The sequence below is a fragment of the Danaus plexippus genome, chromosome 12, assembly GCF_018135715.1.
Source record: "Danaus plexippus chromosome 12, MEX_DaPlex, whole genome shotgun sequence".
NCBI lineage: Eukaryota > Metazoa > Arthropoda > Insecta > Lepidoptera > Nymphalidae > Danaus > Danaus plexippus.
In genome coordinates this window covers 130,706-380,745 of record NC_083545.1, presented here as the reverse complement: position 1 = coordinate 380,745, position 250,040 = coordinate 130,706, and the positions used below count along the sequence as shown (strand labels likewise).

Sequence of the window (250,040 nt, the reverse complement as noted above, 5' to 3'; positions counted from 1 at the left end):
GCTCCTTGACCCGAGCCACGAGCATCTTCGCACGTCGACTTACATTCAATGGATATGAAATGTTATGTAAGAATTAATAACGGTTTAAACGAGGCAACGGTTTTGAAAATGGAAGGACGCGAAGGGTTGATTAGGAATTAAGTCGCGGTAAACAAGTTGTTGTTGAGGAATTTTTATTTAACGTTACCTAAAAAAAAAATATAAGATGAATATTTCAACTTCTTACAGACTCAACGATGTCATGATATATTTCAAACAGAAAGCGAATTATCATAAGTTCAGTAACCACTGTTATATAATTCCAATAAGATCCTGCCACATCTAGAAGTGCTAATTCCGCACAAGCAAGTCTAACGCAAGTCGAGACCACTTGTGTAACAGTAGTATAGCATAGCTCACAATAACCGCCATGTTATAGGTCATTTTGTATAGTGAATACGTAATTAGGAGGGTCCGATGCTTTCAAAACTATTTACAATCAATTCTGTTAAAACCGTTAAAGCCAATAATTGCTTGGGAAATATGAATTGAGATGTATGTTGAGTGTTGAGTGTTGAGTTCTTGCTGATATCATTACGGCATGAAGTCATTTGGTACATATTTGTACAGCAATCTAATACATTTTCCTACTAGAGTGAATTTCAATAAAATGTTCCTTTGTATTAAGTCATTTAAAAGTTCTGCTGATATTTAGAAGTTACAATAAAAGATGATTATTGAATAGTTAAAATGAATTTCAATGTGTATAATAAAAAAACACAATAAAATGCATAATTTGTGTTCCCCGTACATGTGTAATATATTGAGTGTATAACCATAACTTCGTGCGTCCGACACAAAGAGCCGACGCATGTCATATCTCAAAATAATATTATGTCAAAGCTCGGCTTTCGCCGGAGGCTTTTAACTATAATGTGTTAATTTTCACACACTTTTATTACGGACACACACACGCACAATTTTATTGCTGACATGAAACGTGGTCATATGGAATTAATTTCACAATAGAACTCAGATCGGCGCGGTGTATTATCTGGGATCGATACGGAAAAGGTAAGTTTTTAAATGTTGATTAAATTACGTCATGAATATAATATTGTAGACAAAAACATACAGTCCAATACAAATCCAACCAGACACAGTAAATATAAGTCAGTGGGTGGTTGATCATTCGTGAGCCGCTCGAATGAAATTGGATCAATCTGTCCAAAATTCGGAAATGAAAAATTTTTTCTTTAATACAGAAGTCATTCCTGCAAAGAACGTACTACCAGAAAGTCACAGCCACTACAAAAATTAAGCCACGAAAGATTTCAATTGTAAAAGCTAGCTAGTAAACATCACGAATGACGAAAGCCGTCTGCTACTTTACAACACTAATATAAAAATACTTTTGTCATATAATATAAATGAATTCCAACAACTCGGTACTTAATATTCTAAAATTAACAGATATGATAAATGTACATATGAGAGACCCTGTAAAATTGCTATACATTATATATTTTTTTTATACCAATATATATCAACTTTTTGCAGTAATATTGCCGTATAAAGTGCGCTATGTTTTAAAAATAATGAGTGTGGTGTGCGCACGCGCAGCAGGGAATTGATATACGATGACACGGAGCATAGATCACTGACGACGCTGGCGCTTGTGATTTGTACTAATTTTAATACAAGTTCATATAATTATAACGACCTTGAGTGAATTTATTGGCCATACATCGTTTGTAGAAATAATGTTATAAAACATGTTTTATTCATCATATGCATATAGATTGTAACTGCAAAGATTTGTATGTAAAAAAATTTCAAGTCATACTCTAAAAGTTTCTATATTTTTTCCACAAATGAACAGTATTTACAGAAAAAAACTTTATCATATCCATATCACTGAAAAGGTTATCGTTGAAACAGAATATTGAGACCCTTGTACGTGTAGAGAAGGTGAGTAGTATGTTAGTGGTCTTTATTCACTCAAATGATTACTATCGGTGGCTACAGTCGCAGCTTTTCCTAATCCGACTCTACAGGTAAGTCTTCCTCGTGAGACAGGAACTGCCTCCGCCCTGAACGGATACCGTCTGTCCAGTCGTTATAAGTTATTAGGTTCTAATGAACAAACTGATGTATAGTATTTTAAATTCCAAATGAGTGATGATCTCATTTCTGAATATCATAATTCACATGTTTATACATTTTTGCTGTAGATATTTAAAAATATGCAAATTCGTGCTACGGTTTTCTCGTTTAATATGACTATGCAAATATAAAAATTAATATATTATAGCAATAGCATTCCAAGACCGCTGTTATGAATTAATGATAATAGTCGCGGGTCGATTTATTACTAGGATATTTTGGAAATAACCGTTTTCGACGCTTTCTATGACGTTACAGTAAGCGTTGTCACGATTACTTATACAAATATTAAAAATTAAAACCAAAAAATATTTGGGTCTACTTGATTAATTTTTGATTTTACAAGCAATAAAACCTTAACCTTCTATTAAGGACATATGTGTTTTTAATACAACAGTACGGTAAGTTGTATTTTATACGATTCAGTTGTTTTAATCTCGTTGAAAGGTCAACATAATTTTTCATAAATGTACAAACGGACATGTTTTTATGTAGATTATATTAATATTGCAATCTGAGTAATGACTACAAATGACATATCTATGTAAATCAGAACTGACGGCTTGCAATATTTTTATCTAAAAGGATTATTTTTAACAGAATGCTCATCAATCTTGCGAAATCGCGTTTTTTTTTTATATCGTTAATTAATATACTAATGAATATATAATTAAAAATCTCGATAACTGTCTTCGGACTATTAATATTTCTAAAGTACAAATCATTATTGTTTTATCTTTTCGTTCCGCACTAGCTTTCATTATTCCAATAGTTTTCTTTGTACTTCCTTTGCCTCGTCATGTAAACTACTATATATGTTTTGACGCGAAACAGAATCAAATTAAGACATAGGTCATCAGTTCATCAGCAAGATAACGTTTAATGACTTATTCATGATTTCCCTTTGACGAATCGTTTCGTGAGCGGATCCGCACGTTTCTTCAAATACCTTCTATGTGCATCCGATGTGAACGATTGATTGAATTTATGTCATTGCAGGGATTCGATCTATGACGTCACTCTCATAAAAAATACTGCTTTCGTAACATAGTGTGCGTTGCAAGGAAAGGTTTGGAAACAGACGATGTATAATACGTGAAGGATTTAAATATTGTTATGATTTGTTACATTGAGGAAACTTGTTTACACGGTGACGTCACCCGTGCGAACAAATCTCATAAATATGGAACAGAGCTTATGACAAATTAATGGCAATGATTTGAGTCGCGCTTTTAATGGACGTATTATTACGGTTGTTAAGTATATATGAATAATATATAAGAAATCAAACTTCGTATAACTCCCGGGTCATTTTCATTTTTCATTACATTTTTGTCGAATACATAGGAACTTGTTTGTCGTGGATATGTCATGTGGATATTAGTTTCGTGTGATAGTTATACTGTATCAGAATTTCTATTAAAATTAAAGAATTTATATTTAAAAGATCTTAAGGATATGGAATTTGGAATCGAGATAATAATCAAAAGAGGTTTTAACCAAAAGACATTAATATGTTTATAGATGTATAAATTATATTTATTAGATAAAAATATACAGACCCATTAACATAATCGGATTTTACCGATGTCGATATTTAGAATAACTATAACATATCGTAAACTTTTAATCGATAAATACGGTACTCGGTTATAGCAATCTCTAAATATATGATGAGCAATTTTTAATAATTATCTCTGATTGCTACGATTCTACGTAAGTATAAACCAAAGCGTACCCAGAATCAAATTCCGCATTTATTATAAACGGAGACCTTAAGACACGTATTGATTATAATTTCTTAAGATGTTCTTCTACTAAGTATATAACATGGGATCCAAGGCCTCAAGTCCTCAAATGGTAATGTCACAGTAAGTATCGAGTATTCTTAATATAATTAAGGTTGGATTAGCGCGCCCCGCGGCGATACCCGCGGCTTTTATATTTTAATCTCGTTGTAATATTTTTATTAGATAAAATTCTCAAATAACGATAACAATAATTTAATTAATTTATTTTTACTTCTTGTCCAGACAACGGATAATGCTTTTCAAATGATTTAAATTGTTTTAAGTCATGTTTATGGTGCCCTTTGGTAGTGGTGGTGGGACTTGCCCTATTATTGGATGTGAGAGTGCAAGTATTTTTAAATCCTAGATAACATGTACATCCAATTAGTAAATCTAATGTTGCCGCAGTCCTAGCTCCTATGTAACTGTTTCGTTACCTCCACTTAATAGAGTCAGTATACAAGATAACTCGTTCTTACCTCAACAACATAACTCATTTGTATTTTCTTTTCTCATTATCATTCAGATTAAGGAATACACATGAAATCCAATAGACAGGAGAATTCCTAAAACGCAGTCAAAATAGTCAGTTGATTTAATCATTGAACACATTATTCATTAAATTTCTATATATTTGTTAACAAACGTGTGTAATGTCAAAACATACTCTGATAATTCTATTATTAGAACGCATTTTCGTTTGCGGACGTCATTATGTTGGAGTGTAAATGTTAAATATGTTAGCAGTGCACTATTTATCATGGCATCATTATAATGTGTTTTTTATTGATGAGATCCATCTACGCGCCGATTGAGCTATCAAAATAACTTTTATTCGGACCGATAGATCATTAGTCGTCCGATGTAAAACGTTGTAAGTCTTATAATAATAATTTTACTAAATTAAAAACTGTATGCGATTCTCGTTAGTCTAATTGATTATTGATATATTTAGTCACGGCACAGATTTCTCGCAATCAATGTAACGAATCTCGATTTGCTTATCTTACGAATCGACGATTATTGTTAGTTTTTTGGAATCATCGACCGTTATAACAGTTAGCATATGCGTCCTCAGTATCGAAGCAATTATACGACTGTGGGAACGCGCGGTAACGTCTAAAATAATTCCTACATATTGACAAACGATTTCATTGTGAAACACAATTATATTTATTGCTATGATATCGACAATTTTTGGACTTACACAAGAAACACATGCTTTTATATGTCAAGGCTTTTATTATTCAAAAAAAAAAGTCAAAAAGATTCTTATTAATTAGTAACAATGTCGGTATAAGTCCGGGACACAGGTCGAAAGATTAAAATGTGTGTTACATAAATTATCCGAGCTCGGAGCCCGTCCCAGTATATTGATATTTCTTATGGTACATTGTAAGCGTCTTTTTCTACTTCTAATTGGTTCGAACGAACCGGGTATTTTGATTTTGAAGTATCGCTTTAATCGCCTCGTTAAAGATATTAATTATGCGATTAACTTAAAATATATAAGAGGTGTAAATTATCAGTAATCTATTTATTGCCGTGCCGGTATCTTTCGGGTGTAGTGATACCATTGCGGTGATTTATGTGGGCATTAATGGAACATGTGCTCCGCTACACGGCATTCGTTACGCATCGTCTTATTTGCTTTCTAATATTGCGAAATGTTTGATATTTATTAAAAATGTAATAACCTCTGACCGTGCTGTTGTTTGTTAGTCAAATGAACGGAGTTGTCGCCGCCGGCTCTGAGAAAGCCGTGTCCTTTATCTAACCGGTGACGGATCGCTCGCGTTATACGTCGCGATCATCGAGTAATGAGATACGATGTAGACTAACATGTCTACAGAGGGATAGAAATACTATTTTTATATTTACATCTAGTTAGAACATTCCTAAACGTAACGCTGCTTCTGCTATATTTCACTATAATTATATCTATGGTGTGGATAACAGCTCAAATATTATAAAACATGTTGTGAATTACAAAAAAAGTCCTTATCAAAGTTATAATCAGTGGTAAGTATAGTGACTTACAAAGTTTGAATTAATTGTTCCTTTTTTCTTTAGGGGTTTAGGTCACCTCTATGCGACACCTAGTCTATGCGGTTGTCGGTCAAAGTGGTTATCGGGAACTGTGTTGTCTGCCATCGTGCGCCAAATAATCTTTATTTATTAAAACCATACCGCTTTGTTCTTACGAGGGTAACTTATTGCTATACTTTCGCAATTTGGACTGTTTTGTATACAATTACTCATCAGATTTATAGCACTGTGAACGCTGTGCGGCTTATTTGTTATTTTATCTTCCTATAAGACTAAAGATTTATTACTTTACGTTTTCCGTAAAATGTATATAATTGTAGTTTTATCGAGACTAAACACAGATAACTAAAAATCTCTTTAATTCTCTTTAAGATTCATCAGATACAGCACGTTATATTATTTAATTTTCAAACTAAATATCTCGAATGCCGTTTCATTCATATTTACTATGGAATTAATATTGACAATGTCGTAATTCTGACTTCACATCAGAATCGTGTGTCTTGTTAATTTGACTTTTCAATGTGTTCAGGAGTCACGCTAAAATATTGTACATTTGTATGATTGGAATAACATCTGTACCAGTTTCGAGAAAGCTCAAGGACGCCGTAAAGTGCATCGGAGGCTCGAGGCTCGAGATAATGGCTCGAATCGTAACAAGTGCTCGTAATAGAGCAGTAGATCACGAAAGCGGTTCACACGCGGCGTCCTATGATACACTAACACTGAAAGCGTCAACAATATTATATAAATAAGTTGTGTCTGACGTGTTCGGAAGGTGTCAGGTGTGGACGATTATTTCATTATAAATGAATATAACTACAAAGATATAAGACACAAATACAATCAGTTCCCTATTTTTTTCTGTAACATTCTCTTATTTTCACTCCTTTCTGAATATTATCATTTCCCTTATCTTTAAAAAAAAATCAAGTTTCTTAACTCGACCTACAAGTATCTTCAGAGGCATTACCTTTATCATCTGCTATATTCTCCACTCGTTCATGAATACAAAGCTATAATAATCTTAATACAGTATAAAACCCAAATCTATGCTTACCAATTGAATTAAATCTTACCTAATAACTAATAAAGATGAATTATTTACAAATAAAGATTGTGGGTTTAGAAAACATTTGTTAAAGAAAGATCATTAGCTCACATATATTAAGCATTAATTTCATCACAGAGAGTAATAATACCATTGATAAACGACACTAATATCGGTACCAAAGATAACATTAAAAACTCTTACTAGGCCCACAACCTCCATACAGTTTTGTCTCATTGATGGTGTAAAGTTAGCTCGTGTCAATCCCACCGCTACAATAAAGATGAGAGATTGTTTCTTTGTCCTGAATCTCATATCTGAAAGACAATTAAACTGTGACATTTCATATAGCTATAAATAACAAATGGTCGCAGTAGCTATTAATTTGGTAATATATAATTATTTTTTGAGTGTTCCAGCGTCTGTATATCATTGTAAAGGTCATCAATTAAGGTAAGCACCATTTTTAGTGTCGGTCGCTGGTAACCGCGCTACAGTTAACCGAAATGATACTCGATCCTTGTGTTGAAACCGTAACAGTTACAAGCCACTCCGAAACAGTGTTATTCACGACTATTACTGATCATTAACTCGGTCCATACTGATTGATGACGTACGCTCGCCGAGCTCCTTACCACTTCATGCCTAACATTGATCCTTATGTAAATTATCTTTAATTTAACTGTATAAAGAATATCATTTTTCGCTCCTAATTTATTAAGTACTGTCTAAAAATCACCGTCTCGTTATTAACAATATCTTGATTAATACATTTATAATCAAACACTAAGTTTAATTTAATGTGTCGTAAATCCCCCGAGATGCACATTAGTTGGCCATCATATTTGGGTATAATCGTAAATAAAGTTGAATAACAAGGCAACAAAGACAATGCGCTCAACGACGCCAGTAAATCACATTACTCTAAGGGAGAGCACACGTTCACGGGAACAGAGAGATTTTAATGTTGCTCTTTTGATTATCATTTAAACATAAACATAACATTCTCTTTACTAAACTAATATTGAATGCTAACTTAACATGAGTATAGTATTTCGTGCAGTGAACGCTCACCTTTATGTACACCCGCGGAGATCTCTGTGGCACATTACGTTATTTTTAAATGTTACAAAACTATAGCTACTTAATTTAAAATTATGTAAAAATGTTACGTATTTTTCATGTGCATACCGAATATAATCTAAAAGGAATGAAATAAATTACCTTTTTTATTATATAAAATTTTTGCGTGTATATATAACGAGATGTACCTATAGTTTTAAATGAATTGGATGTTAAATCTAACGAATTATTTATCTGTGAACAGCGAAAGTCACGTGAGGAGTTTTTCGTGACGTTTAGTATGATGTGAAACATAAAAACAACGTAACATATGATGTTATTTTAAATAATGACATGACTCGGTGGCTGCGGCGATGTTAGTCGGTCGGTCGACGGGGCTCCGGCCGGAGATCTGATAACACTGACTTATGTTATGATCAGATTCGACCGAATTTTTGGATATACAGAGTTTTATTGCAGTGGATGATTTGATTTAGAATATGATCTTCTATTATTTATACGTTCTCTATGTTTCTAGACGACTTTTAGACATCGTTAAATTAATTAAAATATTAAATATTGGATTAGAATGAAATTATTTATCTGAAACGTCAAAAGTTATTGATATGCTGAAATTTACACATTTGTTTTTTATATTAGTAATTTTACTATATTTTATATATTTTTGATAACATTTGAGCGTTGATTGTTTCATTTAACTGATACTATTCTGTTTAATTTAACTTATGTAGTCGTATCTGGCGATGTGCTGGAATAACACTAATAGTATAAACCATTAACAGTTGTTTTTCTATAAACATATTTGAAGATGAACACTTTCAAAGTCTAAATATTCGTTGGCAACACGCAGGGTTCGGGTCCCAGGCGCCCCACGAGGCTGATATATGTTTTCGGTGACAACTGCCGGTCCACGGATTCTGAGCGCTATCATCATCGTGTTATACAAATTGAAATTTTATACTCGACTCTCTGTTTCCACTTAGAAAAATTACGGTTCACATAAACTTTAAAATTAATGTGAGTTAAGTGTAAACGACATTCTTGTTAGGTAACTTAAATACATATTATAATAAAATGTAAAGTCACATCGGGACAAACAGATCTATACACGGCACGCAGTTAATTTAACTGGAAAAATCTTGTTATTAATTTTTTATGCTTCTATTTCTCATTTTCTTTTATGGAATTTAATTCTATGTAATGAAAATAAAGTATTCCAATCAATTACCTTTTCTCGTCCAATTAAATCCAAATTCATGCGTCTCTCATATATATACATATATGACGTATGTACATTGTGTGTATATACGTATATATATATACACAATATAACGTCACCAGTTTCTCACGCGACATCTCGCGTGGGCTGGCGTACAAGTCACAACATTACGATTAATTTTATTATAAGATGAAGTTGTTTTATGAAAATTCATATTTCCCGAATAAGCTGGAACTTGAGAGGACCAAGAAGTAAAAAAATTATGACACAGACTAATAATTTGCTAGTGAAAAATTAAAAAAGTTTTGTCCTGTGCAAAAATTGTTGCCACATGAAATTTTAATAAAATCATTTCGTAATAATTTTATTTAGATCCTGGCTAGCATGTCATACATCATTTATTTATCATATATTCTTATTCTATAATAATTACAGAACATTTTATTTATAAATATTTTCTATATTCTTGAGTTTACGTAAAAATACTAACCTATAAACTTTAATATAAATGTAATATAATTTTTCTGTGAAGTTTTGATCAATTTGTATTTCAACATAGTGATTAAGTTGTGAACAATAAAATATTATAGTATTAGTACTGTAAATATCTAGTTAAGAAGAAAAAAACTGTTCATATGTGGTATAGAAACACCATGAATGATGTTGACGTGTGATGTAATCAGATCTGGACGAGCAGGCGTTCTAGGATTGCTTACAGGAATACAAGAACCCAGATCGAGACCTCGGGATAGCAACCTGACTCCAGTTAAGTTACCCTTTCCCTAATCTTAGCATGTGGATATCATCAGTGAAAAATACGCCAGTAATTTTATAGCAATATATTCGTTGTGCATAGTTATTAAATTAAGCTTAAGTCTTGTCAGATAGCAAGAATGTTTTGAGTAACGGTTCTAACAGAATACAAAATTATTCCTTTTACAATACAAGGTTAGGAAATAAAACAAAGAGTGGAATGAATCTTTGTACTATGATTGTATTGAGGTACCTACATAAAAAAAAACTAAATAGTACAATAAGATTTTGCCACCAACACAATACCAAAATAGAAACAATGTCATAACTCGTTACCAACAATCAACTCGGAGCGAAGTTGAAATAGTTTGTTATAAATATTTGACACGATTGTTAACGAGCACATCTCAATCGTAGCCGAGGCTTCTAAAGTATGAGGAGCCATCGAGCACAGAACAAGCACCTAATGTGTTCCGCGGAGACGTCTCATTACTTTATCCAGCTCCAACGAAACATCATTAAGAGATCACGCGATAAAATCGTCCCGTTAAAAGGAAACCCATACGGAATGGAGGCGTGAGCCAGTTAATCGATAAATGGATAATTATATTAATAAAGATGGGTAATTTTTGTTATGGATAGTAAAAAATGCATAATGAAGCTGTAAGGAAACGCTTCAACCCGCTGTGATGAGTTCATCGTCTCTATGGAATATATTAAAATAATTAAAAATTGACCTTTCCGCGTTTTAATGATATCATTATTTAAACGCAGGTTCCGAGAGTCGGTCCCGCTCGTAATTAGATATATTAAGATACTTTAATTTGTCCGGTGGAGATACATTTTAATGTTCAGGACTACACGTGTAAAGAATACTGTTATAAAGTACTAAAATTTGTTATTGCTTTATGAAAAAAATGTATAACTTTTGTTAAAATGATGACATCGATATCGATACAGGAAGCAATGTAAATAGCTATAGGTATGAGAAGTATCACGATGATATAGTAAGATACATCACTATTAGCGTACATTATCTTTAAAGTTATTGATCTAATAAACACATATAATGTCTTCACCTCTCTTGATTGATGGCCGTCGATATCGAGGCGGTGTCTTGATGTTTTAATTGGTGCTTACACATTAATAAAATATTTATATTTATATTTTATTAAACAGAGATATATGAGGTATGTTCGTTTTCTGGATGGTGTATGTTGTTTTACCATATAATTTATTATTTCATTCTTAAATCCGTGGTCAAAGACTTTCACTAAAAAAATATTTCTTACTCCACCTTAAATATTTACATATATAGACGTACAACCTAACATTAAGTCTGTCATGTGTATTATTACATTAAACGCTGCATTAGTCAAAAGAACTGAACGGTTATTAAACAAAACTACTATTATTCTCACGCTCATACATTTTATCACATAAATCAATATCGATATTACTTTCACTTTATCGATATATATTGATAATTATCGATATATGTCAGTGAACGGCATCACTATATAAAATCGTTGCCAACAATTATATGTAATTAAAAATATATCGGCTCCAATGAAACGCTACAATAAAAACAAACAACGTTCAAAGTTATTAAGATAATGGATGATCCACAAAACAAACACACATCGAAACAGTTTAGATCGACTTTAACGAAAAATACAACGGCTCTCATTTATCTTACAAATAACTTTCAAACACATCGTTTTTAATTATAACTAACAGAGAGACAATTTATATGAGTTACAGATTCATGCTAATTCTCCCAAACATTCCATTGTAAAACTTTACAATAATGCCAATGTTTTGTCATCTATCAGCTCTCAATGAAAACCCTTTTCTGGAAGCGTAACTTTAATACGTGGAAAAAAGTTCTGAGGATATAGACCACTTGATTAAAACTATACTTTGAATTATGTTGATGCATTGCCTATAATTTAACAAAACGCGATGTGTCAATAGTTCAAGACTAATTAAATATAAAAGTAAACTGGATCCTGAAATTGTATAATGTGATCAATTAAGGAGATTATAATATTATTCTCGAGAGTAGCGTAATATTATTGTTACTAGAAATATTGTCACCATTTCCAACATTTCACAATATTGAAATAGGAACGGTTTCAGTAACGGCTCTGAATGAGCCTTGGTTTACAAGCCGTCTCCACGTGCGGGGATCTGTTCCAACAGTCGCGTCTTAAATATTCCTGACGACGTGAATTCTATTTCCTATCTCAGAGAATGTTTTTCTTACTCTTATCTTTCTCATGTAATGACATTAATTATTATTGATAAGTATAGATTTAAAGCCTTAAATATCAGATAAAACATTACCACATTTAGTATGTAAGTATATAAAGGCATATCAAGTAATAATTAATAAGTTCAATAGCCTTTCAATGTTATAATCGGTGACTACCGATTCTGTTTTGAGCCTCTCTGTCGCCATATACGCTTACAACATGTTTTCAATTTATCATTTAAAACTATTAACTCTCCGTGTGTAGTGTGACGATACAAGTCAGGGTTACTCACACTGTATAAAGGATGTGCTAGTTTGTTCAAACATCCGTAACAGTAATTAAAGTGATGTTCGACTCTCGCTCGTTTAAATCTTAATATTGATATAAAGGAATCGATTCGTCGTTGAGCAATAACAGCCAACAACCGTGAAACACATTTGACAGAAGAGCGGGATTATAATTAACACTATTTATTTATTATAATCTATAATTGTTTTAGTTTGTGATGTTTCTCGCTCGGTATGAAATCGATTAGACAATCGAGTTCCGATCACGCGATCACTGAACCACTCGTGAACTTTCTAATCTATGGCTATTATGTATTGTAAAAAGTTTGTATCACAAGTGCACTTGTAGACGGCGAGATCTGCCATAAAATGATATACAAATAAAAGTCACAATATTAACAAATTATTATGGACTTTCTACTAACTTTTATCCAACAGCGGAGTGTTTCACACGAATATCTTTGACTTTTACTAAACGGATTTTCTGAGTTCTTCTTAACACATCTCTCCGGTCGTTTAGGCTTTAAATAATAATTATAAAACCGCCAGATCACTGACCAATCACTGCATACTATATATGAATAGATCTGACCTCGAAAGTGATATTATATTTTAATAACATTACCGTTTCCAGACCACCGACGTTATTATAATTGATACTGTCAGTTCACGATTTCTTAATTAAATGAAAGCCTTCAATCAGTTCTCTATAACTTAGTTATCATGTACACCACTTATACTTCAATAATCATGGAAGCGGTTTCAACTAAATAATATCTATTAAATACTTCACAAACTAACGCATTGAGGTGACAAATTAAACGTACAAAGAAAATCAGATTAAAACAGGCCGGGACACAACAATGTTACGAATTTTAACACTGATACAAAACCTCCGACTAAATATAATCGTTTAACTTAAGCCATCTTCTAAATTGAATCGTTTAGAATCATCTCAATAAGACGTAAGTTAATTGTGCAACATCTCCAGAGGTCTTCTTAATTAGTTCGTATCGCTTAGATAGAATCGAGACACCTCTATCCCTTATTTAAGAGGTCCACTTCCGTCTCGCTCCGACATCAGATAACCGAATACGTCGGAGAGGGCTGGATGTACACAGATTGTGATCAGGCGCCGGCACCCGACCATAGTAATGCGCGTTTTAAATGTTTACTAATGAACACGATTATTTTAAGTGACATTTTCAGATTTCTCGGACCATTACAAGCATCCCAGGAACTAAACGTTAATACACATCTTATATTAACTTACATTTATAGCATTCCGAACGTATTTTGACAAAAGCGATGGGGCCTTTGATAGGGGTATTGATTTAGTGTCGGGGTAACATTGTTTCCGATACGTTCTTACACCTTCGATCCGACCAGAGCTAAATAACTGTGCCTAGGTTTTTGTTTTTCCAAATTTTACTTCTACAAATGATGAATATAGAAGTGTATATGTATTTAAATTTTCCTTCATGATGCTGAAACTTCACGATTCTGGTATTTTCTTTTGCACAAACTAGATAATGACCTGGAAAAATATATAAGAAGACCAGCCAAGGGAAATTCGAGCAAAATAGATCAGTCTTTATTAGATTTTAATTTGTCAATGAGTTTAATTATATTTAACCGAATTATATTTCTTTATTTCCAAGGAATAAAAGGAGAAAATTTGAAAGTAATATTCTTGCTTCATGATTATTTATTACGTAGAGTTTCGTAGCACTCGCAACACAGACTGTGAACTCACGATAAATGTATCTAATCAAAGAAACAAATCTATTTTATTTAAATCCAAAAATATAACACAAAAATCATTTATATATTAATAGACGCATCAAAATACAAACGCTTCGTGTTATTATACACCTTTAATGATATTTTATATTCTAATATTCTCATTATGTATACACGAGTGTTCTGAACATCTATGAATGATTTAAAATGTCGTCACGTGATCATTAACTGAACGCCATAAAACACCAGTCAGTTCCATTTGGATTCCAATACATTAAACAAAACTAATGTATGCAAACGAATTAGTGCGTAGGCGACGTTTCTAATTGGCCAATAAAAGGAGGGTAGGCCGCGACCAAAGCTGTTGTACTGGCCGTCGCTGTAGGTCTTCAACAGTTGCGATTTGATTTATACGAAATATATTGTTTTATAACTGTTCCTTGGAACCGGTAACGGCGGCGAGCCTTCACTTGTGAGAGATTTCTCACTTCGAGAATTCTAAACTATACGGATTCTTTAAATTAAATTAGACACATACAAGACCAATATTTATCGTCATTCCCACGAATTGGAAGTCCAATGTATGGATGTATGAATCTTAATTCCCATTTTATGAAACTCTCTGATTAAAAAAAAAATAGCAATTGAAGTACAAGTTATAAGATTTTCATGTCTGAGAAGGAATTTCTCTAACATTACTATTACAATATTTGTGACAAAAACACGTCTCGGGTCTCTCTAAACCTCTTCCACATATTACGTTCGTAATTTATAACAATCAATTATCTCAGAATGATAATGTATCATAAATAATATGAAATAAAAACTATAATATATGTAAAATGGCTGGCCAACAATCACTGAATAATAGGTGATTAAGTAAACGGACTGTCGTTCGATATACACATTAAATATACGTGTGTGTATACGTTGCAGCTGTAAACCAATGGGAGGTCCACTAATTATTGATGATATTCGTCTATGATATTCAACAGTCACAGTTTATGGTTATCTCTAAACGTAGGTTCAACTCGTTCTAGATTACTTCTTACTGCGCTTAAATTTTCTTTAATTTTCAATATTAACACTTTGTTTCGTTACTAAACCATGTGTAAAGTCGTTACAAAATCAAACTTTTTAGAATAGGTTCGTCAATCTATTTTTTGATGTTATTATTTTTTTAAACGATTATACATTTCAGACAATTTAGTTCTCTTAATAAATAGGTATCTCGTTATATGGAAGGTGAAGAAGGGAATATCCCACTGAGCTGTACTAAGACACGAAACTGTCAAGATAGTTCTGATATGAAAAGGTTATATATCGACATATTTTATTTTCATATCCGTTGTCAAATTCTATATCTTTTCCACAAAGTATTAGAGTTTTAGATAAAAATTAAATAACACTAACGGCTACCTCGATGAATTCTCCTTATGAAAAAAAATGCAAACATACACTAACTAATCGATAGCCTGAACAAGTTCAGTAACCGAAAGCTTCACATTTACTGCACGACTTATAAAATAATATAAAAGTATTTTTGTTATCGAAATCGACTATTTAAACTGTAAGTAAAGATAACACGAACTGTTCAGAATCAATTACCTATACAAACAAATCCCTGAGTGTATGCAAATTTTAACAAGTGTGATATGAGATGATTTGAATCTAACAATGTTAAGGCAATTTGTAACCCGATAATCAATGATGGGTACTCATATGACACGCAACTATCGCCCTTATCGATGGTATGTAAGGTTCATTTGTAATCGACACCCCAAAGCTACTAGAAGTATTCGTACCAGCTATGTGAACGTAATTTACGATTATAGCCGTAAGGACGCCCGTTCTGAATGGTATCGAACAGATTATGAGAGATTTTACTTAGAATATACCGAGCTTGTGAATACATTAGACGTACGAAGATCGGCTGTGTTGAGAAAACTACTACCGGACGATTTGATTTTTATACACCTATAGATTTGTTTAATATGTTGAATTAATAAAAATAATCGGCGTCTCGCTCGTCTTATAATTGCTAAGTGAAGTCTGTATGGACGAAGGTCTTGTGATAAGTATTTATATACTTATGTACACACATCTTCATTAAATCACAAGTACTAATAAGCTGATAATTCAACACAACATGATGTATAAAAAGCCTTACTTTGAACCAACTTCAAGTATTATCTTACGGACGTTTTATTCTCATCTATTTATTTATTGCTATATAATTAAATTACTTGCCGATGCTCTTTGTCTTTCAGAGCCCTTCATATTCTTGTCCTATCCATGCTTCTGTTATATTCCTGCGTAATTGAAAACTGTATGCTTAAATAACTAATGGCCGTGTTATTAAATCTAATAATGAAGGCCCATCAGCGCCGGCAAGGTCTACGTGATTTTGATTGGTTTACGAGGGCTCGTATTACTTATATTATTTACAAGTCGCTCCCCCTAGCTTCGATCCCGTAATCCAACAACACACTATAAATATAAAAATAAACAACTTCTGTATCTAAAAGTAACACTAAATCATATTTACGAGCAGAACTATATTTTTCGCATTAATAAGATGCCACTATATTAAACTATTATTTGTTTAAGAGAACGTTCTCACTAATAAAATAATTGAATATTGAAATGAGATTGTTATCATTTAACTAATAGATTTAAACAAGTCCGCGTCCAACGAAACTTATTGAATATTACAGTTTTATTGCATAATAAATATTTTTAATATTAATTAGCAACACATATACATAAATTATAATTACGTCATCGTATATATTAATATATTCATACGTATTGATAAACAACTATTTAAATTTAAATTAGCCTCCACTGATCCAATGATTCGACTTTAAAAATAGTCTTACGTATCTGTTGGCATCACAAAATTAGGAGATAATCAAAACAAACAATTTACAATCTCTTACTCGTCCCCCCCCCCCACCACCACCACCTCCCTCTTTGAAGTAAAAATTATTTAATTGCAGATTCTTCCTGACTAAATTACTATAATATGTAGGCGAGGATCGAATTTTATTACCACTTGACTCTCATCAAAACATTTTCCATACTTTTGTGTGGATCTAAGTTAAAAAAACATCCACCGTGTATCAAAAGACCTACTTAACCATTAAAATTTAACTCAATACTTGAGCTCCAGCGAAATAGCATACAATTTATTCATGTAATATTTTTTTACATTCATCAGTTTGTATTTTTGTTTCTATGTTTGTTTGATTGCTGTTGGTGTAACTACTAACATTTTAAAATTGTAGTAGCAGGTTTAAAGATATCGATAAATTCACTTGCATAATATTATAATGTTATTAAAAATAATAATAGAGGTGATAAAAATAATGGTTGAAGCACACGTACACTAATCAAGTCTTTATACGTCTTGGGCAGATTTTTATAGAAATCCTTAATAATCCGATATTAATAAATTTTAAATCAGACCAAGTCGATAACAAATGCTATCGATAATTATTACAAAAGAAATTACAAAGAAAGAACAAATTACAAAGGAAACGAGAACCTCCTTAGTTAACGTCGCTTGAAATAACCCTCATATGTATTACTTCCATTATATTTTATCATATTTTCATTACCTCAGTATCTTAGGGTTTTTAGATAGGCTATTTATTAACTCTTAACTATATCCATCATATAGTTTTCTTTTAAACCTGGCTTACATAAAAGTATGTGATAACTGAAATTTAAAAATAGTGATCTTCTTTTCACAAACTAAAGTACAGAACGAACTATCACATAAGTTCATTGGCGACGTTCTTAATAATTTAATTTACAAATTGTTTAAGCGAGTACTTCAAGTAGCCGTAGTCCGTGATCACAGGGACAACGGAAGAGTTCCGTATATCGTCGTTGCTCAACATATAACATAATAGTGGATTAAAATTGATTTCAGTGTGAAGGCTGCGTGGGAGGCTGGCTATACGGCGAGGTCAGAATGCGGCTATAAATTAGTTGTTTACAATGTGTTCCCATCGCCTATTGGTTCTTAAACCAGTGACCTCTGGTCGATTCATCTCGTTTCGATTATATTTTGATTAATGAAAATTCTTTTGATATTTTATTTAAATCTTATGTTTATTAGATGTCGACGGTTCTTGTGGGAATTGTTTTGCGTCCGTGTATATATGTATTTATCCCGATTAGTATAGAATTTATTTTAAACTTTCCATGAATTAACATCAAATTACAAGATCGTTATTTTTTATTGTGGTTGAAAAATTATCAGATACATTTATGTGAATGATACGAGATAGTTTATGTTGGAAATGACTTTCGTTATAAATACTTCTGATATCAGTCATGTACACTGATCGTAGGAATACAATAAAGTTTATGGAAAACTATGGTTAATTTATTAATAAGTGCTTTTATTAGCGGCACAGCACTTACAGGGTGTTCGGAGCGGGCTTTTATTACGTGCTTTATCAGCTGCCCGTCAGAAGACATCTAAGCTGAGTCATTAGCGAGGATAGATTTACAATACCTGTACCTGAAACACTTCGACACTAACAGCGATGCCGTCTAAAAAGCTCCTCTCGATCAATTTTGAACCTTATCAAGTTTCAAATAAAAGTTTCCTTTAAATTATTAATGATAGATGCGTATTTGCGCACCAATCCCACCCAAAGCGTGTGAGCTCCATAAATGCTTACAATTTACCTTCTCGAGTTGAAATTGAAAAGTCGATGCTGGACTTTAATGGGACGGTGAAAAAATTGTTTTCATTTACTCACACAGGCCGTATACATCTTACAATCCTTTAAATAACTCGGAATTCTTAAATTTCTTTGTAACCTATCACCAGCATCGAGCGAATCCACACACAGGTCTATATTAACTTAACAAAAATACTTTGAATATTGTGTAATGTAAAAATGTATCACTATGTAAAGCTGAATGTCCCGAGGCACATACCTCGTAAATAACAATACATAAACGTCAATATTTATATATCAGAATTTTGATAACATATTTGATTTACCGCCGCTTAACCCCACCTAATGGATACTAAATTACACATGTCCTGATTCACATCCTTACAATGTATGATATCCACCGACAACAGATATAACTTTATGTTTTAGATAAATTTAACAACTTCTACATAGATCTCATTATCTTATAAATAAATTTCAAACCATAAAGATACGCTCCTTAATAGACCACTTTTGTTTTTTCAATGAAAACTTTACAAAAGAATTATTTGGGATATCGAAGTAGTCATCTGTCTTGGCAACCTTAATTGCCGGTGACATTTACAAAAAAATGTGACATATGTTAATTATAATCCGTAAGAAAGTTTGACATTTCGCAATAGTTACGATTTGTCAAATAACAGCTCAAATTTAATGAGACGATCTATTCAAATGATCTCTCAATATTCGTTAAGAAACCAATCCGTCCGGCAATATTATAAAATATTTAATATCAATACAGTTAAGTTAACTTCTTTAATTGTCCTTGCTGTGTTTCGTTTAGTTTTAAGTTCTTGGACATTATTATTATTTTTATAGAAATATATACAGTATCTTATTAAGAAACATTTTTTCCTCTTGTAGTATGTTTTTTCTTTATATTGTTCAATATCTAGTATGCAACGGGTGTGTTATCATTCCAAATTTATTTATTTCTTTAATTACGTGAATATCAAAACGTCCTTTGCCGTTACATTTAATATATTAAAAACAATATTTTTCATTACACACACAATAAACATGGGCTCTATCTATCTCTAAGAACCAGCATAGAAAAAGGAAGCATATAAAGTCTTGTTCCCACCATGGCTTCTGAGGGAAAAAAACCTTCAGCAGGTTTTCCAAAAGGACTGAACTAACAATTTATATCTATTTTTATCGCTTTCATAATTCATTGAACTACGCCTAAGTAACTATTAATTTAAAATGTTTAATGTTGTAAATAGAAAAATAGCAAAAACATGTTAGTTTTATTGAATTGAATTGTTGATACTTGAAGGTTTGAAACGTTGCAACACTATTAAAACAGAGGTGCTAATATTGAAGGCGTTTTAACATCGGTGGCCTCAAAACAGGCTTGTGTCAACAATACATAAACCCGATGGAGCTGGTCACAAGCCTGAATCCGTTTATTAAATCATTTTTAACACCTGATAGTGACTCGGCTTCCGCCGCGAGGTGTCCGTCGTAAAACTAATTTGATTCATAGTGTCACACGTTTACTGTTCATTAACAGAAATTACATTTGCATTTACTGTTAATGGAATTTGATGTAGACTTAGCTTGAATTACATCGCTTTTATTTTTACATATAAAATAAATTTAAATATCTACCAGTTTAAATAATATATAAGTATCATTTGTATTCTAAAGTGTCCATTATTTGTTATACGAGTTATTTTTGTGTAATGTCTTAACTGTATTCCTGTGTGTCGCCTAACATCTAAGCAGAATTTAATTGCACTTACAAATGTTCATCCAGGTTCATACGGATATTTTAAACTTATACTTCACCTTTGGAAAACAAAGTTTCGTTGATAAAAATAAAAAAAAATACAAACGGTTGGTACTAAATTAACCATTTTTTATCTCATAGAGTTCCTCTACAAAGTCTTTCGCAGAAATTGCAACTTTAGACCTGTCAGTTATTTTATAGACAACAGAAACCCGCACTAGACTCATGTCAATATATTAGAAAAGCCATTTATTTACTGTATTCGATACTAATCTTAAATTTCACAACGACATCAACATATAGTACGTCAACAAACGAGTCAAATCTGCTCTAACTTATAAATAGACTCAGTTGCCAATTTCACCATTGTTATAAAAAAAAAACACTCATAAATAAAGTGATTGACAAAAATATTTATCATTTCATTGGTTCAATTTTTAATTCGTGAGCGTAAAAATCATCTGGTACTCTATAAATAGATTTATTCGAGGTTCAATTAACTGTGGTCATGTAAAAACAAAACATTCAAATATTAGAGTTAATTTAACTAGAAATTAAACTGACTTATGTAATGATTGACTTCAAAACTCTCGCATCTTATGAATCTACGATGTTACAATAATTATAAATGACATCAATTTCAAAAACAATAAATCCGGAGTCGTTTGTAGCCGAGAGCCACAGATTATTAATTTGGTTATAATATTAACAGTAATAGAGCGCTCGACCTGTAATGTACAACACATTTGTTTTCAAGCACCCTGTAACAATACGCTCATGTAGTGTTGTGATGTATACCTACACATTAAATATTACTTAAATGAAAAAAAAAAACGATTTTGATGAGGTACATGACATTAGTCGTTTACTCAGGTCTACTCAATAAAACGTGAAAACATATGATATCGTTAAAAGGATGATAATTTTTTTAATGCGACAATGTTTGATCGCCAGACGTCGCATTACTCTAATGAATCACTTTGGATCTTTTGAAATAAATTGCCAGCTCATATTATATACTGAGGACACGCATAAAGGACCGGCCGAAGTAAATTGCACATCCCTACTGGCCGCGAAGACACTGAGCAATAACATCCTCCAGCGACTGCGTATATTTAACACCGTTTGGAAAAACATCGCGGCGGAGTACGAGCCAAATTATACTTTAAAATAACTGACAAAGATTCTTTTGCAGCGCGAACGTAACATTGTGCGCTGGCAAAACTTTCATTCGCGCAAATACGTCTGTTAATAACCATACTGCCGAGAAAATAGAGCCTAAAACTGATATATGAGAAGCAAGCTAATAATGTACGACCTACAGCCCGCTGTGAAAATCGCCCCGTTTGATTTATACGTACAAACGCGACTCGGTATTAATTCACTCGCAATTTGTCATTGGATGTGAGAAAGTGGTATATTGTTCGTCTTCGGGGGGAAATAATAATGATCGCAATATGAATTACATGGCTCTTGAACCACCCAGAACCCGGCGTGTGTGGGTGACATGGAATAAATCAGGAGTAAGGTGACCTACGTTAGATCTAAATACTAGTTAATGTAATATAACACGTGTTCATTCCCAGTAACCATAGGAGTGACGTGTTTATGATACGAATTTAATTTATAAATGATAGCCCCTTAATATAAAAGAACCATCAAAACATTAAAACAACTAATTGCGTCAGACGTTAATAAATGCGACCTTCCATCTTCATCCGTTATTACCTTAGACCTAAAAATTCCTTAAATGTCTCTTATGGTGTGAAAGTAGCAAAATTCGCCGCGAGCTATAATGAATACATATGAATGTTTGTAACCGTCCATATTTCATGTTAACATGACATTCTTTAATGGCTCCATTAATAACTGATCATGTATTTCGTAAGTACACCAAATTGTCCATGAATAAACGTTGATATTTGTCAAGGCCGTCGAAACCAATCTGTGGACAGCGTACGTAATGTAACCATAGAAATATTAATGACTTTCCAAAACCTTCGCCCTTTTATTATTTGAATGGTAAAAATACTCGTGTTGCGGTGTAATAATTCGCACACACATACACACGGAATGTTCAACACACACATGTATTCAGTTGTATAACACGGCCGCTATGATCAGTGAAGTGATCATTAAAAATGCACTCAATGTGAAGTATGGGAAAGTGTGTGAGTGCTGATTCAACACATTTGTACTGTTTCAAGACGCTCGAGATCAATAATTCCCAGACGGAATGACTGGACGCCGTGGACGGTGACCATTTTATTACATTTTTATTTACCATATACTTGACAAGATCCTAATCGAAGTTTGGGCTTTTACTTAATAGAAAAATAGTTGTCTCGTACTCCGCTTTTCGGATAAAGAAAAAATAAAATATACACTTACGTCTATACACATCAATACACATCATTACCCAAAGAAATGACAGTTAATATGCAAGACATATACATTCCTAAAATATTGTAGGTCATAAAACGTTTATTTTTTATCTCCTGATGATATTTCTATATAATTCTATTTTCTTAGTGAATAATTTCTAAACATTTCTATTTTTCGTTCCATTACGGATCGAAGACTTTAAATTTTTTATATCATAAAGCGTAGTCACACAGTCACTTTATGAACAATTGTTATTTTTGTGTAGACCACGTGGAATAATTCATGAACGGACAATCGCATACTAAATATAACGAGGTACTTAATACGCGCCCACGCGACGTCCCGAGACATATTGAATGATCAAATTAGGTGCCACAGTACATACACTCACTGTTTTCAATTGAAAATATACACAAGTGTTACCTTTTTAAAATACTTCTAAACAATCAATATTAACAGACACAAAACTTTGGAAACAAAAAATCTTGGAACAAAAATTTCCCTATTCCTTATTCTATAACTACACTTACAGCCCTATGTATAAAATAACATAAAACAAAGCACACACATAACTGACTTGTGAAATTAATGCACTAGACGGCATAAACAGCTTAAATTGATAAATATTATAAACCATTAAAAACTATAAAAACTTTATTACAAAAACTAAAATACTCAGCTTTTAAGTTAACGGCGTAGATTATAGAAGTGATATCTGTTCCATCCCTTATCAATGTAAATTGCCATTCTCATTTCCAATGGAGATAAAGAGTGTTTTTGTGACTATTTATTTAATGGTTTTCAATTAAGATGTGGCTACTGGCGCAGTTTTCATCTGTTAGCGTCATGATCCCGGCGTTAAGGGCACTTTAGATACGCAAAATTACTTTTTACCTCGATATTTGCGGAATATTAACAAGAGCTACCTTAATATTACTAATATGCAATTCTATACTATAGACTTTACACATATATATAGGTATATAAACATTCTCTACTAAATATGTGCCTTACATCTCAGATTTCGTCATTTAGTTTATTAATAAATGGCAATAAATGGAAGATACCGTAAGGTTTTAGCGGCTCGAAATGGGCGCGGCTTTCTGGTAAGTAGATATAGTTGAATCTATAAGGTTAAAAATTATGTCAACATATCGACATCATATTTAAAGATTTTATCGAAGAGTTAACTATACACATTTATAACTTGTCTATGAAGTGTCAAAATACATATAAAAATAATACAGATTAAATATTAAGGCGATGTACTAAAAGATAAAAAAAAATTGAAAATAAAAGTCACGATCAAGTCATGCCTTTCTATTTATATGTCAATATTAATAGAAAAAACAATATGTTATTTACGATGAGTCTTCAGAGCATTGACCTAGACTACACTAGAATAAAAATAGAAAATTAAAGTCAATATCACTTCTTATCTGAACCTTCTATTACGACGTGCAAATCATTATTTAAAAATGCTACTGCATGTGAATAATAAGTAATGTTAACCATTAAATATTTAATCACCCTTTTTGCTTTAGTTACATGTGAGAGTATTCTCGGCCGTGGCGTAGGTGGCATCCGCTAACCCTGCTCCCTGGCTAAGTACGTCGTCATTGTTAAATCTGACGATGTTCACTTTACTAATTGTACTTAATTGCTTGTTCAACATCACGCGGACAGTAGACACGCCAGTATTATGTAATTATATTGTCAATTTCTTTAAATATTATAATTCTTACTAATGTTATGAAGATATCTAACATTTGGGGTCCTAAAACAAGATTTTATATAAAATAGTTACCCACTAATGTATAACTTTCGACTTCGACTTCGAATTGTAAATAAAATGTGTTTTTATTTATAATTTTCATTTGTCTGTCTGCTTATTGTGTCAAATATCTGAAAGACCTAAACCAATTTTGATGGGAGTGTTACTGGAAGGTAGCTGTTGGAATAACGAATAGCTAAGACTACTTTTATATCATAACAATAGAATAAATATTCAGTGCGGATGAAGTCGCGGGTAAAGCTAGTTTTAAATATGATGTTATATATTGCATTAAAAGCAATTTAAAAAACACAGCTTTGCGTTTATGGTAAAAGAAGATGGAAACGTTGCTAGATGGATATTACGTTCTGGAGGTTCTAACCGTTCGTTCCTTTTTTAATCAGCTTTATAAAAACATTCTAAATGTATGTTTACAGTGTTAGATATTTTTTATTATTTTTAAAGGATACATTAAAATATCAGAATGAAAATCACAACACACGGGCAGACGAGATAAGGACGTACACGGTTGCTGCAAGTAACCGAAACGTTGGGAGTATGTTGTTAAAAATAATTATAAAGGCTTAGTAAATCTGAAATATATTAATTTTATTTCCATGACTACTGGCGAAAATCTTAGATCTCATTATTTTACATTTGCCTTAAAAACAATTACCTGCGCTATTAATACAGGATCCGAATGCTGAAAATTCGGTTTACTTCATTACTTTTGTACTCCTTTCGAAAGAAACATATAAAATAAACACCTTCCTAAGTATGCATAAAAACGCTATTAATTATTTCAGGAAGTAAAAAAAATATTCTTCTATCGATATGGTGTGTGTACCCATATCAATACATTAATACCATTAATTTTGTTCCATTTATAATTATAAAATAAAAAGAGATTAAACCGCGTTAGATATTTAAATGCCATCGTAGAAATCTTGCAGCGTACAGTTTATCAGTTACTTGTATAATTTTTTTTTTCTACTTCATTGTTGATGTATTGACTTTGACAGCGTCATCGGGACAACTGAGGATTCGTAGGTACTTTCAATTTTTAGTACTTTCACTTTAACAAATTATTTAGTGATATAACAAGTATGGAAAATGGGATTTTACATCGTATTCGTGTTAACGTATATATATACCGCCTATGACGGTGAATTTTATATATCTTAAAAACAAATCCGCCATTTCCCAAAAGAAAACTAACAAATTTTTTAGCATAATAAATATACATCTAATGATGGCCGTTACAACAGAAGAGCATATTTCTATATACTTAAACAAGAAAATTACTTGTTTGGCAAACACGGTACTAGAACTCAATTAAACTTAGAGTATTGCAAATACAGAACCATTACGCAAAACTTCAAAACGCAACAGTTCTGAGAAGGCTTTAGGTGGTCTCAAATATGTATTGTTTGTACGTTTTAGTTCAGCCGAGCTTATTTGTCCACAATCTTAAGCTGCAGCTCACTCTCATACTTTAAGCTCTATGTCTTTTAAAATAAGATCATAACCTTCAAAGTTAAACCCCGCTCTTAAATTTAATTGCGGAATGCACGGCCCCATCAGTGTGCATTGCGAAATGTGCTAATTTGAAAATGTTTAGTTTACGTTTTAATACTTTCCTATATGGCGTGCAAATTCTCTTTTATGTACGGAACATCTAAAGCCAGATATTTCATTTGTTCCAAGTCTTCGAGTCGAATCATTAGCATGTAGACATGAAAACTATTTAAAAGAAAAATTTCAAGAAATCTTTACAATCATCATGGTTAAGATATTAAAGGTAACGACTCGTACACCTTTTGGGATTTATATAATATTGAGAACGGAAGGGGCATTGGGTGATACTAAAGGATAAGCATACATTTTTTATTAAAAACTCGAGTAGTTATAGCTCAGTGACGGAAAAACAGAGGAATTAACAAAAATCAGCGTGTTAAAGAAACGGCAATACTTAACTCGGGAGACAGAATGTAATCAAATACTTTTACCGTAAAAATTAAAGCTATTTAAGAATGTTTTCTTAATACGTTTACTTAATGAAAATAACTAATACGACTAACATTCGCGGGCTTCACCTTGATGGATATTTTTCATTGTAAACAATTAATCACGTGATTGAACGAATGTTCAACAAGAATTGTGTGCATTGGGACAGGTTTAAAGCTACTATCCTTTAAGGGCTTCCCTTGAGTTATTCATAAGCCAAGCTCACTGGACAGATTCAATGATGTGTCAATTGGACTGGTAGCACTTCCGACCACATCGGTTTCCGTTAACAATTTCCTTTGCTCTTTGTCGTCGAAGCTATAAAATAATTTCACTCACACAATATAAATATCAATATAAAGCGTCCAGCCGATCAGCCGATCAGCCGTCGCGCCGTGACAGTGAAATAAATTTGAAAACTTATTGTATTATTTATTACTTAATCATCATTCACTTAAACCTAAGATCGCGGACTCGGCACCTGGCGCGTGACCCGATGCCGGCGTCCGACACGTTTTGGTCCAGATCTCAAGCGCTCGACCGTATGGATATATATTAATGGACTAACTCTCTTCATTAATAATAATTACGTCTGCGACTACACTTATAATTCAAAACAATTATCAATTTACAATAGCGGCACAGGCGATGACGTCATCAGCTCGCACCTTACACCGGTGACAGTTCGTCGAGTCGCACTTAGATTTGACATCGAAGCTAACAAAACGTGGAACAAAACAAAAAACTAGACACTATCGGCACAGAACGTCACTATCATTGTAGAGTCGCGGGACACGTCACTTGGGTTTGGTTTCCTGGTCGGTGACGTAGCGTATGTAGAGCACGTCCTCGGGAGTATCGTCAGAGTCGTCGAGCTGAGAACACGCTATGGCCAGCGCTGAACCGTCGTGAGAGAACGACAGAGATGACACGGCTGTGTTGTATCTGAAATTATTAGGAATATTGAAGTTACTGGGAAGAATGAGACTTAGGACGTGAAGACATGAGGAATATGTATTTGAATTGAAAATAAAGTAATTTATATCGTTTCTATTAAAATTTTATATGAAAATTGACTGATATGATTTTATGACACAATGTAAAATATACACACTACTTAGAATGATTATTGTATTCATGACGAAAAACATCACCAGACCTTATTATAGCTTAGCAATTTAAGGTAAAAAAATATATTGTGGCCATTTAACAACACATAGAAATTCAAGTAATCACTTATTTAATGGTACAATACTCCTCATATTTGAGTAAGACCTAGTAAGACTTAGTAAAAAACAAATGAGTTCCAAAGAACTATTGTTTAGTATACTCAGCTTAAACTGTCACATAGGTATGTTATGTAATGTTTGAACATGCAACAACAAATGTATGCGCCATATTTACCTATGGAACTGACACAGTCTTTTCTTGTTGAAACCGTCCCATATATTGACATAGCCATCGGAGCCTCCCGTGGCAAAAGTATTGTACACAGAGTGGAAGCTGATAGCATTCACAGGATATATCTTCTCTAGTCCTGTAAAATACAACATCATTTAGAAATAATCACTAAACAGAAAATGCTATTATATTTTATTTATTAGAAATTAAAGTGTAATGAGAATTGATTTAATTTTAAGAAGAAAAACTCACATTTAATTATAAATTTACATTTAAATTCTTTCATTCTACTAATCTTACAAATATTATGAATAGAAAAAACTGTCAAGACTTATGGATGTTTATTGCATGCTCACATAATAAATACTCAATGGATTTTGATAAAACTTTTCAATAACGCAGATAAGACATAATAGATTCTAAAGACTATAATGTATCCCTTCATTTCGTTTTGTTTCCACAGAGATCCGTAACAGTTGAATTTAATATGAACTCACAAGACGCATACTATAGGTGAGTGACTGTGAGGTGACATAGTAATATCTATTACATTAAGCACATCATTTAAATTTCTCTCTGAATGGAACATCTAAGACAAAACAGATAACGTCACAGACTATATCTAGTCAACAATCAAAAATAATCTATAAACAAAATAATAACAGAAGCATAAACTGACCACCATCTTTTATTCTATGACATTTGAAGGCATATTTCTTTTTCTGGACCTCTGGATTGCTGTCCAGATACTCGACGGCCACTCGACCCTCTATTGAACTCAATACATAGCCCTGTTTGTTCGGGAACACTCTGATGCATCTGGTCTGGTACTTGAGTGAGGATTCCCGTCTTTGATTTACATGTCCCATGTTACGAACATCCCACACAAATATCTTGCGACCTGATGTGCCCACTACAAACTTCTCACCAACAATGCTCATTGTGTAAACCTGAAAAGTTTTAATTAATTTCTTTATAAAGATGTCAATATTGGTAATAAATATGGTCTGAAATGTTCATTTCTGAATCCATAAATACAATGAAATTAATATAAAGAGGAAGAATATTCTCAAAACAAAGATAAAAATAAAACATAAATTTTTGCATTCTTATAAACCTCACTATGTTTAAGTGAAGAAGTGATCAATAATCTGCATTATATTATTATATATCAGTGGAGTATGCTCTAATTTGCAGACAACACAGCCAAATAATACTACCAAACTCCTTAAAAAATATCAATATTTTAACTAAATGAGCCATAACAGTATACTAAATAAAGAATCCCTTACTATGACTGATAACGGCAGTTGTAAGATCCAACAGACAATTTGTTTTAATATATTATTTGAATAGTGAGAAACACAAACAAAAATTGAGGTTTATTATATGAACGTAGAACATGTATTACTCTTTCATTCCCTTGATTGTAAGTGCCCACACAATTTGGCACTCTGCTATCCCACATCTTGACAGTACCATCCCAGCTCCCAGTCAGCACAGCATTCACTTCATTGGCAAACTCCACGCATCTTATGGCGCCCTTATGGTCTCCAAGAACAGTCTCACTACCAGCGTTCAGGTCATACATCTTGAGGGTCTGATCCAAACCACCGCTGTATGAATGGACTCCATCCTGTAATTTGACATATTTTCTTTGTATTTTACAAGCAAAGAAACATTTTCAACACGATGATTAATATTATAAAAATATGAAATAAACAATAATTGATATATTATCCTGTTAGGTTATAAAAGCGCGGTAATATACAAAAACGTACTCTAAAGCAAACATCCAGCACTGGCAGTTCGTGATTATATTTATGTCTCTCGATATTAGCTGACACGTCGTACAGTCTCACAGAACAATCCCATGAAGACACTAATATAAATTGATTAGATTTAGGTGCGAATTTCACACTGGATATAGCGTCCTCAGGTAGACTTTTTAATTTAAATTCTGTGCGGGACTCCGCTACCCGCGTGACTGTCATTGTGGAAGCAATTTTGTTGGCTATCAAATAAACACTTTGGAAATAAAATAGTTTATGTTTTGAAATATTCTTTACAAATGATGTCAATAGCACTGCAGGCCATCACAATAGAAAATTTATAAATTACCATAGAGTAAAGAGTACATTTAATATTTATGATAAACATATATAACCGTCAAAAATTACCAAGTTGGAACTTAATAATTTAACAAAAATTAATACAAATAAACAACAAACATTACAATTACAAGTCTTTGAAAATTTCTTTAGTACAAATTTTAAGTATAATATTTTAACAAATAAGATTTAAAGATTCATTTACCTATAGTATAACTTTGAAAAAAGGTAAGTTTATGGAATTATGTTGTTGTTAATTTAATTTCATGATTATTATAATCTATTGTTTAATATTATACGATTCTTAATTTTCTTATTTTTTAAAATTCTATTTTGTAAAACTTTATTTCATAAAATCATGAACGCATTCTTACGGGTTACGATTGACATGTTTGTGATGAGGTGTGAGTCGAAATATCCCCGTTTCGCTGAAATGAATTCACGCAAATCGCTAGTTGCATAGTTTTGTGATGTTACATTTACATTTTAATCGAAAGTGCAAATAAATCAATAATATTATCAGAATAGTGCCTCAATGTACATAGTATTTAATGTCTATGGAAAAACCTTATAATTAAGTCGATTCCGATCGGAACGAATGGAGTGATAAACATTATAACGATGCAAACCAATCCCAAAACTAAAGAAATGTTTATAGTCAGAGCTTTGGAAAAGATATTAGCAGATAAGGACATAAAAAGGTCCTATCACAGCCAGTTGAAAAAGTCATGCGAAGTAGCGCTGGGTAAGTCTCCATTTTGATACAATGAATAATATTATGGTAACATATTTATACTTTATAAGTAACATCTACGCTAATTGAATTAATACTTAGATAAATTTATAATACGAATTGCAAGAGAATGTGAAATAATTGATGACCTTGGTTGGGTGTAGAGTAGTGGGGATAGTGCTCTTTTATTATCATACTTTGAATAATAATAGCTTGCTAATCATTATAATAATAATTTTCAAGAGACTGTCACTCTAAATTCAAGTATCTTATATATCAGCAATGATGAGTATGTATTATTAAATTGAATATAAGACAACTATAGTATTGTATTTATGAAAAGAAAATAATTTTTATTTTAGAGGAAATAAAAACTGAGCTGAAAAATGGTGGTCAGCCAGAAACATCAGAGAGTCCAACATCAGGAACTTTACCACTACCCAAAAATGATGCATCAAATATCATCACTGCTGAAAAGTACTTTCTCCCATTTGAACTGGCCTGTCAAAGCAAAGCAGCCAGGATAGTTGTGACTGCACTGGACTGCCTTCAGAAATTAATTGCATATGGCCATCTCACAGGAAATATTCCAGATTCAACTACTCCGAGAAAATTGTTAATAGATAGAATAGTTGAAACGATTTGTAGTTGTTTTAATGGCCCACAAACTGATGAAGGAGTGCAACTTCAAATAATCAAAGCTCTTCTTACTGTGATCACCAGCCAGCATGTTGAAGTGCATGAGGGTGCAGTACTTCTAGCTGTCAGAACATGTTATAATATTTATTTGGCATCTAAAAATCTTATAAATCAAACAACCGCCAGAGCTACTCTAACACAAATGTTAAATGTGATATTTACTAAAATGGAAAATCAAGCTTTAGAGTCGGAAGCTAGCAATTCTAACCTAGCACCAGAGACACAACACAAAATTCCTAATGGGAATATTTCAAGTGATGGGACATCCTGTGCAAAAAATGAGGATAATAAAGTAGAATCTAGTGAGAAGGAAGTTGATGAAGTGCTAGAAGCTAAATTAATAGCTAGACAAATAGTGGATTCTGTCATAGATAATGCCATCTCAATAGCAGCAAAGAAAACCGTTCAAGATGTGAGCCAGAATGGACCTGAAAACAATGAAAACCCACCTGACAGTCAGGACAATGTCAGTATTTCCCAAGAGAGCAATGGGCACCTTCACCCTGATACAACAATAGCAAGGATTCCATCACAAGAAAGTGTAGACGTTGCTTCAGAGAATGACACATCAGTTACTGCTAAATTCACTCATGTACTACAAAAAGATGCTTTCCTTGTATTCAGAGCTCTTTGTAAGCTCTCTATGAAGCCTTTACCAGATGGTACACCAGATCCAAAATCCCATGAGCTGAGGTCAAAGATTCTTTCTCTTCATCTGTTGCTATCTATCCTTCAAAATGCTGGCCCTGTTTTTAGAAATAATGAAATGTTTATAACTGCTATTAAGCAATATTTATGTGTTGCCTTATCCAAAAATGGAGTCAGTTCTGTACCTGAGGTCTTTGAACTTTCACTGGCTATTTTCTTAGCCTTACTACAAAATTTTAAAGTTCATCTAAAGATGCAAATTGAAGTGTTCTTTAAAGAGATTTTCATGAATATTTTGGAAACTTCAAGCTCCTCCTTTGAACACAAATGGATGGTAATTCAAGCCCTCACTAGAATATGTGGTGATGCCCAAAGCGTTGTCGACATTTATGTTAACTATGACTGTGATCTATCAGCTGCCAACCTATTTCAAAGACTAGTTAATGATGTGTCCAAAATAGCACAGGGAAGACAAGCTTTGGAATTAGGTGCTACACCAAACCAAGAAAAGTCTATGAGAATTAGGGGCCTTGAATGCCTCGTGTCAATACTAAAATGTATGGTAGAATGGAGCAAAGAGTTATACATCAATCCCAATATGCAAACTACATTGGGTGAGAGACTGGTTAAAGAAGACACTGATCATCAAAGTATCAAATCTCATGGTGGATCGAGCCTTAGCTTGGTTTCAACTGGATCTAGTAACATTGGCAACCGAGAGACCTTGGATTCACCTGAACAGTTTGAAGTTTTGAAACAGCAAAAGGAAGTTTGGGAAACCGGTATTGATCTGTTTAACAGGAAACCAAAAAAAGGAGTTACATTTCTACAAGAACAAGCTTTACTAGGAACATCCACTAAGGAAATTGCTGAATGGTTACTAACGGACGAAAGACTTGATAAAACGTTCATTGGAGAATATTTAGGTGAAAATGATGATCATTCTAAAGAAGTTATGTATGCTTATGTTGATTCTATGAAGTTTTCTAACATGGACATCGTAGCGGCTCTGCGACATTTCCTGGAAGGTTTTAGACTACCTGGAGAAGCACAAAAAATTGACAGACTAATGGAAAAGTTTGCAGCTCGTTATTGTGAATGTAATCCAAATAATACACTTTTCATGAGTGCTGATACAGTTTATGTACTGGCATTTTCTATAATAATGTTAACAACAGATTTACACTCCCCACAAGTAAAGAATAAGATGACAAAAGAACAATACATAAAACTTAATAGTGGTATCAGCGACAACAACGACTTGCCGCGCGAATATCTGTCTCAGATATATGACGAAATAGCAGGACATGAAATAAAAATGAAAAACGTCTCGCGACCGGGCAAGCATATGATAGCGAATGAGAAGAAACGGAAATTTATATGGAATATGGAAATGGAACAAATATCAACGGCTGCTAAAAATTTAATGGAATCTGTATCCCATGTCCAAACCCCATTCACTACTGCGAAGCACGTTGAACACGTTCGACCAATGTTTAAGATGGCCTGGACTCCTTTCCTGGCTGCATTCTCTGTCGGTCTTCAAGATTGTGATGATCCCGAGATCGCGTCTTTGTGCCTGGATGGAATAAGATGTGCAATACGTATCGCGTGCATTTTCCATATGTCTTTAGAGAGAGATGCATACGTTCAGGCTTTAGCCAGGTTTACACTATTGACTGCAAATTCACCTATAACGGAAATGAAAGCAAAAAATATCGATACCATCAAAACCCTTATAACTGTCGCTCATACCGACGGAAATTACTTAGGATCAAGTTGGCTCGACGTCGTTAAATGTATTTCGCAACTGGAACTAGCTCAACTTATAGGCACAGGAGTTCGACCACAATTCTTGTCTGGGTCAGGCATTAAACCGCAACCAGATTCCCTGAAATTCAGCCTCATGTCCTTAGACCCTAGTGTTAAAGAACATATTGGTGAAACAAGTTCTCAGAGCGTGGTAGTCGCGGTGGACAGAATATTCACGGGATCTACGAGACTTGACGGTAACGCTATTGTTGATTTTGTCAAAGCTCTTTGCCAAGTGTCTCTTGACGAGCTAAGTCATCCTACGAATCCTCGAATGTTTTCCCTTCAAAAGATTGTGGAAATATCTTATTACAATATGGGTCGTATCCGTCTTCAATGGTCGCGAATTTGGCAAGTTTTAGGTGACCACTTTAATAAGGTTGGTTGTAGTTACAACGAAGATATAGCATTTTTCGCAGTAGATTCTTTACGGCAGCTATCCATGAAATTTATTGAGAAAGGTGAATTTGCAAATTTTAAGTTCCAAAAAGACTTCTTGCGACCGTTTGAACACATCATGAAGAAAAATAGTTCACCAACTATTAGAGATATGGTAGTAAGGTGTATTGCCCAGATGGTCAACTCACAAGCACCAAACATTAAATCTGGATGGAAAAACATTTTTTCAGTATTTCATTTAGCTGCCAGCGATCAGGACGAAGCAATCGTTGACTTGGCGTTCCAAACTACTGGCAAAATCATTACGGAATTATATGAAAAACAATTTCCGGCTATGATAGACTCATTCCAAGACGCTGTTAAATGTCTATCCGAATTTGCCTGCAATGCTAAGTTCCCTGATACGTCCATGGAAGCGATAAGACTTGTCCGATCTTGTGCGACGGCAGTGGGAACGTCTCCACAGCTGTTCGCGGAGCACGCCGGCCTGGAAGGCGAACCTGGTGCTCCTGAGGTAGACAGGGTGTGGCTACGAGGATGGTTTCCACTATTATTTTCACTGTCGTGCGTCGTTAGCCGTTGCAAACTTGACGTTCGTACACGGGGACTGACGGTCCTCTTCGAGATTATAAAAACTCACGGCGATTCATTCCGTCCGCATTGGTGGAGAGATTTATTTAATATATTGTTTAGAATTTTCGACAATATGAAGTTACCTGAGCATCAATTAGAAAAGAATGAGTGGATGACTACGACGTGCAACCACGCTTTGTACGCTATTGTAGACGTCTTCACGCAATTTTTTGACATTCTAGGATCCCTTTTATTAGAACAGCTATATTCACAACTGCACTGGTGCGTGCAACAGGATAACGAACAACTCGCGAGATCTGGAACAAATTGCTTAGAAAATCTAGTCATATCAAACGGAACTAAATTTAACGAAGAAACGTGGAGCAAGACCTGTCAAATTATGTTGGATATATTTAATAGCACGCTACCCACTACACTGCTCACATGGAAACCTGACGAGAACGAAGACAGCGAACACCAGAACGTGCGCCACGGTATATTGAAGAAACCACAAGGTGGAGACGAAGTGAAGTCTTCGAACCGTGTGTTCAACAGTCTGTTAATCAAATGCGTAGTTCAGTTAGAGTTGATTCAGACAATCGACAATATAGTTTTCTACCCTGCGACGTCTCGAAAAGAAGACGCTGAAACCTTAGCCTTGGCTGCTGCCGAATTGACCGGAGGAACTCCTGGCACCGAACAAGAATGTCAACGTGAAGAACAAGGGATGTACAGACTTCTCAGCTCACCACATTTATTACGACTAGTCGAATGCCTGATGTGCAGCCATCGATTCGCTAAGACTTTCAATACAAATAATGCGCAAAGGAATGTGCTTTGGAAAGCTAACTTTAAGGGTTCCGTGAAACCGAATATGTTGAAACAAGAAACGCAATCCCTCGCATGCGTCCTTCGAATATTATTCAAGATGTATAGCGACGAAGCGCGGAGAAGTCACTGGCCTGCGGTCCAGAAAAGCCTCATCACGATATCCTGTGAGGCTCTAGAATATTTCGGTTCGCTCACCAACGAGGCGCACCGGGATGCTTGGACTTCTATTCTTCTCCTCATTCTCACACGAATACTTAAAATGCCAGACGAACGAGTGAGTATAAAACCAATAATTATTTAACTTTATTATTTATCAACTGCTATACTATTTTATAAACTTTACGTTTTATTGAGCTTACATGATACAGAAACCTGATTGCGGTTATTTGATTTGGGGAGCAGAAAGTACGATACATACATTATACAGCTAGTACATGAATAAAATATTCTTAATCTACTGTAGTTTATAAAAAGTCAGTTGAATCTATTACCACTAAGGGAACCTTATCCTTTCATATATATTAAGAATGTTTAGGTACGTCAGAACGGTTTAAGCTCTACACTCTGCAGGATATACACACGGCTTAGCGTAATTCTATCATTAGTTATGCAATATGCACCGTGTGGAAGGATCCAAGACGTATTATATTCCACATCACGTAGACAGCGCGGTATATTCTAGTCACACATTAAATATAGCCCCAATTAATATATACGAATCCATATATTATACCTTGCTCACAATCCGGCGAATTATCGCATGTTGTAAATAAAACAGATAAGATGGCGGCCATGATGTTAGACGGATTGTTAGAATTACGACGTTGGTGTAGATCCATATCTTGTTTATATTAAGATAAAGGATTAGATTTCATTAAGATTCTTATAACTGGAACATTAGAAATCCATTTCGTTCACTTAATGAAGTTATGGCAGCTATAAAAATTTTTCATCAAATTACGAAGTAACCGTCCGATATTATTTTTAAACACTTTATTTTCCGATCGATTCCCGCATTAAAAGGAAATTTAGGAGCTTGCTTTGGATGTTTTTTAAAAAGCTAAAATTACTTTATTTAATTTATATTCAGCAACCTTTTTCATTTGACACCTGTTAACCATTCATTCATTTCATCCCAAAAGATTTCGATATTTATTAGCCAAGTTTGTGTTCAACAAACATCCACTGTGAAAAAATTAAGCGTCTCTTTTGGCTGTCTACATATTACTTTCCTATTAATTTTATCATACATAATCATATAATTAGAAACTAGGCATGTTTATATATAATAAATTGTACAAAATGTTTCAGTTCGCTGCCCACGTGTCCAGCTACTACCCCATGTTATGCGAGATCACGTGTTTCGACCTGAAGCCGGAGCTCCGCTCGGTGCTGAGGCGGGTTTTCATTCGTATAGGACCCGTCTTCAACATCGTCAACGTCAACACGCAATAAACCGCTTTATTCCTATGGCCTTATAGACTAGAATAACTTAAGATTAGATATAGTCTGCGGGGAAGCACAGAGGAATGAAAAATGTTTGGATTTATTAAATTTTATTGTAATGACAGCGTTCGGTACTTCAGTAGTATTAAAAGTGATCTATCATATAGGGTAGTGTTATTATCTAATTTATATAAATTATTATTGATTGTGGAAGTTTAAAAAATTATTTGTATAAATCATAGATGTTGTACGTAAAATTATAGTTTATTCTGTATATTTGAGGTTTTTACAATAATGGGAACTGAATTCACTCACTGCTGCTCGCTTGTATTTCTTTTCCGGCTAGACTGATCAAACTGTGATTGTGATGTTGCTCACAGCTTTCCATATTTATTCCTTTAGTTAATGAGTGATTTCAGGACTCACAAGCAAAACTGATTATATTATCACTTATAAATAAATATAATAATACATTTAGAAAAATGCCTTTGATTAGAAAATCTTCAGGGATTCAATGGACTTCTCGAGGGAGACCAAATCCCAAACGACCAGCTGACCGTCTAGACCAGAAGTACTGAACTTGACAGCATTAGCCTTGGTACCCTCGTACAAATTAATACTGGTTATAGCATTTTGATGTATGGAGTCCAAATAGGTATCATTGGTTTCAATACGAGCTTGTCTATCCAACGACTGGAACTTCTTCATAGCAGATAAACCACCAGACTCTTTCCTCTGAGTATTGTCCAACTTTGCAACAAACTTAATCTCCCCTCCGTCATGGCAGTACAGTAATGGAATGCAGCTATGGCCTGCCACTACCAAAGAATTATTTGAGATCCAAATGCATCCTAGGAATGGTAGATATTCAGTCCTATGCTTGATAACAGCCCTTCCATTAGAAGCGTCGGCTACATTTATAGAGCTGTCATGACCCACCCAAGCAACTTTGTTGCCATCAGCAGAAAAGGAAACACTATGCACCCATCCATTTCCAGCAGATGGAAACTCGGCCAATAATTGACCTAGAGGCAACTTAGACCCCCAGACATTAGGTCCAGGTTGATCCTCAATATCCTTAATATAGGCGGAAAAAACTCTTACTTTAAAATCAGTCGAGCCAGCAACCAATAGAATATTATTTGGATGCCAATCTAAAGTGGTAACAGTTGAGCGAATTGGTTTTTTAATATGTTTAGAGACCCACCAATTATTTTCCTTTTCAAAATAGCAAATGGATATCAGGCGAGCTCCAGAGCCAACTGCAAATTTGTTTTCCATCGGAGACCATTTAACACATGTTGCTGCTCTGTTTATACGCAACAACACCAGGGTAGTAGTCCACTTCCCATCTTCACTTTGGGTCCAGACATAAGCATTACGGTCCACAGAGCATGTTACAATCCTGTTAGTATTCGGAGCCCAGTCTATTCCCATGACCCTCATATCATGTTCCACCAGATTATTAGTTTGCTTCCATTCATTTCCCTCCTTCTGGTAAATATGCACTTCATTGTTATTGGGAGAAAAAGCGATTTCTGTAAACAAACGAAATATTAAAAATTAATAATTTTATAAAATAAAAATTAATATCTTTATAAATTTAATAAAATATTTCAATTACCTTACCAAAATTGTTATAAGATAAATATAATAGTAAGGAAAAAGCTATAATTTCAAACTAGTTCCAAAATATATTAATGATACTAGCCAAAGGATTTAAAACACACTACTCCTTCAGGACTGTGTTTTATTACCACTGAACATACAATAGATATAACAAATCTCTGACTACTCCTTTGCATTGCAGCTATTTCATAAAAATAAAGATATCCAAAGCTCTACAAAGCTCCTGTATTTGTTTATACAGTTCTTTTTAAACTAGGACCAACTATATATATTAATATTTTCTCAAACTCTTTAGAAACAAACATCAAAATATACCCTTTTAAATAAAACATAGCAATCGATAATACTCACGATTTCTTTCCTTATTCCACGCATGACAAGTTATCGGGGCGCATGAGTCACCTAGTGTAAGCGTTTGTGCCATCCTGATAGTCTGAAAGTAATAAACTTTCGTTTAAATTAATATACAATACCAGTAAACATTAAACATTGCAATTATCGAACTAATTGTTACCTCTATTATTTAACACGAAGTAATAACTTATTAGTAGCGTTGAATGTTTGATTCGCGGACTCTGGGCAGTCAACGCGAATATCTGCAAGACAAACATTTAATATATAATTTCATTAATGATAATTAGATGTGCATGTCTCTCACAAAATTGCCAATTAAGTGTATATTAAAATATAAATAGCTTAAAAATATCTACTAACTCGTTCTTCAACTTCGGTAGGCAATAGGTATACTTCAGACTTCTTAGCAATTGACACTTGACAGAAAAAAAGCCCTGAAAGTTACTAGCCTTTAAAATCTATTCTCTAGAAATCTATAACAACTATAACTAAAACGGAAAAAATATTTTTAATAAAACACTAACCATTTTAAACACAGCTTAACTTTGATGCAGTTAAAATTGATATAAATACAGTTTATTAAGTCAAGAATTGTTGAGTTATTAATTGACTTGGACATAATAGTCCGATAATATTCTAAACTTTATGGCTTGTTGACCTAGCTTTTTTTTATTTTATGGCGACCTAGTTTTTATTTCAGAAAAATATGTTTACTTAAAGTTAATTATAATATTTTGATGCTGTCAATCTCATCTCGATTCTCGTTTTACAAGTTGACATTAAGTATTAACTACTGTTACTACTAAACAAGCTTAAAATACACATTTACTACTTTACTAACTTTAAACATTATTTTCAACAGAACTTAATAAATTCTTCTTGCATAATGTCAGGAAGAGGTAAATAAATTATGAAGCTAATATCAGAATCTTGAAATTTGAATAGAATACGATTTTCATACAAAAATATTTATTGTTTTTGTTTTAGGAAGGCAACGCAGCTATCGGCAGCGAAATAATCATACTTTATCAAAAGTCGCCAAAGAAACTGCCAACTCATTACCAGCGGATAGTCCAGTTCTGGTGATGTTTAAAGACATAGCTGTAAAGTTAACTGATCGCCAGGACAGACACGAAAGACTTGTAAAACTTTCGAGGGATATTACTATTGAAAGTAAAAGAATAATCTTCTTGTTGCATTCTGCAATCACGTAAGTTTGTCCAAATAAAATCTAGAAGTAAATTGTATTATATCATATTCTGAATTTATATACCTATCCTAGTACAGAATCTTCAGAGAAGGCTGTTAAAGAAGCAAATGAACGCTTGGATAAATTAATAAAGGGACCAATCAAAAGTATTGGATTTGAGTTGGAACATAGTCCAGCATATTTGCATTCCCGAGCTGTCACAGCTGGTTTCCAGGAGTACATAGAAGCAAGGACTTTTTGCTCAATAATGGAGAGTAAAGTTATTATAGGCTGGTCAGAAGTGCAGAAAGAATTTACTTATGACATCAAAAATGATGATTCTGAGAGGTCTTTGGTCACAATGTTACCACAAATTGATTATATGTTAGGACTTGCTGATCTCACGGGAGAGTTGATGCGTAAGGCTATTAACAGTATCTCAAGTGGCGACAGTCATGAATGCTTTAGCGCCTGTCAGTTTGTAAGGGATCTTTATACTGGTTATTTAGGTATGTTTAAAACCTATAATTTTAAGTACAGACCAATTTTAAAATGTGCAATTGAATTAGTCTTATAATGAACTAATTGACATATTTTCATTTTAATTTTTAATTCTCTATGACAACACTAAAAAACATGCTATCATACTTTATAAGTGGAACAGAAATATTTACATTTACTTTTACTTTTTACATGTTTGTTTAAAAGGATTCCTTTTAATTTAACTGAATATTTTATTCTAGGCCTTTTTGGGATGGGTAAGGATCTAGCTCGTAAGATGACAACTACTCGTAATAATGTTAACAAGGTAGAGGCAGCTGTATATGCATTACGTGTGAGAGGCGGGGAGGCACCCCCGCTGCTCCTGATACAAAGCAAACCAGAGTGGGATGTTGATCACTCTGACGATGAAGGCTTCTATTAAACCTTGTCCGACTATTGTCTACACTTTTTTATTACTATCTTAGTCTGTAATGTATGGAGATACATTTACTTTTAAAAAACTGTTGATAACCAACTGAGTGACTTCCATTGATTTAAATAATAAACTATTAATTGGATTGGAGACTATTTCAGATAAAATGCGAAATAAAGTAATAAAAGTATAGACTTTACAAATAAATAAATATTTGGATTAATTATAGAATACTCTTATACTACATTAGTAATTATTAAAATTAATATCAAATTTCGAAAATAAAAGAAAAATACATTTTTAATGTAACAAAATTATATTTTTACTTAAAAAATAATGAATGTTATATATAATCATCTGAATAATTGGTATTACTATCGGGTTTCCACTCGTCAGATTCATCTGTTCCGTATGGATCTTCAGGCTCGGAGTCTGAACCGACCCAGTCAGGTCTAAGAACCGGTTTCCGAACCCTTTTGCTGGGCAGATCTTGTGGCACATCATCCTCGTCAGGTGCCTTCGGCCTTCGTTTCCCTGTCCAATGAGTGAAAAGAAAACAAAATGTGCATATTTATTTTTATTAATTCTTTGTTAGGTACATGATTTCACTTAAACACAGTCGACATTAGAATTCGTAATCGTGATCAACGCTGTCTCCGTCATCGTCCACGACCTCGAAGTGATCGTCATGGAAATTGACAATGTTCGCGTTCACGTATATTACATTCCCAAACCGTTCAACCACTCGTATACCTGAAAAAGGTTATAACCAGCTATACGATAAACATTAACGTGGACCTCACCACGTGTGGATAAGGCAATAGTGTAAAAAAATTTTTTGGGGATATTTTTTGTGCAATATTAGTGAAGAGGTTATTGTTTATATTGTGTGTTGTCATTAATGAGAGTAAGTAATAAAATCTTATAAACCACACCTGGTCGTGGCGGTGGCAGGACCCCTGGTGGATGGTCGTTGGTGCTCCAGTGCATGAGGTTCCGTCTCCTGCAGGCGGCCCCATAAGGACAGACTCCTCGCGCACCTACGCCCCAGTCGGCATCCTGCGGGTGACTGTACTGCTCCAAGTGGGTTGGGTTCCGCCTGGAATATCACAGTTGTTACACATTTTCGTTTTCTTGATAATATATTACATAAACAGTATACGTCATACAACAGATAAATACAAAATTTTAATCAAGCTGCACAAAATTTATTCCATTAATTTTACGTTAAAACTTTATGTCACGTTTTATAAGAAGCAAAACATAATCCCAGAGGAAACAAACGTCTCCAAAGACCATGCCATCTAAGTCAATAAGTATTACGAGATGACTAATAATAAGTCTGTCGTAAATTTGTACGCGGTAGAAGTGGGAGGTATAACAGCTTAATCTGTCTAAAGCCTACTAAAAGACTTCTGCCTGTCCAGAACTATAACATCAAATCATTCTGAGAACGTACTCCGAAGGCAGCCCTAGTAGGTTCGTTTCAAATTTGGTAAGGTAGAAAGAGGCTTGGACAATGGAGGTGAGCGTTTAACGCGCATTAGATAGTGGCCCCTGAAACCTAACCTACACCTGGGTCGCAAGTCCCAGGCACTGTTGAAGCTCCTCTCCCTGCAGCGCGATAGTGCAATGGAATTAATGAATGAATCAATGGAATGCTGAGAGGTTTCGTCTCTTTGTTATTATAATTCTTAGTATCACTATAAGAGTAATTTGTTATTGGTAAATATTTTTTTATAAATACTAGTACTAAAACATCTGTTCATAAAATTGGCATAAAATCATCTAGGATTAAACGTAAACAGTTCGCGACTATGACTTTGTTTTTTGGAAAAGAACCCAAGAACTAGCAGACAAAAGTAGCAAAAAATACTTGGAAATGAACATGAGTGATACAGAGATGATGACAAACTCAATTTAAATTCAGATTTCATTAGTTACAAACAAAAACGCGTCTTTATAATGTTTAGATAGTGCTTGATAAAGTCGTAGGGGATAAATGCACTAGCCGGATTTCAAATTATAATAAAAAAACAACCCCAGCCAAAAACAAACTGTATCTCTTATTGTGGGTAAATTTTCGTGGACATCTTGCCGAGCTGGTGTATGAAGGCACAAGGGTGTCAAATGTGGATGATCAGAAAACCCATAGCCTCGATCTTCTGCTGACAAAGCCAGACAGATACACCATCGAGGTCTCACCTCCGTTGGGAACCACTGATCACAAGCTCCATGGTCAAAGATAAATGTTTTGGTACAGATCAGCAGCTTGTAATGAGATACGTTACTTCTTTGCGTCTTATCCTTGGTTCCCTACTGAATCCATCGAGATTCGCGGACGTTATAATGTATGTATTATTCGAGCCAGTCAGACGGAAAAGCACAGGCATTTACGTATCTTTCCTGAGTAGTTGTTCGAAAATACAATGCACCGACGGTTAGTTTCACAATGAGACTCTTTGAACAAACTATGTATGTACCATGTTTGGCAGACGAGTCTTAAAGAAGTTTGTCTAATTCGTATTGTCCCAAAAATCTCTACTGACGGTAGAGATTTTTGGCCCCTAACCAAAGCGGACGAGACACTTCTGTAACTCCTGACCACCTCCTCTGGATAAACGTGATGAGATAACAGCTCATACGTCACAAAGCACCACCATTACTTATAAAATAGGTACTGAAAACTCTGCGTAGTCTTCATGTGGAAAAACCTAGGATTCCAGAAGAAATTCTAGCCATAGTGATGAAAACCTGTACACTTGTGTTTTTTCTTGTTATAACAAAATTATACTTTAATGATAAGAATAGCGGCTAAAACTTGTCAATGTGGTGGGGAATGTTAAATTCACACATCAGACAGTCTCTAAATTAATGGATTCCAGACAACTTTGTGAAATTTAACGGCATCAATACACAAATGTGGCTTTTCATCCAACTCCTCACTTGGGATACGCTGACTACCTTTAGTTATTAGATATATTAAAATATCTCCATATTTTTGATTTGAATTGAATTTTTATAAATAGCCTACTAAAAGTGAGTATAACAAAATAACAACATTTTTCTGAATTCTATGTAAATTATAAATCATACCTGTAACATTGTGCACCAAACATGCATCTTTCCCTTGGCTTTGCAGGTTTGACTGGCCCTTGTTTATCATCACACTGAGCTGGTTGCTTCAAAGCAATCAAAAAGTAGACTTAATAAGGTGAAAAACATTATGTATATAAATATATTTACATTTAAAGTATCGTTTCCAGATTTACTATATAATATTTTACCCATACTTTACAGCAACCATGATCATGGGGAGACGAGATAAAAGAGTCTCTCAGCTAATTAAAAACAACACATGGTTAAAAAGTATTAAGTTGAATCCCATATTATGTCCAAACCCACCGTTCCATTCACATGTGTTGATGCAAAAATCTTACATATAATAATAAAGAGATTTGGTTTACTGTCACTCTGAACTAAGGAGGCAGTTTTATCTTTTAACTGCAGTTAGGTAATCATAACAGTTCCATTTAGATTATTTCAATAGTAAAATACCGTATCATCTGTACTGCAGCCTGGTTTCACACCTGGTTCCGTATTATCCTCAGGGATTGCAGGTTCATCTTTTACTGTTTGTTCAGTTTTCATATTTGGTTCATCTTCAGTATTTTCTTCAGTTTTTATTTTCTTTGCTTCACTATTGTCCAGACTGTGTGGCCTTTTACTCGGTGATTGTTTGAAATCATCCACTTTCTGTGTCACCGACTGTGTATCATCTGACCCGTGCAACTGCTCTGCTAAGCCACTCCCCTCACTCGGGCATACACAGTTGTTTGGTGCACCTACTCCATTGTCTGTGTTTGCTGCAAAAGGGAACAAAATTTTTTTAGTTAAAAAAGTTTTTGTATTAATATTTATTGCAATTTAACTTATAATCAAGAAGTATAGGCGGTACCACCTTGCTGTGGTCAAATTACTGCAGCTCAAACATGAGCTGGCTCGACTGGGGAGTACAATCCTCTCACAGAAGATCAGTGTTAAGTAATCTTAAATGACTGCTTTTCGTTCGATGAGTGAAAGAGCTGGTTGCCCTTTCCCTTTCTCCACCCTTACATCTCCCTTTTCTCCAATCAAGGGTGGCAACACATCCGCAAAACTATATTGCAGATGCCCATGGGTGATAGTACTACCTCCCATCAGAAAGGCCTTCCGCTTGTTTTCCCCCTTGTCGTAAAAAAATATATCTTAGATTCACCTACCTAATACAGATGGTGATTCAGGTCTAACATTGGTATCTTCACTGTCAGTACCACTCAGATTTATATTAGGCTGTACATTTTTTACTTCACTCCTTGTTTCACATCCACCTTGTTCCAAGCACAACTCTTCAGTGTCATTTTCAGAGTTAGCTTCGGTACAATGTTTACTCTCATCATAACACACAAGTATTTCAAACCAATATGAGTCAGGTAATAAGCCAAATCTGTCACCATTGTTTAGAACTGTGGTGTTATTTAGTTTAAGAATCTCAGTTTGTGTGGATTGCTTCTTTTGAAAAAAGCAAGGATTTAGATGTAGCTGTGAGAAAAAGTAAGATATAGTGACTATATTGAAATTTATAAAGAGTGGGTAGAAAAATATGCATGAATGTTTAAGATAATGTATATTTGAATAAAATAAGCGATATTGGTTTACTTACAGATTTAATTGTCAATGAGTCATCAGAAACGATAATCTGACCGTGTTCTCGTGATATCCTTTTATCGTTACACTGGAATTAAATATTTTAGAGGCTGATATAATGTCATTGATATAAGAATATATTCTAATGTAAAATATATGTCCTTTAGTATACATATATTGTATTTACTGTTTAAACTCCACTTACATCAAGTAGTTTTCCTCTACCAAAAACATGTTCACCTTTGGGAAGATTTATTTTGCAAGGAGATATTGTATCCGTACGAACTAATTTTATAGTCATGACTTTATTTTTTCTTGTCTGTATACAGCACTGGTAGAGAAGAATCCGAGTTGGAAACAATATTAAATATTTTGTAAATAATGTTTTTCTTTTGAAATCGCAAGGTTCGTTTGACAGTTGACTGATTAAGTTACTATTGAATGTTTATTATTGTTTAAAAACTTTTTTCTTTATAAAACTGTATTTAAAAAAAAAACCGATATTGATGTAATGTTTTTAATGTTCATTGTTTAATTTAAAAAAAAAAATATTAACACACTAACTATATTTCTGCACGTTTTAAATGTGTCCCAGTTGTCATATTTAATGATTTATTTAGTGTCATATATTCTAAATCCATCAATATTTTTAATCCTCCTTAACAGTTGCCTGTTTTGTATTGTACATTATAATTTTAACAGACAATCATGTGTGAGTATTAAAATTTGGCACCTTTTAGAGCAGTAGGCAAGCAAGGCTATGAAAATGATTAAAACCTCAAGCCTAGGATCTAACCGGCCACTTTCTGGACAATTGTATAAATACACAAACGTAGTCAAAGGCTGGCAGCAAAGATGGTTTGCTGTAGACCCTGAGACTGGTGTGCTATCTTATTATTTGTTTGATGGCCCTGGAGACACGGTACAGCCGGGTCAACCGGCGCGAGGCGAGGTTTGTTATTACAAAACATAAAATATTAATACCTTTATAAATACAAAATGGAATTGAAATTTTAAAACTGTTTAGAACACCTTAATTTAATAAGAATAAATACAAAATGATAACGAAAATAAAATAATTTTCTACTGATCAGGCACATTTGGCAGCAGCTGTGATTTGCCCAAGCGATGAAGACTCCCGCACTTTCACAATCAACTGTGCCTCAGGAGACATGTTAAAGCTTAGGGCCACTGATGCTCGAGCTCGCCAGGAGTGGGTCAATGGACTTAGAGCTATTGCAGAAATACATACCAAGGTAGTTAAAAATTTAATATTTTATAATTTAATATAGAGAGTAATTATATTTAGAGTTTATTTGTAAGGAAGCTCTATCTGCTATGAAATGTTCAAAGTACCACTGTTTCATATTTTTCTATAGTTTATATTTGTTTTATATGTAAAAGAAACTCAAAAACCAATCTCTTTATGTTTGATTAGGCCATGGGTGCCAATCCTCCACTACAACCAAGGGAGCAGCTGGCCGTTCATGATGCTATGGCTTCAGCGAGGCAACAATTACAAGCTACTGAGCTGAGGTAGAAATCCTTAATCCTTATAGAAATGACATATTTCTACATAGGGTATTGATACTCTTTCTACATAGGTTACTACAGGCAGTTTTTATCTGAAGTATATTATTTGTATCTGTAATAAACTTTTGTTAAAATTTACTGGCATTGATATAAAAAAAATTATTTAATATCAAATGATTGTAAAATATTTCAGTGATGCAGCTTTAGCAAGAAGTATTGAATCGTCTGACTCACCATTCCCTCATACAGATCCAGATCTGTTGCTGTTAAAGGTATCAACTGATTACCAAAATCAATATTATTCAACTCCGTCCATTTTAATTGCATACAAAAAACAGTATATATTTTTTAATTATATATCTGTTAAATAGTCATCCACATGGATTTGTATATTACAACATGTGAATCGGTGAGGTATTATTTTCTCACTGAGATAATACCTTGTGTTATCTTCAATAATACTATTAGTAAAGATAACAGTAACCCTTAGGCGAGATAGTGCTGACAACCTTTACATGAAATTTTTAAGAGTTACCAGTAAAAAACTCACTATCAACTTACCTTCTTATAAGACTTTCACCTAAAAACTTTAAAACTAGTAATGTTTTGTAAGGTAGTTGCCAAATATTATTACAGGCAACCTCAGCGGCCAGTATGCAATGCTTGCTCCAGTGTCTTGGGATCTTACTGCGCCAGCAACAGTATGCAACACTCAGCATCTCAAAAACATCCAATAGTGATCACTAGTCTTCTTGCTATTTGTAAATAATGTAATTAAATACTTATTTAACAATAAATGTATTGTTTGCGATTAGATTTTTTTTAAGAAAAATAAACTTTTACCTAGAATGTATTTCCGAATTATAAAGTGACGTGGCGAAAAAAATGTAGGAACCTTAAAAAGTTGTTTCAGATTAAATATTTTATTATATGATTAAGGCTACTTTTATTTCTTTAATAGACACCTGACATTGTATTAATTACTACCTACTTAGATATAATTTAATTAACATTTTTATAAACAAATAAATATATACACAACAATATTTGATTACTAAGTTAAATAATAAATATTTAAATTGCCTGATATTTGCGTTTATAGCGTCGTTATTTTTGTTTTTTTTTTTATAATAAGCAAAATTTTACAATATTATATCAAACATATAAAAATAGGTTTTAATACATCCAGTTTAAAAAATAAATCCTTTGATTAATATCTGACAGACATAATTCTATTGGATTCGGAAATGCAAATGTTTTACTGCAGCCTTTAAATTTACTTCGGTGTTTTATTTGAGTTTTTGCTATAATTTTTCGTATCAGATATGTGTGACCAGGAGTTTAGAACATTACGTATCGACCCTCGATATCCATTTCAGAATCAGACGAAGTGAGTATTATATTTTCTTGCCAACTAAAAAAAATTAGTTTCATTTGACAATATGTACTAAGAAAGCCTCATTGCAAATCTACATCTTTATTTAGTTAAAACCCAGCAGACACTATCCTTTTCATATGGGTACACGATAATTGACATGTTGCTAATTATAATGTTTTTTTCTATCGCCGCACGCCAAGGACATTAGAAATCTTTATCCAGAACAAGGCATTGAGATAAAATATTGTTTAACAATATGGAAGTTATTTCCAGGGCGTGCTACGACAACTACTGCGACTATTATAAATGCACCCGTCTTTTGGGCGATGTAGACGATTGCAAGATATTCAAAAGATACTTCCAGACTATCTGCCCCAACTTTTGGATCGAACACTGGGATGAACTCCGGGAGAAAGGGGCTTTCCCTGGACCCATTTAACACTTTAATTTTCATTAAAAAGCTCTTTTAATTATCTATTTGTTTATTTACTTTTCTCAACGTTAGCTATCATAGCCGTAAACAATAATGGAAATAAAACATAATTAAATGTAACTCATTTAATCTATATCACGTCTATCTGAAATAAGAATTATAAATAAACATAGCTAAGCCAGCACCCTCTAGATCCTGCCGGGGAACGTGCCCTCGGAGCGCTGGGTGTCCCATTTATCAACCCATTCATTGGGGCAGAGTGATTTGTACACACGCATGAAGTAGTTGCAGGGTTCGTATTTTTCGCCGCGGACCTTCTGGCACCGGTGGAAGTCCAGGTAGCTCTGGTAGCAGTGCCTTGAAGTAACATTATTCTTATTAACACACCTGACACCACTCTTATTAAACTTAATATACATATTATTGTGAAGCTTTAAGCCAATTACAGTCATCAATATAACATGCTGTCAATGTTAGTAGTAAATAATATATACATACATACATATTTTATGACTGTTATAATACAGAGGTGTCAAAGAATATTGTGGTCATTAAATGAAAAATAAAATTAAATATAATCTAAAGTAAGGTTCCAATTAATTCATAGAGCAGGAGATACTATTTAAACTTACTTCCGTTTTGTACTATGCTTTGAAAGGTCTTTGTATGTAATGTTTACATTAGTAACAAATCATATTCAATAATTGGAGACCTCTTTGGCGAATACAGCGTTCTTCATCTTCAGCTTGATAAAAAAAAAAAAAAAATGGTTACCTTGTCTGATTCTGGTTTGGGAAGCGCGGATCAAAAGGTGCAGTTTTGATGTCGCTGGGTGATTTGATCATTTCAGGCATTTTACTGTAACCAAATACAAACCAAGTAAGTCATTTTAACAATTCTTTATTTTGTGTCATTATAAAATATTCTAATGGGTTTAGACAGGCATACACATAAACATAATACAGTAAATTAAATTACATTAAAAAACTACACAGGCATGGAAGCCGCAACAAAATGTTAACCTCTGTCATTTGACAAGAGGCCTAGTCTTTCTCTCCTCCTGACACGAAGTTTCCCTATATTTCTTAACTTCTTGCATATAAAGAGACCAAGCGTCTTTGGGCGTGTTGTCTACTGTTTGTTCATCTATAGCTTTCGCTTTTTTCACCAATCCTGTTTTAAGTACTCTCCCCCCTCTTCTTTTCCCTATAAATGGTAAAACAGGTTTCTTGATGGCAGGTTTTGTTTCAGTAGCTTCAATCTTCTTAGTTTCTTCTTGCATCTTCTTAAACATTTCCAGAAAACTTCCATCGTTCTTTATTGGTATCGGTACTGGTTTGGACTTCGAGGCTGACGGTAATTGCATTACTTGTTCTGGTGTTGGTAAAAGTTCAGCGAAATTCGGGCCTTCCACTTCCGGTGGGACTCCATACTCGATATCGTCCAGTGCCGTAGATTCGACCGCACCGGGCGGCGGTCTTACTTCCTTAGGTGGAGATTTCAGCCGCTCCATTTGCCTACTTCTGTGCATCTTCCAAAACCTTTTTCTGTCTGCCACTGTAAATTGACCCCTGCGTTCATCTTCACTTGCAGTGCCACTGCGACTACGACTACGATTGCGACTGCGCGACCGGGAGCTCCGAGATCTGGATCTAGACTTAGACGTCTTAGAACTTCTTGATCTTCTCGACCTATACCGAGAACTAGACCGACCGCGAGAGTCGGATCTTTTTTTACTTAGAGATCGTTCCCGTGACCCGCAGCGACTTCTTGAGCCGGGTTTGGATTTACGTCTCGTACGACGTTTTGAACGTGACCTAACAGAAGAATCAGACGAATGGCTTGAGGAAGATCTGCTGGGAGATGATTTCGGTGTGAGAGATCGCTTTCTTTTGCTACTTGGTGTTAGAGATTCGGAATGCGATCTCGAACTAGGAGTAGCTTCTCTTGCATAACTCCGAGGGGGAGTCACGGAGCTGTCTCTCGATTTTTTCTGTTGAACTTTTGTTTTGGAACTTGATTTTTTTTGTGGAGATCGTTCAGACTTTTTATTTACAGGTGGGCTTTTGGAATATCTATCAGATTTTTTTCTTATTTTTAAAGAGTCCGTGGATTTATTTCTAGGCGGCGTGAAAATTTCACGCTCTCTCCTGTCTTTAGTCTTGGTGTCTTTTCTGGGCGCAGAGTTCTTTTTACCTTTAGATTCCTTGTCATACTTATATTTTGGAGACCGACATTTACCGTTTTCATAAGACTTAGACCTGTTCCGGGACTGTGAAGTTTTATTGCGCATTGGAGGAGTCAATGAACGATCCTTTCTACTCGTTCCAGCTTTTTTAAAAGATCTATCGGATCTGGCCGATTCTGATGATCTCGACTTTCTTGATTTCATATCTTTTCCAGGTGACCTAGAGTATGATCTAGATCGGTAGCTTGACCGGTCACTCGACGAATACCTTGAACGTTTAGGTTTGGAGGTACTACGTGATCTTCGCCGTCTCATATTCTCATAACTGTCTCTTTTCTTCGAATACTCTCTTTCCCGTCTATCGTAGGGCGATACGCTTCGGGACTTTGATTTGTAGGACGGACGTCGGCGATCGTAGCCACGACTTTCAGGAGAAGGCCGAGACCTCGTCTTGCTGTATTCATAACCGCTCTGGCCTTGAGATGGATAAGCACTACTAGAGTTGTAATAACCCCCATCGGGCTGGTAATAAGCGGAATCGTAACCATAACCGTAAGAGGGAGCACTGTAAGAGTGGTAATCGTATTGAGCAGCGCCGTAATGAGAGTAGCTGGCCCCCGTCCAGGGGTCGGTGGTGGGCACGGGAGCAGCGAGCGGAGGGCCAGGCGGCGGTGCGTAGTCCGCCTCGGCGCCTGGCGGCCCGCCGTCCCAGGAATCCGCATCACCGCGGTACGAGGACATACTTATAAGAGCCTCTTCGCATAACCTGCGGCAGTTTGTAGGTATGCACACACCTACAAACAGAATAACTTTTCGGTGTAGAAAACAACTCTGCGTTCTCCGTTTTAGTTAATTCTCGCTTATTCGATTGATGTTTCGTTGAAAGTATATTTTGAAACAAATTACGTAATACGTAGCCGTAAATGAAAATAATGATTTGACAAAGCATGCGTTACATATAAAGCGTGCATTATTATACACATGAGAAGTACCTTAATACTTAGGCTTACCTTGTAATTATTTAAAAATACGTTTAACTCAGAAATATGGATCTACGATTAGAAAATGGCAGCGAACACATTCGCTTCATAAAATGTAGAGTATAGACAATTTGACAATAGACAGTGGTATTCCAGATAACACGTTAAATATACCTTTTGTTAAATAAATGAACATTATTATTTTGTCATATACATGGAATTTTTGAAATTATAAAACTTATTTTTAATAAATTCTGAATTTATTATATTATTCTAAAGATTTTAAAAATTATGTGATATATTGTGAAATATATTTTGTTTTAAGTCATTTCAGTTGAATTGATCTGTTAAAACTTAAACGTCAACTGTTTTCTATAGCGATTAGCGGGAACGTGCCTTGATCCGTCATATATACAGCGAAAGTATTGTTTATTTGCAGTGCCCTGTAAAACAACATAATAAAAGTAAGCGAAATAAAGCAAAGTATTTAGATTTACCCTATGAGCAAGTCTAAAGTTTCAGCAGAATGGAAAAAAAGAGTAAAATCAGAATATATGCGGCTTCGGCAAGCAAAGGTAGACCCAAACCAAGTCTTTGTTCATTTTGAAATAGAGACATTGTTTACAGTGATAAAATTAATAATTATGATAATAGAGATTCAAGCGGGCTGATGAGGTAAAGGTGGCATGGGCTCGGAACTTGAGGCTCATGTCGGAGTCTGTTGAAATGCGTGATAGTGAATGTTTGGAGCGTGGAAGAAGACCTTTTTGGCCTCCACCAGCACCAACACCCAGCCACGAGAGCCTCATGAAACGTGCTGAAGTTTCTTGTACAGATGGTAAATTCACAACAGTCTTTTTATTTTTAGTTTCTGAAACTGTTCTATATTGGAGTTACATTTTAACAATTATCTTATATTAAATGGTTAATTTCACAGCATCTGGAGTAGTAACAACTCAGCAAGTACCAATTCGAATCATTAACTCTGTGAATCCCATCCCTACTATGTACACCTGGGCTCCGACACAGAAAAACTTCATGGTGGAGGATGAAACGGTGCTGCACAACATTCCCTACATGGGAGACGAAGTTCTGGACCAGGATGGTACATTCATCGAGGAGCTCATAAAGAACTACGATGGGAAAGTGCATGGTACATCGGCTTTCATATCATATGTTGGTGGATTTTAACATACACTTCTTCTAGGTTGTCCACACAGGTTGGCCTCTCTAACACATGTCCACAAACTTCAATACACATTGGTGTGTGGCTCTCATCTGTGCTTCTGATTTTAAAGTCAACTTGACTCTCGTGAGCTTTCCAGATATCATGCTTATAAGCTTATGACCACTTCACCTGTATACATGCTGGAAGCTGGAAGCTATTTTAGTTTTCAATATAAATTTATATCATATTTTACAAGTTTCTTGTTTAATTAAATATCTTTTTTTAATTCTAAGGAAATATTCTATGTAATTATTATTAAACTGGTCTCTCCTTTTCTGTTGCTAAAAATATGTTACACATTATTAATGCTGCAAATGAAAGAAATGTGAACAGGGGAATAAATGTTCATATATTATTATTCAGGTGATAAAGAAGGTGGTTTTATTGATGACCAGCTGTTTGTGGACCTGGTGCATGCGTTGGTGTCATTCCAGACAGGAGATGAGGTCGCTGAGGAGAGGAAGGAGAGGGAGCTGAGGAGATCTAAAGAAGACAAGGAGGTACTTACTGATAGACCTTATTATTGTATTATTTAGCTAGTTCACTAGCAAGGACATTCTGTGCTGTTATTATTTATGAATAAAAAATATTATATTGAGATGGCAATCTAAGAAAAAAGAAAAACACTAAATTATAAATATTTTAGTCTATAAATGTTTTGCTATCATTAAATATTATTTGAATAGAGTTGTTAGCATTGAAAGTGACGTAATGAATTTCAGAAAGAAACATCAGCCGAAGTGAAAGACAAAGAAGAACCCAAGGAGGGAGACAAGTCTCTGGTGTACAATGAGAAACAGTTCCCAATCTTCACAATATTCCAGGCCATCAGCTCACAGTTCCCCGACAAGGGCACGGCGCAGGAACTCAGAGAAAAGTATTGAGTTTATTCAGTAGAATTATGTAATGTCATAATATTATGAGGTTTGAGCCAGACGTGGTAACAGATTTCACAGTACAAAAAGTTATAATAATGACGACAAACAGTCTTTCAGATAATTATAGGTTATTAATTTAAAATTATAGATCTCAGTTACCTCGGAGTCAGAAAGATATGCACTTTAGAAGCCGCCCATGAGCTTAATATATGTTGTAATATCCCTGATCTGTCATCTCTTGGCTTCACTTCCATCACATCCTGCCAGAAAATGATGCTTAGGACGGAGTCCTGGTGTACTCTCTGACAGGTCTTGCAGGACATATCCAGTATTGGAAGTCTTCCTGTTACACGGATGGACGGACGGAATTACACGGACCTGAACAGCAAGTTGATAGTAATGACTGTATCTGTATATACATATTTGTATATGTATATAAAGATACAGTCTATTAGTTGATTAATAAGTACTTTGATAGGTACTTATACATATATATACATGACCTCTGGCACATTCCAGCGTTTTGCTCCACCAACTAAACTATGATTCTGTGACTGGAGTGTGACTGGAGTGTGAGTGTCACTTAGGAACGGAAATGTTGAGTATGAGCTTGTGTTATTATTAATATCGCGCAGGTACGTGGAGCTGACGTCTCGCGCGGACCCGCTGGCGCTGCCGCCGTCCTGCACGCCCAACATAGACGGACCTCATGCGGAGTGCGTGTCCCGGGACCAGACCATGCACTCCTTCCACACATTGTTCTGTCGACGGTGCTTCAAGTACGACTGCTTCCTGCACCGTGAGTACTCATACAGTGCAGTATACACCCACACACACACACACACACACACACATATACAGAGACTAAAACACACACACACAGAGACTAAACCACTCACACACACACAGAGACACGCACAAGCAATCCATGCCACATTACTCTTAATGGAGATGCAGTATCCTTATGATGAGTTTGTGTAACCTAACAGGAGTAAGGAGAAACCAACAGCTTCAACGTTTTTCATTCATAGTACTCCTGCGCTCTATGCTTTGAAAGAATGAATGAATGAAAAACATACAAACTCATTCTAAGGACACTGGCAGCAAGTGACTACTTAATTATCATTCATTCTTTAATTAGATAATTAAATTTTTTGAGAATATTTTTGACATAAATCAATATTTTTACAATTTTTAAAGACTGTCTTAGTAATTCTATATAAAGCTTAATAATATTCTGTGACAGTACCTGGTCAGCATCTTGAATGCAGAGACTTAAATGATTACTCCCTAATGAATAACTTGAAAGCATTTGTTGGAAGCCCTTGGCAGTGTAATGCCTCATGTATAGTGCTGTTTGTATGTTGTGACTGTATAATAATATTGTCCTGTTTGAGTAAGCCTTACCGTTTGTCTGTTTGGCTGACAGGAAGTCAGGCCACAGGTAAGGCGTTACTATATCAGAAGCTCACCTCTTCACATATTGTTTTCGCTATTTTCGAACCCCGAGATACAAAAGATATCGACTCATACAATTGGCGACAAAAAATATGTACAAATTGCAACCCGCGGGGTCCCCGTGGGAGCCGTTACCAGTTTTGTTTGCTCATTAGTTATGGTTTCCTTGTTTGGGTCATGGTTTGGTTCGTTGTTTTCGTTTCGGTTTTGTTTTGTTCCACCCATCTAGAGCGGGTCATGGCCATCACTAATGATTGTGTATCTGATACGTTATGTTGATTATATATTACACGCGTGTGTATGCCAGTCGTCTCCGAGGTATGTGAGCGGTGAGAGGGGAGGGAGACGTTTAGGACGTATTAGTCTGCCCTAACTTAATGCCGTGATTAATGGGTAAATTATGTACGGAATTTTTTAAATATGTGAGTCAAACAAATATAAGTTAAATACACATTAAAAGCACAGAAAAAATATTACACAATTAGTGACTCTACCAGACCCGTGAGGAGGAGCTTCATTGAAACTATTTATTATATACCAAAAGCAGTACATTTAAAGGTCATCCAGGTGTTTCTGCATCAATACATTAATTCTTTTCTTAATGATTCAAATTATTTCGACCAGTTCACCTGTCATGATCCGTACACACAGCCACAGCCATAAAGCCATTAATAGAAACAGCAGGTCACCAGGCGCAGAAGCGTTTCACGATGAATGCTCAATATATTAAAAAAATGATTCGATGTACAATGGAAATAGGTTTCTTACATTTGGTATTCGTATTTCAAAATATATGTTGGCTGCTTTAAAAGAACCTCCAACTCTCCTAGGGTAGTAGCGTCTCGTGTGTTAGGAATTAAAATATTGTATAAGGTCAGGTTGTGCTGCCGGGTCGGCTGGAGCTCGCCCCTCGCATATCTCAGAGGTGATTGACGTGTTCACAAGGACCGAGCGTGACCCGTGACATTATATTGTTGTATACATGTTGAGATCTCCGACTCCGCGAGTGTTCATTGGAATGAAACTAATACTCATCGGATTTACAATTACTATTAACCACATGCTCCCGACGTCTCGCTTACTTTGAAGCAACCGTGAACACTGGCAGGCGAGGTGATGATTCTCACATGGAAATCTCGTCTGTCCGTGATCACGTTTTCTGCAAAGTAATCGAAGCGTTTGGACTTCTGAAGCATGTTGTCGAGAATAATTGTGAACGCGCAGTAAATCCCATGAATATTTGTTTTATTACCGTACATCTGCATCGCGGAAGGTCGTAGAGGTATAATGTGCGTGTGGGATGTGTAGGCCTGCAGGCGTGTCACCCGCGACCCAACCTGTCCAAGCGGAAGGGTCCGGATCTCAAACCCTTCTCGGAGCCGTGCGGCTCCAGCTGCTATATGTTACTGGTGAGAGGCACACGTCCTATTACAATGTATATTATCGCTGGTGTAACGGAAAGTTATATGCAAAGAATTCCTGAGATTAAGTTATAGTAATAGCCGAAACAGAGATGGCCCTGCATAGTGTCAGGACGTCGTCTGTTTCCGGTTAGGAGTACTAGAACAAAACTTTATCACGTTAATTTATTTAACTTCATGATATTTTGAGCACATAAATATTCAGTCCTGACTGTGTAATGTCGTGACTGAAGCTTGAATAACTGCTTTGGAACCAAATGAACTCATGAGTATTTTTGGCACTATTTTGATGTATCCGATATATATATAAAAAGATTGTACTCCGATTGAATTTTTTTTTTATTTAATGAGTTTTATAACTGTTTTAGGAGGGAATGAAGGAGAAATTAGCTCGCGAGCAAGCGGCGGCCGGCGGGGAGGGGAGGGACGGACGCGAAGGGAGGGAGGGGAGGGACAGGGCGCTGGACTCACCCAACGACGCCTCCTCGGAGGACAGCAATGACAGCAACAGGTATCAGAAAGGTTAGTACTCCCCCCCCCCGATGTGACCTGGATGGACAGTCAGGTGTTTATTCAAAAATATCTATAGAAGTGTTGTCCTCAGGTATAAACCACGCGTGTCTCCAACTTAGGATTTTCCAGAAAATTCATACTCGACAAAGTTCCTATTTTTTTTTCAATTATATTTGTCTCCTAATAATAATACGTCAGGTTGTTTTCGTGAAACTTAAAATTCGAACACATCTGTTCCTTCTTCCTCGCTTAATAAATCTCATTCCAAGAGCAGTTCCCACTAGGGACCATCTGTGCTCGTGGTCTATGAATTCTCTCTGGACTTTCCACATTCGAGTACAGCACATAAGTAAGCGTGCAGATTTCCCCTTCATCTGGCTGAGACTTAAAGTATCGTGGGAGAGAACGCACTTCTTGCACTACTTGAGGTAAATTTAGTTTTCCTAGATAGCATTAGGACGAAAACTCACTGGAAACTCTGCAGTCGCTAGGGTCTAAGAAGTTTGGAACTTTCATCAGGTGACGTGTGGTGCCCGCTGGTGTACGACCTGTTATCACTTTATATTCTACATATTATGCAAGCTGATGAAACAACTCATAGAAACTTAAATATAACCTTTTCATGAATATTACAAATGACCGGGTATAGTGAGCGTGTTAAGGTCACTCATAACAGACACCGTACCGCGTGTTCCAGGCAGCAACAGCAACTCCAGCAACAGCAACTGGAGCGCTCTCTGCAGCAAGCAGCCTCAGGAGCACACGGACGCCCCCTACAACGTACTGGGTGAGACATACACACACTCCCACGACACTCAGTTTTGCCACTCACAGTTAAGGTTTATTATATAGTCCGTCTTTGTTGCAAAATGTGAAGGAAAATTAATGCAAAGAATTAAATTAAGTATTCGATGGAATTACTGTCGACAGACTTAGTATAGTGATTAGACCTCAATAACTAGTCCACGCTACACCGCTTACTTAGTAAAGTCATGTTTGTTTAAAATCTTAGCAGATATAAATTATTTAATACGGTTCCTTGTAAAACCATATATTTTTGTCTCTACCAGGTTTGACAGTAGGCGACATAGAGTCGGAGTGGACGGGGTCGGATCAGTCCCTGTTCCGCGCCCTCCACAAGGTGTTCCCCTCCAACTACTGCGCCATCGCCCAGCTCATGCTCTCCAAGACTTGTCAGCAGGTACGCCTGACTGTTGTAATGTATTACACGTGTATACACGAGCTCAACACTTATATCTCTGCAACACATCGCAGATCGAGCCGCCGGTGTAGATGATAACATATATGTAAATAAATTATTAAAAAGTATTTTCATTTTTTGTGTTTTTTTTTTTTTTAATTTCTATTGTAAAGAAGGCAGCCAGAGACGTGCGCGACTTGTCTATTTAGTATTTCCTTTCCGATATCAACAAAGTATACAGTACTGTCCGTTAACTCGGTCGTATATAGTATCGTAACTATAATCTGACGTAACATTATACAACTTTGAAGGTCTACACGTACTGGATCCGCACCGGACAAGAGCAGTGCCGCGTGGAGGCCGAGCTGACGCCGCCCAGGAAGAAGAAGAAGAAGCATCGCCTGTGGTCCGTGCACTGCCGCAAGATACAGCTCAAGAAGGACTCCGCCTCGCATCACGTGTATGTACACAGCACACACGCATTAAGGCCCCACCAAACGACGACTGCGGTCGTTTGGAACGTAAAGCCCTAAAACGTACGATGAATTCTTATAACAAAGGTCATATGTAAACATCATTTAAATCGATCAAAACAAAGGAACCACTACGTGGAACTAAGAGACAGTGCAGGAAGGCGTGTTAAATTATTAGTTACAAATTATTGTGCCAGTAAATAACCGTCAAATAATACTGTACCCCGTTAGTATGTAGAGTAAATCATGTTTCTACTGTACAGCTACAACTACACTCCGTGCGATCATCCCAACCAGCCGTGCGACAGTCTGTGTCCGTGTCTCCAGTCGCAGAACTTCTGCGAGAAATTCTGTCAATGTAGCAGCGACTGTGAGTGACACATCAATAAACCATAACCCGACAATTATTATATTTTGTGAAAAATATTCATTACGGTTTTAATATATGACACTACATGTAAGGCCGACTACCGTACCCCGTACGGACACGTTGTTTTTAAAACTAACATCAGTGACGTGTCTCAATCCCCTAGACTCTAGGGCCTAGAGTCTACTCTAGAGGAACGTCCGATACGGTGACTGCGATTTGTGTGTTAGCAATATATCTATATTAGGATTTAACAAAATACCTTCTGGACTCTACATTATTCAGGTAAAGTGCGTGTCGTGTGTACAGTCTACTGTAGCAGTGACCGAATGATTAATATGATGCAACCGCTCGTGTAGGTCAGAACCGCTTCCCCGGTTGCCGCTGCAAGGCCCAGTGTAACACCAAGCAGTGTCCGTGCTACCTCGGCGTGCGGGAGTGCGACCCCGACCTGTGCACCGCCTGCGGCGCCGACGCCCCCTCGCCCGCCGCCCCCCGAGCGCCCCTCTACTGCAGGAACGTGTCCGTCCAGCGGTGCGACACACACACTAACATTAACAACATTCATAACGCACACACACATTATAAGCTAGTATCTTGTATAGAGGTCTCCACAAGCACCTGCTGCTGGCTCCGTCCGACGTGGCGGGCTGGGGCATCTTCTTGAAGGAAGCCGCCCACAAGAACGAGTTCATCTCCGAGTACTGCGGCGAGGTGATCTCGCAGGACGAGGCGGACCGCCGCGGGAAGGTCTACGACAAATACATGTGCTCCTTCCTCTTCAACCTCAACAACGGTGCGCTCGTAAACTGTGACGTTCAAACCGACCACGTATTTTTAGATTGCACTTAATTTCATACCAAAAATATATTGACAGACAACTTATACTCCGTGTTCTCCTTTTAAGCTATATATATTATTATTAAATAATTTATTTCTTTCTTAAGAAGAATTCCAAAAAGGAACATCCTTATGAATTTGAAACGTGTTATTGGATGTCATGAGGTTTCCTGTGTAATTACAGACTTCGTAGTTGACGCGACTCGTAAGGGCAATAAGATCCGGTTCGCGAACCACTCGATAAACCCGAACTGCTACGCTAAGGTCATGATGGTGAACGGAGACCATCGCATCGGCATCTTCGCCAAGCGAGCCATCCAGCCCGGAGAGGAACTGTTCTTTGACTACAGGTACACACACACACCCTGCTGGATGTCCACACTTGACGATAAATAAACCATCTCATATCTAATCTAATATTGAAAACTCATAGTACCCGGATATTTTGCACCAAATTATAAATGATTTAAAATATAACTAGCAACCAAGCCACATTACACACACATATGTATTGTATATCTTTCAGATACGGGCCGACTGAACAACTGAAGTTTGTGGGAATCGAAAGGGAAATGGAGTTCTTATGAGAACAAACAAAACATAGCTCCGACCAGTCCTAGTGTTGTAACGACGACAAACAAGGGACTCTCGTTGGAGACTTGTCATTGGTCTCGGACTATTGAAACATTGTTTAATAATGAGCTTGCTGTATGTTATGTATCCATAACGTACAGCTGTTTGTGGACTCATCGATTCAAATCTTGTGATTTGACTTGTTTGTGATGTATGTACAAAATCCATCTTTGACTGTGTCATCTCCGCCATACTCCTGTACATCCTTGACAAATAAGTTATCAGTTGTCTCTTTTGTTAGGAAAGTAACCAAATATGGAATACCATCTTGTTTTAGGACATAAAAAAAAACAGGAATTAAATCAGTTTAATGTTATTACTAATAAGTCATACATTTACATGTAGCACTTATCTCCTTCGGTCACACTTTTACAATAGCAACATAATTATCAATTTCTGTCTGTTCAAGCAACGTTTACAACCAAAATATCACAGAAAATAGAAGAAAATATTATAGGTTTTAAGGCTTTCAAGGGATGAGGTGGTCACTACCGCTAACCACCATGACTACTGCTATAGATAAAACTAGGATGATTGTGAAAGTCATTTATTACACGAATCATCGTTACAGAAGTACAAAAGTAATAAAAAAAATATTTTTTTTTATGAAAAGCTGCAAAACATGTTTTACCGTCTCGTAAGCAAAGAGGCTCTTCACATGTACTACACTGCTATACCATCTAAAAATTGAGACAATAACCGGATGCAGCCCACATCATCCAAACCTTGTGTCCACGTTTCGCGGGCTTTTATTGGCATGTATTGTTTTAGGGAATTTCTGCCTTTGAATTTGTTCATGCTTTCATCCATTGCAACTCTCTCAGATGGCTGGTAATTTTTTTGAAGATTGTTTTTTTTTATATCCAAATGCTCTTGCAAAATATGTACCAGTTTGTCTTTATGACGATTTAAAAATAACTTTAACCACTTTTTTCCGAAGGAATCCTGCAAATTGTAAGGCTTTGCTAGCATGGATTATACGCCATACGGCGAAAATCGCTTCTTGTTAAACCGTGAAACTTGCTCTTCATCGTTAATATTTATTCTACTAGCTGACGTTCAAGTTCTGAGCCCAATATAGTTTTTGTGCTAATGTAGTAGCTGCTGCCGCTCCTGGAGACCGGTGATCGTTTTGGCGTAGACGAAATAAAGTTGTTCTAGGCACTTGAAAATGCTGTGCCGCTTTCAATTAACCCATTTTCTTTCCGCATACGAATGTTATAGCTTTTGCCATTTTTTCTACATCTTAGGTTTTTCATTTTTTCGTTGATTGTGAATCCGACATTCTAAAAACAAATATAACATATTTAAAAAAAAAAGCAGCAAGTACCTAGCATGTGAAATATCTCATTATGGAATATTTCATAAACAGACACCGACTATTGTCCATACTTGGATTTTTATACTTGTTCAAATAAATAAGTCTAAATATTTTTACAAGTCACGATATTTTAATGACAGAAGATCACAAAATGCCGAATAGCATAACATTTATGTGTACATACCTAATAACTGGTAATTCTTATTTGCTACTTACCTTTAAAATTTCCTGTGCGACAACTAAACAAAACACGCCAACCACTCGTGTAGAGTTCGCGCAACAGACACGATGGTGCGAGTGCGACAGTAAATAGACCGAATGAAACAAAAAATGGTCACACTTATATTCTTAGAGTAACCAAGGAATTCCATATTTGGTTAGTTTCCTTTATAAATGTACTATTGTTTTCCAAATCAAATGTCTTGTTGTAGTTATTAGAATGATGTTTAGAATGTGAAAAAATTACATATGTATGTATATGTATATCTGTATGAAAAATGAATTTAAAAACATGTTTTGTATGGGATTAATGAATCTTAGCTATTGCTCTCAATTATTAAGTCTTTATCAATAAAATGTAAATTCATAATGTGTTAGTTTTAATAACATACTAAGTAACCTGTCCAACCGATACAGTCTGTAACTTTAGAGGAGAAAAAAATAAAATAATTTATAAACAATAAATATAACAAATCTTTAATAGTATTTACTCCACAGTGCAAGTCTCACTCACAACACAAATACACTACAATTATAATGAACAAAATAACTTATTTGAGTTATTTTTGTATACAGAGTAGAAATATAACCAATAGATCAAACGCGACATTAGTTCAAATATATTTGCTTGATATTTTAATACTTGGATCAAATCTTCATGTTTCTTCGTAAACTGTGTATGGCAACTATACTCGTGGCGTTGTCATTGTGAGTCTATTAATCGCAGGAACCATCTAACCAACCATCCTTCCACCTCTCGTTAACTTTGCTGCAGTCAAACACAGGCTTCCCAAGTTTAATGTTTACAGTGTTGTGTCGGTCACACAGCCACTTTACAAGCTCATTTCTAGATTTCGTTTTTGGCGGATGTTTTGCTATACTGGAAAGATGCATTTTATTATAAATTGATGGCACATATGTACTTTTAAGATTTAAACCGCTCTGTAAAGTGAAAAAGTCAATTTCGGCTAAAGGATCACAATGAATATTTAAAGTCAATCAACAATTATTAAGGTATCTTATATTTTATGGTCATGGATTTTCTTACAACTGTAAACTTTACTTGCTTGATAGTAAATTTTAAAAAATGCTGATTTTCAAGCTTATGTTTGCTGAATATTTTAAACGAAGGTAAAGGATAAAAAATTAGATATTTTGATTAAATCTGAACACACAATTCCAAAAACATTTAAAGTGAAAAGACAAAACGAAAGTGTTAAACCTAGTTACATAATACTTATGCTTTGGTAATATTTTTGTACTTTAATATAAAATCACTATTATTTAACATTTTCACTCTAAGTACTCCACTATATGAAACAATTGCATAACAATATAAAAATGACTCACTCTTCCTTAAAGTCCAGTGCACAAGGTTCACACGGGTAGAATTGAGCAAATATATTAAAAAACTTGTTCATATCATTAGATTGTGCATGAGTTGGTTTTTCTGGAAAATATGCCGCCATAGAGTGCAGGAAGCCCCAAGTCTGTCGACCCAACTCATCCTTGTCCAAGGGACATTCCTTTTTTTCTGTTACAGGCTGCAATTATAACTTCATTACATCATTCATTGGATTTGTTTCAAATATATTAAAACTGCGTTAATATATTCCTACACCTTAATCATTTTGCAAAGAACATAATCATATATTACATAGAATTTTCTAGAAGTAAGTGGTTATGAAAACCTAACCTCACCGGTGGTTTCACGTCTGGTGGTTTGGATTTGTTTTGTTTTTTCGCCCAAGTCTTGAAGTCCGAACAAGCTCTGCAGGGCTTGTCCTCTTCCTCATTTAGATGCGAAGGCATTTTTACTTATTTATTCCGAAGTGATATTGTATTGTAAAACATATCAATAATTTCTCGAAATCCACTGTTATTCTTTATGAACATTGTACAATATTCATTATAAAATAAATGGTAATTATTTAGTCCTTTTACAGAATGTAAATATTTCGATAGAGCTTAGAGTTTTTAGTTTTACATTAAAAATCCGTAATAAATATCAGTAAAATTGATAATAACAACTGTCAGTGGTTTGACATACGTAGCTGATAAATATTTTATCTCATCTGAAATATTATGTAGCTCAGTGCTATAATTTTGTTTTCTCCTTATACACAATTCATTGCATTAATCTTAAATTTTAATAATATCAAACAGACGAAAAATTTGGTGTATTATTTTTTATTCCGGTTATCTAGCCAGAGTCAACTGCTAAAGAACCGTCTTTCTCCTAATTATAGCATAAAAATCCTTTTATATATACATATATATTTTTTTGTATAATATGTGCATTCGATGTATAGATAATACAATCTTTTAATTTGAAATTGTTAAAATATTTTATTCAGCATTTGACGACGTAAGAGTAGCAAGTCCATTAGAAATTTAAAATATAAATTAGGTTATGGCCTAAAAATCTTTTTTTTTCTATTAAAAATATTGTATATTTCTATTCCAGAATCATAACATACTTCGTCTAAGTTGACTCTTTCCAAGGAAATTAACATTTTAGTATTCAGATTTCTGTAATTGAGATATTATGTAGTACTTAGACTTGTATAAAGAGTTTATGCAATTATATTTTGAAGGTAATTAAAACAAGTTTTAAGTACGTGAATATATATTTATTTTATATAATATATTTGATTTTTATCTTTACATTTAACACAGACTAGGTGTCGGCTCGATACACTTAAAACTATAATATGTAAATAACAAAAACACTTGTGTCATTTAATATTTAAGATTCACAGGACGCCGTGATTTCTGAAACGGAAAAAATTTCAATTTATCAACTGTAAAAAATAACAGTAATAAGTTCTATTATCTGTGGTTATCAATCTCGGCTCACTCTTGACTATATCCGTGAGTGCCGTGACAGCGGGCGAGGTGGGTCGGGCTGCTATGAAGTCCTCGCCGCGGTCGGCGGCGCGCGCCAGAAGCGGCTCCAAGGGCAGAGCGCCCAGCAGCGGCACGCCCAGCTCCGAGCACATCTGACTCGAGCCACCCGTCGACGCGGGGAAGATCTCACTCTGCGCCTAAACAATACATATACTAAAATAATATAACACCTTTCGATATTAAATCTCCACGACCCTACAATCTGAAGGTTTTTTATAAGTCACCGTATATATAATAAAAGTCATCAAAACTGCATGGAAGTCAAGTTGTTCATTATCGTGTGTGTACCTGACAGTTGGGGCAGACGAACAGAGCCATATTCTCGACTACCCCCAGCACCGGCAGTCCCACTTTCCGACAGAAGGCCAGCTCCTTTCGTACGTCCAGCAAGGCCAGCTCCTGCGGCGTGCTCACCACCACACAGCGAGCTCCCTCGGCCAGGTACTGCACCAGGGACAGGTGCTCGTCAGACGTACCTGAGACGACCAGACGCGGGGACGTGAAGGGTTATATCATATACAACACATGTGGGGTCCAAGATAATATTACACTTAGTCCTGAGAGTCATCAGTTTAATGTATTCACGCAATGCTGCAATCTCACTCACACGACTTAGGCGAGCCTTAAAGATATCAGTATTTTTTTTATACATTCAGCTGCCAATTAAGGGTTTATTTCATTTAATAAATAGTTAACATATTTCGTTACCCGGCGGAGTGTCGATGAGCAGGTAATCAAGGTCTCCCCAGTCCACTTCACTCAGGAACTGTTTGATCATACCTGAAATGACGAGTAGCCGTTAGTTAGACCCAGAAAGAATTTTACATATGTACATATCATCATTACTAGTCTGTGGACGTGTAATGTTTTTTACCGTTCTTCTTGGGTCCCCTCCATATCACCGCGTCATCCGGGCTGCCCAGCAGGAAGCCGATGGACATCAGGGAGAGGTTGTCCGTTACATACTGTCAGGAAGTTTAAATGTATCAGGAGCTAATTGTTTAATAAACGAAATTAATCAGACGATGAGGGTTTAAACAAAGTAAGGCGATGTGAGCGACATCAAACAGCTTCTTGAGCTCATAAGATAATGACTGTGAGCAATACATTTATTTTCTTTAAGTAGTTTTAAAAGACATATTGTTACTCACGACGGGCGACCAGCCGGAGCCCGAGTTGTGTACGAGCTCTCCGCGGACGCCCAGCACACGGGGCTGGCTGGGACCACAAATGTCCGCGTCTAAGATCCCCACCTCATACACAAATTAATATATTCATTATTAAGGAACATAAAATTCAGATCGTCCTTATTCAATAAGAACCAAAATAACAAGAGAAATATTGTTCAAAACCGCCCCCATCCGCCCGCCTTATGTCGAACGATTAATGTTGGCGGTTCAGACATTCTAAATGGTGAGCTATTTACGCATTCAAAGTATATAAATATTTTACACTTTTCAATTCTATATGTATGTATCGTTTTTTTAAGGTTCCTCCGGATACTGTGCTATAACGATATAATATTTTTCATAAATCTAATATTCCGTTCAGTTGAAAAAAATGTTCTCTTTCATATGCAGAACTATAAAATAATAGTAGGTCCCATATAAAATCTCAAACTAGTTTATTCGCTATTAACCATTAAATCTTATAATAATTTAATTGATTATAATTTATTCAAAATATACGTGTTGACTTAAGCTGGCTTTGGCTAGATGATCTATTATATAAGGATTACTTTTATACAAAGAATAAGAAAGCTAAGTAAATGCACTGTAATGTATTAATTAATGTTGCCAACTTTAGAATTAAGACGGACTGAATTGACGAATGAGGCACGTGGGAAATAACTTGGGAGTGTTAAATTATTAAAAGAATTTAGATAATGATTTACAGAAAACGAGCACCGAGGGTTTCTGTGTTCTGTAAGCAAAAGATTTTATGTTCTATACTAACTAATATATATAATGTTTCTTCATACTTCTAGGTCAACGATAGAAACATGTTTATTAACAATTTAAATTTAAAAGTACCTCACGACGACCTTGCCAGTTGGTACACTTCAATTTCGATACGGAACTCCGTCAACCAATTTCCGCATTATTATAAACTACGCAAATATCGTATCAATACATTTCTATTTATTTTTATATAAAATAATCACAAAACACGCCTGAATATTCGAGAACATTTATTGACAAATACAAAAGCATTTACTATTATTTTTTTGCAAGTTAAACCCTTGCATATCGTGGACTGCTAGTGTATCCTTAACGGGAGTGACCTATATGTATGTACAAGGTCACCTGTACCAGGCGGAACCGTCTCCGAGTTCAGACGCCGCATTGAAGACCGCCAGTCGCTTTCCATGGTCGATAAGAGTTAGTTACGTAAAAATGGAATTCGGAAGTTCTCAGGAAAGACGCTCGCGGTACAACAGGGTAAATTACCAATAGCCAATAGAGAATCCCTATTTATATTATACCATACATCACATTACATTACATGACCTACCCACGAATCGGGATCGTTTAAATCGTGCAATAATTTCTTATTTTCTTAGAAAAAATTGACCATAATGATCCAGAAGTATTCTATCAAACGAGATTAATGGTCTATTGTTTCCTTGGATGTCATCTCTTAAAAAATTACTTATAAAGAATCTTCGTCACTACATTTACGACACTTATGCATACTTGTGAATGCACATTTTTAAATACAAATCAAAAATATTCAGACATCTCAGAAGAATACAAATGTCACTTGCATGGTTAACGTATAAATATAACTAGACTTTATATTTTTATAATTTTGTAAGCGAAATTAAAATGAACACATACGTCTAAACGAGTAAAATCAAAAACATAGTGATATTTAAAAGACCTTAACTTGCTGTATCCGAAATAAGACCTCGAATTTTAAGGCGGGGCTGTGGAAACGAAACTACCGTTAGTTGAAAACCGTCTTACAAACAAAAAAATAACTGTCGATATATAAGAATATACATTTTTTGGTGCAAGTAATGGCTAATTGATTGTAATTGTCACCTGATTTAGACCAAAACATTCCAAGAAGAAATAGTATGTGCAAGTGAGAGAAATATATACACGTATTGTATAATATCAAATGAATCAATTTCCTAAACAGGCTAAGGTATTAAGGTGTAATTTGATGAGTATTGTTTAAAGGAAACAAAAGGCTCATTCCTTAGTTTCAGTCCTATGAGATCAGTGTAATATGACTCCATGACGGTATATTATGAATAACTATTGGAAGAGATAATTCTCCTGAAAAAATGTTTCATATTAAAACAGAAAAATTGCCATTAATATGTATTAATATAAGGTCAAAGCTCAATTTATGGTCAGGGTGTTATATAATTTACATACTTCTTATCAACTAAGACCTGACAGAGTGATTTTTGCCCGGATTCATAAAATAATCATTAAAGTCAAAGCTCTAAATTAAAGTAGTTTGCGACTTACTGTCTGTCCTTAAAAGGTAAAATTAGTAATGATGTATAAAAAATATATATTAAAAAAAAATTGAATTTTTTTATACCATTGAAGTGAATATTTAAATTATTGTTTTTAAAAATAGAACATAAATTCATATTTATCTCTTGCACTTTACATAACATTCTTGATTTTGGAGTGACACTTTTATCTCAAGTGAGTGAGATTGCAGAGTAAATGAAGTATAAGTTTAAAATTTAAAAATATTATCCTCTTATAAAATTCTTAAATGAATGCTGTAATCTATATATAATATCAAAAGTCTGTTATTCTGACATCAGAAATTATGTCACAGTAATGTTATCAATTGAGGTCAATTCCAATTCACTAACAGAAGCAAAATAACTGAATGGGGTTATTGAAGATGAACTATTAACGGGGCAATAACCTTATAATGTTACAACAGACAGAACAACATTACTATTGGAACAAGTGTCTAGTACGATAAGGTATATGCACATTACTGTACTTAACCAGTACTTAGTTTTTTTACACACAATTTGTTTTTCAATATACTTTAAAATTTTAAATAATTTCAATAAATAAGATAACATTATTACCTCATACATGACACTTAATTTACAGTTTAAATAATTATGATTCTGTATATCTGAGGAAAGTAGAACCAATGATGGGTGTCATTTTTTAAACTATACGATTAATATATTTTAGGCATTACTTTATATTAAATATTTAATTTTTTTCTACGAGCTTTTAAATAATGGTTTAAAATATAACATGACTTACATTCATATTAGGGTTTTGTTTTGCCAACATGTGTCCTAGCAATGATGTGACAGTACTTTTTCCGACACCCCCTTTGCCGGAGAGAACCAAAATTTTATGTTTGACATTCGATAGGCGACTTTTTATCAATTCAATTGCTGGATCAGGACCAGTTGCCACACCTGGAAGAAAGAGCAATCATTAGTCTCAATGGTTACAGTAATTATTGTTAAAAAATACTTTCTTTTATTTACCAGAAGCACATATATTCTGGTTAGGGCAGCCGGCACAAGCTGAGGCTTTCCCTGCATCTTCACTCCCAGTACCAGGGCAATCTGTATCCAATATTTTGTTAAAATTCATTCTTAACTTAAAACATTAAACAAGTAGTATTACATACGATTTGGTGCGTTTTCTGGAACTGTACTCATTGTATTCAATAACTCATAACAGTTCTACTTTAAAAGAGATTAATATATAATGTTAATAATTCTGAGGACATATGTACAATAACAAATCTCAAAACACAGTACGAGATATCAGTTTCATAAATACGTTCCGTCCATAACATTGACAAATGGCAACTGGCAAGTGACAAGTTGACAGTCGTCGCCGTCTAGCAAATGGCATTGAGGGTTTTTTTCAAATAAAACCACAAAAAAAATAATTAGGTTATTTTTTGAATTAATTTTAAATAATGTTGTATAGTAATACTATTTAAATTTTTTATAAAAATAATAATAATTTATTTTCATTTTTATATAATATAAAAAGATGTTTTTTTTTTTGTAATAATAATGACTGACATCGATTTTCAAATATTTTTTAACCATTATATGTAGGCTTAAATATAGTATACTTAGATATTTTTGGGATTAAATTGTCTAAATTTATTATAATAATGGCCAAAGAAGTATCCATGTGTACGGTAATATATATATTTTAAAGTAAATAGTTAAAAAGTTGTATTTAAAAAATGCTTTGAACATTTTTTTGTAATTTTTTAGCAACTGCAACAATGGAGCCCCGTGAAAGAAACCGCGGGTGCTCCAAGCATTCCGCCTCAAGTTGGCTATTGCTTCCACTCGCCAAAGAAGCATCCTTGGAGACCAATCATGGGTTACGAAGAAATTGAAGTAACACCAATGTAAATACTACCATTAGACCGTCTTCAATTAATTTCTAGTACATATACAGCCTTACGCACTAACATTTGTAAATAATAATAGTAATACTCATAATCATTGACTACATACTAATAAGAATACAAGTTATAAATAGGGAGTATCATTTTGATATGTATTTTAATAAAATAGGGTATAATAATAATAAATATTATATCCGTTAACCAGGCCGTCTCAGCCCATCACGAACACGATGGTGGATCCTTGCTACACGCCGGCGGGTATGGCCACGGAGCCCTTGCGATTCCCCAACTTGGTGACTGGTTTCGAGCGCAGTCCCGAGCACGCCGCTCGCGCCGCGCTCTACACGCGATACACACACTACGAGTGGAACCAGAACAGCATCAAGAATTACAACGAGTCCGACGCCAAAAGGAACTACTCTGAGCGCGTCAGGAACGACATCATGCGCATGCTCAGGTTTGTTGGATTCATGCGACTCAAACATATTAGGCGATGATCACTAATTGATGCATATGCATTCATAACACACCCAGGGAGACCGATGAAATCGGTACACAGGGACAGCGGGACTCCGGCAGACGGATCGGGGAACGAATAACGGACACGACGTTCTGGAGAAACGAGGTGAGATATACAGCGGAGTCCACGATTCAGAGAGTTATACTAACGTGTATGTTTGAAGGTGTCCATAGAGATGGAGCGGCTGGTGGCCACCTGTGAGAAGTTGAACGATACGCGGAGACAACTAGAACGAGCCGTGGCCGGCATTGAGGGGCCGCTCCACATCGTCCAGGAGTGTCTCTATCATCGAGAGAAGCGACAAGGTTATATATCGATGACAACGTTTGTCAGACGCGAGTATCCGTTTATTTACCTCTTACATTACCAGGTTTGGAACAGGTCCACGACACCGTGGAACAATCCCTGCTAAAAGAAGTCGCTATTCTACGTGAATGCCAAGACAAGTTCCGTAACATGCTCGAAAAGGTTAATCTAATACTCTGGTATCTCCTTTGAGAGGGTCGAGTTGAAACAAACTTGAGTAATGTTCTGTTGCTCCAGGTCCGTCAACAGTCAAAGAATTGTCGCGCCACCCAGCACGAGCTGGAGACGGACATGCGGAACAAAGAGTACGCGCTGGGAATAGACTCGATGTGTCACCAGCTCAACAACTTCTCTAAGGGGCTGCAGTTCTACGCGGGTATCGAGCGTTACGATCCCACCGTGTGTGACGCGGCGCGCTGGTCGGCCGCGAGCGCTGCCACGCTGCAACGCTCACAGTCCGAGCGCGCCAAGGCCGTGCAGATGTTGTCCGGTGAGTGTGAACTAACACCCGCACAGACACACAGGAGCTGTATCAAAGACTTCACGGTTCAAATCTGTTGAACAGATGCAGAGAACTTGATAAACGTGTCCGCAACCGAGATTTGGGATCAATGGAGCAACACCAACAGCGCCTTCACTCGCCGCATCGCAGAGACGATCGAGATTAAAAATAAATTACAGTTACATCTGCATAAGGTAACGATAGACTGTTATACGAGGCCCGCTGCCAGGACCGATACGACCCAGCATGTTGAATGTTTCCAGATACAGCAAGAGATGTTCGACGTCGAGAAAACGCTAGAGCTATTGAACAAAGCCATCGAAGACAAGTTGCAGCCCATGAAGGTCGCTCACACGAGGCTGCAGGCGCGGACCAACAGGCCTCATCTGGAGAAGTGTCGCGACGAGGCACAGCACAGGTCACACATTAACAATATACCTAATTATCAGTATTGTTTATTTATTGAATATAGGTTCCCTTGGACCACGAGTCAGCGTGAAGTTAACGCTGTACCACGAATATAACTACCAATCGGTTCCAGGCTGGTAAAGGAGGTGTGCGACCTGCAGGAGACGATGGAGACGTTGCGGTCCAAAATCGCTACGGCGGAGGGCACGCACCAGACCCTGCTGGGAGTCCGCGCAGGGCTCGAGGCTGACCTCAGGAATAAAAGCACGGCGCTGTTCATAGACCGCGATCAATGTATGGGACTCCGGCGAGGGTACCCCGTTACCGCTGCCATCAAGGCCTGATTAATTTGAACGAGCTTCGCGACGATCTTTTAATAACCTCTTATAAAAGTAGGAATATAAACGAGCTCTAACATACAATCTTTCATTTCTGTTTTGTCCCTTCAAGAGGTAACCAGAAACATCACAGTATATGATCAGATACTACTCATGAAGAAAATACCATTTTTGAACAAAATATTTTATTTAAAACAAATTAACATTACACTACTTTCTGTACAGCACATAATTCTAGATATTGACTATTATTTCAAAAATGTGTCATCATCCTTCCCACACTTGTAAAGTCTTTAGTAGATAAAGAAGGCGTCGTAATGAGTTAAAAAATCATTTTTTGCTGAAGTACACCCCATGCACTACTTGGCATATGCAGGCATTGGTAATTTCAAGCCTTCTTTAGCTTCAAAGAATGTGTAAGACAACACAATTTCATCGACAAATTCCATCTTGGGATCTTCCATAAACTCTGGATCAATGTAGAAGAACACCGGCATGTCCACCTGTCACAGTACACATACATTATGTTTATACAATAATTTGTTGAAAGACATCCAATTAATTACTTATTTTTCAATGTCTCCTATACTTATTGCAATACTACCATACACAGTTCACTAATAGTAATAGGACAACATGACTCTCTGTATACCTGATGCAGCACTAAATAGCCTTGAACTTTTAGTTTTGAAAGAAAAGTTTAGCCAACATTATTCTTTTATGCTCATTGAGATGTTAAGCAACTTAACATTAAATTTAAGACCATCCAAACTGAAATGGCTGTAACATAGAAGTGAATGTCCTAACTGTCACTTTATCTTTATATGAAGGCTATTGAAAACAATACAAGTTTATAATAAAGTCTTTATTCCAAATGAAAAGCATAATTTCAGTGACGTTTTTTCACTGTCAGTCGTAACTACTCATCATCATGACAACCTTTTTTAAGTGTTGAGTGTGGAAGTTACTATTGAGTACTTGATAACATTTAATAAACTGAATTAAAAAGTGAGACCTGTTCATGAGGATTCAACTGTTGTTCCTCAAAGCAGAAGCACTGTATTTTATTGAAATACTGTCCGGCATCGAAAGGGATCACATTATATGTGCTAATACCAATCACCGGTTTGTCTGTGGGATTGCGAGCTGTGTAAAATGCTAAAGCCGTCTCACCTGGAACTACCTGGGGATTCCAATAATAATATTCACTATATAAGTTGGATCATGGTTTTGTGCAAATGTATGAGGATAAATAAGCAATTTTTTTTACCGTTATGTCAACTTGTTGAGGCTTAAAGTTCCACTGCATGGAAGAAGCCACATCAGCATTAAACCTTATCTTAATGGGCCTTTCCTTGACAGCATTCATTTTACTTATTGTCTCATTGGCCTCTGCTTGAGCTGTTGTGCCACCATAACTGTAGGCCTGTGAAAAAATTAATATTCCACATAAATGGGCAAACTATTGATGATACTTTTATTACTGGCATATAGAAAGTTGATAATTATAAATTTGGGTGTTATGCTATAATTACAGATGTCCAGAACTTGTTTGTCTTGAAAATATTAACTAATAAATCAAAACTGTAAATTAAACCATCCAAATTTTTAACCGAAACCCTATTTACAGATTTTTAAACATTTATCTTCAAATAGATCATTATTTGAGTTAAAAATTTTACGCTTCATTTAAAATAGTTGCGAAGATAACACTGTTACTATCAGGATTATGAACACATACCTGACAAAATATCCTATATAATGGTACTGCGGCGTAACTTAAACCTACAGTCATAACACCAAGCGCTATCATATAATTCAGAGTAGACCTAATTTTCTTCTGTTCATGGGCACCTCGAATAGTAAATACATTCGGTAAAGTGTTTTTTGGAACTAGTATATGGCATGGCGTTCTATAAACACTACTTCTATATGTGGTGAGATAACACCTAGTCATAGACGCTAATCTATTCATAATTATTTAAATCTTTATTCTATAACATTCTCAAATAGTTATCCTTTTGAAATTTGATGTTGAAAATATCGTTTCTGACAAGAGAAAGCGAAGAATGACGTGCGCTGTCAAAAATCGAAATATTACCAGAAATAAGAATGTTGTAATATACGCATTTGTAGATATCAAAATTAGTTTCATTTTAGATATTAACTTTAAATCTAACCAAAGAAATATATAACTATAGATATTACAATTTAAAAGAAATTTAAGAACCATCATGACTGCAATACTAATCGAAAAGTTAATAATCGATTATTCTGTGGTAGTTTATAGGAGCGCTAGTTTTGTTAGATTTTCGCGCCATTTTTCAATATCGTATAGTTGATTATTTTTGTAGTTTTGATTATTCTTTGAATTTGCTTTCATTTTAGTTTAATTAGTGAGTATTAATTATAATGAAAACTAAACTACGAATTGAAAATAAAATTACCATCTTTACCTTAACTTTAATTATATTTTAAATTAGTATCACATTTGAAAGTTTTTAACTTCGAACTATTTATCATCCTTTGTAGTCTATAGTCATTATTTTGTGTTTCGTCTTGATATGAGCGTCCGTGTGCGTCTTTTGATAGGCTTTGTAAGAACAATCTAAGAATGGACAACGAAACATGGGCTCCTTTCCACATTCGTAAGTAACATGCCTCCTATATGTACTTTTATGTCTGTACTTCCTTTTGCATTTTTCACACTCGTAGCTGGAATCAAACTGTGACCAGTAATTTTTCGTTTTCATCGCCGCGTTAGGTAAAATATTTTGCATCATGCGCTTAAAGAAATCCACATCACCTGTAACAACAGAAAAGAACACTAACAAGTTTATAAGACTATAATTATTATTGCTATCTTTTACTATTATTATTATTGCTATCTTATAAACATGATGATAAAAAATGGAATAAAGGTAGGGATGTGGACATTATAAGACAAACGAGTTTGTACCAAATTAAGAACATTTATTCCATGCTTAAATCAATGAAAACAAACCAAACACTCTTTACATTTTGAAATAAAACAAACGCGACTGATATATGTATGACCCAATAAATGATGTATAGATAAAAAAAAATTCTTGGTTTTCAGAATTTGACACATATTTATATTTAAGTGTTAAAAATAATATTTAATTACACAATAAAATATTCTTATAGCGATGTTTTTTCAAGTTTTTCACAATATAAAAAGTACATAAATCAATGTGTTAAATCAAGACGTTTTAGAAACTATTTTAATAACTTACAGAAGAAAACAAATTAACCATAAAAAGTTAGCAAATAACACTTGTAAACCTAATACTGTACGACTCAAGAGACATTTCAGATTGAAATGTTGTCCATACAATTGTTCTTACATTTTAATTTGGCGACGTTTCTATATCTTATATTTGTGCGATGATACTCAGTTCGTCAAAAGAACAAACACCTTCACTACTTGAAATAAAAATGTTTTAATTAATTTGCTTGTATAGAGCTTCGTCGCAGGAAGTATATTACCTTGAAACTATTTCGACTATAGGAGCTGCCTGGTACATCTTAAAACTGTTTGATATACGGTAGCACGTGTAGTGCAAAACAACCTCCTGAAGAAAAAACATTTTATACCTCATCGGTTAATGAGATAAATAACACTAGAGTATGTCACTCTAAAGAGTCAAGACGACAAAATAACAAGACAAAGATATTCGTGAAACATCTTACCTACATAAAATAACTTAGACCCCTATCATAATATTACATACATTTTTCGTCAAGGCACTTATTTAGGCTAGAACCGACTGGAAGATTCTTTGGTTATAAATATTGCGCGATTCATTTGAACTCTCGAGATAACTTATAAATAGTAACAAATGCAAAATATCATATACATTTTAACATAAATACTGAAACTATAATACAATCGTTTGTTTTGATTTATCTAAACTTCTTTGGCAACAAGGAACACACGAAATAAATATTAATAACAAGAACAAGAAAAAATAATAACAATCTATAAGTATATTATTGAAAACATGTCTTACTTATGAATATAATCTACATATGAGTCGAACAATCAACATAGCTACCGTTCGAGTCGTCGTTTCCGTAGCTTTCCTCGGTGGTAACTATAATTCACTATAATATTATGCGTATATTATTGCTGCCCTCTCTCTGGTAACTTCTCGCTTACTTTTCCTAGTTTGTTTAAATAGACATCTAAATTGCCGTTACGTACCTCATCATAGAGTTATATTTTTATTATTAGGTAACAAAAATTCATAAACTGTTAGAAGTTGCGTCATCGCATCGAAAACTGAAAAAAATAGACATTACTGCTCGACGTCGAGTGACTTGCGGGTTGTTATTCTGTCCAAAGTATCGATGACACATCTGTCTGCAATGCATAGTTTAGTCTTCAGCTGTAACGGAATTACACGCAATTAATATCACGGGGACAAAACAATAGCATGGAACATTGGAAACCTCTAACTTTACTATTGCTCGAACTAAATAAATTTAACCAAGCAGTGCATATATATATACATATTACCACATAAATTTGTTAGTATGATCGATATCCCCAAGAAGCCCCGGTAAAGTCCCAGGCGTAGCCTGTTAGTATTTGTATCAAATTGTTACTGACATTTGGCACCTCGAGCTGGGGTCATTCGGACACGAAGTCCACTTTTTCTGGCAAGTCTTTATGGAGATGACGCTCGTGGAGGAGTAAGTTGTGTTTCTGGTACGCGCGGTACACACAGTACGGACACTTGAAACTCGGTTGCTTCCTACACTCGTACTTAATGTGTCGCTGTAGCGAGCCTTTGTGCTTGTATTTGTTGCCGCAGTCGACACACTCGTACAGAGTCCAACCGGCCTTACCCCCGCTGAGGCCCGGCGTCCCGTAACCCAAAATATAAGGCGTGTACAACTGTGCAACTGAAATTGAAACGCAAATAAAAATAAATACGTGCAAATCATAACAAGCTACCACCACTGTATACGTAAGCAAAGCCACCTCGAGAAAGTGTCGCCCTCGACTCAAGCATAGGATAATGCACCATGTCTCCCATTTACTTGTTCCTCTACAACGCTACTATGAATCTTCACCCTTATGTCTAGTGTCATGCAAACCGTTTCTAGATACAACCGTCGCCGTCCACCCGAAGAGGAAATAACAAGGCATCCGCTTCGAGTGGACGCCGGAGAAGACTTAGATTAAACATGCAGTGTTGTTAATAATTATACATTGTTATTGACAGAAGTGAAGCGTCTCGGTGTTCGCCTCGAAGCGAGGGCAGGCGACGAGTCCAAAATAAAAACGAGTAAATATCAAGAATAGCAACTTTATTTAAAATACAAAAAGTTTATAAAATACAATCAAATGCGTATAATCACTGTAACTCGCTATCGTCACGTTACATGCTACAGTAGAGTTAGTTCACAGCGACTGGATCCGACACTCGGACCACTCGGATGGAGTCATGTCATGCTGGTGTGTACTGTGACATATCCCCGTCTCGTTTGTGTCGTTGAGTAGTTTTATATTTTGAGAAATGCTTATCACAGGTTCGTTGTACTTAGTATTAAACTATTGATTTCATCTGTATGACTTTTCCGTTTCAGTATTGTCAGATCACAACCTCGACGTTCCAAACGACGACTCGCCGTCATATATTGGAAAAAGATTTTGTAAAATATTTAAAATTCTAATGACTAAATTTGTGAAGGCACTTAGTGTTATAGTGAAATGACTTGTATCGTACTTGTACTAAACGCTCGCTACGTATTGATCGTATGATGGTAACTGCTGCAGCTAATCTAACCGGGTATGACGAAAGCAAAATCACTCGTGCGTCGATCACGAGCCCTAACCGGGGTATGGAAACGAGGTACGACAGAGACGCGAATCATTTTGCTAACCGTGATATCGTCGCTAACTTATAATTTCTAAATGGTAATGTATAGAAAATACTTACAATCTACGTGGAAGATACACATCCCGTCCAAAAGTGACATGATTCTAAAGGATAGTACGTGCCTAGGCTTGTAACCCCTCGACGGCAGTACATTACATGGGAGTAGTGAACATTTCAACAATCGTTTCGTACTTAATAAGGCACTCGATTCCACTGGTCAGTCCTAATAATCTAAAAAACTATTGGTCCCATCGTCTCCAGGAACGCACATGTCACTACCACTTAAACATAATCTGATCTCTTCCTACGACAGACCACTAAGATCGGAATTAATATAAAAATAAATGCATTACACGTAAAGAGATCTAAAAATAATTGAAAATAGAAAAAATTAACTTATATGAGTATTACAAAATAATGGAACATGCATTATGGCAAATACCTACAACTCGAAAACTAAGCGACAAATAGCTTCCTCTCAATTAACGACTACCGAACTATAATAATAATAGAACAATGAACGCGATCACTTCTCACTACTGTATGTATGACATACGTTAACGTCAATCTCGTCAAAACTATTAGTTAACCGAACTCAATAAACTCGAATGACAAGCCGTCTAACATTTATTAATCAACGTTAAAATTTAGTCAATAGTAACTGTAACTGGTAACAAGAGTTAAACTTTCTTAAAGAACAATCTAGCGAAGCTAAACGACCGACCTCGTCCGAAACCGGGAATGATGATTCGATTCAAAACGTCCTACGTAAGAAGTATAAGAAGCGTAACTACACCAAGATCACTCTCATATACTGAATAAATGCAAGAGTCGCCGCACACTCGCCACCGCGGGCGGCGGGCAATACCATGACAAAGTGGCGATATTAAATTCATAGGGCATCTAAAGCGAGGCGGAGCAGGCGACGGCCGGGGCCGCGACACGGCGACCCCCCGGCGTCACTATCACAAGGCTGAGAGATCGTACGAGACCGGCGGGGGTGGCGGACACTACGTGCAGGCGTCCACGTTGTCCTGCTTGATGTACTGCTCCGGCTTGAGGTGCACCTCGCGGTGCATGCGCTCCATGTGGCGAGCGATATGCATCTTCTGCTTGGCGCGGTATACGCAGTACGGGCATTGGAACTGGGGCTCCTTGCCGCACTCCCACTTCTGGTGGTTGCGCAGCGAGGACTTGAGCTTGTAGACGCGGCCGCAATCCGGGCAGGTGAAGCTGGGCTCGCCGAGGGCGGGCGGCGGCGCTGCACGCGCGCCGGTCCCGCCTCCGGCCAACGGCAGCGCCAGGCGCGCCGACCACTGCTCCCACGACAAGCCGCCCAGCCGCACCAGCGCCTCCTCGCCCGCCGCACCTGCAACACCCGGACCGTCACTGTCGCCGCTGAGCACGCTCCTCACGGATACAAGCACAGTTACGGATACGTGTTACGATACCTACATATATAATACATACATACATAAATATATAGAATGTTATATAACATACATAGATAACGTGATATACGTGAACGAACACTGAAGGTATGCTACTGTGAGTGTCCACCGAGTGCTGTGATCAAAGCTTTGCGAAGGAAAGTAAAAAAAAGAACAAAAAACAAATATAACGTTTATTTCGGTCATCGCAATAGTTTCCTGCAATACACTCCCTGTTAGGTTCCCCTCGGGGAGGGACTCGTGTACCGAGGAGGCATATGGCCTAAAGTTTTAGTCACTTTTCGCGCTACTTTAAAAACTTTGTTAATGATAATGTAGTCTCCCGCCCGGGGGCTTTCTTGTCTACCTGAAATTATTAATTATATTAGTATGAACGAAAGAGGAAAGAAAACAATTGTAGCTGCGCAAGTCCAAGTGAGCGGTGAAACGTGCAGGCATGCTTGGTTACATGTACGACGGAAAATAAAACGAAAGGACTTACCTAACACCTAAGGGAGGAAGAAATAAAAAAACAATGTGAGGGATAATATACAGACGAAAAGAAAAAAAATTAACAAAGTATACGATATTTATATTTTATTAAACTTTTCTACCAAGTAAACCCCAATATATTCATATAAAAATCACGCTAATTAATTAACTAATTCCAATAACATTAACAAACAATGAACTTAGAAACATCCAAAAACGTTTATCTAATTCATACATTAGTACCTAATACCTCTCCTCTAACATGATATGATGGAACATTGCATTCGGAACAGTTATTCAATGCTTAGCGATGACTCGACTCAATAACAATAACATCATTTTAAGTTAAACCAACTTTAAACTAATACTGACTTTGGTCAAATAGCTTTGTTATCCTAAATTAACAACAAAAAATATCAACAGTCAATATGCTAAACGAAATTTGAATATGTATTGCGAATAAAAATATCATTTAACATCAAAAACAATTTTTTTTTTTATAATTTTGAACACATTTTTTCCCAGTGACCCGAAGGTAAACCATACATTATAATAAATATAAATATTTCGTATTATCTACAGGTAACATCGTAGGCACATAATCGATGAGCTTTTTGCTTACCTAAAACTAGATCGCCTCGAGTACAAATGCGTTTATAACTCTTCGCTATCCGAGGCGACCGCGGGCCGAGAACTTCACCGTTCCGACTATAAATTTATATCTAACAAATAATAATAATACAACTATCAAATAAAACTTTGGATCGTCTATTAACGGGAAGACAGGAGAGTGGTCCCTGGAGAGGCGACGACACTGCCGGGACGACGAGGGAGAAGGAAACAGAGCCCGAGAGGACGAGAAGAGCTCACCCGTCAATAGAAAATAACACTACTGAGACTTGAAGCGATTCAAAACAAATATCAACAGTTATAATATCATTGCACAAGTTCTATTGGAATTATTCCGTGTGAGGAATGTTAGGGTACTACAAACTAGACGAAATTCGAGTTAACTTCCTTTACATCATTATACTATATAATATAATATTTTCTCATAAAAATAAAATCCCCCCTTCCGGAGGGACGATAACCTCTCGTGTGTAAATTTATTTGGAAGAGGACTCCACGGCGTTCGGCGTCGAATACCGCGGAGAGTGTTCTATCGAACGGAATACTTAGGGTCAGTCTCAACTACGACGATAAACTCTAAACAAAGTAACGAAAACAACAAAGCGACGCTAATGCCGTCGGGGAATGTGCACATTACGTCTATAGTCTCCTGTGTATATCAAAAACTCGCATAACAAAATAAATATTAATATAATCGCGGCGCCGACTCGTCGGGCCTCGGCTGTCTACTTTGGTCTAGTGGGGAGGGTCGGAGTGCGGGCCGTGCCGTCAGACGGAGGTCTTCTTGTTGCGGCGCACCTTGCTGGTGGCGTAGATGTACCACTCGGTGTTGTGGTGCTTGCGGATGTGCACGCCCAGGTTGCCGCGCTGCTTGGCGCGGTAGGCGCAGTAGGGACACTGGTGGGCGGGCGCCTTGCCGCCGCACTCCACGTTTTCGTGCCTCCGCAGCGTGGACTTCCAACGGTATCTCTTGCCGCAGTGCCGACACTCGAACTGGCGACTGGCGTCGTCGTCGTCGCGGCGCGGCTTCTGGTCGTGCTCGGGCCCGGGCCCCGCGAACGCCGCGTCCGCCTCGTCGGGCAGCACGATGTCGTCGGTGTCGTCCGCCTCGCCCTCCGACTCCGGCTCCTCCTTGTTGAACAGTCCGTGCGCGTGCGCGTGATGCAACAGGGCGGGGAGGGCGGGCAGCGCGGGCAGAGCCAGCGAGCCCTGCGCGCGCTGGGCGGACAGCAGGGACAGCAGGGACGGGAGGCTATCCTTGTGGACCTCTGGAATGCGACACATTACCGTATTGCAAATAATAAGTGAAGCGGATCTACGCACGCTCTTGTTAATGCTACCGGAGCTGAATAAAATTAAGGAACCAAAGAAATGCGTTATGGTAATAATGACGATATAAAAAATAATCTCTGTTAGGAATCATAAGAGGCGAAGCTTCTAATTCATGCGGACATGCACGGACCGAGCTCGTCGGTCTCCGAGTCGTCTTCCCACAAGGACGGAAACGGGGCGCGGTGAGGGAACAAATCAAAGGCCGGTGACGCGATTACATCGTTTAATATCTAAAAATATATCCAACGTCAAGTCCGATCGCTCGGACAAGTATAAGGCACTGGCAGACGGATGCGGAGGCGGAGGGCGCGCGGGGCGGGCGTCAGGCGCGCAGGGCGGCGGGCGTCGCGGCCGGCGCCAGCTCGGGGTGCTTCTTCTCTATGTGCTTCTTGAGCTCGTTGCGTCGATGCTTGCTGTAGGAGCAGTGCGGACACTTGTACTGCGGCTCCCGCCCGCACTCCAGCGTCACGTGCCGCACGAGGTTCTTGCGGGCGTTGTAGCAGCGCTGGCAGTTGGGACAGCGGTAGCCCTTGTCGGTCTTGTACTGAGCGCACGGCAGCTGCTGCGGTCCGCGAGGGAACACGTGGTAGCGCGCCTCCGGCTCAGTCTTGGGCTCGGGCTCGGGCTCTGGCTCCGCTTTGGGCGCGGGGTCTGTGGCAGGCAAGGTTTGGGCGCCAAGCGGTCGGCGGTCGTTCTCCTTGACGTCGTCGCCCGCCACGTCCGCGGCGCTCACGTTCTTGAGGATGGCGAGCGTCGTGGCGAACGACGTCTCCTCGCTCACTTTTTTACTCCGCGTCATAATACTATGCCTGGGGGTCGTCCTTCGACCTGAAATGAGGAAAAGCGTACAGTCCGATTTTCGGTCGGTCTTCTGGTTTTGTTATAGCGAATGAATGAAATTAATGTCAAGCTTAAAAAAACACAAAACGTATAAGAAAACGATATATTTAAGAAACTACAAATTCAACAAAAAAAAAAACGCTCTTAAACGCAAATAATTGAAAACGAAAAAAAAAATGTATACTTCTAAACGATTCAAAACAATCAACAAAATAACTATAGGTCCTACAAAATAATCAACTTGAAAAATAAATGGCACTTTCGAAGATCGATAACAAAAATATATATAACATGATAATTTACGTTAGAAAGTCTTTTCGTAACAATTCATGTTTTAACAAAAAATATATATATATATAAACAGCGAAAAAAATATATAAAAACAGAAAATCATCTATAAATGCTCGGCGGTGTCATGTTTAAGTGGCGAGTCTGTAAGCGCGTCATGTTTCTGAGCTATATGCATGGTCAATGTTTTTTTCTGTGAATATCTTTTCCCGCATACTTGGCAGGCGAACTGCGGTCCCGTGACGCACTCGTATTTCTCGTGGCGCAGCTTGTTCCTCCTGTACTTGTACTGTTTCTTCTTGCATATGGAACAGAGGTACCGTCTCTCGTTACCCGCGTGCTCCTTCCTCCCTCCGGCCGGGCCGTCTTCCCTAGACTTCTTATACTTCCTATTGCCGGGCAATCTCCTTCTATAAGCTCTCTTAACCCTCGCCTCCCCCCTCTCGGCCGGTAGTCTCTCGTGATCTTCTACGCTACCATGTTTTAGATATCCACGGGTTAATGGAAAAGGGGTTTTATTGTAACTCGAGTTACTTGTTAGAATGGTGGATGGTTCTGGAAGGCGAAAACAATGAAAAGCGAGAATGAGGTATACAAAGCATAGATATTAGTTGCAGAGTTACATCACAGAGAGAGGTCAAATATATACACATAATACGTCACACAGCCTATGCAGTACAGATCGGTAAGCGTTAGTGACTCGCCGTGATTGAGGAATTAGTCGGATGCGGGGAAAACGGAATGAGAGGAAATGACTAATGGATCACCCTGACTTCGGCGCCGCGGGTACACGCCTTATACATTAACATAGTCCGAGTGTCGTCAATAACATTATGAGAGAAATGAAATGCGCATCCACTCGCCACGGAGTCGTCGCGAGCCGTCCGTCGACAGAACACGGTCGGTACAGTGAACATGCACGTCAATATACAATGTACTTAAAACATGAATCGCTCGAAAAAGACATCTGCAGTGAAATCACATGTGAATGCAAAATAAAGAGAAATAAATAATAAATAAATAAGCCACACAACCAAAAACCACTAGGATCATGATATAAGAACGTTCGTTTACCTGAGGGCACGCGAGAGGGCGCTCCACACGGCGGCGCGGCGCGGGCTCCGGCGCTCCGTCTCCACACTCCACACACACTGAACGGCAAGGAACGGCACGGAACGGTCGAACGCGACCGAGGAAACACGCGCGGCTCGCAACGGACAATAAACAATGACAAGGGTCAGGTTATAGGCACTGGCGTTCGATAGCATTGTATTAGATGGCGACGTGCGACACTCAAGTACGGTCAGTCAACTACACTACGGATTACATACAAATAATATGAACATACTCACCTCCCGCCGCGACGGAGACGCGCCCACACACACACGCACACGCACACACACACAGCACTCGACCGACTACGGGGTGTAATACAGTGAACCGCACTTACCTCGACAACTAAGGTTACCTCGCCTCGAGGGCTACATCATAAAAACCATACCTTTCTACCGATACCTTTACCTGTGGCTCTGAAATGTCCTAAAATGTATTCATTATATATAGGAGGATATAAGATTGCAATAATATTAGTAGTTTATAATATTAATATTAGATAGAATCTATTAAGGGTTGAAAGTTTCACATGTGAAAACACTAGCACTCTCGTATCCGCTGTTGTGGTATATCATTTCTAAATATATAACTAGATATATATTATTTTAAGCAATGACTGTCTGTCTGTTTACAAATTATGGGAAGACATTGCGCATTTCATCCGTTCCTTGTACGTCTGGAGCAATCAACTTTCTCGGCAAGGACCCGTCGGCAGTCGGACGGACCGGCGACAAAAGTTCATTGTTCCAGAGATGACCATCTCAAATCCCACACATCTTGTATTGTAATAGACTAATATTATATAGTGACAATAAACGATACATACACTGCAATACAAGATGTTCATTATCATAACACAGCTGTCACGGCCACCGCCGGGCAGCTCTGCCCGTGACAGCTGCTGCACTATGTTTCAGCTTACCTTGATTCTCTCGAACGCTGTCATTTGAATTCATAATTTCATCTTGAGATCTTTCCATATGCCATTGAAAATCTGTAACAGAGGAGGTCATAATAATATCACTCGCTTTCATTCACTATAATACATAACAATATAAATTTTACAGCATCTCCTAAAAAGTTTACTATATAGTCTAGTGTGCTCAGGATCCGTGCAATTCCATATATTTCTGTATTAAACACTGCAACTCAAAGTTCCAAAGGGACGATTGTTTGTGAGAGTTTATTCATTTGCAATTTGAAATGTATTATAACATTACGGTAAAGCGAGTTAGTGAATCGATCTAGACGAGTACGATGTGCATGTATTAAGTGTTACTGACTGCGCACGACATCGTTGTGGTCCGCGGGCGGGGTGTGAGCGTCGTCCAGCGTGAGGTCTTCCACGTCGCGGGCCAGCTCCTCCTTGCAGGGCGGCTCGGGGCTGGCGGCGGGCGCGGGCGCCGCGGGTGGCACGGGGCTGGACGTGCGCCGCGCTTTCTTACGCCGTCTCGATGGACTCAGAGACCCCGAGCGACTGTCCGAGCTGCCATCTCTCGTCTGAATTATGGAAACATGGTCATTTGACTATGATTGTACATCTAGTAAATGTTTTTGGTCATTCTAACATAGTCTAAGTTTATAAATTAAAAAAAATTGTAGCATTGAGAGTCAATGTTCAAACTGAACTTTTCTGTCATACGAGTCACTCAACTGGTATTTCATACTTAATATCATATACTCTTGAATACAAAACAATTCAAGAAGAAAATTAAGATTAATTAAAATTAATATATTAATATCTCATAATAAGGAGGAACCATACTTATAATGTATCTAAAACTTGTTACAAGTTGGTTTAAATTAAAAATTTGGTTTATTTCAGGTTGCATTCCGTTCCTCACTATACATACTATTCTGAAGTGACATCTTTAGATTAAAACGATTTTTTTTCTAACAACATTAACCTTATTTTACCTAAATAATGATAAGACACTGTTCTTTCTAGAATATATATAATATCAACATAGCAAATTATTAAGTTGAAGAAAAAATTAAAAATAGGAGATTTATGGCAAAGTTATTTATCTACAATAAATCTAAACTTTTTCTTATATCTATATCTAATAAAAAAATGTCATTTATTTTTGATTAATAGTCCCACTTTGATTCTAGTCCTGTGTTAAAATGTAATGTAATTTTACACAATTTTAAATAGTTTTAGCAGTGCGCTGTTTTAAGAATGCAGTTCCATAATTGAATTATGTATAATATTGTTCTGGAAACTTTTCCTTTAACTTGGAAGATGTTGGCAGTAGACAAAGATTCATAATTTATGTAAAATAAATGAAGCTCTCGATACCTTTGATGAGTGATATATTCATTATATATAAATAAACTTACTTGTGGAGGTGGAGACGGAGCGCGAGGCGGGTGTGCGGGTGCTGGGGGAGGGCGCGACGGTGGCCTGGATGGCTTGTTATCTGAGAGACCCTTGATTTGAAGTGACTCTGCTGCCTTCAGCAGGGCAGCCAGTTGGTCTTGAGAGATGTTCACCTCTCCGCGGTACATATAATCCATCATTGCTCTCAGTTCAGCAAATTTGACATCTTTTAAAATGATTATTGGATGTTTGTCAAACTGTTCGGATAATACACTCTGAAAATAAACATATTGTTGTAGCAATAATTATTTTTTTAGGTAACATCAAATGACAAGTCATAATGGTATTTCTGAGTATCTCAATAATTATCACATTACAAAATACCAATTAATTAATGTATTATTTTCTAATTAAACAAATGATTTTGACAGTTTGTCCAAAATTTAATGGTCCTAGTTAAAAACTAGTATCTATAAAAGTAGTTGTAACAACTTTCAATTGCCAACTCATCTATACATTAATATAAACTAATTGCTAGCATTTGAAAGCTAGAATGAAACAACTGAATGTTTATTAGAGCAAGACTATGCTGCTTTGTAACTAAGTTATATACGAAACCAATTGACCTAGATAAAGAATTAACATGATACCAACCTCGAAATATGGACTGCACGCAGACAAAACCACTTTGTGTGCCTTTAGTGTTCTCCCTTCGGCAGCTAATGTGCAGTCCACGTGAATTTCTTTCACTAACAAAGTATCAAACACTGAAACCAGCGTCGATTGGTGGTTATTCCACCGCAGACAGAACTGCTGGTCATCATCCATGGTGATTTCGTGCCACGCGCCGCGCCCCTAGTCCTACGATAGCGAACACTTAATTAACACTATTTATGTATCTACGTCTAAACACCTCGCAATAATCAGGTCGTCATGAAAATTTTTGTGGCCTCTTAAATGTTTAAAATTATTAATTTATCAATACACAGCCCGAATTGTCTCACCGTTTTATTTCATAGAATGAGATCACGCCTCAACTTAACTAAATTAACTTTCTGGACCACATACGGGCAGTCGTAAGCGACGCGGCACAAAGAAAATGGCCGCTTTTCCAGCGCGACAAAAAATAAAATGGCGACGAAAATTCTAAGTTTTACTATTTCCTGAACAAAGTTTCTATTCCACGTAATACAAACTCAAAATAATGATAACAAAGCCTCAATAAAACAACAACTAACTTTGTTACTTGTTAAAAACTTTTTCAAACTTTAGTTCGAAAGTTCACAAGTGGAAATTTTTAAGATGAAAAGTCGTAACAGGAAGGTAAGCACTTGTCGGATTCAGTATGTTTAACCAAACATCACAAAAAACACTTACCTCAACTATAACATTCACTATCTTATAATAAACTAATACTTCGTTTTTTAATTACTATAACACTTAATATAGACGTATTTGTTTTGCACACCCGCCAGCTTTCTTAGAAAGAAAATACTAAACTATGCTATGTTGCAAGTTTAGCAAAGCGAAAGGCACCTCTACTAAAACCAAACGAAGTACAAGTTGGAAACGGGCAACCGAGTGACCCAAAATAAGCTCTAGTAATGTTGCCACTATGAATAAAAAAGAAAGCTTGTTAATATACTAAATCTATTCAAAATAAGTAATTTATCCTTTATTTATATATGATTTTAACTACACTGTGAAAAAATGTAAATAAATATATATGTATTATTGTCAAAACTGATGTAGTACTTACTTAAACCTTATAGTAATTATATTTAACCTTGACCTAATTTATAAAAAACTTTGTCTCGTGATTTATGTCATCAATTTAGTTTTGATGTGGTGTAAAATATTTTTTTAGAAACCTTTTTAAACTGTTAAATTATTTTTTTTTGGTTAAGTAACCACATTTTATATTTAAAACAGTGTTGTATCTAAATTAACAGAAGCATCTTTTAACTGTAGCGCCATCTGTCAAGTGACATGTGAATTATTTGATGTCTTAAATTGCTCAAGATACAAGTTTGCTGTTTATTGTTTAGTTGTCTAGTTTTTTGGTCGACACTTTTGAGATGTTAAATTTGTACTGAGTCTGCATAATTAATCATGGTTGGTTATGGTATTACAAGTGAGTAAAATAATTTATGGTCATAAACGACTATTTTTTATTTTACCTTTACTGATATCTATTATTTCGTTTTAAGTTTTTTCTGGAATTTTAGTTAGATAATTTACGTTATTTTCAAAATGTGTGCCTTAGGTTAAATGTTTTTTTTTGTGTCTATACTCATTCTTTGAATTGTATTATATTGATGTGGTTATACGTGCGACATGAATTTAATTTATTTAGGAATTCAGTATTTCATTTCTATTAAGTCGCTTATTTGCATGTAAATTGTTTTATTTGTTGTGAGTCTATACAATGTAATTCAACGTTAATTAACTAATACTTTATAGTCACATATTTCAAAAATAAACTAAATTCCATTTATTATTGTTTTTTAAATGAGTGGTGTATGGTTTTGTAAATGACAGTATTATATACGTGGGAAAATATTACGTTTTTAGAGGCAGCTAAAGAATGAAGTTATTCCCAACTTTTTTCTACGGCTACACATACAGAATAAACAACTTTTTAATTACTTTCTTTGTGTTTCAATTTAAAACCGAAATTGTGTTATTTATAAAGTATTATAATAAATCGATATGAGTTTTCGAAACAGTCATTTTATTAAAAAAATAATTCACTGTAAAAATTAAATATGTACCTAATAATTGTTGTGCTATGGAAAATTTTAAATTTAATGGATTGAACGATTGTTAATAATTGCGTGTGTGCGTTATTTTGAAAACTTTTATATAACATCGCCTATACACGTTCTCGGTTGTAGTGTAATTGGTTTGTTTTTCATTTATCTATTTTTATCGGATAACATACAAATTCTTTTTAAATGTAGTCTGTGTATCATATGACAAGTCCGTTACAACTACTTTTAAGACTTCTTTATTATTATATAAAGTTACTTTGAAGTATGTATATTAAATCTTTGGTGCACCTTGCATTTCTCGGTTTTATTGATAATTGTCTCAGTTCTTCTAAGTTTAAGTATTTTTCGTTCTAAAAATTGGCAAAAGAAAATATCTTCGCAATATAATAATCGTTTAAAATATTCTAATATTAATGAGTAAAACTTTCTCTTTCGGCATCTTTACTCATAAAGAACTATTTGGCAAATGTTTCAAAGGCTGCGACTTCGTTATAAAAATCAATAGCATTAGGAAGCCCGTACAAATGAATTATACAGTTCTTGGCTGTGTGCGCTCCGAGCATCGCTGTGTGAGAAACAAAAAAATACAAGTGAAATTCTTGTAATAAAAATCAATCGGAGCGGAGAGAAGGCGCCGTGCGGGGCCCCGGCTCCGGCCCCAGCCCCGGCCTCGGGTCGCAGGGTACACCCCGCCCGCCTCCTTCTGCATACCTACATAGGATATAGTGCATCTACCCTCCATTCTCACGATGATACTATACTTTACCTTTTTATTTTGAATTAACTTTTTTATTGTGAAATAAATCGTCTCCATTCTAGAATTTCGCTCTAAGAACTAAATTATTTTCGATTCAATTATACTCCAGACACAATAAGTATGCGAGCGAGGAGTGCGCCGGCCCGCTCAGCCGGTTCGCGGCAAAAAGGCGTTTGTTTTTATTTCTTTGGCGCGGAAAAAAATCAGCACGCGCCGCCCTGCACCTCCTAAACATGCGCCACGCAGCGACGCAGACTCGGCCGGGTGTGTGCCCAATTCACTTTCATTTGCGAGATCCCATCGTCTCCCGAAGGTCACGGTGCAGCGCGGTCATCGTTTCTGTGGAGGTGCATGTGATCGCAGCGGTCGCTGACGGCGGCCCGCGCTGACCGACTGCTCCCAGGTGAGTACAGCGAGCTCCCTCGCCACCTCTGTATCGCACCTTCCTTCGCGGAGAAGCTGGAAGTGAATGTTTTCATATCTGGCGGTAATTGTACGCGCAGACGTGTCGTGTGTCCGTGTGCTGGAGCGGTGCGTCGAATAGAGCGATGTGAGGTGAACTGCGAGAGGGTTATTCGCGCAACTTTGCTTTCACTACTCCTTTCCTACTCCGACGGCTGAACGTACTCGAAAGTCTACGTTAATACTCCCATCCTAGAGTCCTTTCGTAGTTATAAGGTTGTCGATTCCCAACGAATATAAAGTTTTGAATTCTCGCCAACTCGAATTTCGTGATTTCATAGGTATAACTGTAAGTTAAAATTCTGAGAGTCGGGTCATTTGGACTGTGCTATTCTAAATAAGGAAAATAAAAAAAATCCTACTAGAGGGTTCGCGTTACCGAGGAGGGAGCGAGAGAGGACAACGGATTCTCTCTGTTCGTTTGTGCACCAATCGAGAAAAAATTCAATAAAGCTCGCTTCCTTTTGTCTAATTGCCTATGTAAACCTACTTATAATATGCCGACTGTTCGATGTCCGCGACATTTACACACAAAAATGGAACATTGCTTTGTTACACCGACCGGCCAGCGCATTCTCACAACTTATCGGAAACTAAGTGTGTATAAAGTTTGTAAACTTTGGAAGATACGTTTGAGGATCCTTAATATATCATTTGGAAATACAGAATTACAGTTGAAGTTAATTTTAGGAAATGCCGGGAACAGACAGATTCAATGTTAAATGCGAGCCGCCTTCAGACGATGAGGATATTAATTCACAATACGTTTCAACATGCTTACTCAGTGAGGTACGCTCGTTAATGTTTATTTATAATATGAATATGTTTTAATATAAGTATAATACTTAGTTCTTGTTTGTACTTTGTGTAATTGTTTTTACGTTTTCAAACTTTCCTCACATTTATGTAAAAAACACTTTTAGGTATATCGAATCAAATATTCTGAGGATATTTTATATTTTTTCGAATGTCTGGTTAATGAAGTGTGTACTGTAGTTTCTCCTTTACTCGATGTTGTCTAGTCATAGTTTATCAACAATGTGTTATACATATTCAATATATATTAACTTATTACAGAGATCGGAATATTATCCAATTAAATTGGAGAACGTCTACTGTGAAGATCGGTCGTCGGATCTGTTACATCAATTGCAGGTTTGTTTGTATGCTTGGAAATGTTTTTTTTTATTTTAAATAGATCGAAGAATAAGTTAGTTATTTTATCAAATCCTGAACGAACGTCACGTATATAAATGTCAATTTAAATAAATATTTTGAAATAAAATAAGAAATTCCACATTGAATGTTAAGTGATATTTGGTATGTCTCATACTGGCCTGCCACGGGCGTGTTATGAACTTAACAGGACGGATTTTGCCAGACAAACATGTGTGGAAAGAATTTCGTCGACACATTGAATACGCACGTGTGTTCCGCGCATATTATTTTTTTCATTTTTATGTGTGTTTTGAAAAGAACAACTATTAATTATTCCGCTGTCCCTACTAGCACGACATCATTCCTCACGTCTTTACTTTCTACGTTTTACTATCAAAAAGTGCTATGATCTAGATTTGACTTCTAATATATTGTAAAAGTCGTTTTGTATCACGTTAGTTTGTTTTGGTGGTCTCCTAAAAATTAAGGTTAACATATATTTATCATGGTATAAACACTGTTGTTTGTTTCGCTACAATTTTTATTTATTTGTTTGATTTTAATTTAAGTTCGTTTCCGTATTTATTTGCAACTTCATTGAAATAAGTTAATGCGATGCTTTGAAGATGTTATTCAATTACTTAATTCGAAGCAAAATGCAAAAGTAGGTAAATAACGTCATTATAAATGTAATATGAAGAGCAGAACATAACGACGGACGGCCCAAGATAGCTGACAAGTTATTCTTACCACTTCCTTGATAACAGAACTTAAAAATTTAAAGGTTCACTTAGACAAAAAACTTCGACATGAAAACAGACAACATGACAAACATGACAAACCAGGATAGATTAGAATTTAAATAATGACTTTTTTATCGCAAATATCAAATTGAAAGGATCGCTTAGACTGACGGACGGCTGTGACGAATCCTTGTATTGAAAGTTAATAAAAAACATACAATGATCTGTGGAAGATAGAAATAAAATTAAATAACAATTACATTATATTAAATAACGGAATATGTAAGATTTATAACTTACTAAAATTATTCGTTTATCGAGACAAATAAAATCTCGCTAAAGACTTGTATATTCAATAATTTATTTAAATTACATCGTTTATTAAATTTATTCGTTTTATATTTGATTTCTTGTAAAATTAGTTTCCGTAATGTGGTCGTTATTAAGGGAAAAATATTTTTCCTTCTATTACTCTTTAACATCAGCAGATCCTTGTCTCTCTCTATGTAAATAACTGTGACCAAGAGCTACATGTGAATTGTATGACAACAAGGGTTCGTTGGAGGAGCTGGCGCCGGCGCCGGCGGGGCCTGCCGCCACACCGGTCCGCGCGGCCTCACCAGCACCCTCACGGACCTCGCTGGCCACGCTCGAACCCGCACAGCACCATGAGGTACTGCCGCTTACTGATCATCTGTATCGATCTGATCATCTTACGGTGTCAACTTTCAAATAAATATTTGAGGAAGGTTTAAGTCCGATGATTGAACTGCTGAATTTGTCGTTAATATAGCGGAGCAGCTGATACCGATGCCATTTATTAGCTCGCTTCCTTGTTTACGGCAAAAGAAACCCGAGATAGTGACTGCTACCAAACTTCCGTACTGCCCTTCCCCCCTTTTCGGAGTTAGTTCAACAACAAATGGTTCAGGTGTTATAACCAAACTAGCAGCAGAGTCGCTCTAAATGTGTTGCTTGCAATCTTTGGGTAGATATTGTCCTAGTTGGGAACAATGCCATTCGTTTTTGAGATGAGATTGATCGTGTGGCTCGTCTACGATTAAGAAATTGGGATTCTTATAAAGGATTCAGTGACGGCTTTCTGTGGGTTTTAGCACAAGCAGTTGCTTTTGTGTAGTGTGATTTCACCTGAAACGAGTTTGTTTCTAGCTTTTTGAACGGCTTTTAAAATCTGGAGATAGCAGTCGTTAGAATTAAGGGGAAACCGTGAATACTTTAATGCGAACCTCATCGAGTGGGTCTTGGAGTGGCGTGATACATGAGTACACTTTAATATGTAAACGAGTGTTTACCCTTAAGTGTTTACTGTGACGTAAATATACATTTTGATTTTTGTGAACGAGGAAATAATCTACTGGGATTCATCTAACCAGACTATCCTGTATCTGGAAATCTAGTGATGTATGAAAATGGTGACGAAAATCGCGAATCTTTCGCATTCCAGTTGTCATGAGTGTTATCTGAGCGACTGCGCTGGGTGTTCCCATTTGTCCATATTTTCTAGTCTCCAAATGTTTGTGGCTCTTGTTAAATCATATAAATTACAACTCATTTATTCTTAATACCTAATATTTTCAGGGGTCGTCACTTATAGACAGGCACATACAAATGATGACAGCTAATGAAATTGCCGACTCAGCAGAATTCGTACCTCTCATGGCTATCAAAGATGAGCCCACTTCGGAAGGAGGTAAGTTAATAACAGTTAGTAATCGTAAACCTACTTAACATTTGAGTATCAATAGAGGTATTTTTGTAGAACAGCATCATCTCAGTGGTGACGACACCAGCGACTCCAATGGTCCGGCGCCGGAGCCCGTTCGCGGTAGCCCAAAGACTTGGACCCAGCAAGACATGGACAAAGCGTTAGAGGCCCTCCGTAAACATAACATGAGCCTGACTAAGGTTTGGAACCAACTTTACACACGATTTTTTGTAAATTTTGCTGTATTTATAAGTTTATTTTTATTGTTCTACATTTTGTACTTTTGCTCAGGCGTCTGCGACTTACGGGATACCGTCCACAACCTTATGGCAACGAGCTCATCGTCTCGGCATCGACACTCCCAAGAAAGAAGGCAGTTCGAAGTCTTGGAGCGAAGCGGACCTACGGGGAGCCTTACACGCGTTACGCGCCGGCGCTATCTCCGCCAACAAGGCTAGCAAAGCATACGGTGACTTCATATTTTTACGCTTCTTATAACATCACCACACAAGTGAGATGTCACATCACCCGTGTTCGTATCGCCAGGCATCCCCAGCAGCACGTTGTATAAGATCGCTCGTCGTGAGGGTATCCGGCTGGCCGCTCCGTTCAACGCGGCGCCCACAGCCTGGCGGAGGGACGACCTGGCGCGAGCCCTGGCCGCCATCAGGGCCGGCGCCGCCTCCGTGCAGAGAGCCGCCGCCACCTACGGCATACCCACCGGTAGGGCGACGCCCCGGACATAGACTGTGGAGAAGGAACACCTTCGATATATTCCAAGTTCATCAAAGATTCTTGACCGTTTCCAGGTACTCTATACGGAAGGTGTAAGAGAGAAGGTATCGAGCTGTCCCGGTCTAACCCGACGCCGTGGTCCGAGGACGCCATGGGCGAGGCGTTAGAAGCTGTCCGGTTAGTGTTACTATAATGAACATACACATAGTTATATAATAATAATTAAACATTAAAAATGTATTAAAACTATTCCAGAGTGGGTCAGATGTCCATCAACCAGGCAGCCATACATTACAACCTACCGTACTCGTCCCTGTACGGTCGCTTCAAACGATGCAAATATCAGACGCTACAGGTATACATGTAAAATGTTCTTAAAAAACACATTAATGGTTCCGACTATGAAGCGTGCCCGTGAATAATACTAGCACTAATACATTATATATTACTGCCAGAGTCAGCCGCCACAGGAGCTACCGAAATATGAAGGTGAGTTCCATCAACAGGGACTGTACTGTCAACACGCGGACACACACCCGCACGTACACAATACACACACACACATACACAACCTGAACGATATAGACACCTACACACACATGTACTACTCGCACTGTAATGTTACCAGCTGAGAAAACTCCGGCCACAGAATATAACAAATGGTGTGCGTCACTATACACATAGATAATATAAAATTACGTCAATATTGTCTTGGCTGTTTAATAAAAACTTGTAGCATACTGAATATGTTTATAATCTAGGTTCGTTTTTATTATCTGATTTATTACTGTTGTTATTTTATTTAACAAAGCGTCGTTAATGTCAATGTATTTAAATACTTGTATATTGTAAGGTAAGTTTGAATCATGATTATTTATGTCCACGTTACGTTTTATGAAAGTGTGAACGAATATGACCCGTTTCATATCTCGTGTTGCAAAAACCCGTGAATACTGATTGTCATTTTCGTGCTTACATATTTTTTTATATGAATTGATAAGCGACGCCCTTCTAAAGCTAGACTATATTGACTGCTATATTTGTAGTGGTCTCGTCGAGTCCTTTAGTCTGTGACGTATTTAAGACAGACATAAATCATAAAGGAAATGCCTAATAGTTCTAATAATTACTTAATAGTGATACAACACGATAATTACTTTAAAACGTGCTTATGGCCGTTACTCGACAATCATTTGTTCTGTTTGTATGTAAATTAAAAAAAAACATCAACGGCTGTAGTTTAAAGTTAGTAATTACGCATTAGTTTAAATATACAATAAAGTGCAGGCATCGTTTGAATAAACTGTACACAGATGAATAATACATTAAGAAGCGGTTAGTTTAATGAATATTTTGACTGTAATGTAAGTCTATGTATAAACTATCTGTCCATTATTGGTAAGCAATATACGTAATTTATTGTGATATGAGTCAGTCGGTTGTTAAATAATGTAGTTTGCTTACTGCTCTGGATACTGGAAAGACAGCGGAAGCGCGAGGGGCTTCAATAATATGTATTTAAAATGAGTATTTTTGCGACACGTTACGCCATCTAGCTTTTAAACTGCAGAGTTTATTTTATAATTTTTAAAGATTCTCATTAACGGTAATGATATGAATGTAATGATTTTCTTGTCATCGTTTCCTTTTTATATCAAATAAATATTTTGTAAATAGCCTATACACCTTTTAATAAAATTTTACAGACTGAGTTTTCTTTAATTTTATTTAATGTTTATTGCCAAAAATACATTATCATTGCAGTACACTAAATATTGTGCACTATATGAAACAATTTTTTTTTAATTAAAAAGAATAAACCCTTAATATCAATTGTGTTTTAACTAGCAATGCCTACATTTCAATCTCATAAAATATTCGGTCCAAGGAACACCGCACCGTCCAAAGCATTCGATTGATTAGGGCGTCATATTGTATGTTTTGTACATGTCTGCCACTTCTGGAACACAAACCATCAGTGTTGTTAATCTTCAAAATCTAAAAGGCCATCAGAGCCAAATTTCGAAAGAGGTATGATCTTATTACAAGCTTTTAAAAAATTGTTATCCCAAACGGATAACCACTAATATTAATGAAATACGAGAAACATTACGAAAATAAGTGAGACCAAATTTGCAAAATATTCAGGAGGGGTCCAAAATGTACATTGGCCACAAAGTTGCTATTGATTTTGGATTAATGTCTGTATATAGGAAAAATAATCAAAGTAACATTTTTTAGGTATATATTAGAACTCATGCCCTGGAGACCTTCACCACTTGGCGACCAGTGACTCTTATTTAGTTTTCCATAGTTGTTATGGAGAGACGGTTCTCTCTAAGATGATAGTAATGTCTTAAGATTATCCTACGAATAAAAGCAAAGCAATTAGCTTTAGACTTGGTTTCCTGCGTGGCAGTTTTAGATTTAGATTTCAAATATATATTTAAGTGCTTAAAAAAATATTATCTAAGTATAATAAAAAAATCAAATGCTCTGAACCTGCGGTGCTCTGAATAAAGTCTGTCATTACAAAGTTATATTACTTTTGTATCCAGTAAACTGAGCGAATATTCTGAAAATATGAATATAGAAATATAAGAAACATTGTGCACCTTGCTCCTTTTAACGATCACAGTGGCACGAGTGAAGCACTTCATCGAATTTTCAAACTTCAAAAATGCCATACATTATTTTAAAAAGAGCTGATGCTGTTATGCTTTTGGTGCGACATTAAACAAACATAGCTAAGAAGCAAGGGAAGGAAACTAGCTTTCACGTGATATGAACTGTATTGAAATCGCTCCATCCCTTTGAGGGTTACCAACTACCATGGGGCAAACTAACATCGACGTTAAACTTATGACACCCCTCCTTTTACGTCAGGGGTTGAAAATGTATGTGAACATAACCTAATGGAAATCTTAATATTAGTAGACCAGGGACATTAATTTTAAGGTGGTGAGTAAAGTAATAACAGTCTTATAACTTGTAGTAATCGCAAAAGTATTTTAATATTAACGGTCTGTCGTTACCAGAAATATCTTCTGACATCGTTTGTATGAACTGGAGTTCTCCTGGTTGATTAAAAACGTTGTCTGAGACGTTAGGAACTTGAACTTTGCAGTGTTCGTTACATCTTAACGGAGACAGGACGTAAGGAACGAGAGTACAACAGACTACGACGAGCTCAACTTAATCAGTTACAACGTTTGATTCTATTGAAGATAAAAAATATGCCGAGAGACATGAGAGGATGAAAATAGTCAAGTAATTTATATGATTTTATATTAATTTTTCTATAAAAATGATATAAGATTCCAATTCAGACTGCCCGGGTCGGCCTCGTGGGTATAGACGATGAGCTTCTGGAACACTTCCTTCTCCTTTTAAGACTAGACTGCGAGGTATTGGGCACTGCTGACTTAATCGCCCAGGGAATCGTGTGCGACCACAGCATTGAAAATATCGAATCACATTCGTAGTAGGAGCATTGGCAGGACCTATTGGTCGGAAATGATTCACTGGAGTTATAACGAACAGAAATAAATACAACTGTCAATTTATATTACCTAATAAAAAATTAACGAAATTTTAATTTAATTGTTATTCGTTTCCAGTGACGCACACATAATGACGTCACACTAAGCAAGGTTATTTTGTGCATCGCTCTACAGAGTGCTTCATTTACCGAAATTTTAAGTAAGCATTGAAATAAATAAAAACCGTATGCTCAGTCCATGTTTTTATCAGCACACCACAGACGGGACTTTAACAGTTTTTCATACCCAAATCCTCGTACATTACAGTATTAGAATGCGTTATTGTTTGAGAAGAGGGGAACGCTTTGTGTGTTGTGTGATGGTTGTTTCTCAAAAACCTCTGCTCACTTCTCTGGCAGTGGAGCTTTCTGGTTTGGATAAATAAATTGGTCCTTCCGATAGAGTTTGATCCTAAATGTAACTGTTTGATTAGAATGTGATAAAGTATATTTATTTCATGTCTTGACCGATTGTGTTTGGTTCGGTTACATTTTCTTTAGGTTTATAGCATAATTGAGAATGCGCGGATTTCTTATAGTGAACAATTGTGGTTTTCCTCCTAGTCTTCAATGGTTTCTTAATTAAGCTATGATCAATTTCTCACCCAGGGCCATGGCCTGGCTTTATGAAGCGACTGCCTAGTAATCTTTCTTTTAGTTGCAAATGAAATTTCAATTTTCGTTGGTAATTTCGATAGATAGGAGTTTACTTTAAAGGAACAATAACTAATACTACCATTTCCGACCTGAGATCACACTGGTAGCCCTGACAAAACATAATAACGTTTCGAATCTCCATATTTTTACTCTACAAATGTGAGAAAAACCTTATTTTACATTCTTTCATAGTACAAGCTGTTTCATCTTGGTCTCGCCTTTTTGCAACACAATTTAATAATGTTAAAATATGTATTCCAAAAATTTCGATCAGTTTTACGCATGCTTTAAACGTTGCTATTGGATGGAAATAAAATCTACCAAGTGTTCGTTTATTACTTTTCTTTTGTATATTTAAGGAACGAATGTAATAGTTTTATTTTATCAAATTACAATTCCTCCGTCCTTGTTAATGGCGCACGGAACTATAAGAGGTTTGGTAGTGTTCAGTGGCTGCTGTTTGTTGTGGTGTGGTGGTTTATATTAATATCACCAAAACTTCGCCTCCTGAGTACTAAGGTGGAGTCGGGGTCGGGGTTGTAACTGATGATGGCGATTGGATTTGACAACTCCTATTATAATTTGTGTTTAGGACTAATACTTTGTCCTCTCCGATGATGATTATTGTTCCCTTATGTTTATATAAATTTAAATGCCTTTGTATTGCTTATGTAATAAAGAAGAAGCGTTCTATGAGTTAACATTTTTCGATTTAAGCATTATTGGTAAAACTAGCATCTTTATATTCTTATTATGAAATCAACCAAAGAAATTACACTCCATCGATTTTTTAGAAGAACATCATTTTTAAAACAGGATGGCAAGCAAACAAATAAAAAGATACATTAAAAAAGTCACTTTATTTATCTACAGTTAGGAATAAAATAAATTACATGATGATTTATCGGCTGCGGTGTCCGTGTATACATGAACATCCCACTTCTCGTTTACTTTACATTAATATAGAAAGATACAAAATTATTGCACTTCACACGCAACGTCAAATATTCCTACCCACCATCACATGGAAATTAGTACTACTACTAAATAAGAGATGGCAGTGTTAGTTATTACTATTAGCTCATAGATGGCGTCACTAGCTCGAACTACTCCATCTGTCGGCCATTTAAGGTACTGACATAGAGAAATGGCGATTCTTACAAGATCTAAACGATACGATATTAATTATTGACGTGGTCTTAATTTACAAACATGAGTCATAACCATTATCTCTCACTAATGTTATTTACAGGGGTGACTTAGTGTTTTAAAACTAACCTTACTATATCGACATCTTATTTTGAGGTTTAATAATAAAATTAACATTTTACGATGGAATTTATATAAATCAACGAGTTCGGTCCTTTCAAAACTGCCGCCAAAAAAGTATTTAAGACAAAGAATCATAAACATAATTTGGTATGATAACTTTCAAGAAGGCAGTTTTAATAGAAGTGTCAATCGGCTCTGTGTATGAAGGCCGTTTCTTTGAATGTTTGATTCCGTTCTCACCGGCAGCTCGGACATTGTGCTAATCAGATAAATGCCACCTAATGTCTCCTTCCGCGCGGAGGACAGTTCTTTGGAAATTGACCCTTTTGGTTCACGTTAGTCCCAGGAGCAGACATTAGATGGCACTCTTCCGTGTAAAAGCGATCTAGACATGGAAATATTGATTTTAACTCTAAAATAGTTTCGCTTATAAGCTTATAGGGTAGACTATCTACCGGTTTATAATTTTCGAGAAGCGATGCGGGTTCGGACGCCACCGCCGTACTTAAGAACTATTACGTATATAAGAAAGAGCGGTTCGCGGCGGCCGTCTCCACGGTCCGCGGTCCACTCCGCCGCGGCGCTCCTTACTATCTATCACATGTTACATTCATACAATATAAAGGTATCCACAGTCCACACTCACGTCGACCGGCACGGGGCCGCTCGCCACCGTGCGGGAGTCTGCGATTCACACCGGGTTCAACTGTCTTCACATGGTATACACTTAAATAGGCAAGGAATTCTCACTCGAACAGTTACATGAGCCGCAAAGTGATTCCACTGTTTACATCGACGCGCCGCGAGAGTTAGCATCTCGGGGAGGACATCTCAAGGGGTCGAGTCGTGTCTAGACCGGTCCGTAGTCCGAGAGCGGCTGCTGCGAGCGAGCCGAGGGAGCGGTGGCGGGCAGAGACGGCAGGCTGGCCGGCGGCGGCAGGCTCGGGGGCGGCGCGGGCAGGGTCGGCGGCGCGGGCGGCAGGGGGGGTGCTGGCGGGGCGGCCGGCCCCGCGGGGGCTCGTCACACGGCCCCCTTCACGAGCGCGCGGTGTGCGGGGGGAGGAGCCCTCCCGCCGCGCCACACTCGTCGCCACGACTCCAGCGTCTTGCCGGACCAGATCCAGACTCCGGACGTGATGCCCACCGCCAGCGCCATGAAGTATTTGAGCATGAGCGCTGAGTAGAGAGGACGCGGTCCACACGAGGCTCCGCACGCCACGCGCCGCAGCCATGCCTCGCGACCCTCCGCCTCGTAGGCGAGGCAGCCTATCACGACGCCGGCCGGCACCGCGTACAGCACGCTGAAGACGCCGATGCGGATCATCAATTTCTCGAGTTTGTCAGCTTTCGAGCCGGCGCCGATGCCGCCCTGCCGCTTGATCACGGAGCGGATGCGGAACAGCGACACGAAACCGGCCAACAGGAACGTGGCGCCTAATGCGAAGTACACCACGAGCGGCGCCAGCACGTACTTCTTGAGGTTCTCGGAGGAGGTGTTGCCGACGTAGCACACGCCGGCCACGGGGTCTCCGTCCACGGCTCCCGCGAGCAGCACCACCACGGTCTTAGCGGCCGGCACGAGCCACGCTGCCAAGTGGTAGTACTGAGCGTGACCGGCGATCGCCTCGTTGCCCCACTTGAGACCCGCCGCTAGAAACCACGCAAACGACAACACCACCCACCAGATAGAGGACGCCATGCCGAAAAAGTAAACCAGAATGAACACCAGCGTGCAGGCGCTGGGGCCGTTGGAGGAGGTCTTAAGGAGAGCGCCGTCGCAGGCCACCTCGTCGTGGCCGATGACGAGCCGTGCCAGGTACCCGAGGGCCACCATAAAGTAACAGGCGGAGAGGTACACGATCGGCCGCTCGGGGTACTTGAACCGCTGCGAGTCAATGAGGAAGGTGGTGAGCGTCATGAGTGTGGAGGCGGCGCACAGACCGCCCCACAGCGCGACCCACACGGCCGCGAACTCCTTCTCCTCCCTTGTGAAGAAGGCCCCGCGGCACGGCAGCGCGCAGCCGGGCACGCCGGCCGCCGTGGCGCTGGCGTTGTGCAGCGCGCGCACGCTGACGAGGGGCGGCCGGCATGCGCACGCGCACTCGTCGCCGCCCGCCTCGCCCGGGCTCGCAGCCGGGCCGCTTTCGCAGTTTTTTGGATCCTTGCAGTTTTTGTATGGACGGCGCGGCGGGGGGCGCGGCGGTTCGGGTTCCTGTGCGCGGTCCGGTTCCTCCATACACAGGTGCTCGGAGTCCCCGAGACGCGGTAGCTTCTCGCACGCCATACGCTCGGGCCACTGGAAGCCGTATTTCTGCATGAGAGGTGCGCAGCCCGCCCGCGCACGCTCGCAGACACTGCGACATGCCGGCAGAGGCTTGGCGTAGTCTTCTATACATATCGGAGTATACACGGAACACAGGAAGAACTTCAGGTCGGCTGAACATTTTATCTCCACCAGCGGCCAATATTGATGGACCTAGAAAAATTAAATTATTATTGTAATGCGAAAAACCGGCTTTTAGGACATGTTCTCGTATAATTGTGAATTATCACGGTACCTCTAGGCCGGCTTCGTCTTGTGTGTCGTGGTCGAGAGCATTAGGGAAAGACGTAAGATTGTATCCGATGCCCCTACACATGGGTATAGTAATCTCCTCGCAGCGCGGCTGGAGAGCCTCCGCCCCCGCCAGCACCAGCACCAGCGACACCACACGCCACATCATATTCACTAGTTTAACCGCATCTGAAACAATCATCACGTAAATATATAACTTTAATTTTAATAGATTTATAAATGAATTGCGCAACTGAATCGAGCTTTACATGAGCGTATGTCTAAATTACATTTCGTTTTATAATGGTCGTTGTTACATTCATCTTACAGTCCTTAGCTTTCGACAATTTCTTAAACATATTTAAATGGTGGAAGCGAACAAAGAAAGCTGGCACGCACTTCTGTTGCAGGTTCATTGAACCCAATCAAATCAGTTTAGTTTAACTTAAATTATTTATTTTAGCTGTCCGTGTGCCAGTAAATATAGCCGGACGATTAGCGCGCACGGCGGACTCGGTTAAAAAATACTTTTCGTCGAATAATAAACTCTATGCGGTGTGGTTACGACGCAACTGACATCATTACATAATTCGCGATGTTGAGGAACTGAGCACACGCCGTATGCATGATGCTTATAAGGAGTCGGTTCGTGGAGACATGAGACAGGTTCGTCTGTCCGTGTCTCTGGTCGGTAGCTCGATCGCATTTTTATTGATATTTAATATTTTCTTCTTTGAACGTATAAGTTATGTGTAATTTTATATATGTAGCAGTCATTGCACATTCTAATAGTCGATACCTGAGCCGTTTTTCAGACAGTCGTAATCGCATAACATTGTAAAGCAATAGTTTTTCCGTACCGAGTGCTGTAGCAGCAATAAGTACGGCTGTAGTACCGCGCCGCTGAACGCGCTGTGAATCCTCCTTCAAAGGAAATGCACATTTTAAACATTTATAGTTCTGTCCCAACCTTCGCCGTTCGCTGTAGACACCCAAGTTAATGCTCTTTTAACGACGTTGTATCGACACGTGGTTCAAATAGCTCGTTTCATTTTTCAGATCTAAGTTTACCGAAAAAACTTTACCGTTTTCAACTTATTAGTTTAAAATTGACATTTTTTTTATATCTCGTGAGTTTTAAGTGTCCCATAATTTACTATTTCGATGTGAATGAACAGTTTATAAGTTTCTGAACATGATGCGGACTGTCACATCTTCCAGTCAGTAAATGTTGGCTGTAGTTGCTCTGCTCGTGTTCTGAATGGCACGGCGGGGACCATATCGACGCTCGCATAATAAACAATGCTTTTAATTGTAAAACTCGCTGCGCCTGTACTACCTAAGTCGTAAACATCCGTGTGGCCTGTCTCTCAGCGGTGATAAAATATATTTTCTGTATGATGAAACATATTATCTCCTAACATTATTATATTGCTTACGGATCGTTACGTCTACAAAAGCTCGATATTTAAATCACATAACGAATATACTTACTAATACTGAAACATTTAAGTGAGCGAGTTTTACATTGTCATTTGAAACTCGTTAACTTTCTTAAAATGCGTTATTTTTTGATAGTCGATTATAAAACAAATTCCTCAGTACAATATATACATAACATATTACTCATATTAATGAAATATTTTCTTCTTCAAGCAATATTTAAAGATCCAACGATAATAGTTCATAAACTTGAAATTCATGAATATAGTGATGTGTTTATAGTACAATAACATACACATGTTAAGCGCCTAAATTATCGAATAAGACGCCGTCCGAGTTATCGAGGCGATGCTTCCCTCACTATATACGGTCATGAAATGTGTCTCGCGTCATTTATATATATCAGCAGAACATATTTGCAGGAATAGCAAGTTGCAAGATATGCAAGATAAGCGTTCTATTGTATTTATCAACCGCGAACATTCCCTCGGTTAAATAAAGTCAACATATTTGTACAGTTCGTGTTATTGTTTTCAAGATTAAGGCAAAGTTGGGCTTATAGTTAAATAACAATCTGTATTAGAAAATAAAGAATGAAAAAATTAATTGGCAGGGGCAGGACTCCAAGTTGCAATCTCAGTTATATAACCTTTGGTTGTTTTTTAATTTATATTAGTAACTATCCCATCCTGGCTCGAGACGGTGAATTATTTAAGTTAATATTAAGAAAACAATTATTTGTACAGAGATTGTTACGTCGTGTCTATTTTAAAACAATGGAAATTGTATGTTTTTGGCAGACCGTGTCTCTTAAAAAGGATAATTTAAATGTCAGCGCTTTACGACTATGTTATGAGTGAACGGTAAAAAAATGTTAATCTCCACATAACATTACTTACATAACAAGATAATTGAAAGAGATAAGTGATGAATGTCACTTAGTTTTGGTAAGTTTTATATAAGAATCAGATTGACTTGCGAGCTGTCCAGAGATAAGCACGGTGACGTCATGTTGCTGAACACTATCGAGATAAGGTGCATTATAAACACAGTTCAGTACAGTTCAGAAGGTGACCTGGGACTGTTTGAGGTTTTTATAATTCTGTTTTTATTTTAATATCAATCAAATGTAAAGGTAAGTATCTAAACGCGCTCTCCCGCTGCTACTCGGACCGCATCTATCTACTCGGACCGTAGTTTATTCTCGTTTAGTGGAAATAGTAATAGGCGTTGGTTTTGCGAGATTTTATTGCTGGTACGTGTCGCACGCTCGCTTCGGAGTTGGCTGTTCAGCTCACATGGAAGCTCCATTGTTCCGATATCGATGAAAAGGCGAGCGAGTCCGACACTATTTTTAAATAATAATATTGGAAATATACACTAATGGTTTTATAACGTTGCGATGGTTATAAAGCATTTAATATGTTATGTACTCTCTCATAGTATATGAGTACTATTAATTAATGTGACGACTTTGATCATTTTTCATTCGTCAGTGGTTTTTATATACCTAGTGCGAAGGTATATTTTGAAGTTCCAATGGATTCAACGTACAAGCTTAATCTGCGTTTAAAAATAAATTTTATAATACATTTTGATACAATTTACTTGCTTAGTGTTTACTTAGAATAATTTTGATAGGCAAAATAGTTGAAAACCTATGTTTGCAGATTTCAAATGACAAATTTCTACTGGACACAAAAATAAGTGTAAGCAAGCGATCCGCGCTCCGACGACCAGACTCCTTAACATAACCGATAAAATAGGTGTTCAACAACTACTTCCGAAACATGATAAGACGCTTGTTATAGATACTTCTGGAAACATGTAACGGGTGAATGTTTGTTCAACACGATTACTACTATACGATCACTATCAGATCAGACTTATCGACTAATTCCGTGTTGTATTGAAATATATTGTTGCGTGATACAGATTTATATAGTGTTATAACGTTTAAAGTCGATCGACTACCATCTTGATACGTAATAAAATCTCGTTTGTAAACCAGTCCGCTTACTCACCAGAATTTCCCTGTCATTGGGGTGGAATAGGTTCAACATGCGTGATACAAGTAACTCTAGGTTTGATTGTTGCGTGCCGGTCCACAGTTTACGCAACTTCCTGTTTTTGCGGTAAGTTCTGTATATCTTCACATAAACGAGTTGAACTAAACATCTTGCATATTTCGTTTTATGGTCTCGTTTCAGAGCTTCACGACTTCTTCGATAGGCGGAGTGCTTTGAGGGCTCCTGTATACTTACAATGTCGGTTCACAATATTAAAATGTGTGTAACGCTTGAAAGACCCAATAGTGTACATTATTTGTTGTTCAATAATTTTTATAACGTTCGCAGACGATCTTTCTCTACAGGAATGCTCGCCGGTCGTAGCTCGTAACGTCAGGAGTCGCTTTATGGTCGGTGCTCCCTTTCCTCTATCAGACATTCCAGTATCTGCGTCGCAAACAACCACTGGAACTGGATCGCTCTTCACTTTCTGAATACCTCACTATATATTACTTCAATATGAATTATGTTTTCAAAACTTACATTCGAATCATATTATTAATACAGTTTTTGTCACCTGTCTTTCCACACACCTTCACCGTATTAATATAAGCGATTTCATGATCGGATTGTTACGCCTATGTCTACACGCATACACACAGTCGTCCTCAATATATGCAGAAGGTTTAAAGTTAAAAACCGGAACATGTTTCATTGAATAGGACATAAGTATTGTCATTTAAAGCAGCAAGATTTTGGCGACAAAAAAATCTTAGTTTGCGGTCAATAGCGCAGATCTCTCCGGTGGTATTTGTGTCACGTTTTTCAAGAATTCTTTCTTTCTAACGACAGGCTTACGAATCTGAAATATTGTTATTTAATAGCGCATTATGTTTATTCAATATATAGAAACAATCCCGTGTACGGCATGCGGCCTGTGACTCACGCGGCTATTCTTGATTAATTACGTATTATTCGGTACGTGATTAACATCGCGTACGGAGCGGCCGCGGTGGAAATGTGCCTCGTGAATATAACAAGGGGCTTCATGTCTTCATATCAATACAGGATTTGTAGTATCCAGTGTTTGTGAGACGAGTCGATTGTACACACACAAGTCACTGTACGCGAGTCGCTCGTCAGCTTCATCATCAATGGAACTATGTATATGATTAGAAGTCATTAAGGTCGCGGTGGAAGGTCGATCTGATGTAACATATTCTTTAGTTCTCATACCGGCTCGTCATCAGGAATCATAGTCATATTGTCTCGTATCGTCTGGATCGATGGACGGCTCTTGAGCAAACAATTTTCCGCGTGTCGCACACACACGGGCTCGGCCCGAGCAGTCTAATGACCTAACATTTATGTTCATGTTCATATATTCGCTCACGTCGAACACATTACTAAGCTATTTTTAGCGGATATTTATTTTATGATTTATCGTCTCTGCCGGAGCAATCCCAGTTATATTTATTATTACGTCCGCGGCTATCATTTTAATGGGAATATTGAAAACGACTCGCAAGTTGTAAAACATTGCGCTCCACGGATCGCCGTGAACGACTACCGCCGAGACTCGACAGTTAGCCGCCGACTGATATTCAAAAACGACAATCATTTATTACAAAACAAACGACCCTCTGAGATTTCTGTTCTTTGTTAAAATCATAAAAATTACAAAACTAATAGCAGACCTTTAGAATCACCAGCTCTTTGTTTTAAGAATGTACATTTGTTAGTAGAATTCTGTAAAACAATTTATAAATGTCATTGTTATTATTGGTAGACGAAAAAAAAGGTCTCCAATAAAAAATGTCAGCCACGTCGATACGTCTCCGAGTTATCTCTGGTTGGATCTCGAGTCTATTTAAAATATAGTCAGGTGTCCGCCGCCTCCTACACGCGACACCCGAAACGATGGATTAAAAACACTGACATGTCATAAAAGACTGTCCCCGTCATTATGGCATCTTATATAAAATGTTTTGTTAATTTTAAAGACTATAATATTCGTTATCTGGAAGTGTGAGTCGTTTTGATCACGGATACTTTTTGTTCATTATTTCCGCGGCATCTCAGGTGTCAGTGACACTTTATTTTTGGCGCTCAGACAACTCGGGCACATTCGTTTTTTTTATTAACAACCATTCCCAAGAAATCGATTCCTTTAATAATAACGTATCGCCATTTTAAATTTTTCGTGCCGTTTAAGGTCTGTCGGAGTATAAAATTAATTAATGATATGTGACCCGTAATGCTGCGAACGGTCAAGTGGTGTTTACACGAAGTTAGGGCAAACGGCGTCGCTAGAAATGTCACTCCCTTTTGTTTCAAAACGGGGGCCCTTTTTTAGTATCGATCGTCCGCAGGCCGCAGGTAACCGGGAGCGGATGATTTATTACCGGCTTGTTTGTTCAAATAATCGATCTGGCATATCGCACCGCAAACGATTATAGTCCCTCCGCCGGGACACCTTGGGGTGCTTTCGGTATCCACCGCAGGTCGCATCTCAGCTAATGGCGGTCTAAAATACCACGTGTGCAACGATATTTATAAAAGAGGAACTCGCTAAATTTCAATGGGAATTTATCGCCGGAGTAAATGGAACCGTCGGCCGGTCGGTGTGATGTACCTACGTGCTTCATTTCGCTCGTTACCGGGCGCATTGTTGAAATGAATATTGGAACGTCATTACACAATCGGAGCTCTATTGACGGACGAGGAGAGAATAATTCGACTAAAAATACGGCACGCACTCGAAGCCACACCGCCTCTGAGCTGTGAAATGTGAATGTATCAGAGTTGACGGACATGGCCCCGGCAAATAGAACCAATTAATATAGCAATATAATGAAATGAAAAACGCTCTCGAAATGACTGACAGAGCTCCCGCTATTATAAATAGTGAGGGTCAAAAGGACTAAGAATGATATTAATGGTGTAAGGGAAGGCGACGGCGTTGGGGTGCCGCGGTGCCGTTACAGAGGACTGCGAGGACCCCAACCAAAGGAACGGATCGAAGCGGGGAATCGTACGGTTCGATGTAAACTACAAACAGTGAAGCTATTAAAACATTTAGCTACGGATTTGAACGAGGCGATTGTTCGGGCGATCATCAAACAGAAGCACAGATATCTCTATATAATGTTCAAGCAAACAGGCGGCACAATACGCATCGTAAGAAACGGTAGCGGGAGATACGGAATGGAATAGATTACAATGTTTGTCCACTACATGCTACAAGACGAGCTTCATCGAAGTGTTTATAACGCAAACAGAGCGCACAGCGGCGAGTGTCGGGAGTCGTGGCGGGTGTTCGTGATAACGTCTGATAGTGTTATCACATACCACAATCATATAAATCGCCTTCACTTCACGCGCCTCACACTGGACAGCTATTGTACGTCGTCAATGAAATGTGTCTTATATTTATGCTGAATGCGAAGGCGCGTCGTCCGCGTGTCGCTGTTCAGTCGCTGGAGTGTCTGCGACACATGTAAGGCATCTCTGGAGATATCGTATCGGTGATCGATGGCCCGCGGGTTAATCACGACGCTATCGCATTAACTTCATCATTTATTGATATCGTCTCGCAGATAACCCATATTATAACATTTCTATGTTACTGTTGCTCGAAAACTCGCAAAAATTATAACAAATGTCGCTCACTGCATACATACATGTGTCGGAAGGTATTAAACGATACTCCTAGTGCTCATATAGTTATAAATTAATCATTTGTTCCAGTTTACGTTCATTTATAGTACACATTGTAATATCCACAGAGCGGTGATAGTAGATGCCCAGCTATCGACGAGTGTCTATAGTCTAAAACAAAGTAAGCTTCTTACATATCATATTATGATTGATAATAAATATATTACGTGAGACCGTTTATTTCGAACCCTTTTGAGATTATCTTCGTTAAATACTTTTCATGTAAAAGTTTGCAGGCTGTTCGTTTTGATATCGAGTGTATCAAAACATCGATTGAATCGGTCGTAACATATTCCCGTCGTCGTAATGTTATGAATTCAACGTCTGTATTAAACTGGTGGATAGTTTATTGAGAGGAGAGCAGCGTGTGATATAAACAGTAACACGTGTTGCGACTCGCACACTCCTGTATATAAAACAAACCGTTTGTATGCCGGCGCCTCGATTGTGTTCATCATTATATATATTTCATATTTAAATGTCCGCCCTATGACATTAGGTAAACATCGTGAGTGTAAATACCACGGAGTTATAAATAATTCATGTTTAAAATTGACACAGCTACTTAACATAATAGTACCAATATCATAAATCACTCGTGAAGTGTCAAAAATGTTAATTCAAATGTCGTGGGCGCGGCGAGTGGGTCTCCCGTGCGCACTCGACGCTGGGTGGCCGAGTGGCCGTGCGAGCGACACTGATGGACAAGGTTACTGTTCATTCAGTACATGAGGAACCGTATGTACTACATGTTATATCTTTATATATACTAGCGCTGTTATATAAACGGTCGTAAATATCCAAAGCTTTCTTCGTGGGTCGTCGCGTCAGGAGCCGGTGTAATGGCTATTAATAATCTAATAATGTCCGTGAGCCGCTTCGCCGGTGTCCAGTGCTCTCCATAAACAAACATCCATACATCACGGACCGTTACGTGCTGTTTTTCTGATTTTTTCATATTTATGTCATTAGCATCACAACGAACCTACGTTTTTGTACGCGGACACGCGAGTTAACGGAAGGTTACATTATGTACATTTTAATATTAAACTTCACGTTACGAAACTAGTTTCGTATTTTGTATTAATCACTTCCCAACTTCTGCATGAATAATGTCTGTCTGTGTTTTTGTTTTCTCTAGACGAGTCATTGTTTTAAAATGTTTAATTTCACCTCCGTCGTACATTCGCATTGTTTATGCAATCTTTATACAATTTTAAGGTTTTTTCTTGCTTAGAATTAACCTTGAAAGTAACCAAGTAGCTGCAGTCCTATTCAAACTTATACTTAAACAATATACGAAGCTTTCAGTAAGTCGGTGTTTAGACGGGCTTGGTGTTAATGTGATGTACAACATGGTGTATGATTACTGTTCTAACTAGTATCGTTTATAGATCGGATGTTGTTTATTCGCTGTTTAAAATGTCACAATATTGTTTATGAAGAGGAGAGTGGCTCCGAGCTCTCACCGTACAGTTGACACAATGAATGCAAATGAAAAACGCCGTGTAATCCGACAGTGAAGTTATGCGACTACAAATTTGTAAATGGCCCCATACATGATACAGGAGAGAAGAGAACGCACCAGGCCGAAAGCGAGTCCCATACTGCTGGTCCGTCGGTCATTCAACTGGCTTTATATCCGTTCAAATAAGCACTAAATATGTTTAATGCGTTCCTCCTGTAATTAGTAGGTGTTAGGAAATGAGAAACAGTGTTAGCTCAGCCCTGTGGGTTTGTTTACGGTGTGTGTGTGTGTGTGTGTGTGTGTGTGTGTCTGTGTGTGTGCAGTGATGGGACGGTAGAAGGTACGGGAGGAGCGATCTACCGCGGATAATTTACATTGTACCTCGATATTTGATTTTAATTACTCTGATGTTACAGACACGGAACTGTTACGTTTTTATTTCTTTACTCCTTGGTTTAATATACCAACTCATCTAATAGCTACTATGTCCTTATGATATAACATGCATCTTAACTTATAATCCACTTTATTACGATTCAGATTTATTTTATTCTGGTTTATCGTCTGATAAAATTACAACATTCATTTTTAAATGTAACGCGACGTCACTGGAGTGGCTTTTTATGACGTGAAAAGGCGGGCGAAGATTTTAACAGATTTAAAGCTTTAATTTAAATGAATGCGATTATTTGGTGTAACCGTATATGATCGATTGAGTGTTAGGTGGTAGGCGGTAGGTGGTGGCGTGGTGAGGAAAGTGTCCGTAATAAATAAAGGCGTGAGTCAACGGACGGTGGCTGGTTATTTTCGACTTGCAAATGAGAAAGTGCATGGCTAGTAGCTTCAGGTGGCGAGTACGTTGCACTGCTCCTGTACATACTACACTCAACGCATACACTCTTGTTTATTTATTTGTTGAACGCGTCCGGTTCCACATAAACACTTTATATGGCTCGTCCTCATATATTATATATTAGCATATGTAATCTGAGGTTCTTTACCGTTTGAGATGTGAGAAAAGCGGGTAGTTTTATAAACAACAACCGTCGACACATTGCCTCACATCACTTTACGAATATCTAACACTAAGAGCAGAAACATTAAATTAATTAACGACATACAGATCCAAACAAGCCATTATATGAACTTCACAAATAGCACTATAACGTATATTTTATGTATAACAATTCAGGAAAACTATGATGAGCACATACACATAAAGCAAGTGTTCAGGAAACATAGCTAAGATTCTCGGAAAGCTTTTCTAACATTTGTAGTAGCGTTCTTTTAATATACATTATATGAATAAAGTTTTATGGCTTCTACTTATTGGGAACACGTAAATTGTGTTTAATTAAAACATTGTATTATATGCTCCGATGATATGATTACCTTCGTGAATATTTTGCGAACTATCAGGTGGCATTATGTTTTATCGTTTCTATTATCTCGCAAAGTAAACAAGCGATGTTTTGTGATAATAAGCATCTATTTATAGTTGGAGATATGAAGATACTATCTCTCGGAGGCCGAATGCCGGATCGACGGTAAACATTTCTTAATGTTCCTGGCTGCAATACAGGGAGTTCTCACTCAAATCGCAAACGACAGTTATCGGTTCTGATCAAATCCCGCCAACCTTATCGAAAATACTGTAATCAATATTAGATAAGTAATACTCACCGCTAACCGCTTCGCACGGAACACCGTACCTTCGAACAGGCGGACGGCCGCTCACACTACACTCAACACTTCACACCAACTTCACCGTCTTCTCAAATATCTCAATGAATACATGTTATCATTTAAAAGTATCGATCAGACAGTCACACGCGTTGGAGCCGTTCTACACGACGCCTATATTTTTACATTCGACTCTAAAGATTTCTTGCAGGATGTGGAAACAGTTCATCCGTTCACTGAAGAACTTGAGAAAACTATCAGGGACACTATTCGTGTTAATAATTGGCAAGTCACAGTCAACGATGCGAATCTCCCAAACAAATGATATCGACAGTTACAATGACGTATACGATATTACGTCCGTACACCGCGGCGTGCGGAGAGGAACTGATTCGTTAGACTGAGACGACTGAGGCATGTGAATGAACGAGGGAGCACGGACCATGGAGGGGCGAGGAGTAAAGGAGGTGGCGGGGGAAAGTGTGGGGTTAGGGGAGGGGAGTACACGGCTGACATATAGACACTCTATACCCTCGCCGATAGATGGCGGTGTGCGGGTGAAGTATAAAACTGAGAGCCTTTGAGATAGATGTTCTAAATAATTATAGAAGCAGGGTTCGGCTCTGTCCGCGAATTAGGGAAACGTTTTTGAATTAACGCATTCGAACGTTTGCCGTGTACTTCACGGTTTATTGAATGCGATACTTGAATATCTGGAATAAATTTGGTCGAACGGAATAAGTAAATCAACTCCGAGATAAATTAGTGTTTACTTTACATTGCTTTACACAGAGACTGAATTAAGAAAGTGCGAGATGCTATCGGGTTTTAGATTAAATCTTCCATCGAAGAAATCTATAAAGATAGAGGTCTTAATGGAGAACTGGAGATCAATGAACAAACTGATTACTTTTAGTGTTATTAGAGGAGAGTTTATTCTTTTCATCTTACATTTACCAGCGCCGCCATCACTACGCTCTTTAAATATTCTTTCACTGCTGCACTTTGACGACCTAGTCAAAATATTTAACATTCTATGTTTGAAACATTACACTGCATAGGAAGTGTTTCCCGTTTTCTCATTTGAAAACTGTAATGTAACAAGACTTATGAACTACAATCTGTTAACTCTCCGTATGTAGTGTGCCGACGCGAGCTTGGACTAAGGGTACGGTTTGTAAAGTTAACTGTTGTATAAATAATAACCATTAAATGCATATGTTTCTTAAGAAATCGCCGTGGTCTTAGTGGTGATTTATATTATGAAGTATCCGATATAAAATATACTTTAAGAATTATAATTCCAGTAAATAATAGGTATTTTGATTTCCCTACAAATTGTTAGAGAATTGTTTTAAAATGTTGAAGTTGGTGCCAAGTTATACAATAACTAAGTACAGTGACTGTCATATTATGAATCTCAGTACCAACTGAACCCGAGGCACCTTATTGTAATTGATTATTAATGAATATCTCGTCACTGCTCTTAAATTCTCTTTTATAAAGCTTTCTTTTGTTGATTTTATGGTGTTTTATATTGTTGTGTTAGTTTGCTTTTAATGTATTGTATCTTTTTAAATTACTACAAGTGTCTATCTTTATTATGTATAATCTTATTATGGGGAGATAGATATAAAGTAATATAAGTAACTTAATGTCATTAAAACCATATGTTGAATATTTCACCTCTGTATAAGTATATTTTGTCAACATGTCACGTCTAGTGTTGTAGTAACAGTTACTATACGTCAGTGTTGTAGTAACAGTTACTATACGTCAAGTTGTGTCCTAAGTTGTCTTTATGATTTCGTCTGGTCGACTAACTGTTTGTGTGACATCAAGGTACGTAGTACGTACCTTATATCTAGAAAGTTTTTTTGTAACTAAGAATTAAAATTTTTTTAAATATATTTCTCTTACAATAAATCTGTAATTGTTTTAATAAATCTAAAATTAGTTTGTGACGCATCACTAGCAATCTTTTGTTTATTTAACACTTCTCTTTATCACGTAGATTTTGGGAAATTGAGATATATAGTATATAAAAGAAACTTGAAATATAATGAAAGGAAACATTAAATTAAATAATGAGATATATTGGTATTGCTTGCGTTTTATAAATAAAGTAAGTGCCCTGTTCCAGGCGACTATTTTCATCTGTGCTCCGTGTATCGGGCGTCATCATAATTGATTTAGTCTGTGCCTACAATAAATCAGCGCGCTATCTCTCCTATCGCCGCTCTATTGTTTATGGACCAGTATCATCCGTCATATTTCATAGACAAGCTGGTTTGTACGCGGGAACTATTTTTATAATGTGTATATTAACCGAAGATTTATTACTAAAATTGTTTAATTGATACCTCTAAAGTTTAAACATATCTCAATTTAAAGTTATCTTTGTATGTGGCAATTAGTAATTATTATTATAAATAAGAAAGAAGAATGGCAGAAAATTTTTATGTTATACATCAACTGTGACGTACAAATAAAGACATAATCTATTAAATATAGGAATTATAAATATAGGAATTATTAATATTATATACAAAGGAGAGTCTCATATAAATACAAAATATTATTGATAAAAAGTTCAAACCTGAGTTCTCAGTAACTTAAAGTCATCTGTCGGTGAATGCTCTTGTAATGAGCCTCTATCTCTGAGGTCAATCTGCGGACTGATTTATCGAGGTGTCCTAGAATTTAATCACTTTATTATTATAATTATTAAAGTATCAACAATAACACTTACAGTGCACATGTTCGTGCAAACTGGAATGTTAATATTCACCTCTTCGATTACGATGTTGTACTGAAAGATGCTTTAATACCAAACCAGCAGATCCGTCACCATTTTCATATAGAAGCTTCTTATTTAACTACAGCTTCGTACTAAACTTTTTATTATTTTGAAATATATTTTTTTATTGGTTCTGACGCAATATTTCTTCTTTTATCTGTATATATCGAAAGTCGAATGATTTACCACCCAGTTGTTGTTATAAAACACGGCTATAAGTAACCACAGACGTGTGTATGCTAGTCGGTGTGTTGACCTTTCACGGCGACCCTAGAGCTTCACAGGAGAATTTCTTACGCACTTTTAATTACGCTGTCTCCACAAGCTGAGGACGCCGGGCCGAGCTACGATCGAGTCCACCCTTCCTTGTTCACCTCCCGCATTGTGTTTACAAATTAGACTAAACAAATAATGTATCATTTAAATACACGCCGGAGGATGATAACTAGAATGTACATATTATGTTTGTGTACAGTCCGTGTGTTGTAGGACACAGTCACAGTAACATACCTGGAGAAACACAATGACAGTGGGCGGTCGTGGGCGCTGTAACAGCTCCTATACATTACAGACGCCTGTAGGTACTGTCGTGATCAAAAACACTTACTCACTGTTAACTTTCTGTTTCGCGTTTGTTCGTGTGTTTATGTAACTAATTGTTTGTTTCTCAATATGAAAGAAAATATTACTTTGATGAAAGATTAAGAAATTCCTCAGCATGTTTCATTTTATCAATTCTACGAATAATATTTATTAAGAAGGATTGACATTTCCAAGTGCTTTTTCCCTTCGCCAGACGGATAGCCGACGTCTTAATCCCTAAATCCTCGTCTTGTTCATTGTCAGATTCAACTCTAATGTATCAAGCATAACATAATTTTAAGCTTACATTTTTTAAGTAGTACGTAGATGGAAAACATTAAGTGTATAATAAATATTCTGACGCTGATTATTATTCCACATCACATAGTTAATATTTTAAGAGATATTAGCTATTGACGTTCAATCCTTTTTTTCTTTGTCTATTGCATGTCACATTACAACCGGTTCAATGATGGAGAAAGAGAAGGAGTAAAAGTGAAAAAATTCATATCAAATTTGCAATTAAATATCTTAATCGCTGTTTAAATATAAATGAGGTTTTAGTATCCAAGAATAAGAACTTTAAATATTTATAATTTGAAACTTGGTTTTAAAAAACCATACCATACTTTTTTTTAGTTTGAAATCTACCGTTTAAAATCAAATGTTATAGAACGAGTACATAGTAAAGCAAAATGAAGTTGACTATACCAATTAAAAAAATTGATCACGATCGTTATTGGCTTTAGAATGACAAGTAAATTGAAATAAAGTTAGATCGGTTTAGGGAAAATGAATCAATAGTAAACAATGAGAACTATCATTGGAATTATGACATCAAAAGGAATATCAGGTCTTCAGAACATCATGGAAAAAAGGGACGTAGAGCACTCAGAGACGGGTGGTCACACACGACAATGGAAGCAATTTACCAAACATTTTACTATCAGACCGCACTTTGAATTAGATCGTGATTCATTGCACGATACCCACATTGTTTCTCGCAAATATTTCAAATTCTATTTCGTTCATTATTATGTTTCGTTTAATTTCAACGATAATAGCGTACGCCACGTTACATAGATTTCATTTCTAATAATGCCCTCGGACCACAAAACAATATAAAGGGACAAAATACACACACATATTAAATGTATCACCCTGACTGCTGACTCCTGACTGTACTCAAAGTTTACTGTTTGTAACCAACGCCTGGTATAATTTGTTTTGAAAATACACACAATTATCTACAGTTTGCTCCGAGTCATATATTAAATACTGTTTGATTGTAACGATGCCTTCATCTATAATATTAGGCTCTTCCGTGTATAAATATGTACGACTGGTATACACCGGCCATCTGACCGCCGGAGACACTTAAATGTTGGTTTTCAATTAACACAAAGCCTTCCTCCTATTAATAAAACACATCTAAATCTCTCGCAGAACAATAAAGACAACCGAGGCGAAGAGTCTGCGCCGTCCGGCCAACACTTGGCGATCATTAGCTATTATTATATAAAGCACAAATCAATTTTAATCGCCTCTAAAACAATATTTCAAAGCAATAAATCTTAGTTAATAGCGTTATTGGAAACACGTTGTTTTAGGGCACTTTTATAATGTTCAATACTTATAGGAATATTTGTTGAATATTCACTAGTAGCTACCGCAGAACTTATTTTTTCATATGCAAGAGGTAGTTTTCTAAAATTATGTTCTAGATATTAAATGGCACCATGTAATCGGTTTAAAGAAAAATTTCAAGAAACATTAAAGAATAATATATCTAGTATGGATATTGGAGGCTGTTGAAGTCACAATTTAAAGAAATTGCGTAGTACTAAGTACTATTGAGATTCAATTAGTATCCATTTATCCAATGTTGTTTCTATTTAAATTTTTGTTTAACGGATTAAACGGATTGCCTCTAACGAGAACTGTTACTATAAGATACCGTGAAAAGAGCCTAATCCTGAGAGCTGATCTGCGGCTTAACATCTGGATATTAATATATGAATAATACAACAGGTCTTGTGTGGTGGGCGAGAGGAGAGGATTTTTGAGTGGGGAATGTTTTATGTTAGCACTGTTCCGTGTTCTGTTACATGCATATGATTAAGAAATGATTGTTATATGAGGAGAGCGGGTTACAGTTACTTGTTATAATTTTACTAGTTTGTTTTTGTTACGGAACTTTCCTTATGATTTACAAGTGAAATCTTACATTTTGGCGTTGTTGTAGGTATCATAATTAACTATAGAAATAGTTCCGAGTCGTATAATTTGTAACTGTGCATTATGTTTTTCATTAAGAGCATGATCTTCGTATTGCTTGAACTTTATATTGCTTTACTTAAACTGCAAAATAAATACACATGTATCAAGTACGTCGCATTCTTTAATACATCTTCATTGTTAAAGCCGAGTGACTGAAAAACATGTAAAAAAACGTAATAGCTCAATTACGTGTGTACGCTGTAAGCCCGTCACACTGGTAGCGGTATACGAGCTACCTTCCCCTACCACCGAGCGGAAATAAAAGGAAGGCATTCTTTTCCAATGTAGCTTGAAATTTTAAAGACAATGTGGACAAAAAAGGACACGGAACGAAAAGCCGGCAAAGATTTATGGTCGGGATGAGGGCTTTAAATCTCTTTGAAATGAGTTCTGGATGGTGTTGCTGATAATTATTATATTTAAGTCCTAATTCTTTTATAATAAATCGCCATCTCTCAGCGAGCTTTCCGTTTTATTTCCTTATTTCCTTATCGTTAAGCTTCTTATTATAGTGAGAGGGTTATAGAGATCGGCCAGTTACAACAATAGGATTTAAGATTATTATCAGTAGTGTCGTTTCGTGGGCAGCTGGCACATATACAATACATCTATTACCTAAAGTATCACATTGCAACGTTTTTATCGACACTCCTACACTCCGCGACGGAGGAATATATTTTATTTATAAAAAACTGTTATTTTTATATTTACAATAAATATGTCTCCCATAAAACATTGTAATGTAACTGTATACGCGTGGGTCGGCCCAATCTTCGAACCACGGCCTGACACCTCGTCACGATCGAGAATACGACAAAAAATATACATGAAGGTTAATACAAGAACATCGCTATAGTTACATTAAGTTCAATAATAACTGATGTAATGAACATTAACAATGCCTGTAACGACAGTAATGATCTTTATAAATATATCACTTATTTCATTATTAGCAGCTGTACTACTTAGAAAAACAATTACTGATGCATGACCGCTATTCCGCATTTTAAGAAGCTGTCATGTTATCGTGGAACACCTCGCACACGACCCGAGCGAGCTCCGCTACATCGGACAGATCGTTACAGGTAATTGAGAAATTTGTAATGCTCTTTTTTATTGCTAGGAAGTAAACACAATCCGCGTTTTAAATGGTCAAACGTACATCTTGACAAATAATTGTCGTCGACAATTATGGCGACGTTCGCAAAAACGTTATTAATATTGTGATCTGTTGTGTACATTTGTATGTTAACATAATTAAAAGTACACCTATAACCATTAAGAATGCGCACGTTATATTTTGTACCTTATACGTTTACAGTAGAGTCAAATTTTGTTTGTAGTCGTCACCAGCTGGTGTCACTGTGCCATATACGGTGCAACATTCATGAGCTGACGCTAGACGCAGCTGTCATAGTAGAGCACATTTTTAAGGTGACCTTGGAGTGTGTGGTGTAGTGTGTAGTACACTTTAATAATCTACTTCTATTGCTCTGTTCTATTAATATATAAACTTGGGTTACAATATGTAATACAATCCAACAATGAAAATAGACGTAGGCATTTATTAAAAATAGTTAAAACTTAAATAATCCCTCCATTTATTTCAGTCGAATTAAAATCCTTTACGGTGCTCGTATAGTCGCAACGAAGCTGGAGCCGTAAGGCGATTGAACTGTGAAGTTCATTATAGAAGTGTGCTATCACAGAATGAACAGTAATCACATCTAAACTTTATTAGAGGCACAGTTTGGCCAATTCGCTAGTATGTAGCTGTCCTTCCTCCGCCATTACGAACTCTCCTTGAATGTTTGCTAATTTTCATATTCTGAGTGTTCGTTTTTGAAGGCTCATCATAATAACACATAAGCTTTCATAAGAGAAAATATGTTTACCACCCAAAGGTTAGAATATTGTTATTTTATTAAAGAGTTATTTAAAAGAGAGAGACAGTGAATGTGTTACATTATGGGCTTGCTGTTGAGGTGACGTGAGTATACCGTCAACTGTATCTGAAGATGCTATCAGTTGACGAGTGTTTGCGCAGCGAATTTGATATGCTAACTATGTTTAGCTGGCAATGTTTAATCGCCCAATTACCAAAGTTTCTCATTCCTGGACGGTTGTTTACGGAGTGGAAAATTGGGGAATCGGGTCCTCAAAAGTTGGCCATTCCAGCCAGGATCGCTGCTTCAAGGACTGGCCTAACGAAGTTTTGTATTTATTTTGTAATGAGCGTTAAATTTTTGGAGACTGCCGGCAGGAAGGTTGACGTTCATTAATTTAATTTTTTCTTCTTGTCAAAATAACCCTTTCGACGACGGGACTTGAGAGCGTCACTTGACATTATATTTATACACCATTTCAATTAAATTCTTAATTACTTTTTTTTTTAAATGACACCTAATGTACTTACAGAGAGGTTTTAATAGAGTGTAAAGCAAGCGAAACATCACCAAATGGCATGTTGAAAACACCCACGAAGTTGTTTGTACGGCGTCGCTTGCGCATTCCGCTACACACAGCATTACAGGTCTAGTGACGAACACACGCCGAGACGAAGCTATCAAAACATACATCTAGCTTCTGAGAATTAAAGTTCTACAACTAACATACCTATCGTCAGAAAACATTACTGCATTTATGGCTTTTAAAAGTTTTTGTTTCTAGTGAAATGATTATTTATTTTTATGTTATATTTTCAAAAGTAGTATTAAATTATACATCTTTATTTTATGACCATATAATACAATACATTAAACAGTGACGGTAGCTTTATCTGCAAAAGATTTCTGTTGTTTTATTCAGTGCATTAGTCATCATCATCAGCCTATCGGAGCCCACTGCTGAGCAAAGGTCTCTTTCTCGTATGGAGAAGGTTACAGCATTAATCACCACTTCCTTGCTCAAGATGGGTTGGCGATTTTAGTCTTATAATTTGAAACTATAAGACCAGGTTTCCTCACGTCAGGAATTCACGTGTGAGAGGCAGGCCTTTAACCTCCAGTCCACCACGACTTCATTAGTAATGTATAACAATTTGATGAAAACCTACGACGTGTTATCAAAATGTAAATATATTAATACCGTGAACAGTTAGTTAGTTAGTTACAGGAACAATATATACTACATTTCTCCCAGCTGTAGCCTGCACATCGTGTGTATATCTCTAATATTTTATTCTTGTTAAATGACGTACATCCAACTTTAAAGGCCTCTCATATCAATAAAACTTTTATAGTTTTTACACGAGACATAATTCCAAATTGAATTATTTAAGATTCACACGGCGCTCGGCCACTGCGGGTTAAATATACATAATTTATTTAAGTAATTTGACTTATAAAAAAAGATTAGTTGCAACATACGATTTATTTTGAACAACTTTTAAATGAACAGAATAGAAACGACGTTAACTAATTGACAGATACGTGACGACGTCACACGAAACGTACCTCTTCTGTTTCGTATCGTATAATGTATGTAGAGAGGAGTCGTGATCGTCTCGTATGTTGTAAAGGTCGTCTCGTCCCCAGCGGGAGCGCGTCTCGTTCGATAGTAATCGATATCTGGCTTTGATTCCGATTTACGGCTCGTCGTCGTCTCCTACGATTCAATGATCTTTTTATTTTTGGGACGCCATTTGGGTTTTTTGACTCTTTTGTTATTGGTATTGTTTTAAAAACTTTGTTCCCGCAATTGAATAAAAAGATAACGTCTATAAATAAACACATTCACAAGGAAAGTATTATAAGGTTATGATTGCTTTATATAATTCTTCGGATAGACGACAGTAAAAAGTGACTTTCAAAAACAAATTGTTGCCTCGTTATATTGGTTTAAAGCCACACACAAAATAAACAAAGTATAAATATGATAATTTGATTTCGATCATGAACATAATAAATAGAAGCCAATACGCCGTAAACATATAAATAGATTTGATTTCGCAAACATAACTAATAAGGCCTTAACGAGGACATTTTAAATGTAATTTATTACCCAATTCGATGCCACCGCTGATTCCTCTCCGATACCAAATAATTCCACGATTACATTGTATGGGACCGGTGCGATGTCTCACACGTTAACATCATCAGAGCACAAGCTCACAACATTATATTCAGAAGCTGTCTTAAAAAACACTTTAATATTCCGTGGTATTCTCCATCGATTGTACTTCGTGGCAAAATATTGATCAATGATTTAATGACGGACAGCGAACAGAATACATAACACTGTACCTTGTTAGTTGTTACTGACATTTTGACGTCTATAGATATATTGACAGGTTCACAATTAGCCCGGACATAATGACATATATAGATAAATATTTGCAAACTTAATTCGGTCTAAAAAATATATTTTACCATATACCGTTAAATTTACTTAAAATGCAAATAAATTGTTTATGACAACTGGAAAATGCGAAAGGTATGAATTAAATTAATATAATTAGTGATAATTTACAGAAAAACTTTTTTATTATTCATGAAACAAAACATCTGTAACGAGGAATGTACCGAGCGATTTTATAGAAGTGCCACTTGGACGTGTTTGTGTTAATTTTCTTTAATAAATAATCTTTAATACGTTCGTTGCAATGAAACAGGTTTAACAGTCGGGAGTTCCGAGTGATCTGCGTTTAGATTGCTCTTATGTACGTACAGTTGTATATAACTTTGTCTGTATTTTTAGCTACAATTGTATTTGACTTTCCTGGCCGTCTAACGATACATCTGTAATTACTAATCCGTATCTTACTCTTTTAGGTAGAGAAGTGACGTTGAAGAGCACTTAATGTCTTTAAGTAGGTATTTATCATCACGATGAGAAGTCACATAAAACATGTCATGAAGGGTTTTTTCTGAATATATTATCAGTAACAGCTTTTGCTAAGACGTATGTGTGTGTATTCCTGTTGAAAATGGTTATTTACAAACAGACTCTGTGTTTGCAAGTCGTTATCATTGAACACAATATATTTAAATGTATTTCTAAAAGACTACTCGCAGCATTTTATCTACTACGCTTTGTTTCCGAGTTGAGTTATTTTAATTTTCCCTTATTTTATGTGTGAGAGGTCTTCCCTATCGTATCTATGTTTATTAAACGCTCGATCTCTGAACTATAAAACTCTGTCGCTACTTTCATCGCAAATTTTTCTGCCTGAACAAAAATCCCGTAATAAATTGTTCGACATTTTCCAACGTTAGCGTTCAGAGGCACAGACTAGCTACTCATCAGAGAGTTATGTGTTTATTCTATTTCTATTTAAAATTTTATAAATATATATAAAACAGCCCTCGAGAATATTCCCAGTGAATCCTACGGGGATATATACTGTTCATGTTACGCCTCTGCTCTCGGTCCACTCCGTTTTGTACAAGTTTTCATCGCCACACTCCATGCGAAGCTTTTCCCGTTTCTTATTGTATAACCAACTTTAATAACATAATATAAGAAAAACAGTTAATTTTGTTTAGGGACGGCTCTTGTTGTATATATAAAGATCACGTCTACCGGGAGCTGCTCTATACACAACAAACTGTATCGAAGTGACGCCCGTACTGATAATTTATGCAGTAATTAAACCGGTTATAACATTGCAGCTATATTTTACGAATATTAAGATATTAGCCGGATTGTTTAATATTGAGTAATATTAATTTTGTAATTTATAATCGAGTTTGAATCGAATTAATATCCAACTATTACGTTATTTATGATCATTTGACGATTTAAATAAACTTGTTGTCGACATTACGATACTAATATTAACATTATGCGACGTATACTGTTCTATTGATATTTATTTTTGTTAACCGTTTCATAGAATTTTATTTGCAAAAATTGTTTTACATGCGTGTTCTTATGAAATGTTGTTTCTAGTTTGTTATTATATAAAAGTAGATAAAGCTGAAGATATAATACAATTAAAATGCTATGTCCCCTGTTTAAACAATCGTATAACCTGACCGAGTTTCTGACGACATTCCTCTAACGTGGACAGTGGACACCGTGACTGAGACTAGATAGAATCTGGATAATAATGTACTAATAAATATTAGAATTAATTTCATCAATATTGATATTTTGTTAAATTTCTACAAAAATTCATTATCAACTTTACAAATGTAAATGAATCACAATCGTCCATAACGTCACGAGAGAATTTACGACATTGGATTGTATTATTTATTACATATTCTAATATTCTACTTAACATTTATTATATTATATATTTACCTGTTAAATTAATTTATGTGTTATGTTCAAGAAACATAATTCATATTCATTGTTGGTTTAAATTAATTAAATGTGGAAAACTTATATCGTAATGTTAAGTTAGGAATATTTATAATGCGATGGTGAGTACAGCCCGGTGTGGAGTTTAAAGTTACTTTAAACTTTCGATGAATCTGTTTAATCGATACGACAAATGCAACGTGTCTTGTATATGAACGAGCTATGACCTGAACATTCCATTCACCTTACATCTAGGACAAACTCTGGCCAGTCCACGTGGACCCCGCGTCTCGAGGAGTCGTTTGTGATCTCGAACGAATCGGTACTCTCACTCTCGGCCTGGAGGTCAGGTTACGTCGGCCGCGTTGAATTATTCAGCTGATAACTATGTATTAGTATTCAAAGAGAAGTCGATGGGAAGACTGATTTGTATTTACAAAGTAATTCATCCGGCTTTAGTAAACATCCATCACAATTTAATTTGTCTAGACATGTTGGACGCTCCGAGTGGAGAAGTGACATTTTAACAGACGTACCTATATATAATCTGTACTATCGTTATCTCAAATATATTGAATGAATAAGATGATATGTGTGCGGTTACATGTACATTTTACTGCGACACAGGAATCACCAGCTCGGTAATAAATCATTTATCAATGCATTTTAATGTAACGACCTGACCATATCATTTATATTTCAAATGACGTCTAGTTTTAAATGTAATCATATTATTTTATAAAACTTTACGACCCATAAAGCACAGCGATAAATATGAGCCGGGTATGGTCTGCGTGGGTCGGCCATTTTAAATAATAAAATACGCCGTATAAATTCAAATTTGGCGCGAATCTAAAATTCAAGCTGAATCTTTTTTTTCCTGTGGATGGTGTAATATAATCTGGTCGGCGTTAGTTTTTTTAACAGTTTAATGTCATGTGAATTCTTAGCGTGTGCCGTATTAGATTTTTAATGTGAAAAATAGAATTGTACGACATTTTTGACTATTTTCCTTAATTGAAATAACTGTGGGACGGTTTCTCGGGAGTTTTATTGATACATAGTTTTGTCAGAGGTCTATTCTTGTACAATGGTGTTGTGACAACAAAGGCACAGTGAGATATGTTGACTCAGGGAGTCAGGGAGTGTGGCTTTGTGTCGACCACCTACACTGGCGAGCGTGCTGCTGAGCTGGCACAAACAAAAAAATATGACACAGATGAAGCGTCGACCGGAGAAACTACAACATCGAGAGCCCTGCGACACTTACACAACCTTCATTAGAACATTAATAATGTTTTGCTTGTATCGAGCTGCCTAGACTCGTTGCTTAAAATGTTGAACATAGTTTGTCACAAACCAGAAACACCAATAAAAAATAAACGTTAAAAGTTTCAAAAGAGTGAATCGTTGATGAAGTCGCGGGACATGGTGTGCCGTGTAGTAGCCTGTAGCAGTCGGATCGTGACAGATGCAAACGATTGCCGGCCGCTCGTGCTCTTTCGATTCTTTAATTGGAAGGTTCCTATCTCGTAGTTTTTTTCCTATAAGGCTCGTTAGCGACCGGTCGCGGCTGTCGTTTGCCAATTTTTACAATCAAATAAACACATCTCCTCATTACGGACCTCGGTCTAGAATGACGGTTCGGCCTACCTTAAATACATCAGGCCACAATAAATAACATGAATACATTTTATATTCACTCTCACAGTAATTGTTCAACATTCGATGTCTCGACGTATACGTCTTTACCAATGTCATTACACATTATTTGTCACACACGTCTTCAGCAGGGACAGGTGTACTTCATAAGATGGAAGGATGAAAAATGTTCAAAACGGCGACACCAAAACTCACTTTCCTGGAATCGACAGAAGATCCGTGGAATATTTGTCGTGATAATATTAGTTCTGTTGGGTTTCCTTGAACAGATCTTTTCAGAAACATCTCGTTGGTGACATATTAATAACTAATCAAGATATAGTCCCCGTCTCGTAATGTTGATACGTGGATATCATATTTGTATGAGGGAGCTGCTGAACTATTGATAATTATCGTGATACGAATAGCAAACGCAGGAAATTGTTTGTAGACGACTCTATACAAATATAAATAGATCCTTGTCTTTTTATATATCTCTAATATATTGTATACAATTTTAAAACAGATATTATTACTGATTTTCGTAGTATTAAGATTACTGATTTTCGTAAAGCGAGAACTTTGTATAATTTTCAAATATATTTCACGAACGTACGAACGTAGAATTTAACGAGGTCATAATTTATGTAGAGGAGAGTTGTGAACATGCCTCAATGTGTGTATTGTCATTAAATGTCAAAATTAAAACTTGATATAATCAATTGATTATGATGTCTTAGTTATTAAATACACTTATAAGGAGGGCTATATAAAAATTAAATTTGAAAGCGCTGATTATTATTTATGTTCTGTCATATGAATAGTGATTTACCAATTCTTTCGATTTAGGAAGATTAAGATAATATAAAAGATAAAATTTGAAAAAATTATTCCAAATTCTTTTGCAAAAAAAAATTAAGCCTTGTCTATGGCAGATATCTCCCATATCGCCGCTTAGAACGAGAACTTACTGAGAAATTGAATTGTTACATTTGACAAGAGAGTCTCATGAATAGCGGAAGCGATTTATCACAATTGGCAGGTAAATTGTTTACTTAAGGACAATTTGAGATAAAAGCCATGCCAAATTCCATCACAAAGGCCCTCTAAGAGGCGTCGGGCGTGCGGCGTGCCGTATCACAACGTCATCGTGCCATAAAATTGACTTTGTCACTGCTCATAAATCTTCCCGAACGACAAAAAAATTACAATATGGCCGTCTATGCGTTCGAATTCACTCGCTCCTCGGATGTTTACACAACAGGCGACCCTAACGCGGTGATTTTTTTTACTTCTTTTGAAATTCTTTCTTTGGTTTCCCCAAATGGCTAATCTTTTACGCCGTATTCAATAACGTTATTGTTGCCGTCTAAGTTTAGTTGTCAAAATATTTTAGTAGAAAGTACTTTCTGTAATAGTATTAAAATAATTTTAGCTTTAATTCCTACAATGGATCCGGGACGGCGCATTAAATGAAATATAATGTTTTTTAGCTGAGCCGAATGAATTGATATCGGATGCGTAGGATCGTCGTTTCCTTAACGGCTCTGGAGTGGTGCCAATAAAACAAGTTTTAAGGCGAACTTTCTGCGAGTCTGCCATAACTCCTGCCTCCGGATGGCAATAAATGTCATCAGGGACGCACTACGTGGCACTATCGGGACGGTTTTGCATCCACTATCGAGTGTCTCCATCTAGCGGCCGTGCTGCGTTGGCGTCGCGCACCGAGAAGGGAACTGTCGCTAACATTCCTGAGATAAAAAGACATAAATATTGTAGTGAAGTCGAACATACTTCGTCTGGGATTATATTAACAAAAAATTGCGATAGAAGCTCCGCCAGTTAGATAACACGAGCCTCCTATATCTAGATAATGGAGATGTAGCACTTTTTATTTTTCTGAGTTGTATTTTTTACTCACTTTTAACTCGTAAAGCACGAAGTTAACCACAAATTCGTAGTTCCAAGTGAACGGTTGTTTTGTTTTGGTTCGTTTTACGACGTAGTAGGCGTCTGTTATTTATGTCTTTCGTACGGAAGTAATTATACGAGTTATTAGTATGATTTGCGGCTATTTTAGACGAGCTCACGGCTCACACGACGCCCGGCTCCGTTTATATTATATTTGAAATGCTACATAAACCATTACGGCTGAAATATTGTAAGTATCGTTATTGATGAAATGTTGAACGGATTTAAGTTGCGTTTTACTAACATTATTTTAAGGAGATCGCTTTTAAGCTCTGTGCCAAACGTTCTCTCACGAAAAATTTAATTAATTTGATGGCTTAGTTATTTTACACATTACTTTCAAGCGCTGTAAGGTGAGTAAAACAGTATGTTTATTGAGGTTTTAGTGGAATTTTAACTTGTAGTGTATATTGTGTAGTAATTTTTAACCGAAGTGTAAAACGTGTGTGCACAAAAACGAGAATAAGGACAATGATACTCAATTCCGTTCAGTCATCTGGTTAAGAACATATAAATCGCGAGGTTCATCGAGTCACGTGCCATCGCTGAGTTTTTCGATAAACTTAAAACGATTCAAAGTTTCCTTCTGGATCTAATCGGGTCTATATATTACACAACTCAATTGAAACTTTACCAGCCGAAGTTGGACCGCTTCTTTTTATCTGAAGCCACCATTGAACATCGTTTAATTTACTATTGTTAAAGTGTTTGTAACAGAACTTAAACATTTTACAATCTATGTTTTTTCCCACGACCTGAGCTGTCTAATGTTGTCTCATTAAATAATTACATATGTATATTGTTTGTACATTTGTTTGTCACCTCTCAAATACCGCATCGCGTGTCTCGTCATTAACATTTAACATTATAAAACATTCAGAAACCATCTTTTTTGAATCACAAAAAGTTTTCATATGATTTATTTAACGAGATATTTATGTTCTGTACTCCAAGGCGCATGTTTATTTTATAAAATCAAAATACGAACCTCCTATGCGTTATCACCGTGTCGTAAGGTTGAAGCTGCATTGCATTGAAAGTAAATAATACTTTGTTACAGTCCGACACGTCCAAGCGAATGAATCCTCTGAAGTCAACTTTACCTTTAGAGTAATATGATTTAAATTTGTCTGTTCGGTTTAGTTTATCACACAGTGCAGTTTGGCGTGGGCACGCGGGTGCACGCAGCCTCGTCTCCGACTGTATGAAAAATGTTTCATTTCATTTAAAATTCCATTGAAGAATCAGATAATTTAGGAGCACTCTGTACAAAGTGCCTGCAGAATGGATGTACGAATATGTTAATAATTTGCATTTATATGAACCGTTCTAAGTTCTGTTGATTAAATCTCCTGATATTATTTTAAGATGCTCGATAGTGTCCTCTTTAAAATACTCTTTTCGTTTATCCTGTATGGTATGACAGACGATTTATTGTTAAAAGCTGTGTCATTTTAATATGACTGTGTATTTTTGGCTCAATGTATTCCTCCCACGACCCTTAGAATGTCAAAAAATGTTTTAAAAAGACACGTGATGGGTGGTGGAGGTGGTAGGGGTACCACTCAAGAGTGTTCAGTGTTCAAAGAAATTGATTGTCATCGGAGGTTCATCTTTTTATGATTTTATTTGTTTCTTATTTATTGTTCAGGATTGAGTCAAAGATGTTTAGTATTTTTTTCAAATAGGTTATTCTTTTTTAACTTTACATATTATCTAGCTTTTACCCCCAGTTTTGCTCATGTGTATGGAATATTATTTCAGAAGCTACTTATTTGTTTGCTAAACTATTATGGAATTGAGACTAGTGCGTCTAAAACGTGAGTGTGATAGGTAACTTTTTAGATGTCTTCTTTGTTGAAGTCATAAATATGAAACCAGACAAACTACTCGATGTAATGGGAATTAGCTAACTTTTGCTCGGCAGTTAGAAAGATTACTCCGATCATAAAGAAAAATAGCGCCACAGCCCACAGATAATTAAAATTAAAAATGCAATGTCTCCTGAGCGTATTATATTTCCTTCTTCTGTATTGACGTTTCCTCCATAAGACAATAGATCGGAACACGTTTTCGTGTCTCTTAAGTAACTTATTTTATTTCTAGCATCGTGATGTCAAGCCAATGTTTGTATGACGCTGAATGTTGGTGTCCCATCCTCTGTTAATACATCCGTGTGTTTGTTTTCATCACGAAAGCTTTTTTCACGAACCGTCAGGACGCCGTGTGATTGACGTGTTTACATACTAACATATACAAACTAATTACCTCAACATATATAATCCCAATTAACGGTTCACAATACAACATTATGCATGGAAATGCGACTGGTTCTACGAATTAATATATATACATAAATATCAAAAAGCGAAATCTATACAATGAACTGAGTAACTTTTTAACACATGAAGCGTGCCTGATGGTGGTGCAGTGTGTGCGAGTTCCTCTTAACGTTAAAACGGAAGCTGGTGTTGTTCACAGTTCAATAAAAGAACTTCTTACACAGAGCATGAACTCGTCACCTACAATGAATACATCTAAGAGTGAACTGGGAAGCTACTCCTCGTCCTCGCTCTGTGATTTCCCCCGGCGCTGCTCGCTGTTCGCCGCACTCCGCCGCGCCGGAACGACAGAAGCAGACGCGCTTTTAAAAACCCACCAACATTGTATTAAGTGCATCGCTACAGTGAACGTCATAATATTAAAAAGCCCGCGACTCCGCTCACCTTTTCCATATTAATATAACTTAATTAACGATTTGTAAAGAGTTCGCTAACGATTCGCTTACATAAACAATCGAGTGTCGCTCGATGAAAATATTAATATCGGCGCGTTTGAAGCGCTGCTTTATAGATCATTAACAGCGCTCTGACGACGCCTGACGCCTGACGCCTTCCATAGACTACGGACACCGCGAGACACGCACCACGCACCAGACATTACTACTGACGAGGAGATTGACTTATTTATACACGTGTTTTATATTAGTCTAGAAATTGTGTTTGCATCAATTCAATAACGTTGTAATGTCATGAAAATGTTAGTGAATCAACAAATATCATCCAAATTTATTGAAGTATAGAAGGTTTATTGTTGTCAATATAATTTTTAATATCAATTGTAATTCACTTCATTTTCGAAAACGATCTGAGTAGTCGTGTGTTCGTAAACCCGTGGTAGTGGATCCTATTAGTTTTCCTAGAATTAATCTGTATGCAAATTAAAGTATCTGTCGCAGTAACGAGCTGTCGTTATTAATTTATACCAATAATTTCCTTCGTCTCGAGACCGCCGCTCACATACAATATATACGGGCATGTTCGTTATTTACGTTTTTAATGGTAATATTGATAACACCAAATATAAAACATATGTTCAATATTGATAGTGTGTGTGTGTGTGTGTCTGTGCGTGTGTGTGTGTGTGCATGTTATATTAATAAAGTTACTTACAACTTACTCAGCAGTTTAGTTCCGTCTGTGAGTTGTGTTTAATCTGTGAACAAGAGATACATATATTGTATTTTAATATATTAATTCAAATATCTCGAATAAATTACCGAATGTTTTTTAAATTTCAGGTTATTCTACTATATCTCGAACTTGTTTTGGATTGATCTAAAAAAATATTAAGAGAAACAACAGCCGATATGGTTCGGGTATAAGTTTTTCTCACCGCGTACCTCCGACTCAGCTGTCTCGGAGCCCCCGGGACCCGGGACCCAAGCCCGGCGGGAAACCATTTTTTGGATCATAAATATCAATTCTCACTAACACAACAAATATATTTATTCAAGATAGTGATCTCTTCCATCTGTATGTCTACAGAGTTTACTTATATATAGTTATAATGTTTTACCTTTCACTTAGCATTGTTGAATTTGAACTCAGTGCAGGTTGTGACGACAGTCGTGATTATTATCTATTACAATTAAATAAAAATACAATTTGGAATAGAGACTCAATGAATGATTCATTTGTCCGTAGTTTTGAAAATTAATACTCAGTTCACCTTATTATGATAGAAGCAAAAATACGTTTTATTAAAGTACTACAAGACGTATTCTTCTTCATGGCACCCATCGTCAAAAGGCAATGATGAAGTTGAATTAAAAGAAATTGTCGTATAAATAAAAAAATGAGTAGTTTCAGGTTTCTTAACTTTTGTAATTCAATAGTTGTATTGTAAAATATTTTCACAAAAGTATATCTAAAGCTATGATGGGATCTCTCAGCTAAGTCATTTGACGAAAAAACCCAGACGTAGTAACACGGAATTTCAAAGAAACTCGTGACGGCCGCAAAATGCCTTAACTTAATTCTGTTTATATAGCTTTCCACCGATTCAAAGCTCGGCAAATTATTTGTAAACACGCTCCAGGAAATTCTCGATTTAATGCAGCACGTGCGGCGACCTTTGTTTTGGCGCGGGGCGGCCATCTTGTTACAGAGAAATGGACTAAAATGGCGGCCGGTGACCGTTAGGGAATTGTAAATTAATGACTTAATACATAAGTTTAATGGTTATTAAAGTTTAAATGGTGTTCCTCTAAGTGGAAACGAATGGGTCGAATAATGGTTTCGTATTTGAACGAGCGGCCACTTTGTGAAACTAGTGATTGCTAATAATTTGATCGGCCATTGAACGAAGTAATCACCATGGAAAGCTGCGGAATTATTGTTTGCACCTCGGATATTACAACACATTTCCAATTCATGTTTGTATTTCCATACATGATTTTTCGTTGTCTGTGTGTTCCGTAATGCTCTCATATTATTGAAATTTTACGTGCGTTTCAATGCCCAAGGTGATTTTATTGTGAGTGACTGATCCTGCAAATAAACCTACTTTAAGAATAGGACAAGGGTTTATCGTTTCAAAAATAAGGTTTGATATTAAATATGTATTTTTGGTTTTACATTTTTTTTAGAACATTTTAACTCTTTTCCTGATCTATAATGTATTGGATCGATGAACATGAACGAGGCGATAAAAATTACAATCTCGTTATCAAGAACACTAATTGAGATTTATTGTCACCTCCATATTTAAAGCTTATCGCGTCGTTATCATGTAAGAGGTAAACAGAAGTAGTCAATTCGAAATGCTTCTGTGTTACGTAAGTTGATATTTTAAAGTGGAATTAATCGTACCCGATTTTTTTGTCGTGGTATATTCAGAAGGATGTTTTTTACTGTTTGGTTGTCGCTGCCGCTTGTGTCTTGTTGTCAAGATATCCGAGCAAGTGGCGCCTGTTAGTACGAGCTATAGTGGGACTTGAGACGTACAACAGTATTGAAACACGTAACAAATCTTTCAAAATATAATAGTTCAAACGAAGTAATAATTGCTAGAAAACTTAATATTTTAACAATACTTGACAGTTTAATGAGGTGATCACAACTCCAAGAACTTATTTAAAACGTGTGATACAAAACTTTACAAGGTGTGTATTTGAGAGACATTTATTGTAACGACACGTTGTGTATACAGTCCCTCGCAGATTTCACACCTCCTATAACAGTGATGGTGTCGTAACACTCTTTATAGTTCTTGATAGTACGAGCTCAACAGCGACCGGTTTAATATTTCGCCACGATTAAATCAACTGATTAGGAACTAATTCCTTCACCGGGGAATTAACATGCTCAATAGGAATATACACGTGCGTTCAATTTATAATCTTGATGTCACCACTTTAAGGTCTATTTCAAATGATTTGGGCGATAGCATTATGTTAACTTGAGATGATCTCGACGTAAACAAGCTGGCGAGAATAATTTCTATCAGAGGCTGGCAAGGTTCTATATCGCATGAATGTGGTGAGGGTTAGTTCGGTCTAATTATGTACATGGGCTGTTGAAACTTGGAATATGTTAAATTACAAGCGTTTAAAATCTGCGAGACGAAAACATAACAGAACTGGGACTTGCTTGGATTGAGTGATTTGATCTGATTAAAACAAAAAATAATGTATACGTGACACTGACATTGATATTTTAAATGTCATTTTTATATAAATTCTAGGCAAGTAATGTTCTAGTAATAGTTTTATTACATTTAAAAGAAAAGGCTTTTAAAAGGATTTATTTTATATGGAGTAAAATATTTATCATGTGAGATTTTAAACAATGTACCGTGCAATAGATTGCCAGATAATTCTTTGAACTAATTTTTGAAGGGAACTGGTAACAACTGTTAAAAAAAGACATTGAAGTTATGTAAATGTTTACTCAAATGTATGACCGCACTACTCACTATTATATTCAGTAGCGAGCGTAGATTCCGTTGCAGTGTTTCGTGTTTGTTAATGTGGTCCGCAGCTACACAAATAGTAATGGGGTGATGAGTTTAATAGTTGTATCGATTACGAAACAGTTTAATGTAATAACGGTAAAACAAAAATATTTAACACACTAATGTTTGTTTTAATAAAATTCAATCCAAATATATTAAATTAAACTTGGACCTGCATTCATAGCCGGTTTACATCAGATACGAGTCTTCGTTGTAATTAGGCTTGGATGAAAAACTAGTATAAATAACGTTAATAACAGACTTTTTGACTCCAAGATACTTCGGTATATAATTTTCCTGTAACTTCGATTTCCTTAGTTTCCTATCAAGTCTTGGTTGGTGATATATGTTTTATTTAAATTGCTAATTTGCCAAAGCTGTGGATGGAATGTTGATCTTTGTAAAGCATCCTTGTTATAAATATAAATCGCCCGAAGGAAACTAATTATTCAATTTGTTTTTATGCTTCCTTTACTTAATTGGAATCTTAATTTTTCAATCCCATGTTTAAAGTACAACCCCAAAGGCTGTACCTTTCAGTGTTTGCTTGGCTTGGCGGTGTCGAGTTCTCTTTTTAATTATTAAACAATAATACCAATTAAAGCAGTAGCGCGATCGTCTTGCAGACAGCCTCTAACTTTCAATTGCATTTCAAGTAAATCCGAGAATTTTATACTTGGAGTGTGGCTCGTAATTAACGGTCTGACGTCGAGGGCCACTGCTCATTAATATGATTTAAATGAGCGTCTTACAAACTAGCGCCCTCTGACCCTCCCCTCGGCCCTCACTTCCCTCCCCAACCCCTTCCCTCCAGCACTACCACCGCCGTCCTAACAAGGGCTCGCCTCTGGATCCTGGAGCTGTTTATTGAGGCTTTTAACTTTTGCCATTATAATATTTAAAGTATCGGCTGTTTTGTATTTTATTATAATCCCGTGATATACAACATCTTAATGATTACAGGTTGATAATAAACAAGTAATACCTTATAATATTTTGTTTTACTTAAGTGTCCGTACAGCAACAAGGCATTGTTCATACGCGGTTGTTCCTGCCATTATAACAACATTTGTATCAACGACACCACAGGTCAATTTGTTTATTGAACTCCTTGGAAATATTATTATAACTTAAACCGACGATAAACTATTATTATGACAGACCGAGCTGTGAACCGAAGAGAAAGGGTACTGTTAACATATTACTCGAGTGACGGCTCCTGTTAGGTACTCGCTACTTTATAGCGATGTTTTTTAATAATAATTTTACGTCTCTTTATTTCAATCTGAGTTATTCGCGTCTAATTCTAACACTGGTATGTTTTATGTCATTTTTATTAATAAATGAACAATTACTGTAATTGAACGTCAAGGCATCAGATTTCTTTCCGTCATTCGTGATAAATACTAAACTTTGTGAGATTGAAAATGTATAAGTGCAGAAAGGATTAAGAAGATGACGTTTTTTGATTTCGGTAATATCATTGGCGAAATATGAACAATAGAAATTGTATATGCACACACACACACACACATGTATATATGTATATATAAAGTAAATGAAATGAATATGATAATTAATTTATATTATCTTTGCAGATAACGTATCAGTGTGTGTGTCTGTTAGAAAAGCGGTGTAATCATTCTGGCACTCTAACAGTAAATAGCCCTCGGTGGCAATAAAAAGACAAACTCACACCGACCTGTAGGCGCTTCATGAAATACGTAATGAAGTATTGAAAAACAATGTTCAGGTAGCGAGGCTCGTCACAGTAGGAAGGCGACCACGAGGCGATATCTCGACCCGTTCGTGAAAAGAAAGTGGGCAGATTATATTGCGAGATATTTTTTTTATTACTAATAAGTCGTAAAACTTATAATAACATGTGCATTGAATAGTTCAGCTTTAATATTGGAAGGTTTCTGTTAATAGCAGTGTCGTGGGCACACGCTATGGTGATACTTGTATGTAAATAGCAGATTGATAATAGGTTATGCTAATTTATATGTTCATTAACAAAATATATATGTATTAAGTTTAATTTTGTTTGATTTGAGGTTGTCATCATAATTTTATACTCTCTGTAAAAAAAATAAAGTAGTCTAGAAATAATATTTTTTTTATCAGTCAGTCGGAAAGATCAAAAGATTTTTATTATTCGGCTTGTGTTGTTGTGATATTACACTAATTAGAAGTTTTAATGAGTTGTGATGAAGAGAGAGAACCCTCGTTTTGGATATCTTCGGTTTTCTTTTAGGCGATTCTAAAGACTCGATCTGAGTTATCCCTGACGTGACTATGCCTACACGCTAACATTCTTTATAAAATACGTAATCCGTCCTGTGTGTGTGCGCGCGCGTGTGCGCGTGTACTCAGCGAGTATATTAGTCATGTCGTGTAATATAATGAGCTATGTTTTCTTATTCAATCTTCAGCGCACATCACCCTCCATGTTCATATCAATGATGCGAGCGACTGAAAGCTAAACTCCATCCGAGCTAAAAGCATTTCTATGAATGCTAAATTTCCCGTATATTGTTAAAGGTAGGCTGTTTCACCGGCGGATGTTGTACAAACGCAAATAAAGAAAATCGAGCCGAAAATCGTACAGGCTTTTAACGACCGTCAGGTTTAGATTGATGTTAAGGTCTAGTCGGAAGTTGTTGCGTTCTATAATATTGTTAACGGCGGACGTCATTTCCACGGGTAACCGTCCCACCGATGGTAAACGTGTGAGACGACTTTGGACGGAATGTGTTCGTTACAGCTCCGGTATACATATTTAATGTGATAATAAATGTCAGCGAAATACAAATGGATCGATAAAATTTTATTGCATTTATTTCCCGCGAATCAATTTGAAATGAGAGAGACCGGTTCAGTGTTCAAATATATATTTAAACATATAAATATCTGTATTAATATTTGAATAACAAACTTCGGGTCTCTCACGTCGGACCATATTAATATAAAAGAACCGAAATTTAATGAATTATTTATTGATTATAACATCAAAGGCATGTCGCCTCTGCCGCAACGCTTAGCATCCATCTTATGTATCTGTCTCTCGATATCTTAGATTAAAAATATTTTCTAAAAGTCCAAATAATCTATTTCGAAACTAAATTTCTAACCGGAATAATGGGAAGTAAAAATAAGAAAGGTTTTATAACAAATTTATGAACAATGAAAATTACAAACCGCGTCCTCGGCCTCAACGACCACTTCAGCTGTAGTGGAGAAACATTAAAATGTCAACAATCACCGAAAAAGAAAAATTCTATCCCGACTCCGCCGAGTGGGAACGTGTACAATAACAATACATACAGGCCTACTCCCTGCTATAGACTATATGTTGTTATCGTAGTGTGAATCTATTTTAGGTGCTAATATAGTTCGGTGATCCGATAAATGGCTCGTTACTCTCTTGGCCTTAACAGCTCATTAGTGGAAGAGCCGAAATATAATACGTGCCGGCGTTAGCGGTATTTAAATATAGCCATTGAGTAAGTCGGCCCGTCTGTTGATGATGAACGGTTTTTATAAATGAATCGCGAATTAATTTTAGTGTTAAATGGAACAATCTTTGTCGTCGTTTTATGAGCCCGACTGTTCAGGAACAGTTCAGTGTTGTGTCAGTTTCGAGAGACACTTGTAAGTTAATTACCTAAAAATTTGTCCCATGCTTTAATCTATGAGTTTTTATTTTATTGAGACGTTTTAATCCATGTATCTCATTTCAGCGCGCTTCTTGATTCACTGTAACTATAAATCACAGCAAATACTTTTGTTTTTTCATTACATTGTGAGGTCGGTGTATAATGTACTGAGTGCTATTTATCGCACCGCTTACTAACTTGTTCAATAGTTATTTATATTAATTTATGAAAGTAGTGAGTTCTCACTGATAAGCGGGAGCGAGGACCAATATTATCAATAAACAATTTTGTTATTTGCGTTACGAATAATACTCTTATTATGTTATACAATATGAAACGTCATTCTCACTGCATCTGTTTATATGTTTTGTTAATTATTTCAAGTTATGACTATTATATTTGTCGTGTAAACATTATTGTGTCATGTTATAAATCGCTATCTCCTCTCCTATAGTAGTGTCTCGCATAGCCCACTCGAAGTTCAATAAATATGTAATTAATAACAATAACACGCACGGACAGACGGAATTACTCAATCTGAGCCCTCTGCCGGGAGACGGGCGTACTCACCACGGGTGTTCACGGAACATTTAATATTAAATACATTATCATAACAGAAATTATGTCGGAATAATTACGTCATAATAGGCTCGGATTATGATAATTACTGAATGACTATGATTTCTAAACGATGAAACTTAACACTACAAAAACGCGGTATTCTGTTATAAACTGATACGATGTAACTCGTTAATGTCTGTTTCACCGACTGTTTCTGTCACTGCATTAACAGATGGCAATTAACTCGTATTTACTGCGCCACGTTTACTGTGGACACCGTCTTACAACCAATCAGTATCCGGTTACAGCTCTAAATATATTAAATATACCTGATCAAACAATTTTATTCCTCAATGTTTACTTTTTTTGATATTTTAAATAAAGATTTAGTATTTCACATCAATTTATTTTTCAGGGTAATTTAATTTCTTAATTTCAACTGTGAAGGCTCTCAAAGGATTTTGTGTGAATTTCTTAACAAAGGTCGTTTTATATCTTCAGCGGAGATGCTTAAAGAGCGATAAAGTACATGAAGTGTAGACAAATATAAAACATGAAACCTCCGCCGCTCAATAAAGCCTCCATAAACATTGCCATTTGGCGCTAAGCTTCCGTCCTGTTTCTCGTAACAATAGCAACACAAGATGGCGGAGTATTGTCCACGAAATGGCGGACTTCTTCGTTTTCGTCTTGGCCCGTTTCCAAATATGAAGGTCTAGATCTTTTATAATTAGCCTGCTTATTTTGGCTAAGCCGCTTTGCTTAGTGCCAATTATGTCTTTAAGAAGCCGTATTTAAGTAAACTCCGGGATTCCGTAGACTATTTTATTTTTGCAAATCGCAGTAGGTTTTAAAAAGTATGAATTTTTAATTTTAGCTTATATTATACTGACATTAAATAAAATAAAAGTACATTATGACTTGCACACTGACGGCTTTGAATATAACTAACAAAACAGAAACTCTTTCTATAATAGAATATTTCTAATTCAATTTAGAGGAAGCGGACGCCATGTATAATAAAATAAATGCAAACGAACAGAGAATGATCCTCACTAATGAAAACAAATCAACATTTTTTTATCACAATTACAAAGGAACGTATTACGTAACAAGTGCCTTTAAAACTATGCAATTATTTAATCATACAGACATCATAAAATAATTAATATTGAAAAACACAATACGACATTGTTCGAGCGTAAGTAATGAATTTTGTAAAAACATACATATATGAATATTAATTCGTAGTAATGCCATTAAATATTATGTTTTAATTATCTATAAAAAAAGTAACGTATAGTGGGAGTTAAAATTTCTTTATTTTTCATTTTAGTGACAAATTTTAGTTCTTCGGTCGATAAAAGTATAATTTATGTTCCACATTTCATCGTAACATACGCCATAAAATAAAATAAAAAATATTTTAAAATGTAAACTAAAACAGCCTATAAACATTATGGTGTTATGAACGTGTGCATTTCATTTTTCCAATTACAGATGAACGTACATATATTTCATTTTATGTGCATTTCTATGTAAAAAGGTTTCGACGGACGGATCGATGACACACTGATAACATCTTTAGAGCTCCTTGCTTCCTTTTAAGACGCGTCTTCATAAAACAACAACTTCTTTTGATGTTCCATGCCAATAACATTTCAGGCTTAAAATTCAGTTGACGTCATCAGTGACTCGACGTTATCAAATATATTATCTATTAAACTCAACTGAACGTTTGGAGGTGTTACGATCGTCATGTTCTCCTCCACGGATGCGATTACCGATGTCAGTCTAAACAATATTGTTTATTTACAATCACTAACGTAATTAGTTATTTTTCTGTTGTCCGCCATTTTATCCCGTCAAATCACGTGACTTATTATGTAGTATTAGTTTAAGATAAGTTCACAACAAACACCAATAGACCTGTAAGATAATGTGTTAAGTTGGTTTGTTGACAGAATAGAGATTAGGTTTGTTTTAACCTTGGTATATTACATCTAAGGTTTGGTTATAGATAATCCACGAATGCAAGAAAATATAAATACCGTTATCAAGTCCACAAACTCTGAGAGATCGACCGAAGGGACCTTCAATTATCTTAATGAGTTGAAATACTCTAACCTTGATAACTAAACGGCTGCGGCTGAAGAATAGCGTTCATCCACATACGTCTTTGTAAATTAAATTGTTTTTTCTTATAAAATAGAAACGTTAAAGTAATATTTGAACGAGATAAGTTTCTATGTAACAAAAATAACGGACGTCGTAAGTAGTAGATATATTGTCACCGTTCTCCCTTTCTAATGATATAACAATGTAAACAATTAAAAAACAATATTGTAACTGTTACATGTCATTGTAACCGGAAATACCTAATGAAGTAGTTTGTGACTGAGACCGACCACAGATAATATATTTTATTTATCTATACCCGCTTCGTTCAAGATATACATATGGTATACATATGTAAGTATTTTAAAAAGGACTTAATTTTGTCGTTTTAATGAATTGTACGTTTTAGAATTTATTTGTAGGAGCATAGATAAACAATCAACTGATGCTTAATTCATATGTATTTGTATTGTTAAATGTAAGAATTTATTTGTGCACACGTTTCTAAGACTGACTTGGAACACGGGCGTTCAAGACAGAAAGCAGGTTTGTCGTTGGACGATTAATTGAAGTAGTTCTATCAATAAATTATTAGGTAACAAGAGAAAATACAGAAGAATAGTAGCTAACAAGAATAACTAACTTCACATTGGCATTGGACAACAATTGTTTACATCAAATATGAAACTATGAATGTCCTAACTTCAAATAGGTTTGTTATTACAACTTTGTATGCTGTTCACTATTTCTGACACGTGACCTTAAATCCTGAAAAACTTTATGTCAATAGGTGGAGGGAAATTCCTTTACCGATTGTAATGATTTTGTGACTATCGAAATATGTGAAATGAATTAAAAGTGAGATAATTATCAACAAAGAGCGTTAACTTAGCAGTTTGTATTCAGCTACGTCATATCATTGTGAGACTATTACCAGTTCACATACTAGATATTGTTCACAGAAACACGACATAAAAAAAACTTACCGACTATATACAGTTGCTTTAAGTAAGAATTGATTTAAGGAGCACTAAAAATGAAGTGGCGGAGTCAATAGTGGCCCTCAGATGATATCTTACCGCGTCTCCAGCCTCTGACCCCCGGGACGAGAGACGACTCACTGCCAAAGGGCCCTAACAAGAATAATATAATGTAACATATATTGATATTTCATCGTTATATATATAACTGATGAATACCAATATAAATATACTAATATTTTTTCTCCATTTCCTATTCATCTATGTTCAAGTGTATTTTTACTAAGTTATTTTTCGTGCCCGTGTGTATCAATGAGACATTACAAATTAAACTTAGACATATTAACAATGATAACAACAGCATCTTTGTTCAGCATGTAATATTTGTGTGACATCAATCTGTCTGTGCGTCCCTGTATGACACAATGATCTTTCCTCCGAGTCCGGAGTCCTTATCGCTCGGTACCATCTCGACCTCTCGCTTATCATTCGCTAACTCCCGACATATTTACATTTAAACTACATTCAGAATCCGATAGTATTATAGTAATGCTAAATGAAGTATTGTTGCTTTGAAACGTTTACAGCACGCGTCACAGATAATATATTTTAAGCAATTCTGATTCGAATCTTGGATTATATTATTTATTGAAATGCTGATTTATTTAATCTGCTTTTATGTTTTTTATTTTAGTTTCGGCAACCATAGTGTTCGCGGCCTAGCCCGAGGCCTGTGACTGAATAAGTTTTACTAAAATTGAAATGTACTCATAATTATGTGATTATTGAAATAAATCCGTCCGTCAAATAATAATACCACGTAGAGAAGGGGTGCGCGGGAGGTAGGGGGTGACCGAGAAATAATAATCTCTATAACTGGTATTGAAGTGTATATCATAATAAAAAATGTAAGGTGATTTCTTTCTTTTGATCGTTGTCAACCTAAAGCGGATTAAAATGTAAAAAAAAGTATTCTAAAGATATAATACAACAGAGTTTTGTGTGAACAGCTTCTTGTTTAATACATTGAAGGCGTCACAACATACAGAGGAAGCTCATTGTTGAGAATATAAAAAAAATGGTAACGAATAACACATGTGACAGACTTAATAGACTTAATAGAAATGTCAAGGCTAATTGAAATGTATCAATTATAACAACATATTAATTTATAAGAAATATGTAAACGATAAACGCGTTCCAGTGTCCTCTTCACATTCGTATAAGATATTTCTTAAAAGATTCAGGAACACTCTTGAAGATTGTTTTGACAAACAGCGTCGTGTGTGATGCTGTGTCTTTGTATTTCTTGTTATATCCTTTTTAAGTATTTGGTGTTGTTTTTGTCCCCGTGAAGGAGCAAGAGACCTCAAATGTATTCTTAAGATTCATGTTATTTATTGATGGTGTATCTTGATTTGTTAAGATCTATCGCTAATTAGCCACTCGTAAGTGCATAATTTACAAGATATATAAATACGTCATATTTTTTTTATAGAAAACGATTAATAATTAGGTGTTATAATATAAATCTACCGACAAACGAGTCCATCACTGGCACTCGATGTTTAAGTAAGGATATAAGATGAATATTAATATTCAATAGGCCTGTCTTATCACCGGCGTCACGAGTGCTTGTAGGACTACTCAGAGATGTGGTATCAGAATGAATAATTAAGATGAAGATTTTTATCAAAGGAAATACATGATTAACTCTCCCTGTACCTTTAAGGAAGCACTAGCACTTATGCGCCGTGTATCAGGAATTGTATTTTGATTGACGAAAAAATTACTCTAAAAAAAAAACTACTTATTTTTTGTGAAAACTCTAATAAATATTCGTTATCAATCAATCCACGGCGGAGTTTAAAGATGACCGTTTTTGTGTTCATGCCTTCATCATTATCATATTAACCAGACTAAATCTCCTCAGTATTTTTTATCTGCATGTCCGTGACGTGTTTTGGCATCGATCGTCGTCTGTTTAATAACTCGTTAGACGAGATTCATATACACTCAGATAAGATCTGTATCTACTTATCATAATCATTGAATGATTACTATAAGCGGATCTATGATGAAAAGCTTCTAGAGAGATAATATTTTTATATGATCAGGTAGCTGTACCTCCGTTAAGATGTCTTCCATGTTGTTGTCGAGTTGAATGACTGAGTTGGGAGGTAAAATATAAGGAAAGAGAAACATTAACTAAATTATCAATTATAATGTCGACAATGATTAAACTCTTTGCGGAAGACGACTCCACTGTATCCATTCAACGAAATGTGTTTACTTAGAGTAAACATGGCGTACTGTAAACAAAGTACACATCATGTCTTTTCACTGCGGAATATTATTGTATGCAGTGTCCATTCATGACTGGGTCGCTTAATGGACTCTCATGAATAACACACAACTGTGCCTTTTAACCCTTTTAATTGTAAAAACATTTTATCTTTGTATTTATTTTTATAATATTCTATTTAATCTCTTTTATGTCTTATACGTGCAAGTTCTCCTCGTTCTTCCTGAGCTTTTTGTTTTGACAATTTGCAATATTTCTTGACAAATTCGCCCCTAATGGATTCGTTTTAGTTTTTATTTCTATAGCTCTTCGTATTTGTATGATCAGTTTGAAGTAAAGCAATATATACGACTTCGTCCTAGCTAGATGTTATAAATCTCAAACATATATCGTTCGATTCAAACCGTCTGACGTTATTCTCATCTCATCTCTCACTCCGGCTCCGATACAAATCTTCCCGACACAATCGTCGCGGGTTGTGCGTACCCGTATAACGTACTGCAATCGCAGGGTTGACAACAACAATTTATAGTCCATTTGGCAAACAAATTCACAATTTTATCGACTTCTATTCTAAGCGACAGGACGCGCGAATGTGTACTCTATTACCTCAGATCTAAGCTCGGCTTGTTTGAATGAAATGCAAAAGTTATTTTTGTCTTATTGTGAATCAGCGTACCATATTGAATTTTAACAGCTCCAGACGTATAAAACCGTCATGCTGTCAAAATATTTAACGACGCGGCCATGCGCCTGCGCCTCGGAATTATTAGTGGCCGCCATACTTGTGGCGGGGTTAATAGCATCATCGCAGCCTGGAAATGTTTTATTGAGGAACTTCATTTAATTGCGAAATCACTCGCTCCCAAACAAAACGCACCACCTACAGCTATGTGTTCTATATTAATGATACTAATAATGTAGTTGCTACTCATCAGGCGCCGTGTCATATTATCCTGCTACTAATATTGCATAAAAAATAACCGATCCTCTGACTTTGTAAATAAAATTGTTACAATTAATTTCGGTAGTATCAAATGATACTTATAAAATTTTGTTTACTGTTTTTTTTATTTTGATTATCAAAATTAAAAAGTTATTACAAAGATATTTCATATAAAAACTTATTATTTGTCTATAAAAACTATTTCTCTTTGGAGGTTCTCTTGTAAGGTCATACAAAATAATACGGTAAGTAAAATGATATTTTTTGTAGTAAAACATTCATATTTAATTTAAAATAATGTTTTATTTCGTGACTCGTATCAATATATTCAATCATTTCTCAAAGCCGCTAACATAAAAAGCCCACGATTTTAATCATATAACAAATATTTTTAGCAAACTCGATTAAGCAAACAAACGACTCGCGTGTGTGTGTGGGTGTGTGTGTGTATGTGTGTGCATGTGTGTTGTCAGTCTATAAATTTTGTTATTCAAGTCTCCAACTCCATGTAACGCAGCTCTCGAGCTGACAAGCTGTAATGTACCGTCATAAAACCGATTGCGAGGATTTATAGTGAGATCTTATTATTATCGAGTTCTGAACCAGGCGTCACGGACTCGACATAAACATATCTTTATTCGTCAAAGTAAATGTTCAGAATGTAACGGAGACATTCATTGTATCGTGGAGCACTCGAAACGTGGCTGTTATATATTTATGTGTTATTCAGTGACGTTAAGGTGTCGCCACATGTGACACAGAAACATTGAACCTCCCACGCTATATCTGTCACTGGCTGCAATTACGGCGAGCGCTGTGGGCTGGTGGCTGGTACAACAAATACAAATTGTAATGCTACTATTATACTTGTCATCGAAGATCTCACAGAGAGTTATCAGAACTCGTTCATTTATTACACATGTTATTATAAACGTAGCTTAGATAGTTACTGTTATTGTCGAATGGGAATAAATCTAATAGGAATGACATAAAATATGTAGCTATTTACTCGTTGATACTGACATTGGCTGTATATGAGAAATCAATGAGTTTTGTTTTTTTAATTATTTTAAAAAAATATTATAAATGATAATATTTTTTACGTCTTCATTATTTATAAAAAAATATAATTTTTTGTATTGCTGAATTTACATATCTAGAACTATGTCTCTATCAGTTTAAACAAATACGAAGGGTTCGGTTTGTCAGGTGCTAGGGAAAGACTGTTGAGGTGCGATAAGATTCTCTCACTTCAAGGTGTTCAAACATAAAGGTGAGAATCCGTATACAACGTTATATTGATGATTTAGTAATAATAAATAAAAAAAGATCTTAAATCGTATTACCTCACAGTATTGTGAATTAATAGTGTAGCGAACTCTTTAACTTATTTGATCTATTAATAATAATTTTATACTCAATTATGTCTAATTTAAATTTCACCGTCTTAATATTTTTACTTTTTCTGTCTGTTGATTTCCTGAAACCGTTCTCTAACGTCTGAAATCACACTGAAAATGTGAATATTTACTTTGTATTTTTTGTAGCTGATACTACTTAATTATCGAAGTTGGAAAAATTGGTGTTAGATTTTTTTTATTGTAAGTCGTCTGTAGTACAAATGTATTATTATAGTATCCATCAATTGTTTTATATTCGGGATTTTTTAATGCCAACGATAGGTGACAAAATCTTTATTCTCGTTACATGTAGGACTAGAGAGAGCGTTGTAAAGTAATTCGGTCATAACAAACTCGTATCACATAGCGTCGCGATAAGAAGGTTAAGGACGACCCGGGGTTCCGTGAAATATTCGCTATCGTCTTCTCATTAACCGCGTTACGTCTGAACGATAAGAACTAATATATTGTGAAAAATAATCTAACATCGAATAAAATATTAAAGAATATACAATTATTCCAGATATTTGTCGTTATGATTGTATTACCTGTAACAAACTTTTGATTTTGTTCTGATATTGTTTCAGTGAGTCTCAGGATACTCTTCCGAGTCTCTGGATGTTTCCAATTACAAGGAACACTCTCAACTGGAACAGTTACTTGCTTTTATCGTCTCCATTGTATATAATGTGTTTGTACAAGTTTCAGCTTTATATACAAACTAAAATAAAAATATGATAAACATTTATATATACATTAAAAACTTAGATGTAATTAATGTATAGTATAATTTAATTTTGATTAACTAGCATCCGGTCAATAGACGCTCCACGCAGCATCTCCCTGTCACCGTTACCTCAGACAATACGTGTACGATCTCTAATATCTGTTCTCTGATTTTTTTTAGAAACATTATTAGTACTAGAAAGATTTTTTTTATATTTATGACTAATATTTTCAACAAATTTCTTGATAGGGTTTCGGAACTCAGTAAGCACAGTAACGTCGGTGATACATTAGTTACGTATATATATGTATGTATAATATATTAATCACTCGCAATGAACAAAGTTTACATGTAGTAATGACATCACAGTTTATTTTAATTTCAATTATAACCAATGAAAAATAACACAACGCTTTCTGGATGTTTTACGATATGAAAATATATGTTGCTTGAGCAGAGTCTACAGTCCATGAAACATTGTTACTCGGAGTGAGTCACTGTGGTGTATTGAGGACTAAGCCGGGTCTTGCCAAAGTTAGGAAGTAGGGAATTAATTAAAATATACAATACACATTATCGGGAAATGAATGCTCTATTCTAGTATCGTATTAAGACTCGCAAGTTGTAATAAGTAATAAAATCTTATATATTAAGTAAACACCAAAAATGTATATATAAAAAACTAGGGTAGTAACAAAAAATTGCAGTAATCATAGATCGGGAAAGCCTTCAGAGCATTCCGAAAACTGTAGGACACACAAGGAACAGCGCAAGGAACTGGGTCAATACTTCTTTAAAAGATAATTTTACACATTACGTATAAAATAATAAGAAATCGAGTTCATCTTGTCTATTTGTCTTATATAATATGCAAGTAATTTTATTGTTTTTCCGTCACGATTCACGCGTCATATGTAATGAAACACATAAGGTATAGTTTCTGATAAAACAAACGGACTAGAAACTAAGAACTTAGGAAAATACAATAATAGAATAATGATTAAAAGCATTCTCATGTGAATGTTCCTTACAGTATAATGAACAACTTAGAAGAAATATGGAGACTAAGATTGAGTTATATTTCTCGATCTTAAGATTTGTTTGTGTGCTAATTAATAGTCTTTTTTATTCTTTTTATATGCCAGATATTTTTGGATAAGTTATATGGTTCAAGATAAAAAAAATTGCCCTAAGAAATAGAAAATTTTACATATTTTCTTTTAGTGGAAACATTTTAATTAATATAACTGTAGTCATAATATACAATGCACAGTGTTTTCGGCATCGAGCCGTCACTTTCTTGAGTTACAATAACCTTGTCGTTCGTCGAAGTGAAACAGTTAAGGAACGAGTAAAATATTCACATTGGTTATTTTAGTTATTTTCATTAGTTTATGTTAAAGTGTTGCCTATTACGGGCGAGTGACGCTGCTCTTAAAACATGATGTCCTTAATCATAAAAACAGTTTCAACGGACTATTTGTAATGGATGTGGTCGATCACATATAATTATCTACTTATTGGAATTGGTATGTTAATGTTCGCTTGACATTACATTTATTTGAATGCATAATTGATTCCATTTCAGTTGCCATTTAAAATTCTAATTATAAAATTAAAAATTCCTCATTGAAAAAAAAAAAATATGCATATTATTCAAGAGTATTGTTAGATCTGAATGTTTGGAATTAAATTTATTGTATGTTATAAGAATTAAAAAAAACTTCTTATAACTTTCGAGTCTGTAAATCTAAGAGTTTAAATTCTGAGTCAATTTATAGTTACAAGTTGTTTCTGTGATCGACGGAATGTATAAGAGATATAGGTTGTGTGTCATTTAAAATGTAATAAAAAGTAGAGGCGTACGCCCCTTCAGGTAAACTTCGTAATTACTGATCTTAGCACACATAAAATACACTGTAGCTCCTTAACTATTATTTATTTTACGACCTCATAAAGACGTGGACTCACGAATGTTAACCGCTACCTGTTAATAACATGCAATCTTCGAACAGATTCCACGGTATTAAGTTAGTATTTTATTAGTTTCGTATAATGTACCATAATAAAGTTTTCTAAGTGATGCACATACATAATGCACTTTACGATGAACAACTCTCATATTAAACGAACGTTTCTGACAGACCACAGTTATTTTATGAAGTAGTAAATCATATTGGAAACATGTCAACAATTTAAGTGCGTGTATATTTCTTCTTATTGTATTGTAATGACAAACGCCGGACTTTACAAACGACTCGTTAAATGTTGATAATATAACGGAGTTGCTGCGTCTGCTTAGTGTAAGTTATCATCGTGATCGTCAGATTACACGTGGACAGTTTTTCATTCAGGGATCTTCGAGTGTTAAATCGTAAAGACTGTCGGTTATTGTTTGGGAAACGGGAAACGCTCCGTATTTAGTAACTTAGATCATCGACAAGCGTACTGTTATGGTGAATCACGGTAATGTCCGCCGAGGAAACCGTTATGCGCGGGAGTGTTTGCGTTACTATGAAACAATACCTGAGCAAATAAGCCGTGAGCGCGCATCACTCACTGTAAGGGCGAGGACTTACTGTAACGGAGAGCGCAGGACAGGAACACTGTCCTTACATATAGGAATATAGATTGAATCGGGAACATTCGAACACATTAATTATGGGGTATTATAATGTTATTGGCAATCAATTAGGCTTTAATAGACTATATGCCCTATGGTAATTGTGAGATATTGTTTTAATGATTTATCGCTGGTTCAGGCTTCGGGGCGTGTTATTAATATTCCCCTTGTAACAAACGTATTATATGAATCACACTCGAGCTTCGTCCTTGTGTGTCATCTATTGTTAAATTCGTGAGCTGTCGCGTTTGGTTGTAGCGTCGTTATTGGCTCGTCTGCTGTCACTCCATGATCTGATGGCTTGTTAGCTGGTTGTTGTCGTTCTCCAGGTGTTAATGAGCGCCACGGAAGCCTCGTTATGTTATCTCTTAAAAAGCCTCTACAAAAATAATTCAGCGTCATTTGACTTTTCAGTCGTGTGAACTGAGTACACTGATCGTGTTGTAGGGCCTCGGTACAAAGGGGGCCCTAATGAGAATTTTATTGTTTTTTGTTTTTTGTAAATTAATTGCGGGGAAATGTCGTTTTAATTGTTTTGTACGCTTTGTGTGTCTTTGGAATCATTCCTGAGTATTTATTATGAACATATTCTGACTTTTCTAACTGCAACATTATTTGTATATAATTTTCATCAAGTACACGGAATACGAGGGTTGACAACACATCTGATTATAGATAAACTCCATGGAATGTTTTAAGATGCTGGCTTCTCAATATTAAGATTCTTGGCCGAGATTTAAAAAAAAGAATGTTTCACTTGTGTTACTAACATTAGTTTTTCCAGTATATACACTCGTTCGTCTGACTGTCAGAGTTATATTAATATTCATATTATAAGAATAACCCAATGTTTTGTTTTACAGGTTATTTTCGGTTTAATTTATTGAAAAACGTTACATATTAAGTAAAAAACAAATCAAGAGTCACTAATATCAATAGGTTAAGGTAAATTACGTAATGGTTCGTCTTGTATCAGTGAGTTCTAGTCTTAAGCAGGACAAACAAGCACACTTTCAACATGGCTGCCGCTTGCCGGTCGTCAAATGTTGTGGAAACAATGACTTGAGGTGGGTCGTGACTCGTGTTTTCTTACTTTATATTTGCTCGGTACTAACACTCCAACAGGTGAGAATTACATTGATGTGCGATTATGAACCTTAAATCAAACATTTAATGAACTCCCAAAACGTTGAATAAATGATTTTGTTGTTTTTAACGTGGCTCAGCTTCCATTGACTGTGGTTCTGTTTGTTGTGTGTTTATCTTTGTATTATATGTATTATGTGTGTTGTCATTTTCGACGGATACTTTAAACGAAACATTGCAAACGTATCTTTTTACTTCAACGTGTTGTAATAGGATAAGCCTCCACTATAACCGTATTTGAGCGTGTTTAGAAATTTTTACTTAATTTTAGAAGCTAAATATGTACATGAGATATTATTTTACAAACACACTTAGGTGCAAATAAATTAATACATATAGGGTACATTTATAGGTTCTGCTTAGGGTACATTATTAATTCTTCAATGATATAATTCGTATGAGTGTTACGTGCATATGTCAAATTATTTTTCGTCACGTATGCAGGTATAGTGTGAGGCATGTAGTTCAGTCACCTACGACGTAACTATCAAGTCTAGATTTGACAATTCGGTTGTATCAATCATGGTCGTTTTCCGCCCCCAGATCTCATCTATCAATAAAATAGTACTAAAATCAATATATGAAGCTGACTGAGGTCGTGTGTTTTAAAGATTATTATGTAAGAAAAATTAGAAAATAAGATGATATTATATTATATGACAATAATCAGTAATTGTCGTGAGTGCGAGGCGATTGAATGAATTGTTTTAGTACAACACATTTGTTATGGGAGCAGCGGCGGGGCCTGGCAATGATATATATTATGGGAATTAAGAAACGCCTTTTGGAATTATGAAACATATACGAATATATTATGACCTTTGAAGTGCTGCTAAGAAACTGGAGATTCTAAAACAAACAATCTAAAATGAAAATCGTTGAAATAACTAATGCTTTTTGACGCTTCCTCTATAAAATGTATATTATATTGAGACACTTGATATTTTAAGTCACAGACACAGCCCTAGTCCAAAGTTTTCAAGTAGCCGGTAAACAACTGTCACTGTGTAAGTGTAAGTAGTAACAGTATAGTGCATTATAGTAACTCAGATCGTGCGCTTGCACAGCTGCTGTTTGAACTATAAATTCGCGTAATACGATCTCGGAGTAACTTTTACAAACTAGAATAGTGTTTCAGAACGTCACAATGACTTTTACTTCTCGGAGAAAATTTGTAGATTGAAGAGAACTTTGTTTACAAAATGGTTCTTTTGTACTTAAACTGAAAGCTCTCTATTGGAACTCTATCAATAACTTATTGTTTGAAGCAACGTTCCTCGTTCGTACATTTATGAGTTTTTATTAATTGTGACGTGCGGAGGCGACTTTAATTGCGTGATATTCTGTTATTAACATTTGACTAATGTTCGGCTGTCTCTGGTTTGTGTCGGGTGATAAATAACAAGTGGCGGCCGACGGACTTATATGTTCTTATTTGCATATTTAAATGTCCTGCGAATGTTTATTTAAAAGGATGATACTGAAAGACGACTTGAATATGGATTTTATGGTGTTTCTTAATACTTATAAAAAGATATCAATACGTTGTAAGAGATGGAAAGAAAAACTAGAAATATATCCTTTTATTAATAGACTGTTCTATTGTGAACAGATGAGAAATTGTTTATCTAATGACGTAAATTAAAGCAGTTTTTAAAAAACTATTGTTAAATTTCCTCATGTCAGATTTTTTTCATATATATCCATCGACGTCGACTAAAAGACAACACACTCACTGTATTGACGCTTTTTTATTTGAATTAAAAAATTTAAGTCAGTTATCTTATTTGCAACAAATTTTTAATAATAGTATTGAGAAACACAAGACGGCATACTATATAAAAGAAATAATTAAAGGTAATGTTCGTAGAAGTCCGTAAACATCGGTTCGCGTAATCAATCGATAAGGCATAATAAGTGGTGAGCGGAGTCGCATTCCTCATGCCTCGTCTCGGATTCCTTCATTCGCATGCAAGTCGTCCCCGTATGCACCGCACGCGACACTCTTATAACTCCCACGATCGATTCCCTTTTAAACGTCCACTGGCTCCTGATTTGAATCAATGTATCGGAATCGAGATGCCATCCGTACCTGTGCCACAGTTCGTATGTGTGTCACGTCAAATAATTTATTTCACTGCGGGTTTATTTTTTAGCAATTGTCACACGCTCCGGCGAAGCCTCACAATCAGATACATCTAGAATCGATAATAATAAATATGCTTCTCAATAAGACAATGAGAGAATCAATCTTAATTAGCGCTGTAATATACTTCGCATCTTTTTATGTATTTTTCTATATATAGGTATTCATATGTTTTAAAATGAAGTCCATCCAATTACGAATCTAGTGCGTACGATATATTAATCCTACCCTTATACTCACTTATACGGTAAATTCTTAAACGGATGACACTGTATTAAATTTGCAATGAATAGACGGACGGATACTATGTAATTGTCAGTATTATTATATAATTTGTATACATATTGTTCTTTATTACAGTAATTTCCTGTTATCGACAACGACTGGATCAGACATTAGTATTCTGTTCAAATATACGACTCCGACTTGTTCTGTCACGCAAGGTCTATAAGAACTTTATTGCTAAATAAGTAAATCGTTGAATAGATTTGTTTAACCCGACGCCGTGTTGTTGTCTGTGTTAAGGCAACTCCCAGCTTTAAACATGTAACATTGGTATATCATTAACATAGAATGAAATGTTAAGACATTCATTACCAAACAATAATCTTACTAAACAGCTGCACAGAATAATTCGCAAAGCAACATGTCTGTATTGTGTGCGCCCACATCGGCGCCCGCGCAGCTCTCGGGTTAAGTATAAATAACAAATGTATGTGAATTAGCATAACATTAAAACGTTAACAAAGTTCTTAAACCAATCTCCTGAACGTGTACTTCAAATCTTTTTTAACATTACAACGTATCAATAATGGGACATATTTTTTGAATAAATAAACATTTCAATATGTAATGTATTTGAGTGTAAGCAGACGTATACAGTCATAATTTGACCGCGTATTACCTAAACCGCGTCGCTAGTTCATTTGACCGCAGATAATTTGGGATCGATTGATGTATTTCTGTTGCAGTTGGAATTTGTGATGAAATACTAACATGTGTTTGAACAGTCGATTTGCAGGCATCAAATACCGCGGCGAATGTTGAGCTCATTCCACGAAACGTTGTCATTGCTGTGTCTGAGATGTACAAGATCATGATTCTATAAAAATATTAATTTATCGGTGTGACTGAATAGAGATTTGTTGTACTGAGTAGGGAGATGATGCTTTTATTATGAGATTAAAGGCTGCTGCTCAGTGTGCCCGGAATGTTCTAATGCTTAGAAACAAGACATATGTCGTCCCTGTACCTTCGTATTGCTGGTTAGTTATCTTTGTTCAATCTGTACGCCCATTAAGTTAATCTTAAATAGATGTTACACAAGCGAGGTCCGTGTTATTATAAGGCGCCGTCGCGTAGGCTTCGCATTTAGTAAATGGCCTTCAAGTGTAACGAATTGTATTATTTGTAACGGAGCGTTTAATTTATTCACATAAATAATAAGTGTTTAAGCCGTTGACAAGTATCGATAGCACTTAACATTAAATAGATAAGCCCTAATAATTCCTCCATAACTTATAATTTATTTAGTCGATTTGTGTGACAAGTTTTATTCCGCATAGGGCTTTGTTAACTATGATTTTAAACACTAACAAAAAATGTGAAAAGTAAAACGATTTGCCTGATGGTCTAATAGTTGATATAATGAAAAGGCAATCTAGCATATATATATGTATTATAATTGACAATTTAATCATTGAGACGAGATTACAGTGCTAAGTTCCGATGGCGACTGTCGACAGAAATATAATAATTTATTAATTTATTATGTAACATATCGGACATAGTACATGAATGTGATTTTCGCTTACTTTAATAACATCAAAATATATAAAACATAGGCAAAACGGATATAACACCTGGATATATGTGCATTTAATTATTTTGAATATATTTGTAAAAAAAAACAACATTGGGTCTCCGTGTCCATAACAATTGTTCGCATACAAAGTGATAACAGCTTTATTTATCGGTCACGTCGTAAATTATGACACTACATCATTTGAATGATTCATTTATTTCAGAATTACATTAACTCCCTCGCGTTAATAAAAGACAATTTAATTTAGTGGACATTGTAAATAATTTTCTTTTTTAACAAATAAGATTTTTGATATATACATATAAATATTATGAAGAATTCAATAGGATCGTGTGACTTATTTCAATACTTCAAGAAGAATTAAATGCAAAGCGGTCCTTGTACTGTTCTAGATATCTTCACTAGTTATAGTATCGTTTACTCTTGCGTTGCTTGTTTTTATTCAATATGTATTTTGATAATGATCGAAAGCTCAACACGTTTGGAATCAGCAGATGTATTTATTTCATAGATCTGCAAGATATACTTCAGAGGTGGTCTCATAAAAAGTCCTGCACGAAGGCGGAGCTCTTCACTGCAAGCCAAGTTCAAGTCTTCACTGCAAGTGACTTAGAATTATGAAGCCTGAGGAATATACGTCTTTTGTAAATTAGCAGAAATTCTATTCGGACCTCTGGACTTGGACATTGACAATAAAAACTTCCTTCACTTTTTGTAAAGAGTTGAAGGTCCTTATTTTTAGTTGCGTTATTTTCTTAATTCGAAAAAAATAATACAAAAGTTTTGCTTTCTTTTTCATGTCCGTACAAGGATGATAAAGAAGGCTCACAGAGGCTTTCTAATAGTGTTATGACAAAAACTAAAAAAGAACCGACTAAATGTTTTTCCAGTAACCTCTAGCCAAGCCTGAGGATGTGCTGAGAGTATCAGCTCTAGTGTCAATGGTTGCACGTTTCCCACAGCATCTCCGGGATATAAATCACGGTGGTCCCTCAGAGCTTCATAAATCTTTTACGACGTCCTGTCAGTCTATTACGTCTCTGTTTACGCGTTTTTATATTACTTGTTGTAATTATACATTTGAGTGTAAGTTTCACGCCTGCTCTGTGACACGCACATACTGTCGCATAATGTTTCCCATTACACACATGTACGCTACGTCTTCTGTCAATACACTGAAAGTTGTTACTTTACTTTAATAATAATTCAAATTAAAAAATATATATATGTTTAACACGTGAAAAGGTTTATTTGAAAATATATGTAAAATTTTGTTGATGTTTATAATGTTAGGGTATTTTTTTCGTCACCTGACTCAGTCATATAAATAATGAACTGTACATGTAGAGTCGCATTATAAGATTTGTGAATATGTATATTGTATCGTCCTGTGTGTAGTCGGCTGGTATCGGTCGTTAAAGTCGCTCGTTAACCGGCTCAATACAAAGATTCATAGATGGCAACTCGTCGCTGCGGGCTTAATAAAATACATTTGTTACTATATTTATATTAATTTCATAAAATAAACATTTTAAAATTGCTGGATTACTCTTTAATCAACAATTTCATTAAAAGTGCTCCGTGACGTTTCTATTTGTGTGACATCAAAAGCGCATTAATTCAAAAACCGAATCATTAAACATTTAAATTGGCCCAAGTCGAGTGCGAGTCTCTCGTCGCTGGATATGTTCGCTGGCGGCCGCTCTCACGACTTACACAGTACTAATTACAGCCGCTACATTCAAATATTCTTTACAACGTATCGTTTCTAAAATCAGTAACGTTTTATAAATAATTCTGTTAATTTGTTGAACTGAACATATAATATACATACATTATTTCTAACATCTCGTGTGTTGGGAACTTTTATTGGTGAAACACAGAGGTCAGTCCATATTTTCTATAGTTGTCCATGGATTGTTCTTCTGTCTCTGTGTATCGACTACAGCCTAGTGTCTAATGTACAGTGTCTAGTGTCTAGTCTGGTCCATGCTCTAAACCTGTATCTACATGTTTTAATTATATTAAAACCGCTCTCCGTAATTACTTTACGTATAATTTTCGCAGTCATTTCCTATTAGACGGTCTCGGGAGATGAATTGTTGAAGCGAGCGCAGATCACGAATAGTGCACCATTAAAAAAATAACATTATATTTAGCCTTTTTAAGTAATTAATTTAAATGAAATAAATAGAAACACATCACATTTTTTATCAAGTAATGTAATTCATGTAATAATTTAATTACGCCCTTACTCAGTGAATTTTCAACGGCTAATCGGTTTATGGAAGCATTTATATTTTGATATATATTATCACGTATGTCGAGCGACAATTCGGATGAAGTGATTAGTTGGGGACAGGGGATGGAGGCGGGAGAGGGGCGGGGGTGAGGGGCGGGGGTGAGGGGTGGCGGGTGACGGGACTGTGAGCGGGAGGACAGGGGAGACGGAAGGGTTGAAATGACCGTAATTTATTTAAGCGTTTAACATGCATTAGCATGTGGGATTTCTAGCTCGATTGAGTCGAACGTAAGGATGCGAGAATTTAGTCGGAGCTAATTAATTACAGAGGCTCCACTCGGCAGGTACCTGAAACATGAGTCGCGAGTGACTTATGTCATGGTTAAACTTTTGATTGTAACAAAAAAAGGAACGTTGCTACATTTGAAACTTTCCAAAATAAAGATACGAGCATCATGAAATTGTTGGATGATTTAATAAAATGTATATAAAAATTGCTCCTATCTCAATGTAAGCCCTTATATTATTTAATGTTTTCCTTCTCTCAGCCTCTCACATAATAAGTAACTCTTGTCATTAAATTAAAAAAAATTTATTTATTTTATTTTAAAGTTAAATTATAATACTGTCACGAGGATAGGATTTTTTATATTTGTTTCTTAAAAGCACGCACGGTAGTGACGTGTGCGGTAGATTGCGTTACGGTGTGTTGCGGTACGGTTCGGTTTGAAATAGTCCGGTTCAGTAGAGTGTGGTTCGATCTGATTTGATGTGATTCACACGATTCCTCGTCCTCTGTTCATGTCTCTGAATAAAATCAGTCCATTATGTTCCATGTTCATTGTTATAATTTTACGGTTCATTGCTTTAATATAAGACAGATTAATTATGAAGACAATCCATAAACCGTTCGTAAAAAAATATGTGTCTTGATTAACTGGTCATCATGACCATAATATGGGGATTTATGTTGCAGTAAAATAAATTCGTTTACCTAGGCGCCTTTCTCATGACCAATTCTTTTAAAATGTTTTAAAAAGCAATAATTTCTCAGAACATTCTTATTTTTGTACTGAAGCTTAACGTTTCATTTACATCATTGAATGGAAGTCAAAGGTGTGACGTCATGTAACAGTAACAACCGCTCATATTATAATAATACGGTTACTAACATAATGATCGTTTTGATATTGTGAGAAATCTCTGAAAGGAATTAAATGAAAGGTGCGAGGGGAGCTCGCATAATACACGCTTCCTATATTTTGACATATTTCTTTTATAATTTTGGGATGCAATATGAATACACTATTACATTTACATATTAATTTGTATTGTGAATGATTATATTATTTTAATAAGTGAACTAGTATATACCCAAAAAATATACAATGTTCGAAATGTAAACATTAATTCTTGCTACAATGGGCACATAATACTAACGGAGGCATTTAAGACGATAACAGTATGAACACATTGCGGTAATGCATCGATTGTTCCTCGAACATTATGTCCACTTTAATCACAATATTGTGACCATTGTACACCCTCCTACAGTCCTATTACTCAGAAAACTTCAGGCAATTATGAACTTTGTACGATGAGAAGGAGTAAGTTTATTAATCTTTTTGCAATAAACTTTCATTTTGTGCGTTGTTTCTCATTGTTGTTCTCGACCTATAGAGATTCAATAAAGATTATGAATTTTATAAAAGGCGTCTTGTGGATTATTGTTTGCGAGATTTTCTTAAAGTAATACTTATTTCTCTACTTACGTATGTATATTTTAATTTAATAGTATACTCAAAGCTGTATAACTAACACAGTAGCTCTCTAAATACGAAACGCACTCACATTAAACTCTGATTGACGATAGAATGGGACGCATTTGATGCGTCGCAATAAAATGTTGCAAAAATTTAGGGCACCGCTTTAAGATAATATGAATCTATTGTAAATCTCTTTTATGTATATGTGTGAGGGTGAACACACGCGGACTCTCTTGTAAAACATTTCCTCCGTCATTGAGAGGTAATTGTGCGTAAATAATTCCTGATCCGCTCATCAGCGACTCCTCTCTCGTCAAAGACATCGGATATACTGATTACAGAACGTGTCGCCTGTAGACTACATCTTGTCGGTGCGTGTCATGTATGTTTAGGCTACTCTTTATAGCACCAAACGCTGTTTATAGCACCATCTTAATATTGGTGTTTAGTTTCACACAAAACTATTCAATACAGTCATTTGTGTCAAGTATGTCAAAGTTCCTAATCTAGGCCTACTAATTAACGAGTCTCACCTAAAATAGATGCAAATATAGTGTATATCATGGCCTTTTTGGGACATTTCCGTTGTTAGAAAACAAACTCGTATGTTATGTATATGTACGTGCATGTTGTCCGCAATGATAACTGTTTGGGTGAGATTTGTTCTAACAAAAAAAAGGCAATACGCATTAACTAGTTGCAATATTACACCTCGGGAACACATCCGTCCAATACATTCTATTCTAAATATAAAAGCCACAGCATCCGCCCCGTATGCAATATGAGATTCACTTTAACAAAACACATGACCGGACAAATTAAACCGTACCTTAATGTAAACATCTTTAAGTTCAATTTCATGATTACGCTTCATTATTTATAAAGTGACTCCAGAAGCAGAACGACATTATTACGGAATGAAAAAAACAAATAAACCATTTCAAATTTAAATATCATTCGAAAATAATGTTTCTATAATTTCGGCCATTGCTTTTAGAAAATGGATTCTATCTGTGATGATACAGAGTCGTTAATTGCTAAGGAGATTCGGTCGTTGTTTATTTGAACACGGCACCAACGACGTCGATAGACAAATTTATTTGTTTGTATGTAAAGGCATGCGCGCGCGCAGTCGCCTGTCACTCACGACTATATTTCTAACTGATTTCAATTCACTTTACACGTCTTGAGAAGCTGGGCGACCTAAAATGATTCAGATTTAACACAGGAGTTCAGATGTGCTGTGTTCGTAGTCATTATAAGGTTGTCGAAGTTTAAAGTAATTATTTTCAATGTTGCCATTTAAATAGAATTCCAAATAATAAGCGTCAGTCGTTGGTGTTCGATTCAATCCTTTAGGAGTGTAAAACTCCATGTCGCTAACAAGACAGATTAAATTAAGATCAATCATCGGCAGTATCTCAGACGTGTCATCTCGTCGCGGGCATGATGTATGGTTGTCCACTTATTTAAGTCTCGTTACTGTATTATAGTAATCTGCTCCGACACAACCACTTCCTAATTTATATGTTTGTTTTGTCATTCATCATTTCGTTTTAAATTGCTTTCATTATTTCTTTAACGGTCGCAGCTAAATATAAATCGAGCAACTTTATAATATCGGTGTTCTGTTCCCGTCTTCTTCGACAATTTATTACAGACATACCAAACTGTATGTAACACTAGTCTCCGGCAATCTGATATCTATTAAACGTCCGAGGACGCCCCTGCGGACCTTCAGGAGTTGATAAAACTGTCAAATATAACCGACCGATCGCTGGCTTCAGCAAACAACGAAGACAGTATCGAAAAATGAACTCTATACGCATCGTGTTAAGGCTCTTTATGGAGATGTTGCGGTCGTCTGATAGGATGTTAGGATGCGGTTCATAAAAGTTTGAGGTGTGGAAATAACGAGGCTAGTGTTGGATGTAAACTGTGGACTCAATCAGGACGTTCGCTGAGAGGAAGTGGCGGTGGCGTGTCAATGTCTCTGTTCATGTACGTTGTTCGATATTGTCATAGAGTCCGGTGTAGAGCTTTACTTTACAATTAACGAGATACGAAACTGGACGACAGAGGAACGTTAGTTCTAAAAACATTAAATCTATTGCCTAGCCTAAAAATAGTTCCTTATATGTATATTAAAAGTGTTCATACGTTCTTTGTGGTGGGAAAAATTAACATATAACAATTGATTTGTACAAGTATATATCAGTGTATGCAGTCGTCGTGTGAGAGTACCTGTTCTAATATCATTCAGCTCATCCATCATCTGATTGGAGCGACAGCTGTGTGACTGTGAATGAACTCACTTCCATGTATTATGTATGAACGCGGGATATTCTATTTATAATAATAATATAAATCGAATAAAATAACGGCCGCGTTTTAGGTCACACTTAAAATACTAACGTCTGTCTGTTAAGAAACATAAGATTATGTTGTATGTTTACGAAGATTATTTTAGGACTTATAAATCAATATTAGCCGACGTGTGTATTTATTTGTTCAGATGACACACTCTTTTAAAGGACCGCGACAAAAATAGTAGTCGAGCACCTCTCGCTGGAGCTCACCTCCAGACACCTTCCTTCTAAACGTCAGTGAGTGTTGTTGTAATGTTAAAACATATATTGTTACAAGTCATCCCAAGCTCCCTCAATGTAATGATTGACAAAAATGTCTAAAAGGAATTGGTGTTTTATTTCCTTCCTTTAAGACAGCGTGCGTTTTATTTATTTTTAACTTTTTGTCGTGTTTTGATACGAACACAAAAGTGATGCTTTATATCTGAAATATGGATTTAACTTATCTGTACATGTTATAAAATAAAGTACCCAGTCCCGTCTGTCTGTCTGTTCGCAATAATCAAAAAAACTACTGCACCAATTGTCAAGCGGTTTTCACCACTCGATAGCGTGATTCTCGAGAAAGGTTTTAATATATAATTTGTTAAGGTTTTGTATTAATTTGTGTGTACATTAACGATATTTGTTGAAGATGTCGGGAAAAAATGAGCCGTCTGTCAGCTTTTAACGAAAACGCTGCCAAAACCCTTTGAGATATAACAAAAAAAGTATAGTGGAATTGTGTATTTTATATAGGTCTACAGAAAAGTCCGCAATGGCATATGTATATCTCTTAAGGATAACATACTATATCCATTTTACAACTTTTAAAAACTGGCATTCCTAAAGCGTTTATTGGAAAGCTATTTACATAAATACGGTACTAAGTCTTATCAAAATAAATTACTTTGTTTTCAAGCCTACATCAGTATCTGTAAATTACTTTTTGAATCATTTAAATCGGGCCTACCATTTGAAAGTTATCATAATATAAGTTTAATAATTCTCAAAATTAAATATGTTATTTTATATATTTTTTAAGAGACCGTGCGAAGCTGGGGCTGTACCTAGTTTTAAATATAACAACTTCTAAGACGATGCTGTATCAGTTGATTTTAAATGAACTACTACATCCTTGGCTCCCTGGAAAACATACTTACTTTATAATTGTTGTAATTCAGCGGATTAAAAATTTCTGTAACTTTGTCCGAGACTTTGGTTTGCCACTTTTATCGAACACAATTTTATGTATATTTTAAATTAATTATTTTTTTGATTATTACACCAATATTTTATCTATATAAATTAATTCAAATTTAATTCCACTGGCGAATACTATTATTCTTTTTTTATTAGGAATGAATATAAATGTTGAAATATACTATTTTGCACAAATGTATTCCGAAAATCGTTTTCAAAGCAGTGTTTAACTTGTCAGCCCCCTCTCGTCACTGCTCCTCTCTCACTACAGACATCTCATATTTCTACATTACTGTTATATAATTTATTCCGCACGGTCTACGTCCTCGGGTCGTGTTCAGTCATCTTGATGTCAAATCATCTAATTATTAAAAACCACTTTCTTTTAACTTCACAGCCGGTTCAGTGTCGTCACTCTTTGCGTTTATGCGCGTTACATCAATCTCATCACAGTTGAGCGGTAAACTTGTCACAATAATGAATGAATCGAACATGTATGAGTTTTAATAGTTGTTAATATGTAAATAAAAGTTGAGTTTTATTAATGTAAACCTGACACAGGTAACATGTAATTATATTAGTGTAGTCTGGAGCCGACGTGTGTAACGCTGATTGCTGATTGCATTATGTGTTGCTCTCGTTCGTTAGCATCACCACATCGTCTACTAAACGATCTGCACACCGACCCTGGACACACAGCCTTCTGGATCAACAGAACATAACCTGGGACACCTAATACGTGGCAGTTTGGATTTCCTTCAATCAAGCTTGACTCGAGGTTTTTGCAGGGTGCCTTTTCCTCACTCACATGATGTTTTTTCAGTTAGAGTAAACTAAATGTTCCTATAAAAAAGTATTCTCAATAACGAGATGTACAGACTTCGTATGTTCTATACGTATTTTTATTATTTTATTCCATACAATAAGGCTCCTCCCTCCCCAGTAACATAAAACCAATAAATTCACAATTGAAGCAATAAAGCAAAATCACTTAGATAGGAAAATATTCGGCTGGGAAATATGAAACCCGTATAAATTGACAGGATACCGCCTGACGACAATACTTACATTTTTACAAAGATGTTCGTTCAATCGGGCCACCATTTTGGGTGTGACGTGAAATGTGACGTCACATCATGAGGTCGGACGGACGAACGGACGGACGAGTTAATTGGATTAGTTCGATTTAACGTCATTAACGTTGCGCGGGAGGTTGACGGTGTGGGAGCGAAATATATCACCGGTAAATATGTAGCGCCCTTTTCACATCAATTTTGTATATAAACTGAATATTCAAACAATTCGTGCACCACTTCTGCTGTTGGCTTAATTTTAAGATTGGTTTTGGGCCGACGATCACATAACATATGACCAAGCCAGTCAACCGCTCGTTAACCATATTTAAATGCAACTTATTTATTTATGGAACATTTTACATTCAGACATACGTACATTTTCAGTTGGCCGAGTGTTCCAGGTTTCTGTAAGTGTATTTGTTATAGTTTGATGTAATAATATTTTAACATCAACTTATAAAAATGTCTCGCTATAAATAAGAACGTGAGCGATATTTCAGTGTGAAAAGAAAGTTCAAATGTACGTAAGTTTGAACAGTGATGAATGCATCGTCGACAAATATCCTAACTTGGTTCACAACAAACTTCAGCGAGGATGGAGAAGTCTGCGGGGATTAAGAGAAAATAATCCTTTATGTGGCGTCTGGAGGGAGGCAAGAAAAATGTGGCGGCACACGCGCCATGGACAGTTGGATGGAATTACTATAAGAGCTCATTGTTTTACTTTATATTATTTGACTTTTTAAGGATATACTTAGCGTTACAAAGAGTTATTTGAGAGTAATCATAGATATATAACTTTCTTATAGTTATAGAAAACTATCACACGCAGTGATTTACAAATATGAGGCCAATAAAGACCGTCATCTTCCCGTGATTACGGTAACCGCAAAAAGTGGAAACATTGAATAACAATAATACGTATATATGTAATTTAAAAAGTGAAATATAATGTTATAAAACGAATGAAGAGTATGGCTTTGTAACTTGAGATATTATGATAATGTAAATGTTATGTGTATACCTACTAAGAATTCAATTCTTAGTATATTTTAAATGGATACTCAAGTACGGACGAGGAAGAGGAAAATAAATATTCTTGAACGTAAACAGATTCCAGACGGTGGAATATTAATTAAGATGTCAATATTGTGTTTGTAATTTAAGGTTTCGACTTTCGCAAGGGTTCATTCGGATCATACTATGGACGTATCTGAGGCCGTATCTGTATTACAGTCTTCAGATAACCTCACGCCAGTTTTAAAGATATTACCTATTCAATAGCCACATATACAAATTAATTTACAAAGAGCTGGATACTTCTTTCCCGAGTCACGTCCTGTTTCTAAGATTTTCTCCAACATCTTATAAAATTATTCTCACTAACTTTTATTTATTAACACAATACTGCTTTGTCGCTTTCTCTTTTAAGGTTTCTTGAAGGAACTTTTTTAAACAGAATTGTTCCACTCGTTCAATTGCCTGAAATCATTTCTAACCATTGTAGTCTTCATTATAATACGTGTTATGTGACTAAAGACCAAAAACGATAATCGAGCAACGGGAATGTCAATACAATAGTAATGTATGTGTCATTTGGTGCAGAGTTCCCCTTGAACAAGCCTCATTGATTTGGTAAACCTGGCACGACGCCATCAACACAGACGCCATTAAACTGCACTGTGTGCTGTATTATAGAATAAGTGAAGCTGGGAGATGAGTTCACTGTCCAACGAATTAATCGCTATTGTTTGAGATTTACACTGAGAGCGTTGAAAATAAAGGTCGTTACATTTTAAATGTTCACTTCATTCGATGTCTTAGACTAATGCTTGGACTGATCTTGTATTACGGCTTGTATGAAATACGGCAACACCGCGGTTCAAACGTACACATTTCTGTTCGCGAAACATAAATAATTCGTGACTAAAGCCACCAGTGTAACTGCAACCATATCCCGAAGGTCTGGTGAAGGGTTTTTGTGAGTTTATCCGGTTACAGCCGGTTCTCACAGGTGGCCGGTAAATTGTCGCGGCCCCGGATAACAATGTACCGACTCACACAAGCGCCCTGGTTCTTGAGCGCCCCTCCGCTGTTCTCGACTCGAGTGTTCAATATTATATGCTATGAAATTTTAATAGTTTTGTTTTCTCCTGGCCTTTGTGCATTTCTCAGTCATCATTTTATAAATGTTATTGAGGGATATTATACAAATAATACGACGGTTACGATCTCGTTTGATCATTACTTAATAACGTACTAACAAATGTCTAAAAGCTTCGGTACGTTTTGAGAGTATTATACGTTATTATAGGATGCAAGTTAACTTGGGACGTAGTTTGGTGAATATTTATATATGTGTATTATAAGAAATGATCAGTGAACGGTGATGACGAGTATATATGTCGGTTAAATTAAGTTATTAAGGAGTTAAGACGCTGCCAGGTCTTGATTCATGTCGCAGTTAACAACACACAAACAATCATTAAAATTATCTACAAAATGGATCATCATTTAGATACAGCAATTAACACAGGACTTTCAAATTACAGTGTTATTTAAACCGTTGCAATTCATAAACATGACCACAACGCAAAAAAACATTACACATAACAGATGCAATGAACCTAATTATATAATAAATATATACATGGAGTTACAAAGGACGGGATCGGCAAATAATATTCTGTTTAAACAGTCTCTGTCTAGTATCGGTTTATTGAAAAAGTTGATTGGAAAAGTTTTATTTGTGAGATTGGAACAGAAGCTGTTCTAGGAGTAGTTTTTTGAGTAATTCAGGATGGTATTGTTGTGAGTCAACCTCAAGAGAGATAGTTAGATGATTGTATGTGTAGGGTATCGTGACCGGGCGGATACTCCACCATGAATAATATTCTAATAATTATTCATTCATATATAACTCTTAATATTATTACCGTACTATCTCATTAAAGACATTAGCTCCGCAGGCGCCATACATGAATTTGTTCTTATTCGGGCCTAAACTTTAGTTTTCACAGTGTAACAAATATTTTGTAATAGCTTCCCTCACTCCATAGTTCACTGACGTATACAGAATGCCGTAATCCTTCATATTTAATAGAGCACGATAAATAAGAAACATCAATCAAGCGCTTAATTTTATTTGGGATTCCAAAATGAAACAACACGTATCCAAACTGTTGAAACAGACTGTTGTTGTCCAGACTGTTGTTGTTTCCTATATTTGGCACGAGTTCTCTCATAATTCTATTTGTCTGATGTTGTTTTCGCACTCTGTGATATTTCTAACATTTGAATTTGAATGTCAAAATGTTGATAAAAAATAAATCCGGTCTAATTGATGAGGGATACGAGTTGCAAAATAAATATTTGATTTAACGAGTTCATACAATCGTTTTTGTTGGAGTATTCGACAATTTTTAACGATAATGTCGTTTTTTATAATAAAATGCCTAATGAATTTTCTTGTTTTATAACATTAACATATTTTTAATCTATTTAATTCTCCAACTTAAAGGCAAATATTGATTTTGATATGAATGTTCTTTAAAAGGATTGTTCAATTTTACATTCTTTACTTTACTGAAGAAAAATTTCCGAAGCATGATTTTGTATATTCCCGTGAAAGTGGTAATATTTCAGATAAATTCTTCCAGGCGGATTGGAACCTGACGGCGTGAATGCAGGAAATGAGGTGTACTTCCTGCAGACCGTCGCATCCGGTAGGCTATTTCCGTTCAGTATTTACTTTTTTGTAGTTTTCGCAAACATTCAGTGGAAGCTGTTCAATTTAGGAGTTTATTGACATGTGCCATTCTATCGTCAGTCACAATTTATACATAAAGAATTAATAAGTATATTTTAATAATACATGTATTTTATAAATTAAGCTTTTGCGTCAACAACACCTAGCGTTGCTTCTCAGGCCACCGCGACCACTTCTGAAGGACAGGGTCTTTAAATGTCGGCTTTCGACAGTCACCACTGACAACTCTGGCCATATGTCCGTAGAACTGAAAACGGTTCAATGAGACTAGAAAAATAGAAAGTCATAAAACAGACAACTGAATATTAATATTCGATGTATAAACATTATATTATGATCATAAATATATGTAGATATCAGATTACACGATAGTGTTGGTTAGTAGAGACAACGACCGAACCCGCTCCGCCCCCCGGCTCCACCTGGCGGTGTCACTTCGTAAAGATAAAAAACAAACATATTCACACCATCCAATAACATGTTCAATAGACGTTCGCTAAAATAAACCTGCATATTAACGACTTTTTTGTGACCAATTACCTTAAGCTCGATAACCATCCCTAGCTGTAAGTACATAGAGGCGATTCTTCTGTGCCTTTGGTACAATCCAATTGATAACGCCTGTGGTATCTCGTACTGTATTTCAAAAGGCTATACATTGCCGTAAAACGAAGAAAAAGTCGGAACAATATTTCATTATTTGGTACGAGACATAAGCGTCCGCTGATAAACTTACAAACAACTTGATATTGATGTTTGTATTCGCGATAATCTCAATAAATAATTAAACATAAGAACACTGTATTGAGTTGTGTTTATTCGTTTCCAAACAGACTGTCACATGAATGGTGTTAAGATTATACACAATCTATTTCTATAGTATTATCTTGTGTAAGAACATTCGATTATTATTCAACTTAAATAGAATACTGTTGCCGGCTGGATAATTAAAGGTTTGTAATTTTATTAGTAATGACGGAGGTTGTAAAATTATTGATATAAATAATATTATTTTACGTACCTAGACCACTCATGTGTCCCGCAGCGAGAACGATCATAAAATTCTATATAAAAGTGCGAACGTGAGCAAAACCCAGTTGTTGCAATAAAATGGGTTATAAGTTTAGTCACTTTATTAAACTTATGTACAGCTAAAAGACACCTTTAACAACATTCACTTATATTTATAAATTAATTTTATACCGAGGCTAATTATGATACGACCGGGATTGGTGTCGCCCGTGATTAACATATCTATAGATAAATACTTTTATAAACATTAGAGAGTTATAAGCGAGCGTGATTATTTCTTTTAATAAATACATTAAAGAGATAAGAATTGTGCAAACTTCGATTTACTGTAGAGCTTCACACGGCTTGTTACTTAAACAACACATTGTACACTACGGACATTTATATTTGTACAATAATTAAATATCTTAAAAATGCTTTAACATCATGACCGATACGAAAATATAAATAAGAAGGAATTTCATCTACACATTGAATAGTCTCCGCTCCGTGCGACAGCTGTAATACAATTTTAAACGGAGATCACGAGTGGTCCAGTATTGTATGAAATCAAATTAAGTTACTCCGAAAGGTTTTATGACTTATGATTTCGGCAAATTCGAGGCCGAATCGGTTTCAGCCCTGCGTCATTTGTCTAGTGTGTCTTGTTTCCATTGTAACACGGTACGTCTAATACATTAATTCTCACTCGTTAGTTGTAACGTGGTTTTTATTACTTTTTTTAATACGTACCTAAGTAGTTAAACCTTAACCTTACTTAGAATATTTTAAATCAAATTTTTCAACACGATCATAATGAAACAAACATGAAGCTTGGAATATGTCATGAATAATAATATAGTATAATTTGTTCATATTTCGTGTGATAGTGATTTTTTTTATGTACAAGTAAAATCTCCATTTATATTAAGGATTATAAACAGACTAAATCAATAATTTTGTACAGTAGTGTATTTATGAGACAAACAACATGACGACATGTCTATTAACGTTCGTCGCAGTCCGTGAACAGTCAAGAGTCGGGAGGTGATCACTTGAAGAGGTTCTTGACTTGATTGATTGTTAATTGTGCCAGCAGAGCTCCCCGGCCGAGCTGGCTCGGGGGCGTCTCCTCAGACAACAGAACAGATTGTTCGGATGCTCCATTTCTGACCAGCGATCATCCAACGTATGGATCCTGCCCCCTGGCTCATGATTCATTCAAAGCTCACACGATTTATTATATTATACATCAAAGAATATATTTCTCTGCTTTCTGGACACATTCTTTTTCACTCAATTGTGAATGCATTATATATATCGTAATTGTTATCAAATTTCATAATAAAAATGAAATATTTATAAAACTGTATGTTATGCTTTACAACTGTATTTGTTATTATGTACGGTGGACTGGTAAGCCGGTGATCTACGAAGCACACAATCGGAACTAACTACAAGTGAGTGTATGTTTTGTAGGTCGTAACTGTCGCCTGGGGAGGTCCGAAGACTGTTTATATTAAAGGACGATTCCTTCATCTAATTTATTGCCGTATCAAGTGTTCTTTAGAGAGACTCTGCTGATTTGTTGACCTGTTTACTCCGAAAATGCTTCATTTTGGGGTCAAACGAGTAAGAGCCTCCATTGTACGAAGTCATTCCTTTTCATTTAAAAGGCAGGCGTTTATTAAATTTCAGCGGCGGCATTTACATAACGTTCTATTAAAACTGCTCGCGTTTTTAAATGTTTAAAAATTGCTCTAAAAGTTTATACACATGTAAACATAGTTTACATATTTTCTAATTTGAATGCAGTAGTGGTTGATGTATCTGTATCTAGGGTCAAGTGTCATGATGTTTGGGTTAATGTCAACTAATAACCGTGGCGTCATTATGTTCGGTAGCCACGATGTCAGGTTTAATACTCGCAAGGTTTTCGCCGTACATCTTCGGTTTAGCTCGTTAAGTGTCATCCAAGCTTTGAGACATGGCATTCTTGAGCAGAGATAAGAATGATTCTCAGAAAACAGGACGCCATCTCCGGCTTGTTTAGTTTCGATAACTTAAAAATAGAAAGGAGATAAACATCAGTTCTGCTCCCACTACCTTCTACGGGACAGTTTGGGAATTATTTGTATTTGATTTCCATGTAAATTTCAATTTCTATTAAATACCTAATATTGTAATTGTATTGTCTCATATTTATTTTACAACATTATATAATTTTTTTTATAAATTTGACTTGAACCATACATTTTAAAGATAAAAAAAATTAGGAGTGCTTTTTTTATAGAGAGCGTTATTTAAAAGTCTGTCTAGCCATGTTTTTTTACATTATTATAAATATGGAACACGTGTAAGTCAAGTATGCACAAATCTATCAGCGGTGAGCATTAGGACGAGTGGTGACTGTCGGGACACACGCTGCAGACGGGATGAGGCAGGAATTAGCAGGTAGAAGTTATAGGGATGGGAACTATCGATAAATCTTAAATCATATTATATAGTACAATAAATAACGATGCGTGATATAATCGGTTTTAGCATTACAAGTTTTTACCGTTGTCCACAGTCGGAATGTGGCGGCATGAATGACTAATATTGAAATTACCAGAAAAACCTCACCTCATCTTGACCTTAGAATTTCTAAGTATTAGACGAATAATGATTAAAATAAGATAAGTTAAGAAAGTCAAGGATTAATAAATGAATAAAGTATTATAGTCTTTTTTTTAAGACAATGATTTTTACAAAGCAACATACAAACATAAACATAAAAAGTTAAAATGAATATTTATAATAAGCTGTTGAAGCAATGAAGATCAATTATTTAAGATCTAGAGAGTCCTAAGACGTTTTAATTTAGATAAAACATTGGAAACCAATGTTACTTCACCGTGTCCTCAACTGTTATCGTCGTCTCCCCTCACTAATCGTTATCTCCGTTTTATCAATACTTTAATGAAAAAAGGAGGAGCATCTTATTTGTTTAAGTGTCCCGAGTCGTGTCCCTCAGTGACAAACAAGCGATCCTAACAGACCTTTACAAATTAATAAACATAAAACGTTAAGGCACTCGAGAACGTTGTGAATCATTTGCATGTTGAGTTTGATTTGTTGTTGGAAACGATTATAAGTAATATATGAGAACCAGGTGTGTTTATTTCTTTATAAAAATTATTTCACAAATATATTGAAAACGTTAATGAAACATTTTAAATATTGGATTTTCTGTCTGTCTGTTGCTTAACAAATATTTATCTCTCCTATGATATGAATCTCTAATGGTGTTGTAACAAGTATATTTTTACGATAGTAACATCCAGGTATTGGAGGCTTCTTGGAACATGAACTCAGCGTGAGACGGCTCAAGTTACATGAGCCTCTAAGGCTGTTACGAGATGTCTCCCATTCCATATCAGTTGAAATATAACCATAAAAATATCAAATTTAAAAATAAGATGTGTGTAAAAATTGGTCGGAAGAAAGTTTTGAGTCGTTATATAATATATTTTTAATAAAGGTACCAGTTAGGATGAGTGGAAATATGTAACAAACATTAAGTAAATGTTTGGTTACAATGTGAAATAATATTCAAATTATACTACTCCCGAAAGTAATGTAAATGAGAGAATATAGATTATCATTGTAAAAGAAATCGCAGCGTGAACTCTTGCCGGCGGTTATTCTCTACTATACTATGTTTGTGCTGCAATTATTAGTTAATAAGAAATGGAGTTTTGCAACTCATAAAGTAAGTTTAACTCCTCGTCCGACCACGTATCGGTTCTGGTGAGTATTTTCATTTGTTTCGTATTCAGCCGGACCGCCCACGTTGTCCTGTGTGATGTGAGCGCACTACGATCACGGTCATTATAGTAGACAGTAGTGTGCATATCATACTACACATACACACATTCATTATTACTGAAATAATATTTTACCAACAGCTGGTGAGAACATTTTTATTTTAATGTGTATTGATGTTTTTAGTTACTTTGAAGATTTTTTCCGTCCTTTAAATGAGAAGTTTCACGTCAACATTTAGATGAGTGTCTGTCGATTTCGTCTTCTTTCTTGTAACTGTAACGTCCCAAAAAATAATTTACGCCAAAATTACAATGAAAGAGCATTCGTGTATATGAATGAATCTATATTTTAAATACGAGTAAGTCAGTATATTATTATGTTGTATAGAGCTGTAGTGGATTCCACCAGCCGGGATACCAGGATTGATATCATGTTCTCCGTCTTCCAAAACTGTTGCTCTCCAGAGTAACAGTTACCCTTCTTTTTGTCAGCCTTAAACTTATGACCTCAGCGCCACATTCTTTATTAATGTGCCAAGTTCAGGGTCAAAGTAAGTCAACAGTCAACGTAGTAAGTACATCTCTAAAACTAATTTATTCGACCGGATTTCCTTTTATTTATTGGTTCCCACTAAACAATAAATTATGGTGGCAATACCGCCGCGCGTGGTGCGCGTGCGCTCCCGCTGACAGCGAAATGTGCGCGTCGAGCGATTTACTACACTGCTGAGTGTACGTATCAATGCACAATATAATAAACCTTAACCCATATAACATAAAGGTGATAATTCGTTTATTTCTCGGTAGCCAGACACTCAGCTTCCGTCGCCCGTCTCCCTTTATCCGACGGCGAGTAAGTAAAGTAACTCTGTTATACTTAAAGAGTCTAAGATAAACTCACCGATACGGTAATGCGGTATAAATAGAGCGATCGGTTTAAATTAAACTATATATTATACAGGAGTTAGTGTTGGTTCAGTTAAAATAAACTGATATCATAACAATCATCATTAACTGAAATAACGTATAGAGTGCGGAGAATGTGGGAGTTCTACTGGAATAAGAATTGCAAATTAATATTAAGTTATGAAAAATTAAAATTAATATATCTAAGAGATGAGTAACCCACTACATGTTACAGGAAAATTGTAATTTGGAGAATTTTTAAGACGTCTTAGATGTTCCTATGACAACCTGGATAATAGAAAAATTAAAAAACACAGACTGGCGAAAATATATACTGATTTGGAAGAAGTTGAAATATGTTGAGCCTTAACAAAAGCAGCGCGACGACGACTCTTTAACTTATTAACATAATAATGTGGCGGAGAACAAAAACTACCCCCATATAAAAACGCGGCTGAGTTTTCTTTAGCGAGGAAAATAATATCTTACGGAGGGCGACGCAGTGAGGAACCCTCCAGCGTGACGACTTGTAATTACCCGGCTGTCCGAAAATATCGCTTTGAAACAGATTCCTCCACATCTCTTTTAAAGCAATTCTTTACATAAAAAGGCATTGGATGTTTAGTGATATTATAACTTAACTGATGTGTGACATGCGGGGTGTACTTGCCTTTGATTCAGGGTAATATGGCGAAAAATATACTTCGGAGAAATTATATACTAAACAGATTTAACAATAATATATGTTATAATTTTATGTGTTCGAAGTAAACATTTTTTATAGGACTGACTTCAAGCCATAAAGTAGCTGTGGCATTAGATCCCAAGCCAATACCACTGACAGTAACAACTTTTCTCCAGTCTCGTTTTGTATATAATATTTTTAGTTTGAGAGATAAAACACTTCCGAAACTTGTTGATTTAAAAGCGACTTGGAAAACATCCTTGATATCGTTTATACTATCTCACTAGCTGTTATAGAAAAGTAACGATATGTTTAATAACTGACTAAGAAGAACGTTATATTATATGTAATTTAATCATAATCTTAAATTACTACATGTCAGAAAAACGTAATCAAACTGGGTTTCAGTATTCGTTCTTTTACTTTGTATGAAATCAATTCCTGTACTCGTATTCCTTTTTTCCTGTACTCGTATATTCTTGTGAACGCTGCAGTAGGTGTTATTCTACTTCAGAATGAATCAATCAACCGTGTCTAATATAATTCGATTGAAATTTTGTTTATGCCATATACATATATTGTCGAAGCCGGCGCCAGTAAGTCACATATGTAATACAATATACGCGTGTCTCATAGAAAATGTACAATTGATGCCTCGATGTCGTGACTGGAGTCATTACTTCTACTCCTGTCTTTGGACGAGTTGTAATTATATGACCGGCCAGGAGAGGGTGCATGCATTATATAACGATGGTACCGACTATCGATACAAAATCAATATTATAATAAGGGTTATAAAATAACTCACTATTGAGCTACGTGTGAAATGTAATACTTTAAATAATGTTGTACTAAAGGAACACTCTTTACATCTGACGATGGATGTAAGTCTTCATTCTGAACTTTTGAACTTTCAAATGAATCAAGCAATTTGAGTTTTGTTACCAAAATAAATATAGACCTTTTTCATTCAAAAATGTGAAAAATAAAATGAAATCTGCTTCAGCTGTTACCGATACAAAGAAAGACAATCGTGAACGCATTCAGTAATGAGGCCCATCGGTATCATTCAATAGAACCTTCGCTGAAGTTTCAACCAGAGACAATTAAAACTCACAACACCTATCTGCGCCGTCGGTTGAAAGGATGCCATAATAAAAGAAGAGCGGGCGGCATCACTAATGCCTAATACAATTGTAGCGAGTGCTGTTCATACAACGAGGGAGTAAAAATACTAGGGATTGAGCTGCCATCGATTGCTGTGAGTTACAAAATATATAAAACACATGATTCATAGGTTTAAACTTTACCAGGATGAAAGAGGAGCTTGTTAACTAACAAATGTTGCCTTAAACTAACAAATGCGAAATAATTATTACGTGAATTCTAACAGTTCATGTTTACTGTTTAGTTCATAGTTACTGTCATTGGCTACAATTCAAGTAATGATAAATAAAAAAGCGGTAGAATAAAACTACAGCCGTCATAAAACAAAACTATAAAAACGACGATCGATAAATAAAACGCAATTTAAAGAAGTAACATCAATTACGGCTCCAGCGATCGTATCGACCACCGTATGTCAATTACCTACCAATTAATGCGTATCGATATATTGTATTGTACAGCCCTATCGCCCCTTCAGTGCTTGTCATTAAGGGTGATCCATCAAAACGTCCGCTAGGATTTAGGGCGTTCGACGCCTGCGCAGTAGCCTCGGGGATGCAGGGGAGAGAAGGGTGTGGGTCGGGTCGGAGGGGGAGGGTGTAACAAACAAAATTAGATATTCGTGCGGTGTCCATAAAGCGGGAGTGCACACTGATTGATTGCTTTTGCAAGGATTACTATTTTTGCTCCGCTTTAAGTATTTGAGATGGGTTCGTCGACCTCTCTGCAGACCGACTACCTCTATAAAACTACAGCTTAATAGAATATACTAATCTCATGAAGCCTTACGTAATCCTCACTAATGTTATTAAGATAATATTTTTATTATAACGATTATGTAGTTGATGAGATAAAATGATCAGTATGAATGTGAAGATCCGTCGAAAATTATAAAAAGCGTCCTCGAAAATATCTATCGAACATCTTGAACGTTTCAGAAGTTGCCCCACGGCCACAGAGGCGCCGCAGAGGAGCGCGCCTCGAACAAAGGCTCGCCGCAAACTACTTAAATATCGGAGTATCTGTTGTATTTTCAATTTTAAATAACAATGGCCGTGTGCCGCGCGCCTTAACGCCCGCACCTCAAAGCCTTTCATTAGCGACTTATTAACGAGATACGTGGAATGATGAGCAGATTATTGTGAATGCATCCTGCGACGTAACACGGAAAAGTATCTGCATCCTGTAACCAAATATCTGGATGAGGGTGACGAGGAACAGAATGCAATTAAGACATGTGATGATGTAAAGAACTTGTATCACCTGTTGTGAAATTTATTTCAGTACCCGCGTTATCTGAATGATAACCTATTTATATATTACAATCCCATTCCATGGTTGGTCTGTGTAATGAACACATCATATAGCACCAGTGTATCTTGCATCCCTTCACAATTAATAGGTAAATCGCTTCACGTGCCAGATAAATCCAAACGTAAACTTGGTCTCCTCACCCACTGAATAACAAATGACCTACGAACGCGTACTGCCACCGATATACATACATGCATACTAAACAAACACACATATATATACATACATACATGTGAACAAAGCTATACATTTATTTCTACACCTAAAAATCATCTAGAATCTCGTGACGACTGCTATATCATCAATATTATAAAACAAATTAAACTGGAAGTATTAGAAGACTATTTCAAAGGAAACCTTTAAAATTCTTTTCACATCGATCGTCTAGAAGCTCTGGCGTAACTCCAATGTAGCCTTTCACGTATTGTGGCTACGGCATTGTGCTACGACAGCGCTACCGAGTGACGCTCAGGTAATCCCAAATATAGCAGGCATTGTCGCGGCCAATTACTAGTATTACTGTCATTGTATACACTTTTATAGTTAACATATCGGAGTTTATACACGGGTCAACCAATATAACGCCTGCCACATACACGAGCCACATATTCGACTTTTTACATTCATTTACTGTTAGGGAAATATAAAATAAGTACAATGACCATATATAGTGTGTATTGAAAGTCTCAGGTTTCTGCGAGTATCCGTTTAACTGCTGTTGCAGATTGTACCAGCAGTCAAAAATAATGAACTGAAGATTAGCATTTTATTGTAATATATTGATAAACATAAATTGATAGAGCTTTATGTGATATCATATCAAAGACTTGGAGCTTACTAATACCGTAAAATTGACAATTAGTATTGTAATAGTTAGCACTGCGAGTAGGATATCAAATAATCTTGAAAATAAATACACATAAATATTTTTTACTTCACTAATATAAATACATGCAGGATACATTAGAAACGAGAAAATGCTTCATTCATCTTCTTGATGAGGTGTAATTTTCGACAATACTGTATGTTCATTCGTCCGACACCAGGAACGAAGCGTTTACTTCACACATATAGTATTTATAAATGTTGTGTGTCATTAGCAGGTGTTCGCGTACGATCAACATATTTCACGCTAAAAGTCTCATTAATCTGAAATCCCAAACTATTTGTGCAAATCGACCCGGGGTCCAAACGTCGGTGACCCTCGACATAACATCAAATATTCAAATGTAGTACGGAGCATAACTTTTCTTAGGGTCTTAACGATTAAAATAATTATAGTACTATTTAGGTATAACTGCAACATTACAAAAGAATTAAAATTCTGTAAAGCCATTACCAGAAGCATTCTCGAATGAAGAGTTAGACAATGCTTATCATTTAAAAAGGGTATCTCAGTCGGTAGTCTGTGGGGTGTATTGTTATGTTGTTGTGGGACGGTTCATATATATCGTCGTTTTGATGGCATGTTTGAAAAGCTTCCAAAATATGCGACCGTCATAGCCTCATTCATTGTCCCAACCAATGTTTTAAGTGTAGCTCTTAAAATTATACTTCAATACTATATCCAGTGCAACCGTTTCGTTTTTTTAAGATTGTTCATATAAAGGTGACATGAGACCAAAGAGGAAATGAATTATATGAAAATATATATTTTTATTTATAATTGAAAAGAAACCTCAAGTTTATATAACCCGTAATTTCATAGGCGGGAAGGAAAAATGACTAAAAGGTGAGTAGAATGCGGCGAGAGAACACAGATAGGTGTACGGACATGAAACGCCTCGCTCGTCTCGACTACTGAGATTTGTTTGAGATGCTGAGACTTCAATGGGAAGAGCTTCAATGACGTCACATGTATGACGTCACATACACCACCTCCCTGAAACACTTAAGAGGATAACTGGGTGTAGACAAATTTAATAAGATACCGACATTCGTACTAACTGATACCTAGCAAATGACATTCTTTCATTTTAGGCTCTAAAACCGAGTTGTAGAACATATTTTCGATTGCAGATGGGTGCAGGTAAAAGTATGTGGTGCTAAATCAAATGGAGGATATAATTCTAGGGAGAGTTGTAAATCAAGGAGACGCGGCCGACTAGCGACTGTAGGACGTGTAATTAAGGCGTGTGAATTTATAAGGGAAGCCATTATATTCACGAATAATGAGTAAATACATTATATATAATGAGGCGGACGGGGTCTTTACATTGTGAACTGCACCTATCAGGACCTAAGGTTGATATTAAAAAAACAGAAAGGAATGGAAAATAGACGGATCATTTAGAAATATAATGAGGAAGACATTCAGACAAATTAGGATAACTAATAACTTGCAATTATAACGCCACCGAGTTTAGATCATTATCAGATAAATTGAAAGATTTTAACCAACTTCAAGTGATGGAGGTATTGATTATATACGTGTATAATGAGTACCTAAATCTTTCGGAAAAATATACATTTAAGAGTCAACCTCTCTATATTCACTGCCTACCCAGCATTTCTTTTATAAAGTCCATTCTTGTCAGATGTGTTCTTCGATAGTTGCTTGTACACAACCTTTGGGAGTCGTAAAGATGGAGGAAAATCCCAAAAGAGGTTATCAACGTATTGACAAAACAATAAATTCAAAGTGATTTCAACATTCTCTTTGAAGATTCCGTCAGAGCATCAACTCTCACTTGGATAACGATGAACACTTTGCTGGTCATTTTCATATGAATACACACATACATTTTAATATAACTGTGAGTATGGAAGTATTTTGTCTCTGTCTCGTATATATTGAGTGAGGGAGTCCGGAGACGAACAAGAAATAATACTGAGATATTAAAATATTATATCGAATTAAACTCCGGCTTTAGATAACTTATTTGTCGTTATCTCATTACCGGGCGGCGACGGGAATGGCGTCGCGATAAAAGTTGTGAAAACTTGTGAAAACAAATAACTGTAATAAAAATACGTGAAATATATTTTGATTTTGATTAGAATTCAACAAAAAATAGTTTTATCCGTCGACTTTTAACAATTCGTTAATTTTTCAATGGACATGTTTGTTGATTAGTTCTGTGAGCGGTCACATACCGCTAACTACATATAAACTCCGTGGTACTGTTCAGGTACACGTGAGACAAATATATTCTCACTTTAACAACGTTCACCTTCATTTATTTTCCATTTATTATGCAGCAGCTCGTACCTCACGTCGCTGGCACATGTCACGTGGCCTTATAGCAATACGACTTTAAAATCATTATTTTGATCAACAATTACATTCTTCTAAAATCTCATTAAAATCAATCGTTACTTCTTGACATGAACAGTGTCAGTCATGTACAAATTCTTAAAATTTCCCTTCTCAGTATCACGAGGGTGCTAGCCGGAGTACGACCAAGTGTGTGTTCTGGATCGTGTTTCTGTAAACATCAATATTGTTTATGGTTCTATAAAACCGTTTCATTAAACTATTTTTTGTCCAAACACTCGATATAGTTAATTCATAGTTTGTTATTCTTACTGAACGCATGCAATACGTGGCGAAGTAAAGATCAAGGTGAATCCCATAATATTATTATTATCCTAAAATAGTCGCGGCGGTCATTACGAGTACTCCCGGGTGAGTGTCGGCCGCTAGTAACTTCACTTTATATTATAACATACTAAAAGAGTATCTGATAACTTCCGTTGTGTGAAATAAATGCGTGAAAAGCGAACATAACCTATACTGTATGTAGGTTGTACTCGAGTTATCTATGAATAGTAAGAGTATGTTCAAATCTAATACAGAGCAGAGTTTCATCCCCACTCTGTAAGAGTAAGAGTTCCCAGACATCTTTAAAGCCCTCAATATTTCATTTAATTCGCTACATTTATAACCGTTTTCAGTTTCTTCTTTCAGACGGTTCCAATTTACTCCCGCCGCGGATTAGCGGCTGACTTTGCTTAGGTCTTTCTACGCTAAGCTTAGATTGTAATTTGTCTATATTTCATATTGCTGTAAGTTGTTATGTATATTTATATGTCTTAATTGCATTTCATCGTTCAACGTGTTCGTAAAACGAACATAAAAAAACATCGTTTAAATTTTTTATGACTCGTTATTTCTATAAGAAGGTTGTTATAAAAGAATACTATTTTTAAGCGGCCCCTTAATCAGACCATAGAAATAAGTGCGTTCAAATAAACTGTTAAAGTATTGGAATCCACTTCACATTACTTAATTCATTATTATATGAACTAATCATAACTGGGAACAGTAACATAATGTTAAATGTATTGCAGTAATTGAAATACACCGTTCTTATAAAAAATACTTCAATTCTTGTTGAATAAAAATAAACATTTTCAAACAATCAAACGTGAAAAATATATTTTATATTTTCCATCGGACCGTCATACAAATGCTATTGTTATTTTACAGCAAAAGAGAATTTCAAATTCGCCATTTTGTGTTATTTCTCTATCACCTCACGATATAAATAATACGAGTAGAAAAACAGGTCAAGCATTCCGCTTATGAAATATGCACATGTCACCATATTCATCATATGAAACAATAATACGTTACTTAATAAAAAAAATATTAAATATAAATTAACAGTTCAAATGCTGTATGAGTATTATGAAGATATATAACATCTTGCTCGTGGGAAGGCAAACTTTATATCTTTGTATGCATCTTGTTTTATAATTGTACGCGCAGGTGACATTAGACAGAGGTCTATACTTTTTGGTGCAGAGATTATAAGCAACGAAGTCTGATGTTAAGTTTATTGAATTGTGTATAGTAATAGGATTTCACGACGAACATTATAAGTGTGATTGGTTTCTGATTGCGGGGAAGTCGTAGACTAACACAATTCAAACACCGAGCAGTAAATAAACGATGTTCTGGGATTGTGATGTCTAATTTGTTTTCATCTCCGCGCCCTCGCTCGAGACAGGAAATGAAAAGAATGGCTCACCTTGTATTTGGGGAGTCCTGATACGTATGCACAACTTGCTGCTGCGTATTACGTATGTTTGAACCACTTTAGAATTATTCAACATTCTTAAAACTTTGAAACGATTTGTTATTAAATTGTTTGTATTCTCTTTGTAGGAATTTGCAATGGCCTATAACAGAACGCAGCGAAGGTAAATTATTTACGAACTGTTGTGTGGATCAAATCAATCATACTCGAACAGTATTTTAATTAAACGTCAGACAAAAAGAACATCCGCCTGCTTATCATGTATATAACAAACAGTATTCACTCGTATTTCGTACTTGTATCATAAACTCGGACTGTTTCATCCAACTGTAAGTACAAATAGGTTTTTGTTTAACAATACCCGTTGGCCGGACCGAAAATTGCCGAACAAAAACCGGATTAATCCGGTTATCGGCGGCCGCTAATAATAATAGTGTCCCCCGGAATCCCCCGTGATGGATGACGACACCCCGTTTTAATTGACAGGACGCGCGTCACTCGCGCACAATTTCGATTTATATTATAATAAGTTGGAATCATTTCGGGGATGCACATGCGGAAAAATATTCAAGCCGTTCTGTATCGTATTACGTGCGCGCAGAAGCCAATGTCCTCTGACATTATTTTTATATTTAGTTTACAGCCGTTTCTTGACATTTGAATACAGGTTCAGGGGTTTATATGAGTTTTGGGCGAGAGAATTTTTGGGGTGCATTCCGATTATTAATTGGTGAATTTGCATTGTATTGGTGAAAGTGATAGTTAAAAGACGGTAATAAATAGAAATATGTCAGATTTAAGCGTAAAACTCATCTGTTTTTCCTTCTATATATAGTATTTTTAGGGGCGAAGAGTACAATACTTAATATTTGCAAATCATCGCTGCAACATAAACCTATGACTGACGGCGGCATCTGCATCGACAGATGCTGATTTCTACCACAATATATGGAAAGTAAATACAAGTCTATGTTTAATAATTATAAGAACTATTTTTCATTACCAGGACCGCACACTAGAATTGTAGCGTTTGCAATTCTTCCGCAGATGTGCTTGGATCGTTTGTGTAATGTTATATTTCAATAATATTAAATGGATGTCATATTTGGTATTGTTCGCTGGAAACAGCTTCTTGATATTAATATTTGCCACATAAATAAGTAATGAAATAATTCAATTACTCCCTTATATTACTTAAATACTAATTAATTTTGCATAAAAGACTTCACTGAAAACTGTGACCAGCATCTTTTATGAGAGGTTTCAATATTTAAATATCATATATATTTTATAATTAAAATATATTGATATTATTGTTTATTGGTTTATTTGTCCAGGTTAGATATGATAAGATGGACAGACTGATACTATATACGTATGTATATGCAATAAAGTTATATGACGAGGGTCTAAATGACTTCTATTGAAGTGTTCTCACAGGAGGTCCAACAGTTAGAGGTCCATACGCGCCCCGCATCCGACACATAACTTAATTATCTAACCACAATACCGCGTGATTGGAACTCGTCCTGAATACTAATTATCACTCCCTAAGAACTACAGTTTTTCCCGAACAAGCCACGGACGAGAGGTGTTTGACAAAGAGACACGGCTTCTACCTACAGATAACGAGATGAAAATTAACATTACATAGAAAATTAGTATATGTATAGCAAAGGTGAGGTCTTCAGACTTATTCCCTAATTTTTAGTAACAACTGTCCCCCGCAGACATTCATCACACATAAGTCAATGACTTTGGTATTACTTTTTAATCAATTCTTTATAAGAAATAATTGAACATTTAAGTAGTAATAAGAGCCGTGTACGAAATTAATACAAGAATATAAGATCCTCTTACCTGTGTGTGTCTGTCTGTGTCTGTGTGTCTTCCGCTCCGTTCAATAGCTTCTCTAAATATTTACTTTCCGAACACCTCCTCAAATCGTTCGATAAACTATTCCACTGTACCCGACTGTCAGTCTTGTTTGTATCGGGATACAGTCTGTAATCGTGTAGTACGAGCCGCGGTGTCTTCGGCGTGCAGGTCTCACTATGCAGGTTATTTGTAACGCGTCGTTAATGTGTCCGTGTTTAAGTCACCGTTCGAGCTGGTGAGGGCGGGCGGCCCGCTCGGTGCTCGTGGAGCGAGTGCCGCCCTGCATCACCTCTACCGTCCTCCGTCGAGACGACCGCCGTCCGTCTGTTTGTACGTATGGAACTATTGTGCGTCAACTGCTTCACGTTATCTATAAAGTGAAGCCTGTCTCTCCACTTACGACCTGGTTATTAGATGTACGCTACATGAAACAGTTCAATGTATACACTACGTAATAAAGTATTCCTTGAAATAATTAAAAAATGGAAGGTTTTACTGCTGCAACTATTCTAGGATCATACACTCAGTATAAATAATCAGTAGAAGAACGGTCTGTAGTCAGATTGTAAGGAGCGCTGGCGAGGGTGGGCAAGGGCTGAGGAGGGCTGAGGGTTTATCAAATGGCAATAAACGACATCGTAACACGCTTCTACAAATCGTAACAGGTTTTTAATTCAATCGACGCCCTTTGCAATAGTTTTATTGATCAATTACAACATTCACTTCATAAAAACACCCTCTGCATTGTACAGACGACTCTCACCTAACACATTGTTATTTGTTATCTACATGTAATCTAACAAACATTTACTATGACGTCTCCAAAACGCACAAACTTATAAAATTAATTAATTTGTCATATATTTGTTAAAATATCTTTTGAAGTATGAAAGGACATCAACAAACATTGATATGTAATCCGGCTATGTGAGACAAAAGATATGAGACGATACCAGACTTTGTTCTTGAACTTCTGTTGGTAAGTATATAAGTATGTATGTATATGTAACTAAATTAGTATGGTATGGTTGTCAGTCTATGGATACCTAATCCGTACAAGATGTACCAGGAGTAATGCCACAGAGCTTCAGAGCCGCCGAGGGCTCCCCGACCGCTTCCCTCCACTAACCCTCACCGTTCCTGACATATTTTTAATTAAATGCCACTTGTAGCGACGCCTTGCGGTTTCCGATCTAACGCTCGCTTAACAGAAGTGCAATACTTGCAGGGAATATAACATATTATGTACTCTATATATATTACTTTATATTTATATAAAACAGATTTGACTATCAACAATTTTTGTAACATTATTACGTTTCTTACTTGAGTAAATCCGATAGCAATCCCTTCAACGATTTTTATTAATTAATAAAAGTCATTTTACGGTTCTTTTTATTTATTAAAGTCTAAAAAGTCAAATGAGTAAAACCTACAAAAAGTGCATCGCCCGGGATTTAAACTCGGCCCTACCGCTAGGCAACCGAGCATTCTGCCACTGAACCATCGCTGCTTATATGAGTATATTAGGGAACACATACTCGTATAGATCGGCGAATAAACATCTTTAAATATTATGTCTACGACCCTTTGTTGTTAAGGTGGACCAGCAACGTTTCTCTATAGAAACGTCCGATAAAGGAACTGCGATTGGTCTGTTAGCGATATATCTTAGAATTTAACAAAGTACCTACTGGATTATAGAAATATTTATTGTTTGTGTTATTATCCAGGTAAAGTGCAGACCGCTTCGGTCGTACGCCTGATGATATTATTAATATATATTTAAATTGGTTTTCTTCTATCAACGTTAAGCGTCTGAACATCCTTTATAAAGAATTATTAAAGTATATTTAACTTTGTTTCGTTGAAATATGATTTATAAAGCAACATTCCTCCATGTTGTATGAGAACACGCTGGTCTGGTGAACTGTGACATGCCTTTGATGAAATAAACAAAATAATATCAAAATTATATTCTGTCATTGAAGAAAAAGGGCGTATGATAGTAAAAAATGGAGAGATGAGGCAGTCTGCATACCAGGTGTAACTACCATAAGATAAAGGCGATCGATTTGTGTTGTGATACAGAGGTATATGACGAGTTTGTATTAAATCCTTAGGGAGCTTATAGCGGAGACCACGCACGCATTCCCCGCTTAAGCTTCACTTAGGAGGCATGTAATAACGTCAGTATATTAAAAAATATAAGCCAATTATGAGGCACCACGAGTGGCACACTGTATGCATAATTGAGCTCGTAATGCTGAACACGTCTCTAATCCCGTGCGAGCGATCGCATCTGCTGGGATCTAGCATCCGATTTTGTTGACAGTACATATCGCGCGGTGGGAAACGCTGCAGCCCTTGTTTATCTCCCTGATTGTCTTTGGATCGGATTCCAGCCTGGATTTGTGCACTTCAAACTACATTAATATAGAAAACAGAGACATTATATTGTACAATGTTTATAAAAGTGATTTCTTGTTACGAAAACACGCCGTAACACGTATTTGCTATGAACTAATGCGTTGCCGAGAACAAACTCAATATAGACAGACGTACACATGTACGCGATCTTACTCGCTAGAGTCAAGGCGTTACCATTATTTATTTGTTTGTTCTCAACTCGTCCTGTAAAACTATAAAATGCTCTTGATAATATAAAAATAATCCCTTTACGACGTGTCGTGTTCCTTGTCGCGATGTTGTAAATTAAACACATTATTCGCTAGTTAATGTCGAGATGTCACACGCTTTATTATGCTATAATGTTTTTAAAATATCGATATTTCTTCTATATTCAGGATATCTTCAAAGAGTTTTATATTATTATTGCTCTTTGCTCTTGTTTTAGGACATATGTAGGTATATGAATCTAGAACAAAATATTTGTTGCTCAAACATTTTTAGTCAACAAAATCAAACACATTAACTATTTTTTATTTGTGAAACAGCCATCTCTAAAATAAGGTGTTGAAATGCCAACACATAATAATAAGCATGTCACAGTATGATAGACAGTTAGTGAGTCAAATTGCAGGTAACACAATAAGGACACGGGCGCCCCCTTGCGGAGAAACTGAAACATTACAGAATGAGTTTCATTGTGTTGCAGGTTTTTATTTCGCGTGTTTGAATCGGACCCTCCTGTTCGCACCGCGCTTCGAGGAGAAAAAATATTTACAATATAATTTAGTCACAAAACAGCTGGAGATTGCATTAACTGTAACACAAGACTAGTTTGTGTTTAATATAACAAACAAATTTAATAATAATATGATATATTATCGTTAAAGACATAAAAGCTTTCTGTCGCGCGATCGATTACTAACTAAAAGGCGAAGTGTAAAGGTGAAACTAAAGAAAAAATGAGAATTTTCTTCTACCCTGGCGCTGAATATAGAAGGAAGTAACAAATCGGTTGATTAGGGAAGACCTGGGGCGGAATAATACGCTCAAAGACGGATCTCGGCTGATTGATCGGAGCCCGCAGGTGTCGCCGTTATGGACTTATGTTGATTGTAGGTATATGCTAAAGAAAATAGAGTTATATTCGTCATTATGCAGATCACAAATATTTATTAATATTATTTTCACAACAATCCTTAAAACTTTACTTCCATGACAGTGTAGAAGAAACGGAAACACGTGTATTGAATTGAAAAAAAACTTCGGTTAATTTGATTGGCATATTGAAGGATGTCGGGATGGAAAGCTAACCGGTGAGGATTTAATCTGTCCGCATTGAATGTGGCGTCCGCAGAGCGATATTCAGTATACCATTAAAAGAGACTTTCAATACCCTTTTTGATTCTAAACCCGCTTACACGCCAGTTCAATTCTATCTGGAATCGCGGTAGTGTAAACAGTAAAGCAATCACCGGCTATCCCGGCGCAGATCCCGGGCGTGGGTGAATCCCGCGGGATCGCCGCCGGCCGCACGCCAACTCTAATTCCATTTGGAGACCGTTTCGATTGAACGAGGGTGTCTCCTGCCATGCACCTCTCTCCTCCATCACTATTTACATCGATATGTATTTGGACATCAAAATTGGATTTACGCACACGGAAAGTTATCATCGGTCTCGTAGTTACTGCTCTGGAATGGAAATGTGTTTCTAATTTTCATTTTCGAAGTGCAGCTCGTGTAAAACTTTTATGAAATTAAATATTAAGAAATAACTTAGTCGTTCTCTCGTTAAATTCCTTCGAGGGAACACATCGAGTGTGAAATGTTAAAATTAAATCAAATATTGGAAAAAGTCTCGGAAGTAATATTCAATTAACTTTACAGAACAAACTGCGCCACCGGCTTCTTCCGATGCATTGAGTTCTTCATGTTTTAAACAAACATTTGCTTAGACTTCTCTGCAATTTAATGAAACAAATTTCTGAAGCAAATGAAATGTGAAAACTTGGTTATGAACGAAGCGAATCGGAGTGTTGGATCGACGACTCTTCTATACAATGCAATATACATACATTATACATCACTTTATATTTCGGATCGACTTAAATTTTATTCATTACACACTCAATACTGTTCACTTAAATCACGATGACGATGATGGCAGCTCGTCGAGATGATCGTGTCCCTGATAATTATTTATGAATGTTTGTACGACCGATTTAATAAAAAACAAATTCTTGTAAAATATTGACTATAAATTTAATGTAAACAGCGCAGTCTTGTACCACCATTTACAGCTTTATGATTTCATAAACACGAATGATAAATAAATAAAAAGGTACGTTCTATGAACAATGTTTTCTTTTATGTCTCTGTCTATTTGCAAGAAACATTTCCAAATGTTACAAAAGGTGATTCGCCTGCTATATTAAATACTTCATCAGCTTGTTTTATGTTGCTCTTCATCAACTTGTTTAAGCTGACTTATGAAGTCTCATTCATTACTTCTAACTGGGTTCTTAATAACCGCCTTAATTTCTTTTCATGTGAAGACAGATTAGAACTAGTTCAGGACCAGGGTTTTAAATACACCTCACGTCAAATACTCTAGGCTTCGTACACAACACTATGGACAAAATTATGTATAATTGATATCGTTCATCCCGGATGTATTTCAAATCATTTTTTATATAAATGCAAATGAGATCTCAGGAGCTGTAAAATATTATGCATTTTTCTGAACGAATTCTCCAGGAACAGGAAATAATATTATTCAGACTTTAAATTCCATTTGCAAAACGCAGGTATTCAAAGAGTTGTCAGCTCAGTGGGAGTCGAGAGGCGAAGTTAGCGAACAAACTTCACCTAAATTCTCAATTGAGCTTGAGTCGGGAAATCTTTGCATCTTTTGCTGAATACTTGAAGAGCGTCTGCAAGTCGCGGGCCTCTGGCAATCATATTTGTTTCAAAGCACTTATTATGCGATTGATATCGTAGTGCTCGCAGCCTGCTCAATGTTAATACATACTCGTTCAACCTAACATTATTCTTTTAAAACTAACACATGATCTCTTCAAGTTAACGATAATTTATATAATTTTAATGCTCAGTCTTCCATAGTAAGTCTCTAACCACGTATACTTATTATATAGTTGTTGTATGGTTATAATTTGATATTTCCATTTATACTCATTAAGAACCACATCAAGTTATTTATTCAGTCAGAGGAACATGATACATCATCATTAGACAAGGAAGACTATAAACTCTGTAGTCACGTAACATGTCATTAAATATAATACGTAAAATTGTTTGTGACAGCGACTATTAGTAGGTCTGTTTATTGAGTGTCAGAGAAGGCTGACATTAAAAGGGAGGGACCCTATCCCACACTACCCAAAAATGACGCTAGTTTTAGGGAACGTCACCTATGGTGAATATCGGATGTTTTGTAAAGACTTAATTGGAAAAAAATACTCTATAGACCTTACTTAAAGTAATTACGATACGTAATTTCAATCGAGTTCCTATCTTAAGAGTCTGAAACTCAGGGCGAATACAATCTGAATGCTTTCACAGAGACTACATTTTCCGCCCGCGCAAATATCGATAGTAGCAAGAACAGTCCTGCAAAGACTTAACCAATTTACACTCAATAAAACGGTACAAATTGAATCAGAACAGGCACCGGTCTGTGCATAAGTGAGTTAGCTCTCCCCCCGTCCCCCGTCTCTCCTCACCACCTCCCACCGAACATTCCGCTAGAATGCACCTAATGCATCCAACCTATCTTTAATTGCACCAATCGTAGGTTCTTTGTACGGCAAGTCATATAGAGGATCGTTAATTTTTTTTTGCATACCGGCGGACGATCATTACCATACCGTCGACGAAAAAAGAAGGTCGCGCAACGGAAATACCGATTTTCCAAGGACCCGGTATTTTCGGATCGGTACAGCCGACTGAATGTTAGAGCTTCAACCGAAACTTGGCTCAATAAATTTAATAATAAAGTAAGCGAACTGTTCCAGTAGGTTGCCTGCCATCCGATGGCTCTCATTAGCCTAAATCATTTTAGCTATAAAATTATATTCTGTAGTCGCTGGAGGCGAGGACCCTTCAGTGTTATTCATATTCTAATTAGAGCCTCCTGACCGGACCGCCGACACACGTCACTTGGAGTTTTGATGTTTTTCGTTCACCGGTATTGACAATATATCGCTTTTCATTGATTTTTACTTCGATATCTAACATTATTTCGATTAAAGCATGATTTTATTGTTCTTAGCATATAAGCATTATTTCGATAATAAGTTTGTTTGAATGACAATATGACATTAACAATACTACACCACCATAGTCGCGTCAGCTGTCTCTTTCTCTCCGTTATGATTTACTGAGCTAATTGCGGGTCTGCGTGACCCCAGCCTCTGTTATGTAATTAACTTTACACTTAACCCTTTTAACGTGGGATCTCAGTAGACGGGGTCGCCGGTACCCTGGCGTGATAAACGAACCCGTATTCAGCAATTCACTGATTTAGTAGCGGTTCGTTGTAAATTATGAGGGCTCGCTTATGACTCCGTTCGCAAACACTCTCTCGAAGACGATTGTCAAATATTTCATAAAGATTATGAACCTATTCGTTAACTTGAAGTAGTTACTGAACGCTTAAGTATTGTCAATTACAAGAACGGAATTTTATTAGATATGGTTTATAACATTACCATAAATAAAATATTAATGATTTAATGATACCAATCATATTTATTAACACAAAATTAAGAATAATTCGATGTTATAGAAGAAACGTGAAATAAAACTATGAAAAAATAATTGTGCTCTCTTCATCCATGAGACCGATAGTTTCATCCATAAAGCTGCAGGAGCCACAGTCAGTGGAGTCACAGTTCCTAGTTGGTTATAAGTTATATTCGAGTGCCATGAAGTTATAAAAAGTGTTGTAAAACAAAATGATCTCAATAAACGTGGGAGAGTCCTACCGTCCACTCCTTAGTGTAATACTCGTTTCATCGGAACTGCGTCCACACTCTGTCCAATAAGGTCACAAATCATTTACGATGGAGATATTACATCAAGAGAAAGGAATTATATTATAACATTCATATATTTTGTGATGTGTTAAAAACTAATAAATTGTAATAATGTTAGTATTAGAGAGAATTGTAATAAACTATGAAGAGTCTAGTTTGATTGAGTTGACATTTATGTAATAGCAATTAAAGAGCAAGTTGAAGTGTCGTAACAAATTTGAATAGCTTCCTACTATCATTTTGTTTGAGTTCATGGTTGGAGCTAAGATTTTAAATATTACAACTCAAATATAGTGCTGTGTGAATGCTAACAAATATTATTCGTGATTCATCAGTTCGTGTCATCTGTCCTCCTCGCCCGGGTTGTATTAAACTGAACAGTGTCTCGGTTGCAGCATCACGTCCGTTGGTCCATCCGATTAAGCGTCGAGCGGTGACGTGTGGCCATAGTAAGAAGCTCTAGGCACAACCAGCTGGCGTCTCATAGTTTACCACACTTATTATTCAGCACAAAGTGAGTTGTATAATTCTAAGATATTATTCTTATAATAATCAGCAATCTTATTTTTATTTTGATAAATGTACACTAATATACATACAACAGTAAGATTAAATTTAATATATAAGTGTGCGCGGTAGCTGCAGTCCGTACACGTAACAGCAGCGAGAGGAAGTTCCCCTTTCGAGAGTGACGCCGGAGGCTGCATTCGGTCAATATTGGATATTTGCGGAGTCGCCCCACACAATGCTTATGGGATTCTGACACCTTATGAAAGTGTTGTTTAAATGGAAGTGATCGACTGCCAGCCGATTTAATTAAATTACATTTCTATATGGACTTCTCCAATGCGCTTTTAATTAATATATGAGAAGTTGGAAGCCTACCCTAGTGTAGTATGTTTTAAATCTACATAAAAAAAATTTGGATATTAAAATTGATAACGAACAGTCTAATTCAGCTTTATTTATGTGTAAGTTACAAGCGGAAAGAGAAGTGAACTCCGAATATTGACTCCCTCAAGTTGCCTCCGAGTGTTCCGACTTAGAAAGTTCCCGGACTAAAGTTAAGAACAAAATCGACTGAGCATCGTATGTTGTCTATTTACAACCACAAAAACTATATCAATACATTACCAGTAGTAGCGCTAGACACACGAGAATGATGTCTCCCTAAAATATTGACTTTCTTTTGTAATTTATTCGTAATAAAATATTTGAATGAAACTGATTTATGTATACAACCTTTATAAACCCCATCAAGACAAAGGACTTCATATTTTCCGCCAATATCAAAGTCAGAAAGGGTTTTTCAAATAGCAATATGGATTCAATGTCAGGATATATTTAATGTTTGCATTGATCCTCGACGCTCTGAACCGAAAAAATAAATAATAGGAACATGATCCGCTACCCGCTACCCTCTACCCGCCGGCGGGGAGGACGCTTAATGTCATCATTTGTTTTTTAATATCGGTATATTTATATATAGATGTCACAACAAAACAGTAGAATTGTGAGTGGGAAGACAATGTAATAAATTACGTACAGGGTCGATATATAAACATTAACGATCGATAACTTACAAAGAACTGTTCCTCAATAGTAAAACGTATGCCTTTTGAGATCTGACTATATATCGGATAAAAACTGTTCATAATAACTTGTAAAATTTATTAAACATTCGATCAAAAGTTATGTATTTATATTGTATATAACCTAAATATACTTGAGCGGTATAAAGCGCATTTGAACGTAAGTATCTGAACCGTATAATATACAATGAAGCTACCTTTTAAGATCGGAAGCACTCACCTGACGAGTAATTCGATTACCACTCGGCGATATTATGAATGTTACGACGGCGAGTGCATGGTTTAAAACTAAACTCTCCGTGTATACAATAAAGTTTGTTTTAGAAAATTTCAGAGCCATCGACGAGCTTCTTGTTATTCAATTTAATAAGGTTATAGTCCAGCAGTTTCTTTTGACTTCAAATGATAAAGAAACTGAAAGAGCCTTCCTCGAATGAATTGGCGCGAAGCCTAAACGGTCGCAGGTCTCTCTGACGTTTTAAAAGAATATTTTAAATTTAGCCTTACTTCTCATTCAAACATTTTGACGAGCTCTCATGTGACTTTGAGGTTTTAACTTTATAAGTTCTATATACATATATATGAGTATAAGTATATTTGAATTCTAAACTTCAAGCGCGTATTTACTGTATCATTGTAAAGTGCAAAACATTAGCAAACCAAATTCAATGACATTTTATTTGAATGCATTTGTAAATGAACTCGAAACATACTTTTCGTTCGATACATTTTAAATAATTAAATCATTAATAAAAAGGCATGTGTAATGAAGAACTGTGTTGTAAAATATAAGCTTACCAAATTCCGCCTTATGTTTGTATCATGAATGTAACGGTGCGGATTACAAGCTGCCTGCGGAATATTCTTTCAAGTCGCTTTACCGACTAAACCGTCGCGCTCTAACCCGACTCAATGTGTTCTTCACTCTATATTTATTTAATTTAACTTTGATTTGAACCTTAAAAAAAGCAATCAAGTTGTTGCATCTCGGTCAGTTTAAATATTGAAATAAGTATATTAACCTTAAAACGGACATTTTGCTGAATTTAAAAAAACAACTTGTAAAAATAATAAGTCCTTATAATAAGAACATTACAATTTGGAATTTCCTACTGAGCGACGCTAGCGGCCAGCAGATGACGCTGTTTCCTCTTATTGCTGACCGCCACGAAGCCTGTCGCTTAAATTTTCTACCAAACATATAACAACAGGCTCCACACTAAACCAAGCCTTATTATAATAGCTGTAAAATTTATCGAGCCGCACTCTGGAAGTTGTCAGGATTCCGAAATGAACGCAACTAGTTTACATTGCAAATGTTCCGTCGGATTTGTGTTAAATTTCTCTTTATGGCTTTTTAATAATTTTTTATTCGTCATTTCCATGAAGCCTTCAAAAACGATAACAAGCGACCGCGTTTTACGACCGACGAATGAAAATTTACAGCTTTGGAAATGACAACTTAATAGAATTAAAACAACACGCGGCCGTATGACGTGTGTGACGAGTCAATTATCGTTGCATAAGACTTGAGACATCACATTATATTTGAATTCAAAATAATTATTGTTCAATATCAAGGGATTTATTTATTTTTAAATGAATATAACATTATAAAAGCATGTTATAATCAATGAACTCGAAATACTATTTATTACCTTAAAGAGCAAAGTTGAAATAGTAGTTTTTTTCTTCTTCTTCTAGTTCCCCTCTGATTTCTTAAAATAAAGATTCGGTTGCTAATATATTATTAAAATATATTGACATGTAGGGAGTTTCAATTTATTATTATAGAACATTATATAATATGTTTTTAAGTTTAGGATAATATCGAGTATCTAATTTAGCTCAAATCGCAGTGAGAGTGAAACACAAAATGCCAGAAGTCACAGATTCGAATCCCGAACGTGGCATTTTTTTTTTTGTATACATAATTGTTATTGTAATTCATGTTTTAGTATCAGGTGGGATCTATGTCCCGAGTGTTATATCGGTGAATTTAAATAGGTTCTCTTTACCTAATCTATTGTAATACACACTTATAATACAAAGATGTTTTCTATAGTTTCCGTAGACATGTCTACGGCGATATCTACGCGAGCCTCTACGCAGCGCTACGTGAAGTCTACGCCGGTGACGCACTTTAATACAAGACTTCTGCAAATGTGTACACAGGTAACGTGTAGTGTACACGAGTAACGGACGCTGAATTAAATCGATTTAACATACCAAAAGATTAATGTAATAAATTATTAATATACATTCTCACATTACACGTGATATTTACATTGATGTTAGTAGATTACGAACTATTTTAGCAGTCGATGTAGTAAAGTTGGTCTGTCTCCAAATAATTGCAAATGTATATGTATAGTTTCAGGGAAATTATTATTTAGGTCGATGTTCAGAAAATTATTGAAAAAATATTTAATAAATAATATTTTTGATAAATAAAAAACGTATCATATAATGTTAAGAGAGATTCTTGTTATCTCTGATGTTATTATAAATCAGCTTGTATGAAAACTTCTCGATCTTATAACAATACCATATTTCATTATATAAATGATTTGTGTTATCTGTAAAGTTCAATGAACTTATGATATTATTACCATATTAAAAATAAGTCAACAGCTCATATTCCGTACACCGACCATGCGTTATTCTTAACATCTCTATTGAAAAGTTGTCTGTTGAACACAAAACCTTCTCTGATTACACTTTCATCTCAGAGTGTCCGAGGGTTCCTTCCTCCATTTATCTCTAATATAATCCATCATCTGTGACGTCACTTCCGCGTCTCAGTGACAGTTAACATATAACATATCACACGAGCAACGCGTAATTTCGGTAAAATGCGAGCCTCCTCGTAGTAATAGTAGAGCCTTTCTGCATAATGAACATCGACTCGAACTGTTAGGAACCTCCACCTCACCGTCATCATAGACAAACATACACTATAAAAACACATACGAAGTAACATTATTCACATGTTTATAGCTACTCAAACATTAATTTTTCACTGACACAAATGAGATAATAATGAAATCTAATAAATAAAATGAATAAGTTGCATAAATGTCTCAACAGCATTTTATTAAATATATTCTAAAAACTAATTTAAAACACGAATATTTTGTAGTATTTCAGTCAGACATGATTTTTCCCAAAATATAACGTTAACGAACAGCGAACACACCGGAAGCACTCAAAAGGAGTATTTTTTATCAGTTTTTTTTACATTTTTCATCGATACTCAATTCCTATTAATCGTGGGGTGATGGTATCTAGCCTAAAGCCTTTCTCGATAAATGGGCTTCCCAATACTGAGAGAATTTATCGAATCGCACCAGTAGTTCCTGAGATTAGGGCTACCAACCAAGTCAATCAATACTAAGGATTCCAGTGAGAAATACATACATAATACATACGTTAGAATAATGAGTCATAATAAGGAACTTCACCTCCTCGGATGACAGGTCTTGAAATAGATAGACGATAACGCTTATCGCTGGCGTGAAAAAACCTCACAATGTATAATTTTAAATCTAATTAAGATATATACATAATTATAATATAAATAAAAGTGTCTGAGAACCATTCACCGTGATAAAAATACTCAGAGAATCGTTCACATTCATATATACTCGTTAAAACATGAAACAACAAAACTAATGTAATGACACTTGTATTATTATGACGAATGTGAATATTCCGAGATATAAAGAGAATTACACGAAAACAAGAATACTATAAACAGCGGCGGGAACCTCCTCCGGAGGTAATTGTATATGGCCTCGTAAAAACTTACAGTGGAGACGACGAGGCGACGCTTAGATTACACCACTAAACTATTTACGACCCTCCTCTCAAAACAAACTATCGCGTTAATAACGATTTATATAACGTACAATTCTTATTCTTACGACCGAGTATTTGATAATGTCTTATAGTGCCCGCAATGTACACTTAACAAATAAACGAGTACATATAATATTACAGTAGCCGACCAGCGACTGAAACAATTCATACATTTAGTATAAAATTGTAAGGAGCTGCGGGTGACTGAAGCAGTTTAAACGAAAACACGATCCTTTTAATGAATAATAAGTGAAATGCAGCTATAGTTATACAGAACCCTCGACAAAAAACGAGTAAGTAAACATCTATGAATTATCTTCCGCTTCTGTAAGAAAAGGGTCATTGTTAATTTCATTTAATAAGTTATGAACAAAAGAAAAGTAACATTTCGCAATTATTTACCGAAATCTGAAACCCAAAAAGACGAAGGTCAGTTTTACACTATAATGGCTTATTGTCTGTCGCTGCCAGTAATAACAGACCCTTGTTTAATTAAGCGACCCCAAGGTACACAATGAGCCTCTTGTTTCGCCACTCATTCTGACTCTTAGAAAAATATTATATTCGGGGTAGAGAGCCTTACTATTTTATACCATTCTACTAATAAGTAAATTTTTATATTAGCTGTGACAGAGCCACGTGTCCATGTGTGTGTGTTTGGGCATGTGCATGTGTTATGTGTGTCCTTATAGTTGTTGACAAGATCTATATAAAATAAAAAACTTCAAACTACTTGTAACCGTCATTAAAAAGAAATATGTCCATTAATAAAAGAAATATACCAAGAGGAGTTATAAACTGAGACATGTAGTGACGTCGCAGGCGATATCGTGAATGTTTGTATGGAATGTGTTTGATACAAAGAGATTCTAAACTTTGTCAATAAATAACATGACATGAATCTAGTTATTAGTATTCTCGTGAGTTCTGAGTACGTCATTGATCACGTTCTTTTGGCCGACTTACCTCCTACTTAACCGATAGATCGATACAATAAAACGTTACAGTTTGTTCGACTGATAGTAAAGTTATTAATTCTAATAATTAAGTATCACACAGAATTATGAAACTGAAATCAACATTAAACTCATAAATTTGCTACATTTGGAATTCGTAACTCGTTTTTAACTGTTTAAGACTATTTGACATCGCTGTTGATTGTAAGTCACGTTCAAAATTGTATTTGACAGAAGAAGGCCGTAGATATTATAATGTGGATGGAACATGTAAATGATTAAAGGATAAGATGAAAGGCTGTTAGACAACCACGAGATGAATTCAGAGAGTGAAGCTATCACTATCGCGTTACGAGCCTCGCAGCATCATTAACACACAGTTTGAAAGGAGACGTCGCTTATGAAGAATACAGACAAGAGATGGCAGCGGCAGCGTGACGCCCGCATTCAAAGAAACTTTAACACAGAAATACTTTAAACAAACAAAACGCTTTAGAGACTCCGAACAAGAAAACTATTCCATGTTCGCGATTTACGGATTCATTAAAGTCCCTATACAAAAGCGCGGAGGGACACTCATTAAAAATTCGAATGGTTTCAGCGACAAAAAAATAGAAAACTTCGTAATTAAAACAAATTTCGCGACGCACTGTAAGGGCTAGTTTAGACTGAGTCCAGGAGGGAGGCGGCGCGGGCCGGGGAGAGGGTCGCTTTTAATTAATGTCGTTGTGCCTTAATTGCGTTCCGTTTCCTTTGCCGCGGACGACAGCTTCTTGCGACGCTTAAGATGTACGAACTAACATCTCGTATTGAATTCCTCGTTCTGTGAACACTTATTTATAAATCTCCGGATGGCGCGAGCAGCGACGCGCTGAACCGCTTCATAATGTGCCAAGAGGAGCACGACCCCGGACTCCCGCAACAACACACGGTGCTTTAATATACAATTTGTTATTTCCGTTACACACATAATTCGGTAACTCGCTCCCAAACTAAATAATTTAGGATATTTCGATTCTTACACTGACACTTTTATCCGAGTAATTATTACAAAAAATGTGATCAATCCTCCTTTTCCTTGCTATCGGTGTCTTTGCATTGTTTCCCATTTCTTCCTGAATCCGTCTCATATCGTCAATGAAAAACACATACCGCACAAGAAATCGTCGTATAAAGAAGCAACAAGGAGTGCTAATAATTCCCAAACAACATACACTAGCAGATGAAATATACTTCGACTTTCTTAAGACAATTAACATCAATTAACATATTCTAAAACGTTGAAGACAGTCACTCATGAACACGCATTTCTTGTCTTAGCTCGGGGTATTCAAACGTGAAATAAAATTCAGCGACGCAAAGCCTTTAACATTTTTTATTAAACTCAACATATTCACAGAGTGTAGCGTTAATTTCTTGTGAGCCTAATTACACACGGGCTTATTTACGGCCGCCTCGCCGCCTCGCCGCCTCACGGCGTCAAGTGAAACTACAAATACCTTTACTCTTTCAAGGGTGAAATTTGAGTTTTTTCGTTTAAGGTTGCTAGTTTTTAATTTTTTAATTACTAATGCACATTTCTACGCCTAACTACAGATATATATTGAATGTTAATTAGTGTGTGAAATGTGTTTACGTAATTCATATTCCTTTTCTAGCTTCACGCTCTGACTTCATTAATGCATGCGTTTCAAATTATCAAATGTGCAAACTTTAAATCCTCAGTGATATCTAAAGATAAATAAAACTGAACTGGGAACGTCACCGCTCTCTACCTCACATCTACTCTGGCAATGTTTTTTACGTAAACAAATTACTTTGTAAAATTTGAAACAATTCTTATTTTAAAGAAGACTTTTAAAACTCATAAAAAATGATTATCTCAGTGCTGACCTGAGAGGGATGACTATAAAAAGAAAAGATTTTTGACATACCAACAAATTCTCTTACAAAATATCACATAACATTAAGGAGATTGAATTAAAATAAACATTTTATATAAAGAAGTCAAATTCAGATTTATATATATTATTTGATCTTGGTTTAAAAATCAAAGTGTGATAGTAGTCTCATAGATATAAGTATCTACTATAGACACAATAGTAACTCCGTTTCATGTTTAATAGATTAAAATAAACTAACCAACGATAACACAAATATAAATGAGTTTTGTTTACAACTGTACACGTGACAATGAAAGACCGTGAGAGGTTGATAATAGTGGAATACAGTCAGGGCTGTGTCTTTTGGTTTTGATATGTTAAAGGAATCCCCCGGCGGTTAATCGAACCCGTTTGACACCCGGGGACACTTACCACTACACTGTACAGGATTATGATACAGCGAAAGAAAATAAAACATTTGTTTAACTTATAACAAACTCACAGAGAATCCAACGACCTTACGTTCCCGGTGGTTTTGTCCGCTTCTGGTCGATCCCCGCTAAGTTCATGAGGAGGTTTCCATCCGTGTGTCTTATTCCCTCATTTAACTATATAACATCACACTCTCGATAACAAAAAAAAATTTCAATCGATTCATGTTTTAAAATAAAAATGCTGGAACATATATATATTTGTCAGTGTGATTAAAAAGTTATCGTTATTTAAAACAGCATTGAGACAGCAAAGACAGCGACGGATTATATAAGTAGTGTACCTATATAAATAAATGATTGAACCAATCAAAAGCGTATCGTGGTACAAACAAATCTATACTGAACTACAATAATAGTGCAGTGAAATCGATTTTAATGTGTTATAGCGCAGGAACACACTAGGGTATAGAATAAAATTTACTGCAGATTAAGAATATTCGAAACGTATCTGTTGAATAAATATAAGAAAAGTGACAATAGCCGTGATAAGCTTGTTGAAGATGAAACTTAATCACTCAAACAATACTATTTGTGAGTTATTCTGTGCGTATTAAGACTCGATACATAAAAAAACTAGTTTGTAATAAATTTCACAAATATTTTCATGTCTGTCACACCAATCCTCTGTATCACGGTGCTAAGGATCGGTTGGAATCTCCGCCGCTAAGATCTTTTTACATGAACTCTCGTCAGGTTATATTCGCACAATCATTTTTTTAATACATTTAGTTGTTTTCGAAGCTTCTTAATCTTTTCAAATTGCTTAAGGTAGACTATTATTATATAACATTAATACAAAGTGACAAGGTATATTGAAACGTATCAGTCCTCAGTTCGCCGGAGGTTTTCCGAGCGATCATAATAATGTATAGTGAGTATGTTTTAAGCTCTGTTTCCACACAGCATCTGTTCAAAGAGTCGTTGTGTCGGAAACAAATATTATTTTTCACTAAACTGCGACAGTCCAGAGCTCAATTAGTTGTGTCAACTATCGCTCATTTGGAGTTTGTTTGATCTGTCTGTTTGTTCAACGTTTATTTCGATAGCCTTCATTTATTTGACGTATTAATAATATAAAATATTATAATATCCGTTACTCTGTATAGCCTTTGTTGAGTAGTTTTTGAAATTCACCGTCCTTATTGTTCAATAATCGTTTTTTTTTCATAGTTCATAAGCCACAGTACATTATTAGGCAGGTACTCGGGTGTACTATATATTACAGACGTCTGAGAACGGCTTATATGATTATTATAGTAACGAGGCAACTGACTGTTGAACAAATTAACATCACGAAATGCTTAAGAAAAGTTTCTGAACACTTCCTGAACACATACACCGAGTTAACTAAATAACATTAACCGGTTGTTTTTATGCTTAGTTTAAGTATTTATTGATTGTATAACGAGGACCTAATATATATAGCGTGTCGTATTACACCCGGCCGTGGAAAACTGTTACAATGAACAACACTCAGCGTTGTAGCCAAGGTCACTTAAGGTGGCGCCAGTCAGGGGCTCTCGTCCTCCAACCCAGTATTGTTATAATGTCACTCTTCGTGCAAGACATCTGTAATCTGTATGTGTGTTGGTCAGTCATGTAAATATTATTCTCAATGTTTAACATGCAAAATATGATGGATTCCGCTCTTTAAAAAAAAATATTAAAATGTATAGTAACATACATCTTTTTAATGAAATGTAAGACTTTCACAAGTATTCATGGAAATAAAACTAATATTATCAGATAAGTAAGCATTTTTAATTATTTAAAAAATTCTCATCTCGTCTGCTTGTGATCACGCTTGCTGCAAAGTAATCGACACGTCGGGAGTATGTAGTTTAAAATAATGAAAAACGCGTAGTAATCTGAAAATATTCGTTTCAATTTAAATATACTATCCATATCGGTTATTCCGTTGACCCGCTTTATCCTTTCCATTTTATAATAATTAAGTTACAAAGCGCACACGCTTTAAACCGAACTTCCAAATATGTTCATTTAAACGTCTGCGAGCCGCGTGGCATTTAAGCTAAAGATATTTCACTGTAAGAGAAGTTATCATCAAGTATTTACACGCGTACGATAAAGTTATAACAATAAAGCCATCTCATCGCGTAATACTTTTTTTAATTTAAGTTATGAAACTAACACGGTTTTTATATGTAAAAATCTTTTATAAAACTAGTTCCTTTTAGAAATTATCTTCAAGTTATAATATATAGGTCAGAAGAGACGCATCATGTCGCCTCGGAGTATCAGAGATGAGTAGCGAGCGAGCCGCGGCAGTGTCACAGTGGTCTACAAGAAAATGAAACGTTAAAGGAAAAGTTTTGATATTGGTTCAGCATTAATGTGTAAAGGAGGAACACGTGTGTTTATAATGAACTCTATGCTAGCACCCACGGATCATAGCACAGAGTGTATTTTGATTTTATAAATTTGAAGCCTAATCATACAATCCACAGGTGCAGGTCACTCCCCATATCTCTCAACTGTTGAATCACTTCATTTCACACTCATTAGAATTAATACTATGAAGCCGGAACATTGATGTTGCTATTTTGTTTTTTTTAATAATTCCTGACATACTTTTTTAATATATCATAAGTTACTGAGCTGGATGACATTTTAAAAAACAACTTCTGAAAATGGAATTTCTTTATAAGTATAATACGCTGAACTCAAAATAGCTTTAAATAATCTTATTCGAGATATCTTTCAAATATAGCATTTAACATGATGGAATGATTGAGACTTAATAACAAGTAATATTAAATTAAATATGTAGTTCAGCAAGGTATTTCCGTTAATATTTGATCGACAGAGGAGATCGAGGACTATAAGACGATCAAGTAATTCCATATAATTAGGGAGAAAATAACAAATATGTATACTTATACTGTGCACTCGGATTGAAGGCCACAGTGTACTAGTATACATATTTTTCTATGATGATGATCTCATAATATGTCCATGTGACGATAAACAGTTCTGTCTTACTTTACTCTAAAAATATTACTTAAAAATTTTATCCATTTGAATTTTATTTCAATTTTCAAAACCACTTGACACGGTTTTTCGTTTCTATAATTTATAAATAAACTAGTTTTTTTTAGAGTACCAATTAAAACCTGTATATATGTTTAATAGAAGGTAATTTAAAATATTGCTAGTATAAATATAATATAAGTATCTGGTGGTAACAGTATCCAAGGTTTGAGGTGTTCCCGTCCGACGCGCCGCCGCGCCGGTGTGCTACAAACTAACCCCCTTACAATAAACACCCTAAATTAGGGGAAAAATGTTATTTTATATCCCTCTAAGGCACGACGATTAATTATGTTTATAACGTCTTAAAAATTATTTTACAACTTAAGTTTAGTAGAGAAATATAAAAAAATATATAAAAATTGACGTGACTTTTATTCTGTAGGATAGTACGTTGAACGAAAAAAATGTAGTAATTTTTATTTCAAAATTATTTTTGAATTGTTATATTTTAATTGGTCTTTTTTTGAAGTACTCTGGATGAGAGTATATTTCACTGCGGATGAATATACCTATAGCAGGAGTAGGAACGTATTTCAGAATCATGCAGTGACGAGTCAATTCCCGACCAAGCGATGGCTTCCACGTGAAAACCATTTCTTTGTGCCAATGATCTATACTTTATAAATCACTGAACATAAAACATACAAAAAACATAAAAACTTTTTTTTTCAACTTTTTAATTATTTTTAAATTTGTAACACGTAGGCATAATATTATTAAACCTTCCTTCAATTTTCCTTCATATCAAATATTTTTTCGTGTTCAAAATCAAAATACAAGATGGAATGGGTTGTTAAAGAAAATTAATGGCAGTAAAGTCTTTGCACGAACTGGGTATGGAACTGGTTATATTCAGACACTTCAGAATGTTCTTATCGTATCTCGGACTATCAAAAGATACATTTCGCCGGTCGAAGACCAGAAAAGAATTGAGCGGTTTCGTGCTGTTAGAACTACAAATGCCGTTAATATTGTTAAATTTGTGGAACGATCGAAACGCCTTCGGTAGCGATACGCAGGTTGAAGGCATAGAAATATCCGCTCTACTGATGAAAAAAATCACGATTGAAGGATCCTACAAAAAGCAAAATGATAAAGTATACGCTCACAGTTCTAAAGAAACTGCTCAAGGGAAGGGAAAAGGAAAACGGGATCATCATGCTACGTCAGTGATAGTTTGGTGGGGCGTGTCTCATCAAGTAGTCACAAAACTACTTTTTTGTTATTAACAAGTTCAAACTTCACCCAAACACAGTCCTGGATCAAGTTGTGATACCTTTCAGCAATACACATTTTAAAAATATACCGTGGACTTTCCACCAGGACTCTGCACATGCCCACAAGACGCGAACTACCCAATCTTGGCTTGAAACCAACGTTCCCGACTCTTAGACTTCAAATTATGGTCAGTTTTAGTGGACATGTCCTTCTCTAAACTAAATGGAACCGTTTAAAATTCTTTGGAGCCAGCAGTGGCGAAATTTCCCTTGTAAATAGTGCGCAACTTCAAATATTTTGCGCCTAACGGATTAAAAACCTGTATGAGAGCCAAAGACAGCCATTTCGAAAATATATTTTTTTATGTTTTTGCTGAGCTTTTATTAAATGTGTAAGATAAAAATTTTATATAATAGTGTGACATTACTTCATTGAATGCATTTTCATTTGTAACAGAAATAGGACTGGATTAGATATACAAAAAAATTCTTATTCAAATCCTCCTGCATCAGAGACGCGCTAGCAGTCTAAGATGTCGTACAAAAGGTATGTACGTATGTTAATCTATACACGAAGTAAATGATCACCACGCCATCTCCACCATAAGGCGAGAGTTAAACCTACGACGCTTTTATTTGTCTCTCGAGAGTAAAGCTCACTTCTTTGGTAAGTTTCAGAAAGTACATCAATACTAACTTAACTTTTTCAATTTTATAAGTATAACGAAGTACTGAGAACTCAAATTCATGTTTTATAATGTTTCAATAAAATTAAGAAAATAAATTTGTTGAGAGGCAGGAAACATTAGTTATTTCCTTACTCTTATTTTTGTAAATTTTAACGATTGATTAAATAGAAAATAATGATTTATTTCGTTATAACGCAATTGACCTCATAATCGGTCTTCTTCATAATCAACCTTAATATTGAACAGTCGAAAGATGCGCGACAAAATGCATATATTCTTACTTGCTCTGTATATTTTCTATACAGTAGCAAGTGCTGGTCCCTTCCACCCTCGCCGTGTAAGTGTCGGTGAGTGTCATATTACCAATCAATTGATCAGCCGCCTCCCGCCCTGCGTCAAATATAAAGTATTGTTTTCATTACCCGCGTCACGGTTCGACGCGCCCGAGGTGACAGGAGGTGACAGGTGTTCACACTTTATAATGCAAAATATAAACAGAACAGTATTGGGCTTACTCATACCGTCTGCTGTGGATTCAATGGAGGGAGCTAAAATAATTAATAATATAGATATAATTCAGTCTAATGATCTTGCTGCCGATGTTTCTTTTTCAAAAAATCAAAATGGCGGAACTTTCAACGTCTACTGTCTTTTTTTTCTGTAATAATTCTATAGACCCTTTCTTATTCCCAATAAATCTCAGATCGATAAGCGCCTGAAGCTGTCTCAGGGACTGTAAGAAGCCGTACTTCCCTGGTTGCTTATCATAACATGGAGCGCCTACCCCTCTTTCGACTAATATATTTGGTATTACATGAATGAGAATTGTTTGAATTATTTTTCTGACACGTATTAATACTAAGATTATAAAACAGACATTTCATTTATATTAGAACGCTTTTTATTTTATTACTGTATATTAAATGGATAGTTCTTAAGTGCCAATAATTTTAACAATGTATTTTCCGCGGTTTTAAGCGGACTACGCTTGTTTGTGTTATTTCTGCTTAGACATCTCCAACCTGACTTTATTTTATATATTATACTGACTTGCAATTCAAATCTGTCAAGCAAAAAAAAGTGACAGATTATTATGCTAGTAGTTAATAATTTGTCGTTCAAATTTTTATGATAACGAATGAGAAAATGATGAAGTGGATTCTGTAACCCTCAACAATCATGTTCAAAATCAATGATAGAGTTCATGGGGATATCCCGAGGTATTGAACCGTTCTCGTATCCCACGGTCGAGAAATTTCGGAAAATGCGAAAATATCCGCGATTTAAGACAGCTGTAACAATAAATAAAAAATAAAGAAATGAACATTGTTAAATGGTATTTATTTCATCTTTTTCCTTAGCGATAGCGATAAGTATCGATTTAGAAATGTATTCAAAATATATCCATATAACTATATTTAAGCACACAGCGGCTTCTGAGGCACCCCAAAGTTATTGCAGAAATAAGCCCCGTTTCAGAGTGAAGGCGCACATGCAGACCGCAGTCGTCATGGCAACCGGGTCAACGACCCACGCACTTCACCTGCACCTAATACTAACCCATCGCTCTGATAACGTTATCTATACTTAAGAAGAAACGTTAGGAGACAGAAAAATATACTGACATGAAAAACACTTACCTCGTGTAATCTCCTCGGTCAGTTATAGTTTCATGCTTTCATGGAAATAAAAAAGAAAATAATATCGAATGTATTACTTTCTTATTTTACTATAACTTCTCGTGAACACACTATTAAAGTTTGATTTCGTATGCAGTAAAAAAACGGTGTCCACCGTCAAAAAAATGTTTCCCACGCCAAAACAAAACCTCTTTCCACTATTGTCGCGCTCCACCGGCCACTCTAATGCTAACAGTATTTCAAAAATCCAACGTCACATTAAAAAACAACTGATATTTATAAAAGAGAAGGAAACAAAAACATTCGCGTGCCGGTACATGTCACCGAATGCGGCCGGTCGCCTGTTTTCCGAGCAGAGCAACATGTTAAGTTTCACTATAATAATCATATTTTAAGCCAATTTAAACCTTAATACAAAAGCAATAGCTATAGTCGGAAGGTGAAGCGGAGTAACCCGAGCCTCGCCTCACTGTACAGTCGAATTTCATTTTCAAATTCTGCCGCGTAAAACTGGCTTTTCCACTCCCGCTGTAAATGCCAATTTCCTTTCTAGGAATTTCCTACGAACAATATTAGACTCTGGCTTCGTGTCCTTAAACTTCAAATTCGATTGCTGTCAGAGGTCAGACAATGCGCCACGCGATGACGTTTCTACTTTAAAGAGGGAAATGTGTTTCATGGTGAGTGCGAAAGAGACCTGAGGTCCCGAGGGTACGGTATATGGGGTGCATTTGAGCGTCTGTAACGTACAGCCAGAAAAGACATAAAGAATCGATCTTGAAGACGTTTTCACGCTGGATATGGTTTTAAGATTACTTTAACATGCAGCTAGAGAATGATTTAAAAAATTACCGCTGGAAAACTAGGAATGGACAAGAGAATAGTATGAAAATTTTGGAGCCCACTCGGACATTTCAAATTAAAATTAAAGACAATGCTTAAATACCCATCATAACGATTGGGACAGAATCTTCAATGCGAAAGAAACGAAACAACTGAAGAAACGCTATAAAGTAATCCCGCAACTCGCCCCGGTTTCCGAAAGTGAAGTAAGACTTCGCAAACGGAATCCAGAATGAGGCCTCGCATGTGAACGAGCACTTCAAATCACCAGAACACAAACAACGCGCTCTCTCTCTCTAGAAACATTTTGGATTTTAATTCTCTCCGCTTGACCCGTTTTGTATTTTTTCTGTAACGTTTCTTTGTGTATGAACATGTTTACATCAACTTCACCAACACAGTAAACACCTCGACACCTCGACACCGAGGAGTGGGACGGTGTTTATTGACGCGTAATATATAACACGGGCTCCACAGAAGGAAAACATTAATATGATAAAATCCTTAGATAACATTCGGAGTGTGGAGAACAGACCGACAAAAGACGGCCTCCGAATGGTGATCGCTGTGATGCCATCGACTCAGTGAACCGGAAACTAACAATGACGTGTTGAATAACGGCTTAGAACATGGCTTACGTCATTTCTTATATTATATTTAATATTTATGAACACATTTAGCGGGATACAGGGAGTTTCAAACTTTTGGCAGAAAGTATATCTATTGTTTATACTAACATGCTTTTAACATCTAAGTTCACATTTTTTAAATCCAAATTTATTACCAAAAATAGACACTACATTTCAAAGCAATATTCAATTGTTCAAAAGATAAAGTGAAAGCTCAACAATGATAAATCACAAAGATTTGTTATTAAGGAATATCGTGATTACTTTGTCATTCAAGAATATAAAAAAATTTCCGAAACGCCTTGGAAGTAGAAATTAAACAAAATATACTTCACGATATAAAATGAAGCGCAAATAAATAAAATGAAGCACAAATTCAAATATTTATGAGAATCCCTTCAAAAAAGACTTAAATGTCATGGATGAATGAGATTTATCTTCATAAACGTAAATAATAAATAAACGAGGAATTAAACAATATTTTCTTTAAAAATTACCTAAAATAATTAATACAACTTCCGGTTTTGTTTAGTATTATATATTTTAGTAGTAAATACTTGGAATATTTTATAATAAAAAAATCAACAGGATAAGAACAGTAGATTACAATTGTACAGCATTACAACGGCGTATCATCATGGCCTAGGAGTTGTTTTCCACGACACTCGACGTCTGGCGGACCGAGGGCTAAAACTTTATATGAAACAAAAGCATTCCGAAACTGTACTGAATACGTCATTAATCCACACTCCAAATAGCACAGTTGATTGATCGTAAAAGGACAGCGGGAGTCACAGGAACACATAGGCTCAAACACAATAAACTGGAAGGAGAAAAAATGTTAGTTCAAAAATCGACACAACCAGGAGAGGAGGCGGAGTCGGAGCTGGAGCACTTTAATAGCGAGGTATCAAAGACAAACAACACAAAGAGACCGAGCTAATTACCTCGTGAGTGAAATCTGTACTGACTTGTTAATTATCATCTTGGAGAGCAGCACCTGCCTGCGATATCACAGCAGCATCACTACTACAACCGAACTATGTACACTCATTATCTTATTACGACTCAAAAAATGTTTATGGATTCGATTTGATTGTATTGTCTCGTTCGTTATTAGTGTTACGTTTTGTTTGATGTCGGTGGGTATTTGAATACTAGTAATAGTACAAATAGTACTCGAGTGTGAGGGTATACCGCTTTACGTTACTGAATACGACGAACAAAAATGTATTAAAGATCCCATTAGCGGTGGAAAAATGTCGCAAATGCAAAAAGAGATCGATAACTTTTATCTAAAAAAGAGTTCCCAAAGACAGTTTCACAGCAATAGTTTTAAGTGGGCAGTCGAAGCACTGCAATCATAGTTCGCGGCACAGATCAAAGGCACCGGTAATGGCTTTTAAGCGGGACGAGAGGGCGTCGGCGGGGTGAGGAGGCGAGAGGTGAGGGTGCGAGGGGTGAGGGGCTGAGGGGGTGAGAAGCAGAGTGCGGGGTTCAACTAGTAGTTAGGGCGAATTGTTGCGTACACTCTTTTTTGTTTCGGAGCCTGTTGTTACTTGTGGGCCCGCTCATTACACCAGTCGAAGTCATCCATCCATCGGCCCACACTATGTGTGACACAAACTCATACAGAGGATGGGAACCTCTTGGCATGAGTGTTTACATACATCGCCGTTGATAGATCACCTTAAATATGATGTTTCCTATTGTGTTACTTCATATTTAGGTTCGTATAAAATTTGAATTTTATTTCAAAGCGCTAGGGAAATGCGATGTTTAATGTATGAAAATTGGTATTTTAGAGCGACCTCCGCTCGGTGTGTGTAAAGTTTCAAAAGGCTGGTGAACGTTTCCCGCCGAGCGCCAGTCGTTGTTTGCATGTACAAATTAAACTCTCTAAGGCAGTCGCCGCGGACTCTTATTCTGAAAACTCTCAAGAATATAGCAATTCCTCGAGTTGGCATTTTCTTTCGAAGGAAAAGATTATGCAATTTGGTTCTCGACACCCTCACGGCTCGTTTTGATTGTTGGAGTTGAGAGCGTCCAGCTTAACATTTATAACACCCGGATAGAACTAGATTTTGATAATTATAATATTCGTAATTATATACTAAAACTTATAAGAATTCTAGTTTATGAAGTACACGGTATAGTTCACAGTTTATTTTAACCAACACAGTTTTTAATGAAAAAAAGTTCTTGGACGATCGAAGTTTCGGACTCTGCTTTAAAATACGTTTAAGAAGTTAACTTGGAGTATACAATGAAAGGGTAGCCTCAGCGGTGAACGCGTGTCGTTTGACCTTCGATCGTACAACTCATTACGAAATCTATAAAAGAATGATTGTCAATCCAATTAAAACTATTTTGTCGTGAAGAGCCGCTGGTCTGGAGAGGAATTAATTGGATGGCTTTTTGTATTTATTACGGAGCCCAAAACTGAGGAGATCCGGCATTTTATTGTTGAAAAGCTTAATTTGTATGACGTCGTTCAGAACATCATTACTACCTAGCAATGTGACTGAGGAAACATGCTGATTTAACATTATTGTAAATTGTTGACGTTTTTCAAGTTCAAGTTTGTATGATTTTTTTTTTATTTGAGTTTGAATTTGAAGCGCAAGTATTGCTACTTATAAATAATAAAACTAATGCCTCGCCTGAACTATGTCGCATCAGTAACGTTCGTGTAGTAAACATGAATCTGCCGTATAGCGTGTTACCGAGATAATCTCCCAGCTCCAGACGCCAGGGTACGTGTTCTCGCTGGAGGTGACCTCGATCCTTTCAGCTCATTTGTACTATCTCTGTTTGCCGTCGCAATCCGCCAGCCTTCCCCCGTCTTAACACAAACATCTTCAATGTGCATCTGTATTGACACTACACCTACACTACCTACTTATATCGCTCGTATACAGATTCATCTCCGCGTCTCTGGCTGTCTACGGGTTAGGGACACGTGGACAAGGTCTATTAATTACAACTACTACCGCTGGTCTAATAATTAATTTGTTCAAATGCAGTCCGGTCATCTGAAAGCTGACGGAAATATTTTAAAAGTTAAGACGATACTGGACTACATATTATAATTGTCATTAGAGTTTATCGTAAACAATAAATTCAAATGACAATTAATGAATATTGACTTTTCTGTGGTAACGCTTTTGGTTTGAACAAAAAACCATAATTTCTAAAGCTCGCCTCAACCTGATAGTTTGAGACGACGCCGCTTCATAAGAATATATTTATTTATCCTTCACTACCTTTTATGATAAATGAATGAATAATATCAGAAAACACGCAGAGCCATCCGCAGAGGTTGCCGGAGGAATAAACGAGCAATAATAATTTACTTATGTTTTTTTTATTTATTCCATTACTTATATAAAATTATCAAATTTATCTAACATTTTGCTCGTCACATATTCAACCATTTTTATAATCCTATAGTATTGAAATAAATTGATTCAGACCCCAAGAAGTCCTGACAAGATAAATGTAAAATTTAAGATATTAGTTTTGTAAGCCGCCGTAGCTGTTGACGTATTCATGTACTCACTATATTCAATATTCTTTCACAATCATGATTTTTATCAAACATACAAATATCATTACCTTATATTTTCATGTTTCATAACATTCAAAAGACTCACTGGTGGATGGGGAAGGGGGGAGTCAAGAAAGCCAGATTTGTTAATATTGAGAAAACACGATTTCCTTGCGTAAACACCGTTTTCCTCGTGATTTGTCGCTAATTGCTGCCGCGGCTCCCTACCGGTATAACACCCTACGTCTTCCCATACATACACCAGGGGCCCGACAGACCTCGTCGGTCGATGAGGCCCAATAACGTTCAATAAGAATATTGGTCCTTCACAATCACAAGTACTATTTCATTTAAAGAAGAACTAATTTCACCTCTTTTATTATTTTAGTTCTTATAATTATAATTCAATGTTTTTTTTATAATTATACTTTTATACATATATATTTTATTTGTCAATATAATGGCTGTTCAACTTTTCGGTCTGAAGGATGTGTTGAATTAGAAATCATACCTCCATTTTAGCTACCTATATGTGTCATATTACGTGAACCGGTTTATATATTTATTAGTGAAGTTTGGTGTACATTACATTAAGTATAATATTAAGACATAGTAGTTGTTCAGATTTCCGTTCCTGAAGCCTGCTACATTTGTTGCTAATAAAATTAACACGCGACCAAAATAGCAATAAATAACTAAAGAATCGAAAATATATAAATATAAAAACTTGTTCATAATATAACCAATTTTGTAATATTAAAAATGCTAAATGGAAAATCACTTTAACTTGTTTCATTATGATACGAAAATTATAATAACTCAACTTATATTAATGTCTTTATCGCCGTTAGTTTATTTTGTTTCAAGTTTAAAGTCTTAATCTCAATTATTGTATTTAACCGAATTACAATGGTACTTTAACTTTCTTTAATGTCGTTTAATGGAAGTTCCTTTCAAACGATATTAATCCCTCATTATAAAGAACCCTACAGCGCCATCTATGGAGGATTGGAAATATTAATAGTGGCTTAGAGTTTTTTTTTGACTATTGTTTAACCTAAATACGATTAAAAAAGTATTGCTTTTATAATTTATATGAATAAAGAAAAAGAATATTCGATTATGAAATAAAAACAATTTAAATTATAAAATACACAAAAAGTGTGCGTTGGCCGGGAATCGAACCCGGATCAACTGCTTGGAAGGCAACTATGCTGACCATTACACCACCAACGCCACACGTTGAGTTGCTAAAATATCCATTAAAATTACGACAGAACTTAAATTAATCTAATAGTTTAAAGAACCTACATTGTATATTTCAAGAATTATGCAAACACTATAATGAATTTTAATTAGGTATAGTGTTCATATTTGTTAATACATCCGGTACGTCGTTGTTGATGTGGGACTTATAATACAATATTAAATTATTAAATACAATGACAACCTCACATCTTCAACAAACTATTATTTCGATGTAACTGTACATCCTTTAATCATAGTGCACCTAAACTTTTCTTGGTGCACAGGTAATTAGCGGTGCATATTAATATGGATCGCGATTCGCGACGCACACTTCAGACACGGCAACCATCAAAGCTCACCTGCAACTCGATGCTAGAAACCTCAAAACCTGACAGAGCTAATTAAACTTGCAACAGCTCTAGAGCCCATCTTAACCCCGAGCATCCGCGATAGACAATGCGCCGACGTTCGGGCCTCGGGCCTCGGGTGAAAGGGGCCCTCGAGGACGACGCTGTAATCAGGGCTAATAGAAGCTCGCGTGCTTTGATCTGTGACTCAAAGGAAGCCGAACGAGCTCGCAAGCTTTAGAATCGACAGAACCAATATTCACCGCTAGTTTTCGCGAATGTCAATATAAATATTGTCGTCTTTTTGTGTTTTCTTCCGCCTCTTTTGACTTCGCTCTTTACGTTATTTATGTTTCTCCTTCCGATGTTTTTCGCTCTTTGTTCTGTTTCTATTTATAATGCTCATTTTACATTAATTTGTCAAAAATGACATAAAAACTAAATGTCGTTCATATGAGTAATTATGCAATTTGTGACGGCCATTACCATTAAAAGTGACGGTTAAATGGAATGCAGGTATGTTATAAAGTAAATAAATCCGTTCTGTGGAGTAGTAAGACTCGTTGTGAAGGCGCACAGCATCCGTGAAGAGCGCGCGAGTGTAACATTGTTTCTCTGAGCGTTCCTCTCTGCATGACTCTAATTGATTCTTTTGTACCGCGGACAGATCGCATCGACCTACGAGAGACGTGTTTATGTTTGAGGGTCGCTTTGTGACCTCTCAAACGACATGCGCTATGAAGACAGTGAGGGTTATGGGCCATGAAGATCAATTGAAACGACGTTATGTAAATGAACTACTTAACAGTATTTATGTTTGAGTTATTTTGATATTACAACAGTTGAAACCTCATAACGGAAAAAAATACTGCCCTGAAGAATATATAGCGTGACATTCTCAAGTCATTTTATTACAAGTTGTTATTTTTGGATGTCTGTATATGACCGCAGGACGATGACACTAGTCCTGCATAATTCTATGCAGAAATCTAATCATTTTAATGTAAAGTTATACGATACTATAACTAACAGTTAGCTTCACAACGTACAGTAAGTGATGTTAGATAAAATTAGTTTAAATACAATCATTATCTGTCGGCGACACGTGTTAACAAACAGAGACGAAGCACGAAAAGGAAATAATCCCTCCGTGAAATGTCAGGATTATCAAAAATAAACATCAGTTATCAAAAGAAGACATTGATTGATGATAGCACATAGGTAGGTGTATTTGCTCGTCCGAAAATAAATTAATACACTGATAACTGACCGCGACGGTCCACGAGTCTCGGCCACAATCCACGTACACACGAATACTATTCAATATGATTGTATGCGGTCATTTAGAAAGTCTTATACTCTACATCATTATAATATAAAAATCAAAACTTTATATTACGACTCAAATACCCTAAATTACATTGTACTGAGGTATCAACAAACAATTTTGGAATAGTCTAATCCAAAATCCGTCAATTGTTTGTTTGATGTTTGATGTCTCCTCGAGGTGAGAGTATGATGCAGTAGCGATATCCTAAGACGTCTCGGACGGACGGCGCCCTGGTCCTCTGACTTATAGATGACGGAGGTTGGTGGAGGACTTGAATTCAGCGAGGGACAGTAATTGACAGATATGTAAGTTTTTTAAATGTGAACTCACATACAACAGAAGTATTCATTAAAATGATTATACACGTCCTATAAATCATTGTATACCAGTATATTTCAAAGTGTACATTAAAAATAAAGAGCACTTCTAAAATCTAAGTTGCGTTAATTCCACTCTCAGCTCAGTCGTAAACATAAAGATCTACAAATCACCTAATATTTGCTAAATAGAAATCATCAAATAAATCGCTATGGGACATAAATCACTCTATATTTATTTTATATAACACTTACCGCTGGAGGATGGTGGTGGTGCACGTTCTGTGCACTTTACATCTTATTCATGATAGCACAGAGTTCTATTTCCCGTTTAATGTGAAGTGTCTTGAGCAGTAATGTCTTAAATTCTGTTTGAGCAGATGTACTCGTAGCTCGTTCACGACGGTGTCCATGATCGACCTGACCACGGACAGACAGATATCCATAGTACTCGTTTCTTTTATATTAATAAAGTGGATTCGTATCTCACAAAGACAGTATTGTTCAATAATATTAAATTAATAATCAGTAATATATTTTTCAGAATTCCCCCGTTACAATGTTACAAGCATTTTCTTAACGTAGTTTATAAGAATATAGGTCCAGCAACGGTCACAGTATATTATTAGTGTGAGTACTCAAGCTCCCGTCCACCATGTACCGTGAAGAGTGCAGTTCCCAGCTCAGATTCACTGACAGCTATATGGCGCCTGTTCTGGTTTTCGTGAACGTCACAATACGTTATTGGCTTCCATTAAATAAGCTCGGATGGTTCGGACAATAATTCCTCGTGTTTGTTGTCGTTTCTTCGCTCTGTGATGACGCTCTAACGGCCGTCTTTGGATTGTGTTCTTTAACTTTAATGTCTTGAAACATTATAGATTATAATTAGACGTTTAAAACATAAACACGACGTCGCTGCTACCTTGTTAAAGAATAAACATATATTTTAAAAAGTAGAACATTCTATCAACGAGTGTCCGATTTGTTGTCTCCTGATGATCGTTCTGTGAGGAGACCGGTCCCTGGTCCCAGCTGGCTGAGCTTCCCTTCACTTCTTGGAGAAGGTGCTTCGGGGCTGGACAATAGGTAGTAGTGAGAACAATGACGTGCCTCTTATAAACGATGTTTAAAGCTTTCTTAATCTTTGCAAATCGTAGTTGTGTTATAAACAGGATGCTATGTTATTGTGCGAGTTGTAAATTTGTGTGCAAGTGGAACATAAGACGCATAATAATGACCGACTTCCGAAACTTAGTCCGTTAATAGAAAGATATTTTATTGACGGAAAATAAAAACTATAGTTAATGATGTCGTTGATTAGGTTTCAATATCCAGAGAGGATATCGACACCGCTGGACGGTTGAGGTGTGACGATTATTATATATAAGTCTGAGTCTTAGAGCGATTTATTTTATTTTTCTGATGACAATTTTGATGTTTTTTTTTTTCATCTTTTTTTAATAATTTCATCACTCCAGAAAATGTTAAACAATTTAGTTGTTTAACATTTTAAGTCTCTTAAAAAAATATATTACAATTTATCCTTGTTTTATTTCTTACATCGTACAATCTGCGATTTCGTCATTCAGATATACTGACACAGGTTTTGTAAGAAAACACCCGTCGCTGAATACGTAACATAGTGCTTATAAATCATTGTATTGTAAAACTTTATATAAAATAAGTATATCGCTATACATATTTTATATAAGAACCAAATGATGAAATAGACACATTAGTTCAAAAGAAATAATTTGCAGTTGAGTGCATTTTTCTTATAAATTAGGCAAAAAGTTAGGTAAAAAGACCGCCCCCGGGTGGGCTCGAACCACCAACCTTTCGGTTAACAGCCGAACGCGCTAGCCGATTGCGCCACGGAGGCACTTGCGAGTGGAGTGGAAAAAGTTGATAAGTATAATTTAAGTAAATATGACAGTTAAAAGCACATACCTGAGCAAAACAAAAACCTGTTTTATACCTTCACAGACCACAGTCATGTACGAACTTAAAACACAGAACAAAATAGTAGACACAGAAACTTAAACCGTATAGTTTAAAAAGGAAAAGGAGTGACACACAAGCTTGTTGGAAAGGACCATGTGATTCAAACTGAGATTTAAGCAAACCAGGTTAAAATTTGAGGTTATGTTGACAAGATAGTTTGTTTTGATTCGTCGAAGTATTCGATTCAGTACTATTAAGTGTTTCAGTGTTTGTTTAGCTATAAAATATAAACTTTTTTCCTGTATGAATGTGTGAATAACAGTTTATTACTATTATTGTTGTAGATAGTGAAGTTGTCTTGTGTGAAGTGAAACTAAAAAATTAACTAATTTGTTATAAAGGGACAGTGATTATAAATATTAAAGCAATAGGTATGGCCAATAGAGTGACTGGCACTTGTTGCACAGCGTCGGTGGAACGCGCAGGCCTGCCGGGCCTTCTTAGAGATCTACAAAGATTATCAGAAGATCAAGATTCGGCAGATATCGTGTTTATTTTAGGCCCCAATGAAGAAAAAGTTTATGCCCACAAAATAATTTTAATTGCAAGGTAAAAAGTTTCCCGTACCGGGAATCGAACCCGAGCCTCCTGGGTGAAAGCCAGGTATCCTAGCCACTAGACCATACGGGAGATATTTTGATTGACCAATTTAAACTTCAAACCAAATTAAATCTCAGAAGATATTTGATATATTCTAATTATTATTATATTACCAAACTGTAAATAGCCTTTTAGAATGAAAGACCCAAAATATAACAAACTTTGGACATATATTTTAAAATACTAACTATGTAATTTAACCATTTCATTTTTTTTTTGTAACGAAAAGTTTATTGTTGATCGCTATACTATTATTACCGTATAACATAACCGACCTTTGTATTGCCATCTAGTATTTAATATTAGAATCACAAAATTTCACAGCGCCACAAAGATGGCGCTTTTATCAAAACATATTAAAACCACAAAATTAGGGATATAATAACGAAGAAAAAGACTTTGTAATGCATTTAGTTTTAAGATTTGCCCGCGATATTTAAATAACTTTTTCCTCTATCGCATGTTGCATTACATCCAGAATCGGGATAGGTGTAAAAGGCGCTCATCATAACAGCTGACCGTGTAGCATTTACATTATAGCTCTTGATACTCAGCTGTATTTGCTCAGTGTACTCGTAAGTATTGTGCTTAGTTTTATCACGCGTCTCAAATGTAAAATTAATTAATAATAATTATGTAGTCCACGCCCATTCTAATAAATAGATTGATAATAATATAGTTGAATACCTTGCTTCTTGTTGATATCAATTAGTAAAATATGAAATATATACTTCGACAAAATAATAGCAATGCTAATGCATTTGCTTATTATTGGTTAAAGTAAAACGCGATAACTATGCTCTAGATCCAATGCTGTCTGTTAAATACCTAAGCTTTTTAGTTACACTTATAATTTTTTATCAATTACAAGTCTGCAGTTTCCCAAGGCCTCCTTTGACACAACTTCATATAATGGGTCATGATATTGAAATATTATATAAATTTATTTTAATTTCTTATTTAAATAAATGTCTTAACGAGTAGACTGGCGTCAGATGTTACTCGACACTTGGACAGATTTCAGATGGAAAAGTAAAAATTTTAAAATATAAATGAAAATCTTTAGGATGCTACATATACATATTTTCTTTGCGTTACAATATATGTAATAAATAAAAGTGACTCTTTTAATACTAGAAAAAATATATTCCAAAATGCGACACAAAGTATCTGTGCCTAGTTTTTTCCATTTAGTTTTCGAACAAATCCATATGCCATCTCCTAACTTTGGACAAAACTATTCACAGTAAGAAATAAGAAAAGAATACTGAGATACTTTACCGTCCAAGATGGTCTCGTAAACCGTTCAGGAAGGCGGCCTGTCATTTGCATCAGAATGGCGGCCGGAAACATATGGTACCATGTTGTCCGGAAAATCGACAATAACAACTAATATTATGCAGAAACTTATCCGCCGCCCGTCGCCCGTGTATCTGATAACACAGTAGTGTTCAGTACAAAAACTAACTTTCCATTTCTTTGGAGTTTGGACGCTCGTCGTTTGATATATGAGGCGAGTTTTAGGTCTCTGCATATATCAATGTCACTTGTTCTATTTATTTGTGAGTTTGTAGATCACAAATCTTCTTATTATTACCGCTAGTATAAAGTATGTTATGTAAAAACATACTAAATGTCAAGCTTCACTATTTGTGGATGATTCGTAAGAATATTACAGATATTGTAAGGAATACGTTTAATATTAAATCGCTCCTCTTCGACCGCAGATGAGTCCGTTAAGCGCTACAGATAATTAATTTATAAAGTTCCTTGCCTCTCTGAATCTTTACCATAAGTGTTTTATGACTGTGGCGTATTTGTCCCCCTCGTGCTACTTTTTTTCACAATTCGTATTCGATATGATAAAATGACAATCAATAGTAATATTAATTTTAACGAAGCAAATTAATTTAATATAACATCTTATGCGTATAAGAGGAAAATCTTTACAAATGAACTGTTCGTCAATTACTAAACCGTAAATCAAGTTGTATTATTCACTGTCTGCGGCTTTCAGACACTGGCAACAGCGACTTCACTTAACTTTCATTGAACTTAGCATCAATTCGCAGTCGATTCAAAGAGATCCGACGATGACTCGTGATTATGAACTAATTAACAACTCCATAACACTACCCTGTAATCCGCGGGCTTCTATAGGGGATGAATTAAGACTTAATTACAGGAGCGGGAGGTAGGGAGGGAACTGCTGGAGGGGGGAAACGTGGAGGGGAATTGATTGATAGTATCGTGTTCGACGTAGGACCGCTAAGCGAGTTTTAACCGCATCTACGAACCATAATAAATTATGTTACATAACTTAGCAAAGTTTAATTTTCATTACAAACAATAAACATAATGTTTATTGTAATTGTTGTATCTACTATCTAGCAAACAAAGAACATAATTAAGCCCAGAACATGTTGCACGAGAAATGAAACTGTTACTTTAGTTTTATAGGAACATGTTTCGAATGCCGTGTCACAGAAACAAGAATTGCTAATAAATAAGCATTGGTTAACTGCAGAGCTAATAAAAATAAAGTCTTCATCTACTCCTCGGTAGATGGCGGAGAATAAAAAATATCACAGGAATTCTTTTTGATTGAATAGTAAAAAGTTTTCTTTTTAAATTTAACGAAGGTTTATTAAATGCAAAATATGCTCGTTAAATAAAATTGTTGATAATAAATACACAGTAACATAAAGCCGTAACTCGTAAACCGTCACGACATTTGAAAGTTGCGCACGTTGCAAAAAAGGATCCACGCAAAACACGTTTCATTTGCATAAGTATTTGTTGATAAGACGAAGTGAGCGATTTGCAAATGAGCGATTTGAAACGACGACCAGCTGTTTTCACAGAAATTGTTTAATAATGGCAAAGTTTACTTAAATATACCAATTATTTAATGCGAGAATGCCTTCATCAGAATAATATTTTTCTATGAACGTATTTTAAACGTTTTCGTTTAGAACTTATTTTTATTTCATGGAAATTACGTGCGTTGCTTTTTTGCTGTATTTTTTACTTTCTGACACATTAAAGATAAAAAAAAACGTCCACATTACAGATGTCAAACGTTAACTGATGTAATGAACTGTCAGCTCGTAGTAGTGTTGTTTTGATTTAATTAGGCTGTTATCAAACAGATGTCTTTACAGAGAAGGGTAAATAATATTCGCTTGAATTTTTGTTTTAAAATTTTAATCTAATACGTAAAACTAAGATTACATCTTTTGTGTGGAAGTATGTGTTTCCTAAGACTAAAACAGGTAATTATCGAAAAACAGATAGATCGAAACGATTTTTTAATTACGGGGCCGATAAATAATATTGTTCCCAAAGTTAATTTACACACAGGGACTTAAGAGTTCTTGTTTATTATTGTATTCAAAGGATCATTTATTATATATTTTCCGTTCTTGGTCGTTTGTAGTCGAATCTCTAGCAGATTGTTAGAGCTGTACACTAGCCGGTGTCGGACAGTCCGCTCATTAGGTAGGTACATGGGTACGTCAACGCCAGCGTCACGGTAACAACTTACAGCGTTCAATACACTTTCCATATAACCTCTTACGATATACGGTTCTAAGAGTATATAGTTCTAATATGAATATATTATGAATCGGTGAGCGTTAAATTATTAGGTATCGATTAGTTTCTTGAACAAATTTATATATATTTAGCGCGTACTGTTTACTGTATAGACTAACAAACACATAGTATATACCCCAGATATTCGTATGTCGTTTGTCGTACTCGACCACATACCGATGACAGCCGCCTGATAGTGACAGTTGACACTGACGGCTCGTTACTGAACAGAGTTTAAAGTATACATAGTGTATAAAACTCAATTTAAACAATATTTGTTTATATTTGATTTTTGTTAGTAAAATAAGGTTTAATGAGAGAGAATAATAAGTAATTTGGTTGAACGAGATCTAAGACTTTCGCGAGTATTCGTTGAAATAAAACTAATATTGTCGGATTAACTACGCTTTTATAATTATTTTAAGTACATACACCCAATGTTTCGCTTACTTTGCAGCAACCCTGATCACGTAGTGAATCTGGAAATATTAGTTTTATATCAAACATTTAGCTTATCAGAAAACGCAGAGAAGTTTGTCGTTACGGAAATAGTATCGAAGCTTAAGGAAGCTGTTAAAGACTGTACGGCGAGTGTTCATTAGACACTGGACTGTAATTTGAACCGACTGAATGGAGGAAATTAGAGTGTTACAGTTGAGAGTAGATTACAAGCTTCATGTTGGAGTTACAGAGAGACTAGAGCCAGCTCGATACAAGTAATTGGTCTATTGAAGTTGATCAAATATATTTATCTGTCTTATTAAACCTCCTTCATATTTTCTTATTTACTTTCTAAGTTAAAATTAAACTAAATTTCAATGAATGATTTTTATCGAAGCCCATGGAAATAACTGATGCATCTCTTCCGCCGTATGACGTTATAACCAACAAAAGATTGTCTCATTTTCAGGATAAAAAATATTTATTGATTAATTTTTTTTTTATATTTGCATATGTGATATGATTTATTTTTTAACAAAGTTGAATGCATAATTTACTGAGGCGTCAGGTTGTACCGCAGACGGGTTCCATTAATCGTAACTCTGTAGATCGTGGTGGGACATTTCCGAACGCGTCATCAATCATGGCCGCCGCTCGATACAAATTATGTAACATCCTTGAGCGATTACCTCTTTACAGGATTACCACCGCCATATTTGGATTGACAATTTAGATAATCGGAAAACAACATGCGGCTTTTTATGAAATTGCGACGGCTCGTGGTAGTTTAATCTCTGTTACGATGACACTGTAATCGACTGAACATCCTCCTCCGGTCTCCGCATATCACACGACGAGCCAAAATCGTTTCAGAATTTAGTGGAATATGTGGAATTAATTTTGAATCAATCTCGTTGCCGATAATTGGATATTTGATCCGGAGTATGGCAGCACTATTAAAACTTGTCCCTGCAGCGATCTGACTTCTCCTGAATCTGTTTATCGTACACTACTTTGTCACTCCTGACAGGGTGTCACTATTTTGATACACATATTGCTGACAGGGGTTGTATATATTAGTCGGTGTAGACGATTGTCATCTAGATATATTAATTACATCAAACCTTGTTCTGAATCTACCGGGATGCTAGATGATCTATAATAAAAAAAATGAAAAGATTTGCCTATAAAATTAGAACATATTTAAGTTTCTTTTAAACCGAAGAGAAATTACATTATAGCCTGTTAACATTGCTATCGATACATAACAAATCGTTTATAATTTTTATGCTTATTTTGATTATTAATTAAATTACATTCAGTCTTTAAGTTTATTAATAAAGCAATGGAATCCCCTGGTACATCTTTTTTTAATACTTTGAAGAGACCGTCTCCGTCTGCGGCAACCTGTGTCAGCTACCATTAGTTTGTCTGTCTCCTGTGAGATATTGCACAGGTGACTAATTAAAGGCATAATAAGGTAAAGATTATAGAGTACACTTTAGTTTAAAATATAAAATTATAATTTAAATACTAATACATAGCTGTTTACCTAATTTAAGATATTGATTAAGAAAAAAAAATTGCTGTTCATGAAAACAACACTTACTTATGGATAAAATTAAAATATATTCTAATTATACTTAATCTAGATAAATTAAAAAAAATATTTTTAAATAATGTCAACTATTCAGATCATTACTCCTCGGTCCTCTGTTCATTTTAATACAATAACACCATATAGAGAATTTCATCTTTGGATCTTGACAATTATATTTTTAAAACAAGATCTTAACCGTTTAAATAACACGCAGATTTACTCATGGAAAATTTAGGACGTATTTCAGTTCCATCCACCACTCTGCGTTTGTATCTGAGAGACATGGTATGTTCCTAATTTGTCACGGAAATAAGTGATTATAGGTAAACCATAAAACGATTAAAGTACAAACAGAGCTTCCGAACGTTCCCCAGCTCGCCTCGGCTTCATGATATTAATTACAAGCAGAGATAAAACCTCAAGTGATTGATTGTCTCGGAGCCGCGGCGGGCGCCATTAATAATGTGGACCATCGCTATCATTACTCTTATACATCCCGTGTAACTTTGATCAAAAACATTAAAGCTTTTATAGGAAAGCAAATTTCCATCCCGAGGAACATAAATAATTATGAAAAGCCTCGTAACTTTGAGTTACTATTGACAACTATATCGGCTACGTCGACATTTCTGACACAAATGGTCTTTATTCAAACCCTATCATCGAATGGGTATTAGATCATATTTGTGTGTAGACACCAAGTGATGATAGATCAGCACTGATTGCATAACTTTGTTTTCGTCGTGTTTCGAAGGTCATGTCATGTTTTCCTGTTCGGACAATATCAGTGAGATTGTCAACGCAACTTTTATTCATGGCCTGCGTATCTCGATCCACTCTAGGAGCTTCTAATCTGAGGACATATGTACCAAAGATTCACATGTCTACCACTGGCTGGGTAGTTGTGGAACAATTCCAGGGAATGTCCTAAAGCTGCAAGCTCGCCGAAACCGGTCAAGCCTCCAACATAAGCGTGAATCATCTTAACTTTCTTAATTTCCGCACTAACTCTATGAATATATACTAAGCGTTGAGGCAATAAAATAAATACATTTAGTAATTATGTAGTAAATTAATAAAATATATATAGTATTATTTCATAGCAGAGAGTTATCAAAGATGTTTAAAATGTTAATTCGTATGTATTATGAATGTTTAGCGACTGCCCACTATCACAAAGGAACGTTTTATTTGTTTAAAAGGACCTTCAATAATACATACATGTAACACAGTTTGTTACAGGTTCAATAACTTGTTCGTCGTGAAGTCTAGACGCGTTGTACTCAGCTCTACAACTCATTTATTGAATTTAACAATCTTTTATTTATTTCGACACAAGATCTTATTAAACTATAATGAAATGTTGGATGTTATTTCTTTAATTATTTATATTTTTAATTATATTCGGATCAGAAAAGATGAAAAACATCTCTTTCATCGTATAAATCTATTAATGGGTAGAATTTGGCTTTAATAACCAAATTTATGTAAAGAAAATTCGAATCCAACTGAAAAATTGTATGAAAAGTTAGATTTATTACCAGAAAAAAGGATCAAACAAAGTGACGCTAAGTTAGGTCAAGCATTCCAGTCAGGGTATTTTGAGGTCAAAGATGCAGCTCACTGTAGTCACCCTCATTAGGACAGAATTTATGGAATTCTCGTGAAAGTAGAGAACGATTTTAATATTAATAGTTACGGCATTACAAAAGAACTAACCACAGAAAAGACCTCACAAACCAAATCATAGAAATGAATCTGAGTGCTAAATGTTCTACTCATTTTAAATTCTCAAGTAAAACGTATTAAGAAGTCATCGTGAAAGCTTTGTGCGTATAGAGCGCTAGGTATGAGCTCTCGGTGCTGAGCGAAATATTTATTAGAATCACTTTAGCTAACTACACACTCAAAAAGGAAATCAATGAAAAACCACTGGAATCAATTAACAGAAATATAAATAATATTAAGGCAACTCGTAGCTATTCCGACTTTGTTACCTGTTCCGATTTGCAAGTGGTCTGTGAAAGCTGCTTAGGGTCTGGTCTTTTGGACATAATAGCAATTGGGACAACATAGCTTATTTATAAATTGCTATTAAACAACTAACCGATACAGGCGTCGTCGTACGCACTGTTTGAAATTGAAGCAAAGTTTTCATGTGTGCAAGAAAACAACAATAGCATTGTATAAATTAATGTGTAGAAATAATTTATTATAAGTAAGTAAAAAGCGTCTATGAAATATAATTATTAAAAATCGGGTGACTCATGCTTAAAGAAGTTAGAACCCCTTTGACAACATTAATATGCTAATAGGATATATTATATCCACTAGGTGCAAAAGCTTCCAGAACACAAAGCGTGGCGAGGTGTGTCGTATTCCCGGATGTACGGTAACGCCATCTATCGGCCAGCCGACTCCTATCCGCCTGCAACATGTACAGCCGGAGACATTCAGGCTCTTCACCCAGTATGTTTATACTGGAAAGGTATAAACTAACATTATTCTTGAAGTTTTCCAATTTAATCATATAACAAATTTGAAGGAAGAAAATATGAATTAATTAAATATGTCATACGACATCTAGTGTTCAGTAGATGAACTATTCTTATTATTTTTCACAACAAGTGAGATCTAATATATTAGTTATTACCACAATATTACGATGCCACTGATGATATTGTAACTATTTAAATATAAAATATTTTATATTTAAAAATTATAATTTATAAGGTTTATTTCGTTCTTCTATAGTTATTATTACAAGATTCTGGAGTATTTGAGATGATGACGCTAGCTGCGGACTTGGGAGTAGAAGATCTTCGGGCGGCATGTGAGGATCACGTTACTTCCACTTTGAGTGTCGAGAGTGCTTGTACTCTTCTAGCAGCTGCTATGGAAATTCAAGATAGACCAGGTACATATCAAATATAAGAAATCGATCTAGTGTTTTGTAACTTTCGTCAGTTGCGATGGTGGTGTAATGGTCAGCATAGTTGCCTTCCAAGCAGTTGATCCGGGTTCGATTCCCGGCCATCGCACTTTTTTTTTTGACAAACATTATTTAAAAGTGTTTTTTTCCATTTTGCAAGATTCAAAAACACTTCTTCAGTTATCGGATGATATCTATTTATTTTACGCATTGTATTTTGTATTATGAATTTTACTGTCTATCGATTTTTACAATTGTGTTTTGGAAAACAAAATATTGAATTGTTTATGTATTTTAATACTTTTCTTATTAATCGTATTGATGTATAATGCAAAAAACTGAAAACTATATTTTTTTCAAAAACTTAATTGTGATAATAAATATCGTTTTTATATTTCCCTTTTTTTTTAAATATTTATACTATTATTTATTATTATCATTTTGTTTTTATTTCATTTTGAGACGAAATAATCTATCTCGTCAGCCATATTTAGTTTTGTGTTATTGTATCTGTGGTATGTCAATTGACAATATCATTGTCTGACAAAGCTTAAAAACGACGCCGGTTTCGCGGCCTTTTGTTTTCAATAAAATATAACTCTAATAATAAAAAAACCTTAGCAAAATGGCATACAAAGGCCCACCTAAGGTACAGAAGGTTATGGTACAACCCATTAACCTTATCTTCAGATATTTACAAAACAGAAGCCGTGTACAAATATGGCTTTACGAGAATGTGAATTTGAGAATCGAGGGTCACATTGTTGGTTTCGATGAATACATGAATATTGTTTTGGACGAAGCTGAAGAAGTTCACATGAAAACCAAAAATCGCAAGCAAATTGGAAGAATTATGATGAAAGGAGATAACATAACGCTTATACAAAATGTAAACCCGAACGCTACAGTGTGAATAGGTTATAAAAAGTGAACAGACATTCCTCAACGATTCTCTGTTTGTGAATTATAAGTGTTTTGTAATTACATTAAACAAGTGTCATTAAATTTAAGATCTTATTATTGGCTTTCATTTTAAACCTCAGATATTCTTCTATTACTGTGTAAGTAGTTAGCCTTACATGAATAAAGGTAAAGCTGTTTTTCTTAAAAATTACTAGCTTAATTTCTGTTGTAATCATTAAACTAAAGTTACATCGAATGTCTTTATAATAGATAAGTAAGTGATATAATGTTAAACAGGCAATACCATTTGTTTAAACTGTTGAAATCTCTAAATATTTCATGAGAAATATTTAAAATTTGTAATTTTATAATAGAACAATAGTGTCTGTCCTTAATGTAAGTTATTATATTTTTCATGAATCATGTACACATTAAGTTTAGTGAAATACATGGAACACTTGAGTTTGAGATCTTTGATTCAAAGAAATGTATGAAGCGAGCCCACAAGTCAGGAATTCATTCCAGTGTAACGGCCAGTAGTGTGTCTGAAATTTTTCCTATTTAATAAACTGACAAAACTACATTTCCAGGTGGTAAGAGCGCATCTTCTTTCTTAGAGCGCTGCATATCATTCATTGGAGACAATGCTGCGGATTGTGTCAAGACTAATGCGTTCCTCAACCTCCCAAAAGAAGCACTCATCAAACTCATATCTTCAGACTTTGTTAGTGAACTAAACATGTTTCCCATCCCTATATATCAGTAATAGATCATTATATTAGAAAAGATTCGTAATGAGTTATATTAAAATTTTAAAGCAAATGATATCATGTGAGTCAAATATAAGAAAGAACATCAATTTGAAAATGAAATTCTCTCGACAAGATGACTCACTCAGTCAGTCTTACAAAGAGATAGTCAAATTTGGCCTTAATGATAAGATGTTATAACTATGAATGTGTGTCTGTATTCAGCTGTGTCTGGAGGAGGAGGAGGTGTGGCGTTGTGCTCTGGCGTGGTCCAAGCAGCGGGCCGGCGTGACGCAGCCCGCCGTGCATTGGACGGGCGAGGAGCGAGCCCGGGTCTGCCAGCACCTGGCCCCGCTCATGCAGCACGTGCGACTGCTACTCATCGGTCACTCATATTACATGAGATTTGTCGATTTACCTAAGTAGTATCACAAGTAGTTTAACGGTACGTGTGTAGACAGTACGGTGTTCGCGGAGGAGGTGGAACCCACGGGAGCCGTGCCCATGGAACTGTCCTTGGAGCGCTACCGCCGCGCCGCACTGCACGCCGCACCGCGACACGAGCCCGACAAGAGGACGCAGCCTCGGTATATACGCATCTTTTTTGACTTCCTCTCCCACTCATTGGCCAGTCAAGGGTAGCAGTACTTTTTAGCCAGTATGTTTAAACCACTCTCAACGAATGGCTGTCGCCACTCAGCAGATGTGTCCCATGAGGAAGCTGGCTCACTGCTTAGATGGCTTAATCATTCTATAATCTATGTCTCTCTTGAGTACATGAGAACAAAGCACCATACCGTGTTCGAGCACTCTCCGCTATAAGCCTTCTTTTTATTATTTCAGTGTATGTATAATTGTGCAGGTCGGCCGTGAACATGTTCGTGGGGTCGGTGATCCTGCAGCAGGACCGCGGGGGCCTGCAGTCCCTGGTGAACAGCTGGTGTGGGGCGCCGGGGGGCCGGCGGGCCTGGCGGCTCGTGTTTCGCGCCTCCAGCCACGGCTACTCTGCCGCCGCCTTCCACACGCACTGTGACGGAGTGGCGCCCGTGTTACTCTTAGTACAGGTGGAGAAACTATCCTTATACAATGAATGTTGGTTGCTGTACTAACCTTGATCGTTTTCTTCTATGAGACTGTGTGTTGTGTTCTGTGTCAGCTGTCCCGGGGCGAGGTCATAGGCGGCTACAGTACGGCGGGCTGGTCCCCGGGCGGGGCGGGCGGCTACGTGTCTTCGGAGCGCGGCCTGCTGTTCTCCCTGAGCGAGCCGCCGGTCCGCTACCCGCTCCTCAAGAAACCCTTCGCCCTCTGCTACCATCCAGAGTGAGTCCGTTTTGCTCTAAACTCAACATAGTAAACGAGTTACAAGTGTAAAATAAACAGAACCAGCGACTCCTGTTCCTTCGCGTGTATCTCCGGATACAGACAGCGTTCTTGTCGAGCGGTCGACTCGTTCAACATATGACCTTCATTCCTGCCGTGTTTCAGCTGTGGGCCCATATTCGGCGCGGGTGCGGACCTGCTGATCTCCAACAACTGTAACATGAACAGTGACAGCTACAGTAACCTCCACTCGTACGGGGACGGCTCGCTGGGGTCACTGGGATCCCTGGGGTCTCCGGGGCCCCAGCCCGCGCCCTCCTCGCTCGCCTCTGAGTACAACTTCACCGTCCGCGACTACGAGATCTTCACGCTCGACCACTAACCCTCGATGAACCTCACTGCGTATCATTTCTGTTATTAAATGACACTGAATTCGTAAAACTAAGGATATTTTTTCTTGTCTCTTTCCTTTTACTCATCATGTAGGAGTGAGTGGCTACTGGTTGATGTAATGTCACGCGTCTTATTTTAATAGGAGAGTAATGTTACTAAGTTTGCTTTAGTTTGTAAACTCCCACTTGATTTCTAAGCGATCTCACATCAAGCATGCCTATATCATATAATAATTATTAAGATGTAACATGGTTTCTAAGATATTAAAAATATATACTTTGAAGAGTTCTATCTTATTTTCAAAGCGGCTGTGAGGACACAATATAAGAATTATTAAATGGTTTTACTTCACACGGAATTCTTAAATTTATATTTTATGGAAAACACTGCCCTCTCTGAGTGCGAAATTGAAGTATAAATGAACTTTAAGTACATATTCACTCACTTACAGTACAACAGATGGCGCTCTCTTGGAGAAGTAAGTTTTGAAAACTCAATATCATTCAGTAAATAATGGTTCGAAATATTAATATGTTGCTTATATATTTTACCAAACAAAATAATAACTATTATAAATTTAGAGTAAAATAAGTATAAATACAAACTGTTGATTTCCTGAATATTTATCGATTCCATATCATAGATGTCGCTAGTTAAATATAATTAGTTCTTCACCAAGATGTTCAAAACAAATTATGATGATCAAGGGTCTTTAGTCTTTAACAAACCCTGGAACTAACTAATCAGCGATGCCATAAAGTTAATAGGGCTTATAACAATAGAGAAACCAAAAAATAACCCTGTAGTTATTGCCTACAATTATTTTAGGTGTGTCTAAGTTATTTTGTGCAAGATCTAAAATATTCGGAGTACAGTGATAACATAATTTCATTTTAAATTATACTCAAATTTGAGTAAATATAATACAATGAAAACAAAAAGATAAATAAAACTAAAGTTTTCGTATTACTGCGCGTTGTTTTATCATTTTTAACTACGCGCTCCCGACGTTTGGTTGTTTTGCAGCAACCTTGGACACGGGCATGGTTCGAGTTTTAGTATTCTGTGGTCAATGGCTTTAGTTTAAATACACGGAGATTTTATATTTTATACAGCGTGTGTTTTAGTATTCATGAGATTATTTTTTTTATATTATTTTTGATTTAGAACAAATAATTAATAATTTAGCAACCGCAGCCACCGCCAGGTGGACCGTCTGCTCGTGTGCCATATACTTATGGAACATAAAAAATAAATTTAATATTTCTTATACATATATATATGTACATAAATTTATCTGTTTCACATGTTTCGCAAGCTATTACTAAAAAACTTACCGATAGAAGACATTTTTCAATTATAACAGTTTAGTAGTGAACAATTGGAAGGAAGCACTGTAAATAAAGAAATAAGAAGATGAAAAATACTGATTTATTATAATTTTTTTATTAATACTGATAATACTGACACGTATATAAATGAAACATGACCTGGCCGTAAAGAGTTTGAAAATTAAGAAAATGTTATGTCTATAAATTATTTATTTTTTAATAATAATAGATAATTATTGTGACTGACAGCAGCAGACAGCATCTCGAAAACACGTTATATAAAATGATCCTTTGAATACAACATTAAATGCTAAAAATCATTTCGTAAATTTATGCCTAGAACTCTAAGGCCAAGGTCGTATTAACAAGTTAACAAATTAACAGTTTCCAAAGTAGGTTTAGAGCATCGCGTTATCTCGTTTTCTGGGACTTTTTTTTGTATTAACATAACCCGTAGATAAGGCGCATATTGACGCTACCGAGCCGACACTCGTGGTGTTGCCAGCTACGAGTTACTACCCAGATACAAACCGAACATTCTATGTCAAAGGCTTTTCCGCGGGAAATATAATGGAAACCCCAGAAACACGGACAATGACGCTGATTTAATGAAAAAATTGTCTAAAAAATATGAAAGATGTAAGACAGCGATTACCGGAGACATCAGCCCCATACAATGTCGAGTAGATGGCAACTAGTATGTTATGAAATTATTTAAATATTGTTTATGTCTTTGAGGACACCCAGCGTTTGGTCAGTCATCACGATGATGAAGCTCGTCCTTGGACTTTGAGTCCGAGGATATAAACCTTCCAAAGACTCAGTTTTGGTTCGGAGCGATGGAGGGAAGATCTGCCGCAGCATCCCTTACAGAATCTCAGATCAGGTAATTTCTATTGACAAAAATATTAGTAAAAATCAGACGATTGATTGAGGGAAGGCTCCGTAGTTATAGACATATACAGCGTTTATTAATTAATTGTGTTTTATTTGTTACTGATAAGTTTAAAATCATCATTTCTAGAATAAAGACTTTATTGTTAGTGCAACAATATAAGTCTCTCGCTGAACTTTAATCGAGTGAGTGAGTAAAAACATTTGGAAACTTTTTTAAGTCACACTACTTTTAACTTAAACGTTTAGTTTTCGTCAATTGCTAGTTTACAGCAGATATCTTACTAAATATTAATAAGTATTCAAAAAGTCACAACAAACACCTTCAAATATAATAAGATTTATTACCTCCTATTTAAAAATAATTGATCAATAATAATGTTAAATACAAGTATATAAAAAAATACTAAGTATATAAGTAAAGTCCTTCTCGTCTTCTACATCTTGTCCATCACTGACGTATTATAGGCATGGAACACACACGCTATAACCCTTAGACGGCTCGTGATGTCAGCTGAGCACTCTTAAGACTGATTTATATAAATAATCTTACCATAGTAATGTAAAACAGTGTAGGAGAGTCCTACACTTAATGTATGACATGTCATAAAGTCATATCATCACGAGAGCGTGGAGCGTGTGCGTGTGTCCGTCCTAACTCGGTCACGGCACCGCGCCTCCTTTCCAAAACAGTCGCTGCAACTCCGGACATACCAGGCATGCACTCGTCCCTCGGCCGCCTCCATCGCTCGCTCCGTTCCCTCGTCTGCTCCGCGTTATATATGAATGGCGTAATGTGTGCCGTACAAAAGGTTACTCGAAGGCTGTATGATTCACCGGAAGGGGGTCGCATGCCCGCGGTGAACGCCCTCGGCGACGGTGTGAGCGAAACGGGACCGGTCCGACCCCGGCGAGCTCAGTGCATTATACTTATTATAACATTACACTAAAATCGCAACAAGTTCGGGTGACGTTAAACACATTACATTTATGATCGTTTATGATATCTGTTCGTGTGATGCTCGGGCGACGCTCAGGCACTCAGAACGCTGTTATGTTAGTATAAGACATTCTGCGAATATTCTATCGTCCGAGGTCCCAGGAGTCTACAGACAGTTAGCGGGAGGACACGGATCCGGTATATAAGAGTGACTTAAGGTTTTCGTAACGATAACTCTCTGTATCTGTGTATACGGATGTATCTGTGTGCAGGCATCAGAACCTGTCATATGGAGCGTATAGCATTAAGTATTAACGTACATTAATGAATAAGAAACGGAAAAGCTTCGTGTGTAGTGTGACGATGCCAACTTGCGCTAAATATAATGTACTTTGGTACAAAATATACTTTATTCTAATTTTGATTTGTGACACGTATTTCTTATTCTCTTAACCTTCTGCAGAAGCAGACTACTAGCGACAGGATGTTATGGATATGCCTTGCTGATGTGGTCTTTATGTCGTCGTTCTTCTTTTTAATAAAGTACGAAGATGCCTGCACGATTATTAAAACATATAAAAAGTTTTTTTGGTCATTCAAATGTTATATTTACTTATTACTGGGTTTTTTCGAGTGGAGCGACAAGTAATATTGAATTATATCGTAAACAATCAATTCTATAGATTATTTATTCATCACTATTTTTTTTATAAAGGCAAGTGTCGGAACACCTTTGACATTGTCATCGGAACAGTGGACGGGTGCTGACAGATGACAGAAACATGAACTATCAGGAAAACTGGCTCTTCATCTGTTTTTAACATACAATTATATTTATTACCTTATGGTTTGAAGTTAAATGACATGTCACACGTCGTTTTTGTTACCATCTCATTAATAATTTTTAGGTGTCATAAATTAATTAAATTCCACGTTATGTTATTAGAATGTGACACTAAGCGGAATGATATCACAGGACAAATACACGCAACACAGATGATGTCGCGAGCACATTTAATACATCGTGTCAAATGATTCCTATTTATTGTTTCACATCGTATTAACGAAATGCATTTTGTTGTATTAATTTCTGTCAAGTTATATTTCGATACTTAAACTTATACCAGCTTTTGCATGTGACTTCGTTGGAATTTTGATATATGTATTTTTAATTCAGTATGCATATATATATATCTTCTTCTTCTTCCTGGCAATTATCCCAGCATTAGCCAGGGTCTGCCTTCCTGCTTAAACTCCTCCACTTTGCACGGTCTGCATATATATATATATATTGGTATATACTATATAGTTGGTCTCCGAACAAGTGTGTGTTGTTTTTTATCGGATCGCTTACGATGGTTTCTCTGTGGCTTAATTTCTTCTATTCGACATCTGTGTGATAAGTCTCGTATCTCCTCTCTTTCCAAAGTAGGAGAAGCAACGGTAAGAGACGATTTCTAAATGTCTATTTTATAATAAAGGTACGCAGATGGCATGGTTTAAATCGGTAAACCGTTCCATTTTCTGTGATTAGTCGCGGCGCCGTCCCGTGTCCAATGAGGTTGTATGGCCGGTGAGGCTGTTTTTGGTCAGGTTGAAGGGCCCCCATTAGAGACGCATCTATACGTGCCACCACTCGCGTCCCAAGAGGGCCCTCTACGTGACGTACAACACGTACAGTATCTCATCTCATTGGTAATCATTTGATATCAGGTTTTTTCTCAATACCCCCACATCCAGCATCTTCCTGCCATAAAACAACTCGACAACTTGTTTGTAGCTTCATTTTTTTCATTCTATTCTCTACCAAGCCTGCCTCCGTGTCTGTTAGTGATGGCAACATTTCAATATCTTAAAGTCTGATCAAGACATCGCTAAACTATATTGTATGAATAAGTTTATCCTATGAAGTGTATGTCTAATGAACGGACTCAATGATCAGTCTGCGTCATTAATTGACGATCTTGGATCCGGAGTAATTGTGATGCGGTGACTCCTTACAGACGACGCAGTTCCTGGACCCCGCGTGACTCACGGGATACTGTGCCATACATGGGCTGGGTGAGATGACAAGGAACAATCATGAACATGAATAAGTTAATGTCACTTATACACAAATGTTATTCCTTTTAAAATTATGAAAAATGTATTACGTTTACGTATGTTTTATGTCATTTAAAGTTATATAAAAGTATATGTAACATAACTAAACCATTTTCTTACCGCGTCATCACACGTGATTGAATTTACAGTATCGCTCGCAGACGGGTCGCTCAGCAACTGAGAAATAATTTATTTATCCTAGGCAGCCGCAGGGTTCTCAAATTATTTTAACACCTTTTGGCTTTTAAGATAAACGAACTAAGCAGATATTGATCGAATAAATAAATGAATATTTTATTATCTCCTGAATAATAAATATATACTGATACTAAAAAACGGTTACAAAATATTGGAATATCTTGTTTATAATATACAATTAAATATTAAAATGGGAACACACTATGCAGTAGTGTTGATTCGTAAGTGTGTGTGTTGACCCTCACCAGCATCTGGCTGAAACAATTACAATTTAATGTTCAGTTTGAACATTGATACATAGACCTCGGTCAAGCCAACGGTCCGTGCTGTTGACGCGTCTCTTACTTCCTACATAACGACATCACCAAGTAATAACTTTAACATCACACGGATATGAAGAAAAAAACATGATGATTATTGTAATGATTACACATTAATTAGTATTTTTAAATGACTTACAATAGTAACGTTTTAGTTGATCTAGTATCCTATTAATTATATTATTATTTAAAGTAAGTGCACTCCAACTCCGTCCCCCACACATACTAACTAATGTCCGTCATTCGGTCTGTTCGAACACGGTCATTAGTTATTCATCTATCGGCCAAGCTATCGGCCACGTCGCCTGAGCCCTGAGGCAGACAGCTCGGCGACTGAACACGCATTTATCCTTATTATAATATATATATTTTTTATTATTTCATATTTTTACTGGAATTAACTTACATTTTAATGGATACTCATTTTATATACATACTCATAATGTGCGAGGACGTGACGGCTATTTCAGTCGAGCACGGCTCGTGTAACCCTTGTCTAATGTCTTGTTACGCTGTATCTCAACTCCCTCGGTCTGATCCAGCCAGGAGCAGCGGGTTCATAGTTCCGTGAACTCGATCCAGGATCTTATAAAAAGATCTGACAAGGAGATGACTCAATGCTGTTACTTTATAATTATTCATAGTTTTGTTTAATTTTTTTGACGGCTCCGTTTGGTTCGCACTCACACCGATTATCATCAATGATACCGGATCTTATTCTAATATATTCCGATACAATCGGTTCACATCTCGCGTACTAGTTTACCCTAACCGCATGATTCATCTCTATTCTAGGCGGTCGATGTGCAGGTTGTGTTCACTCGCGGTGTGATCTCTCCCCCCATGTCTCACCCTCCTCACTCCTGTCCTGTCTCCTTCCTCCGTACTTCCGTATCCTCCATCGATCTAACAGTTCTCGGCTTGGATGACTTCATTTTCATTTTATAAAGCACGTCTCTACTGTCGTTTTCATCTACTCAATATCTACTATTTCTCTGTAGACGTCTTTCATTGTAATACTTCAGTCATCTTCAAGTTTTAGTCCATGAAAACGTGTAATTGCAATATGTATTTTCTATACTTAATTAATCTGTAAATTCAATTCAAGACGAGGCACGTTTTCTATTGTGTTTCAACGACTACTGAACCGTGAAACGTGAAACTCTTTCAACATCAAACGTAAATTTTCCAAAAGAAAAACCCTGAGGGGTAGTCCCCGACGCCTCACCGACTAGTAGTTTACGACTGCAACAAAAAAATATCAATCTATTAGTGACATTAAACCAAAAATACAATGGTCGAGAGGAAACACCCGTGAAATGAAATGAACAAAAATAGTCGTACACTGTGTTCGTCAGTAGAAGTAACGGCGGAGGCGAGTGTGGACGGCTGTAATACAAGACAATGTTATCTTATTAATATGTCGCTGCAGGAGCTGCATGAGATGTTGAATATTCTTTGTAGCAGTTCATCTGGACTCTTGCTATTGTTATTATAAGTTTATGAGTCGTGTTTCTTAAAATAAGTAATTATTGATAATAATAATAAAAGCTTTATTAATTCCGTACTCTCAAGCGTAACAATAAAGTAAGACTAATTTAAATTAGAATAACATTTCATTTCCTTGATTAAAAATATAGTAGGTATTATTAAACACGCTATTTATTAATTCTATATTATATATATTACTGCCCAACATTCATAAAGTGTAACTTAGATAATGCGTGATAATAATAATTAATAATAATTATTAATAATCAATAACCAATAATAACTATTTAGTGTATTGTGTAGCCTCCTCCAAAGAGTCCATTCCTCCCTGTCCTTAGCTTTATCAATCTAATGGTCGCCTGCTATTGCTGCAAATGTTTCTTAAAATAAATAAATAATATTATTCATCTGTAAACAACAATAACTTTAAACTACACTTAATATTTAACTGTGACGTCTGGATCGGCAATTATCATTTACTCTGATATTTAATAAGATCTTTATTACATTCAAACTTTAAGGACAATACGAGTAACGAGGGTAACAAGACCGCAGCGAATTGTTTTGAAATATTACAATACTTAGTAATAATATAAATGATGTTTATAACAATGGACAGACGAGACGAAATTTTTCATCGTGGATCCATCGCGGTGCAGGGAGAGGAGCTTCAACATATAATTTCTAAGAAAAAGAAATCTTAGAAGATATGAATGGTTCCTTGTTGTTATTAAATATTCATTTAGTTTTTTAAAAAACCCACAGAGATTCATAAATAAGTGATATTTACATATTTATTAATATTTCAACTACATATAACAATTTGGTCTCACTACCGTCTCAAACAATAACCACATTCATATAATGACCGTCGAGTGTGTGAACGTTCCTATGGAGAGCATCGCAGAGAATAAAGAAGGTAATGTTTCAGTTAAAATAGTATTACTTGAATAAAGTATTAAATTCTTGAGATCGAAGATACCAGCGGCGTGTTTGAACGATGTGAGGAATGAGGATTACACGTGAAGGATGAGTCACAGACAGAGGTGCGAGGGGGAGAGGACTTGGTGCATGAGAGGGGGCGGGGGAAGCTCTCACGACCAGGGAGCGGAGGCGAGGCGAGCTGGTGACGGACATGGGATCCGCATTGACTCATGGGACACGATACATTCATACACATCTAGTGGAACGCATCAGCACACCGCCATCTAACATCTGAACACATACACATGAAGAATGAGGTGTAACAATCACTAGGGCGCAGTCACCACTCGTGTAGTTAAGTTTTGATTGTGACGTCTTTTTATGAAGTGGAAGAGATGTTACGTAGTTGGGATTCTGCGAAGGAAGGAAAATATAGTTTAGAAATGTACACATACACAGAGAATTAACAATTTTTAATATGTTTATTAAACAGTTAGTAATGCTTTAGAATTTAGATGATGGTTGAAGGCAAGGAATTGATTTTATTTCACTTAAACACTTATATATATATATGATTTTGATTGTGAAAACCAATGAGTGAATGTTGTGTGTCGGACGTTTGGTGGTGGGATGGTATGATGGGATGATGGGCTAGTGGTGGTGGCAGTTGTCTACCGTCAGGGTGAGGAACGCCTTCACGCTTACGATGAAATATTCGTAGAACGAAAATAGCAGAAAAAAAATTCCGGGACATTCCGGTGTAGTCTTAGTTTGCACATTAAATACGGCCATTGACGCACTCGCCGTGGAAGTAGAAAGCAAGCCCTGCAGTAGATTTAAACGTTCGTGGTCCTTATTACGAGTGTCCTAGGGTTGATAATGTGATACAGCGCCAGTGCATCAATGAATCAGACGGTTTTCCCCGGCTCTTGTCGGATAAATGATTTCCACATCATTACCGTTCAAAACTAAAAGCGGAAACGGACGAGGGACCTTCACCGGAGCTGCGGTAGAAAATAGATCACACACTAATGTAATAAATAACAATAAATTAATACATAATTAATTAATTACGTTTTATCGACTAAAGAATAAAACAAACTTCTCGTAGCCACAAGATGTTTGGTGTGAGTTAGCTCTTTGGAAGACGTTTGTTTCATACATTGGATTAAAATCATACCTCTACGAGTATATATTTGACAAAATCAACCTTTTATTGTGACCAAACACTATTTATGAATTATTTGAATATAATGATGTATGTACATTCCATTTCAAATAACAATATTTATGAAGACGAACTTTCAGTGTGACAGTTCGTTTGTCTGTTCCGTGTTATGACGTGACATGATGACAACATCTACAGGAACGTGCTGGTAGTTGTCATGTTGTTCATATCAAATATAAAGTTTTTATTAGTAGGAGGTGTGTGTCTGTGCTGTGTGTACGCGAAGATATGAAAATATATAACTATGAAGTGCCCATTAGAAGAACGCCTCTCAAAACATAGGAAAAATACCAACTTATATACAAAAAAAGGGACACGATGTTCATAATTTATAGATATGTTTGGCGGTAAGTTGATTGTTAATAAGACACAATTTTGTCAAAAAATAATATTATTGTTGCAAAAACAAATAATCACCTATTGACACAATACTCGAACTACTAAAAAACACGGCACTGTAGACTTGTTCAAACATCACAACAAGAGAGGGTGTGCACCCAGCACTTCATCAGGCAGAACCGCGGCCATGAACGAAACCGCAAGAGAACAAACATCAAATACACTCAGGGTAAAGCTGTATTTAAATATAATGAGCGTTTACATAAGCATCTTAAACTTTGATATGAAAGGGAAAACTAATTTGTTAGGTGAGCTTCTCGATCGCATTCAACAGGATTATAACCGGGACGTTATGACACGCAGAGCGTTACTCAAAGTACACTCACAATAAAATCAGGACTAATAAGATGAGAGCCACGACAGAGACTGGAAACAAACAGATTCCTGCAATGTGAGTCTTACAGATCTCAACACTAAGTAGCGAGATCTCTGAATATATAATGACATGATGTTGTCAGCGTTGCTATGTCATCATCCGTAAACACGGTACAGCAAGTATTAGCATCGGGTGATCGGGTGATATTTAACAAACATCAGAGGAAAGTAACAGTATAAGTTAGTATGAAGTCGGCCGTGACGAGTGAACGTCACGCCATGCCACCGAGGATCGTGCGAGCCACAGAACCAATCAGTCATTGAACATTATAGACACGCCACCAGTCACCTGTCACCGCCTTACAAGGACTGAATACTATCTAATGTAGAGCAACCCAGGTCTAATGATCCCAAACCGCGGAAACATCAAAAGGAAATGTACAACTTCTCTATCCTTAACTTTTATTGTTACATAACGTATTTATATCCTGTGCGACCGACTGTATGTTCAGGGCATTCTCAATATAAACCACAAACATCAAACTAAATACTCAGCTGCCGATGACCGTCCGCGAGGATCGTAACAGTCGGATAAAGTTCACTATTACGGAACATTACATAAAGTATGCTGTTTCCTTAATATAATTAATTGTTCAATTAATTAGTTTTAATTGTTTTCTTATCTCAGTACCTCATGTCAGTCATGAAGACTTTGGTTTTAAATTAAGTAAGTAACACAAAACTATTGTGTTACATTGCATTTAGGAATCGTACGATGATAACGAACGTCGTGACAAAACCGTAAGTTCTTAATAATATCAACAATCAACCTTTAAAAATCTATTCGAGATAGCATTTACAAGTAAAATGATGAAATACAAAAAAAATATATATTACTTCTTCGCCAATATATAGGTACCTAATTTGGATCATTTCTACAGCTGTAATTCCAATAAAGCTATTTTAAAACTGTAAACTTTTGTAATAACTTATATAATATAATATTTTATGACATTATTGAAGTCTGTTCTCTAAGTAACGAGGAATTAAAGCCGGCAGACGGACCGGCGCGGGCGCTCGGCTCACATTAATATACACATGCGACAAACATTCCTTAATATTGTAAAAAATTATTATCAATATAAATAAAATAATTATTATACTCGTCGTCGCGTGAACTCTGACAGCTTGACCAAGTTTCTCATCCAAAAATCTACTTCCTTCGATATTATGAGAATATTAATAATTGAAATCCTTAACATAGTCAAGATATACGAAACTAAAGAAAATTAATCGATTCCTCTTTTTTGGGATTAAAGGTATCAAAGAAAACATCAAAGAATAATAGTCACCGGAACGACGAATAGCAAAGTTTGATATTATTTATGTAAATCCATTAAATGGGGTGTAATTTTTATGATAAAGAAAATGAGGAGGAGCACATACAGTTTATTTAGCAGCAAAGAGACTCTTAGTGATAAATAAATTCGATAAAAACATTCACCGGACTATAATGATCGTATGTAACCCAGGAATATCGCATGTTTATATACATATACAGATATAGCATGATACATAATGACATAGTGTTGTTCCTGGACTCATGTTTTCTAGGGGATAAAAGAAATTTTGGAAGAAATAATAGAATCGGACTGTATGTCGGAGGGGACAAGTACATCTGGCGCTCTCTAAATACTTTGGCATACGTTTCAATAATAAAATCAATATGGACCCTTTATGGGAGGTAAATAATTTTAAAATCTTTATCTGTGTTCATATAAAGAACATTTAAAGTTGATGCAGAGTGCGATAACATCATATAACGTGATACATTTTATTAGAAAATATATATCAAATTTCGATCTTATTTGGTGATGATTTTTTAATAATTTAATTGTAATATGTTTTCCTTGTTTGACATCCTGCGATCTCAGTACGTGGCCGCGTGTCTCACACGGCACACGGCCTGAAGTGACACCGCTCCCTACGTGCTGCGACTCGTAACGCTGAGTCCTCACTACGTTACCTCTGACGTTAACAGGCCTCCATAACAACACATAATATATGAAAGGATTTTTCATGACGTTTTAACAATAATTTTAAACAATATGAATACGTATTTAAGAGATGACTCTAGCGCTGTTACTATTAATTGCTTTTTCTGTGTAATGTTCATGAACACGAAGCTTTAATAGAACCTGACATCATGAGAAATGAACTCTGTGGTTACAGACAGAAGAAACCACCGGCTTGTTGGAAATACTTGACTCAGTCGGTTACGATACGTACATACGTCAATTTGAATAAAATTTTTATTGTACGTGGAGTCCCTCCGCGCGGAAGAAGTGAAACTTCGTAATGTTGGAATGAAAACGGGATACAAATTGATTTTGTTTCTTTAAGACGAACTTTACTAACATTAAGTTAATGCATTACATTTCACAATTAATTACCCGCATACGTTCGAGCGCCACGCATTCCCTCTCGCTGTCTCTTTTTACTCCCCCCCCCCTTTCCCGTTCCAGGAGCGTTCACGTTGAACCAACCTTGTAAGAAGTTTGACTTAAAAATAATAAAAGAATGTTATTGAATTATATTAGATTAAATAAATTTAACAGAGATAGTTTACTTTCCACATTCACAAAACAAATCTGTCAGAAGTGGGATTCGAACCCACGCCCACAGAAGTGGACTGCGACCTGAACGCAGCGCCTTAGACCGCTCGGCCATCCTGACTCTGAAGATCCTTTCAAATTATAAATTCATTTCCTAAAGCAATCGTAATTCCCTACGCCTTTGTACGACATTTGTATGCCACTGTACGACAACGTTGGTAAGTTCAAGGGCGTCGTCGGTGACGTAAGGAGTGTGACATCAGGAGCGAAGGTCGCTCTCAGGGCTCGGGGAACTCTCCTCTGACAGTGCAACACGAGCCTGCAATAATAAACACAGAGGAAGAATTTAAATTGTCGTCAACTTCCACAGCTCGATTCCATTCGTTTAGGAAATGTTTTACAATTACTACGAATGTATTTTTCCGAACGCTGTGGTATTTTCTTTGAAGTATTTTATAATAATATTTTCTGTGTCATGTGTATTAATAGCAGTTATTTTATTCTCGTTAATTAACATTCTGCAGTCATTCCTCTCAGCTGCATTTGTTTACTTTAGTTTATATGAATTAATTCTTTATTCCGCTAAAAATATTGTTTACACATTTCCTTTATGTTGGCAATACGAACCAAAAATCAAAATCTTCTCGCTGGTGCGTATAAAACAACGGATACACGACCCCATGGGTTTCTTAAGAATAGTCTTATGGTTTTAATTATCTTAATAACAATGTTCACTGACCTGCCCCTAACTCCAGTCGATTCAAGTGTCTTCTAGAGATCACCTATATTATTTAAATATACACATAAAGCAAAATTCTCTTGCAGTTTGGGTGAAATTTTAAAATATATATATTATCAAATAATTGTTCTTTAAACTTTTACTAAACTGAATAGATGTACCTAATCCTAAACAGTCTTTGTTGCTCTGAAAATGAAAAAACTTTGACGGATTATACTATGATAATTTCACAATATTCGATTGTAAGGAAATAGGCAAGGTGCTAGTTTGTTTTATAATTGAAAATAATACATAACATTACTTTTATCAGTAATGTTGAATATTCTCACACATTTTTCTGTCTTCGAGGTGCATCCATCACTCGTACAGTAATTATGTCATCGAATTATTCATAAGGCACGTTACGACTGTAGTACGGTGAATTGACTGAGCAGATCATTACTAAGAGTAGTGACTGGTGCGAGCTGCTAGTATTATAATGCAATATCAAAAAACCCATTCAGCTGAATGTCAATTTCGGCGTTGGGATGACGTGTCCAGCACACTGCGTTCATCACACTTAGTATGGAGGGCGCGTGCGACTGTTCTGATGGCAATGGGGTCTACGTGAGGCAGCGCGCATCAAACACTACACGACACACGACATACGACACATTAATTGCCTAATAATGCTAGGAGTACAGCATACATTATCAAAAAAATATAACTTAATATGACTGATTACTCATCTCATTAATGAAACTCATCTTGACTGACGAACAAATATACAGCTCTGGAAACTGCTGTCAGGATTCCGCGTGTCAGACAGCAAAATCTCTGCCTTTATACTACAAGTGCTTCCTCGTCCCTCTCTTTTTTTTCAGAAACGCATGAAGGTATATAGTTGAAATCAACACAAGGCCCCTTTTTCTCCATTAAATGTATGTCGATTAGTATGTAAATCAGTAAAAAACGAAGCTTGTAAATTTATATTAACCTTATAGTCACTGTCTGCCTCGTTATCGAAAAAGGGGACAACATTTTTCCAACCGCAACGTTGAGTTACCCTTCATTACAGTTTACGGTTTTCGTGTTAATTTACATAATAAAAAATACAGAATCAGTTATTAATAGGAGAATTAAAAAGAAGATTTTATGTGACAAGTGACGAGATCAATGTGTGAATAATGTTCACGTTGGTAGCGGAAATGTTGTTGGAAAAAAGATTGGAAAATTTTACTGACTTATATGTGAAATGTAAGTTCCTTTCACCACGTTCTGAGAATTCACGAATCAAGGTCGCAAACAAAAAGTAACTTCATAGGACCTGAGTCCTGACCCTGTCCCAAGATTCGTCTGAACTTATATACAGTAGCAGGGTAGTTGTGTCTTTGTACTACATGATAATGAGGTTCAATTGAAATTTATTAAATTATACAATCAGACGGGTTTTATATAAAATACTACTGAAAACCATAACAGGTCTCATAAAACTTTAGAATTGTAAGAGTAAATAAAAAACACTTCTTACTAAAACGAACATGTACGGAAAATCGGGAAGAGACAGAAATATTTTTTTTTTATCCCAGCTATTTATGCAATACCAATACCTAAGATATTTTAATAAAAGTTTTTACATAACTGTCGACCATTAATGAGCACGATGTTAACCACAAAGACTACATGGACGGCCTACCGCAAGAAAGCGGATGTGTGATCTTCAGTAACATGACAACAGAATCATAAATAACTTACGAGCTCTTCTGCGGTTTATTAATTTATATTCTGTTTACAACACACACTCATAGATAATGTTGTTATATACACACACACACACACAGAGGGAACTGAAACTGCTCGATACTATTCAGATTTAGACTAAAACGAGTGATGATTCAACTTTGTTTGGAACTCAAACTTAGTTACTTCATGGAGTGCGTCCACACGGCACAGGCTACGAACATTACTTGGAAATGTAAGAAACAGGATCAGACTGGAAGAACCGCGTACGTGGGGAGCTGGTATTACAAACATACTACAAATAAACAACGTGTTGAATGTTGTACGTGAATGAGTTATGAAACATAAACAGTTGAGGCGACTCTGAGGGCGGGTCATTACATTGTAGATTTAAAAAAATCATCGACCGATACAGAGGACGCGCATATAGATGTCGTTATAATTAAACACGGAATTAATTTAATGTATCCGGAGCAATAAACATTTACTGATATACACATAAAAGTCATTCATTCCTTTTTTGTGTGTTTTTTGTGTGTCTGTTACGGGATAATTTCACCAAATATAAATTCATTTTTAATAAAAAAAACTGTGTCCATAGTGGTGTCATGGAAACTTTATCGAATTTGGAATTTCAAAACAAAAACAAGAAAATTACACCAATGATATTTTGGTGTTTATGCTCTTAGCTGAAATATAACTAAGAGAATAAAAATAATGATTTAGTTCGTTTGAAGCGAGTCTTGAAGGTTTCTACAAGGTTATTTATACTAAACAATCCGCGCGTTACTCATACAAGCATTACTCCATCAATTATATAATTTGCATTACAACTGTCACAGACAGAATGACAGACATTTCATAAATCAAACAGAAATACTCAATTGCCTCATAGATTTAAACAGATACATAAGTATGACATCTAAACAAGTAGGCAAAGCATTTCCATATACACATTTATAGAGAAATGTATATTTAAAGAACTCGAGTGAAATCGCAGGTTGCAAAGTCGCAAAACTGTAAACACAGAACCCGTCAACTCTAACAATACAAATATATTTTAATAACATCATTAGTAGCACGCACACAGTCTCCGAGCAATACAGGTTACTGGTTAGAATGAGCGCTAATGAGGTCTTATAAATATTAACAATATAGATGAAAGAAGAGTTTAACCAACACAACGAGACTCAGTAACAAAGCTTCCTAATGGATCTTAATGAATTGTTACATCGTTTGTGAGGTAATAAATACATTCCGGCGAGCCGAGGGCCGGTCGGGATACCTGGCCAGTTAGTCAGAAAGCGACAGGTCCGCACACGCTCCGACGGCGACACACGTCAATGAACGATCAGCGACATCTCAATGACTTACAACTGAAATACTTTCTTCTGAGAATTGCAACAGTTCTGTTACTGTTATTAAGAGAGAAGGATGACGTCAATATCACTAGTGATGTAACGAAACAATTAATGATCTTATACAGAGAACTGTGATGTGATTGTTGTCATACATGCGGGCAAACGATAGAATATTGCAGTGGAAGTAAAACGAAGCGGGAAGGAAACCCTCGTGTGAGCGTATGTACGATGACGTCACACGTGCGTGAAACTGTTTATATACATCATCTATTACAATAAATTACATAAAGACGTACGACACCTTTCCCGTAGAACATTTATTGAAGGAAAATAAAACGATATTACAAAATTAGAGGAAAATTTAAAGCTAAAAACAAAAATCTAATCGTCGATCTTATAGAGTATAGACGGATGCCTTTATGTTAACCTATTTGAATCATTATATGCCATATACTATCGCCAGTTTGCCATGGACGTTATAAATACATATATGAAATATTACTTTAAAGTTTGCAAAGTGTCAGTTCCACAGGACTATTTCATGTTGTTTTCTTATTTTGATAGTAAAATCAAAACAACTACTAACAACTACTCGAACGGTTAGAGAAGGAAGGAAGGTATACATACATATATATAGATAAGTATGTAAATTTGAGTATACACGATCTATATTCATGCATTTCTATATATAAATCTGCATTTTATAAAATATATTTTCTCTTTTATATAGTTTTCGTTGAAAAATTTGAAGAAAGTATTTTGTAATCGCACTACTTCAATGAGCTTCTAAGTCTATATAATTTTATTTCTTTCAAGTTTTATATTTTCAACAAAAACTGTTTTCTCATCTGATTATATCGGACAATGTGCCGGCATGTGATACCTACTGACAGTCAATAAATCTAGTGACAGTATAAAGAGACCGCGGTCGTGATTCACTTCACACTACTAGGAACAGTTGTTAGTCAGGTTTACAACGGTGTACCAGCCCGGAGGCCGGACCACCCACCCCCTCAGCCTCCCGCCTACCGGAACCTCAAAGGGATGCTGCCTGCGTCACGGACCCACAAATATTCCGAACTTCCGAGTATAAACATAGTTAGTAATGACGCACTTAGCGCCGGCGCTGCCGCTCGCCGACACCATTCAGTTTCCAGAAACTCCCCTCGAGTGTTGTTAAATCCGTTTATTCATTCTTAACAAAGCTTTAGTCGTCAATGAGATAAAGAATGTATTGTCTTCATTTTTTTCTATATTATTTGTAAACTAGGTTCGTTTTTTTTGACATTTAAAGATTCATTCTCGAAAGTTATTATTTTGTGAGTATTTGAAGGATCATGTAATGACCGGGATACGGAGGAGCTATCATTTAATCATTAGTTTGTTTGACAAATAGATATAAAAGTATTTTAATAGTATTTCCATTATTTCATTGAGTACAAAGGAAAAGTCTTCCATAATATTATGGTTACAAGCATTATCGGAACAGAAATATTTTAAAATGATCGCACGTATAGTCGCGAACAGTGGACGAGGAGTGTCTAGTATCCAATGTTAGCTATGGTATGGCTAACACGTTCTAGGGTCAGAATCTTTAAAATAACATAAGCATTAAGAAATTTGATGTCCAATTATTATATCACCAGACAAACGTTGTCATCAAGAGCTGGCGATGTTTCTGTTCGATACACGGTCATATATTAATGTCTGTATGTAAATGTCCTCGAGTAGGAGAGACCTTGACCGTGGTTGATGGCTCTCGACGTAAGGAGCGACTTCCTTAGCGAGTTCGTTAGACTGACGAAGAGCGTTGAACACAACACACCCTGACATGTATTAAAACCACACGCATTGAATCAACGTGAATCACAAGCCAGGTCCGTAAAATATGACGAAATTATATTCCAGCACGCGTCACTCATTACAGCTAAGTTACTTCCGTTCAAATTACATGTTCGGGATCCTGTTGAAAGTAGGCCGTCGTCTAGACTCTAGGTAGTGTCGTGGTCGCGTCGCAGTCGTGTCGTGGAGATGGAGGCGTGCTCGTGACGTCATAGCCCGCGTCATACGGCACGCGTGTTGCGTCAGGTGGTCAGGTCACGATCTCTCAATAAGCCAACATCCGCCGTTGACCGCGTTCCACTTCACTAACGAAGCGCCGTTTGCATACTGATAACATACAGACTTACTCCGCCGTGAAGATGTGATGCAGCTTAGATCCTTTAAACTTTAGAGAACATTTTATGCGTACAAAATAAGATATCTCACTTTCGTCACAGTTTCTTTTAATAACTATCAGAACTAGTGACTTGAAACTAGTAATCAGAGGCACACGTAGGAGGTACTCCGACACAATATACTGACGAAGTTCTCATTGTTTTAATGGACCATTGAGTATATCAGGAAATAAAAATGAAAACTTGATTATTTCTAGAGTATATTT

General features: G+C 35.9%; 19 protein-coding genes, 2 long non-coding RNA genes and 5 other non-coding genes across 40 annotated transcripts; 11 read left to right on the top strand and 15 right to left on the bottom strand.

Annotated features, from left to right (window-relative positions):
- Nucleotides 1-27,432: 27,432 nt before the first annotated feature.
- LOC116772508 (mitotic checkpoint protein BUB3) lies at nucleotides 27,433-30,539 on the bottom strand. The gene is made up of 5 exons (XM_032664726.2): nucleotides 30,204-30,539; nucleotides 29,834-30,058; nucleotides 29,102-29,372; nucleotides 28,426-28,558; nucleotides 27,433-27,966 (listed from the first exon to the last, which is right to left on the bottom strand). The coding sequence occupies exons 1-5, from the start codon at nucleotides 30,414-30,416 to the stop codon at nucleotides 27,819-27,821; spliced, it is 990 nt and encodes a 329-aa protein (XP_032520617.2). The 5' UTR covers nucleotides 30,417-30,539; the 3' UTR covers nucleotides 27,433-27,818.
- Nucleotides 30,540-30,914: 375 nt separating this feature from the next.
- Nucleotides 30,915-38,157, top strand: LOC116772563 (brefeldin A-inhibited guanine nucleotide-exchange protein 1). The gene is made up of 3 exons (XM_032664791.2): nucleotides 30,915-31,278; nucleotides 31,629-36,502; nucleotides 37,540-38,157. The coding sequence occupies exons 1-3, from the start codon at nucleotides 31,155-31,157 to the stop codon at nucleotides 37,681-37,683; spliced, it is 5,142 nt and encodes a 1,713-aa protein (XP_032520682.1). The 5' UTR covers nucleotides 30,915-31,154; the 3' UTR covers nucleotides 37,684-38,157.
- LOC116772564 (actin-related protein 2/3 complex subunit 1A-B) lies at nucleotides 37,920-40,114 on the bottom strand. Of its 2 annotated transcripts, none has more exons than XM_032664794.2 (4): nucleotides 40,018-40,114; nucleotides 39,818-39,899; nucleotides 39,655-39,750; nucleotides 37,920-39,212 (listed from the first exon to the last, which is right to left on the bottom strand). In XM_032664794.2, exons 3-4 carry the CDS (start codon nucleotides 39,725-39,727, stop codon nucleotides 38,167-38,169), a joined length of 1,119 nt encoding a protein of 372 aa, XP_032520685.1. In that variant the 5' UTR covers nucleotides 39,728-39,750; nucleotides 39,818-39,899; nucleotides 40,018-40,114; the 3' UTR covers nucleotides 37,920-38,166. The 2 variants fall into 2 exon arrangements, with proteins under 2 accessions (XP_032520685.1, XP_032520683.1); XM_032664792.2 differs by having other exon boundaries at nucleotides 39,655-39,736.
- A 249-nt stretch (nucleotides 40,115-40,363) lies between these two features.
- LOC116772327 (translin-associated protein X) lies at nucleotides 40,364-41,790 on the top strand. Of its 2 annotated transcripts, none has more exons than XM_032664475.2 (5): nucleotides 40,364-40,440; nucleotides 40,520-40,556; nucleotides 40,645-40,867; nucleotides 40,940-41,355; nucleotides 41,590-41,790. In XM_032664475.2, the coding sequence occupies exons 2-5, from the start codon at nucleotides 40,544-40,546 to the stop codon at nucleotides 41,769-41,771; spliced, it is 834 nt and encodes a 277-aa protein (XP_032520366.2). In that variant the 5' UTR covers nucleotides 40,364-40,440; nucleotides 40,520-40,543; the 3' UTR covers nucleotides 41,772-41,790. The 2 variants fall into 2 exon arrangements, with proteins under 2 accessions (XP_032520366.2, XP_032520365.2); XM_032664474.2 differs by having other exon boundaries at nucleotides 40,418-40,436.
- Nucleotides 41,791-42,057: 267 nt separating this feature from the next.
- LOC116772326 (aprataxin and PNK-like factor) lies at nucleotides 42,058-46,883 on the bottom strand. 2 transcript variants are annotated; one of them, XM_032664472.2, is made up of 7 exons: nucleotides 46,654-46,883; nucleotides 46,465-46,536; nucleotides 46,025-46,343; nucleotides 45,321-45,628; nucleotides 44,859-44,944; nucleotides 42,698-42,861; nucleotides 42,058-42,296 (listed from the first exon to the last, which is right to left on the bottom strand). In XM_032664472.2, the coding sequence occupies exons 1-7, from the start codon at nucleotides 46,747-46,749 to the stop codon at nucleotides 42,106-42,108; spliced, it is 1,236 nt and encodes a 411-aa protein (XP_032520363.2). In that variant the 5' UTR covers nucleotides 46,750-46,883; the 3' UTR covers nucleotides 42,058-42,105. The 2 variants fall into 2 exon arrangements, with proteins under 2 accessions (XP_032520363.2, XP_032520364.2); XM_032664473.2 differs by lacking the exon at nucleotides 42,058-42,296 and adding an exon at nucleotides 42,327-42,515 and having other exon boundaries at nucleotides 46,654-46,882.
- Nucleotides 46,884-47,058: 175 nt separating this feature from the next.
- LOC116772328 (oxysterol-binding protein-related protein 11) lies at nucleotides 47,059-48,919 on the top strand. Its single transcript, XM_032664476.2, has 5 exons — nucleotides 47,059-47,400; nucleotides 47,543-47,704; nucleotides 47,887-47,984; nucleotides 48,175-48,253; nucleotides 48,618-48,919. Exons 1-5 carry the CDS (start codon nucleotides 47,209-47,211, stop codon nucleotides 48,726-48,728), a joined length of 642 nt encoding a protein of 213 aa, XP_032520367.1. The 5' UTR covers nucleotides 47,059-47,208; the 3' UTR covers nucleotides 48,729-48,919.
- Nucleotides 48,920-49,197: 278 nt separating this feature from the next.
- Nucleotides 49,198-49,836, top strand: LOC116772367 (uncharacterized). Its single transcript, XM_032664533.2, has 2 exons — nucleotides 49,198-49,371; nucleotides 49,633-49,836. The coding sequence occupies exons 1-2, from the start codon at nucleotides 49,307-49,309 to the stop codon at nucleotides 49,796-49,798; spliced, it is 231 nt and encodes a 76-aa protein (XP_032520424.1). The 5' UTR covers nucleotides 49,198-49,306; the 3' UTR covers nucleotides 49,799-49,836.
- Nucleotides 49,837-49,902: 66 nt separating this feature from the next.
- On the bottom strand, nucleotides 49,903-53,130 carry LOC116772366 (cytochrome c oxidase subunit 6B1). The gene is made up of 3 exons (XM_032664532.2): nucleotides 52,991-53,130; nucleotides 50,567-50,650; nucleotides 49,903-50,149 (listed from the first exon to the last, which is right to left on the bottom strand). Exons 2-3 carry the CDS (start codon nucleotides 50,644-50,646, stop codon nucleotides 49,981-49,983), a joined length of 249 nt encoding a protein of 82 aa, XP_032520423.1. The 5' UTR covers nucleotides 50,647-50,650; nucleotides 52,991-53,130; the 3' UTR covers nucleotides 49,903-49,980.
- Nucleotides 50,677-52,980, bottom strand: LOC116772364 (serine/arginine-rich splicing factor 4). The gene has a single exon (XM_032664531.2). It carries the CDS (start codon nucleotides 52,719-52,721, stop codon nucleotides 50,820-50,822), a length of 1,902 nt encoding a protein of 633 aa, XP_032520422.2. The 5' UTR covers nucleotides 52,722-52,980; the 3' UTR covers nucleotides 50,677-50,819.
- Nucleotides 53,131-53,307: 177 nt separating the features above from the next.
- On the top strand, nucleotides 53,308-63,882 carry LOC116772325 (histone-lysine N-methyltransferase E(z)). 2 transcript variants are annotated; one of them, XM_061522180.1, is made up of 16 exons: nucleotides 53,308-53,535; nucleotides 53,615-53,798; nucleotides 53,898-54,065; nucleotides 54,552-54,688; nucleotides 54,911-55,065; nucleotides 55,702-55,865; nucleotides 57,833-57,933; nucleotides 58,314-58,467; nucleotides 59,156-59,245; nucleotides 59,529-59,659; nucleotides 59,971-60,119; nucleotides 60,396-60,502; nucleotides 60,859-61,033; nucleotides 61,105-61,295; nucleotides 61,524-61,689; nucleotides 61,866-63,882. In XM_061522180.1, exons 1-16 carry the CDS (start codon nucleotides 53,461-53,463, stop codon nucleotides 61,924-61,926), a joined length of 2,208 nt encoding a protein of 735 aa, XP_061378164.1. In that variant the 5' UTR covers nucleotides 53,308-53,460; the 3' UTR covers nucleotides 61,927-63,882. The 2 variants fall into 2 exon arrangements, with proteins under 2 accessions (XP_061378164.1, XP_032520362.2); XM_032664471.2 differs by having other exon boundaries at nucleotides 53,309-53,535; nucleotides 53,898-54,113.
- An 80-nt stretch (nucleotides 63,883-63,962) lies between these two features.
- On the bottom strand, nucleotides 63,963-65,549 carry LOC116772622 (FAD-linked sulfhydryl oxidase ALR). The gene is made up of 3 exons (XM_032664854.2): nucleotides 65,214-65,549; nucleotides 64,863-65,056; nucleotides 63,963-64,392 (listed from the first exon to the last, which is right to left on the bottom strand). The coding sequence occupies exons 1-3, from the start codon at nucleotides 65,322-65,324 to the stop codon at nucleotides 64,230-64,232; spliced, it is 468 nt and encodes a 155-aa protein (XP_032520745.1). The 5' UTR covers nucleotides 65,325-65,549; the 3' UTR covers nucleotides 63,963-64,229.
- A 574-nt stretch (nucleotides 65,550-66,123) lies between these two features.
- LOC116772561 (cytosolic Fe-S cluster assembly factor Nubp1 homolog) lies at nucleotides 66,124-71,260 on the bottom strand. The gene is made up of 9 exons (XM_032664788.2): nucleotides 71,064-71,260; nucleotides 70,918-70,998; nucleotides 70,685-70,845; nucleotides 67,574-67,675; nucleotides 67,297-67,387; nucleotides 67,131-67,202; nucleotides 66,711-66,898; nucleotides 66,373-66,559; nucleotides 66,124-66,287 (listed from the first exon to the last, which is right to left on the bottom strand). Exons 1-9 carry the CDS (start codon nucleotides 71,092-71,094, stop codon nucleotides 66,262-66,264), a joined length of 939 nt encoding a protein of 312 aa, XP_032520679.2. The 5' UTR covers nucleotides 71,095-71,260; the 3' UTR covers nucleotides 66,124-66,261.
- A 220-nt stretch (nucleotides 71,261-71,480) lies between these two features.
- LOC116772737 (tektin-3-like) lies at nucleotides 71,481-73,961 on the top strand. Of its 2 annotated transcripts, none has more exons than XM_061522379.1 (10): nucleotides 71,481-71,591; nucleotides 71,671-71,810; nucleotides 72,016-72,267; nucleotides 72,345-72,435; nucleotides 72,494-72,635; nucleotides 72,701-72,798; nucleotides 72,874-73,126; nucleotides 73,202-73,332; nucleotides 73,402-73,556; nucleotides 73,680-73,961. In XM_061522379.1, the coding sequence occupies exons 1-10, from the start codon at nucleotides 71,565-71,567 to the stop codon at nucleotides 73,888-73,890; spliced, it is 1,500 nt and encodes a 499-aa protein (XP_061378363.1). In that variant the 5' UTR covers nucleotides 71,481-71,564; the 3' UTR covers nucleotides 73,891-73,961. The 2 variants fall into 2 exon arrangements, with proteins under 2 accessions (XP_061378363.1, XP_061378364.1); XM_061522380.1 differs by having other exon boundaries at nucleotides 71,505-71,586.
- Nucleotides 73,962-74,052: 91 nt separating this feature from the next.
- LOC116772395 (cytochrome c oxidase assembly protein COX11, mitochondrial) lies at nucleotides 74,053-75,954 on the bottom strand. The gene is made up of 4 exons (XM_032664576.2): nucleotides 75,626-75,954; nucleotides 75,155-75,310; nucleotides 74,900-75,067; nucleotides 74,053-74,387 (listed from the first exon to the last, which is right to left on the bottom strand). Exons 1-4 carry the CDS (start codon nucleotides 75,857-75,859, stop codon nucleotides 74,244-74,246), a joined length of 702 nt encoding a protein of 233 aa, XP_032520467.1. The 5' UTR covers nucleotides 75,860-75,954; the 3' UTR covers nucleotides 74,053-74,243.
- Nucleotides 75,955-76,335: 381 nt separating this feature from the next.
- On the bottom strand, nucleotides 76,336-89,859 carry LOC116772394 (longitudinals lacking protein, isoforms A/B/D/L-like). Of its 7 annotated transcripts, none has more exons than XM_061522314.1 (7): nucleotides 89,622-89,857; nucleotides 88,899-89,105; nucleotides 88,265-88,519; nucleotides 87,205-87,421; nucleotides 86,844-86,915; nucleotides 78,530-78,816; nucleotides 76,837-78,296 (listed from the first exon to the last, which is right to left on the bottom strand). In XM_061522314.1, the coding sequence occupies exons 2-6, from the start codon at nucleotides 89,070-89,072 to the stop codon at nucleotides 78,542-78,544; spliced, it is 993 nt and encodes a 330-aa protein (XP_061378298.1). In that variant the 5' UTR covers nucleotides 89,073-89,105; nucleotides 89,622-89,857; the 3' UTR covers nucleotides 76,837-78,296; nucleotides 78,530-78,541. The 7 variants fall into 7 exon arrangements, with proteins under 7 accessions (XP_061378297.1, XP_061378298.1, XP_032520466.2 ...); XM_032664575.2 differs by having other exon boundaries at nucleotides 78,521-78,816; nucleotides 89,622-89,856; XM_061522313.1 differs by lacking the exons at nucleotides 76,837-78,296; nucleotides 78,530-78,816 and adding an exon at nucleotides 76,336-76,690 and having other exon boundaries at nucleotides 89,622-89,856.
- Nucleotides 89,860-91,518: 1,659 nt separating this feature from the next.
- LOC116772393 (uncharacterized) lies at nucleotides 91,519-98,310 on the top strand. 2 transcript variants are annotated; one of them, XM_032664570.2, is made up of 11 exons: nucleotides 91,519-92,178; nucleotides 92,928-93,026; nucleotides 93,315-93,392; nucleotides 94,692-94,811; nucleotides 95,738-95,849; nucleotides 95,919-96,064; nucleotides 96,156-96,333; nucleotides 96,411-96,587; nucleotides 96,674-96,776; nucleotides 96,855-96,954; nucleotides 97,055-98,310. In XM_032664570.2, the coding sequence occupies exons 2-11, from the start codon at nucleotides 92,931-92,933 to the stop codon at nucleotides 97,229-97,231; spliced, it is 1,287 nt and encodes a 428-aa protein (XP_032520461.1). In that variant the 5' UTR covers nucleotides 91,519-92,178; nucleotides 92,928-92,930; the 3' UTR covers nucleotides 97,232-98,310. The 2 variants fall into 2 exon arrangements, with proteins under 2 accessions (XP_032520461.1, XP_061378358.1); XM_061522374.1 differs by lacking the exon at nucleotides 91,519-92,178 and having other exon boundaries at nucleotides 92,189-93,026.
- Nucleotides 98,311-101,638: 3,328 nt separating this feature from the next.
- Nucleotides 101,639-133,940, bottom strand: LOC116772283 (frizzled-2). 3 transcript variants are annotated; one of them, XM_032664404.2, is made up of 3 exons: nucleotides 133,922-133,940; nucleotides 104,628-104,812; nucleotides 101,639-104,545 (listed from the first exon to the last, which is right to left on the bottom strand). In XM_032664404.2, exons 2-3 carry the CDS (start codon nucleotides 104,790-104,792, stop codon nucleotides 103,091-103,093), a joined length of 1,620 nt encoding a protein of 539 aa, XP_032520295.2. In that variant the 5' UTR covers nucleotides 104,793-104,812; nucleotides 133,922-133,940; the 3' UTR covers nucleotides 101,639-103,090. The 3 variants fall into 3 exon arrangements, with proteins under 3 accessions (XP_032520295.2, XP_061378157.1, XP_032520294.2); XM_061522173.1 differs by lacking the exon at nucleotides 133,922-133,940 and adding an exon at nucleotides 117,546-117,679; XM_032664403.2 differs by lacking the exon at nucleotides 133,922-133,940 and adding an exon at nucleotides 114,947-115,357.
- On the bottom strand, nucleotides 123,743-124,839 carry LOC133319107 (uncharacterized). The gene is made up of 3 exons (XR_009752812.1): nucleotides 124,611-124,839; nucleotides 124,064-124,214; nucleotides 123,743-123,908 (listed from the first exon to the last, which is right to left on the bottom strand). It is a non-coding gene; the product is annotated as an uncharacterized LOC133319107 (long non-coding RNA).
- A 6,357-nt stretch (nucleotides 133,941-140,297) lies between the features above and the next one.
- Nucleotides 140,298-177,074, top strand: LOC133319087 (uncharacterized). The gene is made up of 3 exons (XR_009752792.1): nucleotides 140,298-140,420; nucleotides 169,497-169,562; nucleotides 177,024-177,074. It is a non-coding gene; the product is annotated as an uncharacterized LOC133319087 (long non-coding RNA).
- A 37,326-nt stretch (nucleotides 177,075-214,400) lies between these two features.
- Nucleotides 214,401-214,472, bottom strand: Trnag-ucc (transfer RNA glycine (anticodon UCC)). The gene has a single exon. It is a non-coding gene; the product is annotated as a tRNA-Gly (tRNA).
- Nucleotides 214,473-218,289: 3,817 nt separating this feature from the next.
- Nucleotides 218,290-218,363, bottom strand: Trnan-guu (transfer RNA asparagine (anticodon GUU)). The gene has a single exon. It is a non-coding gene; the product is annotated as a tRNA-Asn (tRNA).
- Nucleotides 218,364-218,472: 109 nt separating this feature from the next.
- LOC116772630 (uncharacterized) lies at nucleotides 218,473-231,072 on the top strand. Its single transcript, XM_032664866.2, has 9 exons — nucleotides 218,473-219,034; nucleotides 227,058-227,211; nucleotides 227,478-227,640; nucleotides 229,149-229,282; nucleotides 229,533-229,692; nucleotides 229,765-229,894; nucleotides 230,170-230,371; nucleotides 230,464-230,627; nucleotides 230,793-231,072. Exons 1-9 carry the CDS (start codon nucleotides 218,859-218,861, stop codon nucleotides 231,007-231,009), a joined length of 1,500 nt encoding a protein of 499 aa, XP_032520757.1. The 5' UTR covers nucleotides 218,473-218,858; the 3' UTR covers nucleotides 231,010-231,072.
- On the bottom strand, nucleotides 219,044-219,115 carry Trnae-uuc (transfer RNA glutamic acid (anticodon UUC)). The gene has a single exon. It is a non-coding gene; the product is annotated as a tRNA-Glu (tRNA).
- On the top strand, nucleotides 227,693-227,764 carry Trnag-ucc (transfer RNA glycine (anticodon UCC)). The gene has a single exon. It is a non-coding gene; the product is annotated as a tRNA-Gly (tRNA).
- LOC116772632 (probable small nuclear ribonucleoprotein E) lies at nucleotides 228,180-228,665 on the top strand. Its single transcript, XM_032664868.2, has one exon. The coding sequence runs from the start codon at nucleotides 228,281-228,283 to the stop codon at nucleotides 228,566-228,568; it is 288 nt and encodes a 95-aa protein (XP_032520759.1). The 5' UTR covers nucleotides 228,180-228,280; the 3' UTR covers nucleotides 228,569-228,665.
- Nucleotides 231,073-243,815: 12,743 nt separating the features above from the next.
- Trnal-cag (transfer RNA leucine (anticodon CAG)) lies at nucleotides 243,816-243,899 on the bottom strand. Its single transcript has one exon. It is a non-coding gene; the product is annotated as a tRNA-Leu (tRNA).
- Between the last annotated feature and the right edge of the window lie 6,141 nt (nucleotides 243,900-250,040).

Bases quoted from the DNA above. Each gene is read 5' to 3' on its own strand.
- LOC116772508 (XM_032664726.2), bottom strand. From the start codon at position 30,416: ATGACAGTCACGCGGGTAGCGGAGTCCCGCACAGAATTTAAATTAAAA. The intron at 30,059-30,203 runs GTACGTTTTTGT...GTCAAATTACAG, and splicing joins TGCTGGATGTTTGCTTTAGA to GATGGAGTCCATTCATACAG. The intron at 27,967-28,425 runs GTAAATATGGCG...TAATAATTTCAG, and splicing joins AGACTGTGTCAGTTCCATAG to ATACAACACAGCCGTGTCAT.
- LOC116772563 (XM_032664791.2), top strand. From the start codon at position 31,155: ATGCAAACCAATCCCAAAACTAAAGAAATGTTTATAGTCAGAGCTTTG. The intron at 31,279-31,628 runs GTAAGTCTCCAT...TTTTTATTTTAG, and splicing joins GTCATGCGAAGTAGCGCTGG to AGGAAATAAAAACTGAGCTG. The intron at 36,503-37,539 runs GTGAGTATAAAA...AAAATGTTTCAG, and splicing joins TTAAAATGCCAGACGAACGA to TTCGCTGCCCACGTGTCCAG.
- LOC116772564 (XM_032664794.2), bottom strand. From the start codon at position 39,727: ATGGCACAAACGCTTACACTAGGTGACTCATGCGCCCCGATAACTTGT. The intron at 39,213-39,654 runs GTGAGTATTATC...GTTTGTTTACAG, and splicing joins GTGGAATAAGGAAAGAAATC to AAATCGCTTTTTCTCCCAAT.
- LOC116772327 (XM_032664475.2), top strand. The intron at 40,868-40,939 runs GTAAGTTTGTCC...TACCTATCCTAG, and splicing joins TTGTTGCATTCTGCAATCAC to TACAGAATCTTCAGAGAAGG. The intron at 41,356-41,589 runs GTATGTTTAAAA...ATTTTATTCTAG, and splicing joins TCTTTATACTGGTTATTTAG to GCCTTTTTGGGATGGGTAAG.
- LOC116772326 (XM_032664472.2), bottom strand. From the start codon at position 46,749: ATGACTATAAAATTAGTTCGTACGGATACAATATCTCCTTGCAAAATA. The intron at 45,629-46,024 runs GTAGGTGAATCT...TCCCTTTTGCAG, and splicing joins TGAATCACCATCTGTATTAG to CAAACACAGACAATGGAGTA. The intron at 44,945-45,320 runs GTATTTTACTAT...ATTGCTTTGAAG, and splicing joins GCTGCAGTACAGATGATACG to CAACCAGCTCAGTGTGATGA.
- LOC116772328 (XM_032664476.2), top strand. From the start codon at position 47,209: ATGAAAATGATTAAAACCTCAAGCCTAGGATCTAACCGGCCACTTTCT. The intron at 47,705-47,886 runs GTAGTTAAAAAT...ATGTTTGATTAG, and splicing joins TTGCAGAAATACATACCAAG to GCCATGGGTGCCAATCCTCC. The intron at 47,985-48,174 runs GTAGAAATCCTT...AAAATATTTCAG, and splicing joins TTACAAGCTACTGAGCTGAG to TGATGCAGCTTTAGCAAGAA.
- LOC116772367 (XM_032664533.2), top strand. From the start codon at position 49,307: ATGTGTGACCAGGAGTTTAGAACATTACGTATCGACCCTCGATATCCA. The intron at 49,372-49,632 runs GTGAGTATTATA...AGTTATTTCCAG, and splicing joins CCATTTCAGAATCAGACGAA to GGCGTGCTACGACAACTACT.
- LOC116772366 (XM_032664532.2), bottom strand. From the start codon at position 50,646: ATGCCTGAAATGATCAAATCACCCAGCGACATCAAAACTGCACCTTTT. The intron at 50,150-50,566 runs GTAACCATTTTT...TGTTACTTCAAG, and splicing joins CCAAACCAGAATCAGACAAG to GCACTGCTACCAGAGCTACC.
- LOC116772364 (XM_032664531.2), bottom strand. From the start codon at position 52,721: ATGTCCTCGTACCGCGGTGATGCGGATTCCTGGGACGGCGGGCCGCCA.
- LOC116772325 (XM_032664471.2), top strand. From the start codon at position 53,461: ATGAGCAAGTCTAAAGTTTCAGCAGAATGGAAAAAAAGAGTAAAATCA. The intron at 55,066-55,701 runs GTATTGAGTTTA...AATATCGCGCAG, and splicing joins GCGCAGGAACTCAGAGAAAA to GTACGTGGAGCTGACGTCTC. The intron at 59,660-59,970 runs GTACGCCTGACT...ACAACTTTGAAG, and splicing joins TCTCCAAGACTTGTCAGCAG to GTCTACACGTACTGGATCCG.
- LOC116772622 (XM_032664854.2), bottom strand. From the start codon at position 65,324: ATGCCTTCGCATCTAAATGAGGAAGAGGACAAGCCCTGCAGAGCTTGT. The intron at 65,057-65,213 runs GTGAGGTTAGGT...TTATAATTGCAG, and splicing joins CACCAGACGTGAAACCACCG to CCTGTAACAGAAAAAAAGGA. The intron at 64,393-64,862 runs GTGAGTCATTTT...GCATCTTTCCAG, and splicing joins GCACTGGACTTTAAGGAAGA to TATAGCAAAACATCCGCCAA.
- LOC116772561 (XM_032664788.2), bottom strand. From the start codon at position 71,094: ATGAGTACAGTTCCAGAAAACGCACCAAATC. The intron at 66,899-67,130 runs GTAACGAAATAT...TGGTCGTCTCAG, and splicing joins GCTCATCGACACTCCGCCGG to GTACGTCTGACGAGCACCTG. The intron at 66,560-66,710 runs GTACACACACGA...TGTATTGTTTAG, and splicing joins TCGTCTGCCCCAACTGTCAG to GCGCAGAGTGAGATCTTCCC.
- LOC116772737 (XM_061522379.1), top strand. From the start codon at position 71,565: ATGGCCAAAGAAGTATCCATGTGTACG. The intron at 72,436-72,493 runs GTGAGATATACA...GTATGTTTGAAG, and splicing joins CGACGTTCTGGAGAAACGAG to GTGTCCATAGAGATGGAGCG. The intron at 73,333-73,401 runs GTAACGATAGAC...GAATGTTTCCAG, and splicing joins TACAGTTACATCTGCATAAG to ATACAGCAAGAGATGTTCGA.
- LOC116772395 (XM_032664576.2), bottom strand. From the start codon at position 75,859: ATGAATAGATTAGCGTCTATGACTAGGTGTTATCTCACCACATATAGA. The intron at 75,311-75,625 runs GTATGTGTTCAT...ATTTTTTCACAG, and splicing joins TATATAGGATATTTTGTCAG to GCCTACAGTTATGGTGGCAC. The intron at 74,388-74,899 runs GTCTCACTTTTT...GTACTGTGACAG, and splicing joins AGTTGAATCCTCATGAACAG to GTGGACATGCCGGTGTTCTT.
- LOC116772394 (XM_032664572.2), bottom strand. From the start codon at position 89,072: ATGGATGATGACCAGCAGTTCTGTCTGCGGTGGAATAACCACCAATCG. The intron at 87,422-88,264 runs GTAAGTTTATTT...TCCATAATTCAG, and splicing joins CTCCGTCTCCACCTCCACAA to ACGAGAGATGGCAGCTCGGA. The intron at 86,916-87,204 runs GTCAGTAACACT...CCTCTGTTACAG, and splicing joins CCACAACGATGTCGTGCGCA to ATTTTCAATGGCATATGGAA.
- LOC116772393 (XM_032664570.2), top strand. From the start codon at position 92,931: ATGCCGGGAACAGACAGATTCAATGTTAAATGCGAGCCGCCTTCAGAC. The intron at 94,812-95,737 runs GTACTGCCGCTT...TAATATTTTCAG, and splicing joins AACCCGCACAGCACCATGAG to GGGTCGTCACTTATAGACAG. The intron at 96,955-97,054 runs GTATACATGTAA...TATTACTGCCAG, and splicing joins GCAAATATCAGACGCTACAG to AGTCAGCCGCCACAGGAGCT.
- LOC116772283 (XM_032664404.2), bottom strand. From the start codon at position 104,792: ATGATGTGGCGTGTGGTGTCGCTGGTGCTGGTGCTGGCGGGGGCGGAG. The intron at 104,546-104,627 runs GTACCGTGATAA...TAATTTTTCTAG, and splicing joins AAGACGAAGCCGGCCTAGAG to GTCCATCAATATTGGCCGCT.
- LOC116772630 (XM_032664866.2), top strand. From the start codon at position 218,859: ATGGCCAATAGAGTGACTGGCACTTGTTGCACAGCGTCGGTGGAACGC. The intron at 227,212-227,477 runs GTATAAACTAAC...GTTCTTCTATAG, and splicing joins AGTATGTTTATACTGGAAAG to TTATTATTACAAGATTCTGG. The intron at 230,628-230,792 runs GTGAGTCCGTTT...GCCGTGTTTCAG, and splicing joins GCCCTCTGCTACCATCCAGA to CTGTGGGCCCATATTCGGCG.
- LOC116772632 (XM_032664868.2), top strand. From the start codon at position 228,281: ATGGCATACAAAGGCCCACCTAAGGTACAGAAGGTTATGGTACAACCC.